Here is a 288,358-nt window from a genome sequence, read left to right on the forward strand (position 1 = left end):
GTGTGTGTGTGTGTGTGTGTGTGTGTGTGTGTGTGTGTGTGCGCGCGTGATTCCCCAGTGAGGACTGCTGGGCCAAAAGTTTCCTTTGTAGGGAGTTTTTCAATTGCAAATTCACCTTGTTCAACAGATATACAATTACACAGATATCTACTCATTTCCCCTAACTATTTTACTAAATGAGTGCCTAAACAGATTTGTCTACAAACTACTAACAGGGCCAACTTCAGCTTATTAGCATAAAAGCATTTATAGGAGTGTCTTATTTTTTAATGTCTATAATTTTCATAGCTAAGTCTCCCCTTTGTTTCCGAAATTTCTTGTTTTTGTGTTCTTGCTTCCCTCAGTGTATTAATTAGCTTGGCATTTATACGAATTAATGGTCTCATCCCATAGCCAACTCTTGCCTTTTTCTCAAGATGGTGTCCGAAGCAGAGGAGGCAGTGACTCCAGCCTCATCTTCTCTTCCAGCATCTGAGGGGGAAGAGATACATCCCCCTGGCTCCCCATTGCAGTGTTGTCAGTGTTGTTAACAAAATTGGCTCATCTAAATGGAGTCTAACTGTCTAATTCTAAAGACGTACATTTGTTATTGTGTGGGTGCCCTTGAAGACCTGAAGAGGGTGTTCAATCCCCCAGAGCTGGAGTTATAGGCAGCTGTGAGCTGCCCGATAAAGGTGTTGGGAACTTACCTTAGGTCCTCTGTGAGAGCAAAGACCTGCTCTTAACTGATCAGTCATCTCTCCAGCCCCCTCATTATTTTTAGACACAGTTTTTGTCTTCGTTGGCATTTGTGCTGTGTCAGCTGTGCATTACATCGGCTTCTGCTCTTACCTGTAAAATTCCTTTCATTTTTCTTGGCTGACTATGCTATCCTTCCAGCCTCCTGAGATAAAAACAAGCATCATTGCTTTTGTTTGCCTTCTATTTTTTTGCATCTATCTATCTATCATCTATCTATCTATCTACCTACCTATCTTCGTCTGTGTGCATTTTTTGTGCAGGGGTTCATGTATTTTGTAGTGCACGTGTGGTCAGAAGGCATCTTGTGAGGGTCTGTTCTTTTCTTCCACTATACAGATACCAAGAATCAAACTCCTTAAGTACCTTTGCTCACCAAACCATCTTACTGGCTCAGATGATTTACCTAAATCATTTATTTGAAAGCCATACTTTATGTATAGTACTATAACATACAAATTAAATACCATTACATTAATATGATTTAATACAGTTTTAAACAACTATTTTTGGAGTCAGGGTTTCATTATGCAGCCCTGGCTAGCCTGGAAGTTATCATGTAGATCAGACTGGTTTTAAACTGTCAGAGATCCGCCTGCCTCTATCTCCTGAGTGTTGGGAGTAAAAGTCTATGCCATCATGCCTTGCTGATATTATTTTAAAGAAGGGAAGGTGGATAAGAGTTTTCAGGTTATAAAATACCTCTTCTCCAGAAAATTATTTTTTAAAAAATAACCAGTGTATTAGTTTTTTAAGATTTATTTATTTATTTATTTATTTATTTAATGTATATGAGTATATTGTCATTGTCTTCAGACACACCAGAAAAGGGTATCATATCCCATTACAGATGGTTGTGAGCCGCCATGTGGTTACTGGGAATTGAACTCAGAACCTCTAGAAGCCGTCTCACCAGCCCCAGAACATTATTGTTTTTAAATCACCTTTTATAAATGGGTCAATGTAACAAAAGTATGCAGTGACTTGCTCGTCTTGTTTCTAGCGCATTAATGGTCAGTGGAATTAAAAATTGAGAGCTCAATCTTCACAGTTATGGCCTCAAAGGAATAACATATGTTGGATTCTTTTGGAGCACAAGGATAGTTTTGCTACTTCAAGACACAGGAAGTTGACTTCACAGATCCACCATCAAAACAGAAGGAGAAACACAATGCAGCCAAAACTAGAAAAAAAAATAGCTTTGTATGCTCTTCACGATTGGGTTTTAATCTTCAGCATTAGCTGTCTTTAGCAATGCTGTACTCAGCATTTTTGCAGAAAAGTGTAAAGAAAAGTTTGTTTTGGCTCACACTTTAAGGGCACACAGTCCATCATGATGGGAAAGAGAAAGTGGTGGCAGAGGAAATGAAGATACATGGTCACATTACATCCTCAGTCAGGAGGCAGAGACTGATGGATGCTGCAGTTCAGCTTGCTTCCTCCTTATCCAACCCAGGACTCTAGCCCATAGAATGGCCCATCAACAGTTACGGTGGAAAGACCTCTCTTAATGTGGGTAGCACATCCCAGTGGCAGAACAGATATAAGCTTTTCCAAGGGAAAAGCTTTTGGTTTTTGACTATTTGCCTTTGGGGCTTGCTAGGAAGCTCATCTAGTCTGTTCACAAGTTCATCATCTCTGCTGCTGCTGCCTCTAATACTGCCACCATTCTTCCCTAATACCCATACTCAGGTTGTTCAGCATCCCAACATGGGCTAAATGCTAGTGGCTCTGTACCATCCCTTCAGGCCTACAATGCCAGATTGGTAGTGCTGAGGCCACCAGACTTGTAGACTGAGCATCTACCAGATCTCAGCATTTTTGTGTGAGGACAGACATTGCTGGACTACACAAACTATTGAAACTATTGAAAGTCAATATAATAAATTATATATATATATATATTCCATTATCATTATTTCTGTTCCTCTAGAGAACCCTGATGCATACACCATCTATGACAATGGACTTGTCTATTTCTCATCTATGTTGGAAGTTGAAGAAGCTGATTCTAATATAAGCAAAAGACGGCTGCAACAGAGTCAGCAACAAGATAGATGAACATGCTTGTAGAGTGAAGGCAATCAAGCAGGCAAAAAGTGAAGTTTTCTTCTCCAATGTCCTTTTCTCTGGACTGCCATCAGAAGGTGTTACTCATATTGAGGGGGCAGATCTTCCACCTCAAATAATACGATCAAAAGAATCCCTTACATGAATGTCCAGCTGCTTGTGTTTGGACAATTCCAACGAAGCCTAACTATTGTACAGATTCCAGGCTGGCCTTGAACTTGCTACACAGCTAAGGATAATCTTGAATTTCTGATGCCTGCCTTAACCTCCTGAGTGTTAGGACTTTAGGTGTGTGCCTAGTTTTTGTGGTACTGGGTACTGAATTTAGGGCTTCATTCATGCTAGGCTCTCTGACAAGAGAGCTAGATCTTCCCCTGTCCTTAGTGGAAGGCAAGACTGACATCTGACTGTCCTCTGACCTCTATATTTGTGCCATGGCGTGTGTGTGTGTGTGTGTGTGTGTGTGTGTGTGTGTGTGTGTGTGTGCGCGCGCGCGCAGACAGATAGTCAGACAGAGAGATAGAGAGACAAAGACAGATAGAGACTCAGAGAGGCAAAGAAAAAAGACAGTAGTTCTTTACAGTTATAACTCACTCCTCTTAATACTCAACCACGTGATTCTATTCAAGGTCTGATCTTTTCATCACCTCCACTGTTAACCCAGAGTAGAAGTCCCAGACTTAGAGTGCCCTGTCACAGACAATGCCCATGATGCCTTCTGTGTTCTCTTATGTTCCTCTCCTCTTGCTGATTCAACAGTGGCAACTTTTCAGTTCTCTGTTTGTGACCCTGAGTGCCTTCCTGGTTCTCTGAGGAGTCCAGAAGATGGAGCTCTCACTAGCCCCAAACATCTCTCCATGCTCCATCTTTGCACCTCCTCCCTACCTTACGGAGTTGTGTGCTTCACTTGGAGTTCCTCCCCTGCTCTCTCACTCCGTGCACCCCCAGCTACAAATCTCTGTGCTTTCCCCAGAGACTCCATACACTTGGATTATTCCCTCTTCTCTCATCAGCAGCAGTAGGCAGGAGTACTTAGGATTTATCAAGCCTGGGGTCATCCTGGAGACTGGCAGGGAAAAGTGGTGGTCCAGCCTGAGTATGCTCACAGACATCTTTGCTGCTGTGGCTGCTTTGGTGAACCAGGCCAATTGGGTTAAACACCACACTGGCTTTGGATTAGCCTTGGCTTGGCAGAGGCAGGTGCACCAATGTTTAACTAGATGTTGGAAAGCTGATGTCAGCTCAGCCCAGAGGCCAACCAGGCAGCCAGGTTTTCTGTGGTCCTTCACCCCCTGGGCTCTGTGCTAAGGAAAGGCTGAGCTATTGGGAGAGGGAGGGTGTGGGCCAGAAAAGCGCCATTCTTTCTCTGGCTCTACTTAGCTGAGCCCTTCTCATCCCTGATTTATGTCTTTGAGACACAGGAAGATGGTCTGGGTAATCCTTTAGATCTCTCCAGAGGAGACTGGCCCAAAGCAAGGGATCCTTAGACTCCAGAACCACCACCCTCCCCCAGCTAGAATGCCCTGGCATGGAACTTCCCCACCTCACGGGTGGGGTAGGTAAATCTTTAACTTGTTAGCTCTGGGCAGGCTGCAGTCTTTCTGGATGACTGACTGGGAGACTGGGGAGGGGGATGGATGTGGGGTGTGTCTGGATAGTCTTGCTGTGGTGAGGAGGCTGCATATTGGAAAGGGAAAGGAACCGTACAGTACAAGACATGGAGGAACGTGGGTCTCCTGATGGGTAAGTACAACTTGTTTGGGGTTACAGATCCCCTGAAGCTCTCCCAGATGACAGCGACTAAGGGCAGGGATGGTAACTCTCATATAGTCACAGAGACCCAGTGCGGAACCTGGAGCAAGGGCTGGAAGGATCAGAAACCCCCATTCAAGTAGTGCTCAGGTAAGTATGGGTCGGCTAGGAGGCACCCGGGCCAGGAAGGGACCAAAGGCACTATCCGGATGGACCATCTGCCTCTCTTGGGTGCCAGGGTGCGACCCATGAGCACAGTAGAGCTGCGTAGAGGGGAGCAGAGTGCACTGCACTGCTCAGGGACCAGGACTCTGCAGGTGAGAAGCCTTTCCAACGCCTGCAAAAGAACCTGAGGGGATTTATGCAGAAAGCAATTTTGCCTTAGGACCCCTCTCTCCTCCCCCATAGAGTACCCGCCCCCTTTCAGATAGTCTGGCCTCCTCAGGATGTGCTCTCCCACGGCAGTGTCCCACCCCTCCTAGATACCCTGCTCAATCCAGAGTGTCTGCCTCTCCGAATGCCCCATCCCTACATGGTGCCCCGCCCCTACTCCATCCTCTCTTAAGGTGAGTCCTCCAGGTGGAGGCCCCGACATGGCATTCCGCTTTGGCGCAGTACTGGACGGGGCGCGCACACAGGAGGACGTGTTTAGAGCTTGTGGTGTGAAGCGCCTGGGCGAGTTGGCGCTTCGAGGGTGAGTGATGCTTGGGCTGCGTAGGGCTTGGGTTCTCGCACTGCCAATACACCCACTTCTCAGGCTCAGCCCCATCCTTGCCGCCCACAGTTTCTCCTGCACGGTCTTCACTTTTGGCCAGACTGGTTCTGGGAAGACCTACACTCTAACTGGACCTCCACCACAGGTGGGCAGCCTGGTGAAGCCGGTTGTGGTTGTGGGTGGGACTCCGGGCTGGAAGGGGCGTGGATAATGCTGCCCCCCCTTCCCCCGTTGTTTCACAGAGCTGGTATCTGAGGAACTTGCAGAGTTTGGAGCGTTTGTGTTCCAATTTGGGCAGCTTCTCTTATTTGATTTTAGTTAGTTCATCAGTAGGGTGGCGCGGATGAACTGCGGACTGTGAGATTTCAGTGATACTGTAGGGGGCATGGCATGGCTTCTGGAGCATTTAGTGCTCCGGAAAGAGGGTGGTCCTTACTATATGCTGCTGAAGCTCCTGCTGCAGCCCCAGCTATCTTTGCCCCCAGGGGGAAGGGGTGCCCGTGCCCCCCAACCTGGCTGGCATCATGCAGAGGACCTTCACCTGGCTATTAGATCGTGTGCAGCACCTGGATTCCCCTATCACCCTCCGAGCCTCCTACTTGGAGATCTACAATGAGCAGGTAAGTGAATGGCAGTTCACCTGGAAAGGTTTTATGTTTCAAGGACCAAGGATGCTAAAAAGCAGAAGGGGACCATCATCAAAAGGCTATGAGCCTGTTTCTTCTCCTTTCCCTCCCAGGTTTGGGACTTGCTGAGTCTGGGGTCTCCGCGGCCTCTGCCTGTTAGGTGGACCAAAGCACGAGGCTTCTATGTGGAGCAGCTTCGGGTGGTGGAGTTTGGAAGCCTGGAAGCTTTGATGGAGCTCCTGCAGATGGGTAGGCTGCCTCAGGGGAACTTTTGGGGCAAAGATTCCTCAACTCCCTCTGAGGTTCCCTGGACTTAGGATGCTGGAATTGGCACTTAAAAGAGGATTCTTGAGGCAGAGAAGGGCCAGCAAAGCAGCGATTCAAAGGCACGGCAAGAAGACCACAGGCTGGTTGCCTTGCCTTCCAGTTTGCCTGTTCTTGTCTCTTACTCACTCCTCTTGGTTTCTACCCTTGCAGAGCCTAAGATAAATGGTCATATCTCTTAGCCTAGCTTGTCTATGAGGTCACTGTTCCTTCCTCATTTGAGCATTTACTTAGAACCCTCCTCAGGCAGGCACTGGGGACACTAGGACACTGGATCTGGCCCCAACATTACACTTCTCCGCTGATCTCTGTTTTCGTTTCTCTGTCTTTCCACACAATAGGAAAGGTACTTCTCTGATGTTCTTTTGCTCCCTTCTCCCATACTCCTTGAGCCTGGCAGCACCAAAGTTGGTACCCTTCACTCCCTAAGCCAGCCCTCCATGCTTCTGTCCTGATACCTATCTGACATTCTTGCTCCCTGGGGATGCCCTTTCACTGAGATGAGCCATTCTTCCTAAATGGTGCAGGCCCCGATGTCCTCTTCCTCAGGTCTCAGCCGTCGTCGGAGCTCCTCACATACCTTGAACCAGGCCTCCAGCAGAAGCCATGCCCTGCTCACACTCCACATCAGCCGAGCAACTGTGAGTGCCCAGCCTGTGGAAGGGCTGGCTCAGGGGTACCTATCAAGACTCTGCCTTTGCATCTTTAAAACAACTTGGATCTTCTGGGTATACGGGGAGGAAACCTTTGACCCTGAGACACTGTGACTTTGATGGAGACAGTCCTCTCCACGTTCCCATCAAGCCCTGGTTCACCAGTCTCAGCAGGTACCCCCTGTGGACCTTGGGGAGCCCCCTGTTGGAGGAAAGCTGTGCTTCGTGGACCTTGCAGGCAGTGAGAAGGTGGCAGCCACAGGATCCCGAGGGCAGCTGATGCTTGAGGCCAATAGCATTAACCGTAGCCTATTGGCATTGGGTAAGACCTGGGGGCTTACTGGTCTAATTTTTGGTCCCTTCACTGATCTGGATCCATTGCTACACTAGTGAGACCACAGGACTTGGGTTACAGATAAGGGGTAGAGTTCTGGCATCAAGTCTGAGGCTGACTTTCCTCTTCTGATAGATAGCTACTAGTCTGTACATTCTAAGGACAGCATCATTACATATGTCCCTTGTATTCCTGGAATTCGGGCACAGTGCAGAAGAAGGAATAGGTCTGTGTATCCAATGGCATGGCTGGCCCTAGGTCCCTAGGGAACTAGCTTCACTGCTTGCCTATGGTGTGGCAGCTGCTGGTGACATTCCTTTTCAGTCAGTTATTGGTTGGAGATCTCAGGTCTCTGCTGAACATCGAGCATTGAGTGGACAGCACACCTGTGCCGTCAGAGATCCCAGTCTGCAGCTAGACACCAATGTGAAAGCAATGGGATGCCGCTAAGGTTTCACCGGCCTGGCAGGGCTTCCTGCTCTGCAGCAGCCTAGCTAGGCAACTTGGCTCACACAGTGCAATCTCTTTGGGCTTTTCTCTTTCCACCAGGCCACTGCATCTCCCTGCTGTTGGACCCACAGAAGAAGCAGAGCCACATTCCCTTCCGTGACAGCAAGCTCACCAAGCTCCTGGCAGACTCACTTGGGGGCCGTGGGGTCACGCTCATGGTATCTGATGGATGGGGAAGATGGTAGAGGGTCTGAGCCCTAAGGAGAGGTCTTTCCCATGTAAGCACTCAGGGGTGGGCTTCTTTAGGTTGCCTGCGTGTCCCCTTCAGCGCAGTGCCTTCCTGAGACTCTCAGTACTCTGCGATATGCAAGCCGAGCTCAGCGGATCACCACCCGGCCACAGGGTCCCAAGGTGAGGAAGAAACAGACAGCCAGAGCCAGTTACCATCTTGGTTGGAATCTAGGGTTGGATCAGAGGATCTAGGATTTGGGTTGGAATTCTGGGAATGAAGTCATGATTGATATCAGAGCATAGCCAAGGGTCTATGTCACAGAGTCCGGGCAGGCCTAGGGCTGGAGACTGCATGGGCTGTTATCAAGATCTACTCAGGATCTCAGCTGGTCAGATCTAATATGGGGTCTGATATGTGGCCAATTTGGAGATCACTGGGGCAGAACTGAGTCTGGGCTTGGAATCAAGTCCAGTTCTGACTGGAATCCCTTCAGCGTGACACAGTAAGGACGAGGGATGACCTAAGCCAGTACGTGAAGCTGGCAAGTGAAGCAGGGGCTGACGTTTAGGCTCCACAGATCCTCACATCAGAAAGCCATTGAGCTGGGCACAACCGATACAACCATAAAGAGCAGCCCTGGGCTTCTTCTTTGGTAGTCCCCTGGAGCAAAGCCACCCCAGCAAGTAGAGGCCGAGCTGCTACAGCTCCAAGAGGAGAACCGGAACCTGCGGCTCCAGCTGGATCAAATGCACACCAGGGGTATGAGCTTCCTGAGAGCCAAGATGGGGTGGGGTTAGCGTCTGGGTGGCTTCGAGTCCAGCAATGTCCTGCTTCCCTGCAGCACCAGGGACCCATGAAGCCCGGGTGGCCTGGGCCCAGCGAAACCTCTATGGGATGCTGCAGGAGTTTATGCTGGAGAATGAGAGTCTTAGGTAAAGCAACATTAGGCCAGCACTGGGACTCTCACCTTACTCCTTCCTGCTCATCTACTTTGGCTAAGATAAGACCTACCCATGTCTGGTTCTCTACTCCTCTTGGTTCCAACCTTCCTCATAGTATTGGCCCTACCTCCCATCACCCAGAGCCTACTCTCCACTAGGAAGGAAATGAAACAGCTGCGGAGTAGCCGGGACCTGGCCCGGGCAGAGCAGCGTGTCCTGGCCCAGCAGGTCCATGAACTGGAGAGGTGAGTGTAGCCATAGGGAAGGCCTGGGATGTGGAAGCTGGCAGAGGGAACTTTGCAGAACAAATGAGAGCCATGCTTCTATGTCTGATCATTCACTCCAGCTTCTGGCTCTGCCACCTCCTGGCTGCATGTGTCACCCTGGACTAATCCTTTGACCACTAACTGCTGGGCCCCTCTTCTGGGAGATGGGTGTCTCGGCTTGGCTGCCTTGCTGATAAGGGGATGAGTTCATAGAGAGGTTTCCAGGTTGGGGACTGAAGACTTAGACCCTGCTCTTCTTCCCAGGCACATCTTTTCAGCGTGTTCCCTTCCCCAGCAGGGCTCTGCCCCTGTGTGCCCCTGCAGGATGGCTCCAGCTGCCTCCTGCCATGTGAGTCTCACTGTGTATCCTGGGTTGTGGGGGACAAGCTTGAGTGTCATAGAGTCAATGATGTACCTCTTGCAGGGACTGCCACCCCTCTGCTATTGCCATCACCTCTGTCCTCTGTGCCGAGTGTCCTTGGCCCACTGGGCCTGCCCACGGAGAGAGTACCATGTGCCACAGGTAGGAGAGTACTGAAGACACTGATCCAGAGCTCAGCAGCTCTGGTGATTTCACAGCTCTGGATGGGGGCACAGGAGTGAAGGCAGATGCTGCATCCCTCTCTGTGTCCAGGGCATGGAATGCCTGCATGCCTGGCCCCCAGCCCAGTCTTTTTTTTAGGAAGTTCACTTACTGTCATGGTCATACATGTCCATTCACTTCTGCATTTGTTTCTTCATCTGTTCACTCATTCCTTCTGGAAGCCTCCCTAAGTCAGCCTAAGCTTTGGGCCGTCCTCTGTTTTGGTCTCTGCCTTCAAGGAGCTCCCAATCCCTGGAGGAAACATTTCAAGAACCATCTGTAACCCACAGAGGAAACGAGAGAGACTCAGCTCTGTATACTGGCCTGCTGTCCTTGGCATCTTGTGCAACGGGCATGGTTAGGCTCAGCATGGAGGAAATGGTACCCAAACATGAAAGCCTGAGACCTCCCAGCATGAACTTTGGTCTTTTCAGCAGGTGCTGGAGCCCGAAGCCCCAGGTCACATGTCTTCATCTGTGCGGCCCCCACCCTGGGCACCTCCACCAAGCCCAGGCTCTGCCAAGCCCCCACGAGAAAGGTGGGCCAAGCCTGGGGTATGAAGGGGGAGTGGGAGGCCTGGAGCAAGTCGGCTCATTTCTCCTCCACATCCATCTAGAAGCCATAGTGACTGGACCCAGACACGAGTCCTGGCAGAGATGCTGACGGGAGAGGAAGTAGTACCCTCCGCACCACCCTTGCCTGCAGGACCCTCGAACATGCCACATGTGCTAAGAGGTGAAAATTGGGGGTTAGTGTTTTGTGTGCCATGTGGTTCCCATCTTGAAGGACAGGAGGTGATTTCTAAGGACTTTCTAGTCCCCAGACTTTGAGTCTCAGGGCAGAGTCCTTTCCTCTAGTCCTGACATCTACTGGAGCCCGGGAACTTTGGGAAAGGATACTTGAGGCTTGCTCAGAAGATCCTGGGCCTCAGTCAGCCAGTTCAGGCTTGGGGGTACAGGCTTTGAGTCTCATTGCTCTTTAGGAGAATCTGGGATCCCAAACCTGACCCAGAGGCTGGAAACCCTCACACACCAGATCAGCAGCTCCCTGAATCTTGGCCAGAGACAACCACAGCCCAGCACCAACGACGACATACAGAGCCCTGGCCAAGGTCTCTCTTCTTGTTAAAGATTTGCCAGACTGGCTGTGCCCACCAGGCCTCCATCTCTCTGTCTGTGAATTGAAAAGAAATGTTGCTGAGCAGAGCTGGGGAAGCCTAAGTAGGTAGAGGGCCCCTGAACCCAGAGCTTGAACCTGAGGCTGGGTTTACAATATGCTGACAGTGGGTGGGGAAACTTGAATAAAGAGAGACGTCAGCTCTAATCTAGTAAGCCTTGTGCTCTTATTGGCCATCTAGGTGGCTGTCACTTCTCTGAGGGGTGGTCTAGAGACTTCCTGTCTCTGAGTGGGGTGAGGCCCCTGATGTGAATACCAGGACTAGTTTTTTTTCACCATACTCCCTGGTACAAGATCAAGCAGATGAAAGACTGCTCTCTCATCCAGCATTCTAAAAGGAAGCTTCACGTGTCTTCAAAGCATATTCCCTTCAGGAAGCAAGGACAAAAAGATAGAACCAGGGTGTATCAAGGCCCCTCTGAATGTGCTGTATATCTTAGGCCTTTCTGTGTTTCCCTGTGACTCCCAAGTCTGTGTAGGGAAGATTCTGGAAGCTGGGACTAACTACTTCAGCTCAGGCTGCATCCCCCAGGAAGCAGATGTTGAGAAGTGTGACTTGTGAGTGGGCATTGGGAGTATTCAGCAGAGGTCAGCATTTCCCTAAAAGTTTAAGGTCGAAGGAGATTCCAGAGACAAGGTGATGGCCAGGTACAGGCAGGGAAAGCAGGCTTAGCCACACAGGTTCAAATCACCTGTCACTTCTCCACGAGTGGTCCTGGGCAGCTTAGCTACTCAGAGCCCAGGTTACCTTTTGTCCAAAATGGCACAATAGTGTTCTTTTACATGACCCTTATGGTGATGAAATTCCTCAACTTTTGGAAAGAATGTCACAAGAGGCCGCTTCTCTTGCCAAGCTTTTGGTCAAAAGGAAGTTATAGTCACATGACAGTTTGTTAGAATTACTAGTCCTGACTGTGGAGATGGCTCAGTTGGTAAAGTGCTTGCTACGCAAACATAAAGATCTACCTCCAATCCCTAGAACACACATAAAAGTCAAGGTGGGAGGCTGGTGAAATGGCTCAGCGATTAAGGGCATTGACTTCCAAGCCTGTTAACCTGAGTTCAATCCCCAGGACCTACATGTAGGAAAAGAGCGATCGTCATGTGTCTTCTGACCTTCACTTGAGTAATACACCTCTTCGAGAGACTGAAAACAAACATACATACATACATACATACATACACACATACACATATGGTAGCAGCACAGACTTGTAGTCCCAGGACTGAAGAGGCATCAACAGGAGGATCTCCAGTGCTCTCTGGTCAGTCAGGCTAGCCTAATCAATGAGTTCCAGGCCAGTGAGAGGCTCTGTCTCATAAGCAGCAGAAAGACGGTGTCTGAGAAATTAATTCTGAAGTTGATTTCCGGCCTCTATATGCATGTGCCCATACATACGTGTACGTATGTACGTGTATATTCATTCATGTACATTCATGTACACATTCACACAAACTACTCAGCAGAAACCTGCCTGTGAACCTGCCTGAGGTGTGTGTTGCTCTCACAGAACATATGCCGTGCCGGGGAGCTCTCCCTAGGCAGGTGTGTGGTTCTCAATGCAGGGTTCTAGAAAGGCCTCGTGATGCTTACGCAGAGACCCGAAGGAGAGGGGATTCCAGTTGGCAGTATAAAGCCCCCTCCTGTCTTGGAACATTTTCACATTGTCATATCAGTGTGGGTGGCTCTTCGGGTTCCTGCTCCTCCTTGGCCCCCTGAACCCCTATCTCACTGCCTGATGCATAGCCTTGCTTGTTGGGAGGTCTTTGGCCTCAGGCAGGGAAGGCCCTGGCACTGATCCTGAGAGCCTTTCTTGGGAGCAGCTGCCTTGGGAGTGAGAGGATGGATGGGGACCACCCAGGGGGGACCGTGGCCCCAGCTGCCTCATTAGCATTCAGAGGAGGATCCTCTGCAGCCAGGCAGGTTCCTAGTTCCAGCTCCTGCCTCAACTCAACAAACACCTGGCCTCCCTTCCTGAAGACATATGGGGCTTTGCTGACCTCTACTACCCCTGGCTATATTCACATTCCCTCTGTACCCCTTCCAGGATAGCTGTTTCCACCCAAGCTCTGGGGGGAGGGGAGGCTACACAGGATTATAGTCCCAGGTGAGACTTATCTCCATGTGGCCTTTACTGAGAGTTACAGACTCAAGTGGCTTCTCTGGAATCCTAAAAGCCATTGTCTAACACAGATCGCCGGAATTTGGGGACAAAACTTTGACCCTCAAGTGTTTAAAAAGCTGTCAAAAGAAGGCTACCAGTATCCCAGAACATTAGACTCGAGGGAGACTCTTGCCATTTCCCAGAATTCCAATTCTTTCGGTCTCTACAAACTTTTAAAATATACTCCAGTTGGAACAGACCCAACAGAGAGGAGCCACTCACTAGAGCTCTGTTGGCCATCTATGAATTTCTAGAATGATGACACATCTGGAGCACTAAAACAATTCCTGGTTGAGTCTTCCAGATTCTTGGGGGCCTCATCTTTACCCAGTGCACAGTTGGGTGTGTGACAGAAGCCATAGATAGCTGCAGAGTGGCACAAGTTTCAGAAAGTCACTTCTGAGAATGCTATTGAGATGAGCGTTCGTGCACCTACACACATAGACACACAAATAAATAATTTAACATCAACAAAAATAAACGGCTGTCAGCCGGGCAGTGGTGGCGTACACCCTTAATCTCAGCACTCGGGAGGCAGAGGCAGAGGCAGATGGAGCTCTTGAGTTTGAGGCCAGTCTGGTCTACAAAGCTAGTTCTACAACAGCCAGGGCTACACAGAGAAAGTCTATCTCAATGGGGAAAAAAGACTGTGAGAAAGCCAGATATATATCTCAGTTGGTGAGCACTTGCATAGTGTGTATGAAGACCTGGGTTCAAATCACACCACACTACAAACGGCAGCGAAGCTTGAAGTCAAGGGAGTTTTGACCCTAGTGTTAGGAACTTGCTGCTTTAACCACCAATCACCAATGGGCTCTGTTTTCTCTCCAAGTATTTCTCCCTAGTCTAACAATAGACTTATATTCAATTTCAGAGCTCTTGTGGGAGTTTCAGCTCTTAAGGGATAGTTTGTCTCCTTGTAAAGGACTGTTCCATTTCTGCCTTCTCCTTGGGTGTCCAGGATGCATCTGCCTTAGTTGGAAACTCCAGACAGGTGAGTGCCATGGCTGGAGCCCAGGGCTCTAATCAAGAGACATACTACATGAGCCTTACAGGACCCTAACTGCCACTGGTATTGATCCTAGGATAAACTTTGACAGTTGAGTTGGGCTGTGGTCTTGAACTCTCATTCACTGTGATTGCAAGCCCTCACTTAGAGACAGGCTCTCCACTTAGCACATAGAAGTAATACTGGCCTGAAGCTGAGCCAGTGCCCTACTCTCACGAATCACCCAGCCACGTGAAGGGGAAAGGAGAGGCCAACTGACAATCACTGTGCAGGAGAATCAGTGACAACTAGTGCCTCTGTGTGCCAAGCATGGCTCGCAGGTCTTTATTCCTCAAACAGCCACAAAAACCAAAATGGTTGCAGTTCTCACAGTGAAAGAAGAGAGGCAGGATGTATGTGTGTTGGGAATGGCTCCTGAGAAATAATGTGAAAGTCATCTAGCTGGACCCCAGAGGGAGGGCTGGACCCCAGAGAGAAGGATCCCTGAACACAACATGAGCTGAGAGAGCCCAACCATGTTAGGAAGAAGTTTGTCCCCAATGAGGAAGTATTACCACCCCAGGGACTTCTTCAGATTGGGTCATTGGCAAGATGGCTCAGCAGGTAATGATATCTCTGGATCCTAAATCCCTGGGATCCATATGTAAAAGAGAACCAGTTTCTGAATGTTGCCCCTTGATATCCACATACATGCATGGCACGTGTGTACCCACAGACGTGTACAGACATGCACACAAAATAAAGACATAAGATGTTATTTTTCAAAAGAAATCCTTCAGACTTCTCAGCAAAGCAGGGCTAGTGCAGCCCCAGATGGAATTCCAAGATCTCGAAGTGAAAGGCAGTGGTCTAACTACTATCCTATGGACAGGGCTTTGGGGAGGCAGATCAGAATGGTCCCCAGGCTCTGGAGTCTCAGCAGGCTTTGCTCTTTCTCAGACTCCATTTGTCCAGCTTACCAGATATGGGAGCGTGGGTGAAGTAGTAACCTCTTTGAGCCTCAATTTTGTCTGTGAAATGAGGATAAAATTAGTTTACCCTAAAGGAAGCCAAGTATCTGTGGGGACAATAGGATTAAATGTGGATGCACCAACAGATGCTCCCAGCACCAGCATGGACCTGTCATTCCTGTGCCTGCCTGGAGAGAACTGGGTTAGCATCTGGCCTCCTGCTATTTAAGATGGTGATGTCACCTCTACTGGCTTCTTCCTTCATGGGATGCCCTAGACACTGATAACCCAGGATCAACAAAAGCCAATCAGAAGAGAGCCAGAAAAAAAAAGTTTCCACTGTCTTCCAAGATAGTAGCTGGAGAATCTTCACTTGCCTTTCTTGAGGAAAGGCAGGTGACATTTTCTAAGGAGCCCCATTTACCTCATGGTTGCTAGAAGGAACAACTTCCCCCATTTCACATGTTTTAGGGTGCATCCACATAGTCAGCCTGAATGGAGAGGGCCCTAAACTGTTCTTTCTATGGGCAGACAAGCCCAGCCTGCAAAGTACAAGACAATGACAGTACGTCTTTCCTGGGCACCCTTGAAGATGTCACAAGTTTCTTCTGGGGGTTTTCCTCCTGCTGCTAGATGTCAGGTGACAAGCCCTGTCTCCAGGACAGCTGGATCTCTAGGATGTTCTGAATTCCACAGTGTCCCAATTTTCTCTGTCTGTCTGTCTGTCTGTCTGTCTGTCTGTCTGTCTGTCTCCCTTTCTCTCTCTCTCTCTCTCTGTGTGTGTGTGTGTGTGTGTGTGTGTGTGTGTGTGTGTGTATACATGCACATTCTCACGTACTTGGGGAGACCAGAGGTCAACCTCAAATAGAACTCTTAAGTGTCACCTGCCTTGGTTTCTGAGGCAGGGTCTTTCACCTGGCCCAGAACTGGCAGTGAGCTCTTGGAATCTGCCTGTACACACACACACACACACACACACACACACACACACACACACACACACACCTCTGAGTGGGTTCTGAGGATAGAACTCAAGTCCTCATGTTTGCATGGCATTAGCCACCCTCCCAGACCCGCAGTGTCCCACTCTCTAAGCTGTTTCTTCAGATTAAGCCACCAGCTTCCTATGACCCCAAAAGACTCATCTCAGGGCCCATCCACTAAGCCCAGCTCTCTTCAAGGAACAAGATTGTGATGGGCTTTGTCATTCATCTTTATATGCATTTTTGAACTTTGAATCACCCTACTTCAATCATAACAGAAGGCAGAGCCATAACAGAGAGTGACAAATATCAGGGGTCACAGGCATTCCTGGACAGTGTGGCTAAGATGTCCTGCTGGTTTCCAGGTCCAGGGGTGGGGAGGTTAGCAGAGAGCCTTGGGAGTCGTGGAGTCAGATCTGAGTTAGTAATCGTGACTTACTTGCAGGTGGCCTCCAACATCTGGTCTTTCAGCCTCAGTCTCCCTCTCTGCAAAGCACAGCTACCAGCATAGTAAGGGCCTGAACGGAGACTTAAGAGGAACGAACACCTGCGGGACATTCGTGTCTCCTGGGTGCCTGAGAGCCTGTGTTCCCAGTTCCTGCTCCCCAGGAGAATGCCCCCAGGGACTTCCGTTTTGTTTAAGAGCCTATCTCAACCTGCAGCTCTCTACCAGGCATGAGGATTGGCAGGCCAAGGAGGCTCACAAGGGATTTAAAGCTGGTTAGAAGGAAGGAAGACTCTAACCTTGGTTTTTTCCACAGGCCTTTCCTGCAGGCCTCTGAGCCCCTCCTTGTCTTTGCTTTCTGCGAGTCCTCTGCTGCCCCCAGGTGGACAAGAGACATTCATGCGGTCTCAGCACAATTCCTACCAGGTATGGAGTCCAAGGCACAGGGCCTGTAACAATGTGGCTTCCTCAAGTCCACACTCTTTGGGGTTGTTCTTACAAGTGTGGACCATGCATTGTTTCAGCTGTGTCACTCGAGTAAGTACTGTCCCACGTGGATGTTTAGATGAAACTGTCAAAGCCAAAAGGAGAAAGGACTGCCCTGTGGTTCAGTGCGAGTCCCCGGACGCTGATACTCAAGTGTCCAGGTGGCACCCTCAACTCCTCCTTTTTTTGACAAGATCTCAAGTAACCCAGTCTAGCCTTGAATTTGATATGTGGTTGAGGGTGATCCTGTACTCCTGATCCTCTTCCCTTTACCCCTCAAGTGCCGCTATGCCCAGCTTACGTAGTTGCTGGGATTCAAACCGGAGGCCTCACGCATGTAATGTGCCGGGCAGGCACATTACTTACAGAGATAGATCACCAGCCTGGCTTTCTACCGGGCACAGGGTGGGGAATGAAGAGCAGAGTGTGGGTCTCAGCTGGGCCGTGAGGATCTCTGCTTTCCTCACCATCATAGCATCCTCCCCCACTCCCACTTCCCTCTTGTGGCTCTGAAAGGACAACCTGTGACATTAAGCTTGCCTGCACCCACTGGCCTCTGTTCTGCCCTGTGCCCCTGAGGTCCTTACTCGTCCAGTAACAGCTTCTGATGTCCTGTCCTTCCCTCTTCCTGGAAGCCTCCTGAGCACTTACTGTCCTCCAACTCCCTTCCTGTCTCCACATTGATCTCCTGTACCCCAGATATGTTCTCGATCACCTTCTGAACAGAAATAACCCTGTGACCCCAGGGCAAGGAGCAAGCCCAGAGCCCTGACAATCCTGCCTGTCCCACGGCTCAGGCAATCCCTTCTGTCCTCCAAGCTCCCTGCCTAGGGATGTTTTCGATTTTCAATTTTAAATGTTTTTGTGTGATTCTATTTTATGTGCATGCACATGTGTGTACATGAGTGTAGGGGTCAGGCCTTTCTTTCTACCATAGGGGTTTCTAGGATCAAATGCAAGTCATTAGTCTTGGCGGCAAGCACCAAAACCTACTGAGCCATCTCTCCTGCTCTGGTGTGTGTGTGTGTGTGTGTGTGTGTGTGTGTGTGTGTGTGTGTGTGTTGTATTGTATTGTATTGTACTGTACTGTATTGTATCCCAAGTGTATTTCTCTCTCTATTTTCCCTTTCTGGTACTTTTGTGACTCTGTTCCCAATGTTGAGGGTGACTCCCCTTCTGGGACCCTGTGCACTCCTGTCTTCCATGTCCACTCTTGGGGTGAGTCCCCTCCCATAGCCCCCATACCCTTCTTTAGACCTCTCCCCATTTGCGTGCCTCCTCTTCAAACCATGTCAGGGTCCTTATCCTGCTCCTAAGAACAAGCTTGGAATAACAAATACTTGAATAGCCATGAAGTGAATGTGGCTGTAGGAACAGGTCTGTTAAAGCCCCACCTGGGCTGTAAGCTGAGTGACCTTGAATAAGGCCCCCGTCCCTACTGTGTTCATTTGAAAACTGAGGCCTTTGGTCTCCACTGTGCTGGGTACCTTTGGGTAGCCAACATCCTCCCCACCTTCAAATCATCCCAGCATCCTGATGATTCCTGTAAACTTTGGCCCTCTAGGAAGGCAGGGAACCTTCAGCTTCCACATTCTGCTCTGAGAGACAAAGGAGAAGAGGGGATGGGGTCCCACTTTCCAACCCTGTAGCCCCTGTTAATGTTTAAAAGTGGTTCAAAGTCCAGGTGGCCTTGGCTGAGGTCCCTCTGTTTGCTCTGGTTAATAATCTCAAGAGTGTAAACATCTGCAGCAAGAACAGACATCAGCACCTCTGGTCACTTGGGCTTCCTCTCCCACCCCCACCTTACCCCATGAGCATGTTGTGAACCAGGTAAATCAACACATTGAGCCATCCTTCCAGCTTCTCCTCACCCAGGCAGGTTGTAAAATGAGTATATGGATCTGTCCCAAAGACTCTGAGATCAGAGCTGGGGTACCCCAAAGTGCCCCAGGCTTTCCAGCCTGCCAGCAAGGTTTGAAAGGTCATGATGGAGATGCTAGAGAGATGGCTCAGTAGTTAAAATCACTGGGGGCTCTTCCAGAGGCCTCAGGTTCAATTCCCAGCAACCACATGGCAACTGACACCTGTCTGTAACTCCAGTTCCAGGCAGGGCTTCTTATTCTCACACAGACATGCATGCAGGGAAAACACCAATGAACATAAAATGAAAATAAATTATATGTATGTGAAAGATTATGTTTGTTCAATGCATCTAGCCTAGATAGCGGGACAGACTCTGGAGTGGCCATGGACGTTCACGGAATGCGTCTTCAAGTGGTCTCTCTTGCCCTCAAGTGAGCCAAGTGGCAACTGGTCTGTTCTCTAGTTTATAGATTAGGGAAGAAAAAAGCTGTCCCCAAGCTTCCACAGAACAAAGAGCCAACATGCCCAGCTGCTACTGTTGGCTCTCCTTCCTCCTCCTCTTCTTCTTCTTCTCCTTCTCGTCATCCTCCTCTTTCTCCTCCTCATCCTCCTTTTCCTTCTTTTTCTTCTTCTTCTCCTCCTCCTCTTGTTCCTCATCCCCCTTACCTCTATCCCTTCCCTCTGTCTCCACCTCCTTGTGCCCACTGTTAGCCAACCATGAAAGACCGAGAGACTGCACTGCTGAGATGGTTCAGTGGTTAAAGGCACTTGCTGCTAACCCCGCTGACCTGAGTTCCATCCCTGGAACCCACATGGTGGAATGAGAAAAGTGACTCCTGCAAGTTGTCCTCAGACCTCCATGTGCACCTCCACTATAGCACATGCATCGTGGCATGTGTATTCCTGCAGACTATTCCTAGAAACAAATAAACATTATTTTTTTAAAAAAAAAAAAAAAAGTCTGAGAATCAGGAGCACAAAAGAAGGCAACTATGCCAGAAAGTCAAGCCAAGACAGTTGCTGTGTTGAAATGTGTATGTAGGTTTTATGCTTCCTGGCAGCCAGAGCGAAAAAGGAAATTCCATCCGTGGCCAAGCTGTCTGTTATGGTGCATCGGAAACCCTCTCATTTACAAACAGGCACACATGTGCTCTGGGTAACAGCAAAAGGGGACTGTGTCTGCTGGGTCTCACAGAAGGGGCACAGTGCACTGACTGTGGAATGGATCCCCCCTGTTTCTTCCATGTGCAAGGCTCTGGCTCTCGGGACCCAGCTCTAACAGGGATTGCTTGCTGTATGAAGGCGTGCACCATGAGGGGATGGGGAGGGGAAAGATCGCTGGCTGGAACTTGGAGGAGAGAGAAGTGGATGGAGAGGGATCATAGTACTATGGACAGGTGGCGTCTGCGCTCTGACACAGACAGATGCGGGTTTAAAAATCTCCCATTAGAGTGTGTAAATCTAGAGGCTAAGGGTGGAGCTCTTGCCCAACATGCAGGAAGCCCTGGGTTTAACCCCCGCCACAGCATGAACCAGGTAGCGCATGCCTGTAATTCCAGCACTCATGAGGAGGATCAGATACTCAAGGGTAGCCTGAATTAGACTCTGTCCAAAAATTTTTTTTGTTGTTGTGTTGTTATTGTTTTAAATCAAAATGTTACTGTGTTACCTTCTTTGGGCCACTGTTGTGAAAAAAAAAAAAAACAAACAAACTAAATAATTAGGAATAACACAAAGCATGTCTTCCTCTCCAAACTTTCTCTAACTGGTCTCATCTAAAAGCAGCATCCTGTTCTGTGGTTCTGGGCCGACATGGACATACATTTTATGGAGGTCGCAATGACCCTTCAGCTCTTACCACACCCTAGGGACAGTGCCATTGCCTGTTGGCATTAAGCCCTTCAACCTTCACCCCAGTGCTGGTACCCAGATACTGGTGTTAGCCCTGGTTGTTGGTGAAGGAATGAGCACCGAGGGGCTGGGCAACTTTTTCAAGCTCACATGGTGAGAAGACCGCAGGAGGCTGCCTGACTTTGGAGGCTCTGCCCTTGACCTCCCTCCTTTCTTATAGTGGGGTCCCCGATGGGTCTTGTCATTCCAAGAGAGTCAAAAGCTATGTCTGTGAAAGGCAACTGCACTTGCTTCTGAGGTGAGCTTGGGGGGGTTCATCTGGGTCCTGATGCTATTACTGTGGGAAACCAGTGTGGCTCAGTGAAAGGATAGCATCTCTCCCTGTTCTATTTATCTTAAAGGATATGAGAGGCTGGACACCAGAAGAAGGGTCCTGGGAGGGAGGATGCCTTGCTCTATAGCCAACTTCCCTGGGCCTTAGCTTTGTCATGTGAGAAAGAAGCCAGAACCAGGCTACCTGTATCTGCTGGTTCACTGGCATGAGGTCCATTGGGAAGGACTAGAAGGAAAGGCCAGTCATTGCCTGGCCTTTCGTCCTCTCCCTGGGGAGAGTTAGACCTATAAGGAAACTTCTAGGGTCTGAACCCTATGGTGCTTGGTCAATGTCCCTTCAGAGTCAGTAACTGTGGCTTCCTGTCCACAGAGTTGGACCTGGGCTGGGCTGTAGAGATCGATTAGAGCTGGCCCAAGACCCTGATTGGCCCTGGCTAAGCAGAGCAAACACCAAGGTCATCATTTGCCTCTGGCCCCTTCCCCAGCCTCAGTTTGTAGCTGCCCCTGGCAGGAAAGTCGTCCCTGTTCCCACACCAAGCTGTGAGACTTCAAAGGCCAAAGCCATGCAAGGTCTCAGGGCCCTGTTCTTGCTGCTGACTGCCTGCCTTGCTTCGAGAGCTGACCAAGCGTCAACACTACCAGACATTCAGGTTCAGGAGAACTTCAGCGAGTCCCAGGTAAGACTGCCCTCTCTAGCTGAGGTGGCCACAGTGGCAGTAGGCCCATGCTACTGGGCCTTGCTGGCTAAGGCCTACCTGTCCTGTCTTGGGGGTCCCCATCTTTCTATCTTGTAGATGGCATCTCAATCTCTAAGGGCCCTTCCTGACCAGTCTATTAGATTATTCCGAGATTCTCTGAAGATACAGCTCCCTCACCTGCCATTCGTTCTTTGGGGCCCTCTATAAGCCTAGTGTCTTCCAAATCTGCCCTGTCCTCCTGGGTCCCCAGAGGAATCCACATACGACAGGTGGCATAGGGTGGGCACGAACCTGTGAGCTTTGGGGACAGGCTTGTGGGATTATGGGAGGAAGAGAGGTAGGACACTGGTTGGTGGGATTGGGCAAATTACAAAGTGTGAGCCTGAGGGCACCTTGGTCTGTGGCAGACATGGCACTATGTGTCTGTGTGTGGCTGTGTGCAAATATTTTTGAATGTGTGCACGTGTGCGTGCATGTGCATGTGTATTGTCGAGCCAGCAACCCCAGCTTTATCCTGGATCATAAAATTATCTGAGTAGGGGGGGCCTATGCACCTCAATGCTGTCTCCATCATCTATCTGGGTGGTCTCAGAACTCTTCAGGTGATTTTTCTATACCTTAGGATAAGGAACAGGTGTACTGGAGGTCCAGGGGTTAGGCGGTCAGCATTGTCTGACTGGTGTCGAGAGGAAGAGGTGGTTGGCTGGTCCTAGAAGACACTACCAGGTTTGTAGTGTCTCCATGGTACTTCCGCAGGCTACCTCACAAGGTGACAGACACTGCCATGGAAGGTATAAACCCAAGCCTCAATTTCCAGGGCAGTGGCAGCTGGTGACCTCAGAATATCTGGCCTGGATCCTATTTTCCCACAGGGGCATCTCAGACTCTTTACTTCTGAGGGGCAGGACTTGTGTAAGGCAGGGGAACTCTGCACACCTCTGCCCTAAATATGCTGTACCTGGAACTCGACTGTCGCCCTGAGACACTGTCCCTTAAAGGGCTGGTCCTTGGAGAAGAGAAAGGGAATGTGGGCACGTCTTCTCAAAGGCCTGGTTAAATCCAGATTCCAGCTTGTGGTTCTTCCTAGATCTATGGAAAATGGTACAACCTGGCGGTGGGCTCTACCTGCCCGTGGCTGAGGCGGATTAAGAACAAGATGAGCGTGAGCACATTGGTGCTGCAGGAGGGGGCGACAGAAGCTGAGATCAGCATGACCAGTACTCGATGGCGGTGAGTGGGGTGCAGGAATGACCAGGCTCCCCAATACCCCCCATCTTGTCCTGGGAACCACAGCTAGGACTTTGCTTCTGAGCCTCAAGTTCACTGCTATCCTCCCCAGCAGATGTCTCATGTGCCTCTCAAGGACCACATCTCCAACACTATGCTTCTTGTGCAACTTGCCTCTTCTTGGGTATTCTCCTTTGGCTGAGGAAGGGAACAAATACCCCAAGGACCTAGCTGGAGAGCCTCAGGCCAGTGGGTCTAGGGTGAAGTTCCTAGACTCTACCCATTCCTTCCTGCTGCTGTGCAGTCCGTCAGGAAGTTCTCCCCCTTCTCCAAGCCTCTCCCACCTGCCCTCTCTCCACTGCTGACACTGTGGTCCAAGCCTCCATTCCTCTGTCCCTCCATCCGTCAGTCTGTCTGTCCCTCCCTCCTTCCCTCCTTCCCTGACTCCTGCAACCCATCTACTTTTCTTCCCTCCTTCGACCTCAGTCTTCTCCTTTGATCCAGTCTTCACCCAGCAACCAGAAAGATTTTTTTAAAAGCCACACTTGCTGATGAGAACCTTCCATAGCTCCCCACTGCCCTCAGTACTAAGAGTGAAATCTTGATGTGGCCTCTAGGCCTTTCAGCTCTACCTCTCCCTACTCTGTGCTCCACCACAGCCCTTGCAACCCTCTGCAGCAGAGCTTTCAGCTCCCAGAGTCCGTCACACTCTCACCGCTCCAGGCCACTGTGCTTCTCCCAGTCTCCCCGCCCTAATTCTATGAGTCCCGGGCACACTATTTCCATGCCGTTTCTTCCAGAAAGCCATCTTAGGCCCTCTTGAGTACAGTCTCTCTACGTACTGCTGAGGAGTACACTGTTTGCATCTGGCCCAGGATGGACTTCCTGGCCCACGTTACTACAAGCCCCATGCAAGGACAGGCCTGCCATGTTTCCTCTGTGTCCCCAGCATATGGCACAAGTGTTCACAGGACAAAGAGTGACTGTGTAACTGTAATAGAATTCTATAGGGCTTCCCTGACCCATAGGAAGTGCTGAGAGACCCCTCTGACAGCCGTGAGGGGTATTGATGTGTGATCCCCGTGTCCTAGATGGGAACATTAAGTAGTGAATGAAATCTGAGCATCGGTTCGTCACTGCCACCAGGGGAATGTGCAGCAATGATGACAGCGACCTTACTGCCAGGACACATGAATGTGTCCCTTTTCTCTGTCCCTCATGTACAAAAGAGAGATTTTCAAGGACTAGGATGACCATGAAACAAGATATTTGGAAATTTTGGCTTTATCATTGCCAGGAGAGGTGTCTGCGAGGAGATCTCTGGGGTGTATCAGAAGACAGACATCGATGGAAAGTTCCTTTACCACAAATCCAGTGAGTGAGGGAACACACCACAGTCCCTTCCTTCTCCTTTTACCTAAGAAGTCATCCATCCTTGCCCCAAATGCATCACTGCCATCTTGGCACTCCACAGTTCCCTCCATTGAGCATATGACCAGACCCCGGAGAGGTGCAGAATGCCAAGGATGGCATCATCAGCCCCCCACCCCTCAGGGCCCATGCTTGGTGTTTTGTGGCAGAGGGATATGGGCCCAAATTTACTCAGAGATTTAGCAACTGTCTGTTGATTGTCCTGTGTGTGCCAAATCATTGTGCATGGGATGAGCACATGGATGGTGACCGAGGAAAAGGTCGAGTGCACGCACAACAGTAAGCAAAGAGTTGATGGGTCATCTGAAAGACAGGCGGATGGAGTGATGGAGGGAGAAAAGAAAGGAGGAAAGACAAACAGACAGGAGAGAAGGAAAGGGGAAGGAAGAAAGGAAAGCTGGCCATGGTGGCTCATGCTTATATTCTCAGCAATGAGGTGGAGGAAGAAGGATCAGAAGTTCAAAGTCATCCTTGGCTACATAGCAAGCTAAAAGGCCAGCCTGGGTTAAATGGAACTCTGCTTTAAAAAAAAAAAAAAGAGGGAGAAAAGAATGGGAATCTGGTGGGAGAAAAGTAATGGGCAAGAGAGGAGGGGGAACGGAAGGGTAGAAGGAAGAAAGAGAGGAATGAAAAGAGGAAGGTAGAAAAAAGAGAGGAAAGGTAGGGAGGGAGGCAGAGAAGAGGAAACAAGAGCGGACTCAGAGTGGGTGGATGAAGTGGAGGTGGGTGAGTTGATGCTGTCTAGCAGCTGGGGAGAGAGGGATGCTGGGTGAGCAGATGGCGAGCCCTTGGGAGGACTGTGTGGTTGTCGGGATGGATGCTGAGTGGAGGACTGGGTATGAGCCTCCAGGGTGAAGAGCCTAACCACTGGCTCCTTTGTTCTGCCTGCACCCCACACAGAATGGAACATAACCTTGGAATCCTATGTGGTCCACACCAACTATGACGAATATGCCATTTTCCTTACCAAGAAGTTCAGCCACCACCATGGACCCACCATCACTGCCAAGCTCTATGGTAAAGGCCTTAACAATGAGTCTGCTGGAGCTGGGGTTGGGGAGGGGTAGGTCAGAGATTATCCATCTATGGACCATGGGCGGGAAGGAGCAGGAAGCTTGCCTTTTCTTTGCGAGAGAACTCCAGGTTATGGAGGGACAATGGGCCCTCTCGTCTTGAAGAGGTAGAGCCCAGCATCCTGTGAGGTAAAATTTTCACACTATCTCTAAAAGCCACTCCTAGGGTCGAGGAGACAGTTCAATGATTAAAGTGCTTGCCACCAAGAATGAGGCCAAATCGAGATTTCCAGAACCCACATAAACACCAGGTCGGTGTGGTCACCTGCCCGTAGTTGCAGCCAGTAGGTGATCTGACAGGATCTGACAGGGGATCCCACACAAGCTGGCAAGGGAGACAAGACGTATCTGTGAGTTCTGAGTTTGACTGAGAGACACTACCCAAAGGAGTAAGGTAGGAGAGCAGTGGAAGCGGATTCCTTCTTCAACCCCTGGCTTCCACCTGCACAAGTGCCCACATAGACAAACACATGTGCATGTGCACACACTCATACGTGAGCCCCTCCCTCCCATGAAAACAGAAAGGAGCTGGGGGAAAGTGACTCTAGAGTCACCAAGGCCCAGACAAGGCCAATGAAAATAGCCCTGAATAAGGACCCAGGACCTATGATGGGCCCAGTCTCTCTCTTGGGGAGCCATCTTTCAATGGTATGTCATAGAGAGTTAACGGGCCAGTCCTTTCCACACTTTTCACTGGACACAGTCACCCTAGCTGGCCAGGGTACCTAGGGTTCTCAGTTTCTCCTCTGCTTTCTGTTTGCAGGCCGGGAGCCACAGCTGAGGGACAGCCTTCTGCAGGAGTTCAGGGAGGTGGCCCTGAGTGTGGGCATCCCTGAGGACTCCATCATTTTTATGGCTGACAAAGGTAAGTGGTATTTTGCCTGATGCTGAATTTTGGTCCTTTCCTCCTTCCTGCACCACAGAGAACATCCCCAGTCCTTGTATCTTCCTATAACACTCAGAAACAAACAAGGTTGCAGTCTTCTCCCTCTCTACAGAGACTGAAAGGGCTCCGGGGTTTGCCCCAAGTCTCCGAACATGCACTAGCAGAGCCAGCAATTAACCAATTCCATTCTTATCCCAGGGTCACGAATCTCCAGACACTGCTGGAGAGGCAGCAAAGCCGTGGGGCTGAGGGCACAGACTCCACAGTCAGAGTACCCACCTTGAAGCTTAGTGGTTCAAGCACAGAGGTGTGACTTCTGGCCAGCCATCCTAGACCCTTACTTACCTCATCTGTCAAATGGGATAACAATGCACTTCCCCTCCACCCCAAGGCCCACTGTGAGGGGTCTGTGAGAAAAAAGACATCAGAGGCTGCAGCATGATGCTTTGGAAGTGCTCCATAAATGCCCCTGTCGATGATCTTCTGAGGATACTGATGGAGTAATGTGGGTCTGTTAATTGTGCCATCAAAGGCTTTGAGTGCAGTGAGGAGGGCCCTCCATGAAGTGCTCTGAAGGGCACAGTGTCCACCAAATAGAAATCTGGGTTTAGGACATCTGTCCACCCTCCAGAGCCTGGGTCTCTTGCTCACTCTTCTTTTGTGTCCTCTGCCTTAGGGGAATGTGTCCCTGGGGATCGGGAAGTAGAGCCCACTTCATTTGTGGTGAGTATCTCTTCCACCCCTCTTCAACAGCCCCACCTCAGGCACTCTGTACAGACTGGTACCTCACTAGGGTTTAAGAACTGGCCAGCAACACCAGTTTCTTGGGCACAGGAACAGAGACAATGCTAATGTCTCTGGGGAGAGGGATGAGGCACACAAGCACAGAGCTACAGCAGCCTGTCAGCTTGCAAGGCCAAGTGTGGAAATTGCAAATATTGTTCCCCAGAAGCCTATTCACACAGGGAGAGTAGAAGGCTTGGCCAAGATGTTGGCTTCCAGGATGACAGCAGCTGCCTCCTTGGAGCACTTAAAATCCAGACTAACGTGACTATTGTAGTCCCCAATAGTGACAAAACACTGAACCTGGTCCAATGGCCAGGCCACTCCTTGTCTTCAGCTTTGTATTCATGTGTTAAAGGAAGCTCACCAGAGATGATCACTTAGACATACAAATAGTCAATTGAAAGTCTTTATTCCAGTTGGCTGGAACTACACTCAGGGACCTGAGGAGCCCCAAGTGTCCAGGACACAGGGTTTTGTTGTTGTTGTTTCTTTTTGTTTTGTTTTGTTTTTAGAGGCAGAAACCATGTTCTCACATCTCACTCAGCAGCTGCATGGGGGGAGGTCTTTTCAAAAGTACATAGTTTGAGGCAAGCACTTTTAACAGAAGCTAAGACAAGTTAGCTAGGACACCCCAATCTCTGGTTCTGAGAACAGAGATGGGTAATTTTCCATGGGATTCTCCATCGAGGAGGCCATAGCCTAGGTAACGCTGGGCTAGCTTCAACAAGAATACAAGCTATAAGAGCTCTGCATGTCCTGACCTACCATACACAAGCCCTGTGCCCAGGCCATGGAACAAGCCTCAGCCATAACCACGGCCGTGCTAAATCTTCTGTGGAAGATGCCACAGCCTCTCAAGCCTGGGTTCCTGGGTCTTCTGGGCCTTTCCATTATACTGAATCATTTACCACTTGGTATTGCCCCAAGGAAGAAGCTACATTTCTTTCACTTTTGTTTTTATTTAATGTTCATGGATTTTTTTTTTAACCTGTATGAATGTATGTGTGCTATGTGTGTGCACTACCTACAGAAGCCAATAGAGGGCATCAGAGATCCTAGAACTGGAGATATAGACAGTTGTGGGCCACCATGTTAGTGTTGGAAACCAAATCTGGATCTTCTCAAAAGCAGCAAGTGCCCTTAACTGCTAAGAAACCTCTCAAGCCCTGCCCCCTTTTCACTTTTAAAAGGTTTTTTTTTTTTTTAATGACACAAAATTGCATGGCCATTATGGCATTTATTTATTTATTTATTTATTTATGTATTTATTATTTGAGACAGAGCCTCACTATGTAGCTCTGGCTGTCCTGGAACTCACAATGTAGAGCAGGCTGGCCTTGAACTCACAGAGATTTGCCTGCCTCTGCCTCCCAAGTGCTGAGATTAAAGGCATGTGCCACTACAACCACCTGGTAACTATTTATTTTGAAATGTATGCTTTGCTGGCATTATATACTTTTTTCCCCTCAATTTTCTTTTTTATTTAAAATTTTTTAAAAAAAAAAAAAAAAAAAAAGGCTAAATCCAATGACATACCCCAGCTGGAGATACCATGACACAGCTAAAGCTTTCCTTTCACAGAGCCATTTGGCTCAGTTACCAGGTGTTTTGTTTACTTGGTGCCAGTGCTAAGGCATCTACTAACTCATGTCCCCTTATTGCCTAACTGATACTGGTAGAAAGCAGGGGGAGGGAACCATATTTATTTGCTTTGTAGCTTATCATAATTTCCTTACAATTACATTTTACTTCTGTCTTTTAAATTTTCTTTTCTCTGGTGGAAATGTTTCTATCAGAAACATTTTACCTGCCAAGAAAAACACATGCAGCATATTTCTGTTTCCCTGCTGTCTTAGTCAGGGTTTCGTTTGCTGTGATGAAACACCATGAACAAAAGCAGCCTGGGAAAGGGTTTATTTGGTTTACTCTTCCATATCCCTGTTCATCAAAGAAGGAAGTCAGGAAGGAGCTCACACAGGGCAGGACCCTGGAGGCAGGAGCTGATGCGGAGGCCACAGAGGGGTGCTGCTTACTGGCTTGCTCCTTGTAGCTCAGTCAGCCTGACATCCACAATGGGATGGGTCCACCCACATCATTCCCTAATTATGAAAATGCTTCACTGGCTTGCCTACAGCCTGATTTTATGGAGGCATTTTCTCGATTGAGGTTCTCACCCCTCAGATAGCTTCTGTCAAGATGATATAAGAATGGGTCAGCACACTTACTCAGATTACACTGTGTTTCTGTGAGTCTATAATACTGTCAGCAGCTTGGGTGAGAGGAGAACGACTGGGTTGCCATCTTTCTCACGATCTACATCATTTGCTCTTGAGCTTCTGTGTTTAAATCCTCCCGTTTACCCCAAGGGCCTCCAGGCTCCCTGTCCTTCTTCTCCACAGTGTCTATTAGGAAGTTTTTGTTTGTTTTAATTTTTATGATTTTTTCCCTCATAACTGAACAACTCAACTCTTTCAACTCAGGAAGTTTTTCTTCTATTGTTTTTAGCTTGTTTGTCTTCCTTCCACAACACCTAGGATGTGGATTTATTTCCTGCAGTGTCTAAAATGGCAGTTTATTATTTCAACTATGAGATTAAACCAAACCTCTTTTACAACTCTCATGGTTTTCCTCACTGATGGCAGCTGTTACACTGATAGATGCTATTGAGAGTTACACTGATGGCTTTTTTTCCATATTTATCGCTCTCTTTTTTTCTTTATCCTTGTGGGTTGGAATAGTCCTTCAATTTAATCCAATTCCTCTAAGCAGCTGTGTTGTCTAACTTGTTTCCCTTTTCTCCATCTCTCCTTTCTCACCAAGGAAGACCTATATGTCACCAGGTTAAGATGAATCTGGAAGAGACCACAGACTCTGATAGTTTTCAGTTACCCCTTAAAAGAAGAAACAGTCTCAGACCACCATGCTTCCACCTTTTCAAGTCTTAAACCACTCCTGTGAGCAGACAGGCTGCTTAGTGACCAAAGGCCTTCACTCCCATCCCTTCTTTAATTGGCCTTGAACTCTGCCTGGGGGTTGGGGTTGGGGGAACTCTACAACCAGAAACCCTCTTGAGCCCTTTCTGTGAATTGATTGACACTGAGGCTAGCTAGCATCTCATTAGGCAGTCTGGTCTGTTTCCACAACTTCAGGGATTCAGGTAAGCAACCACACTGAGATCTCTGCCAAGCTGTTCTCTTCTCTCCTTAGAGAGCCCGGCGGGCAGTGATGCCCCAAGAAAATGAAGGGTCAGGGACTGAGCCACTAGTGACTGGTACCCTCAAGAAAGAAGGTAAGATTCATTTGCTCACCTGCTTCAGCCATGCTGTGGAGAACAGAGTCCACGGCCGGCTGAGCCCATGACCAGTTCAGCCTGGGTGCCTCAGCACTGCAAGGCCTATCTCTCAGCTCGGATAGATGAAGTTCTGAACCCTCTTGGGTTGGAGAAAGAGAGGCAACAGATACAGTCCCAGGCTCAGGAGGGCTCAGCTCTGCCATGAGGAGTGAATTTCTACCCTGTCGGTATGCTCACCAAGCCTTGGTTTTCTCCATATATAACGGGATACTCATCACCTGAGCTGACCTTTAGGAGTCTTGTATCAGTAAAGAAGGATGTAAGGATGCCTTGTGTGGATGTCAGTTCATTTAATTTGCTCAGCAAATTGCCAAGCCTGCTCCATAAATGGCAAGTCTTGTGCCAGACATTTGGTTTTCCTTGGCTCTTTGGGTTTTTGTGAGACTTCCAAAGGAGCAAATGTTAGGTCCAAAGGACAGCATCATCAAAGGGCTGGTGATGCTGAGGAAACAGAGGTAATGAAAGGCACTTCCTGGCCCAGGAGAACTCAGGCATCAAGATGTCCAGGCATCAAGAAGCGTCTTATGGATGACAGGAGAGCAAAAGCCATGGATCTCAGGAGAGCAAAGGCAGGGATGATACCTTGTGAAGAGGTCAAGGTGGCTGTTGGTGAAGGCAGCCAGCTAGATTCTCTGGGCAGATAGGTCTTTGGGTCACTGGTAAATCTCCCATTCTGGGTTGTGGAGTGGAATGATGACTGATTTTTGAGCTTTTGGGTTTGGGTATTCATTCTGAGCTTCATCATCTTGAGGTGTAGAAGATAAGGGGCACCTGCTTCTTATCCAAAGGGTGAGTTGATAGACCTCTCTGTCAGCATGGATGGTTCGTATCAAGTTGCACACAGGTACACAGCAAGCGGTTAGCATGGGTGATGCATATCAAGTCATGCACAGATAAACAGCAAGTGCTCAGTAAGTGCTACTCTTCTGTCTCTTCCCAGACTCCTGCCAGCTCAACTACTCAGAAGGCCCCTGCCTAGGGATGCAAGAGAGATATTACTACAATGGTGCTTCCATGGCCTGTGAGACCTTCCAATATGGCGGCTGCCTAGGCAATGGCAACAACTTCGTCTCTGAGAAGGAATGTCTGCAGACGTGCCGGACCATAGGTGAGTGCATCTTGTCTTTGCACCCTTGATGTCTCCAGTTCTCATTGTCCCACGGATCTGTCTGCCCATGAGCAGGAGTTAATGTTTTCTCAGGGTGGTTTTTCATAGGAAGTCAACATCTAGGTGCAGGTAACCTGGGTCACTCATGTTTTGTTTCTTTGTTTGTTTGCTTTTCTGGGGACCCATCCAGTTTCCCAGTCTGTAAAAGAAGGACCGTGGAATCTAGATGTTCAGGCTCCCCTGGCCTTGTCTACTGTCCTGTGCATGTCCCCAATAGCAGATGCAAGATTAACACTCCATGACCCTCTTTCCTCCACAGCGGCCTGCAATCTCCCCATAGTCCAAGGCCCCTGCCGAGCCTTCATAGAGCTCTGGGCATTTGATGCAGCACAAGGGAAGTGCATCCAATTCAACTACGGAGGCTGCAAAGGCAACGGCAACAAGTTCTACTCTGAGAAGGAGTGCAAGGAGTACTGTGGTGTCCCTGGTGATGGTAGGAGGCCCTCAGGAGTCCAGTGAGGGGGTCCTGGCAAACAGTAGGAACTGGAGAGTCAAATTATGGACTCTTTTCCAGGGGAGCTGCCTGGTTCACTCTCTGGGCCTCAGCTTCCCAGCTGGGAAATGGGACAAACCCAGGAATATGTCCTATCTGGTCCTAGCTGGACCAGAGAAGATGCTAGCCAGGCACCAGCAGAAGGAATGCAGGACAGCTGAGGAGCTGGATGGGTCTGCCCTCCATCCTTCAGGCTGACCACATGAATCACAGGCTCGCCCCCACCCTTTTTTAGTGTTGAACCTAACCCTGTCACGTGCCTAGGCACTAAGCTACATCCCAACCCTAGCTCACTCCTTTTTAAGGCTTTTGTTTTGAGGCAGGGTCTCAATGAGTTTCTCATCCTGCCTTGACTTTTCTCTGTAGCCCAGGAAGGCTTTGGTTTATTTTCTTCCTGAGTAGCTGGGAATCCAAGCCTGTACCACCAGGCTGGGCTCCAAGAGCAGCTAGAAGTTGTAAAATGGGACAAACTTCCTAACTCCAACTTTCCTCTCCAACTTTTTAGTACCAACTTTAGGGTTAGTGCTCAGTTTGCAGGATGACCAGGGTAGAGGGGCCACTTAGATTCTCTGGGTCTTGCTATTCCCACTGGAAAATGGTACTTCCAGCAAGTCAGAGAAGGCAGGCCAGGCCATTCCATGCAATGACCCTAAGAGAGGTCATTTAGCAAGTGACGTTTCATTCTTGCCCAAGGACCCATTCTGAGTCACTCTGTGTCCACAGGGTACGAGGAGTTGATGCGCAGTTGAAGGTGCCAGTCTGCAAGCCAGAGGTAGCCACTGTCGGTCACAGTGCAGTCCGGCGTAGATGATCTGGACCCAAATAAAACAAGCTGTTATTTTCTAGCATCCTGTGTGTTGGCATCTCATTGTCACAATAAGGGTATTGGAGGGGAAGAGAGGCTTGGGGCATAAGTAAACCAGCCTTCCCAGGAGAGAAAGATGCATGGCTTGCCATGTGACAACTTTCTATAGTTCAAGATCCTGGCTGTGCACCGTTTCAAACACAATAGTTCCTAATTCTTCAGTAGTGGAGTGGGGTTATTTTGATTTACAAAGATAACATTAAAAAAAACCTGCCCCCCCAAAAAAACCAAAACAGTAGATGGTGATGGCGCATGCCTTTAATCCCAGCATTCAGAAGGCAGAGGCAGGCAGATCTTCGTGAGTTCAAGGCCAGAGTGGTCTACAAAGTGAGCTCCAGGACAGCTAGGGCTACACAGAAAATCTTTGTCTCAAAACAAAACAAAACAAACAAAGAAAACAAAGAAGCAAAAAAAAAAAAAAAAAAAAAAAAAAAAACCCAAAAAACCAAACAAAAAACTCCAACCAAACAACAACAAAAAGAGACTGGGTCTTTAAACAAGGCAACAACATTTACTAGACACTATTCTCAATTCTAAGATCTGCTCCCTCCCCAAATCCAGAAACTCTGGCACTTGTTTCTAGAAGAGGTTGCACAAAGGTCACAGAGATGAAAGGACAAATACATAGTGGTGTCCTAGAGTGCCCAAGTGCCTGAGGTTGCCCCCAATCCTTGCCACACAAAGTCCTTTCTAGTGTTTTCCTCCAAGCAGTCAGCTTGTTCCCTTACCCATCCAAAATCACCCGGAGCTGCAGCACCTGCTGTTTCTCCCCCTTGACCTGGACTGTCTCCTGGGGTCCTCACCAGCCCTATGCCCTGATGGATTGTCTCCTGGGGTCCTCACCTGCCCTATGCCCTGATGGATTGTCTCCTGGGGTCCTCACCTGCCCTATGCCCTGATGGATTGTCTCCTGGGGTCCTCACCAGCCCTATGCCCTGATGGATTGTCTCCTGGGGTCCTCACCAGCCCTATGCCCTGATGGACTGTCTCCTGGTCTTCCCACATCTGCCACAACCAGCTGAGCCCTGGACCAGAGTCCAAAGCACTGGGCTGGGCAGATTCTTGCCATGTGGGAAAGAAGGAAGGTGGGCTGGCCAGGGTAGCTTGAGGACAAGCTTGGCCCATGCCCATGCCCTGGAGAGTCTCCCATAATTGTCTGGTACTAAGTGCATCCATCCAGTACCCGGGTGCTGGGCAGATAATGATGGATGTGGAAGATGCCTGGCTTGATATGCTCACAAGTGGAAAGTCATCCTTGCAGCAGAAACCAGGCCAGTGCCCGGAGAAGTGACCACAGTGTTCAGAGTTGATGGCTAGTTCAGCAAAGGGATTGCTTTTCATGCCCTGAGGCCATGTATCGCAGTGTTCTGTCAGGCAGGCAGGATGTGAGTCTAGAACACTCTATTGTCCCCTGGGACACACAGGAACTTTTTTTCTTCCAAGTCTGGGATTTGAGGTTTCTAGTTTCCACAGAAAAGATTGAAGGGACAGTGTTTATGATCATAACTCTGGTTTGAAGTGGACAGGGTAGAAGCCACGAGGGAGACAGGCAACTGTGTAGAAAGAAGTTGTGGGAAGGTCCCCAGCTGGACTGACCATCAGCATCAGGATTGCATCCACCCTCATCTGCCAGAAGCAGCTGCCGATGGGAGTTTGGAGGGACCACTCTGAAGTGGAGCATTTTGGAGTGACCTGGAAGACAAATATTTCAGAGGGCAAATATTAAATACAAGTTCCACATGCTGGCTGGCTCCCACTAGTGGGAGAAACATCAGATTCACAGTTTTATTTGTTTGTTGTACAGTTCTGTTCTGGATTCTTTATGAAAACCCAAACGTCTTCACAAAAATCCATTCAGTTCTTAGTGGCTTTGGGACAAGATCCTTCTATGTAGCCCCCTGCTGGCCTCAAACCCAAGATTGTCCTGCCTCTACCTATCCAGTCCTGGAACGAGACGTGTGCTACCCCAGGTGGGCTGCTCAGTTCTTATGGGAAGACGAGCTGAAGGTTCTGGGCTGTCCTGAGGATACTTCTCCCTGTAGCTCACGTGTCCTGTTCCCAACTGTCTGTCCTGAAGGCACCTGCTTCTGTGACAGTTCTGAGCTATCCCTCAGGACAGGCTTTCCCTGGGACTTGCTACAGCCTTGGGGTTTTTAGTGGTTACTTCATATTTACTTGATACAGTAAGGATTTGGCTTCTTAATAATCACCTTCTTGAAAGGCCATAACCCAGAGGCCTGGCCTTATTTGACCCTTGTGGTGAGGGAATTCAGAAACTTTGTGGACACCACAGACTTCCTTATAATTTCAGGTGTGGAGAAATTCCCGTACCAACTTTATCTGCGGACACAGAGATGCCCACGGTTCCCTTGTAGAAGCTTCCATGAGGCATGCCTGCAGGGAGAGGCTGCATGCACGTAATTTGATGGAATTTTTTCCAGAAGATCCTAACAATCATCTCCTTAGAATGAAGCTCCTTAGCACTAGTGAGGGACTGGGTGGAGCCTGAGGTGGGGAGGGGGTTTGCCCTTTACTTACCTGGAGGCTAAGCGGGCAGCTTTCCAATGCTGGGCAGCTTTCCTGTGCTGGGCAGCTTTCCTGTGCTGGGCTTCCTTGAGGTCCACATGGGCCACAGTCCATTTTCTGCTGGGATCTTTTCTCCCTCAACTTCGAGCCTATGGAAGAAAGGCAAAAATGTCCTCTTGTCTTTGACATCAGGCGCAGAACAAGTGGCAGGAGCCAACACTTCATGTGCTTAGAGTTCCGGTGCTGTCAGGAATTGGGCTGGTCTGCCCAGGAAAAAAATGATGCATGTAACAGCTATAAACACATGCACGGTGCATGGGAGACTCCTCCTACTACAGCAGAGGCCTCATGGAGGGCTGTAGCATGGATGTGTGCCTTCTGTACTGAACCAGGACTGATCCAAACCCATGCCTTATTCTCTGACACAGGCCTCTACAAGCCATCCCATGGCAGGTCACGGACTCCTTGGATGCAGATGAAAACATGTACTTACAATATTGTCAGCAGTTCCATATTCTCACACCGGGATGTAGATGAAAACATGTACTTATAATATTGCCACTTTTTAAATAAACCAAAATTCCAAAATCCCCACTATTGATCCCATATCCACCAAACACTGAGCTGGGTCTAAGTCGTGCCAACCAATGACCCTTAAATGAAGAATGGGCAAGCATGACTTCAGCGTGTGACAGGTTCACACCACCTTGGTACTGGACTTCTGTTCTATTCACCCAGCCACTGCAGTTGCTATGTTGAGTGGGTGATAGGGCCCAACCCCAACCCTAAGAAAAACACCACACACCAGAGGTTCCTAAAGGTTGTTTTATTGTAAAACCATAAATACAACACTGACATGAACTCCGGTGCGCACTTAGGCGACTGATCCTCTAATCATTGAAGGATGTCTTTTTACCTTGGCATTAACCAGCTGGGAAATGGTTTGGGGGTTGGGGGAGGAACTGGATCTTGGGCCAGGGCTTTTGGTGACTTAAGGAACCCAGTGGAACCTTCCTCTTCTCCACATCCATGGGAATATTCCACTTGTGGACAAGAACAGACATGTGAAAACAGTAACATTGAGACAGCTCAGCTTCACATTTTATTACTCCATAAAAAATCTTAAAAATTTTTCTGTTCCTTTTTTCCATTTGACATCAGTAAAATTTTTAAACACCATGAAACCAATTTGGCTGTGAAATGGAGAAACAGTACCCAAAGTAAAATAAAACACCCCAAAGAACACACAGAAAACCCTAAATAAACCCTCAAGTTTGGCCTTGGGAGTTTATGTATCACAAGAACTGGCAACTCAACCCCATGCAATGTGGCTCCCTGAAGGACTGCTGGATCCACACCATCAATACAGGAGACCGCCAATGACGTCTTTGTTGATTAACACAGCAAGTGTGATGCTGGGTAACTTTTTTTTTTTTAAATACAGTACATGGTACACAGGGTCCCTAAGATAGCCCTGCATAAACCCCCGTGAAGACTTGAGCCAAGCACTGGCTGTTTATAAAAATATTATGTTGCTACAAAAGTATAAATTAATACTACTGGTATTAAGAAATATTAAACACATAAAACTTATAAGGATTAAGAAAAATATTCATTAATACCTGTAGAAAACTCTGGCCTAAAAAAGATACTTTTTGTGTGTGTGTTTGCTTTTTTGTAAATTTTTTTTGTGTTTTTAATTTTTTTTTTTTTAAGATGACTTGAGTTTCTTGCACTCGAAGCAAGACACAGATGTGTCTATGGTATTGCCTAGAACGTCTTTACTACTGAGACAGGATGGAGGCGCGCACACGTGGTCACTGAGTAGAGGACAGGAGGAATGGGGCACCAAGGTGTTCTCAAGATTTACCTGATGTGAACGAATCACCAACGTGAAATTGTGGGGAAAAGAAAAAAAAATAGGATCAGAAGACAACTGAAAATAATTCATGAGTCTTAAAAAATATCTCTGTTTCGGGTTGTTATACAAAATGGCTTCCTGATGCCGGGATCTGGAAGGCCCTGCCACATGGCTCTTACTCTTTCATGGTTGGCCAGACCCAGTCCAAGTCAGGTCACAAGCTTGAGCCCTGTTTGGGAAGCCACCCACCCTGGCTGGGTGGAAGAACGGTCTTAGGTGAGCCTCTGGCACCTAGATTGGGAGAGCCCTCCTTCCAGTGGGTCTGCAAATCCTGGCTCCTAAGGACAAGGCTGGGCTCTGCTCCTTTAAGGAACTTTGGTTCAAAGAGTCAAGGTGCCCAAGGATGGTGGGACCTTGGTGGGTGGTGATGACAAGACCAACTCCAAGGCTAGTCAGCTTCCCATTTGAGAATGGAACCTTAAAGCACCACCCTCTTCCATGTGAGGCCTATACGTGCTCAGAGACCACAGGTTCCCTTGGACAAAGCCAGGGCTCTCCTGATTATCATCCTCAGACCCAAATGAGAGACGAGGAAAAACTACCACAGCCACAGAATCCCCTGGAGAGCCTGCAAAGGGGAAATGGGAAGGAAACAAGAGGAAACACCGCATCATTGGTTTGCCATAACTGGCCTAGCAAACATTTGCCACAGTGAAGGGGAGGGGCAGCCTCCTGTCCAGCTTTCCTACTGCCCTGGGGACAGGAGCCCCTTTGCACCGTCTCCAGGGTATAGCCTGAGCCTCACTTCTTGATTCTGCCCTCCAGAAACCTTCTTCTAGATATATGACAGACACAACAGTGTCACATCACTGCCAAGACCAGGAAGCTAGGGGCTTGGCATAGCTTATAGGGTAACGAGTGTCCTGTGCTCTCTCCTCTTTAAGCATGACATGGCGAGGCCTGGGGTGGCATGCCACCTACATCTGAGCTTTGATACTTCTTGGTAACCTTGTGTCCTCAGAGTGAGCATGCACCACACCCACACTCTCCTCAGGAAGTCTAGACAGAGGCCACAAATATCGGGGACCTTGCTCCAAAAAAGGGGGGGGCAGGGGGCTCCAAAAGCAGAGATTCAGTTTCACAGTGGAAAACATGCCTTGTACAATTCTTCCATTTCTTCAAAGTGCAGGAGATCAAATTAGTCAAACTGAAATGAAGACTCTTGGCCAGCCCACACGGCTGGTGCCCAGTTCCTTCCTAGAAACCTGGAGATGAGTTCTCATCAGTATACCAGCTGCCCTTATCACCAGGAAACAGGTACCCTTACCTCAGCCAGGGGCCAACCCCACAATGCCAAATGCAGAGCCATCAAGCGGGATGGTGATGGCATCCTTTGTGCCATAGCACATGGCTTCCTGTACAAGCCAGCCCCAGGGATGAGATGCAGGCAGCTGTGTTCACATAGAACTCATTGCATCCTGGGCACTGAAAGCCATGCAAGGGAAGCTTGGCAGGAGGACTCAGGTGTTGGAAACAGAACCACACTGAGAACAAGTGCTTCCATATACAACCATTCCTCTTCCTCACAGACCTGAGATCTCTTGAGTGACTCAATCCCAGGCAAACAAACTGCAGGCCCTGGCTTGAGCTTGACTTCTAACTTGGGGAGAAGCACCTCTTCTCTACTTCTGTGTTTGGGTCCATGCATGTTAAAGTAACGACCATTTTTGTCCAGAGATTCATACAGCTCAAGGTAGGCTGTATGCTAGAAATGGTCCAGCTTCCTGGTGTCCCAGCCCCCAATAGCCTATGGTGGAGAGACCTATAGTGGTCACAGAATCAGGAGGCAGATGACAAAATCCTTCTGAAGGCTGAGGCCAGCCCAGGCCACTGGAGATCAACTGGAAGAGCCTATATTAGCGCTTTGGATGAACTAGAATTTGGTAAGTTGGATATTGCTGTTGATGGGGCCTGTGGCTGGACCTGGGAGATCTTTGGGATTTACTGAGTTGTTGATTGCAGGATGTGCACTGTGGAGATGGCCCATATGACAGCAGACACTGGGCACAGTTTTTCCGGTTGGGGACACTAGAGAGAAATGATAGTCTGCCTGCCGCCTTATAATCTTTGAGGACAAGGCAGCCCAGAGACGGGTTCTGAGGACCAAGCAGGGCTCACGCTAAACCTAGAGAGGCAATCTAAGCCCCAAGGATAGATGATGCAAGGTGCAAATGAACTGGACAGGAGGTGACTACCTATGACCAGATGCCTGGAGTTTAACACTAATTTTCTTTCTGGAGGGAGAATATTCCATACTCCAAAAGAATACCTGCAATGCACATTTCTGGGCTTGGCTGTTAACAGCAGCTCAGGCCCAGCTCTGCCTGAGGATCTGTTTTCACTGACTGCACTAAGCACCCAGCTTCCAGTGTGGCTACAAGTGCTGGGTTATGGCCCCATTCCCAACAGATGAGGGAGACTGGAGGTATCCTTCATCATCAATCCAGAGGCCACCTCCTGGAATACCACGGGCAATGTGAAGACATTCCTACATTCTTCAGAGAGTGGCATTCAGTTCCTGTTTTGGATCTATTATTGACAGAGGTTCTTCTGATGGTAAGTGCCAAGTTGAAGACACTGTGATGGAAATGTCTAAAACATCCCTTGCCATAGGGATTGTATGGTGTTCCTGAGACCATAGCTTGCTAGCGTGGATGTGGACGCAGCCTTCTCTGATCTGTTTGTATGTTTGAGACTCTACAGGAGAGCTTGGTTGGTCTCGTGAGGCGAAGAGTGTGGGCTTAGGCCTCAAGATCAGAGTTCTGGAACCTTGAGCATAACTGGAAGCCACTGAGTCTTTAAATTATCTTCACTCCCCACCTGACAGAGACCCAGGGGAGAGGACTATGGGTACAGTGCTTTTGAAGTTGAGGTATCTTTCAGTTGAGTAATGCTTTATGACGGAGGAGGGGGGCAGTCCAAGCCCCAGGTAGAAGAGGTGCTTTTGCAAATAACCCCTCAGGGGTGGCCATTCTCAGCCTGAGGTGTAAGCAGCCCCATGGCACAGCCTGTGGTCACTGGAGGGATCAGAGACACCAAGCTAAAGACCTTTATGGGGTGGTTATGCTCATCATCCTGTGAAGAGAATGGCGGCCCCCTCTTGGCATCTGGACTCCGTGGAGAAGCACTAGTTCCTGGCCAAGGGGATTAGAAGCAAGGGCTAACACCCCCTTTCACAGCATTTAGTCAAGCACACCCACCTGCAGAATGCCAACTGTTCAACCAGCAACATACTGTGCTCCACCACTGTCCTGACTACAGATCTGAGGTGCCTGTGGGGACCTCTGAGGGTTGTAAACTCCCCAAACCTCTAGGACTTGGGGAGGGGGAGAGACTGTGGGTCTGGCAGACAGAAATATGGACTTAGTCAATGTCCCTGTAGAACTGAAGGTCAGGCTGTGGTGAGTAGGAGGAAGCAGTCTGAGTCCAGGAGGCAGACATTCAAGAGGTGGACATTCACACTACCACAGGCAGGAACCAGGCAAAGTTTCTCTCGATGACACTCAGGACCCCTAAAGCCACATGCTTCCCACAATAGCATCTGCCAAACCCTACAGCCAAGGACCCACAACTCCTCCCAAATCCCTACCCCAGACCCACAGCCATGGCCTTGATCTTGGTTAGGTGAGTCCTGAACACCGCCACTGAGATGAGCTAGTTTACAGTGTGATTTAGGAATAAGGGGCAAGTAAAACAAACAAGACTCCAGCATGTAAGTCAGACATTCAGTGCCTCCCAGAAGAATCTAATCACATGTGAAAAGAAACCAAATACCCCAAAAGATTAAAAAAAATTGCTAAAGTAGTGTGAAAAATGACAACAACAAATGATTGGAGAGTCAGCTGTATGTCTCTGGAAAAAGAAAGTCTTGTTTTTTTTTTTCTCTCTCTCTCTCTCATATTAAAAAGTAGAACATCAGCTTTATATTTCTAGAGTCTCCTTTCCTGATTTGGGGAGATAGATAGTGTGTATTCTAAGGCAGCTGCCCTGGACATCTGAGGGGGAGGTCACAGGTACAGCAGCTTAATGCCCTGAAGGTGAAACAAGAAATCAAGTCCAGTGCAGAAACTGTCCATCTGATGCAGTTTGGAGAATTGGTCAGAGCAGCTGGGGCCGAGGATGGGCACCATGGGTTGAGGGGATGAAGGGATGGTGAGGGAGGGCCGAGGTTGGGGATGGGAGTTCAAGCCACTTCAGCCCTCAGCTGCCTGAATACTTCACAACCCCAGCATCTCCCAATCTGCACACCTGAAAATGGAGTCCTTAGAGCCCCTGTCTGAGAAAAGCGAAACCGTTACTCCTGCTTTCCCAGTCTCTCAGCTTTCCTGACACACCCCGCTCAGTGCACACACACCTGAGGAAAGGCATGCATGCACGCACCAGGGTTGTGTGTTTGTGTGTGTGTGTGTGTGTTTGTCTCTGTGTGTGTATGTGTGCACACATGTGGAGGTTCTCTGGCTGTGCATTTGAGTATGAGCTTCCCACACCCTTTACCCATGCAATGTCATGTGTGTGGGTATGGACACGTGTGCATCTACTACACAACACACACACACACACACACACACACACACTGAAAAAAAAGCACTTAAGTTCCCAAGGGGCATTTACAATGAGGTTCCACAGTGTTTAGAACTTAAATTTCTTTGTTTGTGACAGTGTTGTGTGTGTGTTTTCCTAATGTTTTTCTTCTTTTTGTCTGTTTTTTTTTTTTTTTTCCCTCAAAGTTGAGTCTTAAAGCATGTTGGATTTCAAAAACATGAGCTTGTTCATATCTTCGGGACTAAGCAGTCGCCTCCTTTTGATCAGAAGTGCTTGTTCACACATATTTACACACCCGCTTCGAGCCCCTACAGCAGGAACAGCCAGGAGCCAGAAGGCTAGCTTGGCCAGTTTTGTGTGCTTTTGGGTCACGCATGACCAGTACTGGAAGAGATCGGGAGTGGCCTGAAAGAGGGGTTCCTGAAGGTAATCATATACTTCGTTCTTGCCAAGCCGGTCATCCTCCTGAGCTGTGGGGTGTTCTCCGGTGCCTGAGCGGGCCTTCTTGGCAGCAGGTTCGAAGTCGGCCTCCTCAGCCCAGGACTCCTTTACCTCGTTGATGAGTTCGCACACCTTGCTAATGATCTCCTCGTGCTGGTAGGGTGGCACCGGCCGAAGTTTCTGCTGAGGATCCAGGATCATGGCCACCTTGTGGGCTGGGTGCACCTTGAAGTTCTCCTTGAGTGCTTCCAGAAAGAGATGACACAGCTTGCTGACGGTGCCCGCGTCATTGGCCTTGGCTGTGAACAGCTTCTCTAGCCTGACGTAGGTAGGGAGCACCAGCTGCAGGGTGGGCTGGCTTTCGTTGCTTAGCTCTATAACTGCCTGCTTCACGGGTGTCAGGATGGCGGCCAGGTTGCTCAGCAAGTGCTTGTTGAGGCTCTGGATGAGGTTCATCTTCTTGGCACGGCTGTAGAACTCGCAGATCTGCTCATAGCGCTCGTGCACCAGCAGCAGCGAGTCTGTCACCGAGTTCCAGCAGGGTGGTGGTGACGTCTCCTCCAGAGAGCCGAAGGTCTCCTTGGCCAGGCCTGTAGAGCCTGCTAGGTCCTCGCACACATTGAGCAGCTCGATGACCTCATGCATGCTGCGGGCCTGCAGCGTCCGCTTGCTCAGTACGCTCTGCACCACTGAGTTCAAGGCACAGGCTGAGCAGCGAAGGCACATGCCAGCCTTAGAGAAGGCGGACGTGCTCACCCGGCAGTCTGTCACGTATACGGTCCGGATCTCTGACATCACAAACTCTGATAGCACGTTCTGTACCCAGTGATGCACCAAGTCACCACTGTCATGAATGTCTGCGCCCTTCACACCCAGCACATAGCTCTTGATGTGGTTACCCTCAGCCTGGTAGGCCGTGAGGATGTAGCAGGAGTCAGGGCCCACACTCTGGGAGTGGCATGTGACACCGATGCCCAGGCAGGCGTTGCTGCCCAGGGCACACGTCACCTTCACCTTCACCTGGTTGTACATGCGTGGCAGGTGCTTCAGAGCCAAGGTGTTAAAGTTGCCTAAGATCTCAGTGACCGAGAAGGCCCCGTAGCGGGCTCCACTGTCTACCAAGGTTTGAGCCAACTTGAGGAACTCCTTCCCACTGACCACGCTCAGTGCGCCCAGGTCAGCGCACATGACCCGCAGCAGCCGCTCTGCGATGTTTTGCCGTTCCTTCTCAGGGATTACACTGTTAGGTGTCAAACCACTGGTTGTGGCTGGCAGGGGACACAAAAAAGAGAAAGGATTACTTTTGACGTTCAAAGCTGCTTAACCTGGCAGTAGCAATATCCTAAATGGCTAACATGAAGAATAACAAATGCGTTTTGTTTTGCATGCAAATTGGTGTGGACTGTATCATACATATCCCTATGGTACCATAGGAATAAAGTTCTATGGTTGATAAATAATGCCTGCCGTGGGCATAAGGATGGTATACAGTGGTACGTATGCAACATACTTGCCATATGTGTCAGTCGCCTAAAACTTTGAATACAACCTTTTCCTCAGCAGGAATTATATAGGAATCTATAGTGAGAAAAGTGTTATAGGGCTACTATCAAAAAAAGAGCCGATGGAAATTGTTAACATGAGGGGTTCTCGCTGTGACTCTGGCTTTAAGTAGTACACACACACACACACACACACACACACACACACACACACACACCTTTTTCCTGGCCTTCTTTTGCCTGTCTGTGAGTTAAGAATTCCTGCCTGAGTCCTAAGGACAAGTAAGTATCATCTTCAGTCTCACAGCAAGTACAGGTGTTAGCAATGAGAGGTGGGCTATAGATGCAGTAGGGAGACAGGGTACAGATACAGTGGGGAGAGAGCCTATAGATGCAGTGGGGAAACAGGGTACAGATGCAGTGGGGAGAGAGCCTATAGATGCAGTGGGGAGACAGGGTACAGATGCAGTGGGGAGACAGGGTACAGATGCAGTGGGGAGACAGGGTATAGATGCAGTAGGGAAACAGGCTACAGATGCAGTGGGGAGACAGGGTATAGATGCAGTGGGGAGAGAGCCTATAGATGCAGTGGGGCTGTAGGGTATAGATGCAGTGGGGAGACAGAGTATAGATGCAGTGGGAAGACAGGGTACAGATGCAGTAGGGAGACAGAGTATAGATGCAGTGAGGAGACAGGCTATAGAAACACTGGGGAAACAGGCTATAGATGCAGTGGGGAGACAGGCTATAGATACACTGGGGCTGTAGGAATTCCAGGGGCCCTGGGCTCCAGCATGCTGAGACCTACTGTTGTTGGCACTGTTCCTCTGGACCTGAGGTTTCCACTTTTCTTCCACTGCAGCAGGTGGAGATCGGGACTGGTTGGAGGTGATGTTGTTTTCATTGTCAGCTGCAGAACAAAGGGAGCAATGGATCACCCATTGCATAGATACTTGCATGCCCATGCTTGATGGGCAAAAGCAGGGAAATGAAAGCCTAGATGTCCATCAACTGATGAATAGATGACAGAAATGGGTACAAATACTCAATGGAATTTTACTCAACTAGGAAGAAAAAAATAAATCATGAAGTTTTCATGTAAATGACTGGAACTGGGAAAACATTATACTGAGTGGGATAACCCAGCTCAGGGGGAAAAAAAGCCACCACTTGGTCTCCTTCATATGTGAATCTCAGCTTCCACTCTTTAACTCTGTTTAGCCTAGAGTACTCTTCCCTTGTAGTCTGGAGACTAGGAAGAGGAAACTGGGAGAGAGGAGTGCCCTACAGGAGTGTGGATAGAACACAGGCAAAGTAAGTGGGGAATGGCAACAGTAGAGGTGTCAATATTTAAGCAGGGTAGGGGTGGTAGATCAGGGAGAGAGGGTGAGAGAGCTAACCAAAACCAAAGATGAACCGAAGAGCCACAGGAAAATTTACTATTTTGTAAGCAATTTAAAACTACAGAGATTGATGAGGGGCACCCATTGTAGCTTGATAATGCTTCTCCTAGAAGCAGTGGGTTGCCATACAAAATTCCTGGTGCCAGATGTGGGTTACCTCCAAAAGAGTGGGTCAAGAGGTTCCAGAGGGCCCAAAACAACACAGGTTCTTGTCAGTTCTCTTGGACACCAATCAGAACTACAGTGTAAAACCCCCGTGGCTGAAAACTCTACACACACCAGTTATAAGATAAAGAGAAAGCAAGTTGGAACTCACTGGAAATGGTATCTCACCCCCCCCCCCCCCCCCGGCTAACTTTCAAAGAGCCAGTTGTGATGCAGGCAGCTAGGAGAGAAAAGGCATCAAAGAACTTACCTAGTTGCGAATCTTACTAACTACAAAATCAACCTTCTAGGCAAAACATGCCCATGTGTGTAGTAGTGGTATAACTGTCATGTGATCCACTGATCACCCTCTGATTCAATTCGAGCCCCACTCCACAGGAAGGAATTCATGCTTAGTACTGTAAGCCAGGGTAACCATCCATAGTTAGGGAAGCCATAGACCCAAGGGTATAACTTATTACTATGGCTTAACTAAAATGACTAAGCACCTCTTTCATACAAATAGACAAAAACTACTATCAGCGGTAATCAGAGAAGCTTCTTTTCTCCGTGAATATAAGTGGATGCAGAGATTCATGGCTGTCCAGGGTACCAAGGATAAGTGATATCTGAGTGTACTACCCATTTTCAGGCTCAGGGAAATTGAGGATGAGGGATCAGGAAGAATGGAAGAGCTAAAGACAGGGAGAAGGGCTGAAAAATGTCACCTTCTAGGCACTACACAACCATTATAGTCATAAACTCAGAGCAGCTATGGTTACCTGCACTGACCCTATAGAAGACCGTCCCTGTCAACAATCAGCCATGGATGTGGGAAGGGCTGTGGAGCTCTGTCCCTTACTATTATACTGTTAGCTATAATAGACCCTGGGTGGTGGGAATTAATCATCTTCAATTGCTTGCCCATTGCTAAGCTCACCATGATCCAATGGATAATTCTAATCCCAGGGTCACACAGACAGCTGTAGTTAAATTCAGTAAGTCACAAAACAAACCAGACAGGCGGACCATGAGGAACTGCTTTTGGGGGGAGGAGAGAAGTGGGGGGTTGGCAGAAGCTGAGAAAGGGAAGGAATGAGAATAGTTAGGTTGCATTCTCTACATATTCAAATATCCCAGACTCTGAAATGTGTGGACTGAAACACTTCTGCTTCCAAGCACTTCAGAAGAGGGATACTCAACTTGTACCTCCAACAGGTGATGGAGTAAGGTCAGGCTAGGCTATAGAAAATATCACAGTCTTTGAATACATCACCTCTGCAGCCCTCATCTCTGGGAGGAAAGGTTTGAAAAACTCTTACAGTGGAAAAGAGGAATTCTGAAGTCGTGAAGTGGTTCAAGGGATCAGAAATCAGGATTGGCCACCTCCCCAGTCTAAAACAGAGAACCACTGATTTAATTTATTCTCTGCAAACATTGCTGGGCACCTCTTAACTGTGCTCTCCACCCCTACTGGTGAGGGCTGCAAGGGCCCAGCTCTGAGGGGTCAAGTCCACTGACTCCAACAGGGTAGACCACAGTTCCAGCGTAAATGTTAAAGGCCATGCAATCTAAACGGAGCTCATTCCCGGAGTGAGAATCCTGGTCTAATTATCACTGATTTGATAACCCTGACAAGTGAATTTAATCACTTTTGCTTCAGACTCCTTTTTCTTGGTATGTGTGTGAGCATATGCAGGTGTGTGTGTGCATGCCAATATGTGTGAAGGCCAGATGACAATCTTAACTGTTGTTCTTAGGGGCCGCTCCCCTCATACCCGCTTTATTTTATTTCATTTTATTTGATACAGACTCTATCAGTGGCATTACCTTACTAGATAGGCCAGGCTGGCTAGCCAGGGAGCCCTAAGGATTCACCTCCCTTTGCCTCCCGCAGCTAGGATTACAAGTGTGCACTGCCATGCCTAGTCATTCTATGTGGATTTGGGGAACTGAACTCAGATCCTCATTCCTGCAAGGCAAACACTGTACTAAGAGTCATTTTTCCAGCTCTTTAGCATCCTTTTCTGTGAAATGGAATTAATGTGGCATTTAGGGAGCTACTTTGAGAGTTAAATGGTGAACATATGTAAAACTCTCAGACCAAGACCCAGCAGCAAGTATCAGTTGCAATGACGCTAGTTATGAGCTATGCCAGAGATTGTTTTCTAGGTCTTTATATAGGGGGTGGAAATGTCAACATTTGTAGTTTCCTATACCACAGTCAACACACCTGACCCATGGCCAGCACCCAACACATGGCAAGCACTCACTACCATTCACTATAGTTGGCCTTGTGACTGCTAGTCCCACTCCTGACCTGTCACCAGACCAGACAGTTTCCCTTCAGCATGTAAGTTCACTAGTGTGAATTAGCCTGTGTCATTCAGAGGCTCTTAATGAGATTGGTGTTACTCGAGGCTGATCCCCTTATCAGCGGCACTGTGAACTGTGCAGCTCACAATGCTTAATTTCCCTCCATGAAGCCAATCCTTTAATCCTGATTCAGTCTGGCTGGGATTCCACCTGGCTTTGCACTGGATTGCGGGGAAGGCATTCTCTGGCTGTGCTGGACCAGCACAAAGCAGCCCCTAAAAGACTCTGAACAAGCCAAGATGCTGGTGGACAGTGAGGCCATTTCCTGGTTCAGTCTGGACTTGAATCACTATAGTTAGTTCTGTCTGCTATCTGCCAGAATGATGGGGAAACACCCATATCCAAACTCACACCTAGTTACAACTTTCTGCAGGACACACACACAGAAAGAGAGAGAGAGAGAGAGAGAGAGAGAGAGAGAGAGAGAGAGAGAGAGAGAGAGAGGAGAGACAGAGACACAGAGACAGAGACAGAGACAAAGAGATAGAAAGAGAGACAGAGAGACAGCGGCAAACAGAAACAGAGACAAATAGAGACAGACAGAAAGTAGGGTATGAATGAATATGAATTAACCATGGTTAACTTTGGGAGGCTGGGCTGTAAGGCTCAGGAACCAGCCGTGGTACCCAAAGAAAGGGACCATGGCTACCACCCTCCAGGGCTGTAAGTTCCCATTGAGGGCATGCGTAAATGCTTTGAACCATCACTGGCTGATTGTGGAGTCATTAGGAGATTGGAGACACTTGAAATGTGAGGCAAAGACATTAGGCAACAGGAGTCTGTGTGTCCTTGCTTTAAAGAAGGTGACAGTTTTCTGCCTGAAGTCTCATGACCTTTAGGAATGTGGGGATCCAGGGAGTGGAATGTGGTGGTTTGAATAAGAATGGCCCTCATAGGCTTATATATTTGAATGCTTGCTTATCAGGGAATGGCACTAGTTGAGAAGGATTAGGAGGTGTGGCTTAGTGAAGTAGGTGTGGCCTTGTGGAAGAAAGTGTGTCACTGGGGGGCGGGTGTTGGGGTTTCAAAAACCAAAGCCAGGCCCAGTGTCTCTCTTTTCCTGCTGCCTGTGGATCTGGATGTAGAACTCTCAGCTACGTCTCCAGCACCTTATCTGCCTGTGTGCCACCATGCTCCTTGCTATGATGATAATGGACTAAACCTCTGAAACTGTAAGCCAGCCCCAGCTAAATGCTTTCTCTTGTAAGAGGTGCTGTGGTCATGGTGTCTCTTCCCAGCAACAAAACAGTGAGTGAGACAACCTAGACAGTTGAGCTAGTCAGGCTCAATCTGGAAGATTACCTGAAAGCTTTGTAAACCTCAGGGGACACAAATGATAACAACTATGTCAACTACTCAGCCCCCATCATACACCACACACATTTCATACAATACTACTTTTCATTTCTTTGATTTTTTTTTTTTTTTGAAACGAGGTCTGTGTCTCCAAGTAAGGCCTTAAATTTGTGATCCTCCTGCCTCAGGTTCCCAGGGGGCTGAGATTATAGGTGTGTTCCACTGCCCCACTTCATGTGTTATTTCAAATGCCTCTAGAAGATCTATCTGGATGGACAGGTACTAGCTGCCCCATTGCCCAGATGCACAGTTCCTTTTGCAAAGTGTTGAGTTGTTACTGAACAGAGCCTTCCACCACAGTCCTAGGATGGTCATGTGCCAACAGAGACAGCATTTAGGATCTGTGTCACTTGTGTAACCCCTTGCCTCTCCCCACACCTATCAGTCAGAGCTTAAAGCTTCTGAGTATCCAGGGTGTATAGGACTGTAAGAGGGAAGGGATCTGAATCCCTGAGTACCCACATGGGAAGTCCCTAGGCAGGCTTCTTGCAATGCCTGTGTGGCTACATAGTAACTGTTTGTGGAAGTGCTGGGGCCTGGGGACTCTCCTTATTGACACACAGTAATTCTGACTAAGCAGAATTTGACCAGAAGCTGGTGCCACTGTAATTAATGTCTGTGGATACTGACTGGAAAGCTGTGCTGTGCCATGGCAAAGGTGAAGGCTGGCAGTGGATGGCTGAGCCTGTGAGGGAGAGTGGTCCTAGCCCTAGTAGCCCGTGGATTCCCTCTGCCCCAACCTCTCCCTGCTCGCTCCTTCATAAGCTCCAGTTTGAGAACCAGGGCTTTGGAGAGGTGGAAATGGTGAGTTTACAGGAAGCACAATCTACCTAACTGCTGGCCTCTCTACCATCAGCTCATGTTCACCTTGGACCCAATTACAGGTCTCCTTTTCTGGCCTGCAACCTCTGGGAAGCCCATCTTCCTCCCTCCTCCCAAAACCACCCTGAGAAAGAGCTGAAATGCCAGAGTTCAGACTAGCCAGTGATGAAGGGTGAGCTGGCTGGGGCCCAGAAGGTAAGTTCCCGGAAAGTGGCAGTGATGTGTGTGTCTGGTTATGGGTGGAGTGGGGAGGGTGTGTGTGATCTGGGCGGGTTCTGCTGGTTGCTTCCACTTGTGTGTTTGGGGGCCCTTTTGGCCTTACCTGCGTGGGACTGCATGTGCTCCAGCAGGTTGCTGTAGAACTGAAACTGGATCCCACAGGCGCCGCACGTGTAGGGTTCTGGGGAGACAGGTGGGCATGTGACAGGTGGCCCATACTCGGGCACCCTGACACTGGGCTGCAGGCAGCTTTGAAGGTGGGGATCCAGGTGCATACTTGGGGCCCTGGGCCCAGCCTGTCCACTGGCCTGCCACTATCCTGGAGACAGAAAGGCTAAGGAGAGGCAGGAGCACAGAGAGGGGCAGCCACACAGATACAGGATGCTAACTCAATGGGCCTGCTGCTTACTGAGTGCTTACTCCGTGGCAGGCACTGTTCTGAGCATATGGGAAAGACAACATCCAGGCACCAAGAACTCCCAGGAAACAGAGTCTGTCCCTTGGGATTCACAGCTTAACCCTCTGCCCGTGAGACCACAGGAGGGTCACTGCTCACAGAAGGAACAAATGAATGGATGCACAGATGAACAAGGAAACTCATGATGAGAGGGGGAAGCAATGAGAGAAAGAGAAAGAGAAGAGGAACTGAGGCAGTGGGGTATGACTGGAGGAGCAAGAGGATGGGCTGAGCAGAACAGGGTGCACCGACACCAAAAGCTCAGAGTATCCAGGACTCACACTGGTGCCTGGCAAAGAGGATGATGGGAGGAAAGAAAGAAAACATTGTTAGGTAGAAGGGGGTGGGAAGAGAGGGAGGAAAGTGGCTTGAAGAGAAGTCCTGAGGCTGTCTGGATAACCAGAGGTGGGTAACCTGTCCCCCCTCCTGTGTGCTCAAGGGGGTTCCACCTACCCGTGCACCTCTCTCCACTCTCTGGGGCCCTTCCTCAGCAGCCTCCCAAGGCTATTACTTGGAGTTACCCTGAGGGCAGCCCAAGGTCTGTCTATACCTCAGGGAGGCCAGCAGAGTCATTCTCTGCCCTGCCTTGCCCTCTTCAACCCCCCAGGAGGACCATCACTTACTCTGCAGGAGAGGGAAAGGGTTGGAAATCAGGGGACTTGCAGTTTCTGCAAAAGAGAAACAGTTCAGCTAAGTGTTTTTCAGTCCTGGGGCTGTGATGTCATCACAGCTGGTAAGCCAGGGGGCCCTCTCAGTGGAGGCAGCACCTCGTTGGGCACATAGTCTGTGTGGGAAGGTGGGTGAGAGGGTACTGGCAGAGAGGCACAGTCATCAGAGAAGACAGTGTCACGTGATACTGGTAGGGCCATTTCCTTAGGGTGCTCTGACAGGGAGGCTCTGTGGCTCAGGTATGATGCCCACGTAGACATACACTTGGCCACTTGGTTGTGTTCTGGCAAGTTCTCCTACTGTCTGGCATTGCCAGAGAGCGGGGCTGGCAAGCCTCCAATCTGGCAGGCAACAAAGTGGAATGCAGGCAGAGTATGAGGGTTCTGGCTGCCCCTGCAATCTGGGGGACCTGGGGCTACAATGGACTTATCCTGAGCCTCAGTTTCCTCATGCAGAAAGTGGGAGTAACCGGAACACTATCCCTACAGGACTGTGGTAAGGGTGAAAACAGATACAACACACAAAGCTCTGAACACATGCTAGCCACGTTGTAAGTGCTCAAGAAATGATGGCTGCCAGCAGCAGCAGCCCATGACAGTGCCATCCCTACACAAACGTTAGCCCTGGTGGCAGGAGAGGTGTAGGGGGTACAGCACGGCTTGGGTGGGGAGACCAGGGCATGACCGGAGACCTTGGTTCTAGCTCCAGCCTGCCACTTAATCCTCTGTGGCCCCAGGCAGGTCATGCCATCCCTCTTAGACCAACCCCTTACAGAAGCTCGGAGGATCACAGTGAGAACCCAAGTAGTACTTGTGCCAACTGCCTGGTTTACACCAAGGTAAAATAAGGCAAATGACGTCCAATGTAACAACCCCCCCCCCCCCCCTGTGTTCTCTGGCGCTGTTTATGCTCCTTAAGTTACTTCCAGCCGAGGAGGAGTTAAGTCTAGGCCACTTATGGGAGCCAGTAGAGCAGAGGTCAAACCTGAGCTCGAGAGAGCTTGGGTCTACTACTAGGCAGAAGCTTCCCTCTGGTGTCTGTGCTCCTAACCATTTGCTGAAGCCCATGGTGGCCAAGGTGCACCCACTACTGGTATATACCAGGCAGTGTCAGCACTGGGGGGGGCATTCACTCAGGCCTAATATTCAATGACATCAACTTCACAGTGGCAGAAGGCCTGTCCCCTTCTGTCCTGGCCATCACTGTGCATACACCCTTCCTATCTCTTTCTAAGATAAGGATTGCTGGTGACCATCCATATTCCTGCCAAGGCTAAATAAACCCTGGAGTTGGGCCACTAGGATACAGTACAAGGCAGCCACCAGGTGGCAGCAAACACTACCAGGAGCTCTCAGGCCAAGCCATAGCACTGCAGGATCTAGAAGGGGGATCTGTTCTGAGGTTGGAGATCTAGTATGGGTGCAGAACCTGGGAGCTCTGGCTCCAGTATCTCTACTGCACCCCATTTGCCTCTCCGGGATAGAAAGCTGCTCCGTATGACATTACTCTTAACTTAGCAAATGACTCTCTTAGGGTTACCCATCTGGGCTGGCTAGGTTGATGCCCGAGTTTGTGATTAAGGAAGTTCCCCTCTCTTCTTTTGGCAAGGGCCAAAGGACAAAATGCAGCCCCAGAAGGGCATCCACAAATACAAAGGTTCCTTCTGCTTCTCATAAGCTCTGCTGTTTCTCTATTTCCCTACCCAGCCCCTCTCCCATCAAGCCCCACCATGCACCAGAAGACCCCAGTCATAGGTACCTGTTCTTCTGTGAGAGGTGACACTAGAGTAGAGCCCAAACGTGATGTCACATGTCACACCACAGGCACACTCACCGTTGGAATTTTGCGAGCTGTTATTGGTCTCTTCAAAGTGGTTCTGTGCTTTGCTTTCTACTCGACGATTGAAGGCGTTTTCTGCTGTGAGGAGTCAGAGAGGGGGGGTGATGTACCATGGGAATGGTCAGCTTGTCTGTCAGGGTCGAGTGGGCAGGAGGCCCCTGGAGCTCAGAGAATGTGTGTCTGGGAGATAGAGGGATGGAGAGGGAAGGGGTGACCTGCCCAAGGACACACTGGTGAAATGAAGATGGCAAACAGGTCAGGGCCCCATTTTCTACTCCAGGGCCATATATGTAAGGACGAGTCATTACAATGAACTTTCTTGTTTTCTCTGAAAGATTTTGATGCTACACTCCTCCTCCCCCCTCCCCCCCCCATGAGGATTGAGGATGTCAGCTCATTTTCTGGAGGTAGCTTTGACCCAACAAGAATCCCATACCCTGTAGAGGCCTTTGGGCACTGTAAGGAACAAGCTCCTCTGTGTCCCTAACAGCCTGGGTTGAGTACCTCCAGACAGCACGTAAACTGACAGAAGCCCATTCAGTCTCTATGTACAGAGGGTGAGGGGCTAACACTGTTGAGCACTAACTGAATACTAGATAATCCTCCCAACATCAAGAGGCTGTGCAGTATTACTCACTCAACAGGCAGAGAAGGAAATTGAAGCTGCCAGGCTCCTGGCCCCACTAGGATAGCATACGAGGCTTTATCTGGGGTAGATGCCTCCCCCGTAAGAAGAAAGATATGCATTTCTCTGCCTTATTCTGCTCACAGGGAAACAGGCAGGTAGGTATTTCAGGTAAAATATAAATCCATGTGTGCATGTCTGCCTGCACACAAACAGCCGTATTCTCCAAGATAATGACAGTGACAACTTCCACCTGTCACACGCAACATTTCACTGTTCCTGCCACCTCTGCTCCTAACCTGGTGCCCTTGGACCTGACCAGATGGTTTGCCCAAGTAAGATCCACCACAGGGTTTCCAAGTCTTACAGAGGCAGCCGCTGATGTGCCCATGATTTGCTAGACACTTGCCTGCAGATAGTGACATTCAATGACTGACAAATGCCAGTCCCCACAGACTGCTCTGCAGATGCTACAGACCTTTAAAAACTCAGCCACAAAGTTCAGAAGAGAGTAAAGTCAAAAAAGCCATGACCTACAATCTGATGAGTCGATGTCTACCACCCAGGAGACCAGAGTGGACAATCTTTCTAATTCTTTTAAGGTGCCATGGACGGAACCCCAAGCAAGGCCTCCACAATCACTCTTATCACTGAGCTATCTCCCCAACCCCCTTTTCTTACTTTAAGACAGGGTCTAACAAAGTTGATTAGTCTGGCCTTGAACCCACTCTATAGCCCAAGCAGGTCTTATACTTTTGATCCTCCTGACTTAGCCTCCTACCTGCAGGCAAAAACACAACTGTCATACACAGCACTTGAAAAGTCTACATTTAAGTTTGGCCGACTCCCCTCCTTTTGGGAAATATAAGTACAGTAAACACAAAACCACAGCCTGGCCCAAATTAGCTTCTTAAACCAGAGGAAAGGCAAGCAGAACTAATTACCTAGCCAGGTTACCAATGAATACTAGGTTACCAATGAATGACCTCGATGGCTCATTCATCTGACCCTCAATGCAAACATTCTGTACATTTAAGATATCTTTGACCTCCTGAAAGCAATTGAAAGACCCAGAGCCTCAGAAAGTATAGCACCATCATCTGGGTAGGTGGTCTAAGGCTTTTCTCATGCAAGTCATCCCAGGACTCCTGGAAGTTGGTACCTAGCACATAGTATATCTTCTACTTTGGAAGAGATAATCACTGGGGATCTTGCTACCCAGTCACCTTCTGGAGCCACGGCCCGTTTTTGCATAGGCCTGTAAACTTCTGGAGCTGACATCCACTGGTTTCCTGCTGGCCCTCTACCTCCTGGAGGGTTTCATGAGTAAACTCATGGGAATGGGAGCCCACAAGGCAGAGCTGTAGTCAGCCGGCCCCATCTGATGGATAACATTTCTATGCTGAAATAGCTTGAGATAGTTTTCTGAAACTGAAACTGAAAGCCCATGCCAAGGGGTCCATACAGGGCTGATGGTCACAGACTATAGTGTGGTCACAATAAAAAATGATACCTACCATCCTGCCATGGGACCACTGTGAAAGGGATGTAGCAGGGGGGAGTGGGGATTGTGGAACAGGGAAAGTGCAAACACCTACTGTGAAAGAGGCATGAACCATTACCCTGCAGGAACATGGCCCAGGAGCCAGATTTGATGTCTCAACACAGCCAGAAACCCAAACCTCTTTCTACACAGACTCTTCTCATGTTCAGATACTTCTTATTAATCTTTAATAAAAGGCTTTTAAACTTCACAAAGGCCAAATAAAACAGAACCCATTAGGCCATGATTTGGGAAAACCATCAAATTACTTTGAAAATGTTTGCAAATTTTGTTGTATAACCAACCCTCCAGTTGAGATTTATAACTTGGTCTGCCAGGGTTACAGAGGTTGCCAGAGGCCATGGGTCCCATCTGTACCAAAGCATAATGGGAATTCCAGTCTTGTTCTTGCAGGGGAACAGCTATGGCAGGTGGTGGGTGGGAACAGCAGGGAGGTGTGGGTAATAAAGACCGTCAGTACCTGCAGCTGCCTTGCTTGCTGGAGATCCCGAGTTTGGAGTTCGGAACGTCTGAGTTTGGGTAGCTGGAGGGGTGCGGTGTAAAAGGGAGGCGCATCGGACCACGGAGGCTGGAGCTTTTTTCCCCGACTGGTTTGTCTGGGTCTTCGCTGCCACGAAGCGTGGAGATGGGGTGACCTCTGGATGGGAGCACTCAGAACCGGTGTCTGGATCTTCCGGCGGCTCCCACCCGGGGGCGGTACCTGAGAGGGTCATGCTCTCAGTCCTTGAGGGCCCTTGGAGCCTGCCGAGCAAGTGGCCTCTCAGCCACGGGTCCCTGAATGCCCACTCTGACACCTCTCTGCCCAACCTGCCCTCATTCTATAGAAAGCAAGGGCTCAAGCTTCCACGAGGAGCCCAGCCCGAGAACCTTCGAAAGTCGAGAATCTTCCCTTGTTTTCCTTTCACCTTTAGGAAGCCTGACCTCTGGTTCATGCTCAGAGCTTCCTGTTTGCTCCTATCACCTCCGTGTAGTCTCTGAGGGTCTACATCTTCAGCCCTGGGGAATCTGGACTAGTTACCCCAGCCCCAAGAACATTTTCTAGCAAATCTGTTTCTCAGCCCTTTTCCTGCAAAGGGAATCTAGCTCATAAGCGATGGTGAGAAGCAGAAGGTGGTATTGGGGCTGCATAGTGGAGTGGGGAAGGAAGTGGGCTCTACAAAACTGGGAACTGCTCTTCTTAGGAGACTTGGAGCCTGCCTTTGTCATAGACATATGCCTGTTCCCTGTAAGGTTCCTTCCTTACTCATATCCTGAGAATGGTGGTCTTGGGTGGGCAGAGTGCCTTGAGCCTGGGCCTAAAGTGACTCACTCAGAAGAGAAGCAAGGGAGGCCTGCTTCATGAGACCATGGAAGGTCTACAGCTATGTGTCCCAACGGAAAGAACAGGACCAATCAGAGAGGGGATTCCAGAAACCCCGGGAGTGAGTACCATCCTGAGAGCCCCACATGTACATGGGGCCTGGGTCACTGCTCTGAAGCAATTTGGCTTTCTGGCTCCATGAAGGAGGTCCTTGTTACAATCCGGCTCTCAGTGCAATGCCCATTCTGGAAGTCGGGAGACTCAAACGTCCATGTCAGAGGCTGAGATAAAAGGTTTGCAGCCCTCAGCTTCCAGTCATTCCTCATACTGATGCAGAAGCCAAGACCCAAGAAATCCAGGACCCGTGCAAATCACAGCTCTCTTCCACCAGGGGCTAAGCACGCCTCATACCTCAGAGATGCTTGTCTTTATAAGGCCAGCTGTGCCACAGGAAGGAGAGTCATTCAGTCACAGCTCTAACATGATCCAGCATGGCTGAGGAGAGTCCCAGGGCCTCGGTATGAGGAAAGCTTAAGAAGCTCATACTGGCAAAGGAAACCTCACATGCTTTCCCTTTCTTTCTAACTTGAGTCAAACAGGAAGGATGGCTTAGGTGATGGTTTCTCCCAACACATTCAACAGTGTGTTGCTGCCCCGGGAACACCTCTGACTGTTGACTGTCTCCCATCGGGAGGAACAATTTAGGGCTGGAGGCTCACTCTCAGGCCTATACTGAGGCCGGAGAGGCCAGCCCATCATGGAAGCCTAGCTCCAGGGCTTCTGGCCTCAACAGTCCTGGACTCCCAATTCTACAGGGCACATAGTTTCCCCCTGCCTAACCCAACTGATGAGGCAGGATGGCCCTCTCTGTGTGGGTAGCCTCACAGGGATTCAGTGAGACATCTAGAAAGCCAGAGAGAAACCCTTAAAAGTAACCGCTCCACACAAGAAAGTTGTTACTGATGGTCCTGCTTAGAGGCAGGAAAACTAAGGCCGAGGAGCTCTAACGTGGTTCTCAAGGACACCCAGGAAGAAGGTGCTGGATGACATGGGATCTCATAAGCCTCAAGGAGGCCTAGGAATATCATAGATACCCTCCATGAATCATGAGACACTAATCCACACATCCAGAACCCTGGGTACAAGGACAGAGTCTATGAGCAGGAGCCTGGCAAGCTGCTTTCCTCAGAGACCTGTCTCTATTGCTGTCATGTCTGGGGATTGTTTCACATTTGATTCCTGCTGTGACAATCCTGGCATTCCTTATAGGAGGGACCTCAGGGCACCTATGAGACACCTGATTCAATAAACCAAGGTAATCATCTGTTCGCTCCAGCTGCCCTACCTGGGCCTTCTCGCCTCACCAGATTCTGCTAAGGCTCCTCACTTTCTTAACTCCTCTAACACCTGTTCTCCTTTGAGCTCAAGGCTTTCGTCCAGGCTGTTTCCTTTGATCCCATGTTACTGTGACTGTTAGACCTACATGCTACACCCAGACAGCACTTCCTCAGGAAGCCCTCCTTAAAAGTGCCTTTCTTGACCATTCGTCTACCTCATCACCTCTTCCTTTCCAGGAACTGACTGCCATCAGTGATGTGTGCTGTGGCCACAGATGACCCTGCTCTCTAAAGGCCCAAGTGGTCCAGTTTGTTCCCCTATCTTCATGCATTGAGTGTAGGACCTCATTGCCTGAGAGAATCACAGAGAGTGATGGAGACAACTCAGGCCATTCACCCATGCATGCACTGAAGAGCCAGAACAGTGAAACTTGGAATACCCAGGTTGAGTGCACCAGAAGTAGGAAGCTCAACAAGAGACTGTAACAGGGCCACTAGGCTCTCCTTCTACTCCTATTGCCCCAAAGGACAAAGCAGATGGGGTTGTAAAGGTCTGGTCACTACTTCAGGGTCACTCAATGGGTTGACCCTGAGCATGGATGGGTCCCAGCAGGTTCCCAACTGACATTACCCACCAGTCTGCCCATATACCCAACCATATGTTGACGTCATATGGAACACCATCAGCCTGGAGCTGCTACCTGGGCTTGCACTAGGGATGAGCATCTCTGACAGACTGGCTACTTCCCATTGTAAGAAATACACATGAGATTTTTATTCATAACATGCCTAAGCAATGAAAGGGTGCCAAGTCTCTCCTGTAGGAAGCTGAAAACCCAGGTAAGAAAAAAAAAAAAAAAAAGAATCAGAGAAAAGAGGCTAGAGAGACGTGGGTTGTCTCTACACTCTTTAAGGCAGAGGTGAAGCCAAGGAATCCTGTGCACGAAGGCTAAAGGTGGGAACGGGTGAAACTTTACAGTCTGGAAAGAAGACTTCTGGCCATGATACAGTTGCTGGGACAGGACTGGAGTTCCTGATGACAATTAAATCAAAGCTTGCAGCCCTCATCAATAGGTGTGTGATCCATGGTGCAGACCCGGGGAGTCTCAGGTCATTCCCAAAACTCTACTGGAGATAATAAGCTTGTAGGACAGAGTAGGGCCCTGTGGGCATACCTACTCACTGAACCTAAACCAAACGGACAGAGATCCAGGCAAGGCCTTGTGATGAGGCCAGATAGGGCAGGACAGAATAACAAAGAAGAGATAATTGAGCCAAGAAAGAATTCCAGAAATGTGCAGTGAGGCTTCCTTAAAGGCTTTAGCTGAATTGTAAATCATTTGTGTAGAGTGAGTCTACAGAGAAAACAGCCGTGTGTGTGTGTGTGTGTGTGTGTGTGTGTGTGTGTGTGTGTGCATGCGTGCGCTCAGAGGTTTCAAAGAAGTTGCACAAGATTAGGAGATCTTTCTGGTCCCACCTGCCAGAAAGGGGAAGGCATGATGACTTCAGCAGAACGGCTCTGCCTTGGAAGAGCTACTGTAACCCTGGAAGAAGAGTGACTCTGGACTTGCTCTAACCCTTTCTCAAAACAAAACTATGAAGTGTCAAGCTGATCTGTAAGAAAATCTGTCAGAAAGGAGGAGATGCTTTTCAGAGGAAGAAAATACAACCTAGTTAAGCCCACAACATACCATCTACAATGTGCAGCATAAAACAATTACTTTTGAGGAGAACCAGAAAAATGTAGTTAAAAATCAAAAGAAAGACCAATCAGAAAAAAACAGAAATAAAACTGATGATAAAATTATGAATGATAAACCTTAAAGCAGCTATTAGACGTACCCAGTACCCAAAGGTTTAAAGAAGACTATGAATGTAACAGAGATCAAGGAGAGCTATTAAGAAGGAATTTGTAGAGATTAGATGTTGCAGAAGAAAAGATTAATGAATCTGAAAGCAGGGCAAACTGAAGCACAGAGGAATAATACGGCTGAAAAAAATAAACACTGACTGAACTGACTGTAAGCACTTTTGGGCATCTAATAAACATGCAATTAAAGTCTCAGGAGAGGAAAAAGAAATTAGGGAAGAAAAATATAAATCTCTTGGTCAAAGTTGATGAATCTCAGCAAAAACCAGGTTGGTAAGAACTAGTATTACTGGTTAGTACTTACAAGGTTTCAGAGGGCTGAAAAGATGAATCAATGGTTATGACCTAAATTCATGATAGACTATAATGCATCGAAGATGCATGCTATAAACCACAATGTGAAAAAGAGCTAATAGCAGAATATTAACAAAATAAATTGAAAATACTTTATTAGTACCACAACAGGCAAGAAAACAAGGGTGAAAATGAACAATATGAATGAAAAGAAACTCATAGTAGCAAATAAAATCCAATCCTGTCAATAAGCTATATTAAATGTAAATGTATTAAAATGTTCGATTAAAAGGAAATAGTTCTATTTTCTGCTTACTTTAACACTTACTGTACCATGACTATATGTTCCTTTTCTGTGTGACAGGGTTTCTCTATGTAGCCCTGGCTGGCCTGGAACTCACTAAGTAAACCAGACTGGTCTTGAATGCACAGAGAATCCTGTGCCTTTGCCTCCTGAGGGTTGGAATTAAAGGCATGTACCCTCATTCCTGGCTTATATGTTCCATTTTTAATTTGAAGCTTAAAAAGAAAAATTTAAAATATTCTAGAAGGGGAAAAGCACAGATTACTACAGCAGATAAAGAAGTTAGAACTAGCTATAGCTTTATACTTAAAATGGCAGAAAAAGACCAAACAAAAGTCTGGGGGAAAGAAACACCGTATAAACATCAGTAGAAAAGCCCCTCTGTGTGGCAGCCATAATATATTGTAGGGAAGATTACAGAAGAACTGATATGAGAGATAAAGAACACTGCACCATTTACAGTGATACTTCAGCTCTTCAAAGCACAATGACACCGTGTGTACATTTAACAGCAGACATCCAAACCAACTAGTCAAAACTGGATGCATCTTAAAAAGAAAATGGAAAAACTCAGCTGAGGCTTCTGAGGCTTTTGGGTTAGTACTTGATAAGACAAACCAATTTCTTTTTGAAGTAAAGAAAGGCCAGAGAGACTTGAACAATATCAATTTGACCTAATTGCCTAATTGATACTACAAAAAAAATCACACTCTTATTCATAATTAATTTTGGTAAATAAACATGGAAAATGCAGCAAAGAGAGACCAAACAATTGGTTGACCATAAAACAAAACTAGAGCTGGAGAGATGGCTCAGTGGTTAAGAGCACCAACTGCTCTTCCAGAGGTCCTGAGTTCAATTCCCAGCAACCACATGGTGGCTCATCTGTAATAAGCTCTAATGCCCTCTTCTGGTGAGTCTGAAAATAGCAATAGTGTACTCGTATACATAAAATAAATAAATCTTAAAAAAAAAATAAAAAATAAAACAAAACTAATAAATTCCAAAGATCAGAAATAACAATACATATTTGATCACAACAGAATTAAATTAAAATCAATTATAATTTTGAAATAATTACTTGTTTTTATATTTTAACTATAATATATTTAATAAATAGAAATATATACTAATTATATTTTGTTAGTATATATTATATTTTAATAAATTAATTGTTAACTTATTAAATTTACTAGATTATTGTTATATATTATGTATTTAATAAATATAAATATATAATATATAATAAAATTAAATATAGAAAATTTAAATAATTATGTAGAAAGAAAATTCATTTTCTAAATGATGTTTCCTATGAAGAAAATGCCAGGTTTGAGATTATAAGTGTTGAATTTTTATTAAAGTATTTATAGAAAGCAATTTCAGCTCTATATAAATTTTTTAGAAAATGGAAGAGAAGGGGATTTTCTGTGAAACTGCTTCTATAAAACAGAGTTGTTATGACACACAATAAATTAATTAATTAATCAATTTAATTTAATTAGTAAGGACATTATAGGAAGAACATGGCACTAGTTGGAGTTACAATGGCTAACTTACCTTTAAAAACTATAGCTAATCTGTGGATATGTATGTGATTGTGCACATGTGTGTTAAGGGTGCACTCATCTGTGTGTGTACATATGCAGGTCAGAGGTCAACCTCAGATAGCTTTATTAGTTGTCTACATTATTGTTTTTGCAGTTTGTGTTAATGTTGGACTGCATGTAATTTGCTTTATGATATGGCTACAAGCCTATGGGGGCCGGGGAGTAGAATGTGGTGGTTTGAATAAGGATGGCCCCCATAGATTTATACATTTGAATGCTTGGTCATCAGGGGATAGCACTACTTGAAAAGGATTAGGAGACATGCCTTGTTGGGATAGATGAGGCTAGACGTTAACCTCAGATCACTTAATTAGTTCTCCACATTATTGTTGGTGCTGCTGTTGGCAGTGTTAGTAGTAGCATGTTTGAGGTAGGTCTTCACTGAATCCAGAACTCACTGTTGTGGCTAGCCTGGCTGGCTAGCAAGCACTCGGTACTCCTCTCCATTCCTACCCCAGTACTGGGATCAACAGCATGAGCTGCCATATTCAGCTCGTAAGTGGATGCCGGGGAACCAAATTAAGGTCCTCACACTTGCATATCCGGCGTTTTACCCAATGAGCTTTCTGCCAGCCTCAACAGCTAGCTGTCCTCAAACACATACCTGCCAGATGATCTAGCCATACCACAAAGACTCGTACACATAGTTATGGCCGCTCCATTTGCATGAGGTCCAAGGTGGAGACAATCTAAATATCCACCCAAGAGTAAGTTGACAAAGGCTGGATGATGTCTATCATATATTGCTTGCCATTCAGTGCTTTGGTCAATGACAGACCACAGTGTATGGTAGAGACTCCATAATGTCATACCACTTAAAAAAGGTCACAGTTGTCTTATTTTGTGTAAATTATACACTCTGATGCTTGCACAACAAAATACCCTAATGCATTTCTCAGACGGTGCTTGTCCTTAAGTGATGTATGGCTGTATTCATTCACTGAAAGGAGTGAACTATAGAAAGGCAGGCTAGCGCTCAATGATGAAGCATATTCTGTCATAGTCCACATATGTTGGAAATGCAAATTCATAAACAATAATATAGGTAGACTGGTGACTGCTGGGGGATGGAAATATGGTAAGTAAGGGATGACAAAAGGGCACAAGGTGACTGTGGACTTATACTCATTATCTGAATTTTGTTGCAACCCTGGACCAAAGCTTACTGCTTTTACTCTGCAAATAGTGGGAACTTTGTGATAGGATTAACATATTTCACTGGTGGTGTTTTGTGTTTTAAAGATTCATCTCTTGATAAAAGATCCTTAGTAACACCCCATTGGTTGGTCACAGGGCACATTCCTAATCTAAGATTGTAGTTTCCTGCCCTTGGGAGACTTTAGTTAAATGTCAGGAAAAGCCCAGAGAAATTTTGTATCGAAGTGAGTAGAAAAATGCCCTTAAAAGAAAGTTACGTGCTCAAGCTATGCTAATATCCTGTAATTCAGAGCTCCTCTGCAAACGCTGCACTGGGGCGGCATCTTTAGTGTGTGCTTCTGTATCTGTATAGGTGTGTGTATATACAACCAGTTGTATACATCAAATATATACTATTTTGAAACAAATTTTGACAAAGAAGAGACATCCCAATGTTGGATGTCCAACTTTCTTCGGCTCATGCCACACTCTGATTTTCTGATATTCTCAACAATCTTAATAAAACATAGGCACAATGATTCATTAAAAAAAAAACATGCCATTCACTACTCTACCAAAAAAATTGTTAAGAATCCACATGATCATCTTAACAGAAGAAAAAGCCACATAACCCTAATTTACAGGCCCAACTTCCAGCAGGCTCCAAGTGAAGGGTGGCCTGAGCTGACGAGGCCCTTGAGAATCTGCTGCAGCTGATACAACAGGGAATGATGACAATATGGCACCAAACAGTGAGACTGAACCCTGTGATGGGGAGCAGGCAGGTGCACATACTCATCTCTCCCATTCAACATTGTAACACACCCTAAAGCAGGGCTCTGAGGAGCATAACGCCCTTACGTATCAGAAAGAATGAAGGCCAGAAAGGAGAGAGTTTTTATTAGCAGATCACTTTCTCATGAGCAAGAGATCTACAGGAGAAGGAACCTATGAGAAACAACAAACTGATAAACTTGCAGGATACAGATCCAGAACACAAAATTCTGCTGCTCCTATACAACGGCAGGAACAATCTGGAAATTCAAGTTTAGGAATTACAGTAGCATCACAAGTCACACAGTATCTAATGAAACAGGTGTTAAGACTGAGGAGTACACAGTCTGAGAGAAACTAAAGAAGTCCCAGATCCCTGGAGGGCTACACTCTGGCCAGGGATTGGCTAGGAGACCCAACACCACAGCCATGGATGGGCCAAAGTTCCCATATCATAGCCATGGATGGGCCAAAGTTCTAATATCATAGCCATGCATGGGCCAAAGATCCAACATCATAGCCATGGATGGGCCAAAGATCTAACAGCACTGGAATGCCAGCACTCTCCAAATTCATCCACAGATTCAATGTAATCCCAAACAAAATTTCAACTGATTTTTCTTTCTGCCCCCACTCCCCCTCCTCTCTCCTTTGCCTCTTCCTCCTCCTCCCTCCTTTTAGTCTTCCTCCTCCCTCTCCTTCTCTTCTTTGGTACCTCTCTTCCTCTATTCTCCTCACCTTTCTTCATCATTGTTATAACATTTATGTGAAAAAATTAAGTTCCTGGATGAGCTATATATTTTTTTTAAATAGAAGAATAAAGTAAAAAACCTAAGAAGAGCCGTTTTAAGATCTCCTAAAGAGCTGTAATAAATAAGACCGATGTGTGTATGAAGATAGAAAAACGGGTCAATAGAAAAGAAAGCCATTCACCCTTAGACACTCAGCTAGTCACAGCAGGGTACAGAGGCACTGAACAAGGAAAGGTAATGCCAAAAAACAGTGTCAGAGGACTACAGTCTATACAGAATAAGCGCAACCTCATGCCTCACCTCAGTCACAGGTGAATGCAACTCAACTGCAGACCTAAGTATGGATGTTAATAAGGTCTGGAACACTTCTAACCAGAACAAACAAGAGCCTCACCATTCTGAGGCAAGCAAGGATACCCAAGGAACAATCCAGAAAGCACCTACTATACAAAGGAATGATAAAGTATGCTTCATGAATGACAGTCACTTGCTCATCAGTAGGTGCTGCATAGAAACTACCAGGTCTGCCAGAGAAAACACCCGTGTGACGAGGAATGTGGGCCAACTGGAATGGACAAGACTTTCAACAGCCAATGAAAAGACAAACAACCAAACTTTAAAAAAAAAAAAAAAAAAAAAAAAACTTAGAAAATCATCTACACAAATATTTTCCAGACTTAGAAAATCATCTACACAAATATTTTCCAGACTAAAGTAAGAAGACAGACAGTAATTCAATGCAGAGAGCATGAATATCACCAGCTACCAGGAAATAGAAGTCAAATCCACAAGATGCCACTGTCCACACACTAAAACAACCAGAAGCAGACTGCCCGATGCACCTAACACCCCACCGTGCCAGGCCATGGATTCCATGGGGAGCCTGTGGGCTATTTGAAAAATGGTTTGTCAGTTATAATAAAAAAGAAGCAAATCTATTCCCTAGTAGCTCCATCCCTTGGAATCTGTCCTCCGAGGAATGACCCACAAGCCCACAGACAGCATCACAAAAGCCTTTCACAGCTCTATTCACAGCCCAAAACTGGAACTGACCCAAGCTAACAGGTAAGTGATCAAACAGACTCAGATTCTGCACAGTGGGGGATCCATCAGCAGTAACAAAGGAGCTGATATTATAACACACATGAGTCTTCAAAATGTTTTGTGAGTGAAATCAAAAGCAGACATAAGTGCACACACAGGACTCAGGAGAGCTTCCCCAGTCAGCCTTCTGGATTCTCACCAGACCCAGGGACACATCCTCAGCCATGGCTACTACTCAATCACACCTTCACACTCAACTCCTACCTCTCCCAAAGCCAGCCCTACAACAGATCCAATCATGAGAGTACTGTCTCCTGCCCAGACTTGGAGAAACCATTCTCTGCTGAAACTAACCTAAATCTCATGCTATTTTTTTTTTTTTTTTAAAAAGGTGCTTCTAAAATCCCCAGAAGACATCAGCAAGTAAGTACCAGAAAAACACATTCAATAAACAGATGCAGAAAAAGAGAGTCTAAAGCAGAGAGAAAAACTAAATGAAAATAAGAAAGAGATGTAGGGAGTCCGCTGGAAGGGGAGCACTGAGATAGCAGAGAAGTTAGGGTGCAAAGTGGTGCTCCTCTTCCCATCATCTGCCAATGTATGTGATGCACGGCTTCAGAGTGGAGAGATAGGCTTGAAGCTGCCTGGAGGGGTTCAGGGCCCACATCCCATCTTACTAACACAGTGAGCAGAACAACATGCTCTGGGAAGAGAAGAAGTGGCATAGATGCTGAGACCCCGCTGCCGTAGGTCTTGTGAGCATGCCTCTCTCCACATGCATTCTAGGTAGCATACTCTCTGGCACTGGGCAGCAGCTACCCACAAACAGCCCCAATGCCTGGGCAACAGCATCAGGAGTAGAGATCAAGTGGACAGGATGCTACCCAGCCAGTAGAACCGTTGACACACTCTCTCCCTCCCCATGGTCTGGCCATATGGTATGCATTAGGGCCACAGTAGATGCCTACCTGAATGTCACCTCCTGCTGTTGATGTCAGTCCAGATTCTGGGATACAAAGACCACAAGAACTCCCATAGATGAGAAACCTGGGCCCAGAGAAGCTCACCAGGCAAAGGAGTCACACAACAGCCCAAAACAGAACCAGTCCAAGAACCAGAGCCCAGTGCAAACACAGGATTGAAGCTGCCATCCAAAGAGGTGTGTCCCTCGGCCTTACCACTCTGCCAGCAGGGAGGAATTCCTTGAGAAGCAACCCTTTTGAGCAGTGGATGCCTCTCCCCTTACTTGGATACCCTCAGGGAAGCCACCTGCTTATGCTGCTGCTGAAAGCCTGGGACCATCACAGACAGTGGCTTAGAGGCTGTAACCCCGTAAGCTGCCCCTCTCCCCAACTCTTCCCATTCTTAGAATGGGGAATGATCTTCATAGTTAAGCAGTGAGATGTCCACACAAAGCAGAGGCTCCTAAACACCCCACCCTACTGCCCCAGAAGTCGTGTAAGTCCTGCCTCATCACAACGTATGTCTCCACCTATACAGGAAAGGGTGAATGAAAGGCTGAGGCCCTCTGGATCATACACTTAGGGATAGACCTTCCCCTGGCTGCCATTTGCAGAAAGACACCCAGGAAGCCACCAGGTAGACTTCCAGGCATCAGGAGAATGGAAGACGAGATGTTCCCTGGGAGGGGCATGGAGTCCTTTCCCGTCCTTGTCAGGAGAGAAGTAAGGAATGATCATGGTCTCCAGTAAGCCTGTGATCCCTGGGCCTGGTTTTCAGGTCTTTTGCCTCCTACCTTAAGCATGCTGTCTCCTTAGCTTCTACCGCTTGGGCTGTCTTGTCCAGGCACCCTCCCATCAGCAAGGTTGGCCCTTGATCTACTAGAAGGAAAGCTACATCCCAAGATAGATACTAAGGGGGTGTGCTTGGAGTCAGGAAATCCACAACATGCAGGTGTGTGGAGAAGGTAGGGACAGGGCCCACTGCAGTCCCTGGACAAGTCACATCTATTAGACACCCTAAGCTGTGAGAGACAAGCCCCTAAGCTACTTTGAGAGGGCTCTTCTGAGTTGGTTTCTGAGCAGACTTTCTAGGCTATTCTGCCTCATAGATTACCTCATAGACCCAGGACAAACCCAGACACCCTGATAGCCCAGACCCGAGTTCACCTTACTGATACCTTCCCTGGCAAGGCTCCAGAGTCCTGTCCAATGGCTAACCCCTGTGCCTCCCCAGGTCTCAGCATCCCCCGACTGGAGAGGGAACTCACTGATGGGGGCATGTAAGGCCACGTGCTCCTGGTAGGGTGTGTAGTACTTATACTGCTTCCCGCAGAACTCACAGGTGTAATTGCCGGTTTCTGCAGAAGGAGAGAGAATTGTGAGAACAGGCCCCTGGCCCCCAAGAGACCAGTTATCTCTTAGCACCCAAACTCTGATTCATTATGGGATCACCGACCGGACTCAGTTTGGACTGTGGAGTTGTATTATCTGGTTCAAAGCCCAGTGTGGCCTCTCTTGTAATCTCTGACAGCTTGTGCTCTGTGTATGGGGTGGGGTTGCAGAGACAGGTGCACGTGCACGTGTGTGCTCGGGTTCTCACATATGCAGAGGCCTGAGGTCAACTTTGGGTATTTTCCTCCACAGTTCTTTATTTCATCTTTTGAGACAAGGTCTCTTGCTGAGCCTAGAGCTCACTGCTTGGGGGACTGGCTGGCCAGCGCACTCCAGGAACCCACCCTTCTCTGCCAGCTTGGGACTGCAGGCATATGTTGCTGCACCTAGCTTTTTATTTGGGTTCTGGGGATCTGAACTAAGGTCCTCATGGGTTTGCCTAAATTCTGTTAAAGATGTTTGATGCAAAATGGTTCATTTGGGCAGTTATAAAATGCTGATAAATACAAGCTCAAAGTTTGTTTGTTTGTTTGTTTGTTTGTTTGTTTTAAAGACCAAGTGCCACCTTCTACGATCCCTATACCACAGGGAACAGCATCTCCCAGGGCATCAACAGCTGCTCCGCCCTGCCCCACACCCCTTCATCCTCCTCTCGGGTGTTTCTCTGCGGCTACCATTTGTCTGGCTCCTATGGCCTTGAATTAGCCAGCCCTGATCGATATCCTTTTTGTAACCTGGTGTATTCAATCGACAATACTTTGTGGACATCTTGCCCAATCAATAAGTATTGATCCTCAGGACTGCCTTTATTGGCTACATGGCTCCCATGGGACTTGGAAATTTGCTGAGCCAGTTGCCCTCCACCAGGGGACACTCAGATTGTTTTAAGTCACCCCCTCCCTTATTAAAAGATGCTGGAATCCACACCCTTTCAGGGGCTTTTGCATATTTGGCACATGATCTAAAACTAAAGGTCGCTGCTCGGGAGCCTGACTGTGACTTCCTAGGGACAGGTAGGGAAGGGCGTGCCTTTTGGAGGCTTCTGTTAACCATGGCCCCATCACCCAACCACAACCTGCACTATTACTACCTCCCTACTTTGCATATCTGACCTTGGAGGGAGGGCCCACTTACACTACAATTTTATTTTCCATTTCTTTGATTTCTAAGGAAATTGATTATTTTTCGTGTATAATTAACTATAACTTTTCTTTTGTGAATCTCCTTTTTTAAAACCGCTAAATTATTTGTAGATTCATGATATCAACATTTTGTCACATGTATTATAGGCAGCTTTGTCTCAGCTGGCTTCTTAGTCCCCTTTGCTTTCCTCTCCCAAGATGGAAGCTTTAGGATTTTGAGTAATTAAATGATTTTTGGAGATGACCCATGAATACTAAAAAAGTATGTATAGTTCCTGTCAAGGTTATTAGATTAACTGTATTAATAATATTATTTCAATCTTATATAACCTTATCCGTTTGCTCCAGCAAAGACTAAAGGCTGTGATAAACCCTCCCATCCCACTGCTTTTCTGGATTTACTTTTTAATTTAGGCACATTATTGCTTGGTGTATGAAAGCTTGTGGCTCAAAATCTCTACTGCGGGGCTAGGAAACTTGCCTAGCATGCAGGATGCCCTATGTGCCCTCCCCAATTCTGCATAAACTGCACATAGTGGTGCATTCTTGTAATCCCAGCAATAAGGAAGCAAGGGGAAGAGGTTCAATGTGATCCTCATCTACACATGGAATCCTACATCATCTTGGGCTATGGGATATGAGGCCCTGCTCCTAAGTGTTTCCTGGACCAGTAACATTAGGACCAAAGGAGCCTGACAGAAGCCCAAGATCTGTTAAAAAAAAAATCTCTATGGGTGTGGCCCATAAATTTATATCTTAATGAGAACATTCTAATGCATGGGAAAGTTATGAAGCATTGCTCAAACATTTAATTAAACCATTTTATTAGTTCACCTGACATTAATATTATTAAGTTCGTAGTGATCTGTCAGGTTGTGATTCCTACGTGTTTGCATGTGTCTAATGACATGTTCCTACATGATCCTATGCTTTCATTCATTGAGCAAGGATGGCACTGAAGTAGAGACTGAGCAGAAACTGTCACGTCCTTATCCTCAAGGAGCTGTGTGGAAAGGGAGACAGACGATCACAAGGAAACAGAGCCACAGTAAGCCATGATGGGGCCTTTAATCTCTTTATGGGAGATGGGTAAAGTCCCCAAGAAAGACACACAGAAGCAACAGAAAAAGATAAGGGAAGAACTAGGTACGATGCCAGTAAACCATTAGTGACTGGGATTATTTCAAATGAGCTTGACAGCCTCTGTTTTTTCACTGGGGAGATTATACGGCTTGCTTTTATTGCCACAATTGATTTGGTTTTACATGGCGAACATCCCTAATCCCCACACCTGAAATTCTCCAACAAGATGCCCCAAGTAGGGAACTCCAAGCTCTGAATCTCTTATGTCACACATAATGTCATTACCAATACTTAATGAGATCACTTAGAGGTTACCTACACACATATATGAAAGGTAAGTAAATACTGCATTTAGACTCAGATCCCATCCTGGAATACTTCGTTATGATATGCAAAAATCCAAAAACCAAAATCTATTATTGGTTGTAAGCATCTTGGCTACAGGAGCGTCCGCCTGCACTTTCCCTGTGCTTTACACTCTGACTCTGGCATGTCCTTCCGGGCTCTGCCTGTTTGGGGTATGAGCTCTTTGCTTTCCCACTTTCAGCTGTGTTCCATTATTCTTCAATATTCCTTATTATTTTAGACAGCATATAAGATATATTTCTTTAATTGTTAACAGTGGGATAGAAATGGCATTTTAACGTCTTTTACTGCTGAAGAAGGGAGTTTAACCTGCTGCTTATTAAATCAAAAAAAAATTTGTGTTTATGTGTCTCTGTGTGGATGCCACATTAGAATGGATGTCCATGGAGACCAGGAGAGGGCATCAGATCTCCTGGAGCAGGGGTTATAGGTGTATACTATAACTGCTGGATGTGGGTGCAGGGAATTGAACTCCAATCCTCTAGGAGAGCAGCCTTTAACCACTGTGCCCTCTTTCCAGACCTTTTTCTGAAACATTTTAGCGCATGTAAGAAAGTCTCATAGCATAGATCAACCACCAGGCTCTACTCCAGAGATTCTGATGCCATAGGTGTGGGCTAGAGTCAAAGAATTTCTATTTTGGATAAACTGTGAGAAGCTGATCCTGCTGGCCTAGGACCACAATCTGAACCCAGTGAGATTAGCCAGTCCTTTGCTGTACACAGCACTGTGACACATTACTGAGTTACTCACCAGTCCATGCCTCTCTTTTACTTTCAATTCTTATTCTTTTTTAGGGGCAGAGTTTCACATAGCTCAGGCTGGCCCTGAAATCACTACATGGTTGAGTTTGTCATGCACCACCATGACCAATTTATATGGTGCTACAAATTGAGCCCAGGGAGAGTCTGAGCATGCTAGGCAAGCATCCACCTACCAGCTGAGCTACTCTTGGTCCAGTTTTATAACTCACACCTATATTAGGATAATCTATAGCATATGCACTCAACTTCCATAATTTGATTTACAATGGTTAAAATTTCCTTGTTCATAGTTCACACATCTCTTTACACTACAGCTTCTTGGGTGCTTACACATGCTCCATTGATCAGTTTGCTGAGAGAGAGAGAGAGAGAGAGAGAGAGAGAGAGAGAGAGAAAGAGAGAGAGAGAGAATACACATATATACATACATATATATGTATATACATACATATATATATATATATATATATATATATATATATATATATTAAAGCTTTTCTGAATCCACTTTTTATTTGCATGTCAATTCCAATTTGCCCAGGTATAAAATTTTACAGCTTCTCTCCCTCCAAGCATACCCACTTCTTGGAATATACAAGATTGCCAAGATGATGTTCTTATTCTCAAGATGTCTGCTTGGAATTCAGGGGCAGATACAACTTGTTTTCTGCATGCAGATGCCTCGTTTTCCCTTTTTCTACCTACACTTTTAAAGTCACTAAGATCTACTGATGCCAGGACATCCATATGTTGACTCCATCTGACATGACAAGACTTTCAAACTCACTCCATTAGCTCAGCAACTCTTTGTCACACTGGTCACACTATCAGTCCCTTTGAGCTAGTTCGCTATTCTCACACATTTCTTATGGTCTTCCATTACTGCTTGTCCTTCATGTTGCTAATTACTTCTGTGCAGAGCAATTCTGTCATTACCATCATGGAATGTTTCATTCTGCTTTTGTATTCTGTCTTCGCCAAATCCTCTCTCATCTTCTGTTCCGTTCTTCTTTATCTTATCCTGCTGCTTTTCACCATACAACCCCAGGCACCACAGAACCACAGGGTCATGCAACCAGTGAACTGTCCCTCTCCCACCCACATGCTGAAGTGCCGGACTCCACCATGATGGCATCTGGAGTTGGGACCTTGAGACATGATTAGGATTCGGTGAGATGGTGAGAGTAGGAACCACAGGACTAGAGTCCTTAGAAGAGACACTAGTCTCAGTCTCCCATCTCTCTTTCCCTGCCACCCATAAGGGGTGACATAAGAAGGTCATCTGCAAACTGGGAAGACACAATTCACCAGAACCCAACCCTACAGGTATGACAACATTGGGCTTCCAGGGCTGTAGCAGTTACTGTTAATCCTTTAGGTTGTGTGGTATGTTATAGCAGCCCACGTAGGAGATGAGTGGTAATAACTTCCTCTCTCTCTTTTTCCTCCTCCTCTACTACTTTCTCCTCCCCTCCCCCTTCACACAGGATTCTTGCTTTGTAGTGCAAGCTGGCCTTGAACTTGAAATCCTCTTGGCTTAGCGCTCAGTACCAGGAATACAAGTAAGTGCCGCCGTATCTTCCCTGGACTCTCCCTGCACTTTTTTTTTTTTTTTTTTTTCTTGTCAAATGGAATTTTCATTGTTCTTGAGTTTTTAATTCTGTTTTTCATGCTCTCTTCCTTATCCAAGCATAAAGATTATGTGATCTAGCTTCCCTCTCTCAGTAGATAAAAACTGTCCTCCATGTCCCTCCCGCCCACAGCCAGAGCAGTTAACCCCAGCCTGCAGCTCATGGGGACTGGCACCCAACCAACACTCTTCTTCTAACTACTGTCCCCTGTTTACCAGGACTTTGCTTCCTCCTCTCCCACTTGCTCAGCTGATGCCATGTGGAAAGCAGACTTTCCTCCGGGAACCCTCCTCTTCCCTGGAACTTTGGGGCTTTCCTTAGGGTACCCAGGCTCCTCACTTTATTTTTCAGAGGTTCATGGCACAGGCTTTCTCACCCAGCATCCTCATCCTTTCCCACACACTCTCACTCTACAGGGAACCTGACATGTCTGCTGCCATCTTGGTTCTGCTGGGGCAAGCTGGGGGTGTGCTGACCTCCAACCCCAAGTTCCTCAGGGAAATCCCAGCACACTCAATGGGGAGTCCTTCAGATCCTAGAAAGGGCTGCACATCAGGTTATGCACAGAACAAGGTCCATCCTGCATCATTTTTTGTTTGTTTGTTTGATTGATTGGTTGGTTTGGTTTTTAAGACAGGGATTCTCTGTGTAGTCCTGGCTGTCCTGAAACTCACTCTGTAGACCAGGCTGGTCTCAAACTCAGAGATCCACATGGCTTTCCCTCCTAGAGTTCTGGGATTAAAGATATGTGCATCCTGCATCTTAATGGGTAGTTTGTAGGTCCTACCTAATGTGACAAGGACCATGCTAATTTACTTACAATAGTCTCACCCAATCCCTGTGACCATGCTGAAAGGACAGGGCTGTCATCACTCCACCACAGAGTGGATCAGACAGATCTCAGAAATAAAAGGACACCATGCAGCTTGGTGCAGAGTTGGGGTATAGGTTTGGGGCTCTCAAATTCTGTCCTGCCTGGCTTCCCAGTAACACCTTCATCTCACAACCTGGATAAGAGGTGGGAACTGGGCTGGACACTTACTGAATATATTCCCTAGCCATGGGGAAGATGTTCTAGTTCCTGTCCCCCGTTTCCAGGTGAGCAGAAGCACCCTGGCAGGCGTGAACACCTGTTGTACTTCTACAGTCTCACTCTCAGTATGAAGATTTCATTGTCTTCCCAATCCACAAGATGATTTTCACATTCCCAAGTATCCAATGCTTACTATGTATGTGACAGGCATTCATGAGCCCCTCTGCAGACACGGGTATCCTCTGCAGGCTCCTGTATGAGTCAAGAAGAGCTACCCCTAAGTATGTTGAGACAGCAGGAAGAAAAAGGGCCCACGGGCAGCATCTGGAGCCTTCCCGAGATCCCAGGCAGAGCCCCTTCCACACAGCATCCCCCTATTTTGAGTGTTAGCTCATCAGATTTCCTTCTCCCCTCATTCTGTTTTGGTGTGTGTGCTTTTGCAAATAGCCTTGGACCCTAATTGTAACAAATAGCCTAAGTCCATAAGGTCTCTTCTTGCAGGATAGTAACTGAGGCACAGGAAACATGTGAAAGGCACATGCTGGAACTTCTTGAAGGGATGGATGGAAAAGTCTCTCTCTTTGTGGTCCTACGGTACTTGCCTACACTGACCATGGGGATCTCTCCCTATCTAGTCTCTTCCTAGCTGCCGGAGTTCCTCTCCATCCTGAACTCAGCTCCATAAAGACCAGGTCTAGACACTGGATCCTAAAACTCAGAGTCCTCTAAGACATGAACCCACCAGTGTGTCTCCTCCCTTTACACACACACACACACACACACACACACACACACACACACACACCATGCACACTTCTGGAATGTAGGGCTCCATACCTACCCGTATTTGCCTTGAAAGCTTCTCACTTCTCATTCTGAGCTTCTTTGGCCCCTGAAGTGCTTTGGGTTCTAACTGTTTGCTCACTGTCTACGATCCCACACTCCTGATCTCCATGTGAATTGCCCAAGTGCAAAGCCATGTCTGTCAGCCATATCTGTACAGCCTTCAAGACAAGTTTGCTGAAGACACACAAGTTACAAGCATGGTTCTTGTCCTTAGGGGTTTTATGGGGTAAGTGTCTATGTCTGCAGGTAGCTGCCCCACTCAACTCTGTTCACTGAGATGCCCCTCAAATGTCCTCAGTCATCACCCTTTGAGCACCTAGCATGTGCCAAGCACTATGTTAACATGCAGTCTGCAACCTCATTAACATCTACCAACTTGGCCAGGAGTATTTCCCTCACTGTTACGGGAGGCAGAAGTTCAGGAGACTAACAGGGAACTATAAATGAATTGCCAAAATGAAGATAGCACGCAGCTGTGGGCTGACTTTTTTCACTACTGTGACCTTGACCAAACCCTGTCTGCAGCTCCTTGAAGGCTAATGTCCTGAGACTGCCCAGACCAACCGATAGCTGCAAAGTTCCAGATACAGCCTTCCTAGATGTGTAGCTCAGCCCATCTCCTTCACCCAACCCCTCCAGCCCATGGCCCCAAGGTCCCGCATACTTGGTCCAATTTTCTGGAAAGGCTCTGGAGGCTCCTCCTTCACCTCATCAGTGGCCACGACACCTTGGTCAAAGGGGTCTATGAGAGAACACATGAACTTAAGCATGATGCTCACTGAAGACATAAGAACCCAGCTGGAAACAGAGAAAATGAGTGGCCACAGAGACTTACCTGCCCGATTTTCAGGAGCCCCTTCCACACTGAACACTGTACCCAAGCGGGAGGCGACAGCCACAGGAGGAAAAGAACAAACAGGAGTTCTGTTAGTCCCTGGCCATTGCTACCTCTGCCAGCCATACCTAGATTCATGGGGTTGCCTGTGCCACCAGGAGGCCTGACCTGGCCCATGAAGAAACCCAGGAAGGCAGGGCCACAGTAGGGCACATCCCCCCACCCTGGCCCACCTTCCTCCTCACTAGGGGCTCAGAACTCCCCAGCAGGCATGGGGTGAAAGAACAGGAACAAAGAGGATGAAGGGAAAAGGGAGGCAAGAAGAGAATGGGGCAGAGGCAGCAGGCCTTCCATCACTGCTCAGCAGTGGAGGTGGAGGGCTAGATGGGGGAACCTCAAGTCCTTTCTGGCCATAAAACCCTCTTTCTAGGAATCTTAACATTCTATAGATGAATGGCTTGAATTTATTGTTCTGACATCCACCTCTATAATCTAAGATGTCAAAGGACATCATTCATTTTAACAAATTGGTTTAATTTTACTATAGAATGCAAACACTCAATATAAAACCGTAAAAAACCTGACCTGAAGTTTCAACATTCAACGCATTTTGAACTATAAAATAACCCCCAGGAGTTTCATATGGATCAGACACAGAAGGGAACATGTAAATGAAGGGACAGTCCTTCCCCCAAATCCTGCATGGTAGGTCCCTCTCCCCAGGGATGTGGCACTATGTAGAGACAGTGATCTGGAAGAAGGGCATTTCTCTGGTGTGACTCCCAGGAGTGAGGGGCCTGACTCACCATCCACGGCGTGGAGATCCCGGTGCTCCTGGAAGCAGCTGTAGTATTTGTATTTCTTCCCACAGATGTCACATGTGTACCTGAAATTGTCTGGGGAGAGGAAACAGAAAGACACTGAGCTCAACAGTACACTGATCACCCAGGGTGAGGTTGCTGCTCAGTGCACCAGACCCTGGAATCAAGATGGAACCAAGTCAGTCTGGTCCCAACTGGAGGACCCAATGGAGAACTTGATCCTGGTCTATGGAGTCTCGGCACTGCCCACCTCTTCTGAACAGAGGCAGCTGTGGTCCTACTCACTCCCTGGACCTCTGAGCAGCTCCCCTCCATGCTTAGCCAGATGCCCCTCTATTCTTCTCTGGACCTCCATTCTGGGGCAGCCTTAGATTTCATTGTGGACTATAAGGCTTGGATTGTGACAACAGGTCTCCTTTGTGGAGATCCAGTGCCAAAAGACAACTCATATTTTTGATCCCCAAACTGACCTTCAAGCCCTCCCTGTGAGAGCTAAGTTCCCTAGGACCTGGTTCTCACAGGAATCATCTCAGAAGAGTAACTATTACTGCAGCCCCCATGGTGAAGGCTGGATGTAACTGTGAACAAGGTAGCTGGGCCTGATTCTTCTCTTGGATTCTCTCAACCACAGAGGGAAGAAGCAGTCTCCCAGGAACATATGAGCAAACTAAAGAGAAGTGGTCTGACCAAGTCCTACAGTAAAGTGGCCTGGCTTCAGAGATATGCTGATGCCACTTGCAGCTAGTGTACACACCCTATGTGACACCTCTTTGGGTACTTCTAACTAGGAGAATGCGGTCAAAGTAATGAGATGTCATTCTGAAGATAGGTGACAGGCAGCCAGGACACTGGCATTGCACATGCCACCTGCCTTGCACATGCTACCTGTCCCCTGCTTACTCTGGGGTTGGCTGCTATGTTCTCAGTTTAGTCATAGAGAGATACAGGTGGCAAGAAGTTGAGTCTGGCCCTCTGTGAGTGGCTACTGGGAACGAAGGCTCTTAGACCAATAGTTTGGGAGGGACAGGGTCCTGCAACCCTCACTTTCTCACCCAAGCAAACCTAGAAGAAATCCCTACAAGCTGAGCCCTGGGATGAGACCACATCTCTGGCCAACCCTACCATAGTCCTGTGGGAGTCCCTGAGCCAGCCAGAGGACCCTGAAAAGCCAAATTCAAATTCCTAACCATCGAAACTAGGAGAAAACCAGGGTTGGTTGCTTTGAGTTTTATAGACTTGTGCTACATAGTAAGACAGCTAACATTGGCCCAAGTTTGCCTGTTCTGTAGGCCTCCTGCAGTGAGGTCAGCAGCATCCAGGACTACACCTTTCCTTCCAGGCAGGGCACATCCTCTTGCATTTGAACTATCTCAGACCCAGTGTATGTGAGTGACCTGTAGAGAGCCTATGAATCCTATCTCCCTAGGGTCCCTAGGCAGCATGCAGAGGTACAGCCGTTTGCTCAAAGCTGTACAGAAGGAGGCAAGAGAGAGCTAGGGACCAACTACTCACTTAACCTCAAGCCAAAGCAGGTCAGGGTACATAGCCTTTCTCTGCTGAGATAAACCACTGGGGTGCTTCGTTCTGGACCCACTCCCTGCTCCTCAGCATCCAGTAAAAGAGCCAATGAAATACTCCATGCCAAGGTTGTACCACTCTGGGTGGGATGGGAAGGCTCGTACCCCACTCTCAGCTGAACTCAGAGATATGAAAAACATTCCACCTCTGCCCTCATCTCATTTCTGAAACTAGTGTCCTATGAGAGTGTCTTAGCAGATGCCAAGACTGCAGAGATAAGCTGTCATTATCTGAGGACCCCATAGCTTAAACACTTGTAGATATTCACAGGGTCTGAGTACCAGGGTCTTCCAAGGGAGAGCTGGTCTCTGCTCTCCCCCCATTTTCTCTAATTTCTGAAGTGGGGGGGGGCACAGATCAGGTGACCCCAGGTCCTCTCTAAGGCTCCTACTTCATCACTACTTCTTTCTCCAAGGCAAGCAAGGCAGCTCAGGAAAAAAGAAAAAAAAGGAAAAAAAAAAAACCTTCTCATGCTGTCCCACAATCCTCAGCTTCTCCCATAATTCCATCTTCTCTGGATACCAACAGGGAAAGCTACCTAGGGGCTGACTCCAAGATGAGGCTTCGTCCTAACATTCCTCTCTCAGATTGCCCAGAGTTGCCAGCCCTCTGCAACTACTCACTCTGCTTGTTTCTATCTCTGTCCATAACCTCTCCTGTTGGCAGGCCCGCTCCTCTCCCTACAGGCCACATTTCCCAGTTCCTATAAAACGTAGGGACACCCCTCATCTGCCCTACTAAATCCACACTGTTTTCTCATATCCCAGAATTTTAATGCAACAGTTGAATAGTAACAGTTATTCCCAAAGGAAATGTTTTCACAACCATGTTTTCATACGAGAGCTTGGCATCCCAGGAATGCCACCACGAACCTGTTACAGGAGGCAGACTCTAGGATGAGACACCTAAGCCCAAATCCCACTCTACCTTTGACAAAAGGATGACTGACTTTGGACTCGCTCCCTAATACCTCTGTGAGATGGGAATAATAGCTCTTTATAATAAAGAAAGGAACAAGATCCAGCTGTAAGGCATTTTCTTAATTACTGATTGATCAGTGATTGAGGGCTCAGCCCATAGTGAGTGGTACCATCCCTGGGCTGGTGGTCATGGGTTCTATAAGAAAGCAGGCTGAGTAAGCCATGAAGGAAGCAAGCCAGTAGGCAGTCCTCTCACACAATGGCCTCTGCATCAGCTCCTGCCTCCAGGTTCCTGCCCTGTTTGAGTTCCTGTTGGGACTTCTTCAGTGATGAGCAGTGCTGTGGAAGTGTAAGCCAAACACATCTCTTTTGTCCCCAGGTTGTTTTTGATTGTGGTTTTTCATCATGGCAATAGGAATCTTAAGTAAGACAGAACACCGATGGCTACCAACTGACTAATAGGGTAAATGTCACCTGGCAGGGTGTTCCAGAGAAGACCTAGGAGATGAATATGGGAGCTGGAGAGTATGGGATGGGGGACTGGTCTTTGATCCTCTCATAGTGAGAGATGGGTGAGTGGGTGGGTGTGTCTCTATGTCTGTGTTTAACTGGGCTGTCACCCTGCTAAATGCACAGCAGGTCCTTAGCCTAGGAAGCATAAGGACTGTTGAGCCAGGCCTGCCTCTAGTGCTAACAAGCTGAATGACATCCACTCCCTGGGACCCAGGTCTTCTTGTGCAAAGTGGCAGTCTGGAATTGACAGGAGTCTTTCAGTCCAAGGCCCTACAGCTCTGTGCGAAGGTTGACCCATAAGTTCACTAGACACAGAGCGCTGCTGCAGGTCTGACCTAGGGTGAGACATAGGACAGAGAAGACAGCACTCTGGCTATTTGGAAAATGGCCCATAAAGAGGAAGGAAACAAATGAGGAAAGTCTGTCTAACAATGCTTTTACCACAGCACCAACACCTGCGAGCCCATACAGTGGAAACAGATACAGCACAACAGTCCATTGACAGGCTTCTAGAGAGGCCAGGGACCCAGAATAGCCAAGGAAGGGAGAATAAATAGGAAGGTCTTTAAATGTGTGGCTGACCACAGGCAGACCACAGGGGCCAGAAAAGAAGAGAGGATTTATTGAAGCAGATAGAGACAGGGCTGGGCTGTGGGAGAGGCAGCTGCCATGCCTCCCAGCCATAGTATATGACAGGTGTGTAGCCAAGCTGAACACAAGATCTGTATCAGCTTTGCTTACCTCTCAGAGTGAGTGGCTCAAGAACAATGTTCTCAGGGCTTGGCCTCAGGTATACAGTTCTTCTTCGGTTCAGGCTACCTTATACACTGACCTACTTTGTTTTGGGTAGCATTTATTATCTTTGAACATTCTATAATGGTGCAACAAAAACAATAAACAGGATCACATCCTGGTTCCTGGGGCCAGATCCTGTCACCATCTTTACTGGTAGGAATCTAGCCTCGTGTCCCCTTGGAGTTTCCAGTACACACGAGGGACTGGGGATGGAGATGCCATGCCCCTGAGTATAACCTCCTCACATCTCATCCTCCATAGAAAACATTCCTTGGCCCCCACAGAACAGTGCTTATGTCTTAAGCAAGCAGCTTGGTCTTTCCATACACAGAAAGCACTGTGAAACTTGGCTCAAGAAGCAGAAAGCAGACCCTTTCAAGGGTACCCAATCTTCTGACTTGCATTAAGCACTCCATGCCACATTGTGCTTCCTGACAGTCTTAGCAGTGAGCTCCTCTGTGCCTGGCTTCATTCATCAAGGTGGAGAGCTCGGTGCGAACACCCACGGGTAGCTAGGCTGCATCTACCCTTACTTCTGCATCCTTTAGATGATTGGACTTCCTCAGTCACTCCTAACACTGAGCATCTGGGGGCTTCTGCTTAAGAGTTGTCAGGGACAACACTCTAAGAACATTCCAGTTTGCATCTTTTGATGGACCTAGACATATACCTATCTGTGATAGTCACTGAGGATAGAACTCTTGAAGCTCATGTTGTCCACAGGAAGAGTGGAAGAGAAGATGTTTGACCTCAGAGTGTACCCTATCACAGGGCTCCAGCATCTAGAACCCTACCTAAAACAAAGCACCAAGGAGCAACTGTCCCAGAGGCTGAGGGTCCTCTGAGAGAATTGTTCCCCAGCACGGCTACAGAACCCTAAGCCCATAAGCCAGGCTCCAAAGTACACTGGAGGCTCCTTCTGGAGATGTTCACAGTGGCACAGGACACCTGTAGTAAAGATGTCAACTATGTTCATGTGGGAACAACTCAAGGTTTCCCAGAGTACTTGGCCCGAGAACCCTTTTTTGAGAAACCCCTCCTCAGAATGTACATGTTATGGAACCCACTTTGAGAAGGCCTGCTCTTATTTCATAAGGCCCCTCTGGTCTCCAGCAACATGTTTCTCAAAGGCTGTCCTGGGAAGGAAGGAACAGCTACTTCCCAAGCCCAGTGCCTGGTACCCACCAACCCAAGATGTGGGAAAAGTACTTACTGCTCTGGGAGGCTCCCTCCCCTGAGGTGGCTTCAGTATCTGTGAGAAAAAGAAAGAGATATGAAGGAGATAGTCAATAAGCAAGAATGATGGCAGAGGCAGGGCTGTGCCAAGGGACAGATGTCGTGGAACTGCAATGGGAGTCTAGGAGTGCAGTCCACCCATGGACACTCTCATTTCTGCCCTGAGGCTCAATGTCAGCAAGGCCTGCACCTGGGTCTCTCTTCCCTGTCACCTGGCTCAGGAGGGGCAAGTGCCAGTCCATTTGTCCCCTGACTTTCAGAATGGGAAACAGCTTCCGGCTCCTCTCATGAGTTGTCAGGAGGACAAGAGAGGATGTGAGCACATGGCCTTGTTGGGGAGGGGAGTTGATAACAGAATAAGACTGAGTATCCTTAAGGTCTTCAGAGGTCAAAACCAGGGGCGTAACCCCTGAACCCTCACCATTCTTCCCACAACAAGGAGGCTTCTTCCTTCCTCCATGGCCCTCCCTCCTATGGATGAACAAGAATGAGTTGTCGGGGCCCCTAAAGATACCAAGCAGAGCATAGGTCAGTCAGATGCCACTTACCTCGGTGTGCCCGCACATGCGTCTGGAAGCAGTTGTAGTACTTGTACTTCTTGCCGCAGATCCCACATTCATAGGACCCTGAAAAACAGCAGGGGAAGGGCCCATCAGCTACCTTGTCTCCACAAGGCCCAGGACCCACAGTGCTACTGGGCAAAGATTGAGCCTTGGTAGACAAAAGGACATCAAAGCCCAACAGAGAGGGCATTGAGCTGGAGTCCATGAAGCCTATAATTCACAGCCACTAGCAACTATCTCTGTGCCTTGGCTTCCAAATCTATAAGATACAGGTGATAGACTTAACTGTGTCCTGAACACACAGAGGAAAAAGGAGAGGGATCCAGAGTGCTCTGGGATGAGCCACCACACTATAAGGATGTCACTCAGGCTGACCTGCTCCCAGCAGGGCACAGAGAGGAAGACCACAGGCTTCACATGAGGCCACAGGAGTTCCAGTCCCTGTTCTGCACCTGCCAGCAAGCAGCCTGATCCTGGGAACTTCTCCAGACCTCATAGGATCTGGTCTATTCACCCCCCTCCAGCTGGCTCCTCACTTCCTCTAGCAAGTGTCCATCTTATGACAGACAAGCTCAACAAGAAGAGCAGTCCTCACCTGCTGAGGAACCATGGTGCTCTCAGACACAAAGAACAGCCTCACAGTACACACACATACCTGACTTCAGCCTCTTGGAGTCTTTTCCAAGTGCAGAGAATTAAAACGGCTGACTCTAAGTGTTGAAGTAATTATTTTAAAAAAAGCAGCTGCCAGTCAAGCCAACTATCCTAAGCTGCAGCGGCTCTGGCTAGATCAGACGCCATGTTCAGTGGCCGAAGGCCACGTGGGTGCCGCAGCTAGAAACAGCCAGCCAGAAACACCAGCCCTGCCACCCATGAGACACCAGTGTGGGAGATAGCTCTGCCAATCTTCTACACGGTCTCTGCAAAGCCGAGCATTGCCCATCCCACCATCCATGCAGGCCCAGTAGAAAAATAAGACTCTAATGCTTAAAGATTAATTAAAGGCTTATATATTTGGTAATGGTCAATAACAAGATGCCCTTACAATCAGAGATGTAACCCAATACCCAACCTAGATATACTAACTACCTTTGACTGCTACAGACAAGCAAACATCAGCCTCCATGTCCCCATCTCTCTCGTCTCATCTCTCTCCTAGCTCCTCCTCTTCCTTCTCTTCCTCCCTGCCTCTTCCTCTTCCTCTCTTTACTCTTCCCACCTTAGCTCCTCCTACATATCACCCTTCCTGTTAAAATTAAAAAAAAAAACCTTTCTCTCAAAATACAATTAAAGCATAACTATACCAATTTGTATCAGTAAGGTACAAGATAGACCTAATACCCAGTCCACCATTTTGTTGACTAAACAGAACCTCTGTCATCTCTCCTAACTAAAAGACTTAATTCTGAACCTGGCTTTTTTCTTGGCTTTTCAGAATGAATGTCAGCTGAAAACCATCCTCTCAAATATGTTCTCTCAAAGTAAATAGCCTGGGTTGGTTATGAGACTGTAAGTCTTCAACCCCGTCAGAAATCCAGAATGACAGAATTAACTGAAATTATGGGAAGCACAAAGCATAGCTTCTAAAACTTAGCCAATTTATAGAGACCACTGATCACCTGGACAGTCCCTATATTACAAAATGTTGGAACATCTTATCTTCAGCCTTCTGGCCCAGGATCATCTGACAGACCTAGTAATGCAGAATTATTAAGGGCTGATTACTCTGCCTTGGCAGATATAATCAGTCAACTATTCTGCAAGTGTGTTCTTTTCTGAACAGTAATTTGTCTGTAGTAATTTGTCTGATGGAAAGAGGCAATTCTTGCCTAGTGGCTGTCTCACCACAACTGGAGTAACTCCAAAGATGCTCAATTTCTTCTTAGAATCCAAGACAGGGAAGCTGTCAGGAGCAGACAGGTCTCTAATCAGAATGAACATTAATACAGAAATATTTGTAATGTCAATTCTGTGGACTTCTGACATTTTGAAAACCAACTATCCATGTAAGGCAATCTGGACTATTGTCCATCCATTAACTCCTCTCAGCTATTTCTAATTAAAATATAGAAAACACCCTAACAATAAACTCAGAGCCATGAATTTGCTATAGGCCCTTAACTCACAGGCTAACCATATCAAATCAGTTTAAAAAAAAGTTAAAGAAGGGCTGGGTCTAAGCCTTGTATTCCTAAATGTGTTATATAGGCACAATGCCTATGAGAGTAACAATATTAATCTCACTTTTATATCAATAAGAAATTCATACCAAGATACCCATGATTTCTCTTGGGTGTGTGAGACTTAAAGGTGTGTGACTTAAGGGCCTGACTTAGAAATCAGATTTAGGAACACTGGTTCCTTCCTGTCTGGGCCAGAGCACTGAGCAGATCTTGGGTGGCAGCTCTGCCCCCAACCTCCAAGAACCTAGAGGAAGCAGGAATCCCAGGCGTTCTAACTCAGGCAGTATCTTAGGTAAGCAGACAGCAGGGCCCGCCCTAAACAGGGAGTAACTGGGAACCAAAAGGACCCAGGAAGTCACTCCTGGCCCAGAACACTGGTCCCTTCCGGTCTGGGCCAGAGCACTGAGCAGATCTTGGGTGGCAGCTCTGGCCCCAACCTCCAAGAACCCAGAGAAAGCAGTGATCCCAGGCGCTCTAACTTGGACAGTGTCTTAGAAACTAGTTCTCAGATCTGAGGCCTGGATCAGACCTCTGCCAGGTCTGCTGTTGTGTGGACCCCAGATTCCACCTGAGACATACTGGAAGGTCCACTCAACCCAGAGCCACAGAGGAACAACTGAACTCAGAGCGTCAGACAACATATCCTGAGATATTCTAGAGGAGACACTGCACCCAGAACAGCAGACACCTAGCTGGACTACTACCTTGGAGGCACCATATCCTGAGGCATCCTAGAGGTACCACTGTAATCAGTGCAGCTGGAAAAGATCACAGAGACATCTGGACCCCTAGGAGATCAGACACAAGCTAGATAACTGGAAAGGCAGGCTTCAGTCAGAGACAGCAAGTACAGGCAGCACTAGAGTTAACCAGATGGCAAAAGGCAAGAGCAAGAATGTAAGCAACAGAAACCAAAGTTACATGGCATCATCAGAACCCAGCTCCCACATCAGAGCAAGCCCTGAACACCCCATCACACCAGAAAAGCAGGAATCAGAATTAAAATCACTTCTCATGATGATGATAGAGGGCTTTAAGAAAGACATAAATAACACTCTCAAAGAACTTAAGGAGAGCACTGGTAGACAGATAGAAACCCTTAAAGAGGAAACACAAAAATCCCTTAAGGAATTTCAAGAAAATGCAACCAAACGGGAAAAGGAATTAAACAGAACCATGCAGGATCTAAAAATGGAAGTAGAAACAATAAAGAAATCACAAAGGGACAATACCCTGGAGATAGAAAACCTAAAAAAAAGATCAGGAGTCATAGACACAAGTATCACCAATAGAATACAAGAGATGGAAGAGAGAATATCATGTGCAGAAGATACCATGGAAAACATTGACACAACTGTCAAAGAAAATGCAAAATACAAAAAGCTACTAACCCAAAATATACAAGAAATCCAAGACACAATGAGAAGGCCAAACCTAAGGATAATAGGTATAGATGAGGGGGAAGACACCCAACTTAAAGGACCAGTAAATATCCTCAACAAAATTATAGAGGAAAACTTCCCTAACCTAAAGAAAGAGATGTCCATAAATATACAAGAAGCTTACAGAACTCCAAATAGTTTAGACCAGAAAAGAAATACTTCCCGCCATATAATAGTCAAAACATCAAATGTACAAAACAAAGAAAAAATACTAAAAGCAGTAAGGGAAAAGGGCAAAGTAACATATAAAGGCAGACCTATAAGAATTACACCAGACTTCTCACCAGAGACCATAAAAGCCAGAAGATCCTGGACCGATATCATAAAGACCCTAAGAGAACACAAATGCCAGCCCAGACTACTATACCCAGCAAAACTCTCAATCATTATTGATGGAGAAACCAAAATATTCCATGACTGTGTAAATCCAAATTTACACAGTATCTCAACACAAATACAGTACTTCAAAGAATAATTGGTGGAAGACTCCAACACAAGGAGGGAAACTACAACCTAGAAAAAGCAAGAAAGTAATCTTCCAAAAACCCCAAAAGAAGATAGTTACACAAACATATCTCCATGGATGTTAGCCCAAAAGCTTGGATTAGCGAAGACTCAACCCACAGACCACATGAAGCTCATGAAGAAGGAAGACCAAGAGGGGATGCCTCAGTTCTACTTAGAACGAGAAACAAAAATGTTCAAGGGAGCAAATAGGGAAACAAAACATGGAACAGAAACTGAAGGAGGGGCCATCAGGAGACCTTTCCACCTGGGTATTCACCCCATGTACAGCCACCTAAGCTAACCACTGTTGTGGATGGCTGGAAGTGCATAAGGTGAGGAACATGATATAGCTGTCTCCTTAGAGGTCAGCCAAAGACTAACACACTCAGAGGACAATGTTCACAATTAACCACTGATATGATCAGGGGTTTCCCAATGGAGAACTTAGTGAGAGGACTGAAGGAGCAGAAAGGGTTAGTGACCCCAGGTGGAAAGCAACAATACCAAACAACCAGAGGCCCCCCATGGTCTAAACCACCAGCCTGGGAACACATAGGGAGGGACCCAAGACTCCAGAGGTATATGTAGGGGAGGATGGCCTTGTCGGACATAGGTGGGAGAGGAGTTTCTTGGTCCCATAAAAAAAAAAATGAACACACAGTGGGGGGGGGGGATGTGAGGGCAGGGAGGGGATAGTGAGGGGGGGTAGGTGTGGTCACTGCCTCATAGAAGCATGAGGAGGGGGATGGGATAGGAGGTTTATGGGTGGTGGGAGGAAGTAGGCTAAGGGGATAAAATCTGAAACGTAAATACTACAACCAATTTTAAGGAGCGAAAAAAAAAAGTCTTCAGAACCAACATCTTTAAAAAAAAAATATCAGCCCCCTGGGGGTGGGAAATTTTTTTTTCTTGATACTAAAACTTGTTCTGAGAATTGTATATTGCAGAATACACAGCCTTGGTGTATCTACTCATCAAGCATACTGAGCAGACCTGCCCAAACCTCTGATGTCCTGAAATTCCATCTGGATTCAGTGAAGACACAGCATCAGAGGCTTATCAACTTACTCTTCCCCCCACCCCTCTTCTAAAATCTCAATGCCCTTAATCAGCTTGAAGAAGTTAAAGAAGAGTCAGCGCCCCTATTCCCTGAGCTCCAAAGTTATAAAGCTTATGATTAACATTATTTAAAAAATGTATAAATGCAAAAAGGAAAAGGGGGCATGGGATAGGGGTTTTCTAAGGGGGGAATGGGGAAAAGGGATGGCATCTGACTTGTAAATAAAATATCTAATAAAAAAAATAATAAGAAGAGAAAAAAAAAGGAACTCATACCAATGAAAACCTTAAATTTGAAATAAAAGTAAATTTTGTAACATTTAAGAAATATAACCAGTCGGGCGGTGGTGGCACACGCCTTTAATCCCAGCACTTGGGAGGCAGAGGCAGGCGGATTTCTGAGTCCGAGGCCAGCCTGGTCTACAGAGTGAGTTCCAGGACAGCCAGGACTACACAGAGAAACCCTGTCTCGAAAAAAAACAAAAAACAAAACAAAACAAAAAACCAAAAAAAAAAAAAAAAAAAAAGAAAGAAAGGAAAAAGAAATATAACCTCAGCTTAATAACAATTATACAGATTTCTACCAATAGGTTATGGCTATGCAATAAATCCTAGCTATTCCTCCCCGTTCCAACAAAACCCCTACTTTTCCCTAGAAAGACAGCCCAATATTAACCACTCAGCCCCCAAGCCCAGGGAATAGGGGCACTGACTCTTCATTAACTTCTTCAAGCTGATTATGGGTGTTGAGATATTAGAAGAGGGGTGGGGGAGGATAAATTGATAAGCCTCTGATGTCTGTGTCTTCATTGCATCCAGCTGAAATCCCAGGACATCAGAGGTTTGGGCAGGTCTGCTCAGTTTGCTTGATGAGTAGATTCACCAAGGCTGTGTATTCTGCAATATACAATTCTCAAAACAAATTTTAGTATCAAGAAATTTTTTCGTTTGAATTCTGGAATCTAGTCTTCTGGCAGCCGGCCTCTGTCATGTCTAATCCATATAATTCTGGAAGGCAGAAATATCTTAATCATCTCTTCTGAAAACACGCAGACAAAAATCTTTTTCCCTAAACAGAATATCCTTGAGCCAGTAACCAGAAAAACCTTTATCTTGACCTCTTTCCCAGAGGAAAAATATGACCGCAAAACTGAAATTCACACCCATCTTCCTTCCCTATTTTGCCAAGCAGGAAATGAACCCAGAATTCCATGGAGCCCACGTTAGACAGAACCCGAGTCTCCTGTGAGGCAATATAACTTTATATCATTTAAACACACCTGATTTACACTCTCTCTCTGTTTGCCCCTCTGCCTAGAACAGTTTATTTATACCATTTATCTGTTTGGCTCTGTACTCCAGAGCACCTTCCACTTGTACACTGTACTCTCTACTCTAGAGCCAGTGACAATTTTCCCCATCTAAGTTCCAACCCTCGGGCCATAATCCCCATGTGATTTGGACAAATCCGTTTATAAATCTTTCCTTAAAGCAAATGATCCCTATATTTTAACTTTATACTTAAATCAGCAACTGTTCCACAACGGAGGCTTATTTATTTGGCTCTGACTGCAGCAACCCCTAATTTCTCTCAGCAGAGGACCTGTCTGCCAGGTTTTCTTTGTTCAGGGTTCCTGCACTGGAATCACGTGACTCCAATCAGCACCAATCACTTGCTCACTTTCTTTAAAAAAAAAAAAAAATACAATTTATACTCTCAGGTGAATAGACTTAAATTTCTAGTGAATTCGTGCCAGAAGTTGGTGCGCCACTTTGTTGTAGTAATTATTTAAAAAGCAGCCACCGGTCAAGCTGACTATCTAAGCTGCAGTGGCTCTGGCTAGATCAGATGCCATGTTCAATGGCCGAAGGCCACATGGTTGCCACAGCTAGAAACAACCAGCCAGAAACACCAGCCCTGCCACCCATGAGACGCCAGTGTGGGAGATAGCTCTGCCAATCTTCTACACGGTCTCTGCAAGGCTGGCTCATGTCTCTCCTAGCTCCTCCTCTTCCTTCTCCTCTTCCTCCCTTACTTCTCCTCTTCTTCTCTTTACTCCTCCCACTTTAGCTCCTCCTACACCTAAGGGGACCCAAAAATGACCTACCATATACGGTGTAACAGGACATTTATCCTGCTTCATTGTATTTGCAGTGGTGCTCAGAGATTAGGCAGAGAAAGAGGAGGTGGAGCTGGGAGAAGAAGAGAGGAAGGGGAAGGGAGAAAAAGAGAAAGAGGAGGGGAGAAAGACAGGAAGGGGAGGAGAGGAAAAACAGGAAGGGGAGGGGAAGAAGGAGGCTATCAGCCAGGGAGAACCACAGATGGGTCAAAAGTTGTCCTGGGTAGCAACTTCTATCAAAAAGTTAGATATTGGGTAACAGCTCTAATTGTGTGGGCATCTTGTTGATTGAGCATTCCTAAATATATAAATCCTTTAGATAATCATTAAGTTTTAAGAGTCTCATTTCTACTGGGTACTGTGAGGATGTCTGGGGTTCAGCTGAGCTCTGTGGATGCAGCATGGGGGATTGGCAGAGCCATCCCCCACGCTGGCATCTTGTGGATCTAGTAGCACACTTGGCCTCTAGCCACTTCTAGCTGTGGTGTGCATGGCTTCTGGCAGCTTCTAGTGCGAACTTGACAGCCAGAGCTAAGCAGAGCAACCCCGCTGATTAGATAGCTGGCCCGTGCAGAGGCTTTTCTAGATATCATCCCTACAGTAGGGCCTGAAACAAAGTCCATGGCAGGGAGGCTGGATCCTGCCGACAGGACCTAACTTGGCAAGGGAACACAGATAAAGTCCCTGCTCATCGGCACTGGGCAAAGCCTTCCTGCAGGCTTGAGGCTACTTGGACCCAGCTTCCACCTTTCTGAACAGAAGGACCAGGAAGAATGTGCAAGAAGTCTTTGTCTCAGGACAGGTAGTACACAAACTGCTGGGTCTGGGGATCCAGGCATGTGCCTTTCCAGGAAACTCCTGACACCCTGCAGTCAAGGTGGGGAACATCACTTCTTCTTCAGTGCAGTTCCAGAGAAGGAGGTTGGCTCTGCCATTCACAGTCCACACTTAAGTGTCTTCTCTAGAGAAGGCAATAGGCTAATGAGAAGGCTGAATGAGGAGCACGTTCCCTGTAGACACATGGGGAGTGATCATGATTACTAATGACCACTCTGTTTCTGTGCCTAGAAGCAGAGACTCTCCTGTCAGGCAGCCTTGAAGAGACTGGATGCCAACCTTGCTCCTTCCTCCACTTGAACTCACTTTGACCTGTCTGAGTGTTGGATTCCTCACCTGCCGCCAGGATTGTGGCTCCTGCCTCTTACAGTGATAGCAAGACACAGACAGAGCACACGAGCGGCTGGCATAGAGGGGGGACAGTGGCCCGTGTGTGTTACTGTGAGATACTCCAGGGCCACCACCATCCTATTGCCACACAGCACTCAGAAGCTGGCCTTTGAGGGGTTTCTGCATACATCACCCCTGCCACACTGGGAAGGACACAAGCCTTTTTTGCAGCAATAGAGCACATGTATTTCTCTGCATTCAGCCCTGTGGCTGGCACATAGCGAGGACTCAGTATTTCATGGCGGCTCGCTGTACTCATCAATCACCAAGTGATAACTTCCTGACTTTCTTCTTGGTGCCTCCACCTACTCTAACAGCTTCTGCCAGTTTCTTTCCACCACCAAGGATTTATTGAGCGTTCGCAATGGCCAGGCACCGAGGCTCTGCAGTGAGATAGATGTGATCCCTGCCCTCCATCTAATGGGGGGGGGGGCAGAAGGGTCAGCAGCCCTGGAGAAAACTTGGTGATGGTGTTGTGACAGCCAGAGTAAGACCTGGAGGCTTGAGGTGAGACCCTACCCAGCTGCAGTGAGGAGTGTAGTCTACAGAGTCAATGCCACTTATAATGAGTGGCTTTAAGGCAATCAATCCATCTCCTCTGCATATGGAGAGCCGAGGGCTCATGCTGCCATGGCCTTTGACCATTTCTCTACCCCTTCGAGAGTGAGGATGGACACCATATGCTGGCAGGAGGGATTCCCAAGCTTACCCTTCCATCACCCTTTGTCCTGTGGTCCCTGTGAGTGGCAATTCCTATGCGTGGAAGATGCTAAATGGGTGAGAAACAGGAAGCTCCACAGAGAGGTGGCCTCACTGAGCCTAAGGGCAACCAATCTGCGTCCAAATGTTAGCTCACTGACCTCAGGTCAGGAAAAGCCCCAGGAAGTTCCAGGACTCCTCTCTGTGAAACAATAGCCATTGTGAGTCCTTAGCATGAGGCCTGGTACTCAGCAGGCACTCACTAAGTGAGAACTATGGTGACCACCAGCTTTTCAAAAGTGCTTTCTTCAGAACCAAAGTTCCAGAATGCTCAGGAGGAGGAGGTTCACAGGCAACAGTGACCGAGAAAATACTTAATGCCTGGCCTTGTCCTGGTGAGACACAAGGCTAGAAGTCCTGCAGGGAAGGACTGAGGTTCCAAACACAGGTGGCTGTAGGATGTTCCTTCTTCCATGTCTGTGATCCAGAGGAAGTACTGTTCAAATGGTTCAGAGAGTCTAGACAACCAGATGTCCAGTTGTCCTGTCATCCCTGAGGGTAGACTCAAGATCTGCTCCCAGTGGCTGGATGGGATGTAGGAGAGGGTGGCCCCTCAGGCCCTGAGGTACTAGCAGAGTTTGCTCACTCAAGGTATACAGCTGGCAGCTATGGCCAGCTGTGCCCACCCTCCATGCTAACCCAAATCAGGCCACATCCCTCAGCCATCACGTACCAGATGCATATCTCAAAGCTTGGTCAAAAATCCAGGTCCCTGAATACCGACTCCGAACAGATCCGCTGTGGGGCCTGCCACCCAGAGTTTTCCCATCTGAATTACGTAAGAAATCAGAAAGAGCCCTTAACGTTGGAGAATGCCTTATTATTTAGTTAGGGTCAAAGCCAGCTGGGGAAGGGGGTATCCAGGCACCTGGGCTATCAGGGCCTCAGTCCTCCTAGCTGACATTAACAAGAGTAGGTAGGGACATGTGGCAACCTCCTCAACTTGGTAACTTTTGCTCACAGCTGGGTGATGTGACATAATGCCTATAATCCCAAAACTCAGGAGGCTGAGGTGGGAGGATGGCAGGTTCAAGGCTAGCCTGCTACTCTACATACTGAGTTTTAAGCCAACTGAGCTACAGAGCTAGACTCTTTCTCAAAACCATTAAAGAGGGCTCGGGAGACAGCTCAACTGGTATAGTACCATCCTTACAAGCATGAGGATCTGAATTTGATCCCCAGAAATCATGTAAAAGACACTGGTCATGAGGCACACACTTATCCTAGCACTGCAGAGGTAAGGATAGATAGATCCGTGGTACTGGCTGGTCAGCCAGATTATTATACTTGGTAAGTACTGATCCAACAAAAGACCCTGTCTGGATCCAAAAGAGGAGGGGTGGTAGTACCTGAGGAAAGATAACCTGAGTACCTGAGGTTGTATATTATGGCCTCTACAAACACACACACACACCCAACAGAGCTGTAAATGAAGACACCATTAAGAATGTATACCCTCGTCTGGTTTTTGGCATACACCTTGGAAGGAGTCAAAGAATCAAGTGACACTATGAAACAAACCCCCTGGTCTCCAGCTTCCTGTTCACACACACCAGCCCTCCAAGCCCTTTCCCTGCAAACACTGGAAATCATCATGAAACGAAGGCCAGGCCCTGTCTCATTCTACTCGTAAGAAATCCTCATTCACAGATCCATGAGCCGGTTGAGAAAGAAAGAAAGCCATCTCTGTTTCACCGAGAAGTGTGTTTTTGATAATTTTTTGTTTTTATACTTACTATTTATCTAAATTTGTTCTTGACAAATTGCAGGCTAATCACAACTCAATCTGGGGGAAAAATTAAGAGGTTTTAATTTATGCTTTATGATCCCAGGAAAATTTTTTCCCCAGAAATTTCTATTTCAATTTATGTACCTCTTGTTGTGGCAGATGAGTGTGAAACAGTGATCAATAAAAGACTTTCAAGCATAAAAAATATATTACATTAGGAAAAAACCCTGTGGGGGAAGTGGACTAGAAATGGGAGTTCAAGGAGAGAAAAAACGGAAGATATAAAATCTCTGTCTGCTAAAGATGAGCTTGTTCAGACGTTTCTTTAAAGTGACAGCGGATGGGCCCTAAAAAAAGCAGCCGCATTGTGAGTATTTGCAAAGTGCCACCTTTAAAAAGCAATACAATATCCTAGGAATTATACCATTCGCAATTGGTGAAAAATGAAAAGACTTCTTTCAGGAAGCCTAAACAGAGGGTATTTGATGCCCTGGCCTGCAAGATCCCTCACATCACCACAGTCATCCTGGAGGTGTCAATGCCTTGAGCGGTGCTGATGCCAGAGCCTTGCTTGTGTGTTAGTCCACCTTGAAAGCTGTTTTCACAACATTGCTTCTCTCCTGTCCTAACGACCCAGCACACACATTCCACTGAGCACTCCAGACACAGAGGGCTAGGCCGGAGCTCTTCTAACATACAGCCTGGAATCCCTTTCCAACAGGGATTCTCCACCCGCACCCCTTCCCCGTTTACCCCAGATGGAGAGTCAACAGCAGAAAAACACTGGGTTTGGAGGGCAGCCAGCACTGTTCCTTCCCTCGTGGCTGCAGCAAAGACTAAGTGTTGGTTCTGGCACGCTCAGGCACCTAGATCTGCCAATAGCCTATTGAAATAGAAAACTCACTATCAGTTGGCATTACCAAGTAAGACCTGGCATCTCTCCTCCTGGATTTGTCAAGGACGGAAGCCCACGTGGCTGTGTCTGAGTTCCCACGGAACTCATCACTCCCTCCAGAGCTACAGCCCTGTGGCTTCCACATGACTGGGGTTCCCTATTCCTTCTCCACTCCCCATCCCAGGATGGCTCTGTGCATGCAGTGTGCCTATTCACTCCCCAGGACTCCTCCCTGCAGAATCTAGTTTCCATCTGACCCTTGATTCTTGTAGCTGGGCCAGTCGCCATCCTTGTCCACCTCTAGGACCAGAAACTCATTCTCTCACAGGTTTGATTTGGTTATCAAATAACTCCTGTCACAAACGACTTCCTGGTGGTCACACCATACCAGTTGCATCTCCTGGAATATGTGTGCTTGGTGTCCCAAAATACTGTAGGCAGTGAATATCTCGCCTCCATCAGCCTGCTCCCTGTCCCCTATAGACCCATTTGCTTCTCCAGGAAACAATCCTTGGCTTGCCCATGTGCCCTCTCTTTACTGTGTTAGCAGCTGGAAATGACCTGGTTGGTTCAGTATTCACAAGAAGCAGAGTCTGTCTCCATGAACGTGAGACACCTGGGCCCTGGTTGGTTCCACAACACAGGGAAGAGTACTCCATGATGGTAAATTTTGAAAACCAGAATGAGTGCCTGTCATCCTTATCTCTTGGGACCAGACAGTGGTCTATGATGACGTCCTAGATGTGGTAAGCACAAGTGGCTGTCCTGGTCTCCATCTAGCATGATGACAGCAAATAGGTTCCACTTCCAATTTTCTGATTCCAGCTGACTGGCAGTGCGCTATATTGAGAATTTTGCAGAACAGTGTACAGGGGTCAGTTAATGATGCTAACCACGAACCTGGAATTGGGAGTAGCAACCGTGGTGCCTGCATGTGTCATTCTTCATGAAGGAGTTAAAATCTTATGTGTTCTAGACTCTCCCCAGGCTGTAGGGGAGAGCTGCACCTATAGCGTGTCAGATGGGCAAGGCACCTGTTAACACATCCAGTCATTTCTGGGTTTCCCTAACAACACTGTCAGGCTCAATATCATCTCTGCTCTTGTTAAGAAAAAAAAAAATAATATGAACCCTAGGTCTGGCCCATAAATCTCAAGCTGGCTGTAACTGCATTAACATGCTAAGAGCAAGACATGCCCTTCTTAGCCCAGGCCCTCTCTAGGCAGCAGCCAGCCTTCTGGGCACCAACAGCCACAGCAGGATTCTCCCAGACAGTGTCAACCATGTACCCATGACCCTGGTTCCTCCAAAGGAAATGTTTTGAATAATGTTTGTGTCCCTGGGAAAACTGTTGATGGCTTATGTCCAGTGAGGACTTGGATAGGCTTCATTGCCCAGAGCCGTGTGACTGAACAGGGACACTATTCTATTCAGTAACAGAGCCTGCTTCTGAGCTCAGAGTGTTCTGGGTGAGCAAAGCACATGCATGCCACCAAGTGATTCAGGACCATGAACGAAGCACACCCAGATACCGGGCAAGAAGGCACACACGCCAGCACTTCACTTGTGCTCAAAAGCAGGACTAAGGCAGATGCTAACAGGAGAACAGGCTCTTAGAAGCAGGCATCATACGCTGCCAGTGTGCTGTGTGGCTGAGAACTCTCCTGCTTCCCACAATATCTACCTCCATATAATAGGATGGGGTCAGGTCCAGCAAGAGCATGCAGGCCCCACTGTCCACATCTACACCCAGCATGGACTCTAAGAGTCAACCATTCCCTCTTTGCAATCCTCAGCACTGAACTCTCCACAGCCACGGATGAGACCAGGACCTGAGCTTCAGGTAAAATCCATTTGCCAGCAAGAGATGAGCTTGTTTCTCTTCCTACAAATAGTCCCTGGGTTCTTTCCATGGCTTCCTTGGTTGGCAACAAGGTCAGGGCAGCTTCCTCTTAGCCTGACCCTGTGCACAAACCACATAACAAGAAGGACCTGCAATGGGGACAGGAGAAGAGCCACATGGTCCTATGTGGCACAGCTTTCCAGATGGTGGATTTCTTGGGGTCATCTCTGGGTATGCTATAGTCTCTTCTACCAACGGAAGGTTACAGGAAATTACCTCAAGACACTCAAGACTTGAGTTGTAGGGAGGTCAACCTAGAAGGGAATGGGAACTCATCTGGTGTTGATTTTCTTTCTCATCCCCACCCCAGGTCTATATCACATTGGCTTATTTTTTAGACTAGGGAAAAAAGCAGGTACTTGTCATGATCAACACTCAGACTGTCCTACCCTGTCCTACCTCGATAGCTTGCTCATCTGTCACCAGGCACAGTACCAGGTACCTCCTACCATGTCCTCACATAACACAGGAATGTGTATGATGGACACTGTGGCACACAGGGGTCTCATACCATGAGAAAGAAGAGATATAGCTTCCATTTAGATGGCAGACCAAACTCTTCATATGGCTGCCGTCATCTGAGGGGGCTAAGAAGTACCCACATCCTACAGACCAAAGTCTTGGCTGATGAGCAGGGACTGAGTGGAAAATGAGCACTTCTGGCTGGCAGAAAGCACATGTGTGCCAAGGGCCCAGGGCCTTTATTGTGTGAGCCACTGGCTCAGGGAAGGCTCTCCACAGTTCCCTGGCCTACCTGCTAGAGGACTCCCTGACCAGATCTGCTCTCAGCTACCCTCCATAGGATATCTGGAGGAAGGCAGCAATGGTTGCTGGGCTTAAAGAGGATTAGTAGCATGAGAATAAAGGCACACCCTCTTCTCCATTCATAGATCCTAGAAAAAGCTTGATCTTTGGCTTTGGGGTATGAATGCTGAAAGGCAGAGGTTAGGCAAGGCTCCCCACAAAACATCTTTTGTCCAACTGTCCTTCATGCTGCCCACAAGATATGGGTACTTCTTAGCCCCCTCAGAAGAGGGGCAGCCATATGAATAGCTTGGTCTGACATCTAAATGGACACTACACCTCTTCCTTCTCACTCTAGCAGTCAATGGCCTACTTGAGTTCATAGGGCTTGCTATCCTCTGCCATCTGGCCATCTGTGAAAACGGCTACCTTGTGCTAGAGTCTAGAGACAAGCAGAGCCCTGTGTGAGCTACAGTGGACAATGTCAAGAAGAAATAAATTTTTAGGGTTCTGAGTTACCAAGACCCACTACTCTTGACACCTTTCATTACTGCAGTATCATCTAGCCCCGTCCTGACATCCAGCCATACTACCACAACCAACAACATAGCTTCCCACAAGCCAGCATCTTGCTAGGCACTGTGGAGTAGGAGTGAGAGCAGAAGTCAGGCAGGTCCTGGAGATCCAAACTCGGCAGGGAACAGGCACAGTCCATGTTGACTCCTCTATCCAGAGGAGATCAGAAAGAAGGAGATGGTTCCTGTCCTTGAAGGAGAAGCTGAACTTGGCAAACAGGTGGAAGTATTCCCAGGGGGGTGGGGGTGGGGGAGGAAGCCCAGACAGGATGAGAGATAGACACTGTGTTGAGAAGTCTAGGATGATCAGAAGACAAAAACAAACAAAGGAAAAACGGAGGTTCCTCGTGCTGTGGCCTTGGTTCTAGAGATGGCAGGGGACAGTCTCAAGGTTTGTAAAGACAAACGACATGGCCTGTGTTTTGTATTTGCTGTGACTTCCTTGAAGCCAGCTGGACAGAGTATGTCAGGCAGAGAGATACAAAAGTATGGCTGGTCACAGGATGTTGTGGTGACCCAGGTGGGGCCACTGAATAACAGCTGAGAAGAGAGCAGGAGGCTGAGGCCAGCAGCTAAGGATCAGGACTTGAGAGTTAATTGTGGAAACAAAGAGCATCTCCCCATGATGGTTTGTGGGTTACAAACAGTATGCAAGCCAGGAAGACAGAGGGGCATAGAAGGAAGGAGGGACAGACCTGGACCACAAAAAGACCATGGAGGAAGGAAAAGCACGCCCAAGAACACTCTGGCCATGATAAACATTGAGGAAGATGAAGATAGACATATACCTGTGCAGCCAGACTCGGAAGCGCCTCAGTAGCAGGGTAAGGACAGAGGGCTTTGTCTCACTGTCTCTGGGATTCAAAGCTGCCGCTCATCAATATGCTGAGCCATCAATATGTTTTGTTTGGCAGATTTCAAAAGCCAATCTGAGAGCCAATGTTGAAAGCCGAAAGAATTCACACCAAGATGTTCACATGTTTGGCACAGGATCTGCACAGAGATCTGGCAGGGCTGAGCCACTTGAACCACTTGAGGTGACTCTCAAGAGGCTGTCAAGCATTGTGGTGAAGGGCAGTTGGACACAATCCCTACCTGCTGTTCTGCAGGCTCAGGAAGCCTATCAGGGCCTTACGGCCATCCGAGTCCTTGAATCTGGCGGTAGTTCAGGGAGTCCCTTGGAGAGCTGAAGGGAGAAGTCAGCCTCAGAGCAGGTTACGACTAGACTCTTCCAGGTATAGGAAGACACACAGCTGTCACCAATCAAACAGAACCTCCCCTAAAGTCCCCAGTCAGGCCAGGGACAAGACAGACAGGACATATATTCAGAATACCAAGCAAGCAGTAAGGGCTTGTGCTGGTTCCCTACTTAGGGACCTCAAGGTGTGATGGATTCACTGGGCCAGCAGGCAACCTAAAAAATATCAAGAGCTTGACAAAACCATGGGGTCTTGTCACACCAGGCAGAAAGTGAACTCCTCAGGTTAGAACTCAACCATGCAAAGCCAAACAGGAGCTCTGCTTTCTCCGTGGGGGCCAGAGCAAACCACAGAAGGTTCTCTCTCAAAGATGTCAGCTTTCCTGACCACACACTTCTACCCTGGTTGTGGATCTTACTCAGGCACTCACCTAGTGTCTGCTGGTTGCGGACGCCACCGATCACCACGCAAATCTCGGCAGGCACGTCGCCAGTGCCATCCTTGCCGCCTGCCTTCTCCTCCTTGGCCTCACCCTGCCAGATAAACTCCTGTATGTAGTCGTCTGGTACTTCTGTTTTCACCTTCACCTCCGTCATCGTGCCCTGCTCAGCACTCAGCGAGGCCTCAGCCTGTGCTGGCTCCGGGCCCTCCACCTTGCTGCTCTTTTGACTGTGCTTCAAGCTTTCCCTGGGAAAGAAGAGAGGCCATTCAGAGGGGGACACAGAACTGCCCAGTGGCACACAGGGAAACCCACCAGTCCTTAGCATGGTAGAGACTCACAACAAAGCTGTGTATTACATATAAAGAAAGGCTTCTTGGCCTCTCACGCAGGCCCATTTTATAGCTGGGTAAGAAAAGTCTAAAGCCTTCCAGAGTACCTAGCTCACCTCCTGTCATTTGTTTGTACCTTTCACAACTGGAGTTACAAGTGACCTCAAAAGGCACCTCTGGATACTGGGAATGTATTCCCATCCAACTTTAAGCTGGGATAGACGCAGGGTCTGGCTCAGACAGCCTGGGCTCTGGTCTGCCAGCAGTGCTGTGAGCAGTATGCTCGGAGCACGCCAAGTATCTTGTGCTGTTTCTGTTTCTTGGCAGCAGGGCCACAGAGCACATCAAAGCTCTTGTCTTCCCAGTCTAAATGGGAAAACTCCAGTCTCAAGAGGCTCTGGTGAGGGTGTCATGGAGCCAACAGTTTGGCAAAGGACAGCTCTCCAAATATTTGAGAACACCCTCAAGGAACTGAGGCCAGATGGAGTTGGGCAGGAAGCTGAGGGCATTCTGTAGTTTGGAACAGAGCCATGACTTGCCTAGGTCATAAAAGCAGGTGCAGGAGAACACACATAGCCAGGGCTCTGGTCCCCACACTCACATTACTCTTTCAACATGATTCTCCATGGCCCCCACATCCTTTCAGTAGGTGAACTATCCTCATGACTTCTGTTTTGGAGGTAAGGAGGGCAAGGCAGACACAGGGTAAAAATCAAATCTCATTCCAGGCCCAGGGATAGTGCCTGGCTATGCCCAGACCTTTCATCTACTCAGAGAAGCCTGGACTCGAGGCATGTTCAGGTCCAGACATATAACAAGCAAAGCACTGTGAAGGCATGCAAAGCTGAGAGGCAGGGTGGGACTGGGTCCTGGATCCATCTGGACCCACTGTGCGGACCTGTAAAAGCCCTGCTCTCTGGGTCTAGGCAGCTCCAATAGTTGAGAAGCAGTGGTTTCACTGTGTGAGCTGATCCCTAGCTGCAGCTGCTCCCAGAGAGGGAAAAGGTTGGTGCTGAGCTAAGAGAGAATCCTTGAGGGCCCATTTACAAGGGAGACACAGAGAAAGGCCACTGGGGAGGTACTGTGGACCAAACTGTGCCCACCCATCCCCAAATTCACGTATTACTATCCAAACTGCAATCATGGCTGTTTCTGAGGCCAGAATGATAGGGAGGTAATTAGGGCTAAATGAGATCACCACAGTGGAGCCTTCATGATGAGATTAGTGACTTTATAATAGGCATTCTTGGGCCACAAGAAGGCTCAGCCAGTAAAGGCAATTTGGTGAGGCCTGATGACCTGAGTGTCATCCCCGTGACCCACATAGTGGAAGGGGAAAATTGATTCCCATAGGTTGCACTCTGACCTCCACACACTTTATGACATGCCCTTGCTCCAAGATAAATAAATAAATGTCCAAAAGTTATTCTTGCCAACAGAGAACACAGTGATTGTCTGCAAGCTTGACAGTGGCCCCTCCCCAGGGCCCAAGCCATCTGACCCCTGACTTGGCTTCAAGTCTCCAGCTTTGTGAAACACTATGCCTCGTGTTCCATTAACTACCCAGGCGGTCTGTTACCACCATACAAGGAAAGTAGCACAAAGACCCCTGTTACTTCCCTAATATGAAACTTGGACCCATCACCTCACCTCGAAGCTTGGATCTCCTCATCTGCAAAGCACAGGTAACAGGGCTGTCACATAAGATTTAATCAGTGTACACACAAAAAACATTTAGCAGAGTACTTAGCCCATTAATAATGATTTGCTATTAGGTCTCTATGAATTCATCCATCTGCCAGGAGACCTCACCAGAGCTGGACAAGTCCTAATCTCTCCAACATTTGGAAGCTCAGAAACAGGACAGGAAGGAGTATCACTGTTTCCTCCTCAGCTTGTTCCACTGTGTTCTCAATTTCAGCCCCACAACCTACCCTAAACAGACGCCCATGTCCCTTCTTGATCATTAGGTCCTCATTGGTTCCAGGCCACCCTATGGGGGCAAGAGGTGCTGTGTGTAGTGACAAGTTGGGAGTTTTGGGTTCTGTAAAAAACACATAGAAGTATTGTAAGAGTATGATTTCATTTTAATCCCAGGTTTGGGATATGGGGCTGCATCAAATTGTCCACAGCAGCTGACTATGATTTGCCACATGTTCTATCAGGGGTGTGGTTTTGCCAACTGCAGATAGTTTCTGGAACTGTGTGGTGCTGGGAATCCCGGGGACGTTTCAGAAGTTTTATATCTGCTAGGTCCCCGAGAGGTGGGTGGGTTGGTTGGTAGATTGTTGGTAGTTTGCTTTTGGTTGTTACTGGTCATGGTCTGTTAAGTAGTGATGTGCAAAGAAGAAACAAGAAAAAAAATTAGATATCCTGACCGCAAAGATCAAACTCAAGAAGGAGTCTAATGATAACATCACCCCTTTCCTTTCTATCTTGTTTTCTCTCCCATCTAGTGTTAGGGGGTTGAAAGGATAGGGAAAGAGTGGAGAAGGGTGGAAGAAAGAAGAACCCACAAAGTAGCCAACACCAGTTACAGCTGTGGGTCAGACAGACTGTGTAACTCTCACCTGTTTGCCCATATACCCTGCAATGTTGGTCAAAAACACCTACCCTGAGCCTTCGTTTCCATGTCTATTATGTGAGGGTCCTTGCTGGATACAAGGAGAGGTGGGGACATCTGTAAGGAGTCCAGCTGGGGCACTGGCCTGAAGTGGATATCCATACAATATTTCCAATAGTTATTATTATAATGACATTGGTTCATGATGTCACTCTGGCCACCTTGAAGCCTTCCCAGCATGATGGAGCCATGTCTCTTCTGCAGAAGTCACATCTCCCTCCCATAGGTGACTCTCGGAGCTATCCAGAATGCTTACAGACTCCTTTTGGCACACCTGGCACATGTGACTCCACTGTCCAGCCTCTCAGTTATCATCTTGTTCTATTTTCTTCAGAGCTCTGGCTACTATCTGAAAATGTCTTGTCCATTAATGACTTACCAAACCCTCCATCCCTAAGGGCAGCCTGCGTACCCCTGTACCTCTGACATACGATAAATGTTCCATAAATACTGTACTTCTTTAATGATCAAGGGAAGACTCACCTCCTGGTAAACAGACATCACTTGGGACTTCTATGTGTTGTGACTCACAAGGGCCCACTGGGACAGTAGATAGACCCATGCTTAAGGTAGCTATACCCATCTTCAATAATCCTGGGTAGAAATGTACCACAGAGAGACTCAGGGCACGGAGCCAACTCAGGTCTTGAGGCCACATCTCCCGACCCCTGGGACCTCCAGCCAACTCACCAGGGTTCTGGAGTGAGGAAGAGCAAATGACTTCCTCCGAAGGACAGGTAGACTCTTAGTCTTCCCCCCCTCCCCCCCCCACACACACCTGCCACATTCTAAACGGATATGAGCTTGCTCTGGAAATCCAGCTGCAGCTGTGTGTGCAGCCTGACCCCCCCCCACCCACACACACACCCGACTCAGCCTATGGAAGATGGAAATGAGAAACAGTCTCTCTCAACACAGGTAGGCATGACAGCAGGGCACAGAGCCACCGGCTCCCCTTCCTTAAATACTCGTGGTGCCAAGGACACAGGCAGCTTCCATCTCTTCCCCAACTCCTGCACTGAGATTTACAAGCCCGAGCCTCTCTTTTTCTCAGCTGCTCCACATTTAATTGGGTGTCCTAATAACAACGGCATCACACAAGTGCTTAGATCACTTTGAATTAGTGGTGCAGCTCCTTCCAACTTCTTAAAAATTTTTTTTCATATATCATTTTTTAAAATAGAGCTCATTATTTTAATTATATCCATTTAAATGTACAGTGGAGCCCTTGAATATTCTCAGCACGAATCATTAGGTATATTAGTGGAAAAGCACTCGGAATCTATCTACATGCTGACACTCCATAATCTATTCTATTTGTGTCGCTGTAAAATAGATTTATATATAGATAACTACAAAATAGTTGCTCAAGATATGCTGTGAATTTTATATTTAACCCGAGTCACACTTCAACATAAAATCCAAAGATGGGCACTAAAAGGGTATTTCTCAGTAAGTACCTGCTCTCCCTGCTCTCTCTGGTTACTGCAAGCATGGACTGCCTGGAGAGAGGCTAAATGGGTCTCCCACCCAAGGACACGCTAACATCTCCTGCCTATCTCATGGGTAATGGTTCTCCCAGTGTGGTCCTCGAGGGCTTAGGCAAAGGCTCCCAGGAACCAGGAGGTTAGGGTGGTGAGGATGGTCCTGAGCAAGACTCCATTTCCTTCGTTTTCAGTAGACAGACACAACTTTGTTTTGTTGCTTGACATAAGATTATTTGAACTTTTCCTTGTAGTGGGGAGAAGCTTCCCCTAAATACATGTTTACATCCTAACCCCAGAATATACATTCTGGGGTTTTTACTTCTTTTAACATTATGTGTATGTATGCATGTTGATGCGTAGGCTTAAGAGTGTGTGAGTATGTGTGTGTGTGTGTGTGTGTGTGTGTGTGTGTGTGGGTGGGTGGGTGTGGGTGTGGGTGTTGGGGGTGCTGGTTACAGGCAAGACACTGACACTGGATTTTCTTTGATCACTCTTACTTTACTGAGGCCATACCTCATCTGCAGATACAGTGTGTCTCCCTGAATCCAGAGTTCATACAACTATTGGTTGCCTGGCTAAACAGCTTGCTCAGAGGATTCCCTGTTCCTGTCTCTCCTGTGAGTGCTGGGGTTATAAGCATGTCACCACACCCACTGGCTTTTGTGTAAGTACTTGAGATCTGAATCCCGATCCTCACGTTCTATGGCAAGCACTTTATCCACTGAGCTATCTCCTCTGGTATGAATGTGAGCTGATCTGGAAAGAACGGAGGTTCTCAGATGTAAGGATATTGGAGGTGAACGAGTCCTATATGCATTAGCAAGTGTTGCTGAGAGCACAGATATTTGAGACAGAAGAGGTCCCAGAGAAATGGAGGAAGCTATTTGACATCCTGGTAGATGTAGCCATAAATCAAGGAACAATGACAGCTGCCTGTAAGAGAAGGTAGCACCCCCTCCCCCCAAGCATCTAGAGTATGTGCTAACCTGCTGGCCCTCCAATTTCTGAATTTTGGCTCAAGATTTTGAAGGAATAAACTTCTGCTGCTCTAACCCACCCAATCTGAGGTGCAAACGGCCCTTCTTCTCTGTAAGGGATGTATTCAAGATTCCCTAACGGTATATGCTTGAAGCTTGGGCTGTGCTGACACTCTTTCTACGTGACCCACAGCTCTGCCACACTGACCAAAGGCACCCTGCCCTTCCACTGTGCCTGTGCTCAGGCCTCTTTGGCATCATGACTTCTGTGCTTTGGAAACATTATTGAGTGACATTACAGTTACTCAAACAGAAGTGGAGACAGCTGAGGTAAGAACCAAGATAGCTACTAGTGAAAAGAGGTGGGTGGCATATACATAGACACACAATACACACACACATACCATACACACACACCACACACATACACATATCATACACACACACCATACACATATACATACCATACACATACTATACACGTATATATCATACATATGCATACCATACACATACATACCATACACATACACCTACCACACACACATACCATACACACACACACATACCATACACATACCATACATATAGCATAAACATGCACACAGCATTACATACACATACCATACATGCACATACATATACACATACCATACACATAGCATACACATACACACATACAGAGTAGGGATTCACTGACTGGCATCCTGAGCATACCAGGACAGCATGGGATTTCACAATGCCATGGAGAATAGTAAGTCACTGAAAAACTTACAAGCTATTTATTTCTGGAACTTTTCTGTTTAATTTTTTTTTTTTGATGTAGTTCTGAAACCACAGAAAGACAAACCGCAAGCAAGGGAGGAGTGTGGGCAAGGGGGACTACTGTAACTTGTTGGCTAGGCCACAAACCACACTACAGAGAAATCATTCTGAAGCAATGGCTCCAAGCAGCAATCTGTGTGAACCTGACTCTCCCCTCCCCCCAGCTCTCACTCATCTTGTTCCTGGTCACTGTCCTAGGCATGTGGCCAGTCTCCTGTGCCCAGACACTCTGCATGAGACCCCAGAAACCATCTTCCTCCTCTGAGTTTTACCCACCCACCCACCTGAGTTTCCAAGTCCTGCTGCCAGATCGGGAACCCAATGCACAGAAGAGGGCTAGCTCCGGCACAACCTCCAGCACACAGCAGCACTTCACTGTACAAAAGAGGGCTAGCTCCAGCACAAGTTCCAGCACACAGCAGCACTTCACTGTACAAAAGAGGGCTAGCTCTGGCACAACCTCCAGCACACAGCAGCACTTCACTGTACAAAAGAGGGCTAGCTCCGGCACAACCTCCAGCACACAGCAGCACTTCACTGTACAAAAGAGGACTAGCTCCAGCACACAGCAGCACTTCACTGTACAAAAGAGGGCTAGCTCCGGCACAAGCTCCAGCACACAGCAGGACTTCACTGTATACAGGTAGATAAAGGACACACCCACGGTCATAAAACTCTTAATGATGACTAATCTAGTGGAAAAACAATCTGGCTTCTACTGTTGTTGTTCAGTTATCACAAACCCCACGGCCTAAGAGAACATCATCAAACAGATTCAAGGCCAAAGGTGCACAATTTTCTGGGAATGGTGGAGGACAAGTCCCAGGTGACCCTGGGTGCCTGAGCCAGACAATGTTGTTCTTAGGCACAATTTCTCTAACATTCCACCAAAAAAATGCTAACATACAAAGTTCTACCCAGTCCCAGTAAATGGAGACGTCAACTCCCTGGACTTGAGCCCAGCTTCTGCTGTTGACTCCATGGGACTGATTCTGCAACCCTTTTGGCCTTTTGAGATAGGGTCTCACTACGCTGCCTAGGCCAGTATCACATACCTGAGCTCAACTGACTCTTAAGCCTCAGCCTTCTAAGTGGCTGGGTCCATCAGCACAATGATACCATGCCAAGCTTCTGGGGTTCAGTTTCTCTACCTGGAGATGTCTAAAGCCCATACAGAAGTGAACTCTGTATGCACAGGTGTATCTCTTGCTATAAGCAGAAAGCTGTGTGTTCACCTGTGCCTCTAAACTCAGCCAGAGGATCACCCTACTTCTTCCAAAGGTGCCATTTACTCTGGTGCTCTTGGTTTTAAAATGGTGTTAATGGTGAGAGGAAAAAGCCCGCCATTACAGCATCAAACAGTGCCTTGCGTTCATTCTCTCCAGAACATACAGACGCAGGGATTTGAAATGAACTGAAACAAACTGCAAACCTTCCCGGGCCTGTGACTCCATACAGAGGCTGACCTCAGATCAAGTCCACCACTCCCCACCAAGCTGCCCTCCCACTGATGACTTAAGTTCCTTGACTTAAGCTTCCTGTCAGTGAATTATCACAGACCCTGCCCTTGGCAACACTGTATCAGTCTACAGGTCGCTGGTCTGCACTGCATCACCAGGGCTGCTTTTCTGAGGCCCAGTAACCTCTACTGTTCCCTCCCAGTCTCCACCCAACATGCTGTCTTTCTTCAGCCTCTCTCCTCTACCCAGCTCTTTCCCCAACTTTATGCTAACTCATCTGGCCATGCCTGTGTGTTTTGTGGAATTCTCATCTCTCCAGACCTCTATACAGTAGCATGCCCTCAAGGAGCAGTCTTGGGACCTCTCTATGCTTAACCATGTACTCCTTTGGTGAGCTTGTGACCCCAAACCTCTGTTTGCTTGCCTATATCAGACAAGATTCTACTATGTAGCCCAGGCTGACCTTGAAATCATGAACCTGTCTCAGCCTCCACCTGCAAGAGTATACCATGTATACATGCCCATATCTGCCTCCAGCCTTCACACTTTTAAATATATTAGCTCTACGATGCTAAGGCTCGGGTTGACTCCTCGAGCTTGGGGCTGTGCCCCACTGTTTGACTTACGTAAGCACCCGTTTGACTCCCACTCTGCACCTTCTAATAGTTATCTCCAAAGAAACAGACAGCAAGCTGAGCAGCTGTTTGGGGCAGTCCTGTCTCACAAGCTCTTCTCATGGCACTGGGTGTAAGACACTCCTGTAACTGCAGCCCTCCCCGAGCTGACTAACAGACAGAGATGCCACCCTCTTGCCTGGACTCCAGACTTATCCTTAACTTCCCTTTCCCTCATCCCAACCAACAGGCCTGAATTCCAACAAGTCCACCTGCAAAGTGTGCCCTGAAACTCCCCTTACAACCTGAGCCATGCCTCCACCTGGAGCCACGTCCCCTTTCAGGCTACAACCGCTTCATAGCAGTTTTTCTCCACTCCACTGCGCTGAGATGTACGTTTGACAACAGACAGAGTGATGCTGACACTGATGATACAGGTCGAGTCACTTCTCAGCTCAAAGCTCATTTATTGCTTCTGAGATTTCCCCTAACACCACCTATCATCTCTCTATCTACCTCTTCTGCTTCTCCAACTAGAATGTGAGCTACAAGAAGACAGAACTCGATCTCACTGATCCACTGTCCCCAGAAGAGTGGTGGCACATTGCAGGTGCTTTCTAAGCCTGCTCACTGGGGAAGTCAATGGTAGCACCCATAGCCTCTGACAAGACCAAGCCCTTTCGATCTCTATGATGTGTGTCCAGCTGTGGCACTTCACAGTTGGACAGCTGCTCCCCACTATCCCACACGGCACCTTACAAGGCAGGCGTTTTCTGCATTCCAGGTAAGAAGGCAAGGACAGGAATACCAAGTTGACTTCTGCATTGACAGCTTCCTAATGACAGAGAGAAGACACTACCTGGGTCTGCCTGGCTCCAAAGCAGAGGTTTTTAACTATTTGGATAGGTTTAGTTTTCACGTCTCAAAGGAAGAGAGGGTAATAAAATACCTGTTGGCTGAATTATCCCATGTGGAACTCTAATCAGGAACTCCAAACAGTGACTGGATCTCATCTTCAGCTGCCTTCTTAAGAATCCTGGAGAAGCCACTAGACACAGTAGCTATGCAAGTCTGACACCGAGTGAAGAGTGGTGGGTGGGGTTCTCTCTTCTATAGAGAGAATGACTCAGGCTTGGTGTCCACTGCCAACCTCTAAACCTCCCTGATGCTGCTCAAGTGGCTGCTTACTACAATGTGTTCTTTGGACATACAGCTAAGAGATTGGCTTCTGACTGAGAGACTGGGAGGGTGATAAGGACTCTGGAATGAGGCTCTGGAGAGACGGGACCAGCCCAGGGCCTGTACTTGCTGGTCTGCCTGTTTCCAATCCTTGCTCCATTGCCTGCCCATCAACAACCCTCCAAATTGTCTATGCTTCCATTCCTGTCATATATGGCTGATATATTTTAATAAATAGTCAAGAAGAAAAGATTAAATTAATAGATTAAAACTATTAACGTATTAAACAACTCTTAACATTCTAGAAACTCAAAATAACCTACAATGCATAAATACATCATTACTTTGAGATAATTCCTAGGCACTTAATTTTCTTCAATGCACGGTGTCAGTCAGCCACAACACTGAGTAATATTGCCGCTCAGAGAGACAGAATAAAGATTTAAATATTAAGAGAAAATTCCCTGGTTAATTGAAAACTAATGTGGGGAATAGTAAGAGACCCTGTCAAGTCACATATGCCAAGATTCAGCTACTGGGGTGTTTTGCTTAATATTGTCTGTAAGCTCTCCCAAATGTGTTCTATACCTTGCTCTCACACCTAATGAGACCAAAGCTCCAGACAGTAGTGCCCACACAGCATCCTTTGACTAGGCAGATGAGGAGTAGAAACCATGCAGGGGTCTGCCCTACACAGACTTGCTACAGGACACACAGGCTCAGAAAGACCCTAGAGGGCAGGTCCTCTATGGGCAGTTTTCATGCAGGGCTCAAAGCCAGAATCAATATTCTCTTTCTGCCCACTAATCTTATTTTTTGACTAGGCTCTGACTCAGTAACTCTCCTCCTCCTCTTCTTCTTCCTCCTCTTCTTCCTCCTCCTCCTCTTCTTCTTCCTCCTCCTTCCCCCCTGCTGCTCACTTCTTCCTAGGACTGACAGAGGGAGACATCCTCACAGGATCGCTGCTCCTCTCCCACCCTTTAGTCTTATGCTAGTAGTTGTTCTGTAGTCCTTCCCTCTGCTGTGTTTCCTCCTCAGTCCCCAGCCAGACAGTAAAACCATACAACATACCCAACATGTGTTGTAACTAGCCATCTCTAAGTGCAGCACTCTCCAGGGAGCACCCAGCTCAAGGATTCAGCTCTCAGACCTACAAGAGACTCTGCTCTGCTATCATCCTCACGAGGGCCCAGAGAATGAGAAGCTAGATGCACAGCCAGCTAATGATAGATTTTCTAGCCTGTCCACTGCACTTCTCTTTGTGTGTCATCAGGAATGGTAATGCTGACCACTAAAACAGTTCAGAAGATTAAAGGACAGGTGTGTGAGGTACTCAGTATGCTACTGCATACAGCTGGCTCTGTCTTCTTAGGCTCCATGTTCATATTGCATCTAAGCGCTAAAGTGTGTGTGTGGGGGGGGGGCATGGACAGAGTTTTATCCCTTGACATTACTCTCTAAGCTGTACCGTCTAGCAGCCAATCACAGGGCATTTATCTGTACTAGTTATAAATAACCCAGAGGCAATTCAAAGCATATGGAAGAATATGCAGAGGTTACAAGCATATACAACACACTTTACAGAGGGGACCTGAGTTTCATAGGATTCAGTATCCTTGGTGTGGGTGGGAGTCCTGGACATCCCCTATCCCACACAGGCATCTGTCCATATCAGGGACCCAACAAGCAGTCATTTTCTCTAGTCCCTACAAAGGAGACAAAATGTGACTTTTGCTCAGACTATGAAAATGAAGGCCAGCCTCAGCTCATTGGTGGAACGCTTTCTACATGAAGAGACCGGAGGAATTTTCAGCCCCAATAAAAACAAATGGAGTGGTGAGCATGGCTGCCCTCCAGCCAGCAGCAGCAAAGATGAGGCAGAGACTAGGGACACACTGCATGAGAAACAGACAGGAAGAAAACAGAAGGTAGCTATGAAGTAGGGGAACCTCCTTTACCACTGTGCTTTGAATGGTGTATAAGCAAGTTCCACCTTCTCCCATCAGCAGAGTCAAGTTCCCAGGAAGAACCCTCACTCCACCCACTCAAGGTGCACACATAATGGGGTGCAGGATAGAGACTCAAGCAAAATTCCCATGTTCTCTATGCAGAGTGACCCTAAACACAAATGCCCTTTAGTGAAAGTGACTGGTGGGTCCTGATACCTCTGAGGGAGCTTGTGCTTTTCTCTGTCTCCAGTGGACAGCAAGAGTTGTAAATGAAAATTGAGAGAATCTACTCTACTTACAGCCTAGGCTTAACAGTAACTGATTAAGCAAAGAGTGAACTCTGCCTACTAGAAAAGCAACCAGTTCCTTGGAGCAAGGGCACAAACATTAGAGTTGACCTAGTGTGTGAGCAGGTACAGGCCCCACACTGCCTAGAGTCTGGCAGAGGGAGAAGGCCATTCCTGGGCATCAAATCCAAGCTCTGTCACTAAGCTCTGCCATAAGCCTGGAGCCAGAAGCAGAAGCCTCTGACTGAAGCAAGTCAGTGCTCACAGAATCCCGTCCATCCACACGGTTGCCTTTCTCTAGTGACAGATGAAGGTCACTGGAAAAGGTCAGTGCTAATGAAATGGGTTTGTCTGGGACAACCTTTATTTTACTGCAAAAAACCCCAGCGTGCTAACAAGAACCACTCTTTAAAGAATGGTTATGCAGGCTCACACACCTGGTCGTGATTACAGAGGCTACTGGTAAAAGGCCTTGGCTTTCAGGGTAAGACTCCACTAAGCCCAAAGCCATTTACTCTCACTGGGTGACCTTGGACATCTCCAACTGGCTATGAAGGAGGAGACTAAGCACCACCACAGTAGGTGCTTTGAGGAGAAAAGATGGTATGTATAATGTCAAGGCACAGTGACCAGGTCCCAAGGGACCCTCAGCAACCAAGCTCCAACCTCACCGTCTCCCCTACCCAAGCCAACACGACGGTAAACATCGACTACAGTAGAAGCTCACTGATGACCTCTACAGCTAGGTGTTGTGCAGCGGGCATACACATCTTAGCACACTGAGATGCGGAACTGACACAACCTCCATTGTACAGATGAGGAAAACAAAATGCACCAATACACAGAGGGCAGGTAACAAGCAGGAGGTGGCACACCAGGATCTAGACCCAGGCAGACTCTATATGGAGTGGCCCTTACCTGGCTAGAGTGAAGACAAGGAAAATGTGCAAGCAAGCAAGCAAGCAAGCAAGCAGAGAATTCCAAGGTCAGGGAGAGGGGACCATGCAGACATGACTGCCCAGTCTGGGACTGTCCCAGGACCAAACAGGAGGCTTCTCTCAGTTAGTGACCTCAGAGTTCAAATTATAAGTCTGTCCTGTGTTACCTCTATGCCTACCTTCTATAGCCCTGATGATCTGAACCTGGAACTATTTCTGCCAACATTGCCTTCTCTTTCCTGATAGACTACACCTTCAAATCATGAGTCAAAATAACCTTTTTTTTTTCTTACGTTGCTTCTTGTCAGGTGTTTGGTCATAGCAATAAGAAAATTAATGATAGAATTTCTCTATGATTTATATTACAGGTCACGCATCACAGACTACATTCAAGTAATATATAACAGGTTATTTCTTCCTTCTTCTTACTGTCATTTACGTCATTGTTGTACATTTTATTTTATATACTCTATAAAGTCTTAATTCCTTCTTACAGTTGTCCTCTGGTGTCTGTAGAGCTTCCTTGCAGGATCTACTGTGGATGCTGGCACTCAGGGATATTAGTCCTTTATACAGCAGTAGCTCTTACAACATCTTGCCCTGTACCCCTCCCCACTTAAAGGCAGAATGATCCTTTTCAAATCAAATATCATGTCACCTCTCCTCAAAAGTTCTAGTGGCTCCTGATATCGAGTGCTGTAATGGCTGAAGTCTTAATAATGGCGTCTGAGGGACTAGGCAGGCACACTGCTCTCTTTACACCAATGCAAAGGACATGCCTCAACTGCAGGGCCTGGCACCTGTGGTTCTCTCTGGCTAAACTACACTTCCCTCAAAGGACTGCCAGGTTTGGTCTCTTTCATTGCTTGGGCAAGTGTCACCTCCCAGTTGATGTCTTTCATGACTAAGCACCCAGACCGAAGAGGCTGCAGCCTCTCTTGGTCTCCATGCCATATGGTCTCCCTGCCACCCTCCCTGATCTTTCTGCCATGACACTCATTAGATCCCACAAGCAGATACTTTACATATTTGTGCCACTAGAACCCCAACTTCTCAAAGACAGGGCCTGCAGTCTGTTGTGCCCACTGGAGTATTATCAGAACCTAGGCAGTTAGTATCTTACAGAATGGATGGATGGATGGATGAATGAATGAGAGAGACCTGGCTTTTCCCATCTTCAGGACCCTGTGTACCTGCCACATACAAGTATGCAGTTATCCTCTCCTATCTCTAGCTGCCCAGAGGGTTTGACTAGATCACTAGGATCTTTCCACCCTGAAAAACCTTCCACAGGCCAAATGAGCACCGTTCTTCAAGACAGCACCCTCAGAGCTGTCTGCATCTGCTTAATTATGAAGCCCGCAATTCCTCTAGAGCTTTGCAGTTAAGGCCCTGCCCCTTGGAACAAGCAGCATTTGGCAGCTGTGGAGGTACACGTCTAGCTGCTGTGGCAGTTCATGTGTAGCAATCTGCACATCAGATCAACATTTGCCCCAGTGTTGGATCACTGGGCTTGTAAAAGGAGCCCAGCTTCAGTTGCAGGAAAGGACCGCAAACCACACTTGCCTGTTCCTTAACACTGGAAACTCTGCTTCTCCATGTCCCCCTCAATTTAACTGCTAATTCCTTAGCACCCCATGCTGTTGGGAAAATAACAAAATTGTGTATCCTAGGCCAAAAGGAGGGCATGGGGATGAAAGGGCACTTGGAACAATAGAAGGGCACCCTGACAGACTGGGAGGGTGGGCTATCCATCCTTCAAGGTCATTTCTGCCCATGGCTCTCTAGACTCGGTCTTGATTTTCCATCTGAAACCATCTCAGTAAGCGCAAATGTTCCAGTGTCCCCCATACCCTAACTGGCCAGGGTCACATTCTCTAGAGTCCCTAGCTAAAGTGATGCTTTAACATGTCAGTCAATCCTGGGGACAATAAGCTTCTCAACAGCCACGCTGTGTGGTCATTTAGAGCAGTGGTTCTGAACCTGTGGGTCGCAACCCTTTTCAGGGTCAAAGGACCCTTTCACAGGGGTCTCTAAGACCATCAGAAAACATGGATATTTAGGTCACAATTCATAACAGTGGCGAAATTACAGTTAAAAAATAGCAACAAGAATAATTTTGTGGTTGGGTCATCACAACATGAGGATCTGTGTTAAAAGGTCACAGCATCAGAAGGTTGAGAATCACTGATTTAGAGGATACAGTTAGTTCCAATCACAGAATCAGAATACCTACCCAGGAAACCTTACCCTTTTTCCTGTCTTTTTCTGTTTTGAAATAGAGTTTCCCTAAGTTATTGAGGCTAGTCTTGAACTTTCTGCAACCCAAGTAGACCTTAAACTTGTAATCCTTCTGTCTCTCAGCCTTCCAAGTAGCTTGGGTGATATGTCTAGACCACCAGGCCCAGCTACTCACTAGACAACAACCCTACCCCCTAACTGGCTACAGAACTCTTAACTGAGCCCCTCTACCTGGAGAAGCAGGAAACCAGAGTAGGCAAAGACCCCAGAGAAGTCAGAGGCAGCCTGGACTTTCTGCATCCTTCCAACTGAACAGTCTGAGACCCATCAATCCCTCTACCTAAGCTTTCACAGAGAAAACTCAGAATAATACAAATACATCCCTCATAAGGGGTTCAGTCTCTAAATATATGTGGTAGAGAGCCCAGGCTGGTCAGAAAAGATATCACACATAACCCTTCTCCTACCCTTCCCTGGGTAAGAATCAGTATCAACATCTACATGCCTCTTCTATTGACTATCGCCATGAGTCAGTGTGCAGCCACCACCCCCTAGCACTATGGGGAAACCCATCTATGTGCTCTGGTTCCAATGACCCAGATATATGCTCTGGATAGATTAGATTAGATATACATTAGATGAGCATAGGTGCACCATCCCTATTGGAGTGATGGTGCGGATGGAGCCTCATTTCCCTGCATAGCTGTGGACCCAGCGCTTAGAACAGTGCCTGGCACAGAGAAGCCACACAAACTGGCTGGATCAATTACCCCTTGATCCATCAAAATGCATAGTACACAGCACACAGCACAAGGCCTACCACAGAAGGTGCAAGGCAGACATAGAAGAAGGTGGGAACAGCTGACTTCACCCTCACTTGAGTGTAGGAAAGGGGAAGGCACCATCTCTGGTAAGTTTCAGGTCTGACACAACCACTCAGTCTTCTCATAACCCTGAGTAGGATAGTTCCTTGCCAAGGCCTTGGTATCCCCACATGTACAGTAAGACTGTAGATTATACAAATTCCCAGGACCCTTCCAGTTCTGAGCTTCTGATTCAAGAGCACTTGCAAAAACTACCATTCAGGCTAAGGGAGCCACTGCTTTGGAGGCCAAGGTCTCACACACAAAATCTACTACCAGGTTCCAGGAGAAGCTATATCCTGGGTACTGCTGGCTACAAGTTTCACCATCAATGTTTACCACCAATGTTCACAGGCCTGGCCTGAGCAACTCCACCAACCTAAGCTCTTCAATTGTCAACTTGACACAACCTAGAATGACCTGACAAGAGTCTCAACTGAGGAACTGTCTACTCTGGATTAGCCTGTGGGTATGCATCTGTAGAGAACAGTTCTAAATTAACTGTATGGTAAGACCTAGCCCACTGTGGGTGGTATCATTCCCTAAGCAGGGGATCCTGGACTGTATAAAAGTGCATACGTCAAGCTAAGCACAAATAAGCGAGTGAGTGAGCATGTGTATTTTCATCCCTCTCCCCCCAACACACCTGCTCTTGACCAGCTGTTTCAGGAAACTGATACACTGGCTTCCCCACAATCATCTACATCCTGGTTTGTGAGCTAAAATAAACTCTCTCTCTCCTCCAAGCTGTTTCTGTCAGAATATTTTATCATAGAAACAAAAATTTTAAAAAATATCTCCCCCATTCTAGCCTACACACCCTGCATCACCTCACTTACCTGTGTCTTGTATTGTGTAAAATATCTACCTGACCCCACGAGGTCACATGGGTTAAAGGGACCTCCGACCTGGTGTCATGATGCCCAATTCACCATGCAAAAGGCTGCAGAAACAAAGTTGAAACTATTGCCTTTCAGCTCAAAGAGCATACCTCTCAAGGATTTCCAAAGGGTGTTTCCAAGGAATGTTCACTAAGTAGGTGAATCTCAATAAAAGGGCCCCTTGGTTCATGAGGTTTAAGAAACATGACGTCATCATCCATTCTCTCCTCTTTGCTTCCCCACCCAAGCAAGTACATAATCACATTTAAGACTAAAGTGTCTCACAGCAATTTAAAACAAACAAACAAACAAACAAACAAACAAAAAACAGGTTAACACTGTCTATTACAGTGTTCTCCTGGTGAATTTGTCCATAGAAAGTGCCTTCTTTATTTCCCCTGCAGTCCCCCCAAACCATCAACATTTTAAAGAACTGGTGTTTGGGGACCCACAGGCAAACTTTTCCAAGTGGCAATCAAAATATGACCCCCTAGTCCAGCAGGTGAGCCCTGACTGTATGTGCCAGGGAGCCACCTCTCTTCTCTGTGGTTTACTTTCTTCTGCCTCTAAGGCCTCAAAGGTCACAGGATCACTCAAGCTTTGCCCAAGACACAGCTGCAGCACCAGTGCTAACCTTATCAAGTGCCAACTGAGCAACACCACAGCTTGGGCCTTATGGTTTTAGGCCTTTATGTCTTTTCTCCCTTCTCTGGCAATACCAACCCAACTCTCCTCTGGCCTTCCTCTCACATCTCCTGCCATCCTCACGGGTAAGGACAGTCCTCTTGTCCAGCACATGGAAAGCCCACAGCCTTGGAGTGATGGGTTCAGAAAAATAAGCCCAAGCTCAAGTATGTGGGCCCGGGAGTGCCATACTTCTGAGGTATCCTGAAGTTGCCACTGTATCTGCTTAGCTCCCCGCTTGTGCTCTCCCCAACTTTAAGTTCTCCAATGATTCATCACAAATGCCCACAGAGGGTGCAAGGAAAAAACTGGCCATCAGCTCATACACTTGAGGATGCATGGGTGCCCCTTCTCTTTCCAGTGGTCAAGACCAGGGACAGGGAGGGGGTGTGGTGTGGCAAGGGATGTACCTGTTAACAGCACTTTTCTTTCCAGGTGTACTGGCTCCGTCCACCTGCAAAAGAAACCCAGAACACCTCCATCAGTCACTGCAGAAGATACAGGTTTTGGGTACCACTACCACCCTGGATGGTGCCCACAGAATAGTCTTCAGAGAGTCAAGGCCATAGACTGCTTCATCCCTCCAGGCAAGGCAAGAGGGAGTCAGCACACCTACCTACTCACAGCTGCTTGGCCCTTTAAATCCAGTGGAGAGCCCACTGCCAACACAAGCCCCCACTGCCAACACAAAGCAGCAACCACATGCCCTGGGGATGTGGCGAGAAGTAAGTAACTAGTTAAATCTGAGATTGAATTGCTCTGTTTTTATTTTCAGCTGGGATTTCCAATAAAACAGTGGCTGCAGATTTATTCCTACCAACCGGAGGGGAAAAATCCCATTATGTTAAAATATTCTGTCCCCCAACCCTATGAGCAGAGGAAATCAAGAGAGGGCCAGCTCTTAATCTTTTTATTTAGGGGTGAGGGGGATGGGGAGACAAAGCTGACCAAATGAAATTTTCACAAATCAGAAAATTCTGGTTCAAATGGAGAGACTACAGCCCTGGGAGCTTCTTCTAGTCTTAGGAGGCCTGACTGACAATGTCTTGGGGTCATCACTCTTAGTTCAGGACTCAGGAAGACTTTGGCAAAGAGACCAAAGGAGGCTACAGGAACATGAACAGCACCAAGCTCCTCCTCCCACTGGCTACAGGCACTGTCCTTCTTGGCTATCTCAAAATAGTGGCAACCATAGTAATTCGAGGAGAACATGTCCGAAGTGCAAGAACATGTGTCCCAGTGTCCCACTGACCATGCCCCATATTTTCAAACACTCCTGGCAAGGTCTGTGGTGCACCTACTATTTCTGTGATAAAACACACACACACAGCCACCCTGCATGCACTCCTGAGTGACAACCTCCCCTCTCTCAGATCAAATTCTACTGCTCAAAGGTCATGATCTTTTTTGTGTTCAAGCTTTCTAAACTTCGGAGTTGTGGATGAAGGGCCAAGGACCTAAAGTAAAAACATCAGCTGCCTTTTGATATGTGCTTATGGGAGGTTACAACCTCGTGAAACCACAAGGCTGGGTTTGATTTGAACAAACTGTCAATAAGAGTTTCATCCCCTAAAGCCCATGTTCCCAGGTTCTCTTAAAACCAACCAGACCAAACCAAACCAAACCAAACCAAACCAAACCAAACCAAACCACCAGGTAATCCAGTAGTGACATTCAGTTCATAACAGGCAAGTAGTGGTGACATTCCTGCTTCTCCACAGAGCCCATTCCTCCCTCTCACTTCAGATCCAGCATCTGCTTGGTCCCTGTGAGTGTCCCTATAGGCTCCTCTTGGCTACTACTCAGTGAATGCCAGTGCAGGACACAGATGTCTCTCCTCCCCTGTAATGCTCACAGTGGGTCCCAACTCAAAGGCTCAAAGACTTTGTTTATCCAAAGTCCCACAGTTATGTGTCCAGACCAAGGACACTCTAGAAGCTACCCTTCTCAGCCCCAGAATCCTTTGTCCTCTGCCAATATTTTGAAAGAGCCAAGTGGAATTCCCAATCACGACATATAGCCAAACACAGACAATTTAAAGACAGGAAAGGTGCTGCGTACATATATGGTTTGGAAAGAGTGACAGCTTGTGATTTCAGAAGAAACAAAGTGGAAAGAGGTCTGCCATTTCATGTAAGCAAAGGAACTGGATCAACTACAGCCTCTTCCCTACACCCAATTTCTCAGACTTGATACAAGGCTGCTTTTGTGTTCAGGTCCTACAATGCAGATGTTTGATTTTGAGAGGTTTTAAAAAATATTGTAAAATTCCAACTAATCTCTTGCCTTTCCGGCTGATCTCTGAGTATGGATTTATAATATTTTACATACAATTTTAACATTGTCTTTTTCTACACAATTTTTAAAAGGTTTATTATTTCTGTTTATGTGTGTGTATCTACTTGAGTTTATGCGCACCACATGTATCCATGTGCCTGTAGAGGTCAGATGTGTTAGATTTTCTGGAGCTGGAGTTACAGGTAGTTGTCGGGTGCCCTCTGTGGGTTCGGGGAATGAAACTCTAGTCCGAAACTCTGGGCCGCTACAAGAGCAGTACTTTCTCTTAAACACAGAGCCATCTCTCTAGTCCTTCCTGCCCATCACGATTTTATGCCAGGCTGGCTAGGTCCAACACAGTGAGTGTGCAGCAGGGAGGAAGGATGGATGCTCCATTTGAGCACATGTGACAGTCTTCAGCTGTTTCTCTGTCACTGACTCATGGCTTCATACTGTTGGAAGTCACTCCTGGTTGTTTTAACTATTCAAACTGTTGTTGAACAAGTTCTTGCAGAGAATGGGGCTGGGTTGGGTGGGGGATGCTGGCTGGCACCAGGTACCAGAGCTGCTAAAAGACTATCTCGACTGGGGAATGCTCTCCCGTTCATAGCCATGTAGTAGTGCTGGGAAAGGATGAGGATGGATGGGCAATGGACACAGGGAGGAGACTCCAAGACAATATGTCACTATCGCAGCAGCACATAGTAAGCACAGCTTTTGTGACTGGCATGAGACTGATATAAATGAGGTCATGTATGTGAACCTGTTTAGTGTGGACTGGACAGGGACAACCATCAGCAGTCCCAGAAGCAGTCACAGAGGCCAACACTTACTGGGTCTAGGAAACCAAGGCTCGAGAAAGCAGAATGGTCTGCACGAGCTGCAGAACCAGCCTGGACTGCCCAGAATCCCTTGTTCAAGGGGGCAGCTCAATAGGTTCTACCAGGCCACCACAACCCCAAGACTATCTCTAATGGCCCAGATGACACCAATTACAGTTTAGCATCAAGTTCAGGTAGGGCCCAAGTTGTGACAGTTTAGAAAATGTGACTGCTGTGGTCACCTGTCATCCTCTGCTAAGAAACTACATGCTCCAAAAGGACCCCTCTCCTTGCCTTCTCACACCCTGGTTCTGTCTGTGTCTCACTGTGAGCCTCAGGCAGGCTTCCTGTAAACCGACACTCTCTAAGGGTCATAATAGGGGCGGGCACAGAGGGTAAAGCTGACCCTCCCCCACTCCTGTGCCACCTCTGACTCTATGTTGAGTTGACCCAACCTCTACCACCAATGAGATATAGAGGAGATGGGCCCACGGGGAGCCCTCCTCCTCGTTCTTGCTGGCTGGGGGCAGACATGGCGGCCCTCCAGCCCCTATCTGGTACCTCACCCTCGTTCCCAGCTCCTTCCATTCCTCGTCCCCCAGCTTCTCTCCAGTACCTGGGCGAGGCTAGTTTTGATTTCCTTCCTCCCTCCTTTCCCTTCCCAGATACATGTTAAGATGTTCTTTTCCATTTTCTTATTAAGGGTTTTCTTGGAAAGAAAATATTATTCCAAACCCAGAAATTTTATTTCTAAATTTGTGCAAATGTAAGTTGTAAGACATTAGCTGCATTTCACATTTTGTGCAAATGGCAGAAACAGGCAATTCGTGTGCTACGGGGATGGGGGCTGGCCAACGATTTCGATAAAATAAACCCTTTTTTAATTTAAATGCTAATGCACTGAATTAAAATTTAATAACTGAGGAAATTGAAAAGCCGAGCAGGAATATTGGAAATAAATCCAAGCAGAAACAGCTGAAATTAAAAATTCTAGAGAGTGGGAGGACAGCAGCTAAGCTGTCTTATATGATTACATTTTTTTTTTTTTCAGAATGAAGCAAAAAAAAAAAAAAAAAAAATCCTATCTCTCGCTGGCTCTAGGGCAGTAAATCCACAGCGCTGTGATTTATTGCTCAATTTTCCTGAGGGAAAAAGGCTTTCTTTCATGCTGAAATATTTCATAAATTTCAAGCCAGCATAAATTCTTAATTTAAAAGTTATGGAGGTCACATTTAGTGCATGGTACAGTTCCAAAATCTTAAAGGCATAGCAGCAACCGAAAAATAAAAAATAAAAAAAGAATAAAAAAAAAAGAAAATGTAAAAAAGAAAAAAAAAAAGAAAGAAAGAAATCAGGTTAGAGTCTCTCTCTCTCTCTCTCTCTCTCTCTCTCTCTCTCTTTCTCTCTTTCTTTCTTTTTTTTTTTTTCATTTTGGTTTCAATTCACAAGTGAGATTCCATTCTTAAAGATTCTTCCTAGATGGACAAAACCCAACCAGACATATGGAGAACCGGTGTGTGTTTGGAGATCAGCTGTAAAAGATAGAGATGAAGATTTAATTCAATTAGGAAAGGGTTTTTTTGTCTTTTTTTTTTTTTCTTTTCATTTTTGTACAGCCACTTGAGGAATTCCTGACAAAAATTTCCTCCTGGCTGGGAAGGGGTGAAGGTGGGGGAGGGGGTAGCCAACGTAATTGCTTCTCTTAGATCTCCAATCTTTTGTGCACTGTGATATATTCATTTGTTATACAGCTGTTCAGTGGCGGAAAGAATGCTGGGGCACCCATAATTCTAAGCAAATCAATCAAAAATTAATGATTTGTCATGCTTGCACAATGGAGGAAAAACAGCTCCTTGGGTCCTGAATGCCTGATCTCCAAGAAGGAAATGCCTTTCTATGATAAGAGGCTGTGGAAGGGGGACCACACGTGATCCAGCACCTCTGTGAAGGTGGAGGGGTCACCATCTTGGGGTGAGTATGTTCAAGATGGCACCAGGACAGGCCCCCACACGGTGCATTTCCATAGTGGTATAATTAGGTTCTTGGCTTTGCCATCCCCATCCCCCATGGCAACTTGAAAATCACTTCCTGTCTGGAGGACTGGCTGGCTCCCCTCCTCCAGTGAGACTAAACTGGTCCCTGTACATTGTTCCCTCAGCACTGCTAAGACAACACCACTAGCACCTCCCACCATTGCCATAGGGCTGGGGCCACCCTTCTGGAGTGCCTGGTGAACTACGCCAGACTATGTGTCACTCCTTCTAGGCCATGTCTCCAGCATCCAGCTCCGGGAAAATACTCAACAAATACCACTAGATTCCCTTATAGGGATTGTTGCTCAGAAAATTCTGTTTGCAAGATTGCTCTGATGACCAGACCACACTGGGAATGCAGCATGTGTATGAGAGTGCACACACACATGTGTGTGCTTGTGTGTGCTCACATATATGGAGACAAGAGGCCAACATGAGGTATTTGCTTCAATTACTTTCTACCTTATTTTTTGAGCAAAGGCCTCTCAGGAATTCAGTTAGACTGGCTGGTCAGGGAGGTCCAAGGACTCCCCCCTCCCCGTCTTCATTTCCTCATGCTGGGATTACAAGTGAACACTGTTCCTCAGTTCTTACATGGGTGCTGGGATCCAGACTCAGGACCCCATGCTTGTGCTGCAATCATGTTACCAACTGAGCCATCTCCCCAGTCTTCATCAACTGAGTTTCAATGACCAGTTCACACCCCACTCCCTCTGTAAGCATTTCGTGAAAACCTACTATGTGTCAAGTACTGTGCTGAGTTCTAAACCAACAGTGGTCAGTACACTTGGTTGTTTGCGCCATCCCAGGGACTAGAAACCGGCAGGCAAAGGAAAGGTCTCTGAATGCTCCATCCTACCAACTCACATGAAGGTCACATTCTTAAGTGTCCATAGAAGACATGTGTATATATGGGGGTGCCCACATTTAGAACGCATGTTACCTCAAAAATTTAAATTAAACTTAAACCAAATTAAAATTGCTACGGAGAAGCCCTAGCAAGCCAAGAAGCAGCTATCAGAGCCCCAGGACCCGGCCAGCGATGTTCCTTACTATTTATGGAGGATGGTTAAAGAACTGTAGCCATGTTGACATATCCCTTTCCTTCCCAACGGACAGCATAGCCTCCACATTAATCACCCATCCTTCCCCGATGAGCAAGGACTCAGACAGGGAGTCTTCTGCCCATCATTCATACAGTGCCTACCACAAGCTAACCCTACCCTCACAGCACTTGCAGTCAAGTGACAGATGGTTAGGTACCATTCTATCTAATCAGTCAAATATGTATTATTTAAAAGAGTTCTATGCAGGGGCAGACAAAGGCGGAAATGTTAGGAATGCTGGGCACAAGGCCAAGTTGTGGGTTATGAACAGAATTAAAAATGGTTAGGGTAGGCATCACTGAGAGAACAGTAGGAGGTGAAGGCCCGGCCACGAGGTATCCGGATCAGGGCAAATGGCCACTGCAAAGTCCACAAACCAGGAGTGTGCACATATAGTGAGCTCATGACCAGCAAGGATGCTGATGGGCTGGGCAGAGTAAGTGAGAGAGACGAGAAGTAATGAAAAGTCAGCTTACACAGGGCCCTGAGAGGCCACTAAAGAGCTTTGGTTTTCTTACCCTGGGGAGCCACAAAAAGGTTTTGCCAAAGCGACACAATTTGACTTCCACTTCGGAAATACTGCAGTGGCTGCTGCTCAGGAAACAGGCCCTGAGCAGGAGGCCGGTGAGCCTACGGGTGGGGTCCAGTAAGTGACGGTGCCTGAGATGTGGCAGCAGAGGGGGTAGGGAAAAGAAAGCAGGACAGGACTCACTCAAGAAATGGATGTGGGTTGAGTAGAGAGAAAGTGGCAAGGAAAATTAAAAATCAAAACAAAACCAAAAAAAAAAAAAAAAAAAAAAAAAAAAAACATGAAACAGAACACCAAGAAACAATGGATAGCTTTCTGGTTTCCAGCTTTAACAATCCATATGTCACATGAAGGGTGTGAGGGTTGTTCCATGTGGCCTCTCCTGAAGATCATGCAGAGGAGATGCCACTATTAGCCACATCCTTCTGGTAACAATTTACCCAGCAGCCACAGGGGCCAAAGAAACGGTTCAGTGTTGTATGGTTGTGAGCAGCTGGCTCGGTTCTCCTCACTCTATGTCCACTTATTTCCTTTATGCACTCGGACCTCCGTCTCCAAAACTTTGGTGTGAAATCTGGCTCCAAGCAAAGTGTAAGAAGTGTCTTCCTACCTCCCCTCCTAGCACCACCCGGGATCAGGGAGTCCTTACTTCTAATCCCCTGGTGTTCCTGAAAGCACCAGTGAAAGCAGGTAGACTCAGCCAATGCAGAGCCAAAACCTTCAAGTTATAAAAAGGGGTTCTGTTCCCCCAAGTGGAGCGTATTATAATCTCCCCCAGTTAGACCACGAGCCTCAGACCTCACTCCATGGTTTATTTATACAGTACTTGGGTTTCAAATTTGTGTCTTATTTCTCAACTGAACATGGATGCTCAAAGCCACTGGCTGCCCCTGGATTGCAAGACTAAGGGGTGAGTAGGGTCAGATAGAGAAGACTTGGGGACGGAGAACTGGAACTCAGGTGAGTGTAATTTCCAGTAAACATATAAGTGGGAGACTGAAAGCAAGCATGGTCTTTATTCATTGGTGCAGACGTTTCTACGCATTAGTACTTATGATGGGCTAAGCACCAGGACAATTACTGGGGAACCCATAACAAGAGCAGCTGGGGAAAGGGGCGATGGTGACTTCCAATTGTCACCAATGGCCACAATTACCACCAATGTGCTGGAAAGACAAAGTGTTCCCAGTATATTTCTAGCAACAGGCTCTAACTAGACTGTAGAGTTCATAGGTCTTCCCTGAGGGAGGCAAAGGGGGGGCGGCACTTAGACTGCCTGGAGGCAGTAAAGGATGTGGAGGCAGCTGGAGCTTGCATAGGCTAAAAGAAGGGAGCAATGCCACGCCAGGGGCAGGGCAGAGGCAAGGGCACCATGTTATTCACACTGCAGCCTTTACCACTGGAGGGGAGCACCAGTCCATCAATGTGAACAGGCTCTCACCAAGAGATCCTGACTAGGCTAGACCCATAGGCCACTGAGCTCAGGCTACCCTCTCAGCAAAGATCAATCAAATAAGATGACATGAAGAAAATGCCCCAATACCAAGCAGGCACAAGGGAGTTGCTCAGACAGTAGCAAAAGTTTGTTGCCCCTTCTCAAAATCAAGTTCTGTGCTGTTAAGAACTTCCTGCCATTTTTCTGGTGTGCGGGAAGGCTTGCACGGACCTGCACACAAGGGAAGAAGGTAAGATACATGATGGGACCTTAGATGTGGCAGCAGTTCTCCCATACTGTCAGGCAGGGACCTCTAGACTGCACAGTCCTGGTCTCCTCTCTAGGGACTACTTGTCATCACCACAGTGGGAGCCCCGAGTTGGTTCATGCATTCAAAGTCTGCTGTGATGGCTCTGGTTTTCAGTGTGTGTTCATGCCTTCCTAACATGGGGAGGATCACGACGCTTCTAAATGTTGCTTCAGAAAGTGAGTTCTCCTGGGCCAGGCACAGTGAGAGACTGCGGTTTTTAAATACATTACATTTGTTTTATATTTTCAAAGGATACCCAGAGATAGTATGGGGGCCCTTTTCTATCTTTCATCTTAAAGAAGGGCCTTCAGGAGAAGAGACACTGTCAGAATTCTGTCTTTGAAGGAGCTCAGACCAGACAGAGATCTTGAAAGCAGATGGAGGCCGAGGTGGGAGCTCGGGCAGGGAAGAAATCACAAAACCCTCAGGCTCAAGGTCCACAGTGGGAAGAGGAACCCATAGGGCAAGTCAGGGGTGGCCTCCCTGAGAGCTGGCATGGACCATAAGGCCAACTATGTAGACGGGTCAAGACTTCAGAGTGGCCCAACTCCTTTCTCTGTAAAATGAAGGTGGGAGGCGCTGTGCCCACCTCTCTCAGGATGGGAAGGATGAGATACATTTACCAGTCACGTGTTCCATACCGGGTCTCCCATCCACGGATGTAGTAGCACCATTAATGTGACAGGAAGAACCCTAAGGAAGATAGCATGGCAGTGCAGGAGCAGCCCAGGGCACAGAGTGTGCCCTAGTGTCTTTAATGTCCTCTGCCACTCTTCAAGGTGGGGGCAATTCTGATGGCCAAGAACACCTTGCAGGTAGGCTAGATACAGAGACCAGTTAAGGAAAGCTCACAGGACTAGGGTCTGGGCTGTCCCATTACAATGGCAGCCTGATTCCCAGGCTGCAAGGTGACCTTGGAGAGTGACTTTCTCTGTCATCTGGAGAGGACATGCTTCTCTGGGTGCATCGATGCTGCTGTGTTTGTTTTCTTAAAAAGGAGAGAGAGAGAGAGGAGAGAGAGAGAGAGAGAGAGAGAGAGAGAGAGAGAAGCATCCTTTTTCAGTCACCCAGTTAACCTCTCAGTTTACAGAAGGGTGAATCAGGTGACCAAATTCCACAAAAATTCTCTCTCCAGGTTTATGATTTTACAGAAAACTCCAGGGAAAACCGCCTGGAGCGAGTTAAAACCAGATCGGCCATAAACCATGTCCTGGCACACTCTTACCATGCCAAGACTCAGATTACTCATTAAATAGGTGATAAATATTCGCTTCAGATCAGCAGGAAGTGGGAGAGGGGCGTGCAAAAAAACTTTTTTTTTCTTTTGGCTTCCTTGGGAGAAAAAAAAATCTATTATAAATACAGGAAGGGCTGTGTGTGAAGTCTGAATGAGATGATCAAGAATGGCAGGACAGGGCTGTCTTTAAGTGAGGTGGGTGTGGAAGAGGCCACTCTCTAACACTTCAAGAGCAGACCCGAGGCTTGGCATTCCTTAGGCTGCCCAAATGACCTTGTCAGGGAAGAGGAAGAGCCATGGCCTGCTGGGATAATGGTCCTGGTCCAGGTTTGTCCACTTGCCCAGAGGAGTGTCAGATCAGAAACCTGTCAAGCCCTCTAACACTGACATGTGAAACCAGGCAGACTTCCATTCAAGTTCTACCAGGACAATTAAGCCCTGTGACCTTACTTGAGTCACATTTGGACTCTGAATCTCCTTTTCCTGCAGTGTCAAGTAGAGATTTAAAATCAGCCCTTTTACAAGGCTACCAGGACATTCTTAGTCAGTGCTAAAATGTTCCATGACCCATGGACATAAAGAGTCATTCTGATGACGCAGACGGTAAGATATAAAATTAACGTAGTTTTAAAAGAAACTGATTACTCCAGCAAGACAGATTTCGCACAGTGACTCTCAGCATGGAGTATGGAGGCTGGACTTAAATCCTGGCTCCACAACTCAAAATCTGGTTGACACTGGGTGGCACATTAACTGGTGACTTGGTTTCCTTTTCTGTGAAAGCGAGACAATAAGAGAGCAAACTTCATGGGATTCCTGAGGACTGACCCTCAGTGCAAAGCTCTCTACACAGTGCCTGGCACACCAAGAGCTGCACAAATAATGACCTCTTACTAAAATCACTTCATAGACGTGGACTTCATAAAACCACCACTGATTGTCCAGAGTGATGAGGCACAAGTATAATCCCAGCAGTCAGAAGACTATGACAAGGGGACAAGAGTTCAAGGCCAGCTTGGGTGGGCTACATATCAAGACCCTGTCTAAAAGCTCAAAAGGTATGTAAAAAGTATACATGCAAATAAACAGGAGATAAGATACATTTTCATTGACAAATCAGGTAAGTCCTTTTCTTCTCTAAACCTCAGTGTCTCCCAGTACAGAGAATCTTGATAGAATGGGTTTTGAGGACTCTCTCAGGTCTGAAGCTTCCTAACCCTGTTGTCCCTTTGTCCTAATGTCTTGCTGGCTAGATTATTCTGACCAGGAAGTCCTCACCGATCACAGGGACCACTTGGTCCAGTCATTTCACCAGCCACACTGTAGGCTTCCTGAGCGTGGCTCCACCACATCTAGGGCTGGGGCTGTGCTCCATATGGGTGGGGCTTCATGAGACTGGCTGAAAACATAAATGAATTGTACTGCCAATACTGAGAGAACTGTAGTTCTAACTGGGGTCTAGGGAATCATCTAGTCCAGGAATGGCAAGCAGGTTTTATTTCAGTGCCAACTTTATTCAATTAGTAGTGGCTGCCTGGGACATTGTGCTCAGAGGATTCCAAGGCCATATTAGAGCTCCATTAAAGATTGCTGTGATCTTCTACTGATGTCTGCAGTGAGCTAAGCTGAGGGTGGCAGGATACCCACACCTCTAAACTAGCCCAATATTTTCTTTGTACAGATAAAGATACTGAGTTTCCTGATCCCAAAACACTTCTTTTCTAGGTCATCACAATGGAAAACATTCCAAGACAAAGAGTTTAGGGCTTTTAAATTTTGGTGCGTGTGCGTGTGTGAAAAAGCCTGGAACACATGCTCCAAGTCAAAAATCCTACAAATTCCTCTTACAAAATAACTCCAGGCCAGCCAGCCACAAGCTCTATAAACACATCACAAGATCAACAGTCCAGGCAAACAGGGGAAGGAGGAGGGACAACTGTATTGAATTTTTTTCAAAATCAAAATAGTTTCTCTCTCAGTTGGAAAGGAAGGAGTCACCCACTTCCTGACAAACAAGAAGCTTTACAAAACATTAAGAAGATGGTACTTCTATACATCCCAGTGGGCGCCAACTGGGAAATCTGGGCAGCCAGACTATTTTGAAATTATTCTATAATTCTGTTTTCTTCTCAAATGGAAAAACAACAACAAAAAAAAAAAAAAAAAAAAAAAAACAAAACCAAAAAACAAAATTGGTGTTCTGAATTCATTAGGGCAGCTATGATTTTTCACAACAGATTCCATAAGACTGCAGCGTCAGAGTGTCCAGTCAGGGCTGTTCTCTAGAGGCCAGGGGATAGGCCAAAACGAATGAACTAAGCCAACAAACATATGAGAGAGAGAGAGAGAGAGAGAGAGAGAGAGAGAGAGAGAGAGAGAGAGAGAGAGATTGAGAGATTGATTGAGATTGAGATTACTGTGGGTTTTTTTTCTTTTCTTTTCTTTTTTTTTTTGACAGGGTTTTTCTGTGTAGCTCTCTGACTGTCCTGCAACTTGCAGTGAAGACCAAGCTGTCCTCTAACTCCAGTCTTTTAAATACAGGCAATTTAATATGCAACTCTGAGCCCCATAAGGCCTTTGACCAGAGTCACATCTAGGGACCTGCTGACAGCCAGGACCTGGAGAAAGATGAAGAACTCATGCTGCCAAAAGTTAGAGCCACCTGACAGAAGTAAAATCACAACAAGAGCAACCCAACAGGAAAGGGACACAGAGGGAGGGCTGCAGCCACACAGGAAGCACCTCATGAAGCAGAGACAGAGAAGAAAAAAGTCTTAGGCTTCACCCTCTTCTATTCCAATCTCTCTGCTGAATATCCTATGGGCAGAAGCAGTTGAAGGCCAGACAGCAAAGGCATCTGGGAAATGTAGTCCTCTACCACAGCACAACTAGGAAAAGATGGTGCTCTCAGAGCTCAGAGAAGAGCCTCTGGGATCTCAGGACTGTAGCTGGAGAATGTGTGGAATCTAGCCATAGTCTACCCTTGGCACATGAGTGGGCATGCCTGCATAACTTTCATGGATATTTTACTTCATGCCTTTTCTAAGAGTCTGCTATTAACCCAAAACATGGAATATTAGCTATCCCAACTCACCACCAGGACATCCAAGCAGTCTAGAAGCATCTCCTGACCAGACCAATCACAACTCTCAGGGACTGAAGCTCTGCAGGTTCCAAACTCTTTCACCTACAAGGCCACTCCAGATCACTCCAACTGTTTGTTGTTTATGTTTGCTAAAGGCAATACCATTCCTACCACATCAGGGCTCAGCCACAGCCCTGGGAATCTTTTTGTCCTGGCTATTGGGAAAGATCTGATTTAGATACATTCTATGAAAGACTGCCTTCAAGGCTCAGTTCCCCAAGCCACAGACGCTACCTCCCTCCCTGTTTTGTTAAAGCATTTATTGCCTGAGCCATTCAAACAGTATTGATCAAGCAGCTGGGATACTCAGTCATCTTTTTATGGCCTGTCTTCTCAACTGGACCATCCATCTTCCCCAGCAGGGGCCATGCCTCTGTATTCCCTGGGGTCCAAAGACAAGCATGTCTAAACAGCATCCTTAAAGGGGAAGATGACTCAGGTTCTGGGACGCCTGGGTCTGAGTGAGGGAGGATGAAATGCCCCATCAGTCCTGTGCATCCATCTACTTAGTAAAGGGGGATTGCTACACCCATGACTTCATTCAGTTCACCAGGCTGGAGTCGTGCTTTCCATGTTAGAGAGGAATGAGCAAGCCTCAGGTCACTTTACTGGAAGCCATACAGTTAGGATCCGTTCACAGATTTAAATTCTCGTCTTCCAAGACAAATATCAAGTTCCTTTCCTTTCCAAGATCCCACATCTTGTTTCTCTTTCACAAACTGTGTTGATTTGATGAAATCATTCAATAAAAAAGAGGGGTTCGTAAGCGTAAGGCTCTTAGATCAATGGCCGGCCCAGACCACAAGCTATGCAATTAATGATTCTATTGCTTTCACCGTCAGCATCCATACAGCCAACTTATCACAACATCCATAGTAAACAAAATACAGCAGCAAAGTAGTAGACTATGAAAAATTCCCTTGCTTCATTTGAGCTAGGAAATTATGGAAAGACTTAGGACTTAACAATTAATGAAAACATGAAAACATAGTAAGATTCTTGGAAGTCTAGCCCAAACACTTACCACCCTGCATCAAGCACAACTGCATTCTCTAAAGCTAGGCTTGCAGTTCCCCTTCCTGTACCTCCATAAGCTTCTCTAGTGCCCGTCTTCAGTGTAAAAGCTATGCCATGGATGCATGGCCTTTTGAGCCAGGTAGCGTGTTGAATACATGGGAAATAAAGTGCATAAGGTCATGGGTGTTAGAACACAGGTTGCAAGCCTCCCTGACGGGTGCTAGCCATATGTCCTCTTCGGCTAGGCTGAATAGGGGGCTCTTTGATCACAACCACCAAGTATGAGCTTCCAGCCTGGCATGGAAAAATGAACATTCCAGCCACCTCACCAGCTCATGGCTTGGTCCAGACTCTTTGGCCAAGTCAGCAACTACCCACCCCACTAAGATTTAAAATGAGGACAGAGACTTTTGTCTTCACTGTCACCAAGAATCTCCAGAGAAGCTACGTGTCTCACGTGTCACCATGTTCCAGTTCCAGCCTTACCAATTCCAAAATTCCTTGACTCCATAATCTCGCTTTAAGGAACTGCATCTGTGAATACTGTACAAAAGGACAAAGCTTCACGCACAAAGATGCCCACTACACTATGCATGTAGGATTTTGGGGACAGTGCATAAAAACATCAACAAATACCTGCTTCCAAAGCCCTCAAGACAAGATTCTTGAAATTGGTGGAGAGATCTATGTAAGACAAAAATGCTAAACTTAAGTGACCAGAGCTCAGTTAAAACTATACAAACAAACAAACAAACAAACACCTTATATAAAGTGAACCAAAACAAAGGCGCCAGGCATACGCACAAGATCCTCAGAGCAACTACCCCGGACGGTGCAAAACTGAATGCCCTTCCTCCTCCCCCCTGTTTGGTCTCTTTGCTGTTAATTAGGAGGAAAACCTCACAATACTTTAAAAAACTAGACTGCCCATCTATAAGGATGGGCATTGGGACAAAATGACAGCAGAGTGTCATCCTATCCTGGACTGAGACTTATTACCTTACAAAACCTGGTCTGGGGCTGACAAGATGGCTTAGTCAGTAAAGGTGCTTTCTGTACAGCTAACACTTGGAAAGAAAGAACTGACTCTCAGAAAGTAATCTCTGACCTCCACACATCCATGAATGTCACATGTATGACAGCGTCCATGGAGGCCGGAGGAGGATTCCAGACAGTTGTGAAGAATTTGATGTGGGTGCTGAGAACTGGACTTGAGTCCTCTAGAACAGTAAGTGTTCTTGACTGTTGCGCCATCTTCCTCCAGCCCCAGTTTTCCCTTTCTGAGATCCCTTGGGCAGCAAATCTCTGAGGCAAGTGGTTCTGTATTCCATACACATCCTGGGTAAGGTTTTATAACTTAAGCGGTGGCAACCACAGCAGCAGGCCATTGCTAATGTGCAGAAGACCCTCTGAGTGCCAGCCCCCAAAAGGCCCATCATATCTGATCCTGTTCAGCAACCTCATTATTGGGAGTCTCTTAATCACTCTACAACCGGGGAAAGGAAAGTGTCAAAACGTGATGTGTTGGTCGAACTGAGTGGACTGAGCACACCTGTGGATGGCAAACTGGTCCAATCCTGTGGTCCATCCACACCCAGTCCAGAATGGGACCGCAATCAGGCCTCATTCCATTTCATCCTCGCCAGGCCGTTGTGTGGTAAAGGTGACTCATGAACTAGTGTTGTAGCTTAGTTGACAGGATGCTTGCTTACAACCCACAGCACCCTGTGAAGCCAGATACAGCACATGCCTGTAATCCAAGCACTCAGAAGTGTCAGGGCAGAAGGATCAGACATCCAAAACAGTGACAAAATATCCATGTCCTTTTCCAGGTCCTTCCTAAAGATTCTAGCACTAAAATTGCATACAAATAGAGAGTCATAGTCAAGTCATATATCCTCAGTTTGAGCCCAAGCTTGTCTGGCCCTGAAACCTACGACTCAATCAAGGGATCCCAGTTTCCCCTAAAGGAAAGAGAACAAGAGCCACAGACATCATAAGGAAATGCATGCAGAGTCACTGTCGGATGAGGTGAGCTCCCACAGGCCATTGGCACAGGAGAGCAACCACTTCTTGATGGGGGAATACCAACAAGTTTGGATGAAAGGAAGAATGGCTTCCCAGTATGGCAATAGGAAAAGAGGAAGTTATCCTTCAATCCTGGATATGTCGAGAAGATCCCAGGTCTTCCTAATGCTTCTCGGGCGCCCTTCATCACCTACCTTTTATGATCCCTGCTTAAGGGCCACTATCTTTGAGTGAAAGTCTGCGGACCAAATATTTCATTTCCTTTATTCCCTTCTTTCTGGTTTCACGCGTGTTGTAAAAAAGTTAATAAATCTATAAATTGCTCATTGGTTTAAAAAAAAAGAAAAAAATAGCTAATGGAATTTTAATGAAATGCCAGTTCTACATAGCTGATGGCAAGCCCAGGGCTGAAACACCTGGCACCAAGTAGCCCAAATGGGGTACCACCAGGTAAGAAGACCATCAAGGACAGGAAGTTCCAAGCAGAGCTGCATCTAAAACATGACATGATCTCTCCACCCCAGACCTCAGAATCGCCATGAAGTGACATCCGTCTTATGAGAAAAGTGGTCATTCTATTGGGATGCTATTACTGAGACAAGGAAGATGACACAGAAAACATTGGTTCTACCATGGGCTGAGGCCAAAGGGCAAAAGGCACAACTGCAAAATAGCAGCACATCTGAAAGGGCCACAGCCAGAGAACCACTGAACTTTGCTCCTCTCGAAGTGTATACCAGACAGAGTGCATACTGGAGAAGACACTCTGGGCTTGGTTGGTACAAGGCCCCCAGTCAGAAATGCTGATCTGACGCCTGCTCTACATGGGGCACTATCTATGGATAGGCCCTCCCCGCTTCAATCCGGTGGGGAATGTGATGCCACATGTCACATAACTGGTTCCGCTCCATCTGGAAAAATCCCCCTGCTTCTTAGAGACCTCCTCTCAGCCTTCCTTATCTCCATTTAAAGCCAACTCCCCACTCCTTGAGAGCCTTCCTTGAGCTGACCTTTCTAAGGCACAAGGCTGACCCTGTCTGTCATCCTCCCTCAGCTAAAGCATCACATCCTGGACTCTCATTCCTCCTTCTCCGCTCTTCTCCGGCCGCCTGTCTTCCCACAGCTATGTTTACACCTGGCGTTCACCACATCTGTACTCCTACACTGCCCCCAAGCAGGCTATCTTCTCTCCCATCTTCCAAGACTGGCTCTGAATGGCCTTCACAGCAGGACACCTCTGGCGTATCCTCACCCTGACCTATGACCTGAATGCCACCATTAAAAACAGAAGTGGAGCACTTCTGATGTCACTCTTCCCAAAGGCTCCAGGCTTACCTACCTGACTTTTCTCCTAGGCTGAATGCAGCCGGGAAGGACTCAGGCTCATTCACCAAGCCTTGGCCTGGCCTCAAGGAAACACTCAGGCAAATGCTAAAATGTGTAGGTGACAAACTGTCAGCTCAGGGCACCTATGTCATAAAACCCTGGGTTCAAATCCTAAAACCTGGGCCAATTCTGCCCAACCTCCCATGTCCCCGTATTCATTCTCTGGGAGTGAATGCAGTTCGGTCAGCCAGAAGTGAGAATCACAGTCAGCAAAGACAGGGCAGGAGAAGTGGGACTCTGTGGAAGGCCAGTGACAGGAAGAGCCACAGGCAGACTCAGAAGAAGACACAAGAGCTAGGGTGTTCCTGGCAATAGCCTAGACCAAGGCAAGTGACACAGCAACAGACACCAGCCCACCACCAACCAGACACAAGAAATACCTGGAATTACAACCATGGCTTTTGGTTTCCAGAAATTTCAGAGCCTCTTTCTCTTTGTTTTCCCCCTAAACTAGTTACAATTAGCATGGAGGGATATAATTATGTTGTTAGTCTAATTGCCTGTTTGAAACAGGATCTACAGGGGGTTTAATGGAAGATTTGAAGGGGGGGGGCAGATAAAACAAAAAGTCACAGTAATCGAGGAAGAACCGTGTACAGTTACTTTCTTCTCAGGTAGAGACAAGGCCTCCCCAAGCCAAAGCCAGGGAACTGCGTCCCATGTAAACTCCCTGGCCTGGCTGAGTGGGGAATGGCATGAATCAGGCAGCTCAACTTTGCTGGAAATTGGTTTTGGAGATGTTGACCTAGTTAATCAGGAAACAATCCTAGCAAAGCCCTTGCTTGTTAGAGCCTTCCAACTATTATTGGCAATGACACAATTACACATCTGAGGGCAGTACTCTCCCAGGTGGAGCCAGCGTCGTACCAGCTAACGTGGGGCCCCTTCTGGGGCCTCTTCATTGCTCTAGGGGACCATGTAGTCCACTGAGAACAGAAGCCAGAAAGTGGCAGGTCTGAGATTAAGGTGAAGAGGAACATCAGTTTCAGAGGAAGGATCCGAAGGAGGCAGTAAGCGCCTCTGCACTAGTCATTCAAGGTGGATGGCCAGGCTATGGGACGCTGAGGAGCCTGCTAGGAGAATGAACTGGGTGATTCTGAAGGATTAGATCTGTTCTCTCCCCAGGCCACAGAGAGGAAAGGAGCCTTAAGGGAAAGAAAGGCTCACTTCCTATTTAGGACTATCCACATATTTATAAATATCCACTGTATTTATTCCATCCACGGCACCCTGAGTTACGGCACCCGTATAGGGAATCTAGCCCTCTATGATGGCTGCAAGGAAAACGCTTCTTTTCTAGCTATTTTTTCCAATGCAGGTAGCATCCTAACAATCCACGGCTGCCTCCATGTGGAAGAAGTGAAGTTCTACCAAGAAGCCCAAAGCCCAGCAAGCTCACTCATGTGGTGGCGACTGCTATTATATCAGGACTGGAGACCAGGAAGCTAGGAGGATTCCAGCTTCACTCTTGCTACTGCCAGGCTCAGAAACTGACAGGGGACCAGCTCTATCGCCACCCTTCGGTTTCCACTCCTCGGACAAGGAGTCAAGGCTGCCAGTTTCCAAATGCTGAGAAGCAGGATGCTTCCCAGTCAAGGTAGCGATCATGTTGACCCTGGGGGTACATCAGTGAGGGCACAGATGTTCCCTTTAGTGACCACTGACACAAAAACAATGTCAGTTTGTACTCTTAGGAGAGAGGACATAAGAAACCTAATGTAGGCAGAGGCCAGAGCACCCCATCCACCTTCACTGATTAGGGGCATGTGGCAAGGCAACTGGAAAGTTCTAGTAGGAATCTGTGGTAAACTGAACTCTAGGGACTTAGTAAGAAACTCAAGAAACTCCCTGCCCAGAAGGGCCAACAAGGCGCGTGAGTCATGAGGACACTGCAAGTACTACCGTGACTGGAACACCACCCAAGTGGGGGTTTGGCCACTACTGAAGACTGCAGCCACCCTTTCTTTTGGGGCTTAAGGTAATAATACTCCAGAGTAGTTGTTCCTGACCCCAGTGTCTAGAGATAAAGGGCCACTGATGTGAAGCATCTTGCTCCAGGTAGCCAGGTTCACAGACAGTTGTGTCTGAATTCAAATTCCCCTGGACAACACTAATCTCTGGAGAAGAAAATTCACTAAAACATGATGTACCCCCAGGCCCAGGCTGCAGTTTATGGAGCTCACCTCCTTGCTCCCTGAGCCTCTGCCCACCACACCTGAACATGTTGTATATGACTTTGTTGAATGTAGCAATGAACCCTCATTCAGCAGGGAGACAGGAGATGTCAACTCTCAAAACATAAGGACTCGAGGAGCATAATATAAGGAGTAAAATATAAAGACAGCTCGGCAGAAGCTCCCCAGGAGGCAAGCCGTTCTGCAGCCATCCCCATCAGGACAGGCTGTGGGGAAGAAGTGTGCACGTCTATCTCTGAACAAGCATGCACCTGACAGATACTTACAGAGAAGAATGAACAACCGCATTTGGATTGGTCTCAGATGTGACCCATATGTGAGGTCACTCTCGGCTCTGAGGCTAGACTCCAGCAAGGTTGTGAGAGGCCACAACTAGAGACGGACACCAGTTTTCACTGTCTCCATCTCCTGGTTCCTACCTCTGGATGGATGCTGTCATGCCCTCTTTCAAAGAAGCTAGAGAACAAGCATGCCGCCATTCAATTAACACAGTGGTGTGCCCCCCACCTTGCTCTGGTAATTACACACAAGGTTGGGGCTGCCTTCGTCCCTCTAGATACTGTGTGTGCCATCAGGGAATGAAGGTGAGGTGTCTTAAAGGAGCAAAGAACTATCTCTGAGAAATCATGGCAAGTCTGAGGATTCTGTTTCCTTGACAAACAAATTCTAGACTCATCACCAAAAAAATCATCTGAACCTTTTTTCGATGGCTTCTTCCCCCCCCCCCGTTTCACTAATTGCACATGTTGCATTTTTTTCTCCATAAATTTAATTAACTTGCTACATGACCTTGGGTTACAGAAGCCACCGATTCCCCTTCAAACTCAGTTTCCCTCCCTGTAAAACAAGAGCAGAGCTCAACTCTCCTGGCTCACTTACAGCTAGAGCATCCCAGAATTCTGAGCCAGGGATAAGCCCATGACCTTGATATTACAGTCGGCTGCAGCTGGAGGCTCCCTGGAGTGCCAAGACCCTCCCACTCAGAATAGCTGTGACCTGCCAATAGTGCCAGTACTCAAGGTCCTATCTCATTCTGAATGGATAGGTAGGGCCACCTAACCTGGTGTGAGGGATCTTCTCCATCCCCACAGGATCCCAGAGCTCCAGTTTGCCTCTGGCCTGTCAGTGTAGTGGCTAGACCGTGGGATTCAGAGAGACTCTGGATCAGAGTCTGGATCCAGAGCATAAGCGTGAGGCTGAAATTGTAATAATAATAACTGACATTTATATCACGCCTTTCATCCCCAAATCCCAAATTAATTAACTTTTTACGAGACATTTTTAAACTAGTGCCATTTAATAAAATTCTATTAGGAGAAGTCTTTTTTTTTTTCCCCAGCCCTATATTTTTTATTAACAGCCACCAAAAATATAATTTACAGGCAACTGAAAGCCAGTCAAGAGAGAGAGAGAGGGACGGTTCTGTCAAAAACGAAGCAGGAAGGCTACTGGTGGCTGGAAGGGCCTGAGCTCCTGATCTTGTTGTCATGGGTCCGGGGCCTCTGGGTGGGGGGGTGGGGTCCCACAGGCATAGGTTACTCTGCAAGATTGATTGAGCCCACCGTCATTCATTTCCTATTTATCGATCATCAGTTTTCAGTAGCTACCTCGCTAGCTGCTGTGGAGACCTCAGAAAACAAAGAATTCAAGGACCTTTCTTGTTGAAATGCACAGACTAAGGGTTAGACAACTGCAGCAGGTGCTGAGAATGAAGACCGCTTCTCCTAATCACAGTATCCAACATGGGTACTGGAGATGGGGGCATGGAGGTGAGCAAACGCCACCCTGGAAAATGGCTACTTAACCTGAAAGATGGTTTGGCAAGGGCTAGACAGCTGGAGGGAAGAACCCAATCCAGGTGTCTGAGGCTGGAAGAGAAACTCAGGGTGAGGCACTGGAAGGGAAGGGACAGGTGGGGGGCTAAAAGAATGAGTGAGCCAAGAGGACCTGACCAGGGCTCACACAGGCAAGAAACAGGATGACACGTGTCCTCCTACATAGCTGGTCCCTGGGGATTTTGTGCTTTTCCCCCATCTGTACAGCATCCTTTTTCATGTGCACCTGTTACAGCCACACTGTCCCGCATGGTCACCATGAGTCCCAGGTGGCTAGTATGCTGTTGTGATGGGGTTCATTCCCAAACTGACTTGGAAAACACACACTGATTCTGGAGATGCCCTACAAGAGAAGGAGCCTAGCCTACCTTCGCAGGAACCTTTATTACGATTACATGTTGGGAGATAACCCGTGGAGATGCTGGGTTACATGAAATGCTTTATTCAAATTAATTTCACCTGTGTCGTTTTTTTTTTTTTTTTTTTTCCTTTTTTTTTTTCCCAATCCGGCCACTAGAAAATTTAAAGTGACATCACAGCTTGTATTGTATCTCTGCGAGGCAGCTGTGTGATCTGTGTTTAAGAACAAAGGCCTTTTAAAATGAAAATGTCGCTACCTAGCACAGGGGGAGGTAGCAGCGGGTGCTCCTCCAGGGCTGGCTGAGGCCGGAGCCTACTTCCCTGATCCTCCTCTCAGTCCTCAACACAGCTAAGGAGAAGAAAAAGGGAGACATTCCAGTGTGTACCGACCGTGGGAGACTGATCAGGGGACACTAAGAGACCATCTCATCTCCACTGCCCCCATCACACCCGTCAGACTTATCACTGAAAACGCGCTGACAGAAAACCTATATATATATATATATAAAATCATCCCTCCCCTTAGCTTTCTTTTAAGCTTTTAGAAACAGTCTCACTCTATATGTAGTCCAGGGTAGTCTAGAACTTACAGGGTAGTCCGGGCTGTTCTGGAGTTCAAGGGACATTGCCACCTTAGGCTCTAAGTGTTGGGACTTCAAGTCTAAGATGTCTGCTAGGCCTGCAACCTCCCAGCCCTTGAGCCCCGATAAAGAAAGACAATGGGCAGGTGCTAGTGAGTTCCAGCACTTCACTTTCACAACTGGAGGCGGAACCCTCTTCCCTACCATCAGCTAGGGAAACACTGGGTGGGCTAGCCCAGTTCAGGAACCTGAGTCTCTGCATTTTGGGTTATTTCTGGCACTAATCAAAGGGAGCTAAGTGGTGCCTGCAGCCCTACAATTGGATAAAGGATTCCCCTATCCCAAAACTGTGAGGGACGGAGAAGGATACTCTCCCTGTATGGACGAGGTCCTCCGACCCTCCACTGCCACCAACCTCCCTGATGTTCCCCATTCTTGTGGCTGGGCTATCAAACAGCATAGATGCTCAAAACTGCCTGCTAAGTAAAGACAAGACATTTGGATACCACACCCTCCCATTCACTCCTAGACAGTTCTGTCTTCCTCTTGATATTCCTGGGCCAGTTATCCACTTGACAAAACCAGCCCTGAACAAACTTCTAAATACATTACACCTTCTTCAAACACACACACACACACACACACCACCACCACCACCACCACCACCACCAACAACAACAACAACAACAACAACAAATCATTAGAAGCTGAAGATGATACAGAATTTGAGGGACCTGAAGCCTCGCTACAGCCTCTCTGTTGTGCAAACTTTTGCTCGCCCCTTTTGAAGTTGCCGAGCCTCACCTTGCCGCTATTAAAAATGGAGTTTCACAATGGTTCTAAACCAGTTCTTCTAGTTTTCCTGAAAGAACCCCTGCTGTCATTCAACCACAACTAAAATCTTTCCTGAACCTATAAATGCAAGGGAACCCTGCCCAGCGAGGTGAGAGGAAACCCTTTCCCAGCACAGAACAGTGGATTGCTGACTCCTGCTCTCTCTCTCTCTCTCCATGCATTCTCTAAGCACCTACTGCATGCAGGGTCTGGAATGCATAGCTGGAAAGGGCGGGGGGCGGGGGGCAGGGTGCTGAGCTGACAAGTGGACACACACACACACACACACACACACACACGGAAGAGAACACAAGCAGGCACACCAGGCACCATACTTGCACAAAGACTGGTCGCCTATTTACTGTATGTATCAAAGTGGGTTTTTGTAAAGTCTAAAGCATGCTGTGCCAAAGTAAAAGCTCTTTCAATGTTCGATTCTGACTTCAGTAAAGTCACATTAACCAGAAAGACCAAATATAGTGATGAGGAGATGTTGACGGTATCGGTGGGTGAGGAAAGTTAAGACTCAGGTGAGCAAAATTAGCTCCCACCAAGCTATTCTTCTATGTGGAAATTTAAATAATAAAAAGTGAATAAAAACACAAGTTCCATCCAAAGTTTTAGCCTGCCTGTTCTCCAAGTCCAACTCAGATCCTGCCTCCATCTCCACCACCTGCCATGAAGAACCCTTCCTACTCTAAGCCACGTCCCACTGGCCTCTTCCAGATGGGAAAAGCCAGTTTAGCAGAGGTGGAGTGTAGTAAGTGACCCAGGCACTCTAGCTGGAAGGGATTCAAGACATCTCTACCTCAAACACTGACTGACCCATCAGTCTCCAGAGTGGAGAACAGGACCAGAAAAAAGGCCAGAGTTTCCAAAGCCAAAGACCAAGTTCCAAAGTTGAAGAGAAATAAAACAAGAGTTCTAGACACTTCTAATCAGATTCCCAACCTGAAGGCAATGAGGAGGCCTCCATGAAGGGAGAAAACCTACAGAGAGACAAGACCCAGGCTATGCAAGTGAAGACCAAGGGCGTGGTGGGTACAGGTCTGGAGAACAGTTCCCAAGCCCAGCACTCCAGACTGAGAGAAAGCAAGGTCCTTTCCAGACCCACACTGTGAACAAGAAGAAAAAGATGCAATTGCAAAGGAACTGGGCTGGACAGACCTAAATCTACAGGGTGACAGAGGGTTCGGGGGCACTTATGATTTCCCAGAACAATACAGATGGGTTTCCCTCCCTCTTAAAAGCTGAAACTTAAAATCCCATATTCCATTAACCCAGAGAGACAGTGGGGGAAGGGTCCAGCCAGGTACAAGTGCATGGCAAGGTCAGTTGTACTTGGGGTGGGAAGGCTCACATTCTTTGCAGGGGGATGGTGTTAGTAATGCTAATTTATTCTTGCTCAAGGTTAAATATCTTTGTTACAGATTTACACCTAAGACATGAAGAGTAGGACCATGACTTCCAAGCCATAAAGAGCAAGGTTTGCATAAGGGGAGGACAGAAAGAAAACAAAGCAGAAAGAGGAATTGAAAAGACAACTTTGGCAACCCAACAGATAGAAGGGGGATTTAAATGGAGCAAAAAAGGAAGACGTTGAAAATTAAGTAAGTAATGGTAACAAATATGGATGATAATTCCCCTGTTAGAACTAGGTATCACAAACTGAGTGATGCAGGCAGACAGGTCAAGAATTAAAGATAGACCCCAAAACGGTAAGAAAAACAGAAGGGCCTGGGTGCTGTGGAGGCACCCATAAGGTTGGTGCTATGCAAAGCAGCCTCTAATATCCTCTTATGGTTTCTTGTGTATTATATGCTAAAGCAAAAAACTTTTTTATTTTCAAAAGAAACTAATAAATTACACCAGACCCATGTCAATAACATGTGAAAATGATAACAGGCCCCCAAACAAAAAGTAAATTTATAGAGAGCAAACTCTTAAATGTATTTTTAAAAAATGCACAATAAAGAAATTTTATATCTCAGTGAAAAAAGAAGAAGAAGAAGGAGAAGGAGGAGAAGGAGAAGAAGAAGGAGAAGCAGCAGCAGCCCAGGTGAAAACTTCCGAAAATACACGAAGAGATGGAGGGAAAGGCCATTCATGAGGAGACTGTAACACACATGTCCCAGGAATGGGCAGATCACGGCCATTAAAATAAAGCGAACACAAATGAGGCAAGAGAAGACTTTAAAGACACAACTAAACTGTTCGATATATTTCGTATACATATATAACATATATAACATATGTCAAAAAATCCATAGAATAATGATCTTGTGAGAGGCAACAAAGAAAACTCCATTTAAAAAAAACTCAGGAATTATCTAGGCTATCCATATCCTCTGAAAGCAATAAAACTAAAAACCTAAACAAAAAGAAAGGCACAAAAATTTAACCACTTGGAACTGTAACCCAAAGGTCACTTAAGAAAGTTTTTTTTTTGGGGGGGAGGGTGGGGGGTAGAGACAGGGTTTCTCTGTGTAGCCCTGGCTGTCCTGGAACTCACTCTGTAGACCAGGCTGGCCTCAAACTCAGAAATCCGCCTGCCTCTGCCTCCCAAGTGCTGGGATTAAAGGTGTGCGCCACCACTGCCCAGAGAAAGAAAGTATTTTAAAAAGAAATTAAAGAATGCAGACTCTTAAATAGTGAACACTGAGGCTGCTATAGAGCCATGCCCAAGGGTGGGCTCTAAAGCCGTAATTCAGAAACAGGAACAAAGGAGAAGAAAAAATCAAAACTAGAAATGAATGAAAAAATACGCTACAGGAAAGAAAATCTGAAGACTTGAGAATAAAACCAGGGACAAGTGCTTTAAATCACTAATTAAATAGCTCCCTGCCTGCCCCTCGGTAAGTCTGATCAAGGAAATACAAATAAATTCAAAATAATAGTAAAAAGAGGAACCAGAAGAAAGGCTTTATATGGGTGTATTTTTAAACACAAGCAGAAGAGACATTCTCTAAATAAAGGAAAATTATACAAAACTGACTCAAGAGGAAACAAAAACCCTAAATAGGCTAATAATCTGAGAAGAAAATATGAATTATAAAATTATCAGGACTATACAAATAATTCCATAGGCAAATTATACTAAAGTCTCAGGAAAAAGACATCTGCTTTCTGACTTGCTGGGCAGGAGGTTGGGGAGAAGGCATTAAAATTCTTGCTACAAAGCCAAATTTTCTATTAAAATTAGGCAAGAAAAATTTGAGAGGGGAAAAACCAGTGTATACATTTTACTCAAATCATACAAATCCAAACTTTGCTCTATAAATATTAGCAAAAATTGTGACTAAATTTTACATAAATCATACAGATCCAAACCTCTTTAAATAAATGTTAGCAAATAAAATATGATACCAAATTGCAAAATCAATACCATTCCAAAAAAGACTTACTATGCTAAAAAATTTCTTTACATCTTTTAAATAGATATGTTTTAAAACCGTTGCCCATACAATAGTAAAACAGGGGCGCTATTCCAGCTAAAGTTGGGAATATCCAAAAATATCCATATTCCTCAACACTCTTCTGCAGATCCTGACTACTACAAAAAGCCAAAAAAAAAAAAAAAAAAAAAAAAAAAAAAAAAAAAAAAGCCATTACTTACATACACTACTGTATTAATCAAAATATAGAATAATTACTCACAAGTCAGTACCAATAATAATTAATGAAAGGTAGAATGGGTAGGTAGGGATGGGATACAGCTCAGTGGTTAGAGCTAACATGTGTGAGGCCCCAGGTTCAATTCCCAGCACTGTGTGAGTAACACAAGCTATGAAACAGCACATAGCAAACCCAGTAAGAAGAGAGAGTCACCCAGGAGACCATAGTGAAGTTCTCCTAGAAACATCAAAGGCACAGCAATACAGGAAGCTGGCACACCATAAATACGTCACTTCCCTCAAAACGGATTCACAACTTTCAGTGATTCTGGGCAAAATCCCAATAGGATTCCTCAGAGACTGAGTGGAGTCCACATAAAGATTCTGCCAAACTTCTGACTTCTGATATAGAGTCTACATCTTTTAAAACAATAACCCATGGCCTCACACTAATACAGTACCAAGCACCTAAATCAGGTGAAAAAACAAATGCTTAGGTAAGCAGACCAATGCATTTAAAAGAACAAGTCCAGAGGCAGCCCCACAGAAATTTGTGAATTTTAGAAACTATGAATACATCTTTGCAAGTGAGGGCAAACAGGCAACTGGTCATACGACCCCTGAAAGGATGCTCAGAGAGCCCCCACTGCTTCTGGAAAGGTTTTCAGACATGCTTATCTTCATTCCAGCTATCAAGAAAGTCCACACATTCTCAAGGTGAGGGATATTGAATGGCAAGACTGGTGTGGGGTACAAACTACATGTGGGTCCTAAAAGACTTAGGATTGCTTCTGGTTCAGATAAGAAAACTGAATCCACTAGTGACTCGGGGCCTTCTTCTCCTTTAGGGGCTCTGGGATAGATGGGAGACAGGTGTGAATCAGGTTTACAGGTTAACAATGTTCTTCTGCATTGTTTCCCAATCTGATCACTGTGCCACATTTATGTGAGTAAAAGTCCTTGCTTTTAGGAATTTCATCCTGAAGCATGCACCAATGTTGTCGAGTTATCTAGAGACAAAGTCTGTAAAAGTAGAGAAAGCAGGAAGGCAAGAGAGAGGGAGAGAGGGATCCAGCAGTGTGGGAACTCTGGGCAAAGTGAGTGAGGAACACATGGGAATTATCTGTACAGTTCTTACAACTCTTCCGTAAGCCTCAATTACGTCTAAATAAGTTTTTGAAAAGGAAAAGTCCAAGTTGCAAGGCCCCTTGGGATACTTACATTTCATCTGTGTTATAAACCCTGCCTGGGAGTTTGAGGCCCCAGATTCCCTGTTACCTCCACAGTGAGAGGGGAAGAGGGCAGGAGAGGGGCACAGCTATGAACACCAACGAGGGATTAAATGACTCGGGAGGCTTAAGAACAAACAGAACTTATCTAATGAGAAGACATGGGTGAGATGCCTGGAAAAATACAAGCAAGAAGGGAGAGAAACACTAAAAATGACTAACTATAGGGAAATTGTGAAAATACTGCAATGAAAAGGTGTTTCCAGGCATCTTCAGAAAACAAAATAAGACAAAAAATAAAATAATAAAATAAAATAGTAACCAGACTGGGGCTCCTCTGTCCTTGAACTTTTCTGTAGCAAATGTCCAGCCCATAAGGGACAAAGAACTGGGCAACGCTCTGGGTCTGCTGTAAGCACTTTTCATGCACATCTCCACCAACCCTCATGGACCAGATGATGGGGTATGAAGATGAGACTCAAAGGGAACCATGGGCCACAGGCCAGGGCACCCTCCACATTCCAGAAACTGTGCTTCTTCTCACCATTCTATGCTGCCTAGGCAGAAGTCCCAGGACCTTTATGGTAGCACAGCAAACTAGCAATTTATTTCAGAGTTGACAGACTCTACAAGATTCTTGACCATTCCTCCCACATTGCTCTTCTGCTGACTCATTTATTCTCAATGTCACATAGTAGGCACTTCATTTCCTGCCTCTGAAATTCACACAATGTCACATAGTGGGCACTTCGTTTCCTGCCTCTGAAATTTACATTATCATCCTGAGGAATCCTTTTTGTTACTTTTCTTTGTGTAAGCTAAGGCTTAGACTCAGAGAGGGAGGGAGGGAAGGAGGCAGGGAGGGAGGGAGGGAAGGAAGGAGGGAGGGAGGGAGGGAGGGAGAGAGAGAGAGAGAGAGAGAGAGAGAGAGAGAGAGAGAGAGAGAGACCAAAGACAACATGATTAATTGGGTAGCACAAGAATGTGGATCCAGGTCCTCCTTGCCTCCAAAGTCTGATCCCCAGATGACTACACTACACCATCTCTAGAGTCCCCTGGAAAAGTATTCAAGATACCAGTCGGTGCCCTAAGCCAATGGCCATTCCCCTGAGATAAAAGCATTAATCCTGAAACACACTGGGAGAAATCAGCCAGATCGACTTCTCTGGCAGCCACTTGACCACACCCCCTGACTTGCCATGAAAAGCAAGTGAGCATGGATGTGATTCATTCAGCAAATAAACCTGAGCATCTGCCATGTGCCCATCTTGAGGACATCACTGAGGGTTACAGAAAACCTGCCCATCCTCACCAAATACCAGTGCAGAGGTAAGTATTTAGTCACCCAGGTACTGATGGAGCCAGCTAAGCCTGACTTGGATTAGGGGAAGAAGAAAAGAAGAACAGAGCCTGCTGAAAGACTCCTAGACCCTTGTAGCCAGAAGCAACCAATGGGCACAAAAAAGTCTGCTGTTACTCAGGTTACCCGGGCAGGAAGAGAGAGGCCAGAATATCACACTGCTAGCCCCTGTCCTGTACTCATCTCTGTGGCACAGTGACACCCTGGGCACAGTACTGAGTGCTTCCAGGACCCAGTAGAGGGAAGCTCATGTAATCCAATGTGGCTCTGAGGATGAGAGCAGATCCAGAACCATTGGCATCTCTCTTTAACCCACCCCTGGACCTGAAGCTCCCACTCCAGTTCTTAGTTCAACCCACTGGAGCTGGCAGTAATGTCAACTGGGAAGGTCAGACAGAGAAGTCAGGAGAACTGACCAACTCCCAGCCAAGTACCTGAAAACTTCATTCAACCTACTGCCAGGACAAGCATAACCAAAGGAGTCCCTTTTAGAGAGCCTTCCTGGGCCATGCTCTCTTCCAGCCATCCTCCTTGGGAAAACACCCACTCTCTGAAAGCCAGTGTTCCTTATTAAGGACAACTCTACTTCTGTAAGGGCAGCAACTAGTTCTGGGGGCTTCTGGTCAGTCAAATAAATGCAGGGCTCAAGTACCACCCCTGCATTCTGTCAGTTCCTCACAACTGACACAAGAGGTCAGACAACTGTTGTCCCTGCCTTTCAAATAGGGTCAGGAGTTACACGCTTGAGTGTCCTCTTCCCTGTCATCACCTCATGGCACTGCTATACTTCAGAATATGGCAGTGGCACTGAAGCCCATTCTGTGGGAGAGCCTTCTGGCAGCCCTCTGAGGACATCATAGAGATGCCACACACCCATGAGTCTCACTCATCGTCTTTTTCGCTGTCACCTTGTGCCTGGCCTGTATTTTAGCAGAACGAATAAGCAGACATCCAACTATCACGGTTCCTTCATTGACCTCTTTTTCTCCAGTGGTCTTCCTATGTCCAACACTCCCACCTGCTCAACTTCCCCAACTTAACACGTCAGACTCAGGCCTCAGTAAAGAGGCCATCATGTCACCATCTCAACTCCAAGCACCCATTCTCAGACTCCCAGTCCACCCATCAATCTTGGACCCCAAGGGACCTCTGCCCCTTATCTAATCACACCTTTTCCAGATGCCTGTCCCCTCCCCTCTCTGCTGTCTGCCCCAGCTAAAGCCAGACCTATCACAAGATCCCGTGTGTCACCATTCTCAACCCAGTTCTTCGTCTTCACACCTGGCAAGCCCCCAAACCAGCTTCTTGACTGCCTGGTGCAGAAGGCTTATCTCATTGTAAAGCTGAGACCACAAGCCTACAGTAGGCCCTTCATTCAGCCGATCATTTCCACCATGGTCTGTACTTCCACATGAGCATTTAAAGCAGATAGCCCCTCAAACCACAAACAACCTGTTCTCCACAATGAGTGCTTTCTGGAGAAAATGAGAGCGATCAGAAGAAAACACCCTATTATCATACCACCAACTCCAGCAGCCCTCTTCTGTCTACACGAGAACGCTTCCCTGTCATAGTGACTAAGCTGGACCTTTCCAGCCAGACATTGGGTCAATGTCATCCTGCCCACACAGGCCACTGTATAGGCAACTTCCCCTCAGCTCTCCTGAGGTATCCTTTTCTCAAGTCACCAGATGTTTTCTCAGGCAAGATGTCCCCTGTGAACCAGCTCTATGGATTTCTTTCTAACTGGACTCCTGCACAAAACTCCCTAAAGATACCTGAACTCTAATTTCCATTTTTCAATACTCAGGCATTAATTCTGAGTGCCACCTCCACTTTGGCACTCCATGGAGAGCACAGTACCCAGGGTTACCAGTGGCTGATTACACCAAGCCAATTGGATCCTTAAGATTCTCACCTCAGTGAGCATGGCTAATCTTGTCCTTGTTCCTGAATTCTCTCTTCTTCACCTTGAGGAGCCCTCCTGACTTTCCTCTCTGCCCCCAACACTCCCAAGGTAAGCCACAAGACCCATGGTCAAACGCCCATGTAGTAGTGTTCAGCCCTGACACGTCTGGCCTGGTCCAGACTTGCTCCTGGCTCCTGACTTAACCATTAGTTCTGGGGCAGCCTGGACACTGTAAAGGTTCCTATCTTCACCTCCATCCTTCCCCACAGAGACCATTCTCCAAATCCCATCTCATCAATCACTGGTGCCTAGGGTAGAGCTACGCTCTGTCAGTGGTGCCTCCTCGTCTCACCCTTCATCACCTGTGTGACGTGCACAATCATGCTGGCTCTACCTTTCATGTCCATCTCTGTTCCCCAACATCTCTCTTCTGGCCAGCACCACCTGTCTCTGGGATGCTGCGAAACTTTCCCAGTATCCTCATCTCCACTGTTGGTAGCCATTGCAGCCAGGAGATCCGTTTAAACCCCAATTCAGACCCTGTCAACACGCCAAAAACCTTACCAAGACAACAAAAACCAAAACAAATGAAAAACCCCAACTCCTCCCTCAGTGGACCATAAGACCATCTGCCATTCCTTACTTTCTTATTATTCCCACCTCCCCATAGGGAGGTGTTCTGATATTCCTCCAACACACCTAGTTCATTCCAACCTCAGGGCTTTGCACTTACTGTCCTGTCCCTAGAACACTTTCCCTATTAACCACAAGGTTTGCTTCAGAGTGATCGTTCCTGGCTAGCCTCTAGTCTCAGCACCCTACCCCATTTCTGGCTCTTTCCACATCCCAAACCTAGTTATTCATTTCAAGCACTTCCTCATCTCTAGGGAGAAATCAACTGGGTGGGTTACTACTCTCATCACAGCACGAGTACTGACAGGCTTTGACCCTGTCCCCACTGCATAGCTGAGCAAACTACAGCAGACAAAGTGGAACTGGACACAAGACATAACCCTATGGTCTATCTACCTACCACTTGTCCCTCACAAGGGCAGGAATACTAACCAAAACCCCAGAGCCAAGAACGAAGAGACAGGATCAGGTAGGTTAATATCCATGCCCAGGCCTGGTTGACTCTGCCAGCCTTAATGCTAGTTTAGAGCATCAAACTCTAGAATAATCATGACACCAGAGGCTGTCAAGAACTACCACATGGGGACCTCCAGTGCCAGCTCACATGTGTAAAGGGCTCAAATGTCATCTCTTCCTGTTCTCACAAAAAGGGAGATGGAAAAGCTGAAAACCAACCAATGACTTACAAACTGGAGACAAGCAAATGCGGAGCCATGTGGCTGTGGGGTGCATCTAAAATGTCCTCTGTGGGAAAGGAACTCTAGGCTGAAAGATAAAAGAGCCTCTAGGAGGTAAGGACTGGGCAAAGGAAGCTAGGGCACGGGGGGTGAGGCAAGGCAGGGCTACTGGGATGCTGGCCCATTCCCCTCATTTCTACTTTCCCACAAAGTCAGCAACTGTGTTCCCCACCACAAGCCCCCTTCTGTTATGCCTGCCTCTCCATGGGCCCCTAAATGAGGGGCCACAAGGGGAAAGTCATCAGGCTGAAACCTCTGAAACTGTGAGCTAAGAACCTGCTTTTCCCCTTTGATGTGGACCTCAGCAAGGAAGAGGTAACTCTTCCTTTTCCGGGACCTTTTCCGGGAGCTGTGAATCCCAAGGGCACCTTCCTGACTGCTGGAGGCCAGCCCGAAGTGTACTGGAGCTCCTTGGAGCATCTGCATTTCAAGGCTGACTTGTTACTCTTAGAGCTCCACACCACCAGCTTCAGCAAGGAAGAGTGGATTACTTTACAGAAAGGGTGATCAAAACTGCTGGGAGGAAAGAGGCCCAGCAACTCAAGCCTGTGAGAGTACCTGTCCTGTCTGTCTCCCCCAGGGGAACAAGAAAGAATGCTTAAGAAGTGCTTCTAAAGGTCATAGGCAAGGAAGCAGATTCATACACACTGAATCAAAACATAATGAAATACATGAATGAAGCAACCGAGATCAAGCCATAAGAGCACAGATTGATTCCTATCTACCACCCTGAAATTCCAAGAAGGACTCCAATAAACAAAAACAGATCACAAAAGCTTCAAGATGGAAACCCAAAGACAGAGAACAGAGAAAAAAATCAGTGATGATAGATAGATAGATAGATAGATAGATAGATAGATAGATAGATAGGGAGGGGAGGAAGGAAGGAAGGAAGGAAGGAAGGAAGGAAGGAAGGAAGGAAGGAAGAAAGAAAGGAAGGATAGACTAAATGGTGGCTGAGACAGCCTAGAGGGTAGACACTTGCCACTAAAACCGACAATCTGAGTTTGACCCCTGAAGCCCACACAGTAGAATAACTGATTCCTATAAGTTGTCCTCTGACCTCTGCAGACACAGAATGAACAGAACTCTTCTCTCTCTCTCTTTCTCTCTCTCTCTCTCTCTCTCTCTCTCTCTCTCTCTCTCTCCCTCTCTCTTCTCTCTCTCTCTCTCTCTCTCTCTCTCTCTCTCTCTCTCTCTCTCACACACACACATAAGTAACCACCCCCCCCAAAAAAAAAAACAAAAAACAAAACAAAACTGAGATTCTGAGATCTATGGCCTCAGCAAACACTGAGTACAGCCAAGGACCTAGTTCTCACATATGCCCATATGATTTACTAGATAAATCATGTCTAACTTTCAGGAAAAAAAAAAAAAAAGATTACATGGCATTCCAAAAGGCAAGGAATAAAAGCACATAGCATTTACCACATCCAGACTCAGAAGCAACAGAGACTGTTCTGAACTGCACTAGATAACCCTAAACAACTCTGAAAAATGTTAGGAACACTTGTGGGAAACTCAAATAGGCCCCAACAGCTGGCCAACGCAGAAGCAGAGTCTACTGAAGACCCTAAAGAAAGAATGCAGGGAATCAAACGCATGACGAAGAACACAAGGCAGCCTTTTGTGATGGACTCCTTGGTAGACTTGACACAGATGAAGAAAACACTCAGAGCTGGGAAACAACAGAAACTACCCAAACTGAAATACAAGAAAAAATAAAACCGGGATGCCAGTAACTCATGGTTGACAACAGAACACACGAAGGGCATGGACATCGCAGTGAGAAACGAGCTGAGGGCAGGGTGGGAGGAGGGCTCCCTAGTTCAGAGCCCTTGTATCTCCTACAAAGAAGCAGAGTTGGGTTCCCAGAACAGCATAAGGTTCTTACAAACATCTGAAAATCTAGTTCCAGGAGATCCAACACCCTCTTCTGACCTCAGATACCAGATACAGTGTACACACAGACAGGCAGGCAAAACACTCACGTAGACACAAAGAGAAAGAAAGGAAGAGAAGAGAACAACGCTGAGCAAACCAAGCTCAACAGCTTGTCTTAGGTCTAACAAGGAACAAGCTACCAATCCCAAAAAGAAGGGACAGGCAAGTGAAGAACCAGCTTACCATTCCCCAGAGCTGTGACCAGGACTGGAAAGGACAGAAAGGCTGGGGCACCACCATTAGCTGAACACAGGGTGACTCAGAGTGGGATCGGAGAACTCCTGCCTTTTGCAAACTCCAGCTCCTATTGCCTCACTACTCCTCGCATTCCCCACACCACCACCTCCCCCCCAAGAAAAAGAAAGTAACAATCTTGAGATATCTCCAACTGGACCCCAGCAAGGGCAGGGGAGGGGGCAGGTAAGAATAAGACATTTGGCCTTCCTGAGCTTTCTGCCTCACTGGGGTGGGGTGGGGGTGTGTGAGAAATATTTGTGATGTTTGCTTTCTGGGGGGAACAGGCCCACTCAGGACTGAGCGCTTAACAGAACATTCTAGAGCACTCTGCCTACATCTTACTGTATCAATTGGTTCCTGTCTAACAGAGGGCCCCACATAGACTTGTATGGCTCAGGCAGGCACTCTCAAGGGAATAGAAGAAAACCCAAAAAGAACTGGCAATAGAAACAAGGAGCCTAGAGAAAACTGCCCCATAACACCTCCATTTTAGACTGATGATGGGGACCCACCTCTCCCTGCAGTACTGGGCAGCTGTAGAGGCTGCTAAAAAAGCACTGTTAAAATCAATTATCTGTGTTAACAGAAAGCTCTTATTATAAGTACTTCTGATCTTTATTTTCCTGTAAATAAACAAAGATATTGGGGGATGGGTGATCTGACTTCCTAATTGACAGTTATTAAGACTGCTTCTGGTATTGGCTGTTTTAGGAAAACAACTGTCAGGGTTAGGAAGATGTCTCAGCTCATAAAGGACTTGTTGTCTATATACAAGGACCTGAGTTTGGATCCCAACACCCATGTGAAAGCCAGACATAATGAATCGAGTTTCTAACCCCAGCACAGGGATGGGAGACAGCCAATCGGGAGCCGACTGGCCAGCCAACCTAGCCAAAAAGTAGATCATAGGTTCAATGAGAGACCCTCAAAAAATAAAGTGGAGAGCAAATGAGGAAAACATCCCATGTCAGCTTATGGCCTGCACATACACATATATATGTGCACATAAACATGAACACTCATATCCATATACAAACTACATAAAGAAAGAAAGGAAAAGGACTGTTGTTCGAAGATCCAGCTACATGACCATGGACCAGCACCTGCTGCCGAGAACACTCCACAGACACCGTGGTGAAGCAACTTGACCAAGCAAGTTGCTGTTTAAGCACAACTCCAGTCCCTGAAGCATGCTGCCAGCCAGGACTATTTCAAACAGCTTTGACTGGATTCTCCCTACAACCACTTCTACAAATGCCAGAGAGATGGTAACTTCCCCAGTAGCCCAGTAGGGACCATTGTCACTAATGCAAAAGGGATGAGGCATGATGGATATAAGTAATCCTACCCTTGCACGAAGGTCAGTGGTGATTACTACAACTTCCTTTTGGAGGGTACACAAGAAGGCTGTTGATACTTGGAGCTGTCCAGGAAACATCTCTATGCTCTGCCCTACTCCCTCCAACTGTAACCCACACCCCATTAGACCCAAGGTGTCTCTTGAGTTATCATTTCTAATAGAGCTGATAACACAGAGAAAGAAGCAGGAGCCATGGTGACCACACAGCAGCAAGGACAGCAGAGTGGCCGGTGCCCGTAAGAAGGGGAGCTGGAAAGTGGCCTGGTGGCTTTAACAGCCACAGAAAATGGAAGGCTAAGCTGTAGTAGTAACCAGAATGCCAGAGAGTAGCCTCAGAAGGGGTAGAGCCACAGGGGTGGCTGCAGGCGGTGTCAGAGTAGTGAGCAGCAGGTAGGTGGGGCAGGAGCCAGTGGGAGAGCAACAGTGGCTTAGCAGCCCAGATCTCAGCAGCAATAGTGGTGGCAGCAGCCTTAGGGGTCATAGGTCTAGATGCCCTAGGCCTAAGAACTGTAGATCTGGGTCAAGGGCCAGGGTCATCTTAGGCCTACACAATAGTTCTTCTCACCTGTTAGAGCCAAGGGTTCCAGTACCTGAGGCCTGAGTAAAACCTGTAACACTAGAGGGAGCCATATGATTCTGCTCCTCACTGTGGTCAAAAGTCCAGGGTTACAGAATCAGCCAGGAACCACAAAAGCTTTTCCTCAACTACCCATGATCCCATCCCAGCAAAACAAAAGAACTCCAGCCATTGGACTGTTAACAGATACAGCAAGCATAAAGACAGCTCAAATCCCTGGACAGATAAACACAAAAGATCACTCTATAGGTCCATTTAGTGCAGTTTCTCCAACTTGATGATAAAATGTGGGTTGCTTCAGTCCTCCTGCTATATATGTCACGTCTAGCTTCCCACAAACAAACAAACAAACCACGCCTGGAGAGACACAGTAGACAGAAAACCTAGACATAAAATACATGTGTGGATTTCAAATGACTAAATTGGAACACTGGGGCTCTAATTGGAAAGGTAGACACTATACAAGAACAGGGGCTGTCTAAGGAATGAAACCAAAAGGCAATGCTAGGACTGGGAAGACTGGCTCAGTCAGTACAGTGCCTGTCATGCAAGCATGAGGTCCTGAGATGGGATCCCCAGCACTCGTGCAAAATGCAAGCCAGAAGTCCATCAAAAAAAAAAAAAAAAAAAGCATAATACCTAAGAACTAACTGATGATTTGCAACTGTCAAATACATATGCCATGAGTATCCCAGAAGGACACGAAAGAAGAAAAGGAACTATTTGCAGTAAGAAATGCATGAGGAATTTTTAAAGTTAATGACAGACATGAAGCCACAGATTCAGGAAGTTGGGAGAACACAATCAGCATGAAAACAAACAGCAAACAACAAAACCTCTACATGACACACATCAAGTTCAACCAAGTATAGAAAAATCAAAGACAGATGGAAATCTTAATTTAAAAAAGCAAGCATGGGGTGAGCCTTGCCTGTAGGCCAGAGGAAGAGTGAAAGTTACATTAGACTTCATTTTACAAATTATACAAGAAGTGACAATGTGACACGTTTAAATTGTTGAAGGAGAATAATCACTAGGGATCAGATCCAATAACACAGGGTACAGTGGAGGGAAGCCTTGGACGGTGACCACGTCTGCAATCCTAGCTCTTAAGAGTCAGAAGCAGGAGGATGGCTGCAAAGATCAAGGCCAGCCTCCTCTGCATAGTGAGTTCTAAGCCAGGCAGGGCTGGGTATATAAGTGAGAGCCTATCTCAAAACACTACTAAAGAACAGAAAGGAAAAGGGACTGAAGGGAGAGTATAAAAGAAATCAAACTCGAGGAGGAAGATAAGGAGAGAAGTGGAGTTAAAACCCACAGGTAGAGTAGCCTCAGTTCAATTAAAAAATAGAAAAGGGAGGAAGGAAGGAAAGAAGGAAGGAAGGAAGGAAGGAAGGAAGGAAGGAAGGAAGGAAGGAAGGAAGGAAGCAAGCAAAAGAGAAATGAAGACAAACATTGGGGGGATTTATTGCCAAAATGTCTACCTTACAAAAAACGTTTTTTTTTTTTTTAAAAAGTTCTTCAGAGAAAAAGAAAACAGCACAGGTCAAAAAACTAAAGACATACATGAAGAAAGCTGTAAGAGTAAAGAAGGGATCACTGGACCTAAATTGAAGTCATTTATTTTCCTCATTTTTAAATGTCTGACAGGTAACAGTGTTAGAAATAGCATCAATAGGTTGCATTTACAGTTGCATAAGTGAAATAAATATAAACAACGTTGTAAGGGATTGAGATTAGAGACTATTAAACTCATCATATTTGACTTTATGATGGTCCACAAGCACTAAATACATTGTCAGTAATGGTATTGTTTTACTTAGTGGGTATCTAGTACCCATCAGAAGCCCAAGAGTGTTTAAACTAAGATAAGTATCTGGCACTCCTTATGAGTGGCAGGGTGTTGTTTGAAAATAGATGAGTAATACATGTATATTGCCTACTCATGGGCAATTAAGAGTTGAAAATAGTAAAAGGGAAGAAAGAAAGAAAGAAAGAAAGAAAGAAAGAAAGAAAGAAAGAAAGAAAGAAAGAAAGAAAGAAAGAAAGAAATTACATGTGCAATTAAAATCAAAGAAACACCATCCCCTCTACCCCACCCCACTCCCCTCAGAAAAAAATCAAGGGAAAGAAGCAACAGACTCAGGCAGCAAATAGAAAACAATGAGAACATGGTAAATAACTGGATCACAATCGCTTTAAATATGACTGTTCTAAATACAGAGTTAAGAGACAAATTATTGGAGATAAAACAAGACCCAACTATATACTGTCTACAAGAAACCTACACACACACACACACACACACACACACACACACACACACATCAAAACAAAAACACAATCAAGAACAACACAAAAACAGATCCAGGCCTGGGCAGATATGAATTGAAAATCAAGATATACAAAAATAGGTATACCATACTAATACTAATTAAAAGAACCCTGGGCCAGTACATTAATTCAAAGCAGAAGTTAGAGCAAGGGAAACTACCAGTCATAAAAGTATTTCACAATGATCAAGGAGCCAATAGTTAGAGAGGACCTCAATCCTCAGCGGACTGGCCCAGCAGCATCATGTAGGGCTAAATCACTTAAAGGAGATGTGAACAAATCCACCATTAATGTCGTCTACCTGGATCCAACAGATACAGAGAGCAGAAAACCAGTACAAACGTGGTTAAAACTGAACAGCACTGTCAATCAACTTCATCTAATTGACATTTATTGAGTATTTCATTCAACAACACTATAGGATTCATTTTTCTCAAGTCCATGTGGAATATTCACTGAGACAGATACTTGGGGCATTGGATACACCTTAACAAGCTGAAATGAACAAAATGCATCTGTGTCCTTAGATCATATGACAGTAAACTAGAAATTCAGTAACAGGCTACCAGAAAACCCAAAATATTTGGAGATTTAATAAAACAGTACATGTTAAAGGGGAAATATCAATTTTAAACTTTTTAAACTAAGTTAAAATTAAAATACATTTTATACTTTAATAGGATATCTATTTTTTTTTACAATTTCACATGTGTAAACAAGGCATTCTGATCACATGTTCAAGGTTAGTTCAACAGTTGAACTCAATTAGTGTACTTCATCATATCGAGAAACTAGAAAGAAACTACACAGCCTTATAAATAAACACATATTTGACAAGATCCAGCACCCATTTATGACTGCAACTTAGGAAAAGAGAACTTCCCTCAACTTGATAAAGAATATCTACAAAGGAAAAAAATCCCACACAACTGGTATTTTAATTAATGGAGAGAAACCAAATGCCTTCTCCCACAAGACCAGAGATAAGGCAAGGATGGCATTTAGTACCATTTCCACTCCAAATCTTGCCAGAAGTCCTAGATAATGAGATAAGGAAGAAAGGAGGGTTGGGAGGTACATAGGTAGGTAAGTGCTTTTGTTCATAGGTGATATGATCATCTATTGTAAAAGTAATAAAGAAACAGAGAACCCCTGAAAGTAACAAGCAATCCCAGGATGGTTGCAGGATACAAGATAAGCATACAAGTCTGTTGCTTCACTGTAGAAGACTAACAGTGAGGAGCTGTGTGCTAAAACTAAAAACACAACAGCATTTGTATCAGCACAACCAAGTTAGGGGTAAATATAACCTGACATAAGGAAAAGAAGGAACCAAAGACTTTAATGCTGGAGAGACACTCCATGTTTATGGAGTAGTTTCCCAAGATTCTGTATTATCAAAACACCAGATCTCCCCCAATTTTATGTAGAGATTCAAACCAGCTTTGATAAAAGCCCTGATAGTGTGGCTATAAAACATGTATAAGGAATGTATGTATGAAATGGCAAAAGACCAAGAATACTCAACCACTCTACTGAGGAGCAATCACACTGGAGGACCCCTTGATGCTCCCTGACCTCAAGTCTTACTCTAAAGCTGCAGTAAACAAGACAGCATAGAGATGACCGAAGAAGAGATATATCCTGCAACAGAACAGAAAGCATGGAAAACGAGTCACATGGATACTGTCAACCTATTTTCAACTAAGGATTGAGGCTCACTGAAGGGAGGAATGATCATCTTTTCAGCAAATGATGCTGAAGTAGCTGACATCCACATGGAGACAATAATACACAGGTGCTCTCAGACCCACCTCCAGGCTATAGCCACAAGTGCTCCACTGAGCTGCATACTGTTCACCCATTTCCCTCCACTCTATGCAAAACTATGTCATGTCAATCATCCCAAGTGAGCTCAGAACTCTCAGGGTAGTCTTCATGATGGGTGTCAGACCTTCCCACAGTCCTATGTCTGCTACAGCATCTTCTTTTCCTTTCACTACATACACTGTTCTTGGAAGAAATTGACCCTAACTTATACTCCAACAGTAGATATTCAATAAATATTTCATGGGTAAATAAGTGCTTAAGTTATATGAGTGTTGAATATATTCTGAATAGACGCATCATTTTAAAACCTCACACATCAACATCCATGCTGAGTATGTCTGGGAGTGAATGAATATTGACTCCTTTTTCTCATCCAAATCTTCTACTGTCAACATATATTGCTTTTGATACAACAAGAGTAGTAACAGAAACAGCAAAGTAAGAAAATACAAGAAAAGGCCAGGCTTAAATATTTACTTTCTGAAGGAGTCCTGTGCTTTGAAAGAAGCATTTTACAAGCCTCTCATATTGGGTAGTTGCCAATACAAGTTCAGAATGCCTTACTTCCCAAGAAAGCAAGAGAGGGGCTCCTCCTCCATTCTTTCAGAAGTACATGGGTCCTCCCCTCTCCTCAAGAGTCTGCCTGGTCAGATCCAAGCTAAATGACTCACCAGACACCAGCCTCTAGAACAATGGTTCTCAACCTGTTGGTTGAGCCCCCATTGAGGGTTGAAAGACCCTTTCATAGGAGTTGCATATCAGATATACTATGTATCAGACAGTTAAATTGTGATTCATATCAGTAGCAAAATTACAGTTATGAACGAAGTAGCAACAAAAATAGTTTTATGTTTGGGGGGGGGGGGCAGTCCACCACAGCATGAAGAACTGTGTCAAGGGGTCACAGTGGTAGAAAAGTTGAGAAGCACTGCTCTAGAGTATCCCTTTTGGATCTGGAACACCGGGCTGGGCTTTCTGCTAGGTCATCTCAGGGAGGAGCCCCTTAGGTTACTGGATAGAGACAGAACAGATCCCTCCAACAGGCAGGAGGTTAGAACATCTCCAGATCTCTGACCTTTAGAAAATCCTTCCACCCTAGGAATCCTAAGATACCCAAACAGTAACTCTCACCCACTAACAACAGCCTGTTTCGAGGCCAGCTTTCCTGTATGCTCTGTAAGCCTTCGCCCTGAAGCCCAGAGCAGTATCTACATATGTAACACTGACCCAATGAGGAAACAGCAGAGATTTGGAGAGAAGTACCTATAGTCACCAAGTACAAAAAAGACATAGGGTGCACAAAACAGGACACAAAGTTCCAACCTTGGCCTGATGGAGGCCAAAGCATTATAATCAATCAATATATATGTTCAAGTAACCCCCCCCATAAATGGCAAAGTTGTTGAATGTGATCTGAGGCAAGTTCTAAGCAATGCCAGATCTGAATCACAATGAAAGCTGCTGTTCATGTGCGTGGTGTGAAGTGGGACCAGTGGAGGGAACACACCATTCCTAGTAACTACCCAACAGATGTCCACTTATGAGAGGTATTGCTAGGTACCACCCTCAGATGGTACAAAAGGAACAACTGAGCAGCAAGCTAGAAAACCTACGGTACCTCTAAGGCTAAGTCCCATGGTGACTACCACCAACTCTCAATGACACAGCCCTTCTTATGGGCCAGGCATCGTGCCTGGCACTTCAAACTAACTCACTGACTCCTCTGGTCATCTATGCAGAAGCTGGTGGTTCGTGCCCACTTCACAGGCATGCAAACTGAGTACATTCTTATACCTCGGCCCTAACACAGCAGTGAAATCCCCCTGTGGGGTGTACCCTATGGTTCCTCTCTACCTACCCTCATTCAGAAGCACAGGACCTAGAACCACTTAGCTATGTATTAACCACTTAGCTATGTATTCTTTCGGAAAGAAACAAGACATCACAGAAGCGATTCCTGTTGTCAAGACAACTGGTCGAGGGAAGCAGGTCAGAAACATGGGGGCAATAAATGTGCAAGGGAGGGTGACCACACTAGAGGCCAGGACCTCATCACAAAGTAGACCCCAGGAGCTACCGGTCCCATTGTCTAGACCAAAACTCCCCTCACTGCCTAATTCTAACCAGGCATTCGGTTCTCTGCTCACACAGCTTGGCTCAGCACAGCCCAGGGGAAGTTGCAGCCCCCAATTACAGCTGTCATCATCCTAGGGGTGGGGTGGTAATGTTATTCTTTTGGGCCAGCTCTGCTATGGACTGGAGAATATTTTTATGATCATTAGAGTTCTTCTCCTCTCTGCACCGTGAAGAGCTGATCACATGCCTTTCTCCAGGTCTCAGTTTCTCCTTCTACTGAGTTAGGCCGTCTGTCCTCCCATCGCCCACTTCCCAAGACCAATGTGCAGAATCAGGGAGAACTCAGTTCGCCCCCAGGCAAACTGAGCAGCTGAATGAGGGCAGTGCTGCTGTGGCTGTGGCCCAATGGAGGAGGTTCTGCTTCACAGAGGCTGGATGATGTTTGAGGAAGACCTGGCAACAGGAGACAAGGAGCCAGCCAGGCCTCTCTTGACTATGAAGTGGCTACAAGTTGCCAAGTTCACTACTGGCACCAGAGTTTGCCAGGAGGGATGACTAGAAGACCCACCACCCAGTTTCTTCTTCAGAAACATGCATCTTACACATACATGCACACACACACACACACTTACCTCATAAATAAAAATCTGATTATTGCAGGCTTTTTCTAAAGCCAATGTGACTGAGTTTTAAATCTTTCATAAAGAAATACTCATAAAATATTCAAGTGAGTCCTGCCTGTCTCTGGAGACTAAAAGTGGCTCCAGGCAACCTAAACCACACACTCCATGGGACCCCAGGAGCTCTGCCATTAGCCACAGAGCAGCATACCCATCATGGCTGGGGTTCAGCAGAGCCTTTGGCAGGGACTGGGCTTGCTCAGGTCCTCAGCTGCCAGCTTGCTCCCCAGTGCACTGTGTACTAGGCTATAGCTCTACATGATTGGGAAGCCCTGGGATCCTGTCAAACCATTAACATGGATAATAAAACTGACAGCAAATGAGAGAATATAGATGCCCCCTCCCCTGGCAATGGCTTATTCAGGCCTTGCAGGAGAGGCAGGCCAGAGGATGGATGCCAGCCTCTGGAAACTGGCCACCACATCACTCAGCAATGATTCCCCCTGAGCATACTATGAGCCTTGACACTATGTATGGCAGAAATACACTCGTGAACAATATAGGCACAACTCTTTCCTTGCTTCCTGGCTGAGGTACAAAGGTGAGCCAGGAGCACCCTCTCAAGACCTAGAATGTCCAGAAGTGCTCGAGGAAAGATGACAACTTGTCTAAAAGACAGATGGCGGGGGAGGGGGGTTGTGATGGGGCTACCACTAGCCAAATGTGCAACAACTTAAGCGACAAAAAAAAAAAAAAAAAAAAAAAAAAAAAAAAAAAAAAAAAAAACTAATGGCAATGACAGAAAAACCCCAAAATATGTGCTCTGAGTCTACACCCATATGACACATTTAGAGACCTAAAATACACATCCACATGTACACTAACACAAGGGAGTAAGAAAATGAATGAAAGAAGCTTGGGAGGGAGGGCTTTCCCATAGGGGAATCCTAATTAATAAGTATAGGGGAAATGAAGGAAATAGAAAATCATATTTGCAGACATCACAGCCCTCGATGTTGAGTCAGGAATCCAGAATAGATGCTAAAAACGATGAAGAGGAAGTAGCAAAATGTTGACATAGTCTCCAAATACCAGTCCATGAGTGTGTTTGTGCAAACCAGGCAGACACCACATCCACCAGGTGTGCAAGGTTAATGTCTCCAGTAGCAACAAGTCACCAGCATCTATACCACGTAACACACAGAGAAAGTGACATCACAACTGGGACATTCCTGTTCGAAATGCATGGCTCCAGTCATCTGACAAGTATCTGACAGCCAGGAGGTGGCTTACACAATTGCTGGAAGCTCATTAAAGGGGTTAAAGACTAAGAAGTCAAATAAAGAGCAGGGATCTGAGCCCAGACAAAGGAGAGGCAGCAGCTACATGTAAGTGGGATCCTGAGATAGAAGAAGGCTATCATGGGACCACTGGCGAATTCTGAGTAAGGAACAGAGATTAATTTATAATATTATTGTTATGAACTAAATAACCCTGGTCCAAAACCAGAAATCTAAACACTCTGAAATTCATTACTTTTGAGACAGAGAAAGACAGACAGATATGATGTGATATGATATGATATGATATAAGATATGTTAAATTATTTGCCTATAAAATTAAAGTTTTGGGAACCTGGGGGATGGCTCAAGTACAAAGGGCTTGCTTTGAAAGCATGAAGGCCTGACTCTGGATCTTCAGAACCCATAGGAAGAATGGGGAACACTGGTGTATGCTTGCAATCCCAGTGACACAGAGATGAGCAGCAGAGAGCGGGGGATCCCTGGAGCTTTGCTGGCCAGCCAGCTCGGTGAACTTGGCAAAGTTCCTGGCCAGTCAGAGGCCCTGTCTCAAGCAAAACCATGGAAGATGTCTGAGGAATAATGGCCAATGTTGCCTCCAGACCTGCATACACAAATAAAACGTATACATTGGACTCAACACATCTTTAATTTCTGACGTTTAGATTAGGAGCACATAACCAGCAGAGTATATGCAAATATTCAAAAACCTGAAAAAGTATGAAATCTGGAATATTTACGCTTCCAGGAATTTCAGATAAGCGAAACTCAACCTGTAATTTAATTTCCTGTATCAATATTAATTTCATAGTATAACTCGAACATTATATTATAATTATATGAGGTGTTAACATTTGAAGAAGCTGGGCGAAAATCTGTGCAAATGTTTGCTATTATTTTTGTAAGTTTTTTTTTTAAGTTGAAATTATTTTAAAATGAAAAGCTGGAGCTGGCGAGATGGCTGAGGAGGAAGGTGAAGGCACCTGCTGCCAAGACTAACGACCTAGGTCCCATTCCTGGGACATGCATGAAGGAAGGAGAGAGCCTGCATATTGTCCTCTGGCCTCAGCATCCACTGTGGCACACGTGTATGTGCACAAATAGATATAATTTAAAAAGTAAAAGCTCAAAATAAGTAATGTTAAGCCCTATCCCAGGGTTATTGTTGAGAAACAGAGATAGGAAAGAGAAAGAAATCTGTAAATCTCTTTTTAAAGGGTATGTGCTGTTAGGTGGGAATAGAACCACAGAAGAAAACGAAGCCCAAAAAAAGATGTGGAATAAAGTAATTTTAAAGAGTCTCCAAGAAGAGTCTTGGTGAGAAAGGCACATCCAGTAAGCCAGCTGAGGAACAGCCAGTGAGGCCCTGAGATAGTCATGCGCAGTGCAAAGGAGATCAAACAAGGTCAAACGGCGCTGGAGCCTCCTTCCATTCCATTCTTTCCTCTATGGGAGCTGGCAGCCCCATCCCACCCTCTTTACCCCTGCACCCTCTCAACAAGACACACGATCAACTGCCAAAAATAAAGCAGCAGCATCCTAAGCAAGATGAAGTCCCAAAGCCAACAGTGCAGCTTCCCTTAAAAAGATGGGAAAGTCCCCATCCCCAAGTTTATCCTGGAGAACTGAGACAGAGGGTGCTTTTCCTGCAGGGAAGATGCTGTCCTACATGGACGCTTATCTTGCAGCTGGAGAAGCACAAGAAGCTGGACTAAATGCTCTCATTCCCACTGGGACCAGCTGGGCAGGAGACTCGTGTCCCTGTCATGGTCACCGGGGGCACTGGCCACCCATGAGATTCATTTTCTTCATTTCATGGTTGGGTGCAGAGCTGGTAAGACATAAGGATGCCTGATTGATCAATGGCGACCACGCCTCTGCTCCCAAGCCTTCAGGACTCCCCACTTGCCTCAGGACACGTTCTCATCCCCCCATCAGTGTGCCTGTCTCTCCAATGCAACAACAGTGGGCACTGTCTGCTCACAAGCCAAGGTAACATGAAGCCAAATGGGAGTGGACTATAGGCTTTCTTTCTACAAAGTGGCTGTGAGGTCCTGCCACCTCCTATCTACATCCAAGTTAGTCATCAGTACCAGGAGGACAGCAAACTAATCCCAGGGACATGGGCATCCACAAGCCTAGCCTACACTGAGGTATACTTGGTTCGTTTTCTCAGCGTGGGCTCATGGCTGTAATTTTTTTTATTGCAGCCACATAACACGGTCATATTTTCTGCTAGTAAAATTGTCCCTGGGTCATACAATGGAATCAAATTGATCAATATTTCAAAGCACTGTTAAAAAAATAAGCTTTCTCATGTTCCCATGTTTATCTCTAACACACACAGCCACACACACACACACACACACACACACACACTAAGAATAGCCCATCTCATTGGTATACAGGGTAGCAGTTTCTTCTTACTAGGCTGCCTTTAAAATGAATGTGCTGGGGACAACCCAGTCCTGCAGTGGCTTCCCTAGTACTCTGCACACAGACCACCTGCTATTTTCAGCCTTCCTCAGAAGATATTTTTAAACATCTTGAAATACCATTTGCATACAAAGCCTCAGCTAATTATAATCTCTTCTTTAGAGCCTGGGATGGCCTCTCCTCTCCCCTCTTTCTACCACCCACAAGGTCACACACCTCCCCAAACCTATGGCTCCCCTTCCTTCCTTCTTGGCATCCCCAAAGCTCCCAAGAACCAACAGCCTGCCTTTCAGAAGCTCATCATCAACCCTGTTCATCTCCGATGACAACAGATGTCACAGACAAAGACTGTTTCAGAATCCTTCTTGGGACCAGCCCACCCAAGGCAAATGCTCTAGATGACACACGGCTGGTGTTCAGGGATGCCCACAAGTACAAGGCACTAACTCAGGGCAAGCCCAGAGCATCCTTCTTCTGAACACTGGATTCCAGGGCAGTGACTAGCTCATAGTAGGTGCTCAATAAATAAAGAGCCAGTGTTTATCCAGGCTGCCGCTGTTTGAGAGCTCTGTTCAGTAAGGATTTCCTCTCCAGTTCACTGGAAAGGAAATGAGTGACTAAATAAAAAATAACATGGAAAACGGTTCTTAGAAAGTGAGGGTTACAAGCTTCCGGAGCTCCCATGAAGAACAGGGAAAAGTGCTTGGCAGAAGGGAAGCCGCTGCCACACCCTCCTGCTGTGCAGCAGGCCAGTGTTCACAACTACCATGGAGGCCACACCAAAACAAATGTTTCAAGATGAGCGACTAATAAACTGTCACGGCCAGCGTTTCTTCACCTTTGGCTTGACTTCTGTTTACCTCTCCTCCTTCCCCATCTTGTTGATACCGCCTTTAAACAGAAAATCTGTTTTTATCATTTAACATACTGTTTATATTCCAATGGGAGCTTTCCAAGGGCTTAAAAATAGACTGACTCCATACACACCGTAGGCTCTTCCCTCAAGAGATTGTTTACGCTAGCGTTTTCCGTTTTCCTTACCAAATCTTCTCCCAAAAGGTGAAGTGAGGTCACCAGCTCCCTAGCAGGCAGCTAGAATGACTGGACTAGGTACTCCATCAGGTTACTCTTGACCACCCACAGCCATCCTACGGTACTGGGTGGGAGTGGGTCTCCTTGTACCATACACTCTTCAGAAAAACGTGTGTGAGGCAAGCCGCCAAGGAACAATGCCCACCTGGCCTTGAGATCCTGGCTGGAAGAGGATACAACAGAGAGGTTCCTAGGACTTAGTGCCCCTCCCAGGAAAAACACCAACTCTGGTTTAAGAAAATCTATGGACTCAAGAGCTGCCTTGCTGGGAGCCAGTTTATCCAATCATAATCCCTACTGCTAAAGGGATGCTCAGATCCCAGTCATCACTAATGGTGAGATGGGAAAACTGAGGCCCGAGGGGGCAGGACTGATCTCAGTATGCACAGCAGGTCAATGGTAGTGCCAGACAGGACCCGTGACACCTGTCCATCCCTCCTGTAGCACATGCCACTACGGGGGAGGAAGACAAGGCGTCCCCAAACCCTCATCACGTTCCACCGGTTTTTTTAATAGACTTTAACAATTTACTGACACCAGTGGAGCTTAGAAAGTAGTTTAATTGAATTAATTAGGCAGTCAAGACTGACTCCTGAGTTCCCCCCCTTTGGCTCCGGGGAGGCTGTGCCAGCCGCCTGTTAACCCCTCATATGCTAGAAAGGCTGTGGTTCATGCTCATGTATGATGTACGAGGATCCGTCACATCACCCACCATTAGTTACGGCCATCTTCTCCCTGGATCTCATGCAACCACCTGGATCTGCCATTAGCAGGTATAAACTTTACACAGGCCAGGTCCAAACTGTGGGAAAGCCACCCTAACTAAAACCTCAAGGAGATCCCTGGGCGTGGACCCATGTTGCACTCTCCTGCAGAACCCTGGATGATGGGCAGCAAGGCAGCCATTGCAGATCCAGTATGAGAGCCAGGTGATGTCCACCAACGCCCACATCCTCCTGCCTCTATAACCTTGATTTCCCTCCTAGGATGGGCTGACTCACACCACCCTAAGCATGGTCCGGGAGGCTTCTGGACATGCAGACAGTCAGTGTCAGTTACAATGAGACCCAGCGCAGGGTCTTAACAGACAACCCCTGCCCCAAGGACTATGAAACAAGCCCAGAGTCTGGGTGAAGGCCGAAATGCCTTCTACAACTAGAGACATGAAAACCCACACACTCACAAATACTTCCTAAGCATGATATGTAAAAGGTTAAAACAGGGAATAGCCAAACAGTTCCCAAACAGGGCCAGGCTGGGCCAAGTAGTACACTCACAGGAGCTCTTTGATCCAAACTACAGGGAAAGCCAAAGCTTGTAACACCGATGAGAACTAAGCATCAGTACCCATCACACCACTGGCAAAACCCAACTCTCCAATGAGATTCAAACAGCCACAGACAGCACCTGCCAGGGGCCTCTAGGTCATTCTCTTCCTTTCTTGTTCTTTTCTATTTCCTAGCATTTCTATGCAGGACAGAGCACTTGCTATTCTTTATAACGAAGAAGCACAAATTTGGCTTTATTGTTTCAAAAGAAACAGAAAGACATTACGAGACGTGACTGCTTAGGGAGCAGAAGGGTCCATAGTAATTGGGGAAGTAGCGTGGGCTTCTGAACTCTCAGTCTGGGAGGTCCTGTCCCTGTGCTTAGGCTGGGAGGAAGAAGAGGGTAGGAAGGATGGGAGACAGACAGGCAAGAAGAATGGACACATTGACTGACCGGGGGATGGCAGATGACTGGAAGCAGGGGCAGACAGAAGGAAGTGTTGGCAGAAGAACCATTCCATGTAAGTTCTTGATCCCTTGGTTTATAATCAAATGAACTGGAAGGAAGGAAGGGAAAGAGGGAGGGAGGGAGGGAGGAAGGAAGGAAGGAAGGACAGAAGGGAGGGGAATAGACAGACACTGGGGTCCAAAGCCCTGTGTCCACAAGGACATGCACCAGAGCAGCGCCACACTTGACCACACCTAGCTAACAGAGGTGCACCGTCAGTAGGTAAGTAATACGTCACTGTTTCCAGAAACTTCTAAGTCCCAAAGCTGGATTGGCTGCAAGTCCTGTTAAGTGGCCTTGGCAGGAACAGGTAATTATGAAGTGTCAAACAGGAGCCAGGTGAACAAACACCAGACCCAGGATGAGGAGCCGGCTGGTCAGGAGACTTTCTATCAATAGCCGGAATAGGGGACACCCTATTCCTTCTCTACAGCCTGGAAAGCCATGGCATAAACAGCCAGCAGGAGGGACAGAGCACAAAGTATGGAGGTGAGAATCATATCTAGGAGAGATATTTAGTATGGCAGACAAAGAAATAAAAGCCTGAGGGAGGTGCTGTGGGTACCACCTACATGTGATAGGGGATCAGAGCACCGTGCGAGCACCAGAGCCTAGAAGAGGCTCAAGGCCAGGAAGCCACAGGACATGTCCAGTCTGCAACCTGCTCTCCATCCCCAAGAGGCTCAGACCTCAAGGCACTAACACCTTTCACTTTGAGCCAGTTAACCCTGGGAAGAAGCCATGTCACCATGCATGATTGGGAAGCATGGGATACTCTGGGTACACTGGGAAGCTGCCTGCTGGACCCCGAAATAACCACGTGTTCTTAGAGTTGAGAAGAAATCCAGCAGGCCCATGGGCACAAGGTCAGGAGCCACACTCGAGTCACATGATCTCCCTATTCCCGATGCCCACTGTCCATGCCTCTTGTTGAAGTCCCAACTCCCCACGGACCAAGTGGTGTTGGAATACATGGGCCTTGGTTTCCAGGAAAATGCCAACCAACTCTCCACACCCAGAATAATCTGAGTTGGGCACCGACGCTCTCGATGTGCCCAGGTCTCCCTTCACGACACACAACTGGGACACATGAAACCATCTTCACCTTCTTTCCCAAGCGAAGCACCTCAAGCAGAGAGTGTCACTGCGTGGGTGACACAGCAGTGGGGACAGAGGTGAACCTCAGACCGCAGCCACCTACTCCCATTACTGCTCAAGAGTGGCTGCACGGCAGGCCCAAGAGGAAGACTAGACAGTAGCCAACTGTCTGCCCTACAAGGCATTCAAGCACAGGCTGGAAAGCTCTCTGGTCAGTGGGAAAGAAGTTCAGGAGATTGAAGGACAAAACCTAAGATGCTATTTTAGAGGCTGAAGAGTGAGAAATTGTTCTAGCTTAGTGCTCTAAACACCCGAGACTGGGTGAGTCATAGAAGCAGAAGTTTGAAGGCTGAAAGTGCAGCTTAGGGGTGGAAGCCTTGCCCCCGCCCCCAAATAGGAGGTCACAGATTCAGTCCCTAACACCATCCTGCAAAAGAATGCAGGGAAGATGTAGTCTGCCTCACAGTCCTGAAGGCTGGGAAGTCTGACCCCAAGGGACTATCATCTGGCAAGGGCCTCAGGAAGTATACGCTCATCGCTCATCGGGACAAGGCTGTCCTAAGATGGCAGAAAAGAAGGGCAAGGGGCTGCCTGTAGAACAGGTGGCATAAAAGAGGCTCAGTAGCAACCCACTCTTGTGCGAACTCACTGACTCAGTGCCGGAGAGGAAGACAATAATCCCTTTTAACAACTCAATCCTATCTTCAGGTCCCCACCTTCAGACATCACGACAGCACTCAGATCTCAACATGAGGGACAAACCACAGCAGTGTGAGGGGCTTTTGATGTTCCTCCTTGTCCTATCTTTGGTGTTCTTCAAACACTCCCAGGGAAACAGAGTCAGCACGTGACAAGGTACAAACATCAAACAGACCAATCCTCCAGCTGGCCTCTGGACCATCCGTCCGTGTTAATAGGAACTTGTCTACCTCAGGACTGGTTTTACCAGATCCCTGGCAGGCACAGTGGGGGCCCAGGATACTTTAAGAAGCACACACACACACACACACACACACACACACATACACACACACACACACCTACTTTTCATTTCTTTTAAATCTAGAATAAACTAAATTTTCAAGTCAAAAAAAATGTTTGATAATTAATACCTTTATCTTTATTCCAAAAAAATAAAAAAATAAATGGCCATTAATGTACAATTAAGTGTTTTCTTTAATGAAGGAAGAACTCCCTCAAAGGGCAAAAGTGCCTGGGGTTTGCAAAAGTCACAGTGTGGCCATACCTCCTCAATTAAGAGAATAATTTTTACCTATTTAATCCTCTGAGCTGATGTCACTCACATTCAGCTAACAATCCATTTGAAAGCTGATGGCAGATGAAAACACTGGCTCTCCATGTGATAGGGTTGTACCTTAGGGTATGAATTAATCACTGGGCTTTTCCAAGCCCAAGATTTAAGACTTAAACATCCCTTGGGCTGTCTGGGCCTCAATCCTGTGCCACTGGCTACAGATGTCAGTGTCTCTTAGTGAGACATGTAAACTCCCTGTGTGTCAACCTTCCTTTTTGCATGACGTCTAGCATGTCTGAAGCACAGGAAGCACAGATCATGGTATAGAAAACACAGCTGACCTCTTCAGGACAAATACTGTTCTCTGGGCTAACTTCACCAGTGACACTGCTGTCATTCCTGAAGGAGTGGCTGTCAAGGGAGGAGCCTGCCCTTTAAAAACTAATAAAAAAAAAAATAATAAACTAGATATACAAGGATCCCATCAGAAGCAATGATACCTCAGCTGAGGTGGCGACCACATCCTTAAGCACTCAAACTTCATTGTATGCAAAGTCTACATACATTTCAAATACATTCTAAGTACTTGAAAAATTACATGTATTTTTATGTTAACTGTGGGAGGCAGGGGTGTGAGTGTGCCAGTGTGCATGTGGGGGCTAAAGGACAACTTAGTTTGCTTCCTCCACCTTGTGGTCCCAGGGTCTGAGCTCAGGTTTGTAGGGCACGGCAGCAAGCCCTTTACCCACTGACCTATTTATCTCATAGGCTATTCCTTCTACAGATGCAGAAACACCAGGCCCTGTGGTCCCTCCAACAGGTGCCTCCACCCTCTAAAATGCCCCCTCCTACTGATGAACGTGAACTGGGGGGGGGGGTGCTCCTCAGCCTGCTAGGCCCTGTTTCCTGGTATCAATCAGTGGGTATGAGTGCCTAGGGTATATGTTCTAGGGGCCTCACGGGAAGCCTGAGCACTGTGTGGTGGGCTTCTCTGGTAACATGAAACAGCTACTCACTCATATCATTCCTCTGCTCTGACCTCCCTGGGCACAGCTCAGTCCCACAGTGGGGCTGGACAACTCCAGTGCTAAGAATTCCTAGCCTAACATTACCTCTACTTGGCTCAAAGCCACATGATACATTATAGTTACGACTCACTCTGAGGAGAGGCAGTGAGAACCAAGAAGCCACATTAGCTGGCCAAAGTCTTTGCACAAAGGGGTGAGAGGAAAGTTAAGAGCCAGAACCTGGAAAGGCATAGTGTCACTATCAAACCAAAGCCAGACCAGAGAAGCCAGATAACTCTGTGGTAAAGGACGGAATTCCAAGAGCCCTGAGGCAGCACCTGACTTCACAGGCCAGAGAGGTGTGAGCATGCTTGTTTCTGCCTATTCCACACACTTCCTCCAGAGCAGAGTCACCCCATCCTCTCAGCTACCCACCACCCAGTACTCAGGCTCCAACGCCAGGAAAGCCAAGACAGTGATTGTCATAGGCATGGACATCTCTGTGACCCAGGCTCAGCCTGGGGACTATGTCAATAAGAGCTGAGAGCCACATGTTTCTGTGACATAACCTGTGTATTCAGGCCAGGTGTACCCAACTAAGAGCTGAGTTTGTAGTAGAAATGCCGACCTGTGTCCCTCTTGGCTGAGGAGAATCTAACATGAGGGTCAGACTAGACTAAGAGAGTCCACTGTGTGACCCTGGAAGACTCAGTGTAAGAGCAGGGAAAGCTGTTGCTTTTTAGGGAAGGTGTTGTGTGACCTTGGGCTAGCCTTTCCATAGGCTAGCCTCACCACCTCTCTGGGTTACCACTTATCTGAGAATGAAATCCCCTCACAGTGTCTACCTGGAGTATTCAGACACTTGGCATTTCTGCTCACAAAAGTCAGAAAAAAAAAAAAAAAAAAGTAGACTGAAAGAGGACTCCCAGTCCCTCGTGTACTAAGAAAACCTTGTCGCAAGGACTACAGTGTTCACAGTGACTCCAGAACCTAAGAATAGCTTAGAAGAGCAGCAGGGGCCACCAGAGACTCTGAATCAAAGAGGAGCAGCCAGGGAAACCCTTCCTTTAGAACCACAGCCATTGGCACGTTGCCAGTGAGCCTCTAGGCAATCTTCCTCCCATCATCTGCCTCACACTGCTCAAAGGAGATTCTCCAAGGTCCAAAGCAGCACAGCCCCTCCATGGTTGGTGTGGTAAATAGTGTTAAAATAGTGTGTGGCCAGACATCACCTCTGCCGAGATGCTCTTCCAATGGTAGCCCCATGAAAGCCAAATAATACTAACTTCAGAAGCACCATGTCCTCAAGAACTTAAGAAGGGAGTCCAGATTTACTGCCCACCTTAATGAAGACAGATCAAACGGCTAGGCTCTGGCTAACAGGCAATGCAAAGCAGCATCCCTCCAAGAAAGTTAAGTGAGCTGGCCTGTAAGTATCCTGGCTAATGGCCAGGAGGGTTTCAAGTTGCAGTGCAAAGAAAGGACCCAGATCCCAGGGACCTCTGTGCTAACAGAAAGACAGGAATTCGAAGAAGGCATGGAAAGTGGAAGGCCTGGAGAAAAGAGGGCTGAAGAGAGTCTGCGGCAGCTTTGTCAGAGCTCTGCTTGGCACACTCCTGTGAGGAAAACCCAAGGGTCAACACATACCAGGGAGCACTCTATTGAGGAAAACACACATACAAGGGAGCACTCTACTGAGGAAAACCCACATACAAGGGAACACTCTATTAACATACCCAGGTAGCATCCCAAGACTGAGGCCCTGCACACCTGTGTGTGCCTGAATGTGTATACACACATACACCATCGAAGACTGTGTGAGCATACCGCCCAAGGCCCTGCACATGTAGGTAATGCCATTAACCTGGGATCAGCAGGTACACACGAGGATATCAGTCATGCAGAAAAGAGCCCCTCCAGAAAGAACAAGTAACTCTCTCAGTTTGCACAGCAGAGGGCAGGTTCCCAGCAGCTGTGGTAGAGAACTATCATCACACACTGGGCACCAGGCTGAGCTCTGGGACACACCTGGCCAGAGAAGAGAGAAAATCAGAGCTAGGCCAGGGGTCCAGACACTTTCATGAGAACTGTCACAAAGTCAGTGTTGTACACTTCGTGGTCATTGTGGAGTGAAAGTTGCCATGGCAATACATGCATTTAAAAAAAGCATGGCCAGATCCTCATGCAGTCTTGTTTACAAAACTGAGTAGTGGGCCAGCTTTGCCCCCATGAGCCATGGTTTGCCAGACTCTGCTCTCTGCCCAAGCTGCTCTGGTTCTGCCTAACAAGACTTGAGAGAAAACCGAAAAGATCAAGCTGTTAGTAAGTAAGGGGACTGCCATGGTGGTCAGAATGTTGCTCCCAAAGATATCTACGTCCTAACTCCTGGTGTCAGTACATGAGGACATGAGCACGTCAAATTAAGCTCTCCATCCAGATCAGTGTGGGATAGGCTAGTCCCAGCCTGTCCAGACAGCTCTAATGCAAAAGTCCTTCCTCTCCTTTTCATGTGGTGTTAGAGATCAAACCCAGGGCCTCCCACAGTGTAGGAAAGTGCTCTATTATTAGCTGCATACGCATCCATGATGGTAGTTTTATGTCAATTTGAACATGTTAGAGCCACTTGAATGGAGGGAACCCCAAATGAGCAAATACTTCCATAAGCCTGGCTGAAGGCAAGCCTGAAGGACATTTTCTTAATTAGTGATTTATGAAGGAAGGCCCAGCCCATTGTGGGTAGTGTCCCCCCTGGGATGGTGGTCCTGGGTTCTATAAGAAAGCAGACTGAGCAAGCCTTGATAAGTAAACCAGTAAGCAGCACCCCTCCATGGTCTCTGCATCAGCTCCTGTCTCCAGGTTTTCACCCTGTTTGATGACTTCCTTCAGTGATGAACTGTGACCTGAAAGTGTAAGCAAAATAAACTTGCTTCTCCAAGTTGTCACGGTTCTTCACCACAGCAACAGAAACCCTAAGACATGGTTGCTTTCTTTGCATCCTTGCTTGGCTTTTATGAAGGAGTCTGTCAGTCCCGACTGATCATAAACTCTTGATCCTTCTCCCTCCACTTCCCGAGTATGGAATCATACTGTCTACTCCCACTAATTTTTAACTCTCAGAGATAAGATCTCACTAAGTTTCCCAGGCTGCTTCAGTCTCCCAAGTCATTTGGCATTGTAGACATGGGCCAACACATCTGACAAGTGAGAGTCCTTGTAAATAAAGAGGAAGCAGAGAGATGGCAGTCAAGAGGGCTTCAGTGTCACTGGGTCAGAGGCTGGATGACACTTAGAGGAGAGTTAGCAGATCCTCCCAAGGGCTTCTTCGAGTCCTGTCAGCACCTGGGTCTATTTCAGATTCCTCATCCCCAGGACAGGAAAAGAGCAGCAAACCTTTGGGTGGATCAATCATAGGTCACATATAACTACTGTCTCTTAAGGTTATAATGGAGCTGAAAAGCTTCCCATTGCCTGATGACATCACAGTCTCCATGATGTCTAACACAACATGTGGCTCACACTCATGGTGATGCTGGTGTAAAGAGACCTATGATGCCATCAGCCACACAGAAGCACAGCTCCCAGACCATGCATGCTACATCAGCACCTGACAGTTGACCAGTGACAACAGGTGACTGTTACTGCTTTGTGAATTCATTACAATACACTTTTCACCACTCTCTAAAGCTTACAAGAATGTTAGCTAGCGAATTAGCCTCAGGCAGTCCTTCAGGAAGTTGTTCCTGAAGGGAAGGCACTGCTGTCACAGACCACAGGTCATCACCTCTGAACACCTTCCAGTGGAACAAGATGAAGAGGGAGAGGATTGTCCTAACGATCCTGACCTGGTGTGGTCCTAAGCTAATGCTTGTGTTTGAGCGGGTGGGAGGGAGATGTATGTGTGCTCTGAGAATCAAACTCACAGCCATGTGCAAGCTATGCAATGTTCTATGACTGAACAACACCACCAGACCTGTACATTTGTTTTTAACAAAAACAGAAAGTTTAAAACTCTGTAAAAATAAATCAGAAGAAAGTTTGAAGAAAACAGATAAAGAGAAAATGTTTTTGTTTAGCTCTGTACTGCGTCTGTGTTTTGAGGTGTGTATAAATATACATGTGGGGGTTTGCATGTGTAGAGATGTATTCACTCCATACATGCACATCAGACACCCAGAGGTAGACACTGCGTATCTTCTTCTATTGCTCTTAGATTCTAAGACAGCGTCTCTTCTTGAACCTGGAGAGTGATTTTTGGCTGAATTCACAGTTGCCACAATGTCCTGGTAGCCAGTGAACCATCAGCATCCACCTGTCTCTGTCTCCTCCCGGGGTGCTAGAGTTGCAGGCATGTACCACATCTGGCTTTTATATGGTGTTAGAGATCCAAACTCAAGTCCTCATGCTTGCAAAGCAAGTCATTTATCCACTTAGCCATCTCTCCAGTCCCATGAATTTGTGTATTAACCAAAACTTTGCTCCAAGTCGAAAATCTGAAATAATTAAAACATACTAAGTAAAAAAGTTTACAGTAAGGCAAGGTTAGTTTGCTATTAAAGGTTTTCAACACCTTTGGTGTAATATGATTATCCACACCCTTGGCCTTCCCAGTCATTCACCACTCCCACCACATGTGTTCACAGTAAGTACTCCACACAAGTGGGTCATTTCTATCTTCTATGTTGCATTTCCACTGTGCCTCTCCTTGGTCTGAAATGCTTCAATATACAGATCCTGTTCTAATTTTCTTTCAGTTGCTGGGATAAAACACTCAGACCAAAAGCAATTTAGAGGTTACACTTCCAGGTTATGTCAGTAGCCAAGGCAGGAACTCAAGCAGGAGATTGAAGTAGAAATCCTGGAGGAATGTTGTTGTTGGCTCACTCTCTGGCTTGCTCATAGGCTCATGCTCAACTAGCTTTCTTATACAGGTTAGGACTACCTGTTTAGGGAATGGTGATGCCCACAGTGGGCTGAACCCTCCTACAACAACTAACAATCAAGACCATTCCCTTAAACATGTGTATGGGTCAGTTTTGTCTGAGCAATTCCCCAATGGAGATTCCCTTCTTAGGTGTCTCTGGGCTATGTCAAGTTGCCAGTTTCAGTTAACTATAGCAAATCACAACCACTGCATAGCCAGTGTCTACAGTATGCAATACATACCATAAAGGTATGTCACTCAGTAGCAGCAGGCTATTACAGAGAGCCTATGAGTGTAGATAGCTGGATCCTCTAGGACTTTATAAGTACACGTAATAGTGTCCACACAACAAAATCCTCTCATAAATATCTCAGAAGTTATTTCCATCATTATTCCATCAGTGGTACATGGCTGAACTAGATGATAAATCTGTGTTTCTTTATGATAGCAACCCAGTTTGTTGATCTGTCAGAGCAGCTATGGAAAACTAATACAACTCCACTAGCAAAGCACAAAAGACAGATGCCCAAGCACCCAGCAGCAAACAGTGAGATGCACAAAACCTGTCAATCAAAATTTATTAAACCAAAAGAAGGGGAAAAAATCAATCAACAGAGACTCGAAAGTGTCAAAAATGTCCAAAAATGAAAGGCTTTAAATACAGTAAAATGACTATCATAAATACACTTCCACATTATAGAGACACACGAGAATAAAAAGAAATCATACTTTCAGGGATGGAAAGTCTGACCCTGTGAGAAAACAACACAGGAAGTAGAACTATGGACGGATAAGACAAGAAAGAAGAGACTGGCACTTAGGGATGCTTGAGTAAAATCTAAGAACAAACAACAAAGCATAGAAGGAAAACCGGCGGGAAAATGATCAGGGCATCTGTGAGCTGGAGCACGGACTTAAAAGGGAGACGAGACATACGATTAAAGTCACCAAAAATGAGGTATTTGAAAAAGTAACGGCCTAAAGCTTTCAAATTGGTGCAAACTATAAACCCAGAAGACCCAGAAAAATCAATGGTTTCCAAATCGAAGAAACAGCCAGTCTCAGGTACATAAACGTCAACCTGCTTAAAATGAGAGCTAGGGAGCAAAGTCTCAAGTCACCAGAAATTCCTCTAAAGACTTTACATAAAGAGGAGCCCATCTCCAAAGTCCTAGAAGAAAAACCAACAAACTATAATCCCACAGCTGGAAAAGATATCAATGAAAACCAAAAGCCAAGTCCAGAATCATGGAGCTCGAGGGTGCAGCTGCCATCGACGACCTTCACCAGAAGAGAATTGCTCTCTGGTAACAGCAACCAGGGCACCCCAAATACAAGCATCAGGGCACTGGTGACAGGAACCACCACAGGTCCTTACAACAGAGTGTTCCTTGTCAATACAGAAACAAAGCAGAGACAGATTTACTGGGGTTACTGAGGAATGACCTTGCAACACCCTATTAAGAAAAGCCATGCTGTAAGACAGACAGTATGAATGGAACATAGGTGCTTTTGAGAGGACTAGGAAGGTCTAATGAGACACACCTGTTGTCAGGGTCGCTGGAATGCTAACCCTGCTAACAACAGGACTCAAGAGGACAGGGGACACAGGATGGGAGCCCTCTCTAGTTGACTCATTTAATTTCTCTGTCATCTGAACTGTTTTCAAAAACAGTGTCTAAAACTGAAAAGGGGCTGGCAAGATGGGTCAGCCTGGAAACTACTTTCTGGGTATGCACAAGGACCTGAGTTCAGATCCCCAGCACCCCTGCAAAAGCTAGGCATGGATAATGCCAGTGATATGGCTCCGTGGATAAAGGTACCTGCTGTGAAGCCCGGCTGTGTTCAGGACCTATATGGTAGTATGGTAGAAGGGAAGAATAGACTCCCACCAACTGTCCTCTGACCTCCTCATGTGTGCTGCTACAAACACGCAAACACAGAACAAAGACACACACAGACATACACACCTAATTAAATATATATATCAAAAGCCTGCAGTGCAGGGGAAGTGGAGACAGGGGGATCCCAGGGACTTCCTGGCCAGCCAGCAGTCTAGCTGAATCAGCAAGCTCCAGGTTCAGGGAGAGACCCAGTGTCAAAAAATATAGAGTGGTTGAGGAAGACACCATAGGTTGACCTGTGGCCTCCATGGGCAAATGCAAACACACACACACACACAAAGAGACAGAGACAGAAACACAAAGAGACAGAGATAGATGGATAGACAGACAGACAGACAGACAGACAGACAGACACACACACACACACACACACACACACACACACACACACACCAAGAAGTCCTTGGCACACACCTCACATCAAGCCCAAGCATGAACTATTTAATCAGCCAAGGTCTGTTAACACTCTGCGGAGTACACAAGAACCTCTCTTGCTTTGATTCCTTTAAACATCCTCTGTTCCACTGCATCTTAAACTCCAATCCTGGATAGCTGTCACAAAAAGAGTCCTCACTATATGGGAAGGTGTCAGATGTGACTGTGCTTGGAGTACAGAAAGCTGAAGGCAGATAAATGCAAACACAGAAGGGGCCAACGCACTAAGCGAAAGATACGTCTCCAGTCAAAGCAGCCAGAAACTGAGAAAGCGCAAAATATCAATCAGAAGGGGAGCGGACACTGGCATAGGCTGAGAATCCCTTCTCTTAAATGCTTGGGACCAGAAGTGTTACAGATTCCAGAGTTTGGAATATCTGAATAAACTTACCAGCTGAGTCTCCCTAATCTGCAAAATCTCCAAAGCATTCAAAATACAAAACCAACATCACTCAAAGTTTTCAGATTCAAGTCCATCTCGATGTCAGACTTTTACAATGCTCCACACGCAGCACTTCGCAGGAAAACACAGCAGAGCACAAATAACGAAGTCACAGGAGAAATGAGCCGAGGGCTGCAGAGGTCAAATGTGATGCTTTCTAAGTCACAAGGGTGGACCTCGGAAAATATCCTAGCTGGGCAATCTCTAAAGAAATAAGAGGCCCTCAACAGTATCACACAAACAACCATGCCCACTTCTAAGATGTATAGACAAATGATGCATGTTACACATGAGAGAGCTGGGGACAAGATAGCCCCAAAGGAAAATGAGGATCTCCAGAAACCAAGGAGATGAGAAAGGGCCATGACACACTGACGCAAGACTGTGGGGACAGGAACAGGAGGCAGGATCTTGGGTCTCAGCCTAGGCTCTGTCACTCCCTCATGAGCAGCTGCAGCTCGGTGAGGGGCAGAGCCATGCAGAAGCACTGAGATTAGAAACTAAATCAAGTAAGAAAACCAATAAGCCGAGGCTGTCCTGCCACATCTGAGTTTTAAAGGGGCAGAAAACACGCAGGCCCACTCTCCCCATGCTGCTCTCTGTGTACTGCCCCATGACGTGCAGCTAGCTCTTTTCTGGGTTCATTGATGGAAACACACTTTGATCTACAAAGCAGAAACTAATATGCAGACTGGTTTAACAGTGTTCCTAGAGAGATGAGAGAGGAGCAGAGGCAAGAATGGCTGACTTTGGAATCCATGACCTTCTCCCTACTCATCAGCCTCTGACTCTACTTCCCTGCTCACAGTGAGAAAATGGAAGCCTAAGGAGTCAGGATGAGAACTTTACAGCATCTCAGGAGATCTCTGCATCTGAAAAAACAGAGGGGTGTGTGAGCAGAACGGTAGCCAGCACACACTGCATGTCCAAAACTTCCAGGCAGTGTCCCCTGACTATGGCACACAGGGTCCCTTGGCCCAAGGTACACTTGGAACTGTAGAGAAACAAGAAAACCAAACAGATTTCATGGAGGATGAGGAGCTGAGGGAGAAGCTGGAAAGAAAACAAAACTCACTTCCTTTCAGGTTTATGATGGAGCCATAGAACTTTTCAGTCTCTTTTGCCTTGGTCCAGAATGTATGAGATTTCATGAGGACCCTGTACCTTGGGTGGCACCTGCCACTTGGCCAGAAGGAGGTCTATGACCAGGAAACAAGAGCTTGCACTTGACTCTGTGGTTCATTGTGTTCTAGAGAAACAGGCAAGGCCCTGGCACGGGCCCTGATGGATCAGCTAATACCTCATTCAAGTTGTCAGCGTTTTCTTAGCACCAATTCAGTGGGTAATTAAGAAAGAAGTTGGGACCAGATGGGGAAACAGATGCTAGCTTGCCCGTAAGCGGCTCTCTGCACATGTACGGAAACAGCGGCCAGCCAAGAAGACAGGGGCCAACTGGAGGGGCCACAGCAAATGCTGCAGGAGGAGAGGCCCATTTCAAAGAAGAAACTGAGGCCTCAGGAAGTAAGAGCACCCAAGGACCATGGAAAGATGCAGTTGAATGGGGATGCAGAGATAGGAGAGCTCAACAAAGCATGAGAGATTCTGCCTCGAGAGAAGCTGGGGTTAAGAGTGGGTCCCAAAGGAGAATGAGGATCTTCAGAAAGCAGGGAGATGAAGACACATCATGGCACATGACTGTGGAGATGGGTCCAGGAGGCAGGAGCCTGGAGTGTCATGTCTGACACTCCCTTGCTTCCTTCTGATCTCTCCACAGATCAGTTTATTAGTCTGAGATGGAGGAAGGACTCCCTTCCAGCCCACTCTGAGTGTTGGTGAACTGAAATACAGTGCACTCCTGAGAGGCTGAAATACAGAATTACCATGTAGACCAAATCTCATTTCAAGGTATACACCCAACAGAATTGAAGGGAGGATCTCAAAATGCCATCTATGTACTCATGTTCATAAAGGCCCAAAGGAGGCTATGCAAATGTCCATTAATGAAAGAATGGACAAACAAGCCTGGTATAGCCACACAATGGAACAGTATGCAGCCTTGAAAAAAGAAAAATATCCTGTCATAGGCCACAACGTGGATGACCCTTGAAGATAACACACTATTGTTCAAAAAGACACATACTGCATGCTTCCATTTATATGAAGTCCCTGGAAGAGTCAGGGTCATAAAGACAAAAAGCGGAAGGGTAATTGCCAGTGGCTAGGAGGATGGAACACTGCCAGTTGCTTAACTAGTTTAGTTATAAGTGCAGCTATCACTATGGAACTGTGCACTTAAAATGATTAAAATGAGACTTTTTATATGCACATTTTATCACAAAACCTATGGGGAAAAAAAAGAAGTTTTAAAATCTGGAGCCACGGAATTTCTGCTAGATATTACGGAGGTGGAGAAAGTGAAGGGCATCACAGGGGCTATCTCTCAGCATCCTCCATGAGAACTGGCAGAATTGCTAAGATAGAGAAGAAAAGGAGGGGTTGACAGACTTGCCAGACCCCCATATGGGGTTCCCAGAGATGCTCCAGTGACAGATAAGCCAGTTCCAGTAGGGTTTTCTACCCCACCCTGCCCTAGAGAATCTGGGTAGAATCAGTAGACATATCACAGTGCAGCTCCAGTGGTCTGATGCAGGCCACCTAGGGCTGTTGGATCACTGTTTGCTGGTCTTCAACTCCCTGGCACTGAAACTTCCTTTCAAGTCAAGATCCTAGGAAGCAGCCTCTGGTATCCTTTCAGACCACACACAGCTTCCCTTACTTCGAAGGAATACATGAACCCAATAGGGGAAGAAAAGGTTAAAAACAAACAAAACCAAACAAACAATCAAAACCAAAAAAAGGTAACAGCCAATGAGGAGTACACATTTCATTCAAGACCTGGAGAAGAAAAGCAGAACTCATGGGTTGCTTGTAGGAAGCAAAAGTACATTTCAGACATAGTCTTCTTTGTCCAGACAATAAAACTACAAGCTACAAGATCAGGGTGAGACAGAAAAGGAAGAAAGCATGCAAGGAAGCAAGGAGACCGATATACAGTGGAAAGCAGGTTGAATAAAAGCAGTAACAGCAGAAGTGTCCATGCAAAGGACCTCATAGGTACATGACGCCAAGAGCTAGCTCAAGAAGCATGTGTGAAGCACAAAGCAAGAGACTTTGAAATAAAAGGAGCCAGGCCTAAGTCATTGTTCTATTGTTATGAAGAGACACCATGATCAGGGCAGCGCATTTAATCGGGGGCTCATTTACAGTTTCAGAAGGATTTAGCCATGACTATCATGGCATGGAGCATGGCCACAGGCAGGCATGGCGCTGGAGCAGTAGCTGAGACCTTACATTCTGATCCACAGGCAGGAGGCAGAAGGGGGAGACTGGGCCTGGTGTGGGATTTTGAAACCTCAAAATACACTCCTAGTGAAACACTTCCTCCAACAAGGCCATACCTTCTCCAGCAAGGCCATGCCTCCTAATTCTTCCTAAACATTCCACAAACTGGGGAACAAGTATTCAATTATATGAGCCTGTCCTAGTTAAGGTTACTGTTATTACGGTGAAATGCCATGACCAAAAGCAACTTGGGGAAGGAAGAACTTAATTTGGTTTGCATGACCGTATCACAGTCCATCACTGAAGGAAGTCATGGCAGGAACTCAAACAGGGCAGGAACCTGAATCAGGACCCCTCCCACACCAATCACCAATAAAGAAAATACCCTCCAGGCTTGCCTACAGCTAGATCTATGGAAGCATTCTTCTCATTTGAGGCTCCTTCCTCTCCAGTGGCTCCAATGACTCTAGCTTGTATCAACTTGACATGAAACTAACCAGCACAGAGCCTATAGGGCTATCCTCACTCACAGTACCAATGTCAGTACAAAATGAGGAAAAGCAGACCAGGAATGGATGGATGAATGAATGGATGGATGGATGGATGGATGGATGGATGGATGGACAGTCAGAGGCAGACAGACAGACATAAATATATATAATGGGATTGATTAGAACGGCTTACAGGTTGTGGTCAAGATAGTCTAACAATGGATGCCTAGAAACAGAAAGTCAAAAACTCCAGTATTTGTTCAGTCCTTGAGTCTCTGTCTCAGCTGGTCTTCAGTGTATGCCAGAATCCCAAAGAATTAATTCCTAGTGCTAGGGAAGGAACAGACTTGACAACAAGAACGAGGGCAAGCAAGCAAAGAGCAAAAGCTTCCTTCTTTTATCTCCATTATACAGGCCACCACCAGAAAGTGTGGCCCAGATTCAAGGTGAATCTTCCTACCTCAAAATAGTAAAAGTAGGTCTTCCTTCTTCAAATGATCTAATTAAGAAAAATCCCTCTTAGGTGTACCCAGCCGTTAATTCTAAATGTGATCAAGTTGACAACCAAGACAACCAAGAAGAGCCATAATAGCTGACTTCAGTTTATGTCAAGGAGACCAGACAAAACAACAACAACCAGCACAAGAAGTGCAGAGTTGGCTCAGTGGTGAGCCACACAGGCTGCCCTCACAGAGAACCCAGGTTCAGTTCCCAGCACCCACATGGTGCTCATAAAAACCCCACCTCCAGTACCAGGGATCTGACAGTCTCTTCTAACCTGCTTGACTACCCAGCCTGCACATAGTGCACGGACAAACATGCAGGCAATGTTAACTACATATAAAATAACTCTAACAAACAAAAGTATTAACCCATACTGTGAGATGAAAGGACAGCTACATTGTGCTGAAGGGCCAACGTAGACGATCCGCAGATGCTTCTGTCACTCAATACAACAAGAGCAGCGAAGTTCCAGGGTCTCATGAAACTCAGGCTACCCTCAAACTTGCTATTTAGCCAAGGGTACCCATCCTCCTGCCTGCACCCCCAAGTGCTGGAACTCCAAACAAGCCATCACACCCTGCAAATCCTATATTCTAAATTGATTCTCAGACTCTGAGGTTTTTAAAACTTAATTTAAAAAAAAAAAAAAAACAAAAAACAAAAAAGCTGCTTTAACCAGCTGAGTGTGGTAGAGCGCACATCTGTAATCCCAGAGTGACCGTGGAAAGCTGGCAAGTAGAGACAGGAGAAGCCCTAGAAACAAGCTTGGTATATTCAACAGAAAGAAAGAAGAGACTCTTTCAAAAAATGATAGACCCACATGTGAGACTGGCCTCTGACCTCCACATGCACACATCTGCATTCACACACAGATGCACACATGCACACGTCGAATGTACATGTACACACAAAGAGATTACAAAAACATTATCCAAAAGAAATAAGGCTTTTTAAATTCAAGAGCAGAGATTCTCAAAAGTTAAATAATTACATAAAAAAAAAAGTCAAGGGAACTCCGAAAACAAGCAGGAAGTACCTCATAAAAATCACCAGAACTAAAGGTGAAACCTAGTCTGTACACATGTGCAATTATTCTGTGCCAATTTAAATGAAATCATAGAACAGGAAGTAATCAGGAAAAACAGAGAACTGAAGGGGAAAAAAACAGCAAGATAGGATCTATTTTAGCAGATGAGAGGCATCCACATTAAAATGTAGCAGACAGGTATGTTCCTGTTAAATGGCCCAGCAATAAAATATATAAAGAGCAAAGGGTAAAAAATAAAAAGAAATAGCATTGGCAAACATTAGCAGACTCTTAATTTCTTAAACAATAAATGAAAAACCACTAGTATGATTAGGGACCTATAGAAAATCTTAAAAATATAATTAATCATAAATAATAGGGGGTATGGGTGTACAGTCAACAAGTAAGTCTACAAATAAGAATTATTTCTTTTGCAGGCAAATGAAACATTTATACAAATCAATACTGATTTAATACAAATCCCAAACTCTCAGTATGTTACAAAAGCAGAATTATCATTGGCAAAATTTTCTCACAATACAATGGAAATATACAAAAAATTATGCATAGCCAACTGTGGTGGAGGCAGGAGAATTAATGTGAGTTTGAGGCCAGCCTGCGCTCCATAGTGAGACCCTATCGCAAAAGAACAAACAATACAAAAACTGTTAGGAAATTTAAATTATACTTTTAAATAATCTTTAAACTAAAGATGATATCAAAATTAAAATGACCAAAATACAGGGAAAGATAGTAAAGTTTTAAAATAAGGCTTATAAATGTTACTAAGCATGTGCTAAGAAGAAAAGCATTTTTATTATGAATTAGAAAAAAAAAATCAGAGGTGGCTGCAGAAATGGCTCAGCTCCTCTGCTCTCCCAGAGGTCCCGAGTTCAGTTCCCAGCACCATATTGGATGGTTCACAACCACCTATAACATCAGTTTCAGGGGAAACAGGCACCCTCTGCTGGCTACTGTGGGCACTGCACTCATGTGCACATACCCACATACAATCATACACAGTAATAAAACTTTTAAAAAACAAATAACTGAGTATTCAAGAATTTTAAATCTAAAAAAGGAGAGGGGTGAATTTACCTAGTATAATGTACTTGAGATATTTCAAGTGGTAAGAATTGACAGATAACTTTAAAAATTTAGACTGTAAGTACAAACATAATAAAACAGTCCCAAGATACCAGTCATTCAAATAATGAGTAACAGGAAAAGTTTAACAGCTATATTTAAAAAAAAAATAGGTTAGGAGATAGAATCACACAGAAGACCTTTCCAAAAATAGCATAACACTCTACCCTATGCCAATACAGTTCAACTTTGATGAAATAAATATGTTCCTAAGGAAACATAAATGAGCAAAACTGTTTCGGGATCACAATTCTCTCGAAAAGTTATTGAAAGAAAACTCTACCAAAATTCAACAACAACAACAACACACACACACACACACACACACACACACACACACACAGAGAGAGAGAGAGAGAGAGAGAGAGAGAGAGAGAGAGAGAGAGAGAGAGAGATTTCATATAAGTTATTTTAAACATTTGAAAGACAATTCCTGCGCTGTGTAAATCACCCAGGCCGGGCCTAGACATAAGTGCTTGGCATACACACTTAAAGCAGCACACGACTATAAAAAAAGACAAAAACAACATACTAAAATTAAAACCACAGGGCAATCCCACTAATGAATACAGGCATGGAACACCACAAGATGGACTCAGGATGTATTAAAAGAATGAACCACTGTGAACAAGATGGGTTCCTTCCAGGATAGTTTAATACTCGAAAACCTATTAATATAATTCATCACATCAGCAGATCAAAGGCAGAAAAAAAAAACACATACGGCCATCTGGGTACATAATGAAAAGGCGTTTGTTAAAAATTCACCATCCCTTTCCCCTCTTATTGCTAAGTGGCTCTATGGGGGGAGGGGCAAGTCACGCTGTTACAAGGGGAAAATTTAGAATATAGAAAAGTGATAATCATTCTTATAGCTCAGCCCACACCTCCAAACTGATAAAATTCCACCAGCAAAGAACTCTTGCCAACTCAGGACACCTACTCAGGGATAATATGTTTCTGAAACCACTAGAATTTTGTCAAACACTAGAATTTTTGTCCACTGAAGTAACAATAAGACAAGGCTGTGTTCTTGCTATTATTCTAATTATTCTAGGTACAGTTGATGGGTCAGTAAGCTGGGGGAGGGGCAGCAAGGTTGATCAGTGTTTACACCCTTTGGAGCCAATCTAGAATCCGCTGAAACTGAGAAAATAACTCAAGGCACACTCGAGATGAACCAACATAAAACCAACTGTTCCCTGGGTGTGGTGGCTCAGGCCTGGAATCTCACCTACTTAGAGGAAGAAGCTAAGACAGAAGGATGGCCAGTTCAAGATCTAGCCAGGCTACAAAGTGAATTCAAAGCCAGCCTAGGCAACTCTGTGATCTTCCTACCCCACTCTGTGTCAAAATAAAAAGTTAAAATAGGACTAGAGAGATAGCTTTGCAATAGAGCATTTGCCTAAGCAGGCAAGAGGCCCAAGGTTCAATGCCCAGTACAGGAAAAGAAAAGAAAAAAAAAAGACTTGCTACACATTCAAATTTGGTAGAATACATTCACTGCATACAAAGAGAAAATTATACCATCACAATTGCAGCAAAAAAAATACCAAAATGTCTGGTGGGAACACAAGACTTAATGTCCAAAAATTATATGAAAAACTATAAAACTGCCGAGTCACACACAGTAGTACGAATGAAGACAAAGAACTGCACTATTGGACCAAAAAAAAAATTAGAACATAGTAAGAATTCGTCTCTATACCTATAGACCTCAAGTTGGTCTATACATTTAATACAAATACAGTCAGTCATAAACACAAAGCCACGTTCCATGTCTCTTCCTCCAAAAACTTGTCTTTCCCAGGGTTCTCCTTTCCCTGCTACAGCCTTGACACCCAGTCAAAGGCTTCCAATCAAGACAGGGTGGGCTGAGCAGAGTCTGCACTGACTGAAACCTAGGCTCCCCTCATAGGCCAGGACCATGGTGGGCACAAACACTGGGCAAATGGATACACTCAAAAGGGCATCGGTATCGGAGATGAAATGCCAGCACAAAGGCAGGAAAGTTATGAGTGAATTCTAGCAAACGAAATAAGATTTTAAATGCCCTAGTGAAAAACTAGTATTTGTATAAAAAGCAACGTGAAGACAAACATAAACTAAGTGGGGGTCACTCTGGAAAGTTGGAGAAATATGGGATTAATGGTCCTGTTGTGCATACATTCTGTTTTCTTCATTAAAACCTTTTGTTAATAACAAAACCAAAACTTTAAAAAAACAAAGAACAAAGAACAAAAAACAAAGCAAAAACAAAACAACAAAGCAGGGTGCCACGCTGACCTGGAACTCACTATGTTAACTAGGCTATGCCGGGCAGTGGTGGTGCATGCCTTTAATCCCAGCACTTGGGAGGCAGCGGCAGGTGGATTTCTGAGTTCAAGGCCAGCCTGGTCTACAGAGTGAGTCCAAGACAGCCAGGACTACACAGAGAAACCCTGTCTTGAAAAAAACAAACAAACAAAAAAACTAGGTTACTTCCAGCCTCAGCCTCCCAAATGCTAGAATTACAGGTGTTCCCCGCCACACGAAGCAAGGCAATATTCTTTTTAAAAGACTTCTATTTCTTTTCCAAGTCAACAGATGTTCCCAGGCATCCTCCAGTGATGCCTATAACAGAGACAGGACAGTCAGAAACGTCTCACTAACATGCACCCTTGACCTAATAATCTCTCTTTGGAAGTAAAGCAAAAGAAGATGATTTTAAGATATCAACTTGTTTTCTATATGGAAGATGTGAATTTATGGAAATGAAAACTGAGGACCAACCTAAACCTCCAGCAACACAGCATGGGTTAGATATGTTACATTAATTCTCTTCTACAACTATTATCTAGCCTTGAGAAGTATTAAGACAAGGTAGAGCAAAATTTTAATATATTATGACTTGGATAATAAGAAATACGCTTATAAAAGACCTAGAATAAAATGTCTCAATGTTTCATGGGGAATGTAAGGGAGGGGCCTGTTTCAGACAACCTTTTATTTCTTTGTTTTCTGATTCCAGTTGACTTGTCAGGTTATGTAAATAGTTAACATTTCTTTTACATTATTAACCATCTTAATATACTCAGTGTAAGGTTAAGCATATTCACATTGCTGTGCAGCTAACCCAGGAGTTTTCAAAATGGAAACCTCTGTATCCACTAAACGGCCTCCCACTCCCTTCCTCCAGCTGCTGGCAAACATTTTACTTTGCAGTATTGAATTATTGAATCTGACTCTGAAATCTCACATAATCAGAATCATAGAGCGCGCTGTCTTTTTCTTTTCTAAGGTTGAATAATACTCCGTTGTATAGATATACCATGTTTGTTTACCTTCTGTATATATTCATCATAGATCACCGCACTGTGCATAAGGTGATTCTATATTTCATTTATATGAGAACTCAATAGCTGCATCTCAATTTCTCCACATTCCTGACAGCACTTATTCATATAGTCTCTCTCTCCCTCCTTCCCTTCTCTCTCCCTTCCTCTTTCCCTCCCTCCTCCATCTTTCTCTCTTATATGCATAAGACAGTTCGTATGGGTTTGAACTGCATTTCCGCAGACTGGCAACACTGAACACTGTGTCCTTATGTCACATGCTGGTTGTTAACTATGTACCCTCTATGGGGACCTCTCTACCTGAATCCTTTACCCACTTTTCAATTGAGTTATTCTGTTGTTGCTGCTGACTTGTGATGGGTTTTTGTTTTTCTGTTTGTGTGTGTGTGTGTGTGTGTGTGTGTGTGTGTGTGTGTGTGTGTGTTGATTGTTACAGGATTTCTTCTTCCTGCTCCTCTTTCTCTCCTTCCTCCTCCTCCCCATCCTCCTCTTCCCCTCGATCCTCCTCTCCTTCCTCCTCTTCCCCTTCCTCCTCCTCCTTTTCTTTCTCTGGTGTTTTGTAATAGGGTTTTTTGTAGCCCAGGCTGGCCTTGAAGTCACTATGTAGCTGAGGATGACGGAGACCTCGGCATGCTCCTGCCTGTACCTCCAGAGTGCTGGGATTACAATATGTCACCAAAATTGACTATAGAGAGATTGCTGCTGTTGTTTTGTCTATAGCTTGAATATTAACTCCTTGTTAAATATGCATAATCTGCAAATATCTCCTGCTCTCCCACGGTTTGTTTTTTCACTATAAATTTTTAATCCAAAAGAATTTTCCAAGCCTGATATAAGAAAAAAAAAAAGAAATAGAAAACAAAATTTACGACAGAAAAACATGAATATTTTTTTAAAGTTAAACATTTTACTTAACCACCACAAAAGCTGGTTTTAAGAAAGACAGAAACTAGAACAAAAATAACTGGAAATCATTAACTCTAAATCCAAAGAACGTTAGAGAGAACGAGAGAGAGAGAGAGAGAGAGAGAGAGAGAGAGAGAGAGAGAGAGAGAAAGACCTCATTGTGACATGTGCCTATAATCCCTGTCCAGTGGACCTTATGGCTGAGAACATTCAGAGTTTGAGGCTGGTTCAAACCCTGCTTCAGAAAACAAAATCACCAACAAAGGATCTAACACAAGGAAGGTCAAGATGTCTCAGTGAGTAAAGGCACTTAAAGCCAAGCCAAGCCTGGGTCTGAGTTCCATCCCCTGGGGCCACACGGGGGAAGGAGAGAATTGATTTCCACAAGTTGTCCTCTGATAACCACACATAGACCATGGCACACATAGACCTCTTCCACACCTGAGCACACACAGTAAGTAAACAAAGGGTTAAAATGCAAACGACTTCCAGGAACCTCCCAGGAGAAGCACCGGTGCAGGAGCCATGGTAAACTCAAGTCCTTCATGCCCTGAGTAGCTCCTCCACAGCCCAGCAATGGGTTTTTCAGGGTAGAGACTGAGAGTGTCTCCTACAAAGGAGCAGTGCCATGTACAGAGGTTTGTCTCACTGTGTGGATTACAATAAGGAAAAATGAGAGGCGACCAAAATCTAGTAAGACACTGAATTTGGGTATATACATATGGTGAAAATACAGTCCAGTTAAAAATGTTTAGATTCACAGATGAAAGATATCTTGAGTTTTTTTAAAAAAAAAAAAAAAAAAAAAAAAAAAAAGCAAGCCAGCTACAGAACAGCATGCAAAACATAATCCCATTTGTGTAAAACTGTAATCATAAATACTTAAATATGTAGAAATGACTTGAATAACGTTCATCAAAATGTGAACAGTGGTTATCTCAGGATTCAGGTGATTTTTTTTTTTTTTTTAAGAATAATCTTCCTACTTTTCAGGACTGCGTGAATGTTTTTATAATGAATGTGTTATTTTTATAGTCAGAAAAAATAAACCTATTTTCACTTAGGAAAAACAAGAGTGGGGAAACAACTCTGGAAAGACATTTCACACTTAGAGACCAAAATGGAGCCGGAGCCTGTCTCCTCTGTGGAGGGAGCCAGAGACCATGTGGTCAAGAAGCCCCAGGTTCGAGTCTGACCCTGATGCAAACCAGTTTGAGCTCAGGAAAGTCAATTAGCTTCTTCCCTGGTTAGTTCCTCCATGTGAAAACAGAGATGGCTTTTCTCTGTCACAGGATTACTTTGAGGATAAAGAGAGTAAGACTGGGGAAGTTCTCAATTAATCTTGGTCTCTTCTCCCTTTGAATTGGCTGTTGAATGCTCTTATAGTTGCACCTGGCTCATATCAGGCATTCAATATGTATTGGACAGGATGGATGGATGGATGGATGGTGGACGGACAGACAGACGGACGGATGGACGGACAGATGGTGAGGCAGGAGGACATATTTCTAAAGGATGGAAGGACAGGATGCATAGATGGGTGGTTCAGGAGATGGGTTGGGACAGATTGATTGGTGGGTAACTGGACAGCAGCCTGCATTTTCCCACAGCCACAACAACTTATCTCCCATGTTCTGAATAGAACCACACAAACACTTACACATACATCCAACTGAATGCCATGTTGGGGTTCCTCCTGCAGCAGGCAGTGTTGACAAGGGTGCTCCTCTAAAACCACCCTAGTCAACAGAATGTCACAGCGAAGTGATATACAGGAGTGTGGAGTCATAAAGGATGCTATGACACCCACCCACTTATACCACACAAACACACGCATACACACGCACACACACATGCACATGCACACACATCACACGTGTCCCTATAGTCTCACAGACTCATCGTGTATGAAGCCCCATCAGTCACCTGAGTCTTCAAAATCTTGGCAACAAATTGCCTAGAGATACCTTTAAGATGACTTCAGCCCCAGTCACCACGTGACTGAGACTACAGAGATACCCCGAGCCAGAACTCACCTGGGCCACACTCAAATTCCCAGCCCACAGAGACCAGAAGACCAGAAGGGGCTGTTGCTGTTTCAAGCCTCTGAGTTTTCTTAAGCCCCCGAGTTTTAGGATACTTTCTTGCAGAGCAACAGATACCGAATACAAGTGAGGAGGTGAGTGTGTGGTGGTGGGAGGTAGAACGAACTCTGCAGCTGGAGCCTGGCAAGCAACAGCATCTGTACCAGGCCTCCTACCCTCTCTTGGATCCATTTGGTCTGTGGCCTCCTGCTTCCCTCACTATTGAACTCTCCCTCCAGATAAGAAAATAAGAAACAATTTTTATTTCTACACTCCAGACGTTTACCCCACTCTCTAATTGCCTTCCTTCTCCTGAACAAGTGAACAGCACATAGCTTCTGAGAACACCCAGTGAAAGCTCTTATTGTACAGCCTGAGAAACTGAGGCTCAAAGAAGGGAAAAGGATTACCCCAGACTGGAGACCTAAAGCCCATGGCTATCTGTCTTCCAACTGCCTGTGGGCTCCTGGCACCCCCAGGGTTGAGTCTTGACTCCACTTCTCACTGTCTGTCACTGTCCCCCAAGGAACGTGAGCAACACTGGCAAGCCTGGCAGGGACACACCAGCGCTCTTGGCTGCAAACGTACCTTACATCTGTCTGGGTAGAAATTTGCATTCTGCAACCAGGAGGCCCTGGTTCCAAGTATGTCAAATGTAATTAATTAGAGCAAACCTGCAACTGTTTTCAAACGCCGTATTAAAGGCTTTGTGCACACAGAACACACCCCGCTGGCCTGCTGAGGCTTGTTAAAGACGTGGGGAATAAAAGCCAGGGGGTCCTGAGCCTGTGCCGAACAGAATGGGGAGCGGTTTCCCCAATCCATCACAGCCAAGGCAAGCGGCAGAGCAGCAGGGTCTACAGGACTTAGGCTTAAGTCCAGCCCAGCCAACAACTCTACCCACCGTGTGTATCACTGCACCTTCCCAGGCTATGAAATAGAACAAGAGCTTGCAGCTCAGACAGGGCCTGGGATTCAGTGTGCACCAGGACCTGACTCACTGCCACTTAAGCTACCTGTGCCACAGTGGGTAGCCCACTTTATCTTCAACCTCAACTAACTCACATTAAAATATAAGTAGATAGGGGCTGGGGCCAGGGATGGCTGAATGGGTAAACGTCTTGCTGTACAAGCATGAAGATCTGAGTTCAGACCCCAACACCCAGGTAAAAGGCAGGTACAGGGCATGAATCTGAAACCCCAATACTGGGGGAAGTGACAGCCAGAGCCCAGGGGCTCCGTATATACCCACACAGACACCCACAGATAAATATATATATACCTAAGTGTGTGGTCCTGGAAGCCACATGAGTGACTGTACTAAAGGAGATGCCAGATGTTACCTGCTTAGCCCTGTGCCTGGCATATAATATACACTCAGCTAATATGCAGTGGCAGAAATACTTTAATGCTGAAAAAAATCCATTTGCAAAACTAAAGTAAGATAAATACGCACGTTGCCCTGTGACCTTTGACAGAGATCCCGATTAAAAACAAAGCCGCCTCTGATTTTCCAACACTCAAACTTTCAGAGCCCGCAGAGCAATAGTCTAGGGCAGAAAGTTAAACAGGTGCTGCTGGTTTTGTCCCTCGTTGGGACTCAGGATCAGGTTGGAGGCCAGGAGCTAGAGGGCCTCCCACCTGTCCGATCTGCCCATTGAGACAGCATGTTCTCTGAATCTTCTAGAAGCCCTGCTTGCTCAGAAATGATGGGACAAACCAGACTCAACAAAAGAATGGATCCAGTCCCAACCCCTAGGACTCAAAGCCCAGAGCCTTCCAATAAGAGCCGAGTATCTGTGTTCACCTGGCCCTCACAAAGGTTCATCCACACAAAGACCTCAGTTTCAGCTCAAAGACTGACTAGGCTTTGGGACATCTAGCAGGCAGAGAAATTATCAGAACTTGGGGCGAGGGAACAGGTGCCGTCTAGACCAGTTTCTGCCAGTCCTGTTGGTTTCTTTTTTTTTTTTCAAAATTTTTGGCTAATGTTTAGTGTTCTTCATAAGCAGAATGGGATGTCCTTTAACTCTTCCCTCTAAATTACTGATCCATTTATTTCTCCCTTCCTCTGTGTGCACAGCTAAGTTCCCGTTGCCTTGTTTCCCCCAACTCAGGTTACCCTACCACCCCACCAAACTCATCTTCAGTCTCCAGCTCACTCACGCCGGAGGCTGCTGTGTTACCACTGTAGGTAAGCCTCACACTCACACTCTGGGGCTTCCAAAGGAATGGCTTAGATCAGCAACACCCAGTAGACATAGAATACCAGCCCAGTGGGTGATTTCAAAGATCCTAAGGGCTACATGGCTTTTTTGTTGAAGTAGTACTTGTTGTTCTTTTAAGAAAATGAAGGCTAAGGGAGATGGCACAGCCAGTGAAGTGCTTCCTGTACAAGGACCTGAGTTCAATAACCAGAACCCACAGGAAAGATGAGCCTGGTGGTGTACACCTGTAATCACAGCACTGGGAAAACAGAGCCAGAAGGATCCCAGGGCCAGCCAACCTAGACTGACTGGTGAGCCATGGGTCCCAACGGGAGATCCTGTCTAGAGACACAAGGTGGACAGTGCCAGCAGATGACAGCTAAGGTTGATCTCTGGCTTTTATGTATACACCTGCATGCACACACACACACACACAAACATGCATACACGTACACACACACACACTCAAACATGCACACACTCACACACACAGACACACACACAAACATGCACACATGCACACATGTACACACTCACACACACTTGAAGACACAAAACACGCACACAAACATACACATCTAAATAAGTAGATGGGTAAACAGATGGAAGGAAAAGGAACTCAGTGAATGAACTTGAAGAGTCTATCTTATTTAAGCCATTGCAGAAAAGCATCTCCATCTGTCTCTGGTATTACAAATTGTAATTGGCATCAGTTGGACTTTTTTCTCACTGAAGTCTTTAAAATCTGATGTGGACCTACTGGCCACATTTCAGCTGGTCGGTTCTAGAATATACTAGAGAGCAGAGGCTCAAACCATCTTCATGGCCCTGGCATGAGCACGCAGACTCAGGCAGAAAGGAAGCCAGATACACAAGTGCATTCCACCTAAGGCCAGTGGTACGTAGAAGAAGTTTCCCCCAGGGGCCTCATTCCAAGCCAGTTTCAGTTTTATTTCTGGTCAGTTTTGTGCTTTTCCAGCATCCACGGGAAGAGACACCCACGTGATCACACTTAACTTCGGATAGTTATTTTCTGCCAGATGATGAAATTAAGAGAGAAAAAAAAATCCTCAGCATCCAAACTATGTCTTCATTTCTTTTCTCTGGTCATTCCAAGCATCCTGCTTATATCAATTTGGCTCACAAAACTGAGCTCAAAATAAAGCCAGACACAAATTCCTTGTAAAATGTATCCAATAAAAAATTCCCACCCACCCCCCTCCAATTTTCAAAAAAAAAAAAAAAAAACTGGGAAAATGGAGGTTTGGACACCAGGGCTCAGAGCTGAAAGATGAGTGGCCAGCTCCTCAGGCAAGATGTCCAGAACACTAACATCCAGAGCATGAAGCCAGAACAGTTACCTGACTTTGAATACGATGAGCAAACTGTACGCCAGGGACTGGGGTACTGACAGCCTTCACTCCTCCCTGGCCCTGCCCAGGCCCAGGGCTGCGATCCAAGGATGCCAGCCCAGCCTACAACCCTGCCCGGGTTCAAAACACTATACAGACATGTTCCTGTGTGGTCCACAGCCCAGTGGGAGCCTGGCATCACCTGACTCCACCTATTCTCTCTAGCTCATATGAGGCTTCACTCTGCTTGGTCAGCCAAAATATTTATATAATTTTTCTGTTGACTCAATACCATTCTCACCTCATTCTCTCTTCCCTGTTTAAGATCAGAGTCATCGCCAGTGTGCTCCTCCAGGTCTCTTCAGTTCCTGAGCACTTCAGAGTCTGTCACATACTAAGAAGCACACTGAAGCTTTAGAGTTAAAAAAGCATCATCTGTTTGTCGTCTCAGTTCCTTCCTGTGAAGGAATGTCACCAGCCCATTTCCCAGATGTGTAAATTAAGACAACAAAGGTCTAAGGCATCCCTCTGTGGTCTCGATATAGAAACAACAAACATGTCACAAGCCCACACCACTTCCAGAGATGCCATGCCCCCTTGCTGTCATCTACACTGTGTCACTGATGGAGAGACACCCTCTCTTTGGCCCCACCAGCACCTTCCCTTTGAAACGTGATCAGTCTGCTTGGTTCAGTCTGAGAAGCAGGCCATCTAGCTGAGCTTTGATGACAGCCCCAAGGGTGTCTAATTATAACAAGGAAGGGAGGAGCCAGGATTCTCTGGCTATTTCTCAAGCCCAAATTAGCTTTAATTCCTTTTAACATACAGGGTATGTGCAGATTGCAGAGAAAGGACTAATGGAGTCAAGAAATCTGAGGTTTTTAATCCCAACTCTGCTTAATTGCTGAGTTTAGGGTCAAGTCACTCCACCTTCCTTCCCCAGTCTGCATTTCTCCATTTGTGTGTTGGGGAGTGAAGATGGGACATGATTTAGCTCCAGAAGGACAAACTGGTTCACGTCTCATGCTAAACTCAAGTGACAGAGAGCCTCATACTAAGATGCACACTGAGGCTACTGGTCAAGTCAAAGGAAAAGAAGGTCACAATTGATTAGTGATGTCTGCCACAGGTTTGAAATGGAAAGTGATGGTATGTATGCTATTCATTTACCATCCCTGCATCAGGAAGCAGGAAAGAAGCATAATGATGATGGAAAGCCCTTTGTCTATTATAAAGATTTTTCTCCCATCCCTCAACCATAATCATCACCATCATCAACGGGATTGTCATCCCCACACTACAGATAAGGAATTAAATAACCAGCAAAGAAATAAGCACTCTGGCCAAGATTCCCAAACGATCAAGTGATGCAGAGAAGGAGGACTAAGCCTTGTCCCTCCCACTTTGATCTGTTCCATCAGCCCTTGGAAATGTCGCCCTGGTGTTCTGCAGGGGGGAGGACAACACATCTGTGCAGCTCCAGAGAAGGAGCTACTCATTCTGAAGGCTTTACCTCTTCCCTACAGGGTTGCCCCTGAGAGATGGTCATAGCAAAATGATGGCCACACACCCAAAGACATAGCAGGAAAAGGAATCTGAAGTCAGAGTTCCAGACACTTCTCTAGGCGAAGGACTATCCTCTCCACACTGGTGCCAGTGTGGTTCCACACTGGAACTCTCTAGGTCACAGCATATGTCACAGAAGCTGGGCAACTCATCTGTGGAAAGGACACTAGCATGTGGATGCAGAGCCTCACCTCAGAAACATGAAGAGGCGTAGGCAGAAGAAGACAGCTCGGTGGATAATGTGCTTGGCACACACAAATGCGGGCCTGAGCTCAGATCCCTGGGGCCCACATGAACACCACACATAGGAGCACATGCCTGTAACTCCAACACTGTCTTAAGAAACAGGGTGAAGAAGCAACTAAGGAAGACACCATGTGAGCACTCACACATGCATACACACACACACACACACACACACACACTTGGACACACACACGAACTATGAAAGCAGAAGTGAAGGTTAAAGACATATGACCGACCTTTAAGTGAGGTTCCTGCTAGCTTGGCGAACTAGGGCACAAATTGTCAAAATGATAACGTTTCATATAAAACAGAAAGAAATTAAGCAAACAAACAATATTCTCAGTTTTCCATCATTAATTTTAGTCAGAGTTTGGCATCTGCAACACAGAACTGGACCAGAAATGGGTCTGGCTGAACATCAAATCACACAGCCAGCTGAAGTCTGAGGGCCCTTGTGTCCAACGTTCGCCAAACAGCCCCCTGGCAAGCAGCTAAGACTCTCCTCAAGCAATCCCAGGCACAGCTGGCATGTCACCTCCACGAGGTGCTGGCTGGGTCCCACTCACATTCCCTGCACCTCCGCCAAGTGGAGAGTGACTCCTGCTGGCCTCCAACTCAGTCTAAAGAAATACTAAATCCTGAGACTGGGGAGATGGCTCAGTTAGTAAAGTACTTGCTAAGTATACATGAAAGACTGGAGTTCAAACCCTAGAAACCACACTTTAAAAAAAAAAAAAAAAAGCCAAATGTAATAGCCTAAACCCAAAAGCAGATCCTTGGAGTTTTCAGGCCAGCCAAGTTAGCTTAACGAGAAAGCTCCTATCGCCAAAAAGCAAATTAACACAGTAGAGAGCAACTGAGACTATTTCGTGTCAACCCAACTACAAGCACACGTGAGCATTGTAAAACTGTAGGACCAGAGAGCTGTCCTAGGAGGTAAAACACTTGCAGTGCAAGCATGAAGTCCTGAGTTCAGCTCCCAACACTCACATAAGAGCCAGGTACAATGGCTTGTATTTTAACCCTGGGGGATATGGTAGAGACAGGAGGATCCTGGTGGCTTGCTGGCCAGCCGGTTTGGCTAAACTGTGAGCTCCACGTTCAGGGAGATACCCCACCTCAAAAAAGGTAGAAAGTGCTGGAAGACACATAAAGTGGACCTCTGGGCTCTATATACACACTTACAGGCCACACACACACACACACACACACAAATGCAGTGGGAACAGAAGAATGGCAATATCATCAAAGGAACTATCATATAAATAAATATAAATATAAATAAATATAAAATTATACTTATAATAATATTTATTATATTTATTTTTAATTATTTATTTATATTTATGATTATTATTAATTTATAAATAAATAAAAATATCAACAATATCATCGAAATCTCCAAGACATATAAAGTCAAAAGAAGCCCACTCCCTACCCTGCTGAGGATTCCATTTAACTTTTTTTTCCAAGAGAGCCTAGAGCTTCAAAGCCAACTGTGAAAAATAAAACAAGCAAACAAACAAAAGCCCACTGCCTACTACTCCCTAAGAAGACTCCGGTTTGAACCAAATAGCCAAACCCAGACTGGTCACCCACTCTTCACTGGACTCAATTCCAGCTGAGCTATTTCGAAAAGTCAAATTAAGTCATCAAATATTTACTGAGCCTCTGCTCTGTGCCAGACCCCAAGATGAATAAGCCATGATCTCCAGCCTTAAGGAAGTCACCAGCTGGCTAGAGAGACCGATGTGTAAATGACCAGCTCCGTCTTGAATCCACAGAGTTTGAGGTGCTTAACTCCAGCTGCTAAAGAGGAACCTTCTTAAGGTCCTTAGCTGCTCTGGGACAGACATGAAGGAGAGAGCTCCAGGCAGGCGCTTCAGTATGATTACACCTCTTTAAAGACTAGGCCACTGGCTTTGAAACGGATCAGGAAGCTCTCAGCATCACTGAACAAGGATGCTGAGGCCACTGATAAAAGCCTTACCTCCAACAGTTGTAAAGCAAAACAACAACAACAAACACAACAAGGTGCATCGTGTGTGTGAATGTATGTATGTACATGTATCCTGTTGTTCCCTAGAGAGAGACATACCACCCCACCTTTTAAAGAAAAGCCTCCAGGTCTCCAGAACTATTCTAAATAGTGTCCGTGAGACTTAGTCTCCCCAGATGGTGACCCACTGGCCCCTTGATCAAATGTCAACTCATATATGTTGCCCACTTTCTAAGGAGTTCACTGAGCCTCTGTTTTTGCTCAAGCTGCTTTATTTTATCACAAAGTCCCCTTCAAGGTCAGGGTAACTATCCATCCCCTTTTCCACATGCAGAAGACGTAGCCCCAAAACCAAAGTGACTTCCCCATAGTGACACAGAGCTCACCACATACCACAGGGTAGATTTCAGAGTCTGATCCTAGCTTTCCATGTTGTCAATGGTGTGACCCATCAGAATCTTTCTGAGCATCTGAGTTCAGGACTGACCTGAGGTAACTTCCCTATGGCTTCACATTTTCACTTAAGAAACACATCTCTTTGTCATCACTCCCAGCTCACCCGTCTTCACACCCCACCCTCTTCTTATCTCTCCCAGACAACACTTTACTTAAATCCCACCTTCAACGACTGCCCTCCTGCAATGCTCAGCTTCATCCCCACCCTTCAGCAAGCACGCTCACGAGTGTACACACACACACACACACACACACACACTCACTCACAGGTACGAATATGCATACACACCTGCACACACAGGTATGGCCCACTCTGACCAGAAATGGCTACATGGATTGATAGGCCTGACGATCGCCAGACACTGAAATACTCAAACGGACTCAGGGATGAAGCCCCATCAATGACGCCACGAGGGCTGAAGATCATGGCTGACCTTCTGAGACTAACTTGAACAACAACCGGAAAGAATGTGGGTCTGGCTCTGAACTGCCCACTATGGTCACTAGCCACATGTCAATAATTAATATCAAAAAACATGGCTGCCAGTCAGAACTGGGAGTCACTACTGGAAGGAGATGCTCACAGATTTCCAATACCTCATATCCTCCCCACAAAATCATGCCACATTAATTACTTTTTATATCAATAGTGGGTCAAAACAGTAATGCTGTTCAAGTACAGGGTTAAAAACACATTTTACTAAAAATCAATGTCACCTGGTTCTTTTTATTCTCTTTAATAGATCACTCAGAGAATGCTAAATTACATATGTGGCGGCAACTTGTGGTTTGAATTCTATTTCTGTTAGACCACATTGCTCTGACACGTCTAAAGGATGAGACAAGTCAGGGGCTACAGAGGAAATATGTTCACACAAAAAACATAAACTTGCATGATTAGAATATAATTATATGAGCTAACCCCAGACTTCTCTGGCAAACTTACAAGAAAGTAGAAAATCAAAGTAACCATGACAGGCACTGGGCCTACCAAGACAGAGACCCACACTACCTTCCCTCATTTCTCCAGCACTGGGGACCAACCTCCCACCTGTCATGCATCCCATCAAAGCCAGCCAGCAGGGATCATGCCTCCTGATGTTCACAGCCAAGAATTCCCAGGTGGCTGAAAATCGATTCAAACTGGGAATAAAGTGGGGGACCCAGGGCACCTACCCTACATAGTTCCCCTACAGCCAACCAAGCAATAAATGAGAAAACACAATATAAACAAGGAAATTCAAAAATACTCCCAGCACATCATGGGAGTTCATTGGTCTGGTACCTTTAGTCTTGGAATCTTCTGACCATAAGCAACTGTAGGAAATACTTCCTATCATATACAGACACCTTCAAGTATAATTTTCATGGGACGATACCTACACATCGAATGAAAACAATCTGTCCCTCTGTGTTAGCTTCTATCCTCCCTTCTCTAAGGCTGACTGGTTTACCAAGTGACTCTACAACACACCAACAGAGAGTGACTCTAGATCTGAGACAGTCAGAGGTCTGCATGCCACTGGACTACCGAAACTGTGCCTCCAGAATAGGGAATCCGGATGTGGTCTCTGCAGCTTTCTCCACACTGTGATGAAGCAGCTACAACTAACTCCGTAAGAGTCAGAAACAGCAAGGAACCAATGCATTCCAGTCCTCTAGCTGGTCTGAATGCTCACTTCACAAGCACAGCTCTACAAGAAATAGTGATTTGCCCAAGGTCACTTAGCAAGACCTTGAGAGAGGTAGCCCGGAGTACCCACAAACCCGCTCTTCCTCACCACCGAGGAGACACAAACCGTCATGTAATGCTACAACCTGCACATGCTGAGAACTCTCTATTCGAATGGAAAGCCAGCTTATCTACACAGGGTCAAATGGGGCAAGAAAGTCCTCCTCACCCACGCAGAAGAAGGATTCTGAAGTCAGTGGAGGCAGCATACCAAGGGCTGGGGTGAAAGTGGGGAAGAAACCATATCAAACCCTAGAACAGTTCACAACTGTTCCCAAGTGGTACAAGCCACGGACTGTGTCTCTTCTAGAGCTGGAAGACCAGCCATCTTTGCTGTCCTGAAAAAGCAAGCCTTGTTCAACGCTACCTCTGTGTAAAGGCTCAAAGTACAAGCAGGCTGTTCTTCCTGGCGTGGTTCAAGTCAAACTATAAAGCAAGTCCTTGGAATTTCAAACCTTATTAGAAAAAAAAATTTTTCCTTAGGCAGAAATCAAAACATTAAGTAATAAGAGTCTCTACTGTGAGTCGGAATAAAAATGACCTTTCACCAAAATAACCCAGGCCATCATCAAATTACCACCCCTCAAGTCCAATTTGCCAAAAAATTTGGCCAATATTATATGAGAATGATAAACAGACACGAACTAATAAAAATAGCTCGTATATCCATTTCTAGCTTCCCACACTTCATCTGAAGGGGTAGACACAGAAAGGGAGGGACCAGGCCCAGGTCAGGCCTCACCTCAGGGACACCATGAGAAACAAAAGGGAACTGGCTCCGCCCCCAACAGGACCAACATGCACGTCTGTTTTTCTATTTCCTTCAGAACAAACATGATGAGAATAACCAATTCTGTAAAAAGAAAAAAAAAGAGAGAGAGAGAGAGAAAAGGTCTACAAAACAAATGATTTGCAGTTTCTAGCCATAAACCATAACCGCAGACAACAAAACAAAATTCTCAGCAGAATAGATTGTAGACATCTGAGTGGCAAGGCAGACTGCAGGCTACACAAAGGGATGAACTCAAACATTCTCATTCCTTTGCACTGGAGATAACCTCTTATCTCCATCCCGGCCTTTGGCTGAGATGCCCTTACCCCATCCATTCGTCCTTACGTCCATCCTCCAGCCCTGGTCAACTTGAGCCCACTATCTCATGAGGCCTCTAGAATTCCTGAAATTATAAATTCCTTGACTGTCAAGACATAGTCCTAACTAATTCAAGAGAAAAAAAATTAATTATGCACTTAAAGGAAAACAACAAACAACAACAAAATAACCTCATTCCAAATATGTCAAAATGTGGCAAGTCAACCCTGAAGGATTTTGTTAGAAAAACAAAAGAAAAAAAAAAGAGAAACAAAAAAAATTTAAAATTTTCCAAATGCTATGGCGATGATGGGAACTATCAAACCTGAGCCAATGTTAAATTCATTCTACAGAATTAGTAGCCCTTCAGAAATCCAGTTTCCATAAAACAAACTGGTAAAGCATGGACCAGGGCCACCCGCTAGCTTTTGATCACATGTCCAGGGTGGTACATCCCCATTCCGGGTAACCCATCATAGCTCTAACCCCAGCTCGTACAAGGTTCCCCCCCCCCCCCCCGCAAGTCCTACTAATACACTCCTTTTGGATTGAAAATTTTGAACTTTTTTTTTGATGAAAAAAAAAAACCTCAGCACATCGGATCAGACTAAATTATCACCAATTTCCCTTTATCTCCAAGCAGATCTTATTCTCTTGTGTCAAATTTCAATCCAGTCAACATTTTTCCCTTGAAATTTTTTTCTCTTTTTTGTTTCACCTCCATTTGATTTATCTTAAGGACAAAACCTCCACATAAAATATTGTTTGTAAAAATGCTTTCAAATTCCCAAGGCAAGCATCTCTGGGTTTGGCTTTTGTGTGTATTCTGATTAGTTTTCCTTTCAAAGAAAATAATAAATTTTGCTGCTAGAAACAGCTGAGTTGGTGTTTCAGTCCATTTCTTCAGCAAAGTGTTCTTACCAGGGAAGATGGATTCAAATCGGAATTTTCATCTCTTCCATTCTCTCTCCCACCTTTTTTTCTTACTGGGTCAGTAAAATTTGTGGGGTTTTTTTGTTGTTGTTACAAACCCCCTACCTTCAATACACACACACACACAAAATCTCCAAATGATCAAAGCTAATGGATTTCTTCTATTTTGACAGTAATAAAAAAATTTGAAAACTGCAGAATATTAATGAATTATCCAATCCCACATCACAAAGAAACCTGAATCCAACCTGAATTTTTAAAAAAGGAACTGATAATAATATTCTAATTGGACAAAAAAACAAAATTGAGAAGAAATTCTTCTCTTGAACAAGGATTTTTTAAAAATCCTTATCTCTATCAATTGATTCACTGTGTGTCGTAAAAAAAAAAAAAAAAAAAAATGGGCTTCTGTGAATCACTGTTAGTTTTTCATGATAATGTTAATTGTGCATATCTTATTTTAATGGCGGCCTCTCCTACAAATCTGGGGGCTACTCAGTTTGTACAATATATGAATTGACATTTTCCTCCACTGAACATTGCTCAAGAAAAGGTCCCTGACATTTTCTAGATAAAACAACAACAAAACAAGAAATGCCTAGACCTTGCAGCAAACAAAATCAGGAAACAGTCATAATTATTCCATCAGAGCAAAACACACACACACACACACACACACACAAAACCTAACAAAAAACAGAAAAAAGACCGGCAGGATTTCACTCTAACTTTTCCAGTTTCTGTTTTTCTTTAAAATCTCAGGAGTTCAATGCAGTAAAATGTAAATGAAAAAAATTTAAACCTACAATTTTTGGGTGTGTCCAAAGCCAACATTTTAGGATCTATTTTCTCTTCTAAATCCTTCTTTCTTGGAAATGGGAAAACTTTGAATGCTGCCAAATGGCAAAATTAGTCATTTTTGCCCACAGAGCAAGACAAGCCGCAAATTATAATGAAACACAATTTCTAATTGCTTTATAAAGCCAATTCTCCCAGCTTTCCCTAAACTAAACTATTTCCCCCCTTTTCTCATTCCAATTTTTATTATTTTTCACTCAAAGTAAAATGACTTGGGCACCTAAACTGTCTTTGCTTTTAGGAGGTATTTTTGCTTTCTCCCCTTCAAGAACTGAATTCATTCAAATTCCAGCTTAATTTTCATTTACATATTATCTGGATTTGGCTTCAGAAATAAAAATTGTCTCCATGTTCCTTCAATGATCAAAGTGAAAATTTTCACTCCAAAAAAGATAGAAAAAAAGAATCTTTTCCCCCATCCACCAGCTTGTAGATGAAACTTTGGAAAAAATAAGAAATAAAAAATATTTCTTTTCAATTTTAATTTCTTTTTTTTTATTATTTACAAAATAGTATCCTCTAGGTGGCGTCGTTTTAATGGGAAAAAACTACCGTTTGAAGAAAAATTAGAAAAAAAAATTGAGAGAAGGAAATATGGCCTTTAAAAAAAAAAAAAAAAAGATTGTTGCAAAGATTGGGGGCCTGGAAGGGAAGCTCTCCTGGGGGGGGGTCACCAGGGACCCTGAGCGCAGAGAGGGTCAAGGGGAAATTGCAAATTTCAGAGGAGGGGGAAATCTGGAAGAAGGTTGCATTTTCGCAAAATCTGAATTGTCCAAACTGCAATGGCTGCTCCGTGCTCTCGCCGCTTTGTTTCTGGGCTCCGGTCCGAGCTGGGGGCGGCGAGGGGCGCCGGGGGGCGCCGGGTGCGGGGTCCCCGTCAGCCTCGGCCGCCGCCCCCGCGTCGCCCGCGCCCCGCAGCTTCCCGGGGGGCCGCTCCCGCACCCCGGCCACCCGGCCCCGCTCCGGAGCCCCCCGCCGGCGCCCGCGCTCGCCATCCTGCGGGGCTGCCGCGGCCCCCGCCCCGGCCCCGGCCCCGCGTTACCTGCGGAGCCCCCGCGCCGTCCGGCTGGCTCATCGGTCCGTGCGGGAGGAGGCGGCCCCGGCGCGTCCTGCTCCTCCCGGGCCGGGCTGCGCCGCGCGCACAATGCCGCTGCCACCGCCACCACCGCCGCCGCCGCCGCCGCTCCCTCCTCCGCCCGCCCCGCGCGGGCCGGGGGGCGGGGGCTGGGGGCGCCGGGGGTGGGGGGGACCGCCGCGGGGACCTCAGATCGCCCCGCCGGCCCGTGCCCGCCGCGCTGCACCGCGCCCCGTACTGCCCCCGCCGGCCTCCGAGCCGCTGCCGGCCCCCGGCCTCTCCTCGGCCTCCGCCGCCGGCCTCCGCGCCGCCCCACGCCGCACACAAAGCCGCGGGTCCCCGGCGCCGCCGGCGGCCCCCCAAACTTTCCCGCGCCAGCCCAGCGCGCGGGGCATTTGCTCGCGTAGGGCGGGGGTGGGGGCACAGAAAAGTTTTGGGGAGCGGCCTCTAGTGGGACAGAAGGGGTTAATGGGAACGCCTCTCCCTACCCCACAAGCCCCCCCCCCCACCCCCCAAATCAGATTGATTGTTTTTTAAAAAAATAAAAGTTTTGAGGAGCGCAATTGGAAAGCTTCCGGGGAATATTCGGGTAGCCTAGGCTGTCCCTACGCCCCCGCAGATAAGTTTGAGAACTGAGGGCCAAGGGGACCTCTCTAACCCCCAGGACGTCTGATTTTAAATTTACTATTTGAGGAGCCTCTCTTCTGTGTGATGTCAGTGAAGCGACTTTTTTACCCTGCCCTGCCAAAAAAATTTATTGAAAAAAAAAAAACCCTGGCCCTATGGAAGGAGAGGTTGAAGGTTGAACAAGGGTCAGCCCCTCCTCCCAATTAGAAAATTTACTTGAACTGAAAGGTGAAAGAGGTTGGCTCTTTCAAAAGTCCTAAAATATAAAAATACAAAATATTTCTTACTTAAGGAGCTTCCTCTTTATGACTTAGGAAGACTTAAGAGTTAGTGGGTTTTGTTTTTTCTTCCCATTCCCCAAAATAGATTTTAATTAAAAAAAATAAATAAATAAACTGATAAAACAGAAAGGCCTGGCCTTCATGAAACCTAGAGAGATCCCTGGATTCTCCTACAGTTAGTTGAGTTTTAGAATAAAAAGTTGAAGAATTGTTCATCAGATGAGAAAGGAACCAACATGTCTCCTTACCCTTCCCTTGTGAAAATAAGAATAGGGTTCTTTTTTTTTTTTTTTTTTTTTTTTTTTTTTTTTTTTTTTTGATGGAAATTAAGGCTACTAAACGGGTGTTCTTTCTGACTACACCTTAACAAAACATGTATAGGAGGTTTTTAAAGTTCAAAGAGCAAGCTCCACTAGACGGAAAGGGCTTTAGAACTGCCTGTCCCTTAGAACCCTTCTTCTTTCAAGTTAGGTTTTAAAGACACCACTCTCCTGGAAGAAACAGTCTGTGGAAAGTTGGTCCTCTGTAGAAGAAACACGATGAAGAAACCCACTTTTCAAACCCCAACCTGGCAAATACAGAAGTATCTTCTAGTTACATCTGGAGACTCCTAAAGTCAGTGATTCATTTTAGATAAAAAGTGCCCATTTCTTTTTCCCACTGGCTTATGGCGTATGTTCTTGGAAGAGATCTGACAGCATATTCCAAGGCTCATGTGGATCAAGTGTGGAGGAGAGCTGGCAGTTGGGCAAGCCTGGCAAAGTCCTGCCTGCTTGCCTCTCCTCTTAGATACTAGAGCCTTAAACTCTTTTCAAAGTATCTGCCTCCTGGCCAGGACCCCTCCTCTGCCCAAGCTAAACCTGATAGGATTCCCTGGAAGAGTAAGGAAGGAGATTGAAACAGTGGGGTGGTTATCAAGAGAAAAACCCTACTCTGAGAGTCAGGAAGAGGAGATACAGTAACTCTTCACTGAGCAGTTACTGTCTATATGTGAAGCAGGGCGGATAAACTGCCAAGAAGAGCTTGCCCCAGCCCTTCTCAAACTTGAACCATCCAGATTGGCAGGTCTCACCCTGAAGTTCTTAGTGCGTTCTATTGAGGTAAGAAACTGATAATTTACATTTCCTTCAAGTTCTCAGCAGCTGCTTCCCTAAAAGCATCCTCTTGCAAAACCACTGTAGTACCTGAAGAGGAAGGCCCTGGTCCGCTCCGGGAGCACAGCAATAATTCCCAGTTATACCTGATTGGCTGGTGATCCTCTCTGCAAGATTCTTCATCAGGTCTCTAGAGCAGGAGTTTGGGTTCCTGGATTCTTACGTAGGTTTAGGGATCCAAAAGATAACCCCTAAACAAAACTCTGTCTACATGTACTTTGAAGGGAGAAAGTACCTTCCACCAGTTTTCCAAAAGGGTTCCCAAAAGGGAATGATAGACTGCCTGTCACCTCTAGCCTGTGAAATCCCATGGTCCTCCACAGCCTTTTCTTTCCAGAATCATTGCAAGTCCCTTCTGCATTTCCATAACCCAGAGGTCAGATGACTTGAGCATTCTGTCAGCACATTTGGACAGAGAGCCCCCAGGAGTATTCAGCAGCAATGGATAAAGACGCTCTCCCCTGGAGTCACAGACCCAGGGAAGGTGTTCCTGCTTCATGCTGTCCTATCCCAGCTGTGGAAGGGATGCTGAAGGCATGCCATCTAAGCTTAGAAAACCCAAATTATAATTGACCTCACACATTCCCTAAGCCAGTGCAGAAACTACACTTGTCACCTCACAGCAAGCAGGACACGTGTGCAACTCAGAGAGTGCCTGTGGACCTCCAGGAGCAAGAGAGTAGGCACTCTAGCACCCAGCAGAAACCCTCACTGGCAAAGAACAGTGGCATCATGACCAACATGACACAGAGACTCAAATCAGTCAAACTGAGGGCTTTGAGGGAAGGATTCTGACAACACAGAGGGCCTCTGAGTTGCCTGGAGTAAGGCAGTAGGTAGAGTCAGGGCAACTTGGGATGGCTTAGTGGGCAAGGCTCAAACTGCCCAGTGATGGGACAGGCAGGTTCTTGGGTGCTTCATTGGCACAGTGAACATTGGTCAATCTAAGACCCCATTGGTAGATACATAGTATAGCAGGCACCTCCAAAGGCTTCCTCATTTTGTGCCTGGGTTTATCAAAGTTTGGAAACATCTGATTCTCCCACATGCTGCTCTCTATTCCCCAAACACCTGCAGTGTGTTGTGATTTCTAGGAGCCCAGCCTACATTGTCCTTCCTAGCAGGGTGATCCTGGCCTCCTGGTTTGAGAGGATAAGGGACAGTAATTCCATTGGCTGGCTGGTATGGAGACTTCTGCATTTCCTAGACACATTTTAGGGAGTTTATCTGTATTTCTCATTTATGCCTCACCCACCCATCATAAAGTAGATGGTGTCAAAAGTCATTTTGAAGACAAGGCCAGAATTGTCTAGTTGAGATCACGAAGTCAAAGCCAGAGCCAGGGATGAGTGGGGTGGACCCTTAGGATCTGTCTCTGACCAATGAGGTTACAAAATCCCACCAGTCTTGTGAGCCTTCTTTTTAGTTATAATCAATAGAAATTAATCATTCTAGAAAGGAGACTTGGCTCCATCAGTAAACTGCTTAGAACCTGAGTTGTGTTCCAAAACCTATTAAAAATGAAATAAAAACACCACCACCACCACAACAAAGAAAGCATTGACATCACATATACTAATTCCAGCACTAGGGGTGTAGAGACGTGAGGATCCGTGGGACTCACTGGCCAACTAACCCAATTTATTTAGAAAGCTCCAGGCCAGTTAGAGATCTAGCCTGGAAGGAAGGAAGGAAGGAAGGAAGGAAGGAAGGAAGGAAGGAAGGAAGGAAGGAAGGAAGGAAGGAAGGGAAGAAGAAAGGAAGGAAGGAGGGAAGGAGGGAAGGAGGGAAGGAGGGAAGGAGGGAAGGAAGGAAGGAAGAAAGGAAGGAAGGAAATAAAGAAAGAGTGAGAGGTGAGTGAGGACACACAAGGTTATCCTCTGACCTCTTCATATGGGTATTTACATACTCATACAAGTTTAAAAACAGTGTTATCTTGTTGAATTAGGAAATGAGTTGTCGAATCTAAGCGCTGGAAGTAAAATAAAGTCAGAACAGATGGTCTCTCCCATCACATAGGGACACAGGTCCCTTAACATCTATACACACACACACACACACACACACACACACACACACACACACACGAGAGAGAGAGAGAGAGAGAGAGAGAGAGAGAGAGAGAGAGAGAGAGGGAGGGAGGGAGGGAGGGAGGGAGGGAGGGAGGGAGGGAGGGAGAGAGAGAGAGAGAGAGAGAGAGAAACAGAGAAACAGAAACAGAGAAACAGAGAAACAGAGACAGAGAAACAGAGACAGAGAGAGACACAGACAGACAGACAGACAGACAGACAGACAGACAGACAGAGACTTTGCCTCTCTGGGTTCACAGTCTAAACGGTCACCCACATGTCTGTTTATGCCATCAGGTGCTGACTGGTATATTTGGGCACCACTCCAAATTCTAAGAGAGACTGTAATTGGTCAGCCCTGACTCAAGAGTCACTGGATGCAAATCATCTGATACCAAGGAGAGGGCAGGTATCAATGCCTAGATCCTCCTGAGATACCCCCCTGAGGAAAGCACAGGAAGAATGTGGCACTGGACAGATTTGTCCAGTGCACCCTTGTGGAGGAGCTGGAGAACTCCCTTAAATGTCCAGTCCAGGGCTGCTGCTTCTCAGGGTTGGTGTTCCCCAAAGCTCTCCTACTGCAGCCTGTCCACATTCAGGAGTCAGAGTTAGGGGGCTGAGACTATGGAAACAATGAGGGACATATGTCAAGCTCACCACAGGTAGGTTTTGGAAATAGATGAGTCCCACATAGCCTGGAGGCCTGGCTAAAGCCTAGTGGGTGTGTCTTGGTGAGTAAAACCCTCGAGCAGCAAGGCTGGAGGCTGTGAGATGTGGAACAGATTGGAGACTAGCAAACAGCTTCTGGAGTTGAAACCTGAGGAATGAGAGTTGCATTCTTGGAAATGACCAGCAAGGGTGCTGGAATTCCTGGATGAACCTCACAGCTCAGGCTCGTATCTCCCTTAACAATTTTCCAAATAAGTTATAGCTTTTTCTGAGCAGAGGGACCACTTTTCTGAGGTGAGAAGATGGCATATCCACTCCAGTTTTAAAGATGGGGAAGCTGAGGCACAAGCTCTCAGCCAAAGAAAAGCATGCAGTAGCCAGACTGACTTCCTGCTCAATGCAGGAAGCCCTGGATCGGATCTGCAGCAGTGCATAAACCAGACATGGTGGTACACCCTGTAACCTCAGCATTTGGGAGCAGGAAGAATCAAGAATTCAAAATCACCCTTGACTACATTTCTAGCTTGTATCCTACTGTGGCTACACAAGGCCACTTCAAAAATTAAAAAGAAAGAAATATAGAGAGAGGGACAGAGAGGGAGGGAGGGAGGAAGGATGGAAGAGAGGGAGGAAGGGAGGGAGAGAAGGAGGAAGGAAGGGAGAGGGAGAAAGGAAGGGAGGGAAAGAGGGAAGGAGGGAAGGAGGGAGAGAGGGAGGGAGGGAGGGAAGGAGGGAGGGAGGGAGGGAGGGAGGGAGGGAGGGAGGGAGGGAGGGAGGGAGGGAGGGAGGGAGGGAAGAAGAAAGGAAGGAAGGGAGGAAGGGAGGAAAAAATCACACATTCCAAATATAATCATGAAGAACCCTCAGGTGAATTCAGATGGAGATACTGAAAGTGGAGAGATCCAGGTGATGTTCTGCTGTTTGGGGCCCTGGACCAGAGTGTGGAAATAATGACATCAAGGAAATTTTGGTGAGAAATGGTTGAAATTTCAATATGGATAATCTATATTAGATAATAATGCTTGCTTGGGTTAAATTATTAACTAATTCAATTTTTTTCCTGAAAAGTCAGCATATGTCTGTGTCTTTGTGTATGTGTATGTATAAAAAATGCACATAAGTATACACATGCATGTATTATTTACGTATTCCTGTATATAGCTTCTTTTTTCATATATGTCTGCATGATAAAACAGTAATATGCCACTGCTTATTAACTATTCGTACATTTAAATAAAGAGCACACAAAAGTTCTTTGTACTGTGTGTGTGTGTGTGTGTGTGTGTGTGTGTGTGTGTGTGTGTGTGTGTAGTGGTGTCTGTATATGGCAGGCATTGGATTCAGAGATCTGACTATACCAGGCAAGTGCTCTACCTCTGAGTTCATCCTCAGGCTCTTCTTCATTTTATTGTTATGACTTTTCTGTAACTTTGACATTATTTCAAAATAAAAAGTTTTTAAAAACGTAAAATTTCTGAGATGTTTAGAACAGCTTGAAGCTGACCTTGATGTTATTTTAAACACAATTGAGTCTTTCATTGCTTGTCTGACCAAGAAAAAAAATTGATTCATTGATCAGAGCTTGTCTGCATCAAAATCTGCTGATTACTTTTTTTTTCCTAATGACGTGAGTTTTCATTTGTGGACATTATCCCTAACAGGTCCAGTTTTCCTAGGCAAATCCTGAGTTCTAAATTTTACCACAGAGATTTAGGGTCTGCCACAATGTGTATTCACCGCACGTGGGAGTCATCTTTGTCAGTATTATTTTCTATTGCTTGCTTCTACAAAGTGAAGTGTGTGTGTGTGTGTGTGTGTGTGTGTGTGTGTTTGCAATTTTCACTCCTATCAGTAAGGTGTAATTCTTCAGAATTAACTTTGTTGGGAGTAGCTTAGGGACTGTGTGGACTCCTGGCTGAGCATCTCACACTGCTGGGAATATTTAAAACATACAAGCTTTCATGGTCCACCTGCTCCTAAACCAAATGGGGCTTATGTGCCTGTGTTTCAGCAAGCCCCACCTCTCAAGTCCTACAGAAGAGATGGACCATCACACTTCCTTGTGAGGTAGACAGCCTACATTCCCATTAATGCCATCTCTGCTGTTCTGGCTGTCTGTTTCCCCTCTTAACTATGAGATCCTTGGTGAAAGGAGTCAAGCTTGTTGATTTCTTGTTGGCTGGCCCAGATCCTCACGTAGAGGATCTGACAGGCACTGAACATTCATTGATAGAGAAGGAACCTGCGTTTCTAAATTATGGTAAAATATATGTAACATGATATAGAGTTTACAGGATATGACTGCGCATTCCCGTGTTGCTAGCTAACCATCACAATCAGAATTCTCCATCATCCCAAACAGAAACTGTGTTATTAAACACCAACCCCCATTACTTCCAGCAGCCTCTGGGGATCATTGATCTACTCTGTCTCCGTACATTTGACCACTCTTTGTGACCCCCATAAATAAACACACAATATCTGTCTCTTATGCCTGGCACATTTCACAAGAATTAGATCCTCAAATTGTTCCATGTTGTTGCATGCGCCAGAATTTCATTTATTTATTTATTTACTTACTTACTTACTTACTTACTTTTTAATTTACTTGGTGTTTCATTCTTTCTTTTCAAGATTGGCATCTCTACAAAGGGCTCCGGCTGAATGAAGCAGGTAGGGACAAAGGCACTGCTCTCGATTCCTTCGTGTGTTGTTTGCTTGCTTGTTGAAGTTGATTCTGTATATAAGGCTCCAGAAGCAGATTCCTACTTACTGGAATTTCACTTTCAACTCAGAACCTCTGCCATTCATGTGTTTTCTATGGTTGGATCATAGGAATCCACAAATTGGCCTTCAACAAACTGAACTGTCAGTGAGGATTTTCCCTGCTTCCACCACTGTTTGACTACTGAAATTTCATTCATTTTAAAGACTGAATAATATTCCATTGTATGGATATACCACATGCTGGTTATGCATTTGTCCAGTAACAAATGCTCGGGCTCTTTCTTTCCACTTTTAGCTATTGCGAACAATGCTTCTGTGGACATTGTATATGGGTGTTTGTTAAGTTGCCTGCTTTCAGTGTGGGGGTGGGGAGGGTATAAAGACAGATGTATTACTTGGCACACCAGATAACTGTATTTTTAGGCTTTGATGAGCCATCATGTTTTCTACAGTAGCTTAAAAGGGAACATCTTTAAAAGCTGCTTCAATAAGGTAAAGAGATGATCAATCCTTCAGAATTTTGTCCAGAGTCTCTTGAGAAACAAATTCTATTCGTCTCTGTTTAGCAAACTCAAAGAACCTAGAAAAGTTAGTCTCCTTTTGTTCTTTGGGAGTCTGTATTCAAGGCTCTAACCCCATCTTCTCCCACCTATCCCTTTCTGTCATGTGATTGCAGTTTTTACCAAAGAGGTAGCATCTCATAGATTGTCCTTGAATCTGAGCTTAGCCCTGTGATTTGCTATGGACCAAGAAAGGTTTGATTTGTTTTCGTCTGTTTATTTGTTTGTTTGTTTGTTTTTGAGACAGGTTTTCTCTGTATAGCCTTGGCTGTCCTGGAATTCACTCTGTAGACCAGGCTGGCCTCAAACTCACAGAGATTCACCCACCTATTTCTCCTGAGTGCTGGGATTAGTGGTGTGTGCTATTCCCATCTGCTAACTAGCAGAGGGTTTCAAAGTGCTGTGTTACTGACTTCGCAATTCACCTTAAACTTTCAACTCTTCTGTGAGAATGTATTCAAGGACGTCTTCTGGATGATCAGAAGAGAAAGGTAAAAAGATGTTATGCTAGCCGACCGCCATATGTGTGAATACCCAGCCAACCTCTGGCGATCCACAGAGGCAGAGAGAGCTGGAGGAGCCTGGAAGGACCATCTGCATTGTCTTCCAAGTCCATATACTTGTAAGCAGCAGAAACACTTATTGCTGTTCATGACTGGAGTTTTGAGGGTATTGTTACATAGCATTATCGTGAAATAGATGACTGATACATTCTTTCTTCCCCTGATGAGTAGCTGCAAGTTTTAGATCTATCAACAGAGAAGGAGGCAATCAGTTACAGTGTTTTCGTAGAGCTGTCACGAGACATAAATGACAGACTCAGACAGATTTAAGATCTGGCAGCTACAATCCACAGGCCTATTTCTCCCATCCATCCTGAAGGCTACTGTCCTTTGCTTTATAAAGAAGGTGAACTGGAGAGACCATTTCCATTTTCCTTGCTCTGGTGACAGTATCTCAGTTTATCTCCCAAATTGTGAAAGTAAGTCTTGTTTGTCACTATCTGATTAAATTGAGAAATACCCAGAACACTAGTAAATCCCACCCCCAGGGTGGTGACCAAGTGGGATGAAAAGAGAAGAAGCCCTATCAGGCAGATATGTTCTCTCCTCTGCTTCCTGGCCACCATCATATGAGCAGCCTCTGGCATAATCCTGTGACGTGGGATTCTGTCTCATTTCAATCCCAGACCCATGGGTCCAGACAACCATGGACAAAACTCTCTAAAAGTGAACCAGCGTTACTCTTTCCTTCTTTGCCGGTCTTTTTTTTCCCACAGCACACAGGCATCTGATTCATGTACAGAACAAGCGCTCATGTGTTCAGACTCTCTCCTCATGGAGTTGCTCTAACCCGAGTCCCACTACCAAATCATCTTGATCTGGCCAGTTACTGCATTCCATCTCCTTTGTCCACACATTGGTTCAAGGGTCATGTGACAGACAGAGCCAATGAGATTTGGATTCAGGAGTCTGAGTGACAGGTTTTGTTTCCTACTGAGGTTGCTAAGACAAAACGGCTATAGGATCTCAGGATGCCCCGTGAATAAAGCTACCTGAAGTGCCATTTGCTTTTCTTATTGATGTTACTAAAGCAACTTAGGGATGTAAGGTTTCTTTTGGTCTCCCGTGTTGGGAAAGCATGGTGGCAGGGGTGGGAATTGGCTGGTCACACTGTGCCTATGGTCAGGATGTAGATGGAGATGAATATGAGTGTTTGGCTCACTTCCTCCTTTTTATGCATCCCATAATCCCCACCCATGGAATAGTGCTGGCTATGTTCAGAGTGTGTCCTCCCACCTTCCTACACCAGGAGTCCATCACCTAAGGCAATTCTAACCACCCCTCCCCCCGCCAGAAGAGTTGACAGTCAAGGTTAACCATTACACCTGACACAGAGGCAAGCAAGGAGTGAAGATGGAAAGAATGGGGGGTTTTGATGACGTGGTTAGAATCACTCTATGAGCCAGGAAGTTTTAATTATGTGGCTCAACAAACATTCCTTGAGTTTGTTTCATGAAAGCAATTTCAGTAAAGAATCTGTGACTTGGGAGTGAGTGAGTAGTGTTTCTTACATTCCTGATGGGCCACACCCTTACTGTGTTGTCCTCATTATGAGGCTCCTCCAAAGTCCTGAGAGTCACACTGCTGGACCCCACCTGGGGCTCCCTGGCCAATTCTAGATAGGAACCCAACAGAGGGTGGATTGAGCAGGTCTGGGCTGATGAGGTATGCTAGTTTATTTTAGACTGTTCTGTCTGGTTGTCCAGAGTGATTACTGAGAGCACTATTTTTCACTGTGGTAGTGTCACTGCTTGGATTTAAAAAGAAGTATATGGTCACCCTTAGGAGACTGCTAGTAGTTCTACTGTCACATCTGTATTCTCTCCAACCCTTGTCACAGTTAGCTTGCAATGTCAAATTTTGACATCTGGGAGGAAGGAACCTCAAGTGAGGAAGTGTTTCCATTGGACTGGCCTGTGGACATATCCATGGGCATTTTATTGGACTAACAGTTGATGTAGGAGGACCAAGCCCACTATGGGCAGTAACATCCTTATGTGAAGGACCTGGTAAGTATAAGGAAGGTAGCTAATCTGCCGCCACCACAGACACAGTCATATGTCAGGGGCAGCCTTGCGTATACACCGAAGGCCTAAAATCAGCCATAGGCCTAAGTCAGCCTGCTAACACGAAGTCTTGGTCTCTATGGAAAAACACTGAAACAGATAGCTATAAGATATTGTAAACAGGCAGCTTTGATGGAAATTTACCAGCCTGGATAAGAACAAGTAATCATGGGTCTTGTGGATAGTCATAGACCTTGGGTAGCCTTGGTGGATAGTACCAACTTAGATAAGGACAAGTGAATCATAGGCGGAGTCATAGTGAACTGTCACCTGAACCTTCACCCAGCTGACACTCTGTTCTAGAAGATATCTGTACTCCCCCTGAACACCTATGCTCCTGTGTCATCCCCTTCCCCACATCCTGCCTCTATGTGCATATAAGCCCTGTTTGAGTTCTTGTCCTGACTTCTTTTGATGATGTATAGTGATATGAAAGTGTAAGAAGAATGGACCCTTTCCTCCCCAAAGTTGCTTTAGTCATGATCTATCATTGCAGCAATATAAACCCTAACATAGACTCTTCTCACATTTCTTTGGTCATGGTGTTTCATCATGGCAATAGTAATCCTGCCTAAGAGAAATTGGTACCAAGAGTAGGGTGTTGATGTGAGTGACAAACCTGATCATGTTGTTTTGAGGAGGACTTTGGAAACTTTGGGCTAGAAAAATCCATTGAGTGTTGAGAGTTCAATGGGCTGCTCTGTAGGATCTTGGAAGATAAGAATGTTGAGAGCAACGCAGACTATGGAGGTGTAACTTATGAAGATTCAAAGGGAAGCACATATTCTACCAGGCCGTTTGTGGGAAAAAAAATCTGTGATCCTTGTCAGCTGGAGCTGAAGGATCAGCTGTGATTAACAAGATATCAGAACCACGAAAGTGACATCTTTGTTTGCTGGGACAATGCATATTGGTCATCTTGAACTGAAGAATCAGCTTTGATGAAGAAGAGGCCAATAGCACTGAGGTGAAATCTTCTGGGAAGTATTTCTTTAGGGTCAGCACACAGAAGCTGTGTTTTAGAAGTGGCTAAGGTTGTATCTTCTGTTGGCAGCTGGATTTGGTAGTATGAGTCAACCAGGTGGTACCGGTTTTGAAGGCATGAAGGAGAGTCATGGAGAGAAGTTGAAGCTTGGCACTGTGTGGCAGGAATGGAGTCCCTGAAGAAAGTCCAGGATGAGCCATTGGTGAAAGTGCAACCCAGTTGCAGTAGAAGACTCCAGTATTTTGGAGAGCTCAGTATTATGGGATTGCCACCAAGAACAGCAGCAGGTATGGAGTGAAGCTGACCTGAGCTTCAGAGACAATCTGTAAGTGCTGCAGAGAGCAGAGTCAGAGAAGTGACTCAAACCCTTTGGAGGCGCCCAAGAGATCGTGGATTCCAGACAATTGGGATACTATGTTACTTACACTGTTGCAATTTGGTTTTGCTTTGTTTAGACTGCCACTGTGCTCTGATTCTTCCCTCTTGAAGTAAAAAAGTATTTAACTTTTTTTTTTAATTTTTATTTTTACAGGAAAGCACAGTTAAAGAAAATAAATTTTAAATGAGATTTCAGGTTTTAAAACATATTTTGGGTTTTTAAAGAGACTGAATTTCAAAGTGTTTGAATGTGTAAAGACTGTGGAACTTTAAAAGTTTGTAAACTGTTTTTATTGTAATGTTGATGTTAACAATTGTGATCTTGGGGATGACAAGAAAAGAAGTTAGAGCTTAACAGTGAAACGTTTATGTGTCAAGTTGACAAAGGGCCCATTGTTTTGGCTAGTTTTATGTCAACTTGATGCAAGCTAGATTCATCTGACAGGAGGGAACCTCAATTGAAAAAAAAATGCTTTCATAAACCCAGCTATAGGGCATTTTCTTTTTTTTAAATATTTTATTTACATTTAAGATGTCATCCACTTTCCCCATTTCCCCTCCCTAGAAAACCCCTGTCCCATGCCCCCCCTTTCCTTTTTGCTTTTATACAATTTTTTTTTAATGTTAATCAAAGGACTTATAAGTTTGGTAATGCTCAATCAGAAACGTAACCCAATACCCAACCTAGATATAAAAACTATCTTTGACTGGTGGAGACCTGTGAACATCTGCCTCCATGCCCCCTCTCTCTTTCTCTCTCTCATCACCTAGCTTCTCCTCTCTTTCATCTTCTCTCCTTACTCCATCTCTTCCTCTCAATACTCCTTCCCACTTAGCTCCTCCTACATATCACTCTTCCTGTTAAAGTAAAACTTTTCTCTCAAAATACAGTTAGAGCATACTTATTCCTAATTGTACCAGTGAGGTACAAGATAGTCTACAGGGCATTTTCTTAATTAGTGATTGTGGTGGTTTGAATAAAAATGGCCCATGGGTGGTGACACTGTTAGAAGGTATGGTCCTGTTGGAGAAAGCATGTCACCGGGGCTTTGCTTTGCTGTTTCAGAAGCTTAAGCCAGGTCCCAGGTCACTCTTTTTCTGCTCCCTGTTGATACAAATGGAGAACTCTCAGCTACCTCTTCAGCACCATGTCTACCTGCGGGCTGCCATGTTTCCCACCGTGACAATAATGGGCTAAACATCTAAACTGTATGCTACCCCTCAATTAAATGTTTTCCTTTATAAGAGTTGCTGTGGTCAGAGTGTCTCATGATAGCAATACAACCCTAAGACAGTTATTGATGGGGGAGGGCCCAACCTATTGTGGGTTAGGCCAGCACTGGGCTGACGGTTCTGAGTTCTACAAGGCAGGCTGAGAAAGCCATGAGAAGCAAGCCAGTAAGCAGCATCCCTCCATGGCCTCTGCATCAGCTCCTAGTTCCAGGTTCCTGCCATGTTTGAGTTCCTGTCCTGATACCTTTTGATGATAAACAGTGATATGAAAGCATAAACCAAATAAACTTTTTCCTCTCCAAGTTGCTTTGGTCGTAGTTTTTCATCATAGGGACAGTAATCCTGCCCGAAATAGTATTCCTCTTCCTCAAGAAATGAAGTCTAACTCTCTTGTGCTCAACTTTGAATAAGCAAGAAGTTGATTAGAATTACTTTCTCAGTCCAGGCATGGAAGATACTGTAGTTTTCATTAGAATTTTGTTAAACCTGGAGTTTTTGAGTCATTGTGAATGAAACCCAGTTGCACCAAGGCTGCCATGTTACGGCAAAATATGGCAAGGCACCAGACAGTCTTTGGCAATCGCCATACTAGTCCTAAATCTCAACTCACAAGTACCTGAGGCCTTCGGCATTCATGTAAGTGCACTTAGATGCAAACTTTATTCTGGCTGAGCCTTCTGGAAAACCTGTTGTCTTAGTCAGGGTTACTATTGCTGTAATGAAACACCATGAGCAAAGCAACTTGGGAAAGAAATGGTTCACTTGGCTTATGCGACCACATCACTGTTCATTATCAAAAGAAGTCAGGATGAGAACTCACACAAAGCAGGAACCTGGATCCAGGAGCTGATGTAGAAACCATGGAGGGGTGCTGCTCATAGCTTATAGGATCCAGGACCACCAGCCCAGAGATGACACCACCCATGATGGCCTTGACCCTCTCCCATCAATCGCTAATTTAGAAAACGTCATACAGCTAGATTTTATGGGGACATTTTCTCAATTTAAGCTTTCTCCTCTCCAATGACTCTAGCCTGTGTGGAGCTGACATAAAACCAACCAGCACACCTGTAATTACAATCTTAAGAGAAGATTCTTGACTCACAGTAGCTGTGAGAAAATAGATATGAGCTCATTTCACAGTTGATAATGAGTTCACGGTCCTAGTCCACAGGTCGCCCCTACCCAGGCACCAGACATTCAAGCAGCGAGCTTCTGAATCATTCCAGTACCTAGATATAGACTCCGCTCCCAGCATTCAAATTTCCCCTATGACTCCAGACACCATTGAGCAGAGGCAGCTCTCTCTTTCATGCCATATCCCAATTCCAACCTTATAACCCAGAGGCTTAATGAAATGGTTGTTTTTTTAAAAACCTCTACAGTTGGAAGTTGTTGTGTAACACAGCCTTAAAGAAAGAAGAAAACTGTATCAGTTATGATGTCCATGGCCTATGACCGAAGGGAAACCTCAGCTGCCATTGTCACTGCTGTGTCACTTAATTTGTCTCCTTCTGTAAAAACACACTCTGTATGCAGTTCCCACCCGTCTTCCAAGGGTATGGTCTTACCCAGATGGTCTGTCAGCTGAGAGTTTCTGTACAACATAGAGTCTTGCTGAGGTTTGGATGTTCCATCTTTATAAGGACCTGGCCACATTCTAGACTTCAGTACTCTAATTTTTTTAGGGTGGGTAGAGGTGGTTTTGTTCTTTCATTTTATGTCATTAAAATCTCCTAATGTCTAAGGCTGTGACTAGTGACTGGAGGAAGAGAAGGAAAGAGTTGTCAGAGGAAGTCAGAGGAGTCAGTGGGAGAATGGCAATAAGCTCTTGCTCAAACCACATCAACTCTGAGACAGGACATGTACATACATGCATGTGGGAAAACACACAAGCACATGAAACACACTCACAAGCACCTTTGTTCATACACATACACAAATGCTCACATACCCGTATGCACCTCCGTCATCTCCCTTGCCTACCACCGCAGAACTAAAAGCTGTTGACTCGCACGCAGACGGTGCAGAGAAAGCCTGGCTTTAGTGACTGCAGAGACATTCTCACAGGGGGTTTTTAAGAAGTAAAGGACTTCCTTCCTATGCACTGAACTCATATCTCAATAACGTGGATTTGAATGTTTTTTGAAAATCAGGTAGCATTATTCCTCCCACCCTTCCTGAAATCTCACATCCCTTACTGCTCCCAGCCTAACCAAAAGAAGAATAACGGAGGGCAGGAAATTTGTACAGTGGAGTGTATTTTCAAAAGAAAAAAAATGTGTTTTCCTCTCTAATTTTGAATATGAATTTGGTTCGTTAGAATTAATGACCATCTACCTGAATGCAAACCAGCCTTTCCATGATGAGTGTAGCCTTCCTACCGAATGACAAGCACAGTCTAGATATCCCCAGCCGTTACCAAGCCTTGAGCGTAAATGAGGTTCCACTTTATTTATTTAACAAATACTAACCCAGGCCTCACAACGGGCAATTCAAAGTGTGTTAAGATCAATTGGTTTTTGCTAAAATGTCAAGAACACACAGGGGGCACAGGATGGTTTCTTCTATAAATAGTGTTGGAAAACCTGGGTATCCAAGAAGAATGAAGTTAGACCTTTATCTCATGACACACACAGAAATCAGCTGAAGATGAACGAAACACTTACATGTGGACCCAAAGCTGTCAGTTAGGAGAAAACATAGAATGTACGTTCCATGTCAGTGGCCTGGGCGGTAACGTTTTGGATACTGATGCAAAAGTGCATGTAAGACAGACAGACAGGCAAGAGGGACAACATCAATGACAAAGCTTCTGCATAGCAAAGGAGACAAGCCATAGGGGAAAGAGGTAATTTACAGAAAGTATAAGCCAGAGTATATAAGAGAGTAGTACCCCAAAATAAACAAGAAACTCAAATACCTCAATAGCAAGAAAACAAAGAGCCCCATTAAGCAATGGGCTAAGGGCCCGAATAGACATTTCTCTAGAGAAAATATGCAAGTGGCCTACAGGTGTATGATAAACTGGCTTCACTGATCACCAGGGAAAAGCCAATCCAAGCCACAGTAAGACACTACTTCCTATCTGATACAGTGACTACTTCCCAAAACTCAGAAAATAACAAGTGCTATAGAAGTGGTGAAGAAGGAACTCTAGAATCTGCTAACGGGAATGTAAATATGTAGCCATCGTGAAGTCAATATGGAGATTCCCCACGTAATTAAAAATAGACCATGTGATCCATCAATTCTATTACTAGGTATGTAGCCTACGGAAGTAAGATCAGAATGTCAGAGACATCTGCATTTCCATGATGATTGTAACGGTATTCAGAATAGCCAAGACATGTGTCTAATCTAAGTGTCTACTAAGGGATGAATGGCTAAAGGAAACATGGTATACATACATACTGGAATAGAGTTAAGAAATGGACCCCCTGCCATCTGTGATAATGTAGATAACCCTGGAGGGCATTGTACTAAGGAAAATGAGCCCAGAGTAGAAAGACCAATGTCCTATGACATTGTTATATAGAATCTGAGGGAGAGGGAGCTTGTGGAAAGGTATTGAATACTTATCATGGGCTGAGATGATGTGAACGGAGCTGATGATAAAAGAACAGAGATTTCAGTCAGAAAGCAGAAGGTCAAGATCTATGTTGTACGACCCAGGGAATATCACTAACAGCAATGCAGTGTGTACTTGAAAATTACTAAGAGAGTAGATTTTAAGTGTTCTCTCCAGGAAAAATAATGCAGCGAGGTATGCCTAGGACACATAGATATATGCTAATTAGTTTGGCTTAGCATTCATTTCATAATAAATACATATTGTGTTATATACTAAGAATGCATATTTTATTTGTCAGTTTAAGTTAAGATTTAAAAAAAAAAATCTATTGTTCTCCGTCAGAGCTTTATGAGATGGGTGCTATTTATTGCCTTCCTGTCTTACAAGTGAGGGACACAGGATCAGGAGCTTAAACTATCTTGCTCAAGGACACACAGCACATAAATAGGTTTGGGCTTGGACCCAGGTGTCCCACTCTAAAGCCTGTACTCAGACATGCAATCTTATCTATGCTGAATCTCTATGAGGCGGATCCTTTGCCTCATGGAAGAAGTATTTGAATGTCACTTCTAAGACTCCTTCCTTTCCCTCCTGGCAATGGGCAAAGAGACACCTGGGTGGTGGTGGTGTTCTTATAACAGTCAGGGGCAGAGCAGATGCAAGCCTTTCCCCATCCTAGTTTGATGCATGGTTTGGCGGCCAAAGCTGCTTTATGACTAGGACACATAGAAAGCAAATCAAATCATATCCAGGCAATGTAGCTCCAGAGGAGAAAGGCAGAGACCTGTGGATCACAGATCTGCTCCTCCAGCACAGGACATAGATGGGGTTTAGACACCACACCCTCTTGCTGCCATGCCACACAGTGTGGATGGAAGATGTCACCCAGGGGCCTGCCAGCCACTTGGTCAGCCTGCAATGGGAATCACCACAATGTGCGAGTATGTGGTGGACAGATGGGAGAGAGAGAAGTGGAGTGGCCTGAGCACAATGAAAAGAGATGGAACTGGAGACTGGGGTGGAGAGGCGGAGCCTGCTGTGAGTGGCCCATCTGGGGCAGATTCCCAACCCGAGCTGCTGCTGAGGGCCATGTCTGGATCTATGGCTATGCAGCAGCAGGGGTCAGTGTCTATGTCTGTGGCTCGTATTACCACTAGAGAACATGAGAACGGGGCATCCATGTGGATATCTAGGGACTGTACAGAACTGGTCCTGCCCCTCACCAGCTGCAGCACTCAGGAGAGCAAATGGAACTTGCATGGTGCCTAGACAGCACAGCAGAGCTGACCCTGGTGGTGAGGATACAGATGAGCCACCCTGAGGACAAGAGCAGGGAAAAGCTTGGCCCCACCACTCATCTGCTGTGAGGTGGTATGGGTGTGAGATGATGCCCTCCTCCTCCTCACCCCTCATCGGCTGCGGCAGTTGGGAAAGCCGTCCACAGGGACATAAGAGCACAAGAGCTAGTCCTGGGAGAGTGGGCTCTGCTCCTTGCCTGAGCAGCCCAGTAGAGCTGGCCGTGATGAGCGGGGCCCAGGTGAGGCAGCCCTGAGTGTGTGATCCAGGGAGAGCTGGCCCAGCCATTCCTCTGCTGTAAGGTGGCCTCCACTTCCTCACCCCTTGCCAACTGAAGCAGTCAAGAGAGCTGGCCCCAAGGTCATGAGAGTGGGTGAACTGACCCTCCCTCACCAGTTGTGCACTTGGAAGAGTGGTCTTTGTACCTCATCTGAGCAGCACAGTGAGTGAGTGAGTGAGTGAGAGAGCTGGCCCAGCCCTTGGCAGCACTTGGGAGAGTGGGCCATGTGGCTTGACTGGGCAGCACTGTGTAGCTGGCTCCGTAAGCATGGGAGCAGATGAGCTGGCCCCAAGGGTATGAGAGCAGGAGAGCTGACCCTGCCTCCTGTTGATGGTGGCATTAGGTGGCCTAGCTGGAACAGTGCTGAGAGCTTGCCCTGGCGGTGCAGATAAGGGAGAGCAGCACCACTGACCAGGTCAGCTACTGCCCAGGCCCAGACCCAGGGCTCTGAATTGGCCCACCCAGAATCTATATCATCTGCAAATGGTTGGGAAGTATGAAAGGGCTGGTCCTGCTGATCCAAAACTGCAGGATCTCCATGACACAGGGCAACAACAGGATAACCAGTAGGAGTCCTGGTGATGATTCCATATTGATGTTATCACAGAAGAGATCTGGAACCAGACTCATTGCGATGAACATTTGCAAGTGAAGATGTGCGGACAGAGGGATGTACTGTGAGACACAGTGTGACACGCTACAGCTTCCACGGTGAGATTTTCATGTTTTTTTTTTATTCTGGGGCGGGGAGATTGTAAGAGTGAAGGGCAGGTATGAGAGGAAGGGGAGATGAACAGGACTGGTACGCATGATGTGAAACTCACAAAGAATCAATAAAAAGTTGTTTTTTTTTAAAAGTCTGCTACTGAACAATAGATTGATATATCTTGCACATAGTCAACCTAATTTAGCAGCTGATATGAAAAATCACAGACAAACAGACAGACAGACACAGGGGGAAGAGAGAGAGACAGAGACAGAAACACAAAGACACACACACACACACACACACACAGAGAGAGAGAGAGAGAGAGAGAGAGAGAGAGAGAGAGAGAGAGAGAGAGAGAGAGAGAGAGAGAGACAGACAGGCAGACAGACAGACAGACAGACACCCTTTTCCAATTCTTACCATTTCCAGAGCCCTTGGGAAGTGTTACGTGTGGTCTCAGTGTTCCTAGCATTCTGCTCCAGCGAACAAGCTATTCTATTTTCTCTTTCCCTTCCCTTCTTCTTCCCTTCCCTTCTTCCCTTCCCTTCTCCCTTTCCCCTTTTTCCCCTTTCCCCTTTTCCCCCTTTTTCCCCTTTTTCCCCTTTTCCCCTTTTTCCTCTTTTCCCCCTTTTCCCCCTTTTCCCCTTTCCCCCCTTTTCCCCCTTTCCCCTTTTTTTCCCTTTTCCCTTTTCCCTTTTCCCTTCCCTTTTTCCTTCCCCTTTCCCTTTCCTTCCCTTCCCTTCCCTTCTCTTCTTCTCTTTTCCTCTCCTCTCTTCTCTCTTCTCTCTATTCTATTCTATTCTATTCTATTCTATTCTATTCTATTCTATTCTATACACTGTCTATTCTACACACAGTTTAGTACCTAGCAATGCAGTATAATAAACATTCCTGAAGTACCATGACTTCAGATAAGAAACAACTTCATTCATCATTCTGCAGGTTGGTTGAAAGGTTTTGGTTTTGGCTGGTTTTGGTCACATTTAGAGTTAACTCTAAATGGACTCTTAGCTGACCTGTGTTGGCTGGGACATACTGGGGTAGCTGGTTCTAAACCATGTGTCTCTTCCCCATCCAGCCCAGACAATGGCAGAGGGGTAGAAGCAGATGAACCAACCCATTGTGCACTCAGAAATCTTTTGTGTGGATTCACTTTTGCTAACTTTCCACTGAGCAAAGCAGGTCACATAGCTGAACCCAAGTCCAATTGGAAGGACGTTGTGGTCAAATGGCTCAAGGAATGGAAACAGAGAAGGATAAGAAGGCAGGCTGTGAATACACACAACCTGTGGCTTATTATTTTTATTTACTAAAGTACAGAACAAAAAGTGTGTGCATTTCTGTGCACAAACATACACATGTTCATGTGTGTGAATGCATTTGTATGTACAGGTACATATGAAGGTCAGAGGACACGCTCAAGTGTCAATTCCTCCTCAGGAACCATCTACCTTGTATTTTGAAGCAGGGTCTCTCACTGGCTTCCCGATTGGACTAGTCTGTCTGTCTGACAACCCATCACATGTCCCCGAGCCCATGTCCCACATCCATCTTTTTATACAGGTAGTGTCGAGATTGAACTAAGATCCTCACACTTGCACAGCAAGCACCTTATAGACCAAGCTCTCATGCCTGCCTCAGAACAAAATTAAATTTCAAGTAAAAATTCATTTAGATAAAGCACCATGAGGGCCTGTAACTTTATAGTTGAGCTCTTAAGGGCAGTGAATAAGGGGGCCACAGGAGGAACAATGTGCACAAGTGGGTTCTTTTAGAGAAAGGACACAGGCTTCCCTCTGCACTTGCAGAAAACTAACTTGAGAGTGCAGAACTCAGCCAGTGAGATCCCCGTTCTGGAGGCAAGGTGGCAGTCAGCTGCCAGCCACTATGCCAGAGTCTGAGCAATGAAGTTAGTGTGGATGTGAATCAGAGCAGGCAATAGCAGTTTCTTAGCACATCAGTGTCTCGTTTTGTTTCTCCTGTAGAAAGCTCAAATGTTGAATTGCCTGATTCAAAGTTGGCCCCTAGGCAACCCCAGCGCTTCCAGGAGGGCACAAGTGAGTATCTATTTTCTTTCTGTTCCTGGAAAGCAGTAACTGTCATTTTCTGGGCTCACACACCCTGTACACGGGCTGATTATAATACTCTCCCTGAGAAATGGGGGAAACCCTAGGAAGCCTGCCAAAACACTCTCCAAAAGTCCAAATCTGTGACTGTTGCTTCTCTGGAGGAAGCCACCAGGAACGGGCACCCTCCTGAGGAAGGAAAGGTTAGGACCTGTAGGTAAATACTGACTGGTGTAAACTTTGCGTTTTAAATCAAAAAAGCCTCAGTAGTTGGAAAAACTTAACCCAAACAAAAACTAAACACATGAAAATGAGCCAACGGGCACTCTGCTTTCTGTCACAGGGATGCCAAGACACTCTCAGTGACAGCATTGCCTTCACTGGGGGAGCTGAGAGAGGGAGACAGGCGGCTGCTTGGTGGTGATTGGAGGCAAGGGGGATCTTGGCTTCCTTCCCAGAGTGCATCAGTTGGGAGAGATCTTCAGAATCCCCTGATTCTTCTTTAAGCATTTGTCACGTACTGGCTCTTTATAGTCGTTTTCTCAGGCAGCCCTCAAAGAATCCCTACGATGGGCTAGGGAGATGGTTTGATTGATAAAGCACTTGCAAGCAAGGGACCTGGGTTCTGTCCCTAGCATCCACATTAGAAGAAGAAAAAAAAAAAAAAAAACTTGGCCTGGAGGCATGTACTTGCTAGCTCACGTCTGAGGGTATGAACACAGTTGGATTCCTGGGTCTAGCTGAGCAGTTAGCCTGGGTAGGCTACTTGGCAAGTTCCAGGCCAGTGAGAGTTGCTGTCTCAAAAAGGCAAGTGGACAGCACCTAAGAAAAAACACCCTTGAGGTTGGCCACTGGGCAATGTACACATGTGCACACAAGAGGAGGGGAGCCCAAGGCAGAGCTCATTTTTCAGACTGTGAAAATGAGGCAGGATGATTCAGTGACAGGAACTGCCCAAGCACACAACCCAGGGGTCTCTGAGAAACCATCTAATGTATGGATGCTCTTCAGAAACCATCGGGCTTAGGGCCTTCACTCCAGGGCCATCCATATTCTCCAGGGACACAGTTAACAAGGGCATAGGCCAGCACAGGAAATTGAAGAGAATCTGTGTCTAGAGTTTCTGAAACTGAACTACCTGTGGCTCCCAGGGCAAAGAGCAGACCTGGTTTATTTTCTTATCTCCTTCATCATCCGTCTCGGTTTCCCACTGCAGTTATTTTCATGTGTGTTCACGAAGGAAGGGTGAGGACACATGTATGGGTGTGTATGCGCGTGCATGCAAGTGCACATAAAACTCAAAGATTGATATATTCCATGTGTTCCTTGACTTGTCTCTGTCATATTTTTTGGAGCAGTCTCCCTCTGAACCTGGAGCTCCCTGACTGGCTAGCCCATCTGGCCAGCAAGCTCCAGGGAGCCTCTTACCACCACCTCCCTCCAAATGCTGGGATTGCACGTTCACACTGCTGTGCCTGCATTCCTACACAGGATGTGGGGATTCAGACTCAGGTTTTTAGGCTCATTTAGCAAGCTTCTTTTATTCATTGAGCCATCTCCCCAGCCCTCCACTCCAATTCTTACTGTGGGGAGAGAGGAAACACCTGAGTTTGGGGCAGGAAGATATCTGGTTCCATATATTTTGGGTAGCAAAGACTCCTTTAATGGAGACACCATATCCTTCTTTTTATTGAAATGCATATTTCCTTTCATCTGACTTTTCCTGTTTAACAATAACTCAAATTTTGATTCACAATGTCCTCAAATTGATTGCATTAATGACTCAATTAAATATATATATATTTATGTTCATTATATATATTATTATATATATTTCACATATATGAAAGCCTTATGGCCCCAGAAAACATAAAATGTTTACATTTCCATTTACAAACACAGTATTCATTTAGCTATGATGTCAAGATGATTCTGGTGGGTTTTTGGCTTCTTTCTTTCTCTTGGCCATAAGTTTATCATATTCCACAGCCTCCTTATTTTTATTAGCACATTGTTTCTTCAAAGCAGTGGGTTTGTCTGGGTTTGTGTTACAGGACATGTGAGATAACAAGACATGGACTCTTGGGTGCTTTGGTCCTGGGCGTCTTCCCTTTCATTTAAGTGCTTTCTGAAAGCATATTGGTGGATGATCTTTTTTTAGAGAAATTGAAAAGCTTTAGGATTTTGCAAGCTCTTGGGGGATCCCAACACTGAGGCACACTGGTGCCCTCACAGCGGCAGTCCAGGAATATCTTTCTTCCCTTGTTTTCTAATAACAAAGTTGAGAATGCTCAGATTGTCATTCACAATGCATTCCCAGACAGACCGATGCTTCCTGTCTCCAGTTATCTTGGTCTATAAGAATGTCCCTTACTCAACAGCGAGCACACTCTGCCATAGGTCAAGACACTTTGCTTCATGGGAAAACCTGGTTTGTCACGCCCACCACTGATCTGGACCACCCAACCCTTTACTCTACCGAGTGCATCAGCAGCTACTTCTGTGCTCATGTGCTTCTCATAAAACACACGAAGCGTGCATCCATCATCCACCTCAATGAGCTTTTGACCAGTGGCTGGGAAGGAGACGTTGAGCTTCATCTTGACTAAGCCAACTGTCTAGGAGGTGCCATGGAAAAAGAGCCATATGTATTTATTTGCTTTTCCTCAGACTGGGTGTGAGATTTATTATCAAATATGGTTTGATAGGGGTGTGAGGACAGCCCTGTTAGAAGCCCTAGGGTTCAGTGCTTCCAGGTGAGCATGATTGGGGATATATTTGACCCTGGCTATCAGGGATGAATGGTTTCTCAGCTCTCACATCTTTAAATGTATCTGTATTAGAGAAGCCCCACTTCTTTGTGATATGGATCTTTTGGTAGTGAGGGGATTTGAACTTGGATCTATGCAGGGCCTCAGTCACATGTCATTCTGCAGCTTAGGGTGAATGGACATGATGACCTGGCCAATGTGACTCCTGCCATTGTTCCCTGGGCACTCCCACCTACCTGTCCAGAGCCTACACTGGAGACAGCACTGAGATCAGAGATACAATATATATTAGAACATTGCCTCCAAGGTCCCTTAGGGCAATCCATACAGAAAATAGACTTGCTATTCTACCAAGGAAGATGCTGTTCACAGCCACTGCAGACCAGGCCCCCAAAAGTAAAGGTTGGCTTAACTGGTTGCATCCAAAAATTACACTGGATATTGAAATTGTATTGGGTATATTTGAAGAAATGTTAATAATTATCAGCTGTAGCATGCTGTATCCTTTGTAACCATTTAAAACAACAATACAGTCTTAAAAGCGTGTCATTATGGAGATTGTTCACAGTTCCTTTCAAGGCACATAGGAAAAAGATGTACAAAGGCCTCTGATTGTATGCAAGCACTTTATACAGGTGAAGCTCTTGAACTCAGAGGGTAGAAAGGTCATATAGCACAGTAATAACCAAGCCAGCCCCACATGCAAGATCTCAGAATTCCTTATTTGGCCTGTGTATTAGCTACTTTTCCCTTTGCTGTAACAAAATGCCCACCAAAAGCAACTTAAAGAAGAAAGGGTTTTGTCTGACTCATGGTTCCAGAGGATGGACAATTCTGGGGGTGAGAAGACAGCAAACTGACAGCAGCTGGAAGCCCTGGTCACATCCTGTCCACAGACAGTCAGGAAGTGGAGATTGCTGGTGTTCAGTCTTTATTTTTAGTCCAGGACACCAGACCCTAAGATGGTGATGCCCACAGTTAAGATGGATATTTCAGCTTCATTTAGCTGCATCTAGATAGTCCCTCACAGATACGCCCAGAGGCTTGTCTCCTAAGGAATTCTAGATACTGTCAAGTTGACAGTATGAACCATCACGGCACTTTACTCCTAAGCAAAACTAGCTCTCCATCTCAGAGAGATGCATACAGTTCCGGCACTCAAAAGGAATCAAAGACATTCATCTAGATCATGGGTTCTCAACCTTCCTAATGCTGTGAAGCTTCAAAACAGTTTCTCATGTCGTGGCGACCCCCAACCATAAAGTTATTTTTATTATTTCATAACTGTAATTTTGCTAGCTATGTATTATAATGTAAATATCTGATATGCAAATTGTCTTAGGCAACCCCTGTGAAAGAGTTGTTTGACCCCAGAGAGGTCACAATTTATAGACTGAGAACCACTGATCTAGAGCACCCTTGCACTGCAAGGTCAGGAGCAAGTAAGAACATCAGAGGCTAGTACCCCTGCATCAGCAGCACAGCACACACCAAGAACTAGCAACAAGGCAAGCAGGCCCCGTTTTTGAGCCTGAGGAGACACAGGAATCTGTCCAGGACACTGTAAAGTCTGCAGCCTCAGCAGAAAACCACCAACAGTGTTGGGTGTTAAATAGAACATGATCACTGCCAAACCAGAGTCAAACAAGTCTCCACTTTTCTTGCTACTATCTTCCTTTGTCCAAACCAACCAAAAGCCATGGGTCCAGGAAGCCAGGAGGCCAGGGAGCCAGGGAGCCAGAGAGCCAGGGAGCCTGGGAGCCAGGGAGCCAGCGGAAGGTACTTTCATATCTTCAATCCCCTTGGTCACAGTGTACAGGCCAGAAGGAGAATGACTCTATCACATGCTCTGTTTTGAACTGGACATTTGTGCATCCAAAAAAGGACACAACAATAAGGGAAAGCCATGGCAGAACCAAGAGATCTGGCCCTAGAGGATCTGAAAGCGCATTTTGCTGAGGTAGAACGATTTCCCTGGCCCTATAGAAGGTTTTTATTCTTCTTCTTGTAACTCTGATGCACACATATCTAGTTATTTGAATGTTATTAATTCTTTGACACCTTCTTTCATAGGAAACTGATCCTTATTTCTTTAAAAAAAATTGCCTGATTAAATCTCCATTTGTGAAAGCTTTAATAATCTGCTATAAGCTTTAACCAAACTCCAGAACTGAAGGGGAGTCCCTGAAAAAAGCAATACAAATGGACGTCTTTAAACAGAAATTTATTATTAAAGATAATTATATGAATTATTAATAGTTATCTATTAAAGTCAGATTAATCCTGCTATAATTAGAACAAAAGAATGTATACAACTGCCACAAACCAAACTTTAAATTCCCTTTTTAAGTGACTTGTTATCCCTTTATGATGACACTTGCGTTCTCTAGGGGCAAGGAGGACCTAGTACTAGGGATGAAGTGGGAAATCAGATGGGTGGTGAACCCAAGCCACCACCTGGGAAGCAGAAGACCCAAGGTCAGGTTCAGGCTGACTCACTGACTAATTGTCTAGTCTTGGCTAATGCCTTTCCCTCTGAACCCAACTTTCTTCCTCTGTGTCGCCTCCAGGATCTTTTACACTTGAGGATGTCCTTAATTCTAAAGCTAGAATAAGGAAGGTGAAAATGTGTTGTCCTGAGGTGTCCTGTCTAAGCGAAGAAATACTTGTAAATCGATATAGCAGCTCCACAGAATGGTAGAAAACTGAAAACATATGCTAAGGATCAGGATCTTGGTTTAAAATGATAGCCTGAATTTGAAATTATGGAATAACCTGATATGGTGGAGCATGCCTGTAGCCTTAGCACTGGGAAGGATGTGAACATGAAACTTCAAGGACTACCTCGTCACAGAAGTGAATGGGCAAACCAAACTATTGAATGCTGGATAAGAAGAGCCAAAGGGCAGTGCCTTAGCAATGCCTCAGCCTGGGTGCTTCAGAGCACACCAACCCAGCTCTGCTGGAGTGTGACAAACTGTGAGGAAGGACAGCGGTACGTAAGGCTGAAGCAAGGGAGGTTTCTTGGGTCTGGATTAGAGGCACATGCATGCGATAGCACACATGATAGGTTGCCTTTGGTAGCAGTTGAGCGTGGAGGTGAACAACTCTATTAGTCTGAGATTCTGGTCGTGGTTAGGGTAAGCATATTTCTGGTTGGGGCTGCACGTACAGGCAGCAGAGACCAGATGATGTCACAAGCCAAAATATACAATTCTGGGTGGCTCCCCAGGCGGCACACATGGGTAGGCAAACCAGAAGGGCTGAGCAGAGAGGAAATGCTGGAGTAGACTTGAAAGTGCCCCAATTTTTAAGTCTGTTCTCATGCCTCATGGTAGATGTCAGCAATGGATGAAAGCCTTACTTGCTTGAAGTGTTATATCAACTTGGACAGTCTTTGACTACTGAAATACAGACCCAGGACTGGCCCTAAGGATGATATCTCTAAAAAGAAAGGCAAGAATCAGAATAAAAAATTGAATATGGGGAGATGGCTGAGTCAGTAAAATCTCTGCCAAATAGACATGAGGAACTGAGTTCAAATCCCTACTACTCATGTAATATAAGCCAGACACATGGCAGTTTGTATCTAGAATCCCAGCACTGGGGAGACCGACACAGGCAGACTCTGTAGCGTACTGTGCAGTTAGCCAAGCTGAGTGGAAGAGCTCCAGATTGAGTGAGAAACCCTGTCTCAAAAATTCAGATGGAGATTGTCAGAGAAAGACAGGCAACATTGAACCCTGGCTTCCACACGTCACACACACAGACACACACACACACACACACACACACACACACACACACACACACACAGCCACAAAAGAGAAACAATTCTGCACATTTAGAAAGGACATCAACTTCAACCCTGCTTTTTCTTATAAGATAATGGAAACCAAAAGGGCTTATTAAAAAGGACTGGGTGAGAAAACACTAAACCTGCCAAGAGAAGAATTCCACAGTAATCAAAAATATCCTTCAAACAAAAGCTAAATAAAGACAGTCTCAGATTAAAATATAAGTCGGTGGATAAAAGGGCCAACAGCAGTGATGGCTCGAAGACTTGTCTTACAAGACTTTATAAAAAGTCCTCTGGGCAGAAAGGGATTGAAAGCAGATGGTAATCAGAGTCCACAGGAAGAAATGAAAACTGCCATAAATGATAAATACATGAGTTAATATCACAGGCTCTCCTCCCATTTCTGTTCTAGTCCCTGAACTTTTGAAAAAGACATACAATTGTATAAAAATAATATTACCCATCTATAGTTATGTTTATTCCACGTTACTATATACATACATTAGCACATTAGATAAGAGAGGGGGCAAATGTAGCTAGGCAAGGGCAAGGGGTTTATATTTTCCCAGAATTCAGTGCACACTAGTTAGAAGTCCCCAGGGGCAAATTGCCACATGTATTATAACCATAATGAAGCCAATAAGAAAATAACTAAGAAATCTGTAGAAGTCAAAATGCTATGAAGAAATACTTATTTGTTACAAAATAAGGAAGTAAAGGGACAGAAGAAAAGAAACAGATATACATAAAAAGTCCAAAATGATAAATATAACTGACATTACAACTGAACGGTCTCATCACCTCAGGCAGAAGGAGCAGACTGGACCACAAAGTGCACCTAACTGCTCCTTAGCAATGATGAATGTGAGAAGACCCCAAAACAAAGCATGGAAACGGACAGTAGACAGAAGAGGTGGCTATATTCATATTGTGAAAGCAGATGTTTAATAATACAAAGAAGTATAGCAATAATGATCATATATACCACATCTTCAAAATACTTACCCATAAGGTTTAAGCAGTATTACCAATCAACTGATGTAACTAACATCTTCTGAACATTCCATCCAACAAAGGCAAACTTCACACTCTTTTTGAGCAATATGGACCATTTCCCAAGGTAGACAGTAGATCAAGCCATAAAACAAATCTCAATAAATGCAAACAGATCGAAACAATATAAACTGTGTTCTCCAAACACAATCTAATTAAGTCAGAATTTAACAATGGAAGGGAATTTTGGAAATGAATAAATATTAGGAAATTAAAAGATCCCTGGAAATGACAGACTTGTTAATGAAACCACAAGGTAGCTAGACAAGTGTCTTCTGCTTGCTGGGAATGAAAACTCACCAGTGCTTATGGAATGCAGCTAAAGGTGTCCTGAGAGGAAAACATGTATCTGTGTCAGAGATAAGATCTGCAGTGCATACAAAGTCTTATCAAAACTGTTCTTGTGTTTGTATCAGTAATATGAATTTTGGCCTTCAGAAACTATATGAAAGAAGGAAAACAAACAAACAAACACACAAAAGAGTAAATAATAAAGATAACAGGAAAATGGAATGAAATAGAAAGCATAGGGATAGGGAAAATATACTCAGAAGTTGATTCTTGGGGCTGGAGGATGGATAAGTTCTGTAGCTACAAATGCCTGTTGCTCTTACAGAAAACACGATTTGGGTTCTCTGTACCCATAGTATGCAACTCACAGTTGCCTGTGATTCCAGCTCCAGGGGACCCAACACCTCTGGCCCCCACGGTCATGTGTATCCATAAACACAGAAACACACACTCCACACACACAGAGGAATAATTTTAAAAAAAATATGTCTTTAAAAATGTCATTCTTTGAAAAGTTCACATGGACAACCTTTAGCTAAACTAGCCAAGAGTAAAAGATAAAACACACAAATTACCAAAGTCCAGAAGGATAGAGGAATCCAAAGAGATGGCTCATCAGCCCAGAGTACGCTCTTGCAAAGACTCCTGGTTCATTTCCAGAAGCCATCAGGCAGCTCCCAATACTCTACAACTCCAGCTCTCAGTGATCTAGTGCCCTCTTCTGGCCCCCATAAGTGACTGCACTCACATGCATATCCCCACCCCCACCCCTGCATCATGCACACACAAAATAATCATGGGAAACTTTACCGAAATGAAAGGATTATAAAAGAATATCTGACCACTTTGTGTCAGTTCCTTAGATACTTCAAGAATTCAAGTGTTAGAAAAAAACAGATGATCAAAATGAGTCAAAAAGAAACTGGACACTAAAATAGACATATGGAACATACATAATCAAATAATCTAATTAGCAACTAAATTCCTCTACAAAGAAAGCACTCAAGTCTTGAAAACTTCATTGGTGAGCTTTGTCTTACATTTAAGAAAATCATAGTATCAGAAAATATAAGAGGAAGAAATTCCTTTCCTTTTTTTCTTTTTCTCTTTTGGGATATAGTCTCACTATATAAGAGGCTGCCTTCTAACTTACTATGTAGCTCAGGCTGGTCTTGAACTCCTACCTCCTGAGTGCTTTTATTGTGTGAATGTGCCACCACACCAGGCTATGCTTACTAACTTAACTATACAGCCAATCTTATCCTGAGACTAAGCAAGACAAAGCCACCATAAGAAAATTACAGGATGTCGCCTCTTCTGAATCTAGACATAAAATCCTCAACAAAGGCTGGCAGAGTGAGCACAACATATTCAAATAATACACCCTAACCAAGAGAACTTTATCCCAGGAATTCAAGGTTGGTTTAACATATGAAAGTCAAAAAAGTATTAAAGGAAAAAAATTAAATCTTCACAATTATCCCTATAGATTCAGAAAAAATATCAGGCAAAACCTTACAGCTAAGGTTATTGGTGAGATACCAAAAAGCAAGTAGGAGAGGGGCATCTTCAAGTCAACCATGGCTGCCATCTTACTTACAACCTTGAACGAAGGTTTTAGTGCTAAAACCAGGAACAAAGGAAGGAGATTTGCTCTGTGTAACCACACAGGCTGGTTCCAAACAAGACAGACAAATCCACAGGAAGAATGATTCCCTCAACTGAGAGATGCTGGGAGCCTCTGCAACCAAGTTCCCCAAGCAGCTGAAACTGAGAAGCATTTGGAAACATGGTAGTAGAAGGCAGAAAAGATGCACAAAAGTAAATGATCTTTTGACCAACAGCCTGACCAAGTGATTCCAAACACAGTAAGATAAATTCAGCCCACCTGCAATAAGATACAAAAGGAGTATAATGTTTCCTATAGTTTAACAAAAGAAGTGCTGGATGTGTACATTGGCAACTGTAAAATGTTACAGAGGAAAAACAAAGTAATTCAAAGTAATAAAATAAAAGACATCCCCAGCTGTACCACTCCTGGGCATATACCCAGAAGATGCTCCAACATATAACAAGGACACATGCTCCACTATGTTCATAGCAGCCTTATTTATAATAGCCAGAAGCTGGAAAGAACCCAGATGTCCTTAAACAGAGGAATGAATACAAAAAAAATGTGGTACATTTACACAATGGAGTATTACTCAGCTATTTAAAACAATGAATTCGAGAAATTCTTAGGTAAATGGATGGAACTAGAAAATATCATCCTGAGTGAGGTACCACAATCACAAAAGAATACACATGGTATTCACTCACTGATAATTGGATATTAGCCCAGAAGCTTGCAATACCAAAGATTCAACTCACAGACCACATGAAGCTCATGAAGAAGGAAGATCAAGTGTGTGTACTTTGGTCCTTCTTAGAAGGAGTAACAAAATATGGAGACAAATATGAAGGAGCAAATATAAAGACAAAGTGTGGGACAGAAACTGAAGGAGGGGCCGTCTGGAGACCATTCCACCTGGGTATCCATCCCATGTGCAGCATCAAAGGTAACTAAAGGATAGGGGGATCCTGGGGGTTGGGGGAATGGGGTAAAAGGATGCTGATGTCAATGTCAGGAAGTACATGCTGACAAGAGCCTGATATAGCTGTCTCCTTAGAGGTCTGCCAGAGTCTGACATATTCAGAGGCAGATGCTCACAGCTAACCATTTAACTGGTCATGAGGTTCCCAATGGAAAAGTTAGAGAGAAGACTGAAGGAGCTGAAATGGTTTGCGGCCCCATGAGGAGAGCAACAATACCAACCAACCAGAGCTACAAGGGTCTAAACCACCAGTCTGGGAGCACATAGGGAGAGGCCCATGGCTCCAGCTTCATATGTAGGGGAGGATGGCCTCGTTAGGCATAGGTGGGAGAAAAGATCCTTGGTCCCATGAAGGCTGGATGTCATGTATGGGGGAATTCGAGGGTGGGGAGGTAGGAGTGAGAGGGTAGGAGCACATCCTCATAGAAGCAGAAGGAGGGGGGATGGGATAGGGGGTTCCTGGGTGGAGGGGGGGTGAAAATGGGGTAAAAGGCTAACATCTGAAATGTAAATAAAATATCCAATAAAAGAAAAAGAAAAAATTCAGTGAAAAATAAATAAATAGATAAATAAATAAATAAATAAATAAATAAATAAATAAAAGACATCACATGGTCATGGATTTGAAAACCAAGTGTTTTCAGCACAGGCCCCTTCCAACCACTCTGCAGACCCACCCTTTTCATGAGGAACTTATGTTCATAAGCCTTTTGACTCACTCCTTCCTTACTAGGTGCTTATGAGGACTAAACGGCTATCACAGCATCTATCACAGCATAGATGCTTACTGGATGCTATCACAATGTCATCACGACATGTCACAGAAGACGGAGCCAATGAAGAAGAGAGGAGGTGGGGATGCCTCAGTGTTACCTAAGAAGGAGGTGTGAACTATCTTAGTGAGGTATCTGCATTTCTGTTTCAATTTGATCACTTTTGCTAAATTTAATTATTCTCAATTAACTTCCCACTTTATTTTGTATTAATTGCTATGAACAAGTTAAACTTATTCCATCAAATGGCCAATAAATTTGTGTCTAAGACAAAGGATTATCCCAGACCATTTTCCAGTTGATATGCATGGAATGAAATTTTGTGACACTGAAATAATTCAAAAACATTTTAACTATAGTGCGTGTGTGTGTGTGTGTGTGTGTGTGTGTGTATGTATAAATGCATGTGATGCATGTGTGTACAGAGGGTCAGATGACAACTTACAGAAGTCACTTCTTTCCTTCCACCATGTGGATCCCAAGAAGATTGAACTCACATGGGCAAGACTTGGCAGTACCTTTACCTTCTGAGCCATCTCGCCAGCCCCAATGACACTAAAATCTTTAGCAAACTTGTTTAGTTTTTTTTTTTTCAATGGCTTCATTGTAGGGCCTAAGGTATCCCTGCATCTGTAAGTACAATGGCCGGCAAACATGACAAAAGTGTTTCAACTTGAGTTCATATTCCGGAGAGGAAGGCAAGTGAGAGACAGATGCAGAGAGTTCCAAACAACCAGCTGTGCTGTGTGTTAAGTCTTGTGAAGAAATAAGTCAGGATGAGGATATGGAGTACTATTTGAGCCCGGAGCACCACACAAATCCTCTCAGAGAGAAGGGAGGAGATTAACCTCAAATGTTCTCTCCTATGTGGGACCTAGGTTTAAGGCATGAAGTAGGATGACTACTTGGGGTAGAGATGACACTGTGGGAGGGTAAGGAGGAGATAAAGGAGGGGGCATGGAAGCCAATGTGGGCAAAATCAATGATACACATCTATTAAAATGTCTTAAAGACACCCACTATTTTGTACACTAAGACACAATTAATTTTTAAAAGTTGGACCCTGACCAACTGCAGTTTAAAAATATGAGGCAATGGGGTCCTTTGTTAAATACTCTTTGGAGGGTTTATTGGTCAATTTTCAGGGAGCATTTCTGTGAGAAAAATGTGGCCATGGAACCCTCACCTCCAGAGTTTTGGCAAAGCTGCCATTCTTTAGATTGAGGAAGTACAGACTGGAGTCCTCTGGGAGCAGAGGACATGCTGGTCCTCATAAGCCAGTGTTTTAATGCCTGGGTACACTGTGCTCAGAGTTCATAAGCCACACGAAGTGCGAGTACACTTCCACACAGGGATTCCAGCACAATTCTGTTGCCACCTAGAAGGGTTGCCCACTGCCAAGATGGAAATGCAAGCATGGAACAGCAAGAAGGAACATCAGCCTACCTTCACTGTCTACTGATGGCACATCGGCAGCTATACCAACAAAAACAACAAAACCATGGCTAAAGCAGGAGAATGGGCATACCCTTACCCTGAAGCTTGTGTTTTATAAAAAGCTCAGTTCTTTTTCAAAGGGGACAGGGGCTTTATTGGAAAGCACCAGCTTGAGAGGCAAGATACCTGGGGCTTGGGCCCATGTCAATAGGATTACTGGGTGCTCTTAAGTAAGCCACACCTCCTCTAAATTTGGTACCCTCACAGATTTTAGGGGAGTTCTTGGGTCCCACTGTGACATGAGTGTAAAAGAAAAGGAGACAGTGTTGGGGTCCAGGTAATGTCCTCCTTTGTCACCAGACCTAACTCTTCTAATATAATCACAGAATAAAATGCCAACAACAGTTAATGATCTACTTACTGGGCCCAATTCTATCAACTTCATATACACCATTTCAATGAGAGATGGTCAAAACAACTCCATAATGTGTGTTTGCTTTGGGTACCAAACTTACAAGCAAGGAAACAAGTTTGTAAATACACAGCCAGTTGTCCAGGATCACACCATTTTTATGACTGCTCTGACAAGGGACTGTTGTAGTAATTATTTAAAAACGGCCACCAGTCATGCCGACTGTCTAGGCTGTGGTGAGTCTGCCTAGCTCAGCCGCCATGTTCTGTGGCTAAGGGCCACGTGTATGCTGCAGCTAGAAACGGCCAGCCAGAAACACCAGCCCTGCCACTCAAAAGACACCAGTGTGGGAGATGGCTCTGCCAATCTTCCATGCTGTCTCCACAAGGCTAGGCATTGCCCAAACCATCCCGCCATCCATGCGGGCCCAGTAATAAAATGAGACTCTAATGCTTAAAAATCAATCAAAGGCTTTATATGTTTGGTGATGCTCAATAACAATATGCTCATACAAAGAGAGTTGTTTCCCAATTAGCTAACCTAAATAAAAGTTGTTATCAGGCGACTGCTCTCCATACCTGCATGGCTCTCCATCTTCCTACATCTCTGCTTTTCCTAGCTCTTCCTCTTCCTTTTCCTCTTCCTCTCCTTACTCCTCCCACCCTAGCTCCTCCTACAAGGGACTACGTTCAAAGACCTTCTAAGTCTATATGATCCAGCTGGAACATACATATGCCCTGGAGGGCAGACAAGTTGACAAATCAAAGAAAGATCTGACAGAATTAGTTGAAGAAAGGATATGCCCAACTCTCACGAGAACAGACAAGAAAGAGAGGCTACTTAAAAGCAGGATAAGGAGAGAAGTGAGGTTGATTTCAGTTGAGTTTCTGTAGTTCTGGTCAGGTCCACGCAGTTCCTGCAGACAGTGCAATTCAATACATGAGTTCAGAGGCAGATTTTCCAAGCAGAGCAATTCAGTCAGAAGCCAAGAGAAGACAATTTGGATCAATCAGCTTAGGGAAGAGTTTGAGTCAGAACGGCTGAGTTGTTCAGAAAGAGCTAGAAAGGACGGATTTATTCAGCAGTATGTCTCAATGGCTGAAAGATTCTAGGCTTAGGTTAACAGATGGAGGCTGGAAGCTGAAGCCTTCAAGGTCCAGGCTTGCAGAAGATTAGATTGTACAGAGAAGCTAGATGCTTCCAGGCTTAGGCTTAGGCTTAGGGTTAGTTAGATAGAAACAATCTGGGCTCAGCCCAAGCCAAGTACTCATAAAGCTTGGGTGCAGCTCTCATCTCATCCCTTCATCAAAGAAAATACAAGAGATATTTACAATATGTATTGTAAGAACCTATCCATGTCTAATATTGAAAATTTTAGATCAACAAAAACATCAAGAAGTAAACTTGTATTTAAGCCCATCTTCAAGCTATTAGTGTTATAGTAAAAGCTCATAATTATTGTCTGTGATTATTACCTTAACTATGATTACTATTGCAATGAAACACAATGACCAAAAGTGTTTATTTCACTCACAGTTCTATATAACAGTCCGTCATCAAAGGTAGTGAGAGCAGAAACTCAAAAAGGGCAGAAACCTGGAGGCAGGAGCTGATGCAGCGGTCATGGAGGGGTGTTGCTTACTGGTTTGCTCAGCCTGCTTTCTTATAGAACCCAGGGACACCAGCCCAGGGATGGCACCACCTACAATAGGCTGGACCTTCCCCCATCAATTACTGATTTAAAAAAGGCCTTACACCCCAGTCTTATGGAGGAATTTTCTCAACAGAGGTTCCTTCCTTTCAAATAGCTCTACTTCATGTCAAGTCAGTATAAAACTAGCCAGTATGGTGATACAGATGAATGGATAGTAAGCTTTTTAAAACAACGAAATCCTGATCAGTGTGTTGCTTGGAATGATACTGTATCTTGAAGTCAAAAGGTATATATCATATTTAAGGATAGCTAAATAGTTTGTCAGTATGAACATGCCTTTATTTTATGGTATCTTTGTTATGTCATGCAGCATAGAAAAACATTCACATATAATATACATAAACATTAAATCCATATTGTTGATAATTTATGGGGTTTTTTTGAAGGGGCGATGATTGTTCATGCATTTTGAGCGCATTCATCTTATCGTGGACCTACTGGAATATTTCCTTAAAGATGAAACTGTTGGGTGAGTGAGATGGTTCAGTGGAGAAAGGAGCTTGCTGCTAAGTCTGATGATTTAAGTCTGACCCCTGGAACCTATATGATACTACATGGCAAAAGGAGAGAATAAACTCCAAAATGGGCTGCCATCTGACACATACCTCCTGTGACACCTGTGCATATGTATACACACACGCACAAATAAATAAATAAATTTAAATTCTTTTAAGAAATTAACTGTTGCATCATGGATTGTGTACATACCTTTTGTAAGTACATGAACTTGGTCACACACACCCCTGTGTCCATCCCAAACACTTCTAATTTATACTTTTCTTATTCCTAGCTTTAGCCAATAGATAGTACAATTCCTTTTAATCTCAGAAAATATGGTAGGTAGAAACTGGATTCCAGAGTTTTGGGGTTATTTGCTTGTTTTGTAGTACTGGTGATTGAACCCAGAACCTCACTGACAGCTGAAGGAGCGCTCTTGTATGCAGGCATCCCATTGACTCAATTCTTTCTCTACAGCCAAGTCAGGCATCAGTTCTCGCTTCCCAGCTGTCAGTGTTGACTTTCGAGTAGGCTGGTGTCCACTCTTCTTTTGGAATGTCCGACTTATCAATCTGGCTTTTTCCTTACTTCATGCATTCCTTTTCTGAAGCCATTTTCTTACTATGTGGTCAGATCCACCACTTTGTGATGCTTAGAAGAGCCGTTCCTGTCTCATGATTACAACTGTTCTTCTGTATTCTTGTAGTTGCTCTAAACGTCTCACTGATGTTTAAATCTTTAATGTTGCTGGGATTTATTTTGGTGTGTGCTGTAACTTAGGCATCTTAACTTTTCCCCCCAAATAGTAGCCAGTTGTACCGCTATTTATGGAATAATTCTTTTTTCATTTTAGAATCTGAGGTTATACATATCGGGTCTTTGGGGGAAAGTATCTGTTCTGTTTTATTTATGTGCTTGTTTATTCTGGTCTGAGAACGGCGCTATTTTCATACTGCAATTTTAATACATATTAGCATTTAACAGAGCAGACCAGATATTCTGAATGTTCCATCCTTCCTGACTCCCTCCCCATCTCTCTTTTCTTTCCTTCCTTTTTGCATATACTTTTTAACAAAATTTAATACCTACATAATGCCTTTAAGATAATTATATCAAGTATAAAAATAACCTATTTTGATACACATAGTATTAAATATAGACCATTGGACCATTGAACCCTTTGTTTTAGAAAATAACATAGTTTCTTTTATACCCTGAATCAAGTTCTGCTCTTCATGTTTGTCATACATATTTTATTAAATTTAAATTGCCCTTGTTACTCTGGACAATCAGACACAGATATAGAGGTTGATATTCCCATACACATAAGTGTGTGTGTGTGTGTGTGTGTGTGTGTGTGTGTGTGTGTGTATACATGCTTATGAGTAGATTAGGCATCTTCTTTGATTTCTCTTCTCTTTAGTTTTAGAGACAAGGTCTCTCACGAAAGCTAGCTGGCCTTCCATGCCTCTTGCCATCACCTTCTTGAGGCTGTTATAACAGACAGGCACCACTATACCCAGAATTCAACATGTGCTCTGGGGATCCAAACTCAGGTCCTCAAGCTTGGATGGCAAACACTTTGGTGACTGAACCATCTCTGGACCTCTTACATATGCAGTTTTAAATTGCAAAATATTTTAAACTTTGTTTTTAAACCACACATATGTGTGTCTGTATATGGGTATCTGCACATATGAGCACAAGTACCTCTGGAGTCCAGGAGATGTTGCTAATCACATAGAGCTTGAGTTATAGTGAACTCTGGTACTCTCTGCAAGAGCAGTGCCTGCTCTTAACCACTAAGCCATCTCTCCAGCCCCAGCAGCAGAACATTTTAGCAACAACTTTTTCTTATTCAATACCACTAGTAACTTTGATAGTTTTTCATTTGTTCTTTTTGGCTTTCATATGGCCTCACATGCCCAGAAGAATGAAGACTGTAACTTACCTCATTAAATATTTAAAACCCTAGGCAAGATCATTTTTCTAATGGTGCTGTCCAGCTGCCTGACCTGTCTTTACCTTTTGAAATGTATTTGAACGCTGGTAAACAATGTATCAATTACAGCTAAGTGCAGCAAGACTAGCTAAGGATACATGTTCTAATGTCAATTGGTTACTTTAAATCCATGGTACTAGCATGTGACAACACCTGCTAAAATAACTTAGTCCTTTATCACAGTAGCATCTTAGCAATTTCTTCTGCCATTTTGTCCTATTTCAGAGATAGCAATATGGCTTTCTGGCACACTTCAGAAGTTTATACTATATGTTTAAAGCAATGGTTATAGCATGCAGGCTGGTGGCCTTAAGGATTCCTCAGGGGTCAGTGAGGAGAAGACTACTTCTATAGTTGCAATACAAAGACTCATTTGCCTCTTTCCCATTTTTAGCATGGATGTTTTTGGAATGTTCTGAAGTCTTCATGACATAAGGTAGTCCATGTGCAGGGAATGTTCCAGAGTTTGCATGACATGAGATAGTCCATCCTACTGAATATGCAAGCAGATGGGAGGGGCCAGCTGATTTCCATTAAGCCAAACATCAAAGTAGTTTATAAGAGGACAATGACACTGCTCTCACTATATTTTATTTGTTTTGGAAAATATAGTTATTTTCACAAACATTATTTAGGTTAACATTGAATAACTTTATTATTGTTAGTGTAATTAAATAAACAGGCAAAAAAGTAATGTTCTGTCTTTACTTCTAACATGGGAAATATTGATAGCCATAAGTCACACAAACCAAATTTCTATAGGTATCTTAAATAATTTTTAACAATGAGAAAGTATTTTGAGAACAAAAAGTTTGAGAACTGTGGCTTTAGGCTAAATTACGCAATTACTCCTGCTTCTAAATAGAGCCGTTCCTGCTTTGGTTTTGCTGTTAGTGGGCTGTAATTAGTTGTGTAAGTAGTAATTGTGCAGTGTTTTGATGTTTATAAATTCAAGACTTCATAATAAAATATTAACAATGAAATCCAGATTGAAGATACAGCAGAGTTTGGGATAAGTTCCTTCGTGTTCTTAAGTATTTATAAACATGACTTTTCTGCCTGTGGGAGAACAAAGAAGCCACATTCTCAACATTAAACCACGTGGGGAAACAGCCTCGGATACTGTGCAGAGACCAGAAACTGAGACCTTTAGAAACTATAGAAATGGTCCAAAGGAGAACACACAACAGAAATGAACACGATGAAGACAGCTGTAAGCACCAAGCAGAGACTCTGATGAGCTCAGTCTGTTTCCCAGATCATAAGAATGCTCAAAACTTGTATATTTATAAGTTCAAAATGCTTGCCATACAGGCATAATGTTTGATCCCCAGAACATACAGTAGAAGGAGGAACCCAACTCCCCGAAGTTGTCCTACATACACACACACACACACACACGTTAATAGTATATAGAAATTCAAAGCAAAAAATGTAGAGGACTAGAAAGATAGATCAGTGGTTAAGAGCACTGGCTGCTCTTGCTAAGGACCTGGGCTTGATTTCCAATGCTAGCATGGTGGCTCACAGCCAACTGTTCCTACAGTTCTTTGGGATCTGACATCCTCTTCTGACCTCCAGGGACATCAGGCATGCATGTGCTGCACATACATACATGCAGGCAAACACTTATACACGTTAAAATGAAATCAATAAATCTAAAAAATAAATTTAAATGGAAACTATCATATTTCTGCATTTCACAAGAGTGACAATTATGTCCTGTTAAAATTTTCAGTTTAAATAGAGAATAATTTCTTTCATCAATAAGGAAAATCATAAAAATATTATGAATCAACTTCATATGATAAGTATTTGTAGTAAAATTTCTTAAAGCTTATCAAAATATTAAAGCAAATGAAAAACATCTAGAGAATATCATATATGTGCTTAAAAATAATTGTACATCCTCAGACATAAAATATTTAATAAATTTCAAATAAGAAATGCCATTAATATGGACCTATCATTGCGATCTAAATATATAGACATGCTTGTTGCAGAAATATTTATCTACTGAGAAATGAAAACAACATTTTGGAAAATATATAAATCAAGGCAGTAAAATGTCAATCATTATTGATGAAGCCTCAACCATTTCATATAAAATAGTTTTAATAATTTATTTAACACAGGAACTTCAAGAGTTTGAAGATAATTTAATGGCTTTTGTTGATCTCATGAGGCAGGAAGGAAAAGCACCTGAAATAATTTATCAAAATTTATTGTTGACACATGAGACAAATGGTCGTGGCGAACAATATTTCCATGGAAAACTTATTAGATTTTGTACAAGCCTGAGAAGAGCTGGAGAGAACCACAGTTTCAAACAATTATTATAGCAAACTTCTTGGATGCTTTAAGCAGGTAGTGTCTGACTCACCGACGATGGGTATCCCATGTGATGCCTGGCCTGTCTAAAGTAGGTAAGGGATTATGAATGTCTTCTAAATTAGCATTTGATTTATTGTCATGCATTCTATAGTATCAGGGAAAAATAATAATAGAGCCAAAGAGTTGAATGTTCCAACAGTGGGACTCGGAACACTCGGGTCCTGATGGGTTCCAAGAGCTGTTTGAAGTTTACCAGTTTGTCAACTTAGCAGAAATGGTGCAATCGGAGCAGACATTGAGAAAACTGCCCTCTTTTCAGAAAGATACTCCAGTGTAAGTTCATTTGAAAGTTAAATAGGAATAGTGACAGCTTAATGTGAAGTTTTACTAATGATTGGAGGCAGATGAATGTGGGAACACAGAAAACCGAAGGGGAGAGGAGGTTTGACAAACATAAAGATATTAGACCCTTTCTGGTGGGAGAAAACATTAATTTAAAGAGAAAATGAATCTGATCCATTAACGAACATAAAATGTACTTGGTGTTTAGTGTCAAAAGTAAAAACATAAAAAAATTTTTTCTTTACTTTTTTTTCTCACTAAATTGTGTTTGAAAGTTTATCATTACTACCAGTATGGCCACTATTTGGCTCTTAGGGCAAAGATAAATGCAGGTTGCTAAAAGGATTTTTGTAATTAAATAGAGTCACACATCACCAAGATAGCCTGAGCTAGGCTATCCCACATGTGCAAAGACACCACAGGACGTACTGACAGGCTTGGGTTGTTGCTGAGTCACAGGGAGACAGTCTTCACAGATGACCATCTGAATGCTGCCTGTCCCTCATCAAGATGTGCTATGTGGCATGTGATTGGACAGCATTATAGTCTGTGATTTCTGTATGTCTTCAAGGATAATCTGAGAACGCAGAAATCAAGTGTTTTAAAGGTTTGGACTCGTTGCTACACACTCAACGGGAGCTGACAAATTCGTCGGCATTTGAACACCATTGTGATCTTAAGAGATATGATGAGTGGCTGGAAGAATTCAGGGTTCTGTGTGTGTCAGACTACCACTCACTTAATTAGTGATGGCTGTGTTCCTAAAATTGTACCAGCAACTTGGTGAAATCAGCAAATGGTTTGGAAGTTACTACAATAATCTGATAGCAACTTAAGTTTTAATCTCTAGGAATTGCAAGAAATTTTATGATATGTGGGTGAAACGGCTTTGTTTCCCTAGAAAATACGAAGGAATATTTGATATTTTTAATATATATTCATTTTTATTACAGAATCGTTATTTAGCCTTTTGAATGTCCATGTTTTTATTGGCCTTTATGGCTGAACTGCATTGGCAGGCAGTGATAGGATGAAATTAAGGTTGGGGGTCTTGTTGTTTTGGATTTTTTTTTTACTGGATTTAATTATAATGTGTTTAGTACTTTTTATAATAGTAATATTTTATTGAATGTAATTAAAAAATCAAATTTTGTGAGCATTATTTGTAGTTTACAAAGTATTTAATATTGCATGCCATCTTTGACACACTAACACAGTTAGTTAAGATAGTGACTTTTAATATTGAATTGGCCTCTTATTTTCATAATGAGCCCTATTCGGTGAGTATATTATTTCCTTAATGCACAGCTGGATTCAATCATCCTTTTTTTATCCACATTCCAAAGCCCAGTTATTTATTAGCTTTCTTTCCTGCGTTTGTCTATAAATGTTCTCAGGCTTGGATTTGAATTATCCCTGAATTAAACAACAGAGGCAAAATACTTTTTATTCTCTCATAAAAAAAAAATCATCTCACGCTCAATTACAGTTTTTAGTCTATGCAAATTACTTCCTGTAGTGGTTTGCATATGCTTGGCCAGTGGCAAATGGCACTTTTAGGAAGCATGACCTTGTTGGAGGAGGTGTGGCCTTGTTGGAGGAGGTGTGGCCTTGTTGGAGAAAGTGTGTCATGGTGAGGGTGGGCTTTGAAATGTCCTAGTGCTCAAGTTCTGCTCGGTGTAGAAGAGACCCTCCTTCTGGCTGTCTGTGGAAGACAGTCTTCTGCTGCCTGTGGATCAATATGTAGAACTCTCAGCTCCTTCTCCAGCACCATGTCTGCCTGGATGCTGCCATGCTTCGTGCCATGGTGATAACCGACTGAACCTCTGAAACTGTAAGCTAGCTCCAATTAAATGTTTGCCTTTATAAGAGTCACCTTGGGGAGGAGGAGAGAGTGAGAGACCTCTTGGAACGGGGATAGCGCGTGGGAAAGATGTAGCTGATAGATTTCCCTGGTATCATGGTGGATCTGCAAGGATTCGCCACCAAAGGAATCAGATTTAATAAGGATTACAAGGTTAGGTTTTAGTTGTTGCACCCAGAGATTGAGTTACCATTGTTTCTAAGAAAAAAAAAAAAGTCACCTTGGTCATGGTGTCTCTTCACAGCCATGAAACCCTAACTAAGACATTTCCTCTCTTTTATTTGTCTCCTGTCCCATGTCTCTCTGTCTCTGTCTCCTTCCTCCCATCTCCTAAGTGCTGAGACTGTGAATTGTGCTCTGTTTCACCTGGTTCTTTAGGCAAGGTCTAGAATTTGAACTAGGGTCCTCTCTCTAACCTTTACTGTTGGTTTTGTTTGTTTGTCTGTTTCAGTTTTTTAATCTCTTTTCAAGTCCATTTTAGAGAGCTAAGTCTTACAAATTTACTTTAATTTACTTTATCAAAAATTTCAAATTTTGAAAATTCATATTTCTTTTATTTTATGTGTGACTTTCTAGTGCATGTTTGTGTATTATGTGTGTGAGGGGGCAGAAGAGGGCAGTAGTGGGTGTTAGATCCCCTAGAACTAGAGTTATGGTTGTGAACAGCCATGTGGGTGCTGGGAACTGAACTCAGTGCAGCCAGTGCTCCTAACCTCTGAGCCATCTCTCCAGGACCCTGAATGGTTTTGTTTGTTTGATTTTGTTTGTTTGATTTTGTTTGTTTGTTTGTTTGCTTGCTTGCTTACCTAGCAGTTAGTTATTTCTGTGTAATATGCTTTAAAATGACACTTTTCTCTAGGTCTGTAGTTAAAGCAGTTTCACCATTCTAAATAGAACAATTTAAAAGCTAAGATACAATTTATATACCATAAAATTAACCCTTTGAAAGTGTACAGCTTCTTGCTTTTTGCTATATTCATCAACTGTATGACTATCGTCATGGCTTAATTCCAGAACATGCTATCACTCAAAGGAAACTTGGTGCCCCTTAAGCTCCCTTTCCCCAGGCTCCTGTGGTGGATAGCCCTAGCCTCTTGTTGTCATGGTAATTCCACTCCTGGGAGGGACTGCAAAGGAGGAGTGAATCTTGTAAACCTTCTGTCCAATCAAATTTGTTAAAAAAAGGCTACAGCCAGTGATTGGGCAGTGGAAGAGGAGTGGGAGGAGCCAGAGGCAGGAAAAGAGAGGAGAAGACCAGGAGAGCCATTGAAGGGAAGAGTAGCAGTTGGTGGAAGAGAGAGCAGTTGGTGGAGAAAGAGAAGACGAAGAAGACCTTGACCTAGGAAACCGCAAGTTATTAAGAGCTCTTTTAGCAGGGGAATAGTGTAGTTCAATGGTAAATCTGCCCAATCTAGGCATGCAGCATTCATTTGATATTTATTGACTTGTGTCTTTATTCTATGGACTCCCTATGGGCAGGAGATTTACCGCAATAGGCTCCCTCCCTCAAGCCCCTCCCCTAGGCTCCCTTCCCCCCAGGCTCCTCCCCCAGGTTCCCTGCTCCAGCCACTAATCCACTTTCTGTCTTTGGACTCCATCATTCTAGAATTTTCATATAAATAGGATCATAAAACTGGTGGCCTTTTGTGGCTGTATTTTTTCATTTAGTAAAAATATTTTTCAGATTTATCCATGCAATAGGCATATTGGTGCCTTGTTCCTTTTTATGATTAAATACTATTCCACTGATAAATGGATATGTTTTTTTTCTGTCATTTTTGATGGACATTTGTATTACTTACACTTTGTTTTGTAATGTCATAAATAATATTTAAGATTGGAGTTCAATTTTTTTGTGTGCGGATACATTTTTCATTGTCTTTTGTGTGCATCCATAAGTGACATAGTTGGATCACATTGTCACTCTGATTTTTTGAGGAACTGACTGTTCCAAAGTGGCTGTACCATTATCATATTCCCTCCAGCAACCAATTTTCTCTACACTACACCTTTAATCAAGTAGTTTAAAAAGTTATGGCCATTCCACTGAAGAAATGGAATAGATTTTATCTGTATTTTTCTGAAGACTGGTAATGTTGGACTTCTTGTCACACACTCATTCACAATTTGTGTATCATTATTGGAGAGAGTCTACTTTGACTCCTTGCCTGCTGAGTTATTTGTGCTTTTATGGTTGAATCCTAAGAGCTCTTTACATGCTCTGTGTCCATGTTACTTTTTTGATATACTACTGTCATGTAAATATGTGATTTGCAAACATTTTCTCCATCCTGTGGGTAGCTTTTTAACTTCTTTCATTTTTATTAATTATTATGAGGTCAGGTGCCCAAGAAAGCCAGAAAAGAGCAACAGATAACCTAGGACTAAAGTTATAAGCAGCTATGAATTGGCCAACCTGGGAATCGGGTGCTGGGAACTGAATTCACATCCTGGTAAAAGCAGGATGCACTATCAATATTGGAGTCCCCTCTTCAGCCCCTCTTTTTCAAGCTAAGAAACTATTGGCTAATAGAAATAATTTATGCGTCTCCACCAGTCAAAGATAGTTTTTATATCTAGGTTGGGTATTGGGTTACGCTTCTGATTGAGCATTACCAAACTTATAAATCCTTTGATTAACATTTTAAAAAATATATATATATATATAAGCAAAAAGGAAAGGGGGGCATGGGACAGGGATTTTCTAGGGAGGGGAAATGGGGAAAGGGGAAGGCATCTTAAATGTAAATAAAATATTAAATAAAAAAAAAGAAAAAAAGAAATAATTTATGCTTTTCCCTGATAGTTTTACATGGTGTTTTGTGCTTGTCTTTGCTCCATTTTGAGTTAGTTTTTGTATATGTTGTGAAGTAGGAACCCAACCTTATTCTTCTGCATGTGAGAGCCAGCTTTTCCACACCACTGTTCAACAAATTCTTCTTTCCTCTTGAGTTTTCTTTTTGGGGCCTGCAAGATGGCTCAGTTGGTAAAGACGCTTGCTGCCTAGCAAGATGGTCTGAGTTCAATCCTCATGTCTCACATGATGGAAGGAGAAAAATGGCTCCCCCAAAATGTCTTCTTATCTCCACACATAGCACACACCTGTCAACACAGATACACACACACACAAATAAATAAAACAAACCAATAAGTATAATTTTAAACGATCAAGAATCTTCTTTAAAATTTTAAAAGGAACTCCATTCTGTTTTTTCTAAAGACTAATTTTATTGTTTTTGTCGTTGTGTATGAGTATATGCCAAGTGCATGTGTGTCTTCATGGAAACCAGCAGAGGGCGCTGGATCCCAGAACAGCAACAGTGCCGGGATTCGAACTCATCTTTTGCAATACCAGTATGCTGTCGATCTCTGTGTTTGTAATATCCATTCTGAACCTGAGAATTGCGAGCCCTCTAACTTTGCTCTGTTGATGAAAAACATTTTGAATATTTTCAGGTCTCTGAATTTTATATAAATTTTTGGATCAGCTTTTTAATTTTGAAGTGTGCAGAGGAAGACAGCTAGAATTCTAATGCAACATTAGCAGGTCTCCCCCAAGGTTCTCCACCTGAACCTCTAGTTTTGTCTACGATTTTCTGTTGTAGTCACCTCAGGAAGCCAAGACATAAAAACACTTGCTTGTCATTGCTTGCGAAAGACTATTTTTGTGCTGTGTGATCACTGTGTCATGTCAAATAATGATAACCCAAGCATAGAAAATTCCATAAACCACCAGAAATTTCACCAAGAAATAAGCTTTGAGGGCTCCAGCCATGTTCCACACTCTGTATAGTAGCCACCACACAACTGCTTTAACTGCAGATCAAGGGTTTTCAAGACATCTGCAGAGTTGCAGAGGGGACAATTGGGTTACAACAACAAAAACTCTAATCTTGTCTAAAAACATCTAATCTCTAATCTCATCTAAAAACATCTAATCATCTAATTCTCTGCTAATCTTGTCTTAAAACAAATGCAAAAAACAGCAGCAGCAACAACAAAATAAAAAAAACATAAAACATCGTACATCCATCTAAATCTAAAACTGCACACTGCTGCTGCCTCTGGCTTGTTCTCAGAGACCTAGGTTCTGTTAGATTTTACCAGCTCCTTCATTGTCTTTGCCGAGGAGAGAATTCATAGACGTCTTTGCTGTTTTCACAAACATTGGTCCAAGCTCTGCCCACCCCCCTGCTTCTGCTGCTCCCTATTTCTTTCTGATGAATTTTTCTAGAATTTTGTTTCCTTCTTTATATTTTTAAAATTAGAATTCATCAGTTCCCCTTTCATTTCTTTTCCAAGTCACTGATTTTAATCTTACTGGCGAACCTTTTCGGTTTTTTTTTTTTTTTTTCAGTCCGTTTTGCTGTGCCTCAAAAACAGAACAAAACAGAAACAAAAACTTTCTTGAGATGAACGTTCACTTCGGTTATTTTGATCTTCTCTGCTTCATGATGAGCAATATTAAAAGTATGGGATATCGGGACGCACGGACTGCACATCTCTCCTCAATCCCACACACTCCACTGTCATTATTTTCTCAGCCCTGTGATGTGATTTTTATTTTTGACTTTTTTATTTCTAAGGGCATTTTTAATTGTATAGGTGATTTTTATTTATTTACGGATATTTATTTATTTATTTATTTATTATTTATTTTTGTGGCCTGTTCCTTATTTGACTGCATTGTAGTGTAGGTCAACAAACTCCTCCCCCTTTAAAGCCACGGTTTTCCTTTCCGACTCCCGAAATCATTAATTTAAAAACGATTCCATGAACATTTGAGAATAGCACATTCATAGGCCACCCTAGTCACCCCATCCCCCATCTATCTAGTGCGATCAGTATTCAGTGCCTCTGTTTCCTTATTTGATCTTTACTGACTGTCAGATCTCCCAGAATTTTTATAACGATCTTAATTTCTTGTACGTGATGGGACACTCACTTGATTGTTTCATATTGGAGGAGCTGCATTGGTTTGTGGGTGTCAAAGGTTGAAGATGCCCTTGTGTGGTTTGAATGGCTTGTCTAATGTCCGTGTGTGTGTGTGAGTGTGTGTGTGTGTGTGTGTGTGTGTGTGTATGCACATGTGTCTCTGTGTGTTCAGTGTGTGCAGCTGTGGCACTCACTCAGACTCTCATAACTTTTATGGTTGCAGACTGTCTTGGGTTCCTAGGCTCTACCTATCGATGTCTCCCCAGTGCTGGGGTCACAGGCGCACATGACGCATCCAGCTTTTTGAGTGGGTGCTGGTGATTGGAACCCATGCCTTCCTTCTCACACAGCAAGCACTTTCCCCACAAGCCATCACCCCAGCCCCCACCTAATGTCCTCTTGTGATCTGCGGAGTCTTTGTGTTGCTGATACTGGAAAATGTGTCATCGGTGACTATTGCCAGTTTTTTTAACTTTATTGATCTTTTCAAAGACTGGGTTCTTTGTTTCATTTATTTTTTTTTCTATTTTTAAATTTTTATTGATTTTTTTTTCCATCTGAGATTTATTATTCTCCTTTGCTCTCCTGCTTTGAGTCTATTCTGTTTTTGTTTTCTCCGGGAATCCCGAGGGAGCCTAGATTGTTGATTAGGAACTGTGTATCTACTTATGCAAGCATGCAGTGTTGTAAATTTCCCTCAGCATTTCCTGGCTGTGTCCACAAATGTTGATACATTGTATTTTCACTTTATCAGTTCAGTATATGTTTTTATTCCTCTTGAAATTTGCTCTCTGTCCAATGGGGTCAGTTAGAAGTGATGTGCTGCTCTGTGTCCTGGTGTTGGGAGATCTTTCCTTTATGTCTCTTAGTGACTTTTAGTTTGAATCCATGTGGTTGAAGAAATCCTGTGTCACTGTCGTTATAAAGCTCCTGGTGCTTTTAAAAACATAGTTGTCTATCTTTAACATAGTTTTTTTTAAATTCCTTTTTTATTTTATGTGTATAAATGTTTTGCTTGCATGTGTATCTGCACACTGTGTGCAGTATTTGAGGAGACCAGAAGAGGGCATCAGATCTCCTAGAAATGGAGATACAGAGGTTCTGAGGCACCGTTTAGTTGCTGTGACTTGGGTATTCCGGAGGAGAAACCAGAGCTCTTAATCACTGAACCATCTCTCCAGCCTATGTGATGCTTCTTGATAGTCTTACTTGATATGTTTTCTGAGTAAATTTCAACCCATGTCTGTTTTTTTAGGATGAGTAAGTTTTAGTGTTGAAGTTAATAGTTAGATGACTGTTCTGCCTGGCTCACTCTGTCTTAGCCCTTCCTTGCTTCAGTTCATGCATTGAGCTGGTACTTCATCCTACCTTTTACTTTTACAAATGTTGTAATCTCACATCATTGTATTTGCTTTAGATAATCAACGATCTTTTATAGGGATGTAACTAATATGAATTTTTTTTTAACCAGGTAGCTGTCATTTGGGGGGAGTTTTCATTCCTTTTGTAGATTCACACTACTGTATATTATCATTGTGTCTTTGAAGGAATTTTTAAAAGATTGATTCTCTCTTCATCTCTCTGTCTTTGTCTGACTGTCTCTGTTTCTCTGTCTCTGACCCCTTTATGTGGTGTGTGTGTGTGTGTGTGTGTGTGTGTGTGTGCATTTGTGGGTATCTGAGATAGCCAGAAGAGGGTATCAGAACCTCTGGAGATGGAGTTACATACACTTCTGATCTACTCTAGGTGGTCTTCTGAGTGAACAGCAAGGGCTCTCAATTGATGACCCATCTCTCCAGTTGCTGAAGAATTAAAAAAAAAAAGCCACTATTAAGATCTTTAAATAAATTCTTAAGGATTATGTCTGAGGATTATTTTGCCTTTTGTTATTTGGAGATGCTGTGGTTGGCTGTAAAATTGGATCATGAAAGGTCTTTCAGTCCTATGTGGCCTCAATAGACCCCATCTTGGGTTGTTTGTGAAGAGAACTCTGATGCAGCTCTTATCTGGCTCTTTGCATGGGACCCATCTGTCTCTGGATGCCACAGTACAGAGTTTCTCCTTGCTCATCTGTAAGTACTTTGGTTGTGGCCCTCGGCATGGCTCTTTTTCTTTTGTGCTTGCAGCTCATTAACTTGTTTTTTTATCTTTTGGCACATACATTCCATTGATCTCTTTGCTGGAACACTTCTGATGTTTTGTGACGTTTCCCATGGCTCAGGCACCGTTGCCAACTTTTTCTCTTTCTGTTCCTTTTCTTTTTCTGTCGCATCTTGACTCATTACTGAATGTCTTCCACTTTACTAATCTTTCCTTACACAACATCAAATGCATAGGTAATCCCAAAATGCTTTTTATTTTATGTACTACACTCTCGGGTTAACTCTCTCTCTCTCTCTCTCTCTCTCTCTCTCTCTCTCTCTCTCTCTTTCTCTCTGTGTGTGTGTGTGTGTGTGTGTGTTCCCTTCGGCTGCACCTAGCTGTCCAGCTATTCTTTAGCTCCGTGGATGTATGAAATGGAGCTATATGGTATTAACATGTTCATATGCTCAGCAGTATCATTCCTAGGGTTCAGGCATTGATATTTTTCCCCTCATAATTGGTGTTTCGACTTCCTTATAAAGCTGATAAGTTTTTATTATACATCAGGTCAGACTGGCTTAACAACAGTTAATTTATCAATACTGCCAAATTTCCTAGCTATTTATAACAAGAAGGGAATCTCAATTTAATTTTTCTATCATGGTCAGAAATGAAAAGGTAGATACAGTATTGTCCATATCTCTCATGAAGTTAACTGCTTTTGCATTTACAATTTCATGTTATTTAGAGGCTAATGTTTAATATTCCTTATAAAGAGAATTTCATTTTTGTAAAAATGGCTTATTCCTGTTGTACCATTAAAATATCTGGTTTGAATTAAGATTTTATATTCGTATTATTACAATATTCCTTTGATATATTAATGATCATCCTACATCTTTTGCTCCTTCTTTTAAGTGTTCAAGTGGAATTTGCTTTTGTAGTCAGTATGATAATCTTTGTCCTTATAGAGAGAAGTTTGATCTATTTATATTTATTGTGATGTATCTTTCTGTTAATACTGACATCTAATTCTACAGTGCTTCTTACATTCCTCCTTACCCTCTGGTTATTGTGTTCATCTTTTCTACTTTTTTTCTTTAAAAATCACCTCATAAGTTACATGTATTCTTATTTTAGTTAATCCTATTTTAACAATCAAAAACTTACTAATTCTGAACTCATTTTCCATATTTAGAATATTTACCAGGGTGTGTCTAGATGTGAGTTATCATCATTAATTTCCCAAGCTCTGTGTAGGCACTTCTGGCCTCAGACTGTTTTGGTTTTGCCAATTTCAGACTGGCGCTGGCATTTTCTTTCACTTCTCCGTGATTCCTGAATTATAAGAAATTATCTTTTTTTTAAGAGATGATTTAAATTATTGATTTCACTTCCTTCAATTTTTAATATGCTCTTTATTGTTTCATCTACATTTTCAAATCCAACAATCATGCTTTTCATCTCAAAGTAAGATGGTCTAAGCTCACACAATCACCCTTTGAAAAATAACGTGTATTCTCTAATCTCATGGAAAATGTGAACTTGGTAATAGAATTTATTTTTGTATTTCTTCTGCATGGGTGTATTTTTTCCAGTTTTTCATCTGATTTCATTCTCTATGGAACGTGAATAGTCACTCTTCTGTGTGGGACCTGGAGCAAGCTCCGTTCATCCCCTCAGCTCACTCCTTACTGCCCCTCAGTTCATCAGCGTGTCACCCTCTGGGACGTCAGGATAAGGTTTAAGTTATCAGCACCATACTGATCAGTGTTTCATCCAGACTCCTACATAGCTGGAGACAATAGGGGTCCAGTCAGCTTTCCAGCAGCTCTGATTATTCCTCTCAACTCAGGGTACCACCCTTAGCGCGTCTGGGGGGGGAGGGAGATAGAGAAGCTGCTTCAGCCCCCACCCCCACCCCGCCCGTGCTCCAAGTCTTTTGTTTGCTCGTCATGATCAGCAAATGATCTCAGGTCAGAGTTTGGGGTTTCTTTGTTTCTTAGGTGGAGCCTTCCTCATTCCACCCATCCACTCCCCAGTGTGATCTACTGAGCAGTGACCATAAGCCAAGTACTGTTCTGCTTGCTGGAGGCTCCGAAGCGGAAGACAGGCACGCAGCTTGTAATGGACACAAGGAGAATGAGCCTATTCACATGTCACAGTAAGATATGGTCCTTGTTGTTCAACAGTGACAGAAATTCTGAATCCTTCATGGCAGGATTGGTGATAGAGTCAAGTCATGATCATTAATGTAAGAACCATGTATCCCTCCAAGGAGGACAAAACTAGAAGTAAAAAGTAAAGAAGAGTCAGGAAGCGAGGGCAGAGAAGGAGGTGGGGAGGCAAGGGTGAGAATAGGGGGAGGAGACAATTGTAGAGGAGAAGAGGGGAAGAGGGAAGAAGGGAAGAAGGGAAGAAGGGAAGAGGGGAAGAAGGGAAGAGGGGAAGAGGGGAAGAAGGGAAAGGAGGTTCTGAGTTCAGCACAGCAGCTCCATAGGCCCTGTGAGTCTCGACTAATAGACTAACTCTGGATCCCTGTGTTTGAACCACACTCCCCAAACTCTGTAGGGCACTCTCTTCCCCAGAGTCTACCATAGCATCAAAGTCCTCTCCATGCTTTGAGTGGGATACATAAAAAATAAAAGTCTCTCCACCGTTTTTATTAACTACACAAGTTGGTACCACTGTCATTTGGCATGTCATACTGTGTTCTGCTTTTCCTTCTAAGGTAAGTAGAGCCTTCCATTCCCTTAAGTCCCAAGTACCCCCCACACCCATACCTTGGTATGAAGAGTTCTACTTTCACACCAACGTTGCCCCTGAATAAAGCCATGAAAGATACTCTTCAAACTTATTCCATGAGTATGAATTCCCGGAAAAAGGCCTTTTAGGCTGAAAGGTATTGATGTTGTAGGGTTGGTCTTGGGTATTTTAAGTGACTTCAAATAGGGGACCAGAGCATGGCAGTTTTCCTGGAGCCTCAGCGTGAGTTTGCTTTCTGAACTCAGCTGATAGTGGAGAGGAAGAGAGCTGGGGCCTCATTTAGTGCCTCGACTGTCCTTGTTCTTGATTTATATTTCCTTCACAGAGAATCCTCTCGTCATTCCTTTTGTTCATTTATTTCTTTGGCCTTGGTGTGTGGGGGAGGGTCTTAATTATTTTTTAATGTTATTTGCTTTTTCTGGATGAAATATTTTCAACCTTGACTCAAGGAAAGATGTAGAGAATTTATTGGTCCAGATGTATATTCCATGTGTGCATCTGTGTCAGTGCAAGTGTGTGTGTGAGAGAGAGAGAGAATAGGTGTATGTGTGTGAGTGTGTATATGAGTGTGTTTGTGTATGTGATTGTGTATGTGTTTGTGTATCCATGCAGGTATACATATTTACATATTCATATGCAATTATGAAGAATTTCTTAACTTTCTTCAGATTCTCAAAAAGTTCAAGTTTAAATAATAATAATAATAATAATAATAATAATAATAATAATAATAATAAAACGGTTAATCCAGGCAAAGCATGATGGTGCACACTGCAATCCTAGCACTTAGGAGGTCCAGGCAAGAGCATTGTGATTTGTTGCAGTCATCCTGGACACACAGAAGGATTCTGTCCAAACCAACAAGCCGGCCAACCAATCAACCTCATGAAAATAGAATGAAAGAGAAAAAGAAGAAAAAATGTTGTAGAAAGAAAGAAGATGACATAATACGCATGCACAGACTTACTAGACAACCTGAAGGGTCAACCAGGGACAGTCGGAGGACAGCCATCTTATCAATCAAGTGGATGGTGGCAGAGAAAACACCAGTGTTAGTAACAAAGCCAGAGAGAAACTTTGGGAAAGAGCAGAAGATGGACAGTCTCAAGTCTGTTATGGAGGACTTGGCCTGACAGAGGAGTGCTGGCCTCACACAGTGGGAGTGCAGCTGCAGAGGATAGAACTGTGGGTTAAGATACAGAGAAAAGCCAAGCTCAGGAGCTGACCCAGCAGCAAGAGAGGTGGTGTTGTCATCCCTTAAAGCCATGGGAAGAAGCTGTGTACAAAGGCTCCTGCTGAGTTGGTGGCTATAGAGGCAAAAGTCTCTCACTCTGTGGCTCATTTTGAGAACTGAAATCAGGCATCATGAGGCTGTACTCTGAGACCTGGCTTGTCTAATTGTACCTAGAGAGAGAATAAACTCTTTGAGTCAGAATCACAGAGTTCCATGTAGTAGCTATTTGGTCTGAGGTATAGTCTGAGGTGGACTTGAATTTAAGCCTCTGTAACCCACATGGTAGAAGGAGAGAACTGACTCCAGCCAGTGAGGATCTGCCCTTCACCTGTGTTCTGTAGTGTGCACATCCCACCACCACCATAGACAAATGCATATAAAAAAAAGTAGGACCCACTAAGGTGGTTCAGTGGGTAAAGCAGTTACCACGAAGGCTGATGGCCTGAATTCCATCCCCAGAACCCACATCAAGGCTGAATGGGAGAACACAAAGTTATGATGTAGCACTTGTCCACACACACACACACACACCACCACCACCACCATCATCATCATCATCATCATCGTCATCCTCGTTGTTGTCGTCGTCGTTGTCGTCATTGTCATAGTAGTAAATAAAGAGCTGGAGGAATCTCAAGTAAATTAGTAAGAACAAGTCAAAACCATAATCAGTAAGTAGAAAGAAATAATAAAGATCAGAGTAGGAATTAATAAAATGCAAATGAAAAGAACAATGTATAGAGTCAATGATCCTCTGCAAAGTTAATCAAGATTGAAAACCTTGTGGTCAAACTAATCAAAAGAGAGAGAAGACACGGAAAATAAAATTTGAGATGAAAAAGCAGGCATTCCAACAGAAAACACTGGAATCCAGGGGCTCCCCGGGGTGTATGCTGAGAACTTACATTCTAGTAAGTTGGAGAACCTAAGAGAAATGGATAAATTATCAATAACCAAACTAAACCAGGAGGCTATAAACAAATGGATCTGTAACAAGCAACAAGACAGAAAGAGGAATAGAAAGTTTCCTGACTCAATGAAGGTCCGAGCACAGGGAGACTGGCTGCTGAGTACGGTTCCACCCTTGTATCACTCCATAAAGTGGAGACAGAAGGAATGCTGTCACACTTGCTTGTGAAGCCGGTACTACCCTGATTCTCACACCTGGTGAGGACACAGCAAATACAGACAATTATAGGCCGATCTCCCTGATGATCATGAATAAAAAATTCTTAATAAAAGTATTTGCTGACCAAATTCGTCTCTGTAGATCATTCACCCTGATTGAGTGGGCTACATTCCAGGAATGCAAGGATAGTTCAACATGTGCTAATAAATACATCATATTAGTAGACTCCAGAATAGAAGTCATGAGATCATTTTAAGTGTTGCAGCAAAGATCTTTGACAGAGCCCAGCATTCCTTAATGACAACATAACAAAGCACATACATTGCAAACCTGTCATCAACATGACATAAAACAGGGGAAAGGTCAAGAAGTACCACTAACGTCAGGAACAAGACAATTCCAGTCCTCCACTCTCATTCAGCAAAGTCAGTCCTTGAAGTCTCAGCTAAACCTCAAGACAAGAAAAGGGAACGAATGGGACAAAGATAGTGGAGAAAGATTTCCAAGCATCGCCATTTGCAGAAAAGATGATCTTGTACAGAAGAGACCCTGGATCCCCAAAAAGCTCTCTGCACTGATAAGCAACTTCAGTGAAGAGAAAGATATAAAACCAATGTATGATATTAGAATTAGTATCTTTCTTTTTTCCCAATAGTGGAAAATGCTGAGAAAGAAACCAAGAAAATGACCTCTTTCAGAATAAATCATAAGACACGAAGCCTATCAGGGATGTGAGACTCTACACTGATGATGTTAAAACAGAAGAAACTGAAGGCCTGGGAAGGTGGAAAGGACCCTGTTCTCACACCTGGGTGAAATATAGGGAAGATGTCTAAATTACCTAAAGCAATCCACAGTCTCATTGCAGCTCCCAGAAAAAAATTCTAATGACATTCTTCATAGAACTAAAAGCACAATCTTTTTAAATGTCTTTTTTTAATTTTATATGTATTGGTGTTTTGCCCACAAGTATGTCTTAGTGAGGGTGTCAGATATTGGAGTTGTGAGCTGCCATATGGATGCTGGGGATTGAACCTGGGTCCTCTGGAAGAGCAGTCAGTGAGCCATTTCTCCAGACCCTAAAAATAGCACAATCTTAAAATTACTAAAAGGCCCTGGACAATCAAAGGAATCCTGCACAAAAAGAACAAGGGTGACGGCATCACAACACCAATTTCACATTATACCAGAAGCCATCAGCATGAAAAGGGGCATGGGACTGGTTCAAAAATAGACACATAGATCAATGGAATAGAATAGAAGGCTCAGAATTAAACCTACACAGCTACAGTCACATGATTTTTGACAAAGATGACAAGAATATACACAGGAGAAGGGAGAGTCTTCAATAAACTGTGCTGGGAAGAACAGATATTCACACGTAGAATGAAATTAGACCCTTGCTTCTCACTCTGTATTAAAAAAGAAAAACTCAAACTGGTTGAGAGGTCTGGAACTATGACGTCATTAAAGGAAAACTTAGGGAAGACATGTTAAGATGCAAGTACAGGCAAAGACTTTCTGGTAAAGGTTTAGTAGCTCAGGAACTAATCCTGAGAACTGACCAGTGAGATTGAGTACAATTAATTTCTGCACAGCAAAGGGAATGAGTGTGGAAATAGGTTATACACTGGGGGAAATGTCTATACATCTGACTGAAGATTCATATCCAGGATATACCAAGACCTCAAACCACAATACCACCCCTCAACAATACAGCCAATAAATGGGTTAATGAAAGAAGCAGTTCTCAAAAGATGAAACCAAAATGGCCACAAAACATGAAAAATAGGCCTGATCTCACAGAACCCAGAGGAAGCGGGGCTCCCAGAAGCTCTAACCCGGCAGTATCTTAGGTAAGCAGACAGCAATGCCCACCCCAAACAGGGAGTAACTGGGACCCACAAGGACCCAGGAAGTTACTCCTGGCCCAGAGCACTGGTTTCTTCCTTTCTGGGCCCGAGCACTGAGCAGATTTTGCGACCCAGCGCTTACCCCAGTAGTAACACCCACCCCACATAGTTCTGATACAACCAAGATAATAGGAAAGACAGGCTACAGTCAGAGACAGGGCAGGTAGCACTAAGGAGATCCAGATGGCGAAAGGCAAGCGCAAGAACATAAGCATCAGCAACCCCAGGGTACTTGGCATCAGTAAAACCTAGTTCTCCCACACAAGAAAGTCCTGAATTCCCCATATCACTAGGAAAGCAAGATTCAGATTTAAAATCATTTCTAATGATGATGATAGAGGACTTTAAGAAGGACATAAATAACACTCTCAAAGAATTTGAGGAGAACACAGTTAAACAGGTAGAAGCCTTTAAAGTGGAAACACAAAAATCCCTTAAAGAATTACAAGAGAACACAATCAAACAGGGGAAGGAATTGAACAAAACCATCCAGGACATAAAAATGGAAGTAGAAACAATCAAGAAATCACAAAAGGAGACTACCCTGGAGATAGAAAACCTAGGAGAGAAATCAGGAGTCATAGACGCAAGCATCACCAACAGAATACAAGAGATAGAAGAGAGAATCTCAGGTGCAGAAGATACCATAGAAAATATTGACACAACTGTCAAAGAAAACACAAAATGCAAAAGGTTCTTAACACAAAACATCCAGGAAATCCAGGACACAATGAGGAGACCAAACCTAAGGATAATAGGTATAGATGAGAGTGAAGATTCCCAACGTTAAAGGCCAATAAATATCTTCAATAAAATTATAGAAGAAAACTTCCCTAAAGAACGAGATGCCCATAAACATACAAGAAGCCTATACAACGCCAAATAGACGAGACCAGAAAAGAAATACCTCCTGTCACATAATAATCAAAATGCCAAGTGCACAAAACAAAGAATATACAATGCAGTAAGGAGAAAAGGCCAAGTAACATATAAAGGCAGACCTATCAGAATTATACCAGACTTCTCACCAGATACTATAAAAGCTAGAAGATGCTGGACAGATGTCATACAGACCCTAAGAGAACACAAATGCCAGCCCAGAATACTATACCCAGCAAAACTATCAATTACCATAGATGGAGAAACCAAAATATTCCATGACAAAACCAAATTTACACAATATCTTTCCACAAACTCAGCACTACAAAGGATAATAGCAGGAAAGCTCCAATACAAGGAAGGAAATTATATCCTAGAAAAAACAAGAAGGTAATCCTCTTCCAACAAATCCAAAAGAAGATAGCCACACAAAGATAATTTCACCTCTAATAACAAAAATAACAGGAAGCAACAATCACTGTTCCTTAATATCTCTTAACATCAATGGACTCAATTCTCCAATTAAAAGACATAGGCTAATGGACTGGATACATAAACAGAGCCCAGCATTTTGCTGCATACAGGAAATCCGCCTCAGTGACAAAGAAAGACTCTACCTTAGAGTAAAAGGCTGAAAAACAATTTTTCAACCAAATGGTCCTAAGAAACAAGCTGGAGTAGCCATTCTAAAATCTCCAGCCCGAGAACACAAAGGGACTGATGGCTCCACCTGTATAGGTAGTTGAGGGTGGCCTTGCCAGGCATCAGTGGAAGTGCATGGCCTTGGTACCTGAAAGTTTGGATTCCCTAGTGTTGGGGAATTTGAGAGGAGGGAGGCAAAAATGGGAGGATGGTAGGAGCACAACCTCATAGCAACTCCCAGAATTATATGGATTAGACATGACAGAGTCAAGCTGCCACAAGACTAGATCCAGAATTCAAACAAAAAATTATCTTGATGCTAAAATTTGTTTTGAGAATTGTATATTGCAGAATACACAGCCTTGGTGTATCTACTCATGAAGCAAGCTGAGCAGACCTGCTCAAACCTCTGATGTCCTGGAATTCCAGCTGGATGCAGTGAAGACACAGCGTCAGAGGCTTATCAATTTGCCCTTCCTCCCTCCCCTCTTCTAATATCTCAACACCTATAATCAGCTTGAAGAAGTTAATGAAGACTCAGTGCCCCTATTCCCTGGGCTTGGTGACTGAGGTGGTTAATATTGGGTTGCCTTTCTAGGGAAAAGTTGTGGTTTGGTTGGAACAGGGAGGATTAGCTAGGATTTATTGCATGGCCATAACCTACTGGTAGAAATATGTATAATTGTTATTAAGAAAAAGTTATAATTTCTTAAATGGTACAAAATCTACTTTGATTTCAAATTTAAGGTTTTCATTGGTACGAACTTCTTATTGATATAAAGGTGAGATGAATATTGTTACTATCATAGGCATTGTGCCTGTGTAACACATTTAGGAATACAAGGCTTAGACCCAGTCCTTCTTTAACCTTTTTCAAATGATTCGAGATGGTCAGCCTGTGAGTTAACGGCCTATAGCAAATTCATGGCTTTGAGTTTATTGTTAGGGTGTTTCCTCTATTTTATTTAGAAATAGCTGAGAGGAGTTAACAGACAACAGTCCAGACTACCTTACATGGATAGTTGGTTTTCAAAATATTGAAGTCCACACAATTGACGTTACAAATATTTCTGTATTAATGTTCATTTTGATTAGAGACCTGTCTGCTCCTGACAGCTTCCTGTCTTGCATTCTAAGAAGAAATTGAGCATCTTTGGAGTTACTCCAGTTGCAGCCACTAGGCAAGAATTGCCTCTTTCCATCTACTGACAAATTACTGTCCAGAAAAGGACACACTTACAGAATAGTTGACTGATTATATCTGCCAAGACAGAGTAATCAGCCCTTAATAATTCTGCATCACTAGGTCTGTCAGATGATCCTGGGCCAGAAGGCTGAAGATCGGATGCTCCAACGTTTTGTAGTATAGGGACTGTCCAGGTGTTCAGCGGTCTCTATAAATTGCCTAAGTTTTAGAAGCTATGCTTTGTGCTTCCCATAATTTCAGTTAATTCAGTCATTCTGGATTTCTGACTGGGTTGAAAACTTATAGTCTCATAGCCAATCCTGGCTATTTACTTTGAGAGAAAAGATTTGAGAGGATGGTTTTCAGCTGACATTCATTCTAAAGCCAAGAAAAAAAGCCAGGTTCAGAACTAAGTCTTTTAGTTAGGAGAGATGACAAAGGTTCTGCTTAGTCAACAAAATGATGGACTGGGTATTGGGTCTATCTTGTACCTTACTGACACAAATTGGTATAGTTATTCTTTAATTGTATTTTGAGAGAAAAGTTTTATTTTAACAGGAAGGGTGATATGTAGGAGGAGCTAAGGTGGAAGGAGTATGGAGGAAAGAGGAGGAGTAAGGAGAGGAGGAGGAGAAAGAGAGAAGGAGCTAGGTGATGAGAGACAGAAAGGGGGGGGGGACATGGAGGCGGATGTTTACATGTCTCTGCCAGTCAAAGATAGTTGATATATCTAGGTTGGGTATTGGGTTACACTTCTGATCGATGTTGAGCACTACCAAACTTATAAAGCCTTTGGTTAACATTAAAATAATTGTATAAAAGCAAAAAGGATAAGGGGGCATGGGATAGGGGTTTTCTAGGGAGGGGAAATGGGGAAAGGGAATGGCATCTGAAATGTAAATAAAATATCCAATAAAAAATAAAAAGAAAAAAACACGAAAAGTGTTCCACATCCTTAGCAGTCAGGGAAATCCTGATTAAAATCTACACCATAGTTTCTCCTCACCCTAACCAGAATGGCTTCATACGGAAACCAAATAGTGAATAACAGACAATTTATTTTACTGTTTGTTTGCTTGTTTATTTGTTTTTCAAGACTGGGTTTCTCAGTGTAGCTCTGGCTCTCCTGGAACTCACTCTGTAGACCAGGAACTCACAGAGATCCACCTGCCTCTGCCTCCCAAGTGCTGAGATTTAAAGGCATGTGCCTGGCTTATTGCTACTTTTTAAATTATTGATGTGTATGAGGTGTGTCTGAGTGTGCATATGTGTACAAGGAGGTACTCCCAGGTACTAGGAAGAGAACACCAGAACCCTTGGAGCTAGACTTACAGGCTGTGAGCTGCCTCATGTGGGCCCTGGGACCTAAAGCCAGGTCCCCTGCAAGAGAGCTTGCACTCCTAACTTATGCAGCAACTCTCCAGCCTGATGTCAGATCTTTAAAGAGGGTGATCACAGCCAGCCTCTGTGGAGGAAGCGTCCTTCTACCTCTCCAATAGCTATTCCTGTGGTTTCTTTTTCATGTCTTATCCCATCAGCCTGAATCATCAGTATACTATTAAATAAAAAATGGCAGCACACTGCTCACCTGTCCACCCCCCTTTCCTAATGAAAATGTCTCTCACTTTTCCCATCAAAGTTGCTAGCTTGGTTTTAACTAGATCTTTATTATGATAAAGAAGTGTCATGCTGTTCCCATTTTAAAAAATGTTTTGACATCTATTGAAATACACTTTTGGCACACGCTACTATGATCGTATGGTTTCTATTATTTAATCTATTGATCTGCCGTGTTGTATTAATAGATGTCCCTGAGCTGACCCTTCCTTGCATTGCTGGAGACCCTCCATGGTCATGGAATTTTACTCTTCTAATAGGCTGCTGAACGGCTTTCTCTGCGACTGTATTCTTAAGGAATATTGGATCCTGTTCCTTTTTTTGGAGAAAAAAAAATCAGTCCCGTATCTGAGCTCAAAATCAGAACTGTATTTGCCTTGCAAAATGAATTAGCAGAGGTTTTTCTTTTTTTTGCCATCCTTTCTTTCTCTATGTTAAAGAATAATTTATGTAACATGGAAATGCAGCGTTCTGTAAAATTTGGATAGATTTCTCCAGAGACTCTGGGGTGGATAGGAATGTCCTTCTCGGGAGTGGGGAGATCACTCCTTGATGTATTTCTCCCTCTCTCAGATCTCTCACCCACACTCCTTGTGTCTGTTGCATTACTTTATGATTTTGTAGCCTGTCATCTGTTTAATTGATAATTTTAAAATGAATTTGTTGTAGAATTATGCGCCCTCCCCCTCGATCTGTTTCCATCTTTTTGATTCATTGTTACAATCACTTTCTCATTTCTGATTTCATTTGGGCCCCTTTTCTTTTCTTGATTGTATTTGCCAGAGGTTGGTCTCCTTTTTTATTAGCTCTCACAAAGAACCAGCTCTGTGTTTATTTATTGACCCCTCTGTTTTTGTATCTTCTAATTTGTTTACTCCTGCTGCCATCTTTCTTTCCAGACTCAGGTTTTCCTCAGGGTTTGTGTGGGTGCTGGGAGTGGGGCAAGAAAACCCGGCTTCCCGGGGTCCAGAGCGGTGAGCCTCCTTCATATGGTTTCTTTGTGCTTTAAATTTTTAAATTACGAAAGCCTGTGACATAGAGTTTATGTCCACTGAGGAACTAAGAGACTGCCTATGACCTTAAGATGTATAATGTGTAATATCAGTATCAGGGACCTGTAATGGGGGTGCTGTTAGGGGGTACATTAGAGGATATCTGATCCAAAGATGACTTCAAGAAATCAGTGTGTGTGTGTGTGTGTGTGTGTGTGTGTGTCTAAGACAGAGAGAGAGGGGGGGGAGGGGTGGGGGGGTTGTGTGTGAGTATATTGTTATATTGTGTGTGAGAGTCTGTGTAAGAGAGTGGGTGTGTGAGTGTGTGAGTGTGTGAGTGTGTGTGTGTGTGTGAGTGTGTGCATGTTGTCAGAGGACAACTTTATATAGAGTTGGTTCTCTGCCTCCACATTTGGGTGAGTTCTGAGAATCAAATTCAAGTTCTCGTGCTTGCACAGAAAACATTGTACTAACAGAGCCATCTCCCCTGGTCCTAGGGGTCTCATCTCCAGCTGAGCCTTCTTGTCAGTGCCATGTGTTTGTTTGTTTGAGACATTGTCTCTCACTGGCCTAGAACTTGGTAAGTAGGCAGGCTGCCTGGCCAGTCAGTTCCAGTGATCCTCCTGGCTCTGCCTCCCCAGGGCTGGGATTGTACATGACTGGCATTTCCCCATGGGTTCTGAGGATCCAATTCAGGTTCTGTGCTTTCACAGAAAACATTTTACCAACTGAGCTCTCTCCCCAGGCCCAGGAATGTGTCTGTGTCAGGAACCCTCCACTCCTCCAGCCCCACCCACCCCTTCTACCACCTTATTGGATTCTACTGGTGGCTGAGTCTTTGTCTGTATTCAAGTGTTTGTAAAACAAGAAATAGACTCCAAAAAAGCTCATGGCTTTATTGCGGGCAAAAAAAAAAAAAAAAAAAAAAAAAATTCAAAAAACTGGAAGAACATACAGAGTCCGAGTCCTGTTAGAACTCAGGGAATGAGGAAAACACTACATTCCTGTTTATCTTTATTTTTACTAATCTCTTAACTGAAATGCACTATTCTTTAGACAGACTGATGCCATGCTAGTCATGTTATGACACATCCCCAGTAAAAGTAACATATATTTTATTACCATAAGTCAATGGATACAGCCTCAGACACTCACCAGTTTTAGCCTTACCCAAAATATTTCCTTCTTTTCTTCCTTCCTTCCTTCCTTCTTTCCTTCCTTCCTTCCTTCCTTCTTTTCTTCCTTCCTTCCTTCTTTTCTTCCTTCCTTTGGCATCATAGATGTCACAGCAGACACTTTACCACTTAGCTACATCATAGTTTTAAAAACATAACAATGAACCAGGCACCTGTACACACCTGTAATCCTAGTACTGGGGGAGGCCCAGACAGGGGGTGCTGGCTGTTCTTATGTCAACTTGACACTAGAGTCATCAGAGAGAAGGAATCCTCAATTAAGAAAATGCCCCCATAAGATCCAGCTATAGGGCATTTTCTTAATTAGTGGTTGATGAGGGAACGCCCAGCACATTGTAGGTGGTGCCATCCCTTGACTGGGGTCCTGGGCTCTATAAGAAAGCAGGTGGTGCAAGCCATAGGAAGCAAGCCAGTAAGCAGAACCCCTTCATGGCCTCTGAGTCAAGTCCTGACTCCAGGTTCCTGCCCTGCTTGCCGTCCTGACTTCCTTTGATGAAGAGTGATGACGTGGAAGTGCAAGTCAAATAAACCCTGTCCTCCACAAGTTGCTTTGGTTATGTTGTTTCCACGCAGTGGTGTAACACTGACCAGGACATGGGGGATGGGGGGGGTCAGGATTTCAAGGCTAGTGGGAGCTAGATACTGAGTTTGAGGCCAGCTGAGACTGTATAACCAGACCTGGTCTCAAAAAAAAAATCCTTCCTAATGTTGACTTCCACTTGAACACGTACTCACAAAATACACACAGCAGGATTGTGTTTACATACATTTAAAATATAGGTAAAATAAAACTATTCTCTCACATGTATGTGTATACACTCATGTGAGTATTTGTGTGTGTGTGTGTGTGTGTGTGTGTGTGTGTTTGTATGTTCACTCATGTGATGGTCAAATGGTATTTTTCAGTATCTGATTTTTTTTCCTTCCACCATGTAGATTCCAGGGATTGAGTTCAGGTTGTCAGTCGTGGCAGCAAGCCCCTTTATCCACTGAGCCATCGCTGACGTCCAAATTATTGTTTCTTCATACTTCAAAAATAAGGCAATGAAGAAATAAAACCAAAGAAGCAAAAGCACAGCACTGCCTGCGTGGAGTGGGGCTGTGGGATTAGAGAAAGGCTTCAAGGGATGGAAGCGATCTTCAGGGGGGTTTCATGCACTTCCCATCACGTGGTTTTAAAAACAGTGAGGGGGCAGGGTAAACATCCAGAAGGAGACAACCTTCGACCCTTGCAGTATGCGACCATTTGGGTCCACCCTCCAAGACTCAGTTTTGCTGAGCAGGTCTTGTGTTTTCTTTCCAAAGTGCCAGCTCTCACTTTAATACGTTCTGAAGTTCCGCGAGTTTTATTTATCCAAGTTTGTTCTCTCATTCTCCTAGGGGCCCTTCCATGACTCCTGCCCAATGGCGGGCCCGGAGGCAGAGCTCCCTTAGAGAGAGACTTGAAGGTACTCATTTGACTGCCAACCAATTACCATGAAATTTCACCTGACAAGCATCTATGCCTCTTCTCGCAATTTAGAAAGCCACCACCTTGGGCCGTTGCTCCATTCTGCAGATGAAGAAACTGAAGACCAGAAAGGTTTAGGTGAATTGTCCAAGGGTGCTCAGCGGCAGAGCTAGTACCCACTTGTTCCATTTCTCTGCCCCTCCCACTCCCAGCTCTCTTTGCAGAGTCTAGTCCAGAAAGCCTGTTCTGAGCTCTGCACTTAAATGAAATGCCCCTCCCACCCCGACTTGCTCCTGCTGAGAGGCCAGTGGCCTCTTCCTATCCAGATGGGGCAGCCATTGCTCAAGGCAGTGAGCAGGGACAGCTGCAGTTCCCGCACGACTTATTGCGCCATCACTCTCTCCCTGTCAGGTCTTATTGCGCCAGCATCTCCTAAATGACAAAGTTGGATTCATTAACTGTAAATTCAATCAAACTTGAAAGAGAGAGAAAATAAAAGTGACTTGGAACAAGAGGGATGGAGGGTGCAACAGGGAAGCAGCCCAGGGTTCATCTTGGCCACAGGCAGGAGGCAATACCCACCTAAGCTCTGCCTGGATGCAGCCGCCCCCAGCCAGAGTGAGGCTTTGGGCAAACCTCTGGACCTCTCCAAGCCTTGGTGTGCTCCTCCGTAGGTGGAGATTACAGTGTCTTCATACAAATGCGTGGAGGGTGAGATGGGGGAGGGGCTGTTATCGGGAAGGAAGGAAGCAGTGGTCAGGGATGCATTTACTAGACCTTTCCCACTCCCAAACACCAGATCACGGGCAGAAACACATTGGGAAGGGGATCCCTGGCTTGCGGCTGTGAGGAGAGGGAGCAGACCCTGGGCTGCACAGTTGGAACTACTCTTGTGGGTGGGGAAGGGTTTCTCAGATCTCAGCTGTGCATTTTTGACTCACAAGAGGAATGCCTTTTATGTCTTGGGAAATGGCTCAGTGGCTAGAGTGCTGGCTTTGCAAGTGTGAGGACCTGAGTTGGGATCCATGGCGTCCACATTAATGTGTCTGTAAACCCAGTGCTTCTAAGGCAAGATGGGGAATGGAGGCAGAATCGTGAATGACAGCTAGCAGAGTGTTCAGAGCAGTAAACAAGAAACCCAGCTTCAAACAAGGCTGGAGGCAAGGTCATCCTCCGACCTCTACACATGCACATGACACATGCACACCTGCGAGCAGATGCACACACCACATGCAAACATGCAAGGAAAAGGAACAAAAGGCAAGAATGTCTTTTCCATCAGATTGTGTGTATAAAAGTGGAACCATTTTATACTGAAGTAGATATATGCTACTTTTATGAAAATATATGAAATTGACTTTGTGACCTTCGGTTAAATGCCTTAGCCAAGGGAACACAGCAAGCTGGAGGGGCAGCTAGGACTAGACTCTGCCCTTTTGGACCCCTGGTCGATGCAAGATGCTTCTGATAGCTATCCCTGTCTGGTCTACAGTGCCTATTGGGTGAGCACCCATCCGGAAGCAGAGAGAGGGCAGACGTTGTTACGTGAGACTGGAAAGCACAGGCAGGCTGCAACTGTAAGGCTCCGAGGAAAGGGCTCCCATAAGCACTTGCACATTGCAGGACTCTGATAAACAGGGATTAAGTGAGGGCATTCAGCAAGCGAGCCAACCTGGTCTGATCCTGATGATGTCATTGTGGTGTCCTGAGCCCTTGGAAGGGACACATCTCTCCAAGTTTACTTTTTGCCTTCACAGGTGCACGGAGAGAGCGAAAGGCTGATGTCCCTACACCTGATTGAGAATCATGCTCAAAGTTCCTTTGGACCTCCCACGGGTGCTTTGAAGCACTGCCACCTACTGGTCACTCCCTCTCATTACACCCCATTGGCATTCACCCACATCGGGTAAGTTCTCTGAATCTACAGAACAACCTTGTAGGAAAAGCAAGTATCCTTAATTTACCTTATGTATGAGGTAACTGGGGAGCCAGGGAGGTTAAGTGGATTATTCAGGGACACATAGGAAACCCACATGGATATCCTGGCCCCCAATCCAAGGTTTCAATTCAGCTTTAAGTGACAAAACCCAGTAATCTGCCCAGCTCTTGGCTGAATGCAGACTCAGTCTAGGCAGAGGGAAGGGAGATGACAGAGTATGTGGATGGTTGCAAGATGTGGCACATTTCATACTGATTAACTTGCTTCAGGTTCCCAGGAAACCCAAGTGGAGGAATGATGTCACCAGTGGGGGGGGGGAGGGGGAGGGCAATCACCTGGCTGACATGGTCCCTACTCAGAGCCTGGAAGGCACTGTTGGTTTCCTGATGAAGAGAGTGAATAAAGATGGCTTCATGGTGGCTGGAGGGCTGGCTTGGAGATCAGACTTTGCCCCTGTCATCTTATTGGCCATATGAACTTGGGCACGTAGAGGAAACTGTCTACAAAGTAGGGAGTATCTGTCTCTTCATTTGTAAGAGGAGACCATTGGTCACATCTTAGCTCAGTGCAGGCTGTATGGATTGGAGGAGGTAATATCATAAGGCATTCAGGCATTCAGGCACCCGGCACAAGACACTTAGCAAACAGGTAAACATTTCTGTCAGTGTTGAAACATTGAAACGACAGCAATCTAGATTCGACTGCTCTTTGTCTCTGGATCCTTTAGTGACCTTGCAATCCACCCCTCAGTCCTCCCCTCAGTCCTCCCCAGACTCCTCCCCTCTGCTGGGTCTTCTCTACCCAGGTAGCTGGGTTATTGTGCTGAGCTGTCCCTCTGGCTGCATGGTGACTATGTCACCGTGGAAGGCCACACTCAAGGTCAGTGGGAGGTGGGTTTGGCTAGGACCCATCTGCATCATTGGGTGGAATTTCTCTTTTCTTTCTGTTCTTCTTGGAACTATTTTAAAGAGCAAGGTCAAGCAAGCAGGACTACAAATCAATTCAAACAAAAGCGCTGAGGCACATACCCTTGAACTCCAGGGACTTAAAATAGCTTCCCCATCATCCCCAGCCAAATGCTCAGTACTTGGGATCCCTGACATCGTAGAGTAATAAACTGTCCTCACGGAAACTGAACAGAAGCAAACCCCAGAGTCAAACTGGCTGAGATGTCAGCTTGATTCACTGAGCCACACTGTCTTCTCCCCAGTCCTGGGGCTGCACAGAGAGGTGGTTGCATTCTTATAAGCATTAATATAAGCCATGCTGGCCTAGGCGACTTAGTAATGACCCTGGCTGCTCTAGGAGTAGCCAAGGGTGGCCAGCTACCTTACACAGTGAGGCTGTGGGGGAAGGGAATCACATTACCAGGGCTGAGGAGGGGAGCTGAGAAAGTGGGGAGTGGTTATTCTGGAAAGAAAAAGGAGAAGCACAAAATGCTTCCTGTGTGCCTGGCATGTGCAAGATGCTTCAGGTATGATCAGTTCACTCCCCGTAACTATGCTGTTTGAAGGGTGTTTTCATACTGGTTTTAGAAATTATACCTTTATTGAGATAGAGTTAATTACTACCAATTCATCTTGACATGCACACCCAGCAGTTTTAATATCTGTCAAAATCACAAGCGTTGCTACTCTGTTCAGGAACATTCTCATTACCTCCCGTAGGAACTCCAAATTCTTTCAACAGTTATTCCTCACACTCCTTTCTAGCCTCTGGCAACCATTCATCTGCATTCTGCCACACAGATAACCAAATCTAGCCATTTCATGGGCATGGATTTATATAATATGTGGCTTTTTAAAAGGCAGGGACCACTATGTAGCTGTGTATATAGAACTCACTGTATACTTTAGGCTGGATTTGAACTCATAATCCTCCTACCTCAGCCTCCCAGGTGCTGGGATTTCAAGCCAGTGACACTAGGTCCTGTCTATGTGACTGGTTTCTTCCATGTACCATGATGCTTTCGAGGTGCAACCATGTTATAGTGCTGTTTAATGACTGGCTAGCATTGCACTGTACAGGTAAAATCACTGTGGCTTTCCAATGGTCAGTTGAGGTTCTCCACTGGTTGTCTAGTATGAATAAAGCAGCTGTGAACATCCTCTGAGCGTTTCTGTGTATACATGTGTCTTTCATTCCTTTGGCATTGGAGGAGTAGACCTACTGAGTGCTGAACTCACTGGGTCATAGGCCACTACCATATTATTTTCCAAAGTGGCTGGGCCTGTGCCTCTGGAGCTCAGTTTCTTTGTGTCTCCATCAAACTTGTGATTCTGCATCCTTTCAACTATGGCTGTCAGAGCAGACGTGAGGGAGCCCTGCCCCACATTTTTGGGTTGCATTTGCCTGGCGTACCTTCCATTATATGTATGTCTTTCTTATGATATATATCAAATCTTTCGGTATTTGGGGAAATAACAACTTCTAAACTTTCCCGAGCTGCAATATTTCTTTGTGTCTTCCACACACAGATCTCTTATCAGATGTATGAATTGCAGGTGCTTCTCCCATTCTCTTGATAGCATATTCTTAATTAAATGTTTTTTACTCTTTGAAGTCTAATTTTGGAATTTTTTGTTGCTATGCTTAAAAAGACATACTATTTTACCCAAAGCACCTACTTTTATACCTCTCTTTTTTTTCTAAGGGTTTTATAGTTTTAGTTCTCACATTTAGATCTATGATCCACTTGGACTTAGTTTCAATAACAGGCAAGGGGTGAGCTTACTTATTTGTATATGGAAAGCCTGTACCCCCAGCTGGTTTTTATTTCTTTATCAATAGACAGGGCCTCACATTTCCTGGGCTGTCCTTGAACTCACTGTGTATCTGAGGATGGCCTTGAAACTTCTGATCTTCCTGTCTCTGCCTCCTGAGAGTTAGGAATACAGGGGTGCTCCACTAGACCTGTTTATGTGGCACTGAACCAAAGGCTCACATGTGTTAGACAACCACCTGGCCAACTAACCCATGTCCCAAACCATTGGCAAGACTACTCTGCTGCCTTGAATTGTCTCAGCACCCTTGTCAAAACTCCATTGGCAGCCATGGGTAGAGGGCTTGTTTCTATATGCTCCATTCTGTGTCCTTGAGTTTTGTGCTCATCCTTAAGCCAGCACCATGTTGCCTCCTGTTGCTGGACAGTCTCATCTTAACTGGACACAAGCTAGAGTCACTGGAGAGGAGGAAGCCACAATTAAGAAAATGCCTCCATAAGCCCAGGCTGTAGGTGAGCCTATAGGGCGTTTTCTTAATTAGAGAGTGATAGAGGAGGGCCTAGCCTATTGCAGGTGGGGCCATCGCTGGGCTGATGGTCTCAGGTTCTGTAAGAAAGCAGGATGAGCAAGTCATGAGGAGCAAGCCAGCAAGCAGCACTCCTTCATGACCTCTGAATCAGTTCCTGCCTCTAGGTCCCTTTCCTGCTTGAGTTCCTGCCCTGACTTCCTTCGATGACGAGCAGTGATACAGAAGCCTAGGCCTAATAAACCCTTTCCTTCCCGTGTTGCTTTTGTCATGGTGTTTTATCACAGCAAGAGTAACCCTAACTAAGACATTTGAGGAAAATGTTGAACCTGAAAAGTGTGAGTCCGCCGACTTTGTCTTGTCTTTCTTGAAACTGTGTTAATCCCCGCCCCTTGCGTTTCTGTGTGGTTTAGGGTCAGTTTGACGATTTCTGAAGAGAAATCTGGCTCATGTTTTGCAGTTTCTTGACTGTCTCAGCAATATTAAATCTTCCACAAGAACAGGATGTCTTTGCGGGGATCTGGCTCTCCCTTCTTTCCTTTTAGTGATACTTTGTAATTCCACTTCTTTCTGACTATAATGTGAACATTTTTTGTTTCTTTTGTTTGTTTCTTTTTTTATTGCTAGTGTCAAAAATAAAACCAATTCTTGTATATTTATCTTATGTCTGGTAGCATAGCTGCTGGCACCATTGTCCTGAGGAGAAAAAAAGAGTCAGATTAGATGGACAGGCAGCTTCACATCGAGTGACTTTTGATCATCAAATTTTCCCTTTCTTACCCCCTTTTCCCTTCAAGGAAGTTCTGCTTGTAAAATAGGCTCTTTCCACTTCACCCATCAGCCCAACATTCCTATCTTCTCCCCACTGACAAAATAAGTGAGTGTAGAGGGAGATACCTGTGTCCTCACCACTGAGCACCTGGATTCAGCCCTGCCTGAAGCCAGACTTCTAGATAGCTGGAGCTTTTCTAAGATGGGTTTCTCTGTACTACCCCATGCAGGGGCTGAATCCTCTCTTATCCAGCTAGTAAAGTTTGAAGACAGCCCCATGTGGTTCTCCAGAAGCTTCTCTCTGCTGTACCAACCTTACCTCTGACACGCACACTACCTGCTTGGGTCTGTGAGAGGCTCCCAGAGAGAAGTGGAGCTTGAAGTATGGAACAGAGGGACAAGGACCCAAGGCCTTGGGGACATGCAAGTTCAGAGAACCAGAAAAACAAAGCACAAAGCAGACTCCAACTCTTATCTCTTATAGAATCCTGGCCACCTTCAATCTCCCTGAGGTCTGGGGGTTTCCTGGGCTAGGATTCTCTCCTGCCTGGCTTGGGGGCCCGTTCCAAGTACAAAGGCCCCAAGACTAACCATGATAACTCTGGAGATGCACTTGCCCAATCATCTCATATAATTCCCAATAAATCTCTGAGAGCTACAGGACAGAGACAATCTTGGCCATTGGACAGTTGGGTAAACTGAGTCGAGACAGTATAGAAAGACTTACTTAAAGATTCTCAGCTCCTAAAAGACTAAATGGACCTGGATCTTGAGTCTCCACAACTGATATTCTCACTATAAACCAGGGAGGTTGTGTGGCCTCCTTGGGATTTGCCTGGGGCCTGAGATTTCCCATAATCCAATTAATAAATTGTCCAAGATGGAGGGCCAGCTCCCAATTAGTTCTCCTGCCTCCCTGGTGCCTCTCGGAGCTTCGTGGGTAGCAACTCCCTGGAAAGAGAGGAAAAGCCCCCACCCTGTTCTCTCTCTTTGGGAATCGGGGGTCTGGAAATTAGCTGATTCTTGATAAGCCCTAATTATAAATTAGGTCTTATTATCTCTGGCTCCTGGAACTACGCTGGTGAATTAAAACTCTAGGAAAAGGAATATTTCAATTAACCACGTGAACTCAGGTAATTGCCTGCTGAGGCGAAGCCCTCACAGAGCAGGCGATGGTGCCGTTATGAGGGCATCAGAAGGGAGAGGCAGGGACCAAAGTGTGGGTAGGCTACTTGAGGTGAAAGAGAGGGCGGCCCCTCCAAAAGGGTATTTCCCAGGTCATCATCCTGGACGTGATGAGCCTTTTCGATGTATTCTCACCAGGGCCTTCGTCTTGGAATCAAAGGCATGGATCCTCTCCCTACTAACTGACACCCCAGAGTCTCTGCCTCAATTTCCTCCGTTGAAAATGAGTAGTCTGAAGTACTGATGGACACTGCTAGGAAGAGTGGGTACTAATCAGGGACTGGGGTTCGAGCTCAGACGGATGCTCTTACATGAGGATTGGGAGAGAGGCAGGATGGAAGGATGTGCTTGAGCCAACTCCGGAGTCGAGGGGGATGGTCTCCATCCCCTCACCCGTCTGTCCGTCTATCCACTCTTCAAATATGTATGGCTTACCAGGAGCTAGATGCTAAGCAGTGTAGTCTGAGACCACTGGCTAGCGGGGGCGGGGGGAAGCCAGGAGAACTGGTAAGCCCCTGCAGCACACTTTTTGCTCCCCGCCAGAACCCACACTCGTAATCCTCCTGCGGGATGCGTTTGGACACGGTGGGAGGGGGGAGGTGAGAAGGATGCTGTACCTCTGGGACCCTGTGGACAAAGGCCAGTGTGGGAGTGAGTGTTTCTGGAAAATGCCCCCTTTCTCTCTCCCACTCTTGCCTCGTGCAACAGCAACACCCAAATCGTCAATCTCTAATAGGAATTCTGGAAGCCTCCACGAAGAATCTGCTTGAATCCGACTGGTGTAGAGGGGATGAGGGTCTAGTGTGGCCCTGAGGTGGCTCTTTGGAGTCGACAGGGAAGAATCTTGGGACTCATTCTTCAGGGACTCACCGCTGTCGTAACTCACCGAGGCACGTTGCTGTCCACTCTCTGCTGCTTCCTCTTGGAAACATTGTCGGAAATAACCGTCAAACTTTGCTGAACTTTTGAAGGTCAGCTGGGGGATCGACAATTCAGAGGTGGAAGTAGGTCAAAGGAAGCTCGACTGTATTGTTCGCAAGGATATACAGGAACTCAGAAAACACTGTGCTGCCAAGCCTCCAGGAACCCTTACCTGGAAAAGAATCGTATAGACAGAGCATGTAAGACAACCCTACCGTTTGCTCTTAGAAGCTTCCATTAAAATCCCATAAACTGATAAATAAATTCTCTGAAGTACGTACCTTGAAATTCAGGCTCAAAGATGCCCCTGTGTTGGTCCATCTACAAAGCTCTGTCCCTTAGAAACACAAATCCCTTTTCTAATGTTGGAATGATTGGCTAATAGTCTATGCCTGAATACCAACAGCAATGGGAGACAACCTATTACAACAAAAGAAAAAAGAAAAAAAGAAAAGAAAGAAAGAAAAGAGAGAAAGAGAGAAAGAAAGAAAGAAAAAAAGGAAAGAAAGAAGAATTTAGTCGATTTCCAGAACACTATGATCACCCTAAGTTGCTTTTGTAATGGGCTGAAATTGAATCTTCATTCTGGCTGTGGGTAGAGCAATGGCAGCTGTGTTTGTGTCCAGAGCCAGGGACATAGCTGCTTGGGAGTCAAAAGAACCTTCCTTTTCATGAGAGGAAACTTCCTTCTTGGTATTTGCTGGCGCATCCAAACATTTAATTATAAAAGCTTCTCGAAGGCGATAGATGTTTAAAATTAAGATGAATACACTCATTTTGGCCAATAGCACAGACGGCTATTACTCTGAAAGCCCCAATTCATTACTGGATATTGTAACGGAACGCTAACACTTGCACAACAGCCTGGAGGCCTGTCTTGCATGCACAATCAGCAGTCCCTGCCTGGGCCCTTATACCCTAGGAGGGAAACAAGCAAAACCCAAGCACATGCCCTTGGGATGATTGCCTTTCTAGCGGAAACACTGACGGACCACTAATTAACAGTAGTTCCTTTTGCACGGTCTGATGGTGCAGCTCAATCCCTGGCCCAGCCTAGTGAGCATGTCTGAACTACAGAGGACAGATTGGGACTCATAGTTTCTCCCTAGTCTTAAAATCACCAGGATGCGCTCTGGCTGCTATGCCCCTCCATCCACTAGGGGGCGCCTGCTATTTTCCATCTGCTTCAGAGTGCTTGGGACAAATGGCTCAATATCAAGGCACCAGTGGACGGTTCTCCACCAAAACATTGGGTACACTGCCAACAATGAGCAGCCCTCGAGTGGACCACGTTATCTTATATTTGAAGCCCTCCAATGTCTCTTGCTTCTCCTGGGAGACAGTCTCAAATTCAGTCAGGGACGAACTTTCTGTGGCTTTGCTTCTAATTTGGCTCTTGAGACTCCTACTGTTTTCAGTTCTGTTCCTAGCACTAAGACCTGCCTGGACTGTCTCAACCTTTTATGAATGGAGCTAGTTTCTTTTCTTTCTCTATCGTGTTGTGACACAGCCTGGGCTCTCACTCTGGTGTTGGCTCTGTGCTGCCTGGGCCATGATGTCATCACTAGAAACTTGAGGCAAACAAACCTCTTTGCTTGATTCACTACTCAGCATCAGGTGTTCCATTATAGCAACAGAAGACATTGTAAGACAGCATGGCATAGATGGCCATTGTATGCTTTCTTGTTCCCCCTGTTTGGGTGCCTAGTTTTTGTACCATTCCATCCTAAATTGTTCTTCTTTGTATTAAGTATTTTATATGGGCCTTGTGCATAGAAGACAATTAATAAGTGAGTGAAAACATACCACACATAATTACAGGTCACACAGCACTCAGGCCCAGGAAGGGTGCTGATTGACTTGGGCTTTTGAGTTCTGGTTTCAGACCTCACATATATCTACACTATCAGGAAGAAGCCAGGGCGTCCTAGTTTCATTTCTGTTGTGCTGATAAAATATCATGATCAAAAGCAACTTAGGGAAGAAGATATAGTCCTGGTTATAGTCTACAATAGTAGGGAAGTCAAGGCAAGGGCTTCAAACAACTATTCATATATCACAACCATTGTCAAACTCAGAAAAACAAATGGAGGTATGCATGCTTCTTTGCTGTGCTTAGCTGGATTTCTCCACTCTTATACAGTTTAGGACCATCTGCCTAGGGAATGGTGCCACCCACAGTAGGCAGGGTCTTCCAATATCAACAATTCATTAAGGCAATGCCCCCACAGACATGCCCATAAGCCAACTCAATGTAGACAATCCCTCATTGAGACTCTCTTCCTAGGTGATTCTGGATTGTGTCAAGTTGACAATTAACCATCACACCAAGGTAAGACTCACCTATTGTCCCCTGACTCCCAGACAAGAGATTTTGAAGAATTGAGTGGATAGATGGAATTCAAAATCTGAAGATTAGATTCAAATTCAAAACAGTTTGCTGGCAGAAATTTCTCTTCCTTGGAGTGGCTCCTCTACCCGCACAGAGACTTTCAATGGTTTGGATGTATCCATTCCTACACTGAAGATATTCATCTTTAGTTAGTTAGTGTTGATGTTAATTTCACCTAAAAATACTTTCATTGAAAAACAGCTAAAAGATGTTTGACCAAATTTCTGGATATTATAGACAAACCAGGTTGATATTTTTATGTAAATAATCAATTATAGAAGTTACCAGGGAATGGAGACAGAGTTAGGAGCAATGAACCATTCAGTTCAGCTCACAGGACCACTCTGGACTCCAGAAATGTGGCAGCTCAGCAGATTTCCTGGATGCCTTAAGGAGGTGTTTGCTGATGGCCTCTGTCTCTCATACCTTACTGAGGGTGCCAAGGATGGCATAAAACATATGGCCCACAAAGGACTCTAATGAAGAAGATGGCGATGACAAGGTGGCCCTTAGCCTGGAGCAGCAACCAAGGACCAGGAGGAGTTATGGTTCCCAGTGAGTGGAGAAAGAAGCTGCCGAGGAAACAATGTGGCAAAGATGCCAAACAAGAGTTTATGTGGATGATTCGAAACTACAGGGAATATGAATGTTGCTAGTGGGGCACTCGTCACATTGTGTTCAAAGGCCCTGGAAAGGTTGAATCCTGGGATTGGTACCCTCCTCCACTGGAGGCAAGATCCTAGTCTCTGCAGGGAGGCGGTGGCAACACTCACTGAGCCTCCCGTGATAAGCCCTCATTACAAAACTCATGTTATTTAAATGCAGCTAGTTCCCAATACTGGTTCAGTTGGGTAGCTCTGAGAGCTCCACCTTACAGCAGGGGAAACTGGGGCCCTAGAGGTTAAATGGTTTGCCCGACATCATCCTAGCTGCAAGCTCTCTGGCTCCAGAAAGCCTGGCCATCAGCCTGCTCCATCGCACACCAGCCCCTCATCAGGCTCACTCTCCAAGACAAGGCTGGGCAGTCAGTATTTTCTCAGCTACGAAAGGTCCACATGACTCAGACAAACCATTCTTCTTTTGTGCCTCAGTTTACCATTACAGTATAGACTAATGATTCCTACTTCCTAGGGGTGTTATAAGAATCAGTGTGATCTTGGATATAAGACATGTGATACATGGTTCATTTGTTTTCAGTAAATCCTGGCTATTAATAATTAATTATAGCAGCATAAGTGGGTGGGGGGAATGACTCTCCAGACACCACAGTGGGGTCATGCAGACCTGGGCTTTTCTTACGGTCTGAAGTGTTTTCTATAAGCCCTTGTACTATCAGTTGCTGTGTGCTACTTTGGGTCACTTTGGAACTTTCGTACATGGGGCCCATTGCCTTCTGTGATTCCTAGGACTTTATGATCTGAACAGCCTCTGTCGCATGCAGAAATGACCCAAAGCTGTTCCACCATGCCTCTCCTACAATGACAGGCTGAAACCAATGGCCCAACATAAACCATTCCTCCCACCCAATACAGCAGCATTAGAGCGGCCAACTGTCCTGGTTTGCCACTCTCTAGTCATCATGGGTTCTAGGTTGGTTTGTCACAATAGAACTCCCTTGCTTGCCACAGAGCTTGTCACCCAACAATGCTGAACTTACCAGATACTTCACTGATGACACAGCTCCTCAGTTAAATGTCACAATGCTTCACGAGAGGCACATAGTCATCACCCACACTGGGGGAGCAGGAAATAGCCTAGGAAGCTTGGAAATCCCACTTTAAAGCCACCAGTGAGAATAGGCAGGGATCAAAAGGCTAATTTTCCCTTCCCGGAACTGGTCCCAGCATGGCTTTGTCTAAGAAGCCCTCCTGGACTCTCTCCTCCACCCCACCACACATTGGGACCTTGTATGGCTTCCATTGCCTTGCTGCTGGGTAGACATACATCCAGCTCAGGACTTCTAATGCCCAGCTGTTTCTCTGCAGCCTGGAGTGGGCCTGGCCTCAAAACCCTCTGTGACAGTTTCAGTGGTTTCTGAGAGAACTCACTGATGCAGAGAGTGGCTGGGGTCTAGCCAGATAGGTCAGAAATAAAACACTTTCCATGCCAGCAAGCAAAGCGAGGGACATGGGAAGCTGGGCTTTCCCTGGTGAGGGCAGGTCTCTCAAGGACCACAAACTGCTGGCCTTGTGACTCCAACTACTAGGGAGGCTGAGGCAGGAGGACTGTAGACTCAATGCCTACCTAAACTACAGAGTCAGTTCAAAGCAGCCAGAGTAACTCAGTGATCCTGTCTCAAAAGTTCAGAAGGGTGTGGCAGGAGAATGCTTACCTGGCATGTGAGAGGCCCTGGCTTCCATCCCAGCATCAGAAAGATAAGGAACAGAAAGAAAAGAAAATCTTGGTGCTTCCTGACATGCCTCAAAATGCTTAAGCACTTGCTCTTTCAGGGGCACAGGACTGAGCCCCATGTGTTTTCCCTTGGGTCATATCGCCTTCATGTGCTCTGTCGCTGGTGGGGCAGCACTTACTTCACCTGTGGCTTCAGAAAACACAGAGACAGAGAACCCAGCTGCTAGGTCGGTCATGAAGCAGTGGGTCTGGTCACCCTAATCTACTGTCTGTATCCAAGAGGACAAAGAGGTCTGACAGTACAGGGAGCACGCAGAATGCAGAGTTCTCCCAGCCCCCAAGATCTCAGGGTATGGAATGCTTGCACATCCCCTGGGGGATTTAAAGGTTTTGCAATCTGTAACCAAATGCAGTTAAAGGACAAGCCTTTCGAGAGGGACTAAGTCAAAGAGACTCCTGTCACACATAGTTCCCCTTGAGATTCTCACATCAGATTTTAAATCTTGGCTATCAAAATAGAACAGATATCGGGGAATGTTACTGCTTATTTTTTTAAGAAAAGCTTACTCCGTGTGTGTGTGCGTGTTCGTGTGCGTGTGCGTGTGCGTGTGCGTGTGCGTGTGCGTGTGTGTGTGTGTGTGTGAGAGAGAGAGAGAGAGAGAGAGAGAAGGTGTGTGTGTGTGTGTGTGTGTGTGTGTGTGTGTGTGTGTGTGTGTGTGTCTCAGAGGACAACTTCCCTTTCACAATTGGTTCCCTCCTTGCTGGGAATTGAACTCTGGCTGCCAATCTTGGCAGCACACACCTTAACCCAGGAGCCTTCCCCTGTATTCAGATGCTAATTGTTAGGTTCCTAGCCTTGCCATCCAGGAGAAGATTTGTTTCTCAAACAAGTCTTGGAAGGTCCTAGGTGTTCTGCTTTAGACCTGTCATCCCCTCAAGAGAAGAATCTATTAAAAGATTCATATTTTAATCTTTATCCACTCTAGTGCTGACTGAGACCCTGACCTGGCAGCATGAAACTTGTGGCCCCTGAAGTGTAGGGCAGTCTTAAGGGGTAACTGAGAAAATCTACTTCTCGCCCTGTGCCTTGGTAGTATGTGTGGCAGATGAAGACTAGCACACACTATCCTGGTGACAGGGGAGGTTATAGTGACTAGCCATCTCTGTTTGCCTAGGACTTGCCTAGATAAGCCAGGATGGGCTAGTGACCTCTGATGACTGGGGTGAATGACTGTAGGTCAGGTTGGCTGGCCCTGAGAAGTTCTGTAGACTATTTCATTTAAGCTTCATGGGAGCCTTCGAAGTGTGATAATTACTCCCATAGTGGAGTCATACATTAAAGCCTTAAATCAGCGAGTAGAGAGAAGACTCAGCAGCTCACATTGTTATTGCTCTTGACCCGAGTTCAATTCATAGCTCTCATTCGAGGAGCCTCACAACCACCTGTAACTCTAGGGGAGGGGAAGCTGCCAGGCTCCTGGGGCACCTGCTCTTATGTGCACATACCTGCACATACATGCACGTGTGCACACGTGCGCAGACACACACACAGACACACACTGTCTTAGGGTTTTACTGCCGTGGACAGACACCATGACCAAGGCAACTCTTATAATAACAATATTTAATTGGGGCTGGCTTACAGGTTCAGAGGTTCAGTTCATTATCATCAAGGCGGGAACATGGCAGCATCCAATCAGGCATGGTGCAGGCAGAGCTGAGAGTTCTACCTCTTCATCTGAAGGCTGCTAGCAGAAGATTTACTTCCAGGCAGCTAGGATGAGGGTCTCAAAGCCCACAGTGACACACCTACTCCAACAAGACCACACCTCCTAATAGTGTCACTCCCTGGGCCAAGCATATTCAAACCAACACACACACACACACAATCTTTTCTTTTTCTTTTTAAATATTTTACATTTATTAACTGTTTGTGTGCACGTGTGTGCACGTGTGTATGTGTGAGCCACACATGGGCTCACATGTTGTGTGGTTGTGGAGGTCAGAGAACAACTTTCAAGTGTCAGTTCTCTTCTTCTACCGCATTCACACACACACACACACACACAGAGAGAGAGAGAGAACTCAAGCCCTCAGGTGTGATAGTGAGTGCTTTTACCTACTGACCATCCGTCAGCCTCATTTTACCTTTTGTGCCAGGGTCTCTCACTGAACCCTGGCAACTGGCCAGAGCTCTAGGGAATCTGTTTCTTCTCAATAGCTGCTCTAGGCTCCTAGACACGCACATGAATACTAGGGATCCAAACTCAGGTCCTCATGTATGGCCGTCCCTTTAGTAACTGAGACATCTCCCCAGCCCCCAAAATACTGATTTTTAAGCAAGAAATGACGTGTTTTTCTACCCTGTGGCAATTATCTCTCTCCCTACAAGCCTTCTCTTCTCGTTATATGATTTGACCAAGTATCTTAGTGAGGTATTTTGTTGCTATAGCAGAATATCCGAAGCTAGGTATTTTCTCTTATAAAGACATACGTTTACTTAGCTCAGAGTTTTAGATACCAGGAAGTCCAAGATGGGTGATCTGTTCATTCTCTTGTGAAAGTTTTCTGGGTTACACCATAACAGGGTGGAGAAAGCAGTCATGTTCAAAACAGACCAAGCTTTGTAATGACCCATTCTTGAGAAACTTGCCGGCGTCTTATGAGCACCTCACGAATGTCCTCTGAGATGCTCTTAGTGACTAATCACTCTTAAATGTGCCATTGTCTCAGCACCACCACGGCTTTGGGTAATGTAATCAAACCATGTGACTTGTGTTGGACAAGACCACAGAGACAGAACAACCCTAGGCTTACCTGGAATGTTTTTGCTCAAACTCTTGATCCTTGTCCTCTCCAGGAGAATCCAACACTGCAGGTGACCTGCTAGCTCATCCAGACTGGAGCCATGAAGAAGTCCCCAAATCCGCAGACCTCCAGGGAGCTCCACTAGATCAGCCAATCCAAAGTTGGCCAGCATGAGGCAGAAAGCAAAAGTCACTATACTTACACTCCTGAGGTGTGTGTGTGTGTGTGTGTGTGTGTGTGTGTGTGTGTGTGTGAGAGAGAGAGAGAGAGAGAGAGAGAGAGAGAGAGAGAGAGAGAGAGACAGAGACTTGTTACACAGCGGTAGCTAGCTCATACGGTAATATGGCTTTGACAGCTCCTGGCTTTTGATGGATGAAGTTTATATGTTTAGTGTGGCTAAGCATTACTAGTGACTGGATTTTTCACCTGAGAGACGGTTGCTACCCTTTAAGGAGTTGTTAAATGGCTGGGAGAGGGGATGAAAAGAAAATATTCTATATCCGAAATGGTGTCTGATGTTGCTCTTGAATGAGCTGCATTGCATAAAGTCTGCTGAGCCAAAAGCTTTCTTAGACCTTGCTCTCCCTTGGATCAGCACCCTAAAACTACAAGGTAGCTAGTTCTAAGGGAGGTGGAGTCACCAGCTTCTATATACACCAGACAATACAGTGGGGAGAGCTGAGGTGAGGACCTGGGTTGTAGATCCTCCTGGGCCTTCATCCTACTGCTATCTGAGCCTCAGCCTGCACATTTGATAATCAGTCTGGGAGTATTTGTGAGCTAACCAGGCATAGTGTGTGTGTGTGTGTGTGTGTGTTATGAGAGAGAGAGAGAGAGAGAGAGAGAGAGAGAGAGAGAGAGAGAGATTGCACAAACTTTTTGAAGTCAGATTTGTGTCCTGCTATCTTCCTGTGATGAGCTGAGACCCCCAGATAAGTTACTTTGCCTACAGAACCCAAAGTCCCCATCCCTGTAGAGGAATGACTGAGAGACCTGGATGTAGTAGAGCCTGGCACCAGGGGAGTCCTGAGCCTATGGTGTTCATTGTTATCACACCAACTAGTGGGTCCCCTGAAATGGATCACTCCCAAACAGCGATCAGCTCCTTCCAGTGGAGTCAATGTGATTCTTCCTCGGCCTCATTTCAAGGGTTCCCTCTTTAATTTCACAGTTTTGCAAGGGAGTTATTTACCATGCAAGGAGACAGGATGGTTGCCTCCTAAAAATGATTTCAGAATTTTCCTTTGCTTCCTGTTAAGCTATTAGCGCCCAGGAACTGTCGTTCTATATAAGCGTAGAGCGGCGGCTGTGAAAGCGCGCCCCATAGTAATTGTGAGTTGTCTTGACGCTAATTACATAGGGGAGCCTGTTTAATTGCCAGTTAAATTGACTGTGTGTGTTTTCTCTAATCTGTGTTTCCGGGCAAGTTGGATGACATCAGCTTCTCGTTGGACTAAGTGTGATTTTGGAAGACCCCCTCCCCAAGAGGCTTCCTGTGAGGAGGCCCCCGAGGATGGGGGAAAGGTGGGTGGGGTGTGGCAGCTTGTGAACACGAAGATGTGGGTCCAACCTGGGGTCCCCTAGAAGATGAGGAAGACTCCTCCTATGGCGGGCTGTACAGAGCAGAAGTGACAGCTTGAAGTTGCCCTCTGTACCAGGTTCAGCATGAGTCCCATTGGTGGTGCCCTGCGCTTTCCACTGCAGGAGGGAGAAGGCAGGGAAAGAGGGGGAAACAGAAAAGAAGAGGGGAATGGGAGGAGAAACAAAGAGAGAAGGGAGAGAGGGAGGGGGAAGACTGACCGATCACCACAGAATCTAATAGAGTCTGTGTGCAGTCTATGTATGCATACTTATATACACTGAGGCAGGGTTTCTCATTGAACCTGGAGCTCATGGTTCTGGTTGCATTAAGTAGCATGCAAGCTCCAGAGAACCTCCTTCCATCTTCCCAGGGCTGGGATTGCAGGTACACACCACCATGCCTGGCTTTTGCATGAGTGCTGGGGGTTGGGTCCCCACTCTTGCATAGCAAGTATTTTACCTAATGAGCCCTCTCTCCAGACCCCACCTGACCCATGTTCACAGTAGTACTTCCTCATTGCCACCCTCACTGTCCTGAGATAGGTACCACAATCATACCCATTTCACAGATGAATAGAATGAGGATGCTTAGAGACTGAGCAACTTCGTGCAACAGAGCAACAGACCCCCGGAGTCCATGCATTCCAGTGTGAGGCTGAGGTGCTGGGAAGGGAGGGTAAGAGGAAAGGGAGAGGGAGAGAGAGGAGCTCCCCCACAACCCCATGTTTAAAAACCTCTCTAGTCTTCCACACACGAGCTCTCCTTAGCTCAAAAGCTAAATTAGAGTGGATTGCACTCTCCTCACTTTAGTAATTTAGATAAAAGTAAAATTTTGTCTGAGAGTAGAAGCAATTACAGTGCGGGTTTTGTGATTAACTTGATTAACACTGTTTCACTTGAAAAGCGCCCCCTCTTCCCCCTCCCTTTGCTGGCGCTCTGTAATCAGAGCCCCGTCTTTCAACTGTGCTACAGCTGCTCTTTCCCCGCCCCCCAAAAGGGTTTTGACATAAATACTTATTAGGGAGGACTCTAGGCTCGGGCTGAGCAGCTGAGTGGCGAAGAGCGAAGGGTGCCCTCTGCGTTAGCACCCATAGCCCATTAAAAGGCTGTCGCCCGCCACCCTGCCTACTGACAAAGATCCCAATTATGTGGGAATGAAATATACATACGTGATACGGGAGGCTTTATGCATTTTTAATTTTTTTCAAAGAGAAAACTCTAATTAGAGATTTTATTTCTTTAAGGGAAAAATGATATGTGCTTGCAAGAGGGATTATCTAGGGTTATCGCTGGGTGAGTACAAAAATTTCCCAGTCCCAGCCCAATCCTGAGCCAGGGATGAGCTGCTTGGTGTCTGGGCTTCTGTACTCCAGATCTTGGGGTTCAGAGTTCAGGTGGAGGTGGGACAAGTTAGCCATAGTCACTGTTCTCCAGCCAGTCCCCTGAGCTTCACCTTACTGTCCCCTCATTCCTCTCCAGGCCTCCCTGGTCATGGTTATGGGAAACTTCATTGCTGGGTCTAGAATGTTCTATCCTGATAACCTCACCAGTCTATAGGTAGATAAAGACATGAGTTTCAAAAAGGCAAGCCACCTGCGGGAGGTCTGGGCGGCAGAGCTGGACTCAGATCCAGGCTGACTGGCTTCAGAGCTCCTCCCTGCTCTCCTTGGCTGTGCAGGCTCAGAGATTACAGAACGGCTCCACTTCGAAGAATGTGGAGAGAGGACCACTTAGCCACTCAGCGGAGAAGGCACAGCAGCTCCCAAAGTGAAGTGAGACAGGCCCCCTCTTTTCTGGATCCAATCACAAGTACCCAGGATCCCACATGGTGACTCTGACATTTGTGTGCTTGAACCTAGAACCCAGCCTGGGTGAGGACAAGGCAGTGAGGGGATCTCTTTTGCTGGGATGAGAGCTCTTTTCCTACAGTCAGCTTCCAGGTAATTTCTAGAACCTTCCTGGGATCCTCTTATACCACTATGTATACAGCTGCCCATTACATGTTCCCATCCTCTCTGTACCTCTGTAGCATGCTGATAGCTTACTATTGAGATCAC

The 288,358-nt window shown here is 45.4% G+C and overlaps 3 protein-coding genes, 1 non-coding gene and 1 pseudogene across 19 annotated transcripts; 3 read left to right on the forward strand and 2 right to left on the reverse strand.

Annotated features, from left to right (window-relative positions):
• The first annotated feature begins 4,106 nt into the window (after nucleotides 1-4,106).
• On the forward strand, nucleotides 4,107-20,636 carry Kif12 (kinesin family member 12). 10 transcript variants are annotated; one of them, XM_076934831.1, is made up of 20 exons: nucleotides 4,107-4,367; nucleotides 4,579-4,710; nucleotides 4,799-4,877; nucleotides 5,127-5,254; nucleotides 5,345-5,420; nucleotides 5,761-5,895; nucleotides 6,015-6,150; nucleotides 6,775-6,866; nucleotides 7,044-7,200; nucleotides 7,762-7,880; nucleotides 7,969-8,073; nucleotides 8,551-8,653; nucleotides 8,736-8,826; nucleotides 8,994-9,080; nucleotides 9,366-9,450; nucleotides 9,526-9,624; nucleotides 10,119-10,222; nucleotides 10,301-10,419; nucleotides 13,900-14,019; nucleotides 16,729-20,636. In XM_076934831.1, exons 3-20 carry the CDS (start codon nucleotides 4,809-4,811, stop codon nucleotides 17,154-17,156), a joined length of 2,253 nt encoding a protein of 750 aa, XP_076790946.1. In that variant the 5' UTR covers nucleotides 4,107-4,367; nucleotides 4,579-4,710; nucleotides 4,799-4,808; the 3' UTR covers nucleotides 17,157-20,636. The 10 variants fall into 10 exon arrangements, 8 of the variants coding, with proteins under 8 accessions (XP_076790946.1, XP_076790947.1, XP_076790944.1 ...); XM_076934832.1 differs by having other exon boundaries at nucleotides 4,107-4,363; XR_013110644.1 differs by lacking the exons at nucleotides 4,107-4,367; nucleotides 13,900-14,019; nucleotides 16,729-20,636 and adding exons at nucleotides 4,398-4,551; nucleotides 9,924-10,041; nucleotides 10,667-10,702 and having other exon boundaries at nucleotides 4,639-4,710.
• Nucleotides 20,637-20,777: 141 nt separating this feature from the next.
• On the forward strand, nucleotides 20,778-32,907 carry Ambp (alpha-1-microglobulin/bikunin precursor). The gene is made up of 11 exons (XM_034502817.2): nucleotides 20,778-20,910; nucleotides 21,431-21,622; nucleotides 22,731-22,873; nucleotides 24,168-24,244; nucleotides 25,202-25,318; nucleotides 26,138-26,239; nucleotides 26,937-26,983; nucleotides 30,254-30,335; nucleotides 31,339-31,506; nucleotides 31,826-31,999; nucleotides 32,783-32,907. Exons 2-11 carry the CDS (start codon nucleotides 21,509-21,511, stop codon nucleotides 32,806-32,808), a joined length of 1,050 nt encoding a protein of 349 aa, XP_034358708.1. The 5' UTR covers nucleotides 20,778-20,910; nucleotides 21,431-21,508; the 3' UTR covers nucleotides 32,809-32,907.
• A 3,354-nt stretch (nucleotides 32,908-36,261) lies between these two features.
• Nucleotides 36,262-204,051, reverse strand: Znf618 (zinc finger protein 618). 7 transcript variants are annotated; one of them, XM_076934826.1, is made up of 16 exons: nucleotides 203,929-204,024; nucleotides 116,764-116,807; nucleotides 101,280-101,389; nucleotides 99,005-99,261; nucleotides 82,218-82,295; nucleotides 81,647-81,685; nucleotides 76,613-76,702; nucleotides 75,807-75,842; nucleotides 75,636-75,713; nucleotides 67,983-68,072; nucleotides 55,791-56,030; nucleotides 53,136-53,219; nucleotides 51,257-51,301; nucleotides 50,280-50,357; nucleotides 44,665-44,766; nucleotides 36,262-43,622 (listed from the first exon to the last, which is right to left on the reverse strand). In XM_076934826.1, the coding sequence occupies exons 3-16, from the start codon at nucleotides 101,294-101,296 to the stop codon at nucleotides 42,106-42,108; spliced, it is 2,751 nt and encodes a 916-aa protein (XP_076790941.1). In that variant the 5' UTR covers nucleotides 101,297-101,389; nucleotides 116,764-116,807; nucleotides 203,929-204,024; the 3' UTR covers nucleotides 36,262-42,105. The 7 variants fall into 7 exon arrangements, with proteins under 7 accessions (XP_076790941.1, XP_076790940.1, XP_034358704.1 ...); XM_076934825.1 differs by lacking the exon at nucleotides 101,280-101,389 and having other exon boundaries at nucleotides 53,136-53,216; nucleotides 203,929-204,051; XM_034502813.2 differs by lacking the exon at nucleotides 101,280-101,389 and having other exon boundaries at nucleotides 203,929-204,051.
• Nucleotides 204,052-221,433: 17,382 nt separating this feature from the next.
• On the forward strand, nucleotides 221,434-221,576 carry LOC117709697 (small nucleolar RNA SNORA48). Its single transcript, XR_004606941.1, has one exon. It is a non-coding gene; the product is annotated as a small nucleolar RNA SNORA48 (small nucleolar RNA).
• A 6,687-nt stretch (nucleotides 221,577-228,263) lies between these two features.
• Nucleotides 228,264-228,391, reverse strand: LOC117709672 (small nucleolar RNA SNORA70; annotated as a pseudogene).
• Nucleotides 228,392-288,358: the final 59,967 nt, after the last annotated feature.

Source organism: Arvicanthis niloticus, chromosome 5 (assembly GCF_011762505.2).
Source record: "Arvicanthis niloticus isolate mArvNil1 chromosome 5, mArvNil1.pat.X, whole genome shotgun sequence".
Taxonomy (NCBI): domain Eukaryota; kingdom Metazoa; phylum Chordata; class Mammalia; order Rodentia; family Muridae; genus Arvicanthis; species Arvicanthis niloticus.

What these genes read in the sequence shown, in the direction of transcription:
- Ambp (XM_034502817.2), top strand. Translation starts at nt 21,509, where the DNA reads ATGCAAGGTCTCAGGGCCCTGTTCTTGCTGCTGACTGCCTGCCTTGCT. An exon ending in ATGACCAGTACTCGATGGCG is followed by an intron (nt 22,874 to 24,167) that starts GTGAGTGGGGTG and finishes TATCATTGCCAG; the next exon opens with GAGAGGTGTCTGCGAGGAGA. An exon ending in TGGTACCCTCAAGAAAGAAG is followed by an intron (nt 30,336 to 31,338) that starts GTAAGATTCATT and finishes GTCTCTTCCCAG; the next exon opens with ACTCCTGCCAGCTCAACTAC.
- Znf618 (XM_034502813.2), bottom strand. Translation starts at nt 203,961, where the DNA reads ATGAGCCAGCCGGACGGCGCGGGGGCTCCGCAG. An exon ending in AAGAAAAGTGCTGTTAACAG is followed by an intron (nt 99,262 to 116,763) that starts GTACATCCCTTG and finishes CTTCTTTCCCAG; the next exon opens with GGAAAGCTTGAAGCACAGTC. An exon ending in CCGCAACCAGCAGACACTAG is followed by an intron (nt 82,296 to 99,004) that starts GTGAGTGCCTGA and finishes GCTGTTTTTCAG; the next exon opens with GGTCCTATGAATGTGGGATC.
- Kif12 (XM_076934829.1), top strand. Translation starts at nt 4,526, where the DNA reads ATGGAGGAACGTGGGTCTCCTGATGG. An exon ending in CAGGGACCAGGACTCTGCAG is followed by an intron (nt 4,878 to 5,126) that starts GTGAGAAGCCTT and finishes TCCTCTCTTAAG; the next exon opens with GTGAGTCCTCCAGGTGGAGG. An exon ending in GGATCAAATGCACACCAGGG is followed by an intron (nt 8,654 to 8,735) that starts GTATGAGCTTCC and finishes GCTTCCCTGCAG; the next exon opens with CACCAGGGACCCATGAAGCC.